At 40.1% G+C, this 288,358-nt stretch overlaps 1 protein-coding gene across 2 annotated transcripts; it reads right to left on the reverse strand.

Annotated features, from left to right (window-relative positions):
- Window positions 1–3,898: 3,898 nt before the first annotated feature.
- FKBP8 (FKBP prolyl isomerase 8) lies at window positions 3,899–236,119 on the reverse strand. Of its 2 annotated transcripts, XM_053702961.1 has the most exons (10): window positions 236,042–236,076; window positions 209,118–209,235; window positions 194,810–195,154; window positions 149,154–149,323; window positions 118,364–118,452; window positions 99,675–99,892; window positions 87,648–87,820; window positions 59,989–60,066; window positions 57,063–57,197; window positions 3,899–8,828 (listed from the first exon to the last, which is right to left on the reverse strand). In XM_053702961.1, the coding sequence occupies exons 3-10, from the start codon at window positions 195,120–195,122 to the stop codon at window positions 8,742–8,744; spliced, it is 1,263 nt and encodes a 420-aa protein (XP_053558936.1). In that variant the 5' UTR covers window positions 195,123–195,154; window positions 209,118–209,235; window positions 236,042–236,076; the 3' UTR covers window positions 3,899–8,741. The 2 variants fall into 2 exon arrangements, with proteins under 2 accessions (XP_053558936.1, XP_053558937.1); XM_053702962.1 differs by lacking the exon at window positions 209,118–209,235 and having other exon boundaries at window positions 236,042–236,119.
- Between the last annotated feature and the right edge of the window lie 52,239 nt (window positions 236,120–288,358).

Consider the following 288,358-nt stretch of genomic DNA (forward strand, 5'->3'; position numbering starts at 1 on the left):
AAGTTTCGAAAGGCACGAAAATTAGACTGTTTGGCCCTTGATTTGGACCTGTCCTGAGGAAGGGCATGACCTTTACCTCCAGTAATGTCAGCAATAATTTCCTTCAAACCAGGCCCGAATAGGGTCTGTCCCTTGAAGGGAATGTTAAGTAGTTTAGACGTTGAAGTCACGTCAGCTGACCAAGATTTAAGCCATAGCTGGCATAACCTCCCCCTCGTCAGAATCCTCTGGTGATAAATTTTTTAAAGACAAAAGCTGATCTTTATTGTTTAAAGTGAAATCAATACATTTAGTACACATTCTCATATGGGGTTCCACCATGGCTTTTAAACATAATGAACAAGGAGTTTCCTCTATGTTAGACATGTTTGTACAGACTAGCAATGAGACTAGCAAGCTTGGAAAACACTTTAAACCAAGTTAACAAGCAAATATAAAAAACGGTACTGTGCCTTTAAGAGAAACAAATTTTGTCAAAATTTGAAAAACAGTGAAAAAAGGCAGTAAATCAAATGAAATTTTTATAGTGTATGTAATAGGTTAGCAGAGCATTACACCGACTTGCAAATGGATGATTAACCCCTTAATGCAAAAAACGGATCAAAAAAACGAAATAAACGTTTTTTAAACAGTCACAACAACTGCCACAGCTCAGCTGTGGCCCTACCTTCCTCTATAAACGACTTTTGAAGCCTTTAGAGCCCTTCAGAGATGTCCTATAGCATGCAGGGGACTGCTGAGGGAAGCTGAATGTCTCTGTCTGTAATTTTAACTGTGCAAAAAAGCGCTAAAACAGGCCCCTCCCACTCATACTACAACAGTGGAAAGCCTCAGGAAACTGTTTCTAGGCAAAAATCAAGCCAGCCATGTGGAAAAAAACTAGGCCCCAATAAGTTTTATCACCAAAGCATATATAAAATCGCTGTTAAATCACTGTTTTTAGGCTTAACTTACTTTAATCCGGTACCAGCAGCATTTTCTAGTCCCTAGAAAAACTTAAACCTGCACATACCTCATAGCAGGATAACCTGCCCGCCATTCTCCCTCTGAAGTTACCTCACTCCTCAGACATATGCGAGAACAGCAGTGGATCTTAGTTACAAGCTGCTAAGATCATATAAAACGCAGGCAGATTCTTCTTCTAAATACTGCCTGAGATAAAATAGTACAACTCCGGTACTATTTGAAAATAACAAACTTTTGATTGAAGAAAAAACTAACTATATTTTACCACTCTCCTCTTACTACCTCCATCTTTGTTGAGAGTTGCAAGAGAATGACTGGATATGGCAGTTAGGGGAGGAGCTATATAGCAGCTCTGCTGTGGGTGTCCTCTTGCAACTTCCTGTTGGGAAGGAGAATATCCCACAAGTAATGGATGATCCGTGGACTGGATACACCTTACAAGAGAAAAAGAACAAACAAACTAGAAGTTTGTATAAAATCATTAGTAGCATCAACATAATATTTCAATGCCCTAAGATCCAGAGAATGCAAAGATCTTTCAGAAGCATTCTTAGGATTAGGACACAAAGAAGGAACAACAATCTCTCTACCAATGTTATTTGAAGAGACAACCTTAGCAAAAATGAAATGATTTCCGTAAAACAGCATTAGTCTGATGAAAAATCAAATAAGGAGGCTCCCAAGAAAGAGCAGACAATTCAGAAACTCTTCTAGCAGAAGATATAGCCAGAAGAAAGAACACTTTCCAAGAAAGTAGTTTACTGCCCAATTTATGCATAGGCTCAAAAGGAGGAGCCTGTAAAATCCTCATCACTAGGAAAAGCTACCGCTCGCAAAAATAGCACACAAAAGCAAGGGAATAGTGAAATATCTGTCCCAAGGCCATATACAAAAACATATAGTGTTAAACTTTTTAAATAAAAAAAATGCCTATAATATAGCTAAATGAGTGTTTACATGTTTAAAAAACAAAAAATATACTTACCAATACTTAGCAATCAAGTAGCAGACAGCCAAACCAGTACTGAAACATATCAGCAGAGATTATGGAATAGGAGTAGACTTGTAGATCCATAAAGAGAAGCAGAAGACACGTCCCTGCGACCAATTACAGAGGGTTTATGAAAGATTTCCCATGAGGGTAAACAAAGCAACATAAACCATTCCCCAAATACATTCCTCTGAAAAGCACTGTACTCATGCACATCTTCATTCTTCAACCACCTCCAGCAGAGACAAAGTAAAGACTGAGGTATGCGCGAGGGTTTTTATAGAGCTCTTGGGGTTTGGGAATCTTTGCCTCCTAGTGGTAGAGAAGAGTAATTCCCATGAGTAATGGATTGTGAACTCGCACCACCTGCATGAAAGAAAACCTCTCTAAGAATAAAGTGTTCAATTTGCAAGCCCTCAAGCTTAGATATTTTAAATCCTGATGCAAAAACAGACCTTGAGACGGAAGGTCATGGTGTAGGGGAAGAGGCCACGGAGGACAAATAAACATCTGATCTAGATCCAAAAACCAAGTTCTGCAAGGCCAGGCTGGAGCAATCGGAACTACTGAGGAGACGTCCTGCTTGATCCTGGCTATCACTAGCAATAGAACAAGATAAGTAAAAATGTAAGCTAGATGAAACAACCAAGGAGCTACTACAGAATCCACAAACCCTGCCTGAGGATCCATGAAACTCACAAAAAATCTGTATAGCTTGTTGTTTAATAGAGAAGCTATCAGATCTATTTATTGAAGTCCCTACAGATCCACAATGTGTCTGAAAACTTCCAGATGAAGAGACCATTCCTGTGGATGAAGGGATTGGTGACTAAGAAAATCTGCTTCCCAATTGTTCACCACTGGAATATGAGATTGAACAAAGATTAATTTCTGCCCAGATGAAGAGCACTAACCCGACACAGCGAAGAAAGAAAAAATGTAAAGGCAGGCACGCAAACGAAAAAAGCACCAAAAAAGATTCAGCGCACAGAAAAAACTAAGACGACACCCACACACATCAGCAGCGCACAACGGAAATAAAAAACAAGAGCACACATAAAAAACCTGACCCAAGCTAACCTGCCAGACCCGAAACTCGCAAATTATATACGAGAAGATTAAAATAAAATACAGAGCTCTCATTTTTAAAAAAAATAAATCCAAAAAGTGCAAATTCTGGAAGAACAAGAAAATAATAGTGTGCTAAAAAATACAACACACATTAAAAATACATGTAGGGTGTATAATTCTATAATAATTCCTAAAGCCCAATATAATATAAAAATGCCTGTCACATCAGTCTCCTGGCTATGTTCTACAACCCCAAGTGTACCTACTAACCTATTAGACACCCACACTACTGGAAATACTACTTGGAGGAAATGACTGCATCCAGTAGACAACCAATCCCGTACTGTACGCTTGACAGCAGCGGATCTATGTGTATTGAGTATACCGACGCTCCAACAGGAGGCGGCTAGGGACCGTTCCCCGTAACACTTGTGGCAGGCCTGTGACTAACTTCCATTGGGTGTTATTGTGTCACTACCCCATACTCCCAAAGCTTCCCTCTACCAAAAAGTAGCTCTCTGGCGGAAAAAGTGGGCCTCAAATCAGTTTGAGGACCCCTCTCTCTGAATAATATCTTGAGCACCTTCATTCTTCACCTTCCTCCTGCAGAGACAATGATAAGATTAGTTTCCAGTAAGGTGGTATTTTTTTTTTAGGGCTCTGAGTTTTGTGAATCTTTGCCTCCTCCTAGTAGTCAGGACAGGAATTTCCCAGGAGTAATTGCTTGTGGACTCTCACCACCTTTATGGGGAGGGGGGGGACTTTATCAACATTCTCCAATCAATATGTTATTCATTTTGTTCAATATGCAAAATATGTACACATTTTAAAAACACATTCACAATTTACATAAAAAAAACACGACAATAATTAAACAACTTAACTATATTTATTTTTTATCAACAAACAAAATGAAACACAAGGTTTTTATTCTTGATCAGTGTGTGTGTGTGTATATATATATATATATATATATATATATATATTACAATATTTAAAATGATCACTCTAACATTTAAAATGTTTCTATTCAATTGAAAAATAGATCTATCTCACTGCAGATACCACTATTGTTGTGAATTAAAGGCAAATTTTGTTGTAAAAATAAAATGCTCCGTCTTGTCTTATGTAAGAAACAAATTCTCCTCTCACACTACGTTTAAGTCAAGCTAAGGGTTTAAACAAAGTAATAGGTTTTTCAGTCATATTAAGATACAGCATGTGACTAGAGTTTACCTATGTAGGACATTCATGATTGGTTCATCAGGCATTTCCTTATCAAGAGTGGAAATGCACTGCGCAGTGGTCTTTGGCTATGGCTAACCAATTAGCAATCGGTTAAATATACAGCTAGAAGTACATTTGTATAAAATACAAAGTAGAACATTTTATCTTTGACTAGAATGTCCCTTTAAGATAACTCAATAATAGATGTAAACCTGGGTAGACAGATAATTCCATTTCTTAAAATAAATTCTTATTGTCAATATATAATAAACATTGAAGAATCCATTGAGACTTAATGTCTCACTGTAATGATTGGTGCTCCCACTTTAAGTGTTTTCAAGAAATTTGTCAAGTAAAAGCTCCAGAAAAAAAAAAAATCAAAGCTACATTGTAATAAAATGTGTTCTAGAAGGAGGGACACTTGATGTGTATAGAGCATAAATGATTCCTGTATATAACTATGGCATCTACCTAGTGCCAATGGATGCCCGAATAAATAATCAAAGAATGCACTCCCCTTTTAGCTGTATTACTGCTAACAGAAATCAGGCACCATAATAAGCTTTATATTAACAACATACATGATTTAGTGCTTAGGCCTTTGACTCAGACTTTATTAAATGAGATCTATTTTAAAAGAACGGTCCCAGTGATATTTAAAGGATCTCAGAAAAAAAAGATGGTCCCAATAAAGTTTATGGGAAATCAGTAAGAGTGGTCCCACGTCAATTTAAAAAGAATCATCTTAAAGGGACAGTAAAGTCAACAATAAGCTTCCATGATTCAGATAGAGCATGCCATTTTAAATGACTTTCTAATTTACTTCTATTATCAAATTTGCTTCATTCTGTTGATATTCTTTGTTGAAGATTACACCTATGTAGGCCCATCAGCAGTAATGCATTACTGGGATCTGATTGATGTTTGCACAATATGCCTCTTTGTCATTGGTTATTCAGCTAGCTCTCAGTAGTGTTTTGCTGCCCCAGGGTCTAACTAGGTTTACTCTTCAACAAAGGATACCAAGACAGCAAAGCAAATGTATTAATAGAAGAAATTGGAAAGTAGTTTAAAATTGCATACTCTATCTGAATTGTTAAAGTTTAATCCTAACTTTACTGTCCCTTTAAAGTATGGTAGATCATTTTAATTGATAATTAAGTGCATTCAAATAATTATTGACATACATCATGGTCTTAGTGTGGCATTGTATGGTAAAGGCTTCTTGATTTGAGTAAAAACAGTGTTTCTCAGCTCCAGTTCTCAGGACACTATAACAGTGGAACATCAAAATAAAACGTTCATTATTCAAATTGCCTTTGTTTTCTTGATATCCTTTGTTGAAAAGCATACCTAGGTAGGCACAGGAGCGTGCAAATGTCCTGAGCACTATATTGGAACAACGTTTTTAGCAAAAGTTATATCCTGTTGAACATGACATGCACTCTCCTGTGCCTACCTAGGTATACGCTTCAACAAAGAAAAACAACTACATTTGATAATAGAAGAAAATGTGAACGTTATTCAAAATTGCATGCTCTAACTGAATCACAGAAGTTTCATTTTACTTTCATGTCCCTTTAAGGACCTGTTTGCTTAAAAGTAAGCTCATAATGTTTCTACCAAGTTAACATTTTTTTAATGTATTTGAAGTTAAGCAGCTCCTGGTTGCTAAACTAAAAACGGCAGATGATTGCTAAACCTTACTTCTAATAGGTTCTGACTAATATGTAGGCCCAACAACAGGATGACATCCTAGTCCTGTATAAGTGCTGAGGGTTTTGTTTGCCCTTTTATACATTTCATGGGTTGGATAGGTTTAAGGCATTTGTCTCTCAAGAACAGAAACTCCCCTTTCCTCTTCACTCACTCAATTTCCTTTTTAAAAGGGACATGAAAACCTTTCATTATTCAGATAAAGTATTGCATTTTAAACAATGTTCCAGTTTACTTCTTTTATCACATTTGCAGAATTTTCTTGGCATCCTTTGTTGAGCCAATGTCAAGAGGCATACAGTATATGTGTAGCCATCAACAAGCATCTTATCTAGCTCCCAGTAATACATTGCAGCTCCTGAGCTAGGTATGATTTTCAACAAAGGAAACAAAGATAACGAAGCAATTTAGATAAAAGAAGTAAACGGCATAAGATGGAGTCAACATGTGCCAGTGGCATGTGGCTCCCACTCTGGTAATATATTTATTATTATTATAAAAAGTCTATACATTGGTTTACTTTTCTAAACAACATACTATACAAAACAATACTTCCTAATTAAAGGGACATAAAAGTCCCTGAAAAAATATCTAATCTCATAAAATAGAACATTTTATTGTTGCACTTGTGCTTGCAAATAATTGCATGTTTGATCTCTGGAAAAAGGTTAACACACTATAAAAGTCAGCTTCAGAACAACAATACACTACTGGGAGCTAGCTGAAAATCAGATGACGCATATATGTAGCACTAGCCACCAATCACCAGCTAGCTCCCAGTAGTGCACTGCTGCTCCTGAGCCTACATATGTATTCTTTTCAACAAAAGATACCAAAAGAACAAAAAAGATTAGATAATAAAAGTAAAAACAGGAAAGTTGTTTAAAATTGTATGCACTATCTGAATCATGAAAGTTTAATCTTGACTTTACTGTCCCTTTAATTTTTCCCTTACTTTCTATTCTCCCCTTATTTTTTTTCTTTACAGTTGTAAATAACACTTGATTTATGATGACAAAGCTTAGCTCTTTAACTGTTTACATCATAACATACAACCCCATTAATGTATGTATATTAATTAATGTAAGTATATTAGCTGAAAAATTAGTTTTTTATGAAAATATGTTGACTAAAACCTTTTTTATTGCAACTAATGCAGTTGTATCAGTTACCTACTTTGTACTAATCTTCAGTGGCCAATAGGCACCTCCTACTAAAGCTCATTGGCTGATAGGTATTTTCTCTTAATCCCCTATGTATAAATTGTGCTTTAATGCTGCTCTTCCATATGAATGGCAGAAGTTTTTTTGATTATACCAAGCGACATTCAAATAAATGCATTGTAAATACTATATGCAACAGCAAGAAGCATACATTTTAATGCCCCTTTAAGTGCAGGTGGATAATCTGCAAGATACTTGCGCTCAAGCCGCAATGTCTATAAATCTCAGGCCTGTTGGGGTGTGCTGATGACTGGAACTGAGCCACTAGAGAAGAAATGACTTAATAGTATGATAAATAAAGAGGTAGATTATATTTAACAGAAACAGGTAAATATGAATGTGGAACCAATAAAGGACAAAGCAGTACACCTCAAAACTCATCTAGTTTATGAAAATGCTTTTGCAATGCACAGCTATATTTAATAAATCTATGACACATAACTAGCTTAATTGTTGAGCAACATTATGCTGTTGAAGGCTGTCCCAATGGCCTTTAGCAGAAAGGAAGGTCCCAAGTCTATGGAATACTTTCAATAACTATATAGGGGTTTCTTAGGGATAGTACAAGTAAAATGTATTAATAAAGGTTACTATTAATTAGTAAAGTTACTGAATAATAAAAATAACTGAATAAAGAGGATTGCATCCATCAATATTTTGTTATCAAAGAAACTGTTTATATTTTCTCTGACAAACTGGGAGTAATTTTTTTGCACTGCAGAGTGTGAACAACTAAATCTGCAAAAGATATTAAGATTATGAGAAATAAAATACTTGGAAACATCTATCATTGTAAGTGCTTCAATTAACAAACCTTTAACAAATAACGTGATATAAAACACTTTCCTAGTGGGTGGAATGTAAAAAGAATCTTTAAACATACCTATCACAACCTTAAAGGGAGCTAGCCCTAAAGAGGATTTTCCAATTTTGTTCTTATGGTTTTATAATAGATACTACTTTAAGCTTTGATTAGGCAGCATATGGTATAATTGTCATGTATTGTACCAAATCCATATACATCAAAAGTGTAAGTGATGGAATGATTTTTGATAGAAAGTCTTTTTGTCGTTGTACTATAACAATGTATGAATTGCAGGTGTGACAGGACAGGAGATTTCTTGTCTGTCCTATATCTGGTGGAACCACAATTGCTGGTCAGAGGTCAGATCTTATTACTCCAGGGTGTACAGACATCTCTGGACATTATAGATTCACAATAACACATACCACTTGGCTTGTTATGACTTGATTCTGGACTTAGGTATCACTAAACCATCTTGTCATGGTTCAAGACTAGGAAGCAAGCCTAACTCCATTTTTATATCACAGTTTCTCAAAAACAGATACAAATTTTCACATAAAAAAAAAGGTGGAGATGATTATTAAATAAAAATCTATATATTACATATATTCTCTTTCAGATTGTACCTGCCCCATTAACAGTATTTATTTTGGGGGTAAGAAGAATTTGTGAGTTGGGTGCTTCATCTTCCCAGTCAAGTTGTGTATAATGGCTTTAGTCCAAATAATTGGATGCTAGGTATTTAATAACGGGCGGCTATTACAACTGACAGGGCGACACCTCCTATTGCCACTGCTGTTGCTCCGAAAAGCCACTTCCAAGGGATGCTCTGTAGGAGGAGAAAAAAAAAGTTTTACTTAAATGTAGTTAAATATATTTTAATAAGCAGTTCATCAACTTTCCTATAAACACCACAAATTATTATGCTTAAAGGGACTAAGTCAAAACTAAACTTATTCAGATAGATCATGCAATTTTAAAATAACTTTCCAAATTACTTCTGTTATCAAATTTGCTTTGTTCTCTTGGTTCAAGAGTAAAACTAGGTAGGCTCATAAGCTCAGGAGTGTGCACGTGCCTAGTAATCTATGGCAGCACTGTTTTGCAACATTGTATAACAAAGCTACAAATAATGCTGCAAAACACTTGCCATGGAGTACTAAAGACACGTGTACACTCCTGAGCTCTTATCAGCCTACCTAGTTTTACTCTTCTATAAAAGATACAAAGAGAACAAAGCAAATTTGCTAACAGTAAGTAAATTAGAAAATTGTTTAAAATGACATGCTCTATCTGAATCATGAAAGTTTAGTTTTGACTTTACAGTCCCTTTAAGAATATAGGCTTATTTAATTATATAGCTACATGTTTAACAGGACATGAAACCCAGTTTTATTTCTTATGATTAACATAGAGCATAAAATAATAATATAATTTTTTTCAAATTTACCAATTACCAAATTTGTTTAGTTCTCATAGTATTCTTTGTTGAAAAGACAGTAGGCATGTGAATTCGGATAAGAAAGTGGCCGCTCGTGGCATTCGGCTATTTTCGGAGCTGAATTTATTCTTGGCAAAGTTCAACACACTGAGATCTGGATTTGCACAGATCTTAGACAGATCTTAGTGTGCTGCACTTTTACAAGTAGAAATCCAGCTCCGAAGAGGGCTGGATGCCGCGAGTGGCTGCCTACTTGTGCATTCGAATCTTCAAGAATGATCCGAATGCACATGCCTAGTAGACAGCAGGGCAGTAAACGATGCAGCCATCCAGTGTTCTTGCAAATGTATAAGATTGTTGAACGTATTCATGTAAAATTCCTGCCTTATAGAACTCAAGACATTTGCATGCTCTGAGCCTAGTATATAAGGGACTTCCAAACGTTTCCTCCAATTACATTTGTGTGCTCTGATAGCATTCAAGATTTTTTTTCATAAGCCAAGGGTGCAAATTCCTTTTGTTTGTTCTTTTAATTATGTGCAAATTATTGTGGTGGTTAATAAGTATTTTTTTTTTAAATTCATGTAAGGAAGATACAAATTCTAAATGCCCCTAACAGCAAACAAGATGTATGTTACCAAGAATGTCAGAAAATGGTTCAATGGACATGAAAACCACGTTTTTAAAATTTACTTTGGTCTCATAATATTCTTTGTTTAAGAGAATACCTAGGTAGGAAGCAGGAACGCGTCTACAGAACTATATGATTGACAGCAGTTTTGCAAGAATGCTTTTGAACACTAGATGACAGCAGTTTGTAAAATGTATAACATTGTTAAAAGCATTTTTTTTAATAAGTGCTCCAGACGTGCACGCTCCTAAGCCAACTTACTTAGTGAATACGTTTTGTTTCTTCCCCCCCCCCCCCCTGTAAAATGTATGTACAACAATTGTTATTTTGAACTATAGACTGTAAACATAAAACCTTTTACCTCCTGTGATATTATGGGCTGAAAGGGTTTGGAGTCACCTCCCGCTAGTCATCTGGAATGGTTATTCATGTTGTGATTTATTTTGATTTGTGTTTATGAGATTTGTTGAATACCGTACATTTCCATGTTATGTAATTCACTTTAAAATCAATACAAATTATATTTAAAAAAAAAAAAAAGTTTTAAAATGATACATTCTATAAATTATTTGTTGTCACTTTAAATTGTTATAACATTACAACTTTAAAATAAATATTTATTATCACTTGATGTGGCTGAAATATATTTATAAAATCTAATGAAAAGCCAATAGTATCCTACAAGTAATGTAAGAGGTTTACAAGCATATAAAATAAATGGAGAAAAAAATAAGGGATGCCATCAGAATGGCATCAGAATGGGCAACAACATGCATAAATATATAAGCATCACATTTAGAAATATTCACTGAAAGGGACATTAAACTAAACATTTTAACACCCTGTAAAAACATAAATTATGCTTACCTGATAATTTCCTTTTCTTCAGACGGAGTCCACAGCTGCATTCATTAGTTTTGGGAATTCAGAACCTGGCCACCAGGGGGAGGCAAAGACACCCCAGCCAAAGGCTTAAATACCTCTCCCACTTCCCTCATCCCCCAGTCATTCTGCTGAGGAACAAGGAACAGTAGAAGAAGTGCCAGAAGAACAAAATAACCAACGCCCCCCAGAAAAATTACGGGCGGGGAGCTGTGGACTCTTTCCATCTGAAGAAAAGGAAATTATCAGGTAAGCATAATTTATGTTTTTCTTCATAAATGGAAAGAGTCCACAGCTGCATTCATTACTTTTGGGAAAACAATACCCAAGCTATAGAGGACACTGAATGCTAAAATGGGAGGGTACAAAAGGTGACCCATTCTGAGGGCACCAAGCCTAAAACCCATACTAAAAAAAAACCCCAGCTTCATCCGAAGCTGAGAAAAAAACTTTGAAAAAGGAAAGGGTCCAAGGACACTGACCCACAGATAGTCCATAAGCCTTGTTAGAGACCGCAGGAACTAGATTCGACTGAGCCAACAGCCTCCAAGAGACACCATCAACCACCAGTCGATCTCCAAGCAACAAACACCTATTAAAGAAGGGGATCAAAACAACCGTATGCTCCGAAAAGGAGAAAGACAGGGAAAAGACAGCCATAAAGGATACCAGAGAATAGGGTACAACAAAAACCTTTACATGGGCCCAAATGAGCCTCAAGAATGCAGGGCGAAAAAACCTCGAGGGCCAAGCCGAACAAGACCCAACCGGTCTCATAGAACAAGGGAGGCAACACTCAACCTTAGTTTGCTCAAAATCCACGGAGTCAAGACCTAGAGAATGAAAGAGAGAAGAGAATCTTCCCTAAACAAAATGCATCTGCACCCTAGAAGGTAAATGAAGACGAGAACCCCAGAAACCGTTAGTCTCATACGCAAATCAGATAGGGACAACCACTGACGGAAACACCTGAAGAGTCAGAATGCTGCACGCTGCTGTCATCGGAAGATGAATCTAGAATCTTGATATATACAAGCAAGGGGAAGCAAATGAAGCTAGGTTCAAACGCCTCCAGATCTTCCCACAAAATTCTAAACGTGAAAAAGAAGCAGAGCCCTCCAAGGAAGGCTCATCAAATCTTGATAACCCGAGGACGAAATTTGCAAAGCAACAGATCTAAATCCTGCTCCAAACACCGGACCAGCCTAAGCGACAGGCATGTCTGATAGACAGGGGAAGCAAAAAGGACTCCAACCCCAAGCCCCCCAGGGAATGGAAAATGGGGGATTACCCACCCCAAAAGAGCTCGGGTGCCAACCCGTTCGCTCCTTCAACATAATGCACTTCCAAGAAGATCCCCCTAGGACTTAGAATAGAGAAAAATGCATAGATCCTAGAAAGACCTGGCACAACTTTCCTTGACAGTCTCGACACGGAGAGACTATTCTCCAAACAGCTGGACGAACAATCCACAGAACAGCAGGCTACTGCCTCTCCTAATAAAAGGTACTTGTTCCGCGAACCAGTGCATTAACAAGTGTTTTGAGAGAAGCCCGAACAAACGACCTTCAGAAACTGTTTATGGGACTTTTCCCACTCATCACTGCCTTCAGAGCCTCTGAGAGCAACCGCTTTGCTGAGGCAGGCGCAGAAGATAGAGAGACCCTTCCATGCAGCCCAGCACAGAGAGGTAAATAACTATCTGACTCCTCCTGCACAAGGCAGGACCACAATCCTCCAGAGAGAGGGGACCCCACTGCTGAAGGAGTCAATCTACCCCCCCAAAGGGGGAGGGCACAGAAAGAAAACAGCACACATACCCACAAGGATGTGAGAAGGCCGTAGGCTAATCAGTCAAGGACCAAATGAAAAATCATCCAGGTCACCACTGTTGATAGAACAGAGAAAAACTCCCCGTAAAAAGGGATCACACACCAAATCAGCCCACGCTGAACACTGGGTCCTCCTAAACCAGTCTACAGGATCATAAGTCCATAAGGATCCAAAATAAGACCCCTAGAACTGGGACCCAGAGCCATCTCAAAACGACCAATGCCTCCAGGGAGTACAAGATACCCCGCAGGACCAGCCCAAAAGGAATCCGAGTCTTCCAAGCTCAGAACTGGAAAATACTCAAGAAAACAAGACTATAAGACTACTTTATCCCCTTATGTCTAATCTTGCATGCCTTCCGCATCGGAAGACTGAGGGTGGGTGGGATCCTCCAGCGCGCCAGTCTATAACGAAAGGCATAACTTACATCCGCCAGGGCAAACAATGACCCTGGCCCTGAAGGTTGACCCCCTGAAGCTTCAGGGAAAGTCACTCCACCAGAGGGCTGAACTGGACCAGGCCTGCTGAGCCCTGGTTAACGAAACACGGACAATATCTCAAACACATTACTGGGAGATGTAAATGCGCCAGCGACAAAGATATGGCTATGCGGAACCGTGTCGTAACCTCCGGAGGAAACAAGCCACCCTCCAGAGAGGGATAAGCCACGTTTGGGTTACCTGCATGCATAGTAAGAGTTGGTTGTAGGGGACGCGCTTTGCGGGAAACAGAATCCCCAGAGGCGCATGGCTCAGCGGACCCCTGGTTCCCCGATCCCGAGGAACGGAGCACTCTAAAACGGCATTCGGAACATAACTGATGGACATGTATCACCCGAGCCAATTCATATTCTTCGAAAGAAGTAGAATCAGAATCAGAGACATCTGTCTCAAAAAAAAAATCAGAATCCTCCATAACTGGGATATTGATAAAAAATAGACCAATAAGAAAAATGCAAACGGCACCTTACACCCCCCTAATGGCTGGGGCACTTACCACTTCCTATGAACCAGACACCAGCGAACCAGAATTTTTCTGTCGCCACACGGTCAGGAATGCGGAAATGGAGAGCCAGAATGTGACCATGCCCGGTCACAAGGTGTACTGTGCAGTCCATGAAAAAGCGTGCCCAACCAAAAAAGCTGCGTCACTTGCAATAGGCTGTTATGTTCCGAAATAGCCATGAGCCCAAGTATCACTACACATTAGCAGACAGAATCATATAACAAACATGATTAAAAAACAGAATTTATGCTTACCTGATAAATTACTTTCTCCAACGGTGTGTCCGGTCCACGGAGTCATCCTTACTTGTGGGATATTCTCTTCCCCAACAGGAAATGGCAGAGAGTCCCAGCAAAGCTGGTCACATGATCCCTCCTAGGCTCCGCCCACCCCAGTCATTCGACCGACGGACAGGAGGAAATATATATAGGAGAAATCATATGATACCGTGGTGACTGTAGTTAGAGAAAATAATTCATCAGACCTGATTAAAAAAAAACCAGGGCGGGCCGTGGACCGGACACACCGTTGGAGAAAGTAATTTATCAGGTAAGCATAAATTCTGTTTTCTCCAACATAGGTGTGTCCGGTCCACGGCGTCATCCTTACTTGTGGGAACCAATAACAAAGCTTTAGGACACGGATGAAGGGAGGGAGCAAATCAGGTCACCTAAACGGAAGGCACCACAGCTTGCAAAACCTTTCTCCCAAAAATAGCCTCCGAAGAAGCAAAAGTATCAAATTTGTAAAATTTGGCAAAAGTGTGCAGTGAAGACCAAGTCGCTGCCTTACATATCTGGTCAACAGAAGCCTCGTTCTTGAAGGCCCATGTGGAAGCCACAGCCCTAGTGGAGTGAGCTGTGATTCTTTCAGGAGGCTGCCGTCCGGCAGTCTCATAAGCCAATCGGATAATGCTTTTAAGCCAAAAGGAAAGAGAGGTAGAAGTCGCTTTTTGACCTCTCCTTTTACCAGAATAAACAACAAACAAGGAAGATGTTTGTCTGAAATCTTTAGTAGCCTCTAAATAGAATTTTAGAGCACGGACTACGTCCAAATTGTGTAACAAACGTTCCTTCTTTGAAACTGGATTCGGACACAAAGAAGGTACAACTATCTCCTGGTTAATATTTTTGTTGGAAACAACTTTCGGAAGAAAACCAGGCTTAGTACGCAAAACCACCTTATCTGCATGGAACACCAGATAGGGCGGAGAACACTGCAGAGCAGATAACTCTGAAACTCTTCTAGCAGAAGAAATTGCAACCAAAAACAAAACTTTCCAAGATAATAACTTAATATCTACGGAATGTAAGGGTTCAAACGGAACCCCTTGAAGAACTGAAAGAACTAGATTTAGACTCCAGGGAGGAGTCAAAGGTCTGTAAACAGGCTTGATTCTAACCAGAGCCTGAACAAATGCTTGAACATCTGGCACAGCTGCCAGCCTTTTGTGAAGTAAAACAGATAAAGCAGAGATCTGTCCCTTCAGAGAACTTGCAGATAATCCTTTCTCCAAACCTTCTTGTAGAAAGGATAGAATCTTAGGAATTTTTATCTTGTTCCATGGGAATCCTTTAGATTCACACCAACAGATATATTTTTTCCATATTTTATGGTAAATTTTTCTAGTTACAGGCTTTCTAGCCTGAATCAGAGTATCTATTACAGAATCTGAAAACCCACGCTTTGATAAAATCAAGCGTTCAATCTCCAAGCCGTCAGTTGGAGGGAAACCAGATTCGGATGTTCGAATGGACCTTGAACAAGAAGGTCCTGTCTCAAAGGTAGCTTCCATGGTGGAGCCGATGACATATTCACCAGGTCTGCATACCAAGTCCTGCGTGGCCACGCAGGAGCTATCAAGATCACCGAAGCCCTCTCCTGATTGATCCTGGCTACCAGCCTGGGAATGAGAGGAAACGGTGGGAATACATAAGCTAGGTTGAAGGTCCAAGGTGCTACTAGTGCATCTACTAGAGTCGCCTTGGGATCCCTGGATCTGGACCCGTAGCAAGGAACCTTGAAGTTCTGACGAGACGCCATCAGATCCATGTCTGGAATGCCCCATAATTGAGTTATTTGGGCAAAGATTTCCGGATGGAGTTCCCACTCCCCCGGATGAAATGTCTGACGACTCAGAAAATCCGCTTCCCAATTTTCCACTCCTGGGATGTGGATTGCAGACAAGTGGCAGGAGTGATCCTCCGCCCATTGAATTATTTTGGTCACTTCTTCCATCGCCAGGGAACTCCTTGTTCCCCCCTGATGATTGATATATGCAACAGTCGTCATGTTGTCTGATTGAAACCTTATGAATTTGGCCTTTGCTAGTTGAGGCCAAGCTTTGAGAGCATTGAATATCGCTCTCAGTTCCAGAATGTTTATTGGGAGAAGAGATTCTTCCCGAGACCATAGACCCTGAGCTTTCAGGGGTTCCCAGACCGCACCCCAGCCCACCAGGCTGGCGTCGGTCGTGACAATGACCCACTCTGGTCTGCGGAAGCTCATTCCCTGTGACAGATTGTCCAGGGTCAGCCACCAACGGAGTGAATCTCTGGTCTTTTGATCTACTTGAATCGTCGGAGACAAGTCTGTATAATCCCCATTCCACTGTCTGAGCATGCACAGTTGTAATGGTCTTAGATGAATTCGTGCAAAAGGAACTATGTCCATTGCTGCAACCATCAATCCTATTACTTCCATGCACTGCGCTATGGAAGGACGAAGAACAGAATGAAGTACTTGACAAGAACTTAGAATTTTTGATTTTCTGACCTCTGTCAGAAAAATCCTCATTTCTAAGGAATCTATTATTGTTCCCAAGAAGGGAACTCTTGTTGACGGGGACAGAGAACTTTTTTCTTTGTTCACCTTCCATCCGTGAGATCTGAGAAAGGCTAGGACGATGTCCGTATGAGCCTTTGCTTTTGACAGAGACGACGCTTGAATCAGGATGTCGTCCAAGTAAGGTACTACTGCAATGCCCCTTGGTCTTAGAACCGCTAGAAGGGACCCTAGTACCTTTGTGAAAATCCTTGGAGCAGTGGCTAATCCGAATGGAAGTGCCACAAACTGGTAATGCTTGTCCAGAAAAGCGAACCTTAGGAACTGATGATGTTCCTTGTGGATAGGAATATGTAGGTACGCATCCTTTAAATCCACGGTAGTCATAAATTGATTTTCCTGGATAGTAGGTAGGATCGTTCGAATAGTTTCCATTTTGAACGATGGAACCTTGAGAAATTTGTTTAGGATCTTGAGATCCAAAATTGGTCTGAATGTTCCCTCTTTTTTGGGAACTATGAACAGGTTGGAATAAAAACCCATCCCTTGTTCTCTTATTGGAACTGGATGAATCACTCCCATCTTTAACAGGTCTTCTACACAATGTAAGAATGCCTGTCTTTTTATTTGGTTTGAAGATAATTGAGACCTGTGGAACCTTCCCCTTGGGGGTAGTTCCTTGAATTCCAGGAGATAACCTTGAGAAACTATTTCTAGCGCCCAAGGATCCTGAACATCTCTTGCCCAAGCCTGAGCAAAGAGAGAAAGTCTGCCCCCCACCAGATCCGGTCCCGGATCGGGGGCCATCCCTTCATGCTGTTTTGGTAGCAGTGGTAGGCTTCTTGGCCTGCTTACCCTTGTTCCAGCCTTGCATTGGTCTCCAGGCTGGTTTGGGTTGTGAAGTATTACCCTCTTGCTTAGAGGATGTAGAATTAGAGGCTGGTCCGTTTCTGCGAAAGGGACGAAAAATAGGCTTATTTTTAGCCTTAAAAGACCTATCCTGTGGGAGGGCGTGGCCCTTTCCCCCAGTGATGTCTGAAATAATCTCTTTCAAATCAGGACCAAATAATGTTTTACCCTTGAAAGGGATGTTAAGCAATTTTGTCTTGGAAGACACATCCGCTGACCAAGACTTTAGCCAAAGCGCTCTGCGCGCCACGATAGCAAACCCTGAATTTTTCGCCGCTAATCTAGCTAATTGCAAAGCGGCAGTTAAAATAAAAGAATTAGCCAATTTAAGTGCTTGAACTCTGTCCATAACCTCCTCATACGAAGATTCTTTATTGAGCGACTTTTCTAGTTCCTCGAACCAGAAACACGCTGCCGTAGTGACAGGAACAATGCATGAAATTGGTTGTAGAAGGTAACCTTGCTGAACAAAAATCTTTTTAAGCAAACCCTCTAAATTTTTATCCATAGGATCTTTGAAAGCACAACTATCTTCGATAGGAATAGTAGTGCGTTTGTTTAGAGTAGAAACCGCCCCCTCGACCTTGGGGACTGTCTGCCATAAGTCCTTTCTGGGGTCGACTATAGGAAATAATTTCTTAAATATAGGGGGGGGGACATAAGGTATGCCGGGCCTTTCCCACTCTTTATTTACTATGTCCGCCACCCGCTTGGGTATAGGAAAAGCGTCGGGGGGGCACCGGAACCTCTAGGAACTTGTCCATCTTACATAATTTCTCTGGAATGACCAAATTGTCACAATCATCCAGAGTAGATCATACCTCCTTAAGCAGTGCGCGGAGATGTTCTAATTTAAATTTAAATGTCACAACATCAGGTTCAGCTTGTTGAGAAATTTTTCCTGAATCTGAAATTTCTCCCTCAGACAAAACCTCCCTCATGGCCCCTCAGATTAGTGTGAGGGTATGTCAGAACAGTTATCATCAGCGTCCTCTTGCTCTTCAGTGTTTAAAACAGAGCAATCGCGCTTTCTCTGATAAGTAGGCATTTTGGATAAAATGTTTGCTATAGAGTTATCCATTACAGCCGTTAATTGTTGCATGGTAATAAGAATTGGCGCACTAGATGTACTAGGGGCCTCTTGTGTGGGCAAAACTGGTGTAGACACAGAAGGGGATGATGTAGTATCATGTTTACTCCCCTCATTTGAGGAATCATCTTGGGCAATATCATTATCTGTGGCATTGCTGTCCCTACTTTGTTTGGACACTATGGCACAATTATCACATAAATTTAAATGGGGAGACACCTTGGCTTTCATACATATAGAACATAGCTTATCTGATGGTTCAGACATGTTAAACAGGCTTAAACTTGTCAACAAAGCACAAAAACCGTTTTAAAATAAAACCGTTACTGTCACTTTAAATTTCAAACTGAAAACACTTTATTACTGAATATGTGAAAAAGTATGAAGGAATTGTTCAAAATTCACCAAAATTTCACCACAGTGTCTTAAAGCCTTAAAAGTATTGCACACCAAATTTCAGAGCTTTAACCCTTAAATTAACGGAACCTATACAGTCCCAGCTATATGCTTTGCTGAGACCCAACCAAGCCCAGAGGGGAATACGATACCAAATGATGCCTTCTATAAGCTTTTTCAGTGATTCTTAGATCCTCACACATGCATCTGCATGCCTTGCTCTCCAAAAACAACTGCGCATTAGTGGCGCGAAAATGAGGCTCTGTCTATAACTAGAAAAGGCCCCCATCTGAAAAAGGTGTCCAACACAGTGCCAGCCGTTTTTCTAAACAATCCCCAAGATTATAATAACCATTAATAGTTAGAATCTGCAAAATATGCCTAGCAAAGCAATCGTTTTAGCCCAGAAAAATGTCTACCAGTTTTTTAAGCCCTTATGAAGCCCTTTATTCTTTTATTTAACTAAGAAAATGGCTTACCGGTCCCCATAAGGGGAAATGACAGCCTTCCAGCATTACATAGTCTTGTTAGAAATATGGCCAGTCATACCTTAAGCAGAAAAGTCTGCCAACTGTTTCCCCCAACTGAAGTTACTTCATCTCAACAGTCCTGTGTGGAAACAGCAATCGATTTTAGTAACTTCTGCTAAAATCATCTTCCTCTTACAAACAGAAATCTTCATCTTTTTTCTGTTTCAGAGTAAATAGTACATACCAGCACTATTTTAAAATAACAAACACTTGATTGAAGAATAAAAACTACATTTAAACACCAAAAAACTCTTAACCATCTCCGTGGAGATGTTGCCTGTGCAACGGCAAAGAGAATGACTGGGGTGGGCGGAGCCTAGGAGGGATCATGTGACCAGCTTTGCTGGGACTCTTTGCCATTTCCTGTTGGGGAAGAGAATATCCCACAAGTAAGGATGACGCCGTGGACCGGACACACCTATGTTGGAGAAAAAACCCTGTTCAATAACCCCCCTCAGGAGATATTAACCCTTGATTCCAAGATACAAAAGGAGCCTCACTGAGACCCTGTATTTCAAGCTCTGCTCGCGAGGTTGTAGCCTCTCTGATAAACTGTTTTAATTACAAGACATCCATGATGAAAAAAAAATGAAACGATCTTAACGGAATCTACGCCATGGAACAGAAACACGGCCCTTCAAGTGTGACAGATAGTAGCATCACTTCTGCCATGGACTTGAGAGAAGAAAGCAGGCAGCAAAACTTGTGGAGTTGTTAAAATGAGTCGGGATGGTTTCGCAGGAAGACTCTCTCTGCATCTCCGGACTCTAACTTTCATCCATGCTCTCACTGAGAGACTGACAGGACTACTTAAAACTCCAGTCCCATTCCGAAGAGTACTACCTTCCATAAGAGACTATCGAAAAAACTTCTGACACTTCTCTGCCAACCTCCTGGGACGAAAGGCAAAGAATGACTGGGGGATGGGGGAAGTGGGAGAGGTATTTAAGCCTTCGGCTGGGTGTATTTGCCTCCACCTGGTGGCCAGGTTCTGAATTCCCAAAAGTAATGAATGCAGCTGTGGACTCTTTCCATTTACGAAGAAAATGATTTACAGGGGAAAAAAAGGATTAGAACGCAGTCATAAATTATTTTGATTGCTTTTGCCTTAAATGTTTTCTTGATGTCTTTTGTTGAAGAGTAAATGAAGGTAGGCTGATAGGAGCTTAGGAGTGTGCACATGTGTTTAGCAGTCTATAACAGCAATGTTTGTAACTATGTATAACAATGCTATAAAGGTTGTTGAGAACACTGCTGCCAGATGGCTATGACGTATGCACTCTCCTGAGCTAACCTAGAGCTACTCTTTAAGAAAGGATACCAAGAGAACTAAGAAAAATTGCTAACAGAATTAAAATGAAAAGATGTTTAAAACTTCATGATCTATCAAATTCCTTTACCTGAGCCTACAACATTCTACACCGTGATAAATGAATTTCTTTCATAATGAGAGCCCACAACATCATCACATGTGGGATTACAATCCAGTCCACTAGGAGGAAGCAAAAACAACCCTGCATTCTAGAGCTTTTATTCCTTCCACTCTATCAGAATCCCTCAGTCATACATATGACCAACTAGATTAAAGGAAACTAGAAACCAGGGAAGTCAAGTTGGGCAAATGAAGTGCAAAACAAGTCAACTGTATACTAATAAGGGTGGGGCTTGTGGACTCTAACCATCAAAGAAATTAATTTAACCAGGTAAGCACACATTTAGTTTCCTTTCATAAGATGATGAGAGTCCACAAAGTCATCGCATATGGGGTCTTATACCCAAGCAATGAAATTCACACGATCACCATGTTTGGGGGGGGGGGGGGGGTCACAATACAGTTAAGGAAGGAATATTACTGATCCGACACTGCAGCCCCTCAGTACTTTTCTACCAAAAGCTGTCTCAGAAAACATCAAAATGGTAAAATTTAGTGAAAGTGTGAGAAGAGGACCAAGTAGCCGCCTTGCAAATTAGGTCTAAAGAAGCTTCATGAAGAAAAGCCAAAGAAGTATCTACTGCTCTAGTGTCCAAGTATGACTTGCAAATTAAAGTAAAGCTTTGAGCCAAGCAGCTAAGGTAACTGCTGTAGCTTTATGTCCCTGTGAGGTCCAGAAAAATTAATGAGCAAACAAGAAGAAAGTCTACATTTTTGAGCGGCCTCAACATAAAATTGTAGTGACCTCACAACCTCAAGGTAGTGAAGAAGACACTTCTTTGAAATCTTAGGAGCTTGGCATAAAGAAAGAACCCCTTTCCTTGGCTGATAGTATCTATAGATATTACATTGGGAAGGAAGGAGTAGTTGGTTCGAAGAACTGCCTTGTCCTAAAGAAAATTCAGGAAAGTAGCTTTGCAAGATAAAGCTGAAAGTTCAGAAACTTTGGTCAAGAGAAAAAGAACCTTCCAGGATAAAACTTGGAAGTCTAAACCATGCACTCAAAATAATTGTATATGACCCTTATCAATTTGTCCTATAATAGGTTTGCTCAGCCTTAAAAAAAATTTGACTTTAAATTTTTTTCAAATACATCTAATCAAGCCACAAATATACACCTTAAATATAAACAAATTTTCAAATGAGCAATATTTAGCTGCCATTGTTTTGGCTTGTGATCATGCCAATAACTGCCCGGTAACTAAATACAGCGATGTACTGTACATTTGTATATGAATCAAGAGAAAATATAATTTATGCTTACCTGAAACATTTTCTTTCATGGCGTTGAGTCCACGATCCATTCTTCTTTTGAATTATAATCCTGGCCACTAGGAGGCGGCAAAGATTCCAAAACTCCCAGAGCCCTTAAAACCCCTCCCATCTTACTGGAAACTAGTCTGATGTATAGCCAAGCTAGAAAAGAACAAGGTAGGAAAAGAAAATAGGAGCAATATAAAGGAGCAGGGAAAAGAGAGGTGCATATTCAAACTGCTACCAGAAAAAACCCCAATCACAATAGAAAAAAAATGGATGGGACTCATGGACTCTTACCACCATTATAGGATTTCATTTATCAGGTAAGAATAAATTATATTTTCTTTTATAAAGGTTGTGAGAGTCCCTGATCCATTACTCCTGGGAACAATCAGGATTACTGCCGATACCATTTGCTTGATCCTTGCTATTACCCTTAATAACAGAACAAGAGGCGGAAAAATGTAAGCCAGACAAAACAACCAAGTAAATGAAAGTCAGAGAAACAAACTCTTGAAGGAGGTGCGCACAGGACAATGGTGGTGGGGGTCTGTCCAAATCGTCCAATGGTAGGCTGCTCTTCTGTTACGTATGTCGACGGTAAAGAAATCTGTAGTGGGAAAAAGGAAGGCGCCAATAGGGTAATAACGCTAATACCCAGATAAAATGTGGGGAGGGTGAGGACCAATACTCACAAACAAAGCGGCACTGTGGTGTGCCTGAAAAAGCAGACCGGGACCTCAGCGTCGCCCGGAAGACAGACAACGGCAACAGCTAATCCTCGAGCCGGACCGTGTTCCGTATGGCCAATCAGGATCTCAGAGTAGTGACACACCTTCCTCTTTGTGTGCCGGGAATCTGTACACTTACAGAGGAAAAGTCAGGTCGCGGTAGGCAGTGTGTAAAGCTCCGGTTTGCTAACACTTGCACAGTCATCAAATGGAAAGAGGGAGAACAAACTCCAGCAGGGTAAAGATAAAACAATTTTATTAAAATGTCTTAAAATAAAGCAACGCGTTTCTCGGCTACACAGAGCCGTTTCACAGGAGAGGCCAAAACTAAAGGGCCCTGAAAATTGCAGAGTTCCAGAACATCAAAAAGGCAGCTTCACCTCCCGAAGAAACCAAATTCCCTGTGCTTTCTGAGACCCCCAGACTGCACCCAAACCAGAGAGACTAGCATCTGTTGAGATCACAGTCCAATTTGGCCAACAATAGACCAATGGTTGATCCACCAAGAAAAGGACTGCCTTGTATTGGCATCCAAAAGAATCTTTTAAAGCGACACTGAACCCACATTTTTTGATTCAGATAGAGCATGACATTTTAAGCAACTTTCTAATTCACTCCTATTATCAATTTTTCTTCGTTCTCTTGCTATCTTTATTTTAAAAGTAGAAATGTAAATCTTAGCAGCCAGCCCATTTTAGGTTCAGCACCATGGATAACACTTGCTTATTTGAGGCTTACATCTACCCACCAATAAGCAAGCATAACCCAGGATCTCAACCAAAAATGGGATGGCTCCTATGCATCACATTCCTGCTTTTTAAATATAGATAGCAAAGGAACAAAGAAAAATTGATAAAAGGAGTAAATTAGAAAGTTGCTTAAAATGTCATGCTCTATCTGAATAATGAAAGAACAAATTTGGGTTCAGTGTCCCTTTAAGCCAACTCGGTGAGATCCCTGCACCAATGACCAACCATACAAAATTCCACAGAAAGAGAAAGAACTGCCCAAAGATTACACAAGCTGAGAGTAATTTCAGCCTTCTCCGTCAAGGGAAGTCTAATGAAGACTGAATCAATTACCAAACCAGAAAAGTAATTCTGGACTAAGAGGATATCAAGATATTGTCAAGGTAACGAACCACTGAAACACCCTGAGCTCTTATTACCAACAAGACAGACCACAGAATCTAAAATTTCTGGGAGTGGTAGCTACACCAAACGGTTGAGCAAAAAAAATTAAAATGATTGTCCATGAATGCAAATCTTAAAAACGAACAATGATCCCTGTGAATAGTAATATGAACTTAAGCATCCTTCAGATCTATATAGGACACAAACTGTCCTCTTTGGACAAGAGGAATAATGGTCTCCATTTTGAAAGAAGAAACCCTGAGAAACTTATTTAAGGTTTCTACTGAAAAAAGGCTTCTTTCGTACATGAGACAAACTAAACCTTTACCAGGAAGGCCTTGATCTGAAAACTATTTTGTATCCTTGAGAAATAATGTTCAGAACCCATAGATTTTGAACAGAATGAACCAAAGACCTTATGAAAAATGTATAAGTAGGCCACTACCAGAAGATTTGGATCAGGGGTCGCACGCACCTTCCTGCAGACTTGGTAGTGGAAACAGGCTTTTTGGACTGTTTAAACCTGTTCCAATTTGGGTTTGGCTTCCAGGAAAAAACAGAAGAATCCTGCTTCTGGGAGACGAGGCTCTAGGATTACCCTTAGATTTCTTATCCCGAGGGAGAAAAGCTCCTTTCCCCCCAGTCACCATAGACTGGATTTAGAAACCATGTAAGCAGATCATGATATCAACCACAAGGCTCTTCTATGCTAGAGCCATATTCTTAGTATTGATCTTAATAATATCAACAAATGATGAGTAATCATGCCCAGGTGTGAAAAAAAAGAAAGATGTACGCGCCCAAATAAACCGACGCATGAAAAATTATATACTTTACTCACCACAAGGCCTACATAGGGTGAAAAGAAAGTACTTATAAGCCCATGCCTAAAATGCCTGACATTTAAACATTAATGCACACAGCCTAAAGAGTGCGCACTGATACACACATCACATTCATTGATGCACAAAACCTCAGATGTGTGCCCTAACACACATATCCCCATGTTCATACAGACATACACTAATGAATGCATCCTCACATAGATATAGAAATACACAGTTTGAAATACATACAGTGAAGTTTATCTAATACACACATGCACTGACACACAACCTGACAAGCATACATACCATGACATTAATATACTAATACAAACAACCTCACATACATAGACCAACACAGAGAACCTGACATGCAATATCTAATGTGTACATTGATGGACAAAAAAACCACATACACAGGTAACTCATGATAGAATAAGATACAACATAGTCTTAGGTTATCAATAGCAAATAAGGATTAATTTAGTAAACAACAAAGGAAGTGTCTGTCGTGTGCTTATTCTGACCCATACAGATTCTGCAGCATACAGAAAAGGGGACTTGCTGTGTTATGTGCTAAACAGGTTAATAAATAAGCAGACAAGCAGACTTAATTGGATATAATAGACAGAACCTCGAAATGATCGTTACATATTCCCTGAAATGTCCTAGGGCAAAGTAAAATAAGTTACTAACATCTTGCTAAGGTACATGACCTCCTGTGGTAAGCTAATAAAATATTTACTGCATCAAGATCATATCTAAGCAGATGATACTCATATATGTCATAACTTTCTGCCGCTGGCATTCAGGAAATAATAATTTCACAGTTTTAAAAAAGATGGACTGAGTTCATATTTAGAAGTGACAGAGAAAAATACCAGATGACTTGAAATAATTATTTAGTAGCTAATTTATACACAATTATATCCCATAGTTGAATGGGAGTCTACAAAATTGGTGCTGAATTCATAAATGTAATCTTTTCCCTATCGAAAAATTCTGGATAGATGAATATTTTTTTTTTTAACATTAAAGGGACAGTCTAGGCCAAAAAAACCTTTCATGATTCAGATACAGCATGTCATTTTAAACAATTTTCCAATTTACTTTTATCACCAATTTTGCTTTGTTCTCTTAGTATTCTTAGTTGAAAGCTTAACCTAGGAGGTTCATATGCTAATTTCTTAGACCTTGAAGGCCACCTCTTTTCAGAATGCATTTTAACAGTTTTTCACCACTAGAGGGTGTTAGTTCATGTATTTCATATAGATAACACTGTGCTCGTGCACGTGAAGTTATCTGGGAGCAGGCACTGATTGGCTAAACTGCAAGTCAGTCAAAAGAACGGATATAAAGGGTCAGTTTGCAGAGGCTTAGATACAAGATAATCACAGAGGTTAAAAGTATATTATTATAACTGTGTTGGTTATGCAAAACTGGGGAATGTGTAATAAAGGGATTATCTATCTTTTAAAACAATAACAATTCTGGTGTAGACTGTTCCTTTAATAAATGTGTTGGAAGTAGACTAGTTCAGAATTCTATTTGCAATTTACTGGGTTATTTTGCAGGTTCACACAGTGCTATTTTGATGGCCATTTACATTTAAAATAAGTAACTGTATATAAGCTCTAAGTCTATACAGGACAGCTCTCTTACTCGACCAGGTTGGACCACCAGATAAAGGCAGCATTTGACTGGGGTGACAAACAGGGAGTGCATACTCTGGCTAATAGTTTTTATTTTGTTTTTCCAAAGGACCATTCTAATTTAAAAAAAAAAAAAAATGCATGTTCTCATTCATAATAGCATACAATTATCTATAGCATGCAATGTTATCACTATCAACCCTGCAAATGTATGCAGCTGCCATCTTAAATAGACATGCAAACCAAAATGTTTCTTTCACGATTCAAAGCATGTGATGTTTAACAACTTTCCAATAGTCTTCTATTATATAATTTGCTTCATTCTCTTTTTATCCTTAGTTAATAAGTATACATTACCTAGGTAGGTTAAAGTGAATGTAAATTTTGATGCTAAAGTGCCCGGTTTTTAAAACTTCGATTAAAAACAGGGGCACTTTAATTCATCAAAATTTTCATTTCACTCCTGTTGTGAAAAATAAACTTCCCTTTTAATCTTCACTGCAGCTCCAGCTTCCTCCACCCGTTTCAAAGCCTCTTCCTGGGTCTAAATAAGGCATCCGGCTTCCTCCAATCACAGCAGTGAATCAGACACTGAATCCCCCGGGGGGGGGGGGGGGAGCTGTGATTGGAGGATGACCTATCAATCATTTCTGACATCAGAAATGGCTTGTGAGACTGGAGGAAGCTGGAGCTGCTGTGAAGTTTAAAGGGTAAGTTTTTTGTCACAACAGGAGTGAAATGTAAATTTTGATGAATTAAAGTGCCCCTGTTTTTAATCAAAGTTTTAAAAAACGGGCACTTTAGCATCAAAATTTACATTCACTTTAAGGAACTGCAATGCACTACTGGAAGATAGCTGCTGGTTGGTGGCTGCACATATGCCTCTTGTCATTGGCTCCCCCAATGTGTTCAGCTTGTGCCCAGTAGTGCTTTGCTGCTCCTTCAACAAAAGACACCAAGAGAATGAAGCAAATTTGATAATAGAAGTAAATTTGAAATTATTTGAAATCACATGCTCTGAATTATGAAACATTTTAGATTTCATGTCCCTTAAACTAACCTAAGTCATATAGATTTCTCTGTTTACCTCCTGCTTTAATTGCTAGCACTAGCGCCCCCTCTGCTGTGCCTCTCTTCTAATAGGCCTAAAAATGTATCCCATACATCCAATCCACTTACATTCAAGAAATGTGTAAATTACTTAAGAAAGATACAATTAGTCTCTATTGCCTCAGACTGATGTAAATTAATTTAATAATTGTTAATGCAATTAAATCTCTTCCTTTTCTATAGTGAAGTGACATACAGAGCCCCCCCCCCCCCCCCACACACTATATGTTTCAACTAATGTGTACACAAGGCAGAAAGATGAACTGTGCATGTGCAGTTCGTCTTCACTCGAGTTTGTGGGGCACGCAACGATTGGAGGAAGCCGGATTAGTCATCAATATGATAAAGGTGGTAGGAGAAGCGGGCGGAGAAACAGCGGTCTGTTAACTATAACTAAGAGGGAAATATTTAAAAAACGAAGCATCTTTCAAAATTGTAAAAAATGGAAGTTCCCATGTTTAGCATTTATATACTGCACAGTATTGTGTTATACTTTACAATCACTTTAAGATAATTCCACTGTGTATGCTAGTGCTCTCAAAAAACTCTAAATTGACTAATAGACACATCTTATATAGGAATATTCTAGTGCTCTGCATACTCTTCTAAGGCTCAGTATAATTAATATGAGCAAATGTAACAGGCAGACCCTGGGCTTATACAGGTACAAAACCTTTTATCCATACTGCTTGGGACTGGAAGAGGTTTGGATTTCAAATTATTTGTATCTGTAAAATGGGACAGTTTGGAACCAAGTCTAAACAACAATATCTTATATCATTTAGGCAATATTTACATGTCATTATATATCTTATACATGCAACGTTAAGGTAGTTATACATCATTATAAATACATTTGCATACATAGTACCCTCAGAAAGATAGTACAGTACTTTAATCAGAAAGGTAATAGTTTTTGTTTTAAATAAATATAAACTATTATTTGCATTTTACACACAAAAAAACTTAAATTATGCTTACCTGATTTTATTTTCTTCAGATGGAAAGAGTACGCATCTGCATTTATTACTTTTGGGAATTAAGAACCTGGCCACCAGGAGAAGGCAAAGACACCCCAGTCAAAGGCTTAAATACTCCTCCCACTCCCCTCATCCCCCAGTCATTCTGCCGAGGAACAAGGAACAGTAGAAGAAATATCAGGGTGAAAGGTGCCAGAAGAATAAAATAAGGACGCCCCACATAAAAAAAATTACGGGTGGGGAGCTGTGGACTCTTTCCATCAGAAGAAAAGAAAATAATCAATTAAGCATAATTTAAGTTTTTCTTCTTAAATGGAAAGAGTCCACAGCTGCATTCATTACTTTTTATACCCAAGCTATAGAGGACACTGAATGCCAAGACGGGAGGGTATATTAGGCGGCCCATTCTGAGAGCCCCAAGCCTGAAACCACTGCCCACAAAAAACCCAGCTTCGTCCGAAGCCGAGAAAACTTTAAAAGGAAAAAGCCCCGAGGACACTGAACCGCAGGTAGTCCAGAGCCTAGCTAGAGGCCGCAAAATCGGACTCAACTGAGCCAACAGGCCTCAAGGAGACACCGTCGCCCAACAGTCGGTCCCTCACCTCTCACCCCTCACTAAAGAAGGGAACACCAGCCGAAACTCCCAAAGGGATAGGATCAGGAGAACCGAAAGGTCACGAATCATAAAGGTAAAACCCCCAAAGCGAGCTCAGCTCACAAGGGCCCAAATGGGTCCCGACAGACAAGGGGAGACTACGCCTAGACCAGGAAAAAAACGGAGGTATAGGAACGGCATAGGAACAGAGAAAATTTTCTCTCAAACGTTGTGCAAAAGCACCAAAAGACAACAGAAGACGGAGTCCTCACATAGTCCAAACTTGGAACACTGAAGTATTCCTCTACAAAAAAACGTGTAACAGACCCAGACGAAAAACCCTGAGTCAAGAATCCTTAGGATGACACAGAGAATACTTGCTGAGAGCAAAAGCGGCCAGCAAAAAAGCAGATTGCAAAAGACAACTCCCAGACAGAGGGCACACTCTAGGCAATCCAAGCAGCCAGACCTATCCCACAGGTCTTTTTAAAAAAAAAAGGGGGGAATCATAACCTCCACAAGGTCCCCCAATATAGAGAAGTGACACCCAGAATCTGAGGTGGAGAAATCCTAGACCCTCTGCTTGTAAGCTTAGGGAGCTAGCTAGCTACTATGCCCACCTAGATCCTGGAGATGACAACGACTCTCAGAACCCACTTCCAGCCGGGCCAGCCCCAGCAACGGCAGGTCTGAAACAGGGGAACAAAAGAACCCCAAAACCAGCTAAAAAACCGAGCGGAGAATGGCCACAGCCAATCCAACAGAGCACGGGAGCAACCCGACTCCTTAGAACAGACAACAAGACCGTAGACCCAAATGATCTAGCAAAAAGGTCCAACTTAGTCCTGACACGGAGTCAGCAAGACTCCAAATGGCACGTAACAACCCAGAGAGAATATCCCTCTCAGCTAGGGAAACTCCCAGGTCCTATCTCCTGAACCAGGAGAAGCCTTATGAAAAGGACCACATCTCCATAAAAAGGAGACTAAGCTTTCACCCAAGAAGGGGAAAAGCCTAAAAGGCAGCACCTACCACAAGCCACAAAGTCACAGGTTAAAGGAGATATCAATCCCCAACTCAGAAGCTATGTTGAAAGGGATTCCCTCAAAAACTAGCCTGCTAACAAGCAACCAACGCCTAAGGTGCAACACAAGACCAATGAGCCACGACACTCAGAAGACCTGGCCAACCAAGACCAGGTCAAGTAATGCGAGTAAAAAGACATAGCCCAAGTTTCCAGGAACTGAAACTGAAACCCAAACCAACCCTGGAGCCTAGAGGTCCGGTAACAACCCACAACGGGATCCACAGGGGAAAATGCTGAATGAAACCCAGCAACCAGAATCCGCAGGGAGAACAGGTTCCGAACCCCCAATTGTTTAGACAAACAATACCCGCAAACTTAACACCCCGTCTGAATAACAACCTAGACCACAGGGAATACTAATGCAATATCCAGATCAACCCGGATAACGAGAAAAACTTGCAAGTCCCAACCTAAGAAAAAGACCACCCCTTGCCGAAGTCCCACTATCCAAAGGAGCCAAGGCAGAAAAAGTCGTACGACGACGCTAGAGCTTCTAGACTCACCAACAGTCTCCGAACAATAAGGCAAGGGGATACCTCAAGGTCAAAACCACTCGAGCAAAGGCTGGACTCCACATCACCTCCGTACAAGCGGATGATCACAGGGAGAAAGGGGCGCAAACCAACCCCAGTTCCGGGAGGAACCCCAAGCAAACCCAAGGAGACCACGCCCAGTGTCCCTTAACAGGGAACAAACATCTCCCAGGCCCTTGAAAGGAGACCTAACATGGAGATCACAAAGGAAGACCAAAAAGTCTCAGAAAAACAGCTAGACAGTACACAGTCGATGTGCAATAGCTGCAGCTGGTTATAATCTGCAACCTAACCGCTGAAAGGCAGCCAAACTATCTTTCAAACTACTAGCTGCTGAGGACCAATTCCAAAGGACAATCCCCGAGCCTCAAAAGAAAAAGGCCAAACTGCTCATGAGGCGGTAAGAAGGCGCTAAGCCCTCCAACTCTCCACCACGTGGCGGAGGAACTCTAGGGTCCGAGAATACCAGACACCAGAGAGAATAACGCAGCAGAAACTCCACTGACCCAGTCATCCAAATTGAAGGCTATAAGGACTGAGACAATCCTTCCCGCCTTGTAGACCCACAGGTCCTCTAGAATGCTTAGTTGAATGTAAAACAGATGATAACATGAGCACTCGGCACCTCGACCGGACCAGCCATTCAGAACGGCGCCACGTGTCTGAACAGCCACAAGACAGAACCGAACCAAACAGGACCAGCCTGCACCCGGGTTCTAACTGTCAAGCTGCATAAATCCTCCCTCAGAGGGGAAGAAGGGAAACCAGACAAACATAAGACTAATATGTCCCAAAAACACTTCTGCAGAAGTAACAGAGAGTATCGATCCCAGTTTAAGATTCCCGAAGGAAAATAATAAATTAAAAAAGACATCCTAATTGGATAAAAAGAATATAAGGCAACCCGTAGGTTAACACCAAATAAGAAAACAGGCCTACCGCAGGACCAGCCAAACAGAGCCCTAATCTTCCAAAAAACTCGGAAGGATCTCAGAAAAGAACTGTCAGGAGATTATGTCATCTCCACATGTCTAATAAAGGTGCACCATTCGAAGCAGACTGAAAATGCCCATATCCAAGAAGGATAGGATCATTTAATAACTGAAAAACATGTCTGAGTAAGACGTGAAGGCGCGTCACTCTGTAATGAAAGGCACAACACTCAGGGATAGTTACAGCCACAGGAACTGTACAGGCCCTCCCCAAGGCGGTAGACCCGGGACAATAGGGCACAAGCACAATAACGTCTGGACTCTGCAGACGAATAATCGCCAAGAATATGTGGAAGTGAAAACGTGCTGCAACCTCCGGGGAGAACAAGTCGCCCTGCGTGGAGGAATAATCATAATCTGGGTTACCCGCATGCGTAGAAGTATGGAGCGGTAGGGAACTCGCCTCTTGTAAGACAGGACCCCCAGAGGTGGATATCTCAGCTGACCCTTGATTCCCTGAGCCCGAGGAACCAGGCGCTCTAATACAGCACACCGAACATAACTGATTGACATGTGTCAACGAGGCCAATCCGGATTCGTCCCCGGACAAAGAATCTGAATCTAAAATTAGAACAGTCTCAGTATCAGAATCCTCCGTAACTCAGTCTGAAATTAGAATAGTCTCAGCATCAGAATCCTCCATAACTGGATAGAGAATATGCCAAAATGGACTATTTTAAGACAAAACAAAACGGCACCTGATACCCACAATGGCTGGGGCTCTCACTACCTCCTATGAACCAGACCCCTGTGAACTAGAATTACTCCGTCGCCACACGGTCAGGAATGCGGAAATGGAGAACAGAACGTAATCATGCCCGGCCAGAAGGTAAACCATATAGTCCAAAAAAGCGAGCCCAAGCATAAGGTCGCGTCAATTCCAAAGGCCTTTATGATCCAGCCATGAGCCCGTTTAACACTACACATAAGCAGATTGAATCACATAACAAACATGATTAAACCCTCCCCTGTTCAATAACCCCCCTCAGGAGATATTAACCCAAGATTCCAAGATACTACAAGAGACTCACTGAGACCCTTATGTTAAGTTAGTCCCGCCAGGTGGTAGCCTCTCGGGAAAACATTAGTAAAGAACATTCACGAAGAAAGAAAATGAAACAATCTTACAGGAATCTTCGCCGTGGAACAGGAACACGGCCCTTCAAGTGTGACTGATAGTAGCATCGTCTCCGCCATCAACTTGAGAGAAGAAAGCAGGCAGCGGAGCGAAATTTGACAACGCCGATTGCTTAAGGAGCTGTTAAAATGAGCCGGGATGGTTTCGCAGAAAGACTCTCCCTGCATCTCCGGACTCTAACTTTCATCCAAGCCCTCACTGAGAGACTCCTGTCCCATGTCAAAGAGTACTACCCTCCATAAGAGACAAATTAAATTCTGACACTTCTCTGCCAACCTCCTGGGACAAAAGGCAAATAATGACTGGGGGATGAGGGGAGTGGGAGGAGTATTTAAGCCTTTGGCTGGGGTGTCTTTGCCTCCTCCTGGTTAGCCAGGTTCTTAATTCCCAAAAGTAATGAATGCAGCTGTGGACTCTTTCCATTTAATAAGAAAAACAAATCAAAGACACAGGCAGAGAAGATTGTTACTAACAAATAATTTTTGATTTTTTTTTTTAAATGTTTGGATTTCAGAATAAGTTTGGATTTTGGAATTATGTACTTGTACCCATTGTCAGGGTTTCACCCTGATTTCATTTGTTATTTGCTGCTTTTTATCTTGGCTGCCATTTTTAATCACCTGTCTCTCTCTTTGCCTGCAGTAGAGTGTGTAACACTACTCAATATACCCAGACTCCCTCTTATGTCCAAACTGGAGAACATCATGAGTGAGAAACAGGTTGCAGTCCCAGAATTATGATGTCACCACTTATTAGTTAATGTGCCTCAGTTCAGTCTGCCTTTGCCCTTGCATTGTCTCTGACTTCTCTGTGAATTCCTGTGCTCCCTATTCTGTGTATAACCTGGCTTGTTTGACGTCTCTTCTGGTTCCTAATCCCTGACTTGTTTCTGACACACTGATGTTTGTGTTCCTGACCCCGGCTCGTCTGACTACTCACTTTGGTTTCTGACCTGGCTCGTCTGATTACCAGCACTGGCTTTGACTCCTGACTTGACATTTGGCTTTTGGACTTATTTTTTGTTATTTTTAATAAAGGTGTGATTAATTTAGCAATTCACCTCTCTGTCTGATTCCTGGTTCCCTGACACCCATTAATTATTAATATTGTATCTCAAGGTAATCTCAGAGACTAAATAAAAATCATATTTGTACGTATTTAATAATAATCTTACATTATGTTTAAAACAATACTTGACATTTTATAACAACTGAGAAATAACAAAATGTATGCTTACCTGATAAATGTCTTTCTTTCCGGACATGGAGAGTCCACAACATCATTCCAATTACTAGTGGGATATTCTCTCCTGGCAAGCAGGAGAAGGCAAAGAGTACCCAAGCAGAGCTGTTAAGTGTAATTTCCCTTACCCCTAACCCCCAGTCATTCGGCCAAAGGAAAATGGAAAAAGAAGATAACACAAAGGTGTAGAGGCGCCTTAGGTTTAACAAAAAAATACTGTTTTATTTAAGGGTGGGGTCATGGACTCTCCATGTCCGGAAAGAAAGAAATGTATCAGGTAAGCATACATTTTGTTATTTCTATCAGAGACCTGTAGAAAAAGAAAGAACAGAGTAACCAACTCTGGCTTTCTATAACAGGGTTAGCAAATATGTTAGAAAACAAAGCAAAGACAACCTCACTATTTTCTAACTGCTTAAAAGCCACCACTACTTTTACTCAAGAGATTGGTGTGGACACAGCTAAACCTCAATCCTTGCTTGCAGGGAAAAGCACCCATCAAAGGAATAAAAATCTTCAGACACCAACTTCACATCCTCTATTGACAGAGGCAAAGAGAATGACTGGGGGTTATGGGTAAGGGAAGTGACACTTAAAGGGACATTAAACACTTTGAGATGGTAATATAAAATGATAAATTGTATATATAAAACAACTCTGCAATATATTTTCATTATTTATTTTGTCCTCTTTGCCAGTAATTCCATTCTGAAATTGTGAGCTTTTCAGTTCCTGTTAGAAATGGAAGTGCAGAACACTGTTAAATCCAGCACAACCATTGGCTGCAGACTCTAGTGACCTATTTATAACTGACCCTAATTGGCCACAGCAGAGAGGGGAACACAAGTTACAACATGGCAGCTCCCATTGTTTTATAGACACTAAAACTTTACACTTATTTTGTCACTTTTTAAACAACTAATGAAACTTTAAAAAATACATCTACATGTTAGTCATGGACTAATCTTTTCTTTGAATGCATCATTCTATCTAGCATTTATTTAGTGTTTAATGTCCCTTTAACAGCTCTGTTGGGGTGCTCTTTGCCTCCTCCTGCTGGCCAGGAGAGAATAACTTAAATTATGCTTACCTGATAATTTTCTTTTCTTCAGATGGAAAGAGTCCACAGCTGCATTCATTACTTTTGGGAATTCAGAACCTGGCCACCAGGAGGAGTCAAAGACAACCCAGCCAAAGGCTTAAATACCTCCCCCACTTCCCTCATCCCCCAGTCATTCTGCCGAGGGAACAAGGAACAGTAGAAGAAATATCAGGATGAAAAGGTGCCAAAAGAACAAAAATAACAGATGCCCCAGATAAAAATACGTGCGGGGAGCTGTGGACTCTTTCCATCTGAAGAAAAGAAAATTATCAGGTAAGCATAATTTAAGTTTTTCTTCATAAATGGAAAGAGTCCACAGCTGCATTCATTACTTTTAGGAAAACAATACCCAAGCTATAGAGGACACTGAATGCAAAAACGGGAGGGTACAAGAGGAGTCCCATTTTTAGGGCACAAGGCCTGAAACTCTTACCCAACAAAATCCTGCTTAGTCCGAAGCCGAGAACTTTGAAAAAATAGAAAAAGCCCAAGGACACTGACCCGCAGTTTGTCCACAAGCCTTGCTAGAGACCGCAGGAACTAGACTTGACTGAGTCAACAGCCATCAGGAGACACCATCGCCCAGCAGTCGGTCTCCAAACAACACACCCCTTACTAAAGAAAGGGAACAAGCTACCGTATTCTTCCGCAAAGAAAAGACACAGAGAAAACATGAATGTTCTTGTAACGTGCGGCTAATTTCCCTTAAGGGACTCAAGGCACTGCTCATCTTATCAACCTCGAAAGGAGGAAGGCTGAGTAGACCTCGCCGGGATGAAACTTGCAACCCTCGGTTTGCTACAGAGCAGAGTAGCCACAGTGCATTAGTATGCTGAGCTAGCTGTCCATCTAGCATAAGGAACTCTAGACCAACAGAGACCCACCAGTCTCATAGAAAAAAGGGGAGGCAATGCCCAGACCCCAGAAATACAGAAACCATGGGAAAGGCCGGGAGTCTGAAAACAGAGAGGATCTTCCCCTAACACAGTGCAACCACACTCTAAAAAGCAACTGACAACGAAGGTCCCCAAGTCGCAAAAAGGTAGCTCAGAATACCGATATATTCAAAAACGAAACCTCATGCAGCAAGCTCAGGTAGGTCTGACGAACAACACCTGAAGCAAAAACAGTGCACACTGTAGTCATTTAAAAATTACTCTGAAACTTAAATATATGCAGGGCAAGCAGAAGCAGCTGAAAAGAGGATCCTTCAGATTGCTAAGTATCCACTAACCAGCGGATAACGTTGCAGTCTATTTAAGAGCTGCCAGTCCTTCCCACAAACCTTGAACATGGAGAAAGGAGAAACCTCAAGAGGCTTTCCATACCTCGAATGCTCCGAGGACGATTTTAGCAGAGCAACAGATCTCAGATCCTGCTCCAACACCGAACTAGCCCAAGCGACAGACATGTCTGATAGACAGGGCAGACAGAAAGACCCCAACCACAAGCCCACAGGGAATGGAAAGAAAAAGGGGGGACTCACCCCAACAGAGCTCGGGAGCCAACGCAATCCGCTCCTCCAAAATAAGGCACTCCCAAGGAGAACCCCCTGGGACCTGGAACAGGGAAAAGTGCAATAGATCTGTAGGAAGACCTGTCACACCTCTCTTAGACAGTCTCTACATAGAGAGATCAAATTACAACCGGTGGAACAGAGCCCACAGATGTTGCCCCTTACAGAAATAAGCCACCTGATCCAACCTCCTACACACAGGGCAGGACAAAGACCCTCCAGAAAGAGGAAAATTCCAGCTCATAAGGAAGACCAACTAACCCCTCAAAAGGGAAGGGCACAGATAAGAACAGCGTACATGTCCACAAGACATGAAGCCATAGTATGATCAAAACACTGACCGAATGAAAAAAACATCCAGACACCACTGTTGACCCAACAGAGAAAAAACTCCCCATGAAGAGGAGCACACTTTGTTCGAAGGACAAGTCAGGCCTTAAAGTTTATAGCCAGTACCGGAAGGTGGATGCCCAATGAGCTAGCTCCTATGTCGCAGCATAGGGTCCCAGAAAAAACTGGGTTGTCCCAAACCAGTCCTTAGGATCATAAGTCTCCAGACATCCAAGAAGGATCCAAGACAAGAACCCTGGACCCAGAATCATCCTAGAATGAACGACACCCCCAGGGAACACAAGATACCCCGTCTGAAGCAATCAGACTCACAGGGGATGAGAACCGGGAAACCCGGAGAATGGGTACAGGACTCACTCGTAATAAACCCAGCCCAAGGGAAGAGAATAACCTTACCCGGAGGTCAACACCTCCCCAACAAGGTGCTAAACCACAACAAAGTCACACAATTTCTGTAGAACCCAAATGCCCCAAGGGCAACGCTAAGGGAAATGAGAACGACAACAGAGTCACCTGAAAGAGAGTAGAAAGAAAGGCTAGTCTCCATAATCCTTTCAGATTAACGTTCCAGAGGACCACACCCAAGGGAGAAGAATGCAAAGCATCCCGGACCCAGGCAGAAAAACATCCCCTAAGAAAAAAGCTTGGAAAAAAAGAGACAATGCCTCCTATTGCCCATGATATGGAGACAACTAACTCCCGAAGGAAGACAGAACCTCACGGCCTTCCCTTCCTATTAAGCGGTCAAAGCTGCCAGGAAAACCGGACGAAGTCCAGAAAGTCTCGACCCAAAGGAAGAGAACCTCTAAAAGGAACAAGTCCTAAAAGGACACTTCCAAAGAGACCATGAAAGACAAAACCGTAAGAACGGCGGTATAAAGGACCTAAATCCTCCAACCCACAACAGGAAGGAACACTCTAGTTCCCGGAAAAATCGGAAACGACTGAGCATGTCGCCGCAGATCTTAAAGGAGTCCCGGCCCACTAGCTTGAATGGCGAATGAGGACTGAACCAATCCCTCATGCCCCTAAGCAACCACGGACCCTCAAGTCCTCACAGGATGCTAGTTGAAGCGTATAGAATAAAAAAAGTAAACAACACAAATCCTATTGTGATCACTAGGCGTCCTCACCGGACCAACCGGACATTAAAAGGCGCCACATGTCTGAACTAGGCCTCAAAGACAGAAGGATTTGTACCCAGTCAGGACCAGCCTGAAACCAAGGGCCCCAGCACTGTCAAGGCCATATAGAGTCTCCCCCGAGATGGAGGAATAAAGAACAGTCACACAGACTTGTAAACAGTGCAACCACAAAATCGCGAGTATCAATTCAAGAGAAGAAAGTTCCTGAAGGAAACATCACACCATAACATGAGCTTTAGACCAAATAAAAATCATCCTCACCCGATAAAAATAAAAGATAATGCAACCCATAGGTTATCGCCCAGGAAGAACGGACATACCCGCAGGACCAGCCCAACTGGGGTCCGAGACTTCCAAGCTCAGAACTGGAAAAGGATACACAAATAACAAAGACTATAAGAAGAATACTTCATCCCCTTATGTCTATGCATGCAAGCCAGTCGAAGATTAAGACTGAGAATCCCGAGACCCATTAAGAGTGGGATCCTCCAGCAACGCCAAAAACATGCCTTAGTAGCACACAAAGGCACACCAGTCTATAACGAAAGACGCAACATACCTCCACCGGGACAAAAGAAAACACTGACCCCGAAGGTTGACCCCCTGAGGCCTCAGGGGCAGTCGCTCCCCAGGAGGGCTGAACTGGACCAGGCGATCCCACTTCTGACGAGCCCCAGGTTAACGGAACACGGATGTCGTAAGCACACTCCCGGGTGGTGCAGATGCACCAGTGCCAAAGATATGGCCATGCGGAACCGTGTCGTAACCTTTGGTGGGAACAGGCCACACTCCCTAGAAGGATAAGTAGCGTTTGGGTTACTTGCATGCATAGTAAGAGTTGGTGGTAGGGAACTCGTCTTGTGAGAAATAGAATCCCAGAGGCGGATGGCTCAGTGGGCACCTGATTCCCCGATCCGGAGGAACAGAGCACTCTTAAACGGCATTCGGAACATAACTCATGGGCATGTATCACCCGGCCAATTCATATTCTTCTCAAGGAGTCTGAATCAGAATCCCCCATAACTGGGACACTGAATAACGGCACCTTACACAACCAATGGCTGGGGCACTCACCACCTCCAGAGAACCAGACACCAGCGGACCAGGATTTCTCCGTCGCCACACGGTCAGGAAAGCGGAAATGGAGTCACAAAGTAAACCGTTCAGTCCATGCAAAAGCGTGAGCAAAATGAAACGATCTTACAGGAATCTACACCATGGAGCAGGAACACGGCCCTTCAAGTGTGACAGATAGTAGCGTCGCTTCTACCATGGACGCTGATTGCTTGTGGAGCTGTTAATATGAGTCAGGATGGTTTCGCAGAAAGACTCTCCCTGCATCTCTGGACTTTAACTTTCACCCATGCTGTCACTGAAAGGCTGACAGGACTACTTAAAACTCCAGTCCCATGCCGAAGAGTACTACCCTCCATAAGAGACTATCGAAAACTTCTGACACTTCTCTGCCAACCTCCTGGGACGAAAGGCAAAGAATGACTGGGGGATGAGGAAGTGGGGGAGGTATTGAAGCCTTTTGGCTGGGGTGTCTTTGCCTCCTCCTGGTGGCGAGGTTCTGAATTCCCAAAAGTAATGAATGCAGCTGTGGACTCTTTCTATTTATGAAGAAAATCCCACTAGTAATTGGAATGATGTTGTGGACTCTCCATGTCTTAGGAAAGAAACATTATTTTATTACAATTAATTACTAAAAATTGTATCTTGAATTTTATTTAGCATGGGTCACCTTACACTTATTATATGTACTGAGGAGCCTTAAAGATGTTAAATTAACGGAATCTGCTATAACAACTTCTCTCTCTTCAAGGCAATTGCTAGGGCAATGCATTAAACAGTAGCGGACCTATTCAACAGACGGCCCTGGTGCAATTTTTTCTTAAGCCCTCAAAGGTAACAATTTAACTCAGTAGTAAGAAATAGTAATAATATATATACTTCTAGATAGATAGATCTGTAACCTACACTAATAAAACACTCCCCTGCATTAGGATTGTATACATTATGCACATGCCTATGTATAGACTGGCTGCTATGGACCCCCCAGTACATGGGCCCTGAACCAATGGTAGTTCTGCCCCTGGCATTAAAGGGAAAGGTAAGTCAACATTAAACTTGTATGATTCAGATAAAGCCTGTTATTTTAAGACACGTTTAAATTCACTTCTATTTTCAAATGTACTTTGTTCTCTTGGTATTCATTGTTAAAAAATAATATGTACATATCCTACACTAGTGGAAACTAGCTGGTGATTGGTGTTTGCACACATTTGTCTCTTGTGATTGGCTAACTAGATGTGATGAGCTAGCTCACAGCTGCTCCTTCAGCAGAGGATATCAAAGAAATTAAGCAGAATTGGTAACAGAAGTAAATTGGAAAGGTGTTTAAAATTGAATGCTCTATCGTAATGCTGAAATGAAAACAAATGGGTTTCATGTCCTTTTAACCTACAACTGTTGTGTCGGGAAGTTTTAAAGAAAATATTAAGAACTGCACAATGGAATTTGTTTGACTTTCATAATCTAACTAGGGCCATTTAGAAAGATCTAACAAAGCATACTGCCATTTAGAAAAAACTAAATCTCATTTATCTGAATCTAATGAATATTCTAAACTCCACCCTGGAGGATGTTGGGTAGAGAAACCTAGGTCTCAGGAAGAGAGTTTACTAATGATTAAGAAAAAAATCTTTCTAGAGAGGAAATTAACTTAAAGGAACACTAAAGTCCAAATTCAATTTTTAAGATTCAGATAGAGCATGCAATTTTACTCCTATTATCAATTTTTCTTCATTCTCTTGGTATCTTTATTTGAAAAAGTAGAAATGTAAGCTTAAGAGCCAGCCCATTTATAGTTCAGAACCTGGGTTGCACTTGCTTACTGGTGGCTACCAATCAGCAAGTGCTAGCCAGTGTTCTGAACCAAAAAGGGTCCGGCTCTTTAGCTTACATTTCTACTTTTTTTAAATAAAGATACCAAGAGAACAAAGAAAAATAGATAATAGGAGTAAATTATAAAGTTGCTTGAAATTGTATGCTCTATCTGAATCGAGAGGAAAAAAATGGTTTACTATCCCATTAATGGTGGAAAGAATGCCTTTACCCTAAAATATGAAATAATCTGAATTACCTCTGAATTCTACACCCGTATGATAACTTTTATGACAAAGAATGGCAATGACTCAATAAAGGGCGTAAACAAATCACCTAAAATAGCCCAGGATTAACTACTATATGCTGCTGGCCCTCTCAGATTTCTCTTAGGAAAAGAGTTTAAATCTACAGGTATTCTAACATTCTGATTCAGTCCAGACGATGACTATAAGGTCCCTATTTTTTAATTTGACAACAAATACAAAGCTAACTATACATTATACCCCTTTGCTACTCCCACAGAACTGAACAGATTTTCGGTTCATGTGCATGCCATTATTTGAACTCATGATTCATTATTGTAACTTAGCCTGATTCACGTTCTTTTAATGGACTACAGTAAATTACATGCAAGAATACTTAAAATATTTCTAAAGAGGAAATACACTTAATGGTGTAAAGAATACCTTCACCCTAAGCTATAAAATAAACTGACTTACCTCTGAATTCTACATCAGTATGATCACTTTTATGACTAAGGCTTGCAATGACTCAATACAAGGCATAGACAAATCACCTAAGATGGCCCAGGATTAACTACTAGATGCTGCTGGCCCTCTCAGATTTCTCTCTGCCAATGCCATATTAAATTCTCATGATGTAAGATTATTCATACAAAGATCTGTTTTATTTAGAATACAAATGTGGCAATATCTATTGAGTTGCCCTTATTAGCAACAACTGTAAATTAGTATGTCCTCAACTGAACTGGCCCCATGCTGAGGGAATTTTTTTTAGCAAAGCTTTCACAAAATAGTTCTTTAGAAAAGTCACAAGCATCTATTAAAGAGAGTTTAAAAACCAAGGAACAGAAGATATCAATAATGATTTCCCAGACAATCTGCTTTTCTTCACGTCCCTCAAATCATACTTTACCTGGTCTAAATAGTAATCACAAAATTTGATATGCTGCACCGGGATAGCTATCAGACAGAATTGCCTCTCCCCCCTTTCAAGTTTTCACCCACTCATAATTTTCTCACATACATATTTACCACTGGTAGATCAGGTCACCAAAGATATAAGCAAACTTTGTTTTGGCTTTATAAGAAGTATCTTTCTAGTAAACCAACAAGAGTATAGTTCTATTGTCAGGCCCCTGCTGGGAATTGCGATTTCCAGTCCACTCTTTGTGAGTTACCCTGATGCTGTGGCTGAGGTCTGACTTTTGTTTAGTGGATTCTTCCCTAGCCGGTCTTCCTCTGCAATCACCTGCAAGCACAGCTGTAGACTATTGCACTCGGCATCCTACAGCCCACAGACTTTGCTCTGACGTTGTTGTTAACTAGCCTGATGTTTCTTGGATTGTGACCTTCTACTACTTCCTGTATCTCAAGTCTATCGCCAATTCCTGTGCATCCGTGCCTTTAGGCACTCATTGCACATCCTGTGTATCCAGCCTCATAGCTCCTAGTTAGCCTGCCTTTTGATTCTCACCAGTATTTTCCAGTCTCCAGCCATTCTCTGCAGTCCCAGAGTATTCTATGCATCATTGCCACTGTGAGTCTGCTGAATCTACGTGAACTGTCTTTGTTTCTTGAGTATCTGCCTAATAATGTTTAATACTTAGTGTTACATTGTTTCAGTTCTGTTATTTCATGACCTAGCCTTAAAATGATGGTAAATCCTAGCGTTTGTGAAACGCTAGGATTTACCATCGTAACAAATAAAGGGGACTTTTATTCATGAAGTATAAAATACTTCATTCTGAAAGCCCCTTTATTTGTTAGCAGCGTTCGCTGCGCTAAGCTGCTAAAGGCAGTCCACGGCAGAACGCTATTTTGCTGAGAGGTGACGTTTCCACCTCTTAGCCAATAGCCGTGCGGGAAATACAGCTTGGCGCCAGGTTTTGTTACGCTAGTGTTTCGCAAACACTAGGATTTACCATCACGTTAATAAAGTTATTTTAGTTCCAATATACTGAAGTCTAAGAAGTCTTTACAGACATCAGGTGCAAAAGTTAAAAGGAAACTAAACACTAAATAAATTTCATGCACCTTCCTCTAATCATGGGTGCTGCCATTATGGAAGCTAGGTTACACTGCAGGTATCTAAGGTTGAGTTGCTGCACATGTGCAAACACATCAGCAATGGAATGTAATAAAAGATACATTTCTAGCAGGAGGAATAACCTCAATACTATGCTTATAAAATGTATTTAGTGTTTAATGTCCCTTGAAATCTAGACATTTGGGGCCTGTTACTAAACAATTGATCAAGGCTCCCTCCCCCCCTTTGACCTGTACAAATTCTGGCTGAAATGTGTGTGCCCTTGATTTGAGTATAGTCAAACTTATTGTTGCAATTATAGTAATGCACATACACAAGCTCAGACATACATCCACAGGAAAACTCACACACACACACTCATCCACAGAAAACACACACGCAGACATTCAGCTTTTGTTTAAACTGACCTGACAAGTAATGAGTTAGAATTATGAAACAATCATTTTGGCAAGGAAGATGCCAACGATATGCAGTGGCTGAAAGACAGGCCCCTAAACACTAATTTAAAGGTTAAGTGGTGAGTTGATGACTTACAGAAAGGTCAAACTGTCCTAAAAGGAGCACTGGACACCCCCACGCAAACACTCAGACACACACTCACACATACACCCACAGATACACACACACAAAGTGTAAGCATATCTTGATTGTACTCCTTCAGAAAGGTTGGAGTCTCGAAACGCATGTCGGAATCCGTTGCCAATTTAATCACCTACGCCTAGATTTAGAGTTCTGCGTTAGCCGTCAAAACCAGCGTTAAGGGCTCCTAACGCTGGTTTTTACCACCCGCTGGTATTTAGAGTCAGTCAGGAAAGGGTCTAACGCTCACTTTCCAGCCGCGACTTTTCCATACCGCAGATCCCCTTACGCCAATTGCGTATCCTATCTTTTCAATGGGATCTTCCTAACGCCGGTATTTAGAGTCTTGGCTGAAGTGAGCGTTAGAACTCTAACGACAAAACTCCAGCCGCAGAAAAAAGTCAGGAGTTAAGAGCTTTATGGGCTAATGCCGGTTCATAAAGCTCTTAACTACTGTGCTCTAAAGTACACTAAAACCCATAAACTACCTATGTACCCCTAAACCGAGGTCCCCCCACATCGCCGCCACTATAATATATTTTTTAACCCCTAATCTGCCGACCGCACACCGCCGCCACCTACATTATTCCTATGTACCCCTAATCTGCTGCCCCTAACATCGCCGACACCTACATAATATTTATTAACCCCTAATCTGCCCCCCCCAACGTCGCTGCTACCTTACCTACACTTATTAACCCCTAATCTGCCGACCGGACCTCGCCGCCACTATAATAAATGTATTAACCCCTAAATCGCCTCACTCCCGCCTCGCAAACCCTATAATACATTTTATTAACCCCTAATCTGCCCTCCCTAACATCGCCGCCACCTAACTTCAAGTATTAACCCCTAATCTGCCGACCGGACCTCACCGCTACTCTAATAAATGTATTAACCCCTAAAGCTAAGTCTAACCCTAACACCCCCCTAAGTTAAATATAATTTAAATCTAACGAAATAAATTAATTCTTATTAAATAAATTAATCCTATTTAAAGCTAAATACTTACCTGTAAAATAAACCCTAATATAGCTACAATATAACGAATAATTACATTGTAGCTATTTTAGGATTTATATTTATTTTACAGGCAACTTTGTATTTATTTTAACTAGGTACAATAGCTATTAAATAGTTATTAACTATTTAATAGCTACCTAGTTAAAATAATTACCAAATTACCTGTAAAATAAATCCTAACCTAAGTAACAATTAAACCTAACACTACACTATCAATAAATTAATTAAATAGACTACCTATAATTACCTACAATTAAATCAACTAAACTAAATTACAAAAACAAACACTAAATTAAAAAAAAAAAAAAAAAAAGATTACAAGAATTTTAAACTAATTACACCTACTCTAAGCCCCCTAAAAAAATAACAAAGCCCCCCAAAATAAAAAAATGCCCTACCCTATTCTAAAATAAAAAGTTAACAGCTCTATTACCTTACCAGCCATTAAAAGGGCCTTTTGCGGGGCATGCCCCAAAGAATTCAGCTCTTTTGCCTGAAAAAAAAACCAATACAATACCCCCCACACACATTACAACCCACCACCCACATACCCCTAATCTAACCCACCCAAACCCCCTTTAAAAAACCTAACACTAAGCCCCTGAAGATCTCCCTACCTTGTATTCACCCAGCCGGGTATCACCGATCCGTCCAGAAGAGGGTCCGAAGTCTTCATCCTATACTGCAAGAAGAGGTCCAGAAAAGGGTCCGAAGTCTTCATCCTATCCGGCAAGAAGAGGTCCTCCAGAGGGTCCAAAGTCTTCATCCAGGCGGCATCTTATATCTTCTTCGATACGGAGCAGGTCCATCTTGAAGCAGCCGATGCGGAGCCATCCTTCCTCACCGACGTCCTAAGTCCGAATGAAGGTTCCTTTAAATGACGTCATCCAAGATTGATTCAGCCAATCAGATTCAAGTTCAATCCGATTGGCTGATTGGATCAGCCAATCAGATTGAGCTTGCATTCTATTGGCTGATCGGAACAGCCAATAGAATGCGAGCTCAATCTGATTGGCTGATCCAATCAGCCAATCGGATTGAACTTGAATCTGATTGGCTGATTCAATCAGCCAATCGGCTTTTTCCTACCTTAATTCCGATTGGCTGATAGAATCCTATCAGCCAATCGGAATTTGAGGGACGCCATCTTGGATGACGTCATTTAAAGGAACCTTCATTTGGACTTAGGACGTCGGTGAGGAAGGATGGCTCCGCGTTGGCTGCTTCAAGATGGACCCGCTCCGCTCCGGATGGAAGAAGATAGAAGATGCCGCCTGGATGAAGACTTTGGACCATCTGGAGGACCTCTTCTTGCCGGATAGGATGAAGACTTCGGACCCTCTGGAGGACCTCTTCTTGCCGGATAGGATGAAGACTTCGGACCCTCTTCTGGACGGATCGGTGATACCCGGCTGGGCGAATACAAGGTAGGGAGATCTTCAGGGGCTTAGTGTTAGGTTTTTTAAGGGGGGTTTGGGTGGGTTAGATTAGGGGTATGTGGGTGGTGGGGGGTATTGTATTGTTTTTTTTCAGGCAAAAGAGCTGAATTCTTTGGGGCATGCCCTGCAAAAGGCCCTTTTAAGGGCTGGTAAGGCAATAGAGCTGTTAACTTTTAATTTTAGAATAGGGTAGGGCATTTTTTTATTTTGGTGGGCTTTGTTATTTTTTTAGGGGGCTTAGAGTAGGTGTAATTAGTTTAAAATTCTTGTAATCTTTTTTTTTTTTGTAATTTAGTGTTTGTTTTTGTAATTTAGTTTAGTTGATTTAATTGTAGGTAATTCTAGGTAGTTTATTTAATTAATTTATTGATAGTGTAGTGTTAGGTTTAATTGTAACTTAGGTTAGGATTTATTTTACAGGTAATTTTGTAATTATTTTAACTAGGTAGCTATTAAATAGTTAATAACTATTTAATAGCTATTGTACCTAGTTAAAATAAATACAAAGTTGCCTGTAAAATAAATATAAATCCTAAAATAGCTACAATATAATTATTCGTTATAGTGTAGCTATATTAGGGTTTATTTTACAGGTAAGTATTTAGCTTTAAATAGGAATACTTTAGTTAATAAGAGTTAATTTATTTAGTTAGATTAAAATTATATTTAATTTAGGGGGGTGTTAGGGTTAGACTTAGCTTTAGGGGTTAATACATTTATTATAGTAGCGGTGAGGTCCGGTCGGAAGATTAGGGGTTAATAAATGTAGGTAAGGTAGCAGCGACGTTGGGGGGGGGCAGATTAGGGGTTAATAAATATTATGTAGGTGTCAGCGACGTTGGGGGCAGCAGATTAGGGGTTCATAGGGATAATGTAGGTTGCGGCGGTGTCCGGAGCGGCAGATTAGGGGTTAATAATAATATGCAGGGGTCAGCAATAGCGGGGGCGGCAGATTAGAGGTTAATAAGTGTAAGGTTAGGGGTGTTTAGACTCGGGTACATGTTAGGGTGTTAGGTGCAGACTTAGAAAGTGTTTCCCCATAGGAAACAATGGGGCTGCGTTAGGAGCTGAACGCTGCTTTTTTGCAGGTGTTAGGTTTTTTTTCAGCTTAAACTGCCCCATTGTTTCCAATGGGGGAATCGTGCACGAGCACGTTTTTCAAGCTGGACGCTACCGTAAGCAACGCTGGTATTGAGAGTTGAGGTGGCGGTAAATTATGCTCTTCGTTCCCTTTTTGGAGCCTAACGCAGCCCTTCAGAGAACTCTAAATACCAGCGTTATTTAAAAGGTGTGGGGGGGGGAAAAACACGCGTAGCTAACGCACCCCTTTGGCCGCAAAACTCTAAATCTAGCCGCTAGTGACTGCAGTTGTAGTGCCTTACATGCCGCCGTGATCATATTTGAGTGAAGAAGATTTCTGCACACACCAATGTTAATGCAGAGGTTGTGATAACAAGTTCATCCTGGAAGAAGGGCAAGTGAAACCGAAAGTATATGCATAAGGTGGCTATAACTGCAATAGCCATGGGATGCACTGAATGAACTGTTACCTATGATTCCACTTCATTCTATGATGGTGTGTTAAGTAAATTTAACAGCCCAAAACACGGTGGATTTGATATATATGAAATTACCAATGTCATTTATTCCACCTTATTGAGTGTTAAGTACTTTAAGCAGATCAGAGCAAAGTGGATTTAATACATAAAGATAACGTGTCAAGAGAATTGTGGTAGCTGATTTTAATTGACTGTCATGGAAATGCTATTACTTGCATGAGAAGGGCACTGCTACATAATATTTTTGTAATAGCAGCTATGATTGTGAATAAGCTTATGAACATAAAAGCTTGAAGTAAAAGCTCAAAGCTGTAATTGTGAATACGTTTATGGTAATACAGGTAGTTATGGATGTACAAGTCTAAAGTGACAGTTACATCATTCATTTGCCCTCTCTGTGACAGAGGTGGTTTTTCATAACACATATTAGAAATATCATCATTATTCAATGGCTTTTGGCTGTCATTGCTGAGCACACTTTTCTTTAAAGGAATATGAAATCCAAAAAAAATTATTTTGTGATTCATACAGATCATCCAATTTTAATATTTTTTCCAATTTACTTCTATTATAAACTTTGTTCCCATGGTATTCTTTGTTGAAGAGATGCCTAGATAGGTGTCTGGAGCACTACATGGCAGGAAATAGTGCTGCCATTTAGTACTCTAGCAAATGGATAACACTTGCAAAACTGCTGCAATAAAGTGTTCTTGACACATGCACCCTCCTGAACTCTTTTCAACAAAACATACCAGGAGAACGAAGAAAATGTGATAATAGAAGTAAAGTAGAACATTATTAAAAATTGCATGCTCTGTCTGAATCACCCCAAGGCAGGGCCAAACTGACCATAGGGCATACCGGGCATTTGCCCGGTGGGAGCTGCAGGTTACCTTTGCCCCACCTACTATTATTACCGCACTGTGTACATACCAAGTGCTTTAAATGTGGCCCTATCTTAGTTGTTAGCTCAGCTGTCGGGCCGTCCGCAGGTTACACATGTGAAGTCCTGACTTGTGGGACTGGATTTCGGCTGGAGCATAGTGTGTGGTGCGGACCCGAATTAATGCTTATGCCGGTGAGCAGAGGGGCCCGAGCCCTGACGGGGTACTGGCAAATCCTAGGCATATTGGTTTGGGGTTTCAATGGGTCCCCCTCTGAGTGCCACTCCAGAAATTTAGTGCGGTGGTGCAGCTCGGCCCTTTTTAGGCTACACGGCTGGAACTTCAACTTCAAGGACCATGACCCATACCTCGGGAGCTTGGCATTATGACGAGATGCCATAAGATCCAGATCCAGTTGTCCCCATTTGAGAATTAAGATGGAAAACACATCTGGATGCAATTCCCATTCTCCCGGGTGAAAGGTCTGTCTGCTCAGAAAATCCGCTTCCCAATTGTCCACTCCTGGAATGTGGATCGCAGATAGACAACAGTTGTGGGTCTCTGCCCACAGAATAATCTTGGACACCTCTTTCATGGCCAAAGAACTCCGAGTTCCAGCCTGATGGTTGATGTAAGCCACTGAGGTTATGTTGTCCGACTGAAATCTGATAAACCGGGCAGAAGCTAACTGAGGCCAGGCCAGAAGAGCATTGAAGATTGCTCTTAGCTCTAGAGTGTTTATGGGGAGAACTGATTCTTCCCGAGTCCATGTCCCCTGAGACCTTAGAAGGCCCCAGACTGCTCCCCAACCTGCTAGACTGGCGTCGGTAGTCACTATCACCCAGGTAGGTCTGTGAAAACAGGTTCCCTGGGAGAGATGATCCTGAGACAACCACCAAGGAAGAGAATCTCTTGTCATCTGATCCAAATAAATTCACGGAGACAGATCCGCATAATCTCTGTTCCATTGTCTCAGCATGCATAACTGCAGAGGTCTGAGATGGAAACGAGCAAAAGGAATAATATCCATGGCGGCCACCATGAGACTGATAACCTCCATACATTGAGCTACTGATGGATGAGGAGAGGACTGAAGAGACAGACAAGATCCGAAAATCTTGGATTTTCTGACCTCCTTCATAGATATTTTCATCAAAAAGGAGTCTATTATGGTTCTCATAAAGACTACCCTTGTAGATGGAATTAAGGAACTCTTTTCCAGATTTACCTTCCAAACGTGAGAGCACAGGAAGGATACAAGCATCTCCGTGTGGGATTTCGCTAGATGAAAAGACTGGGCCTGAACCAGAATGTCGTCTAGATAAGGCGCCACTGCAATACCCTGTAACCGGAGCACAGTCAACAGAGATCCCAGAATTTTTTAAATAAACTCTGGGAGCTGTAGCTAGTCCGAAAGGAAGAGACACAAACTGAAAGTGTTTGTGGAGAAAAGAAAATCTCAGAAACTTGTGATGATCCCTGTGGATGGGAACATGAAGGTGCGCATCCTTTAAATCCACTGTTGTCATAAATTGACCCTCTTGAACTAAGGGAAGAATGGAACGAATAGTTTCCATTTTGAAGGATGGTACTGTTTAGACTCTTGAGATCCAAGACTGATCTGAAGGTTCCTTCTTTCTTTGGAACCACAAACAGATTGGAGTAAAATCCCAGACCCTGCTCCTGTACTGGAACAGGAACTATCACTCCCATTTCGGATAGATCCCGAACACAACGTAAGAACGACTCTCTTTTTATCTGGTCGGCAGATAATCTTGAGAGAAGAAATCTGCCCCTGGGGGGAAAAGTCTTGAATTCTAGTTTGTATCTCTGAGACACAATGTCTATCGCCCAAGGATCCTGATCATTCCGAACCCAGGCCTGAGTGAAAAGGGAAAGTCGGCCCCCCACAAGATCCGGTCTTGGATCGGGGGCAGACCCTTCATGCTGACTTTGAATCATTAGCAGGCTTCTTGGAATGTTTTCCCTTATTCCAATATTGGTTGGGTCTCCAGGAAGGTTTGGACTGATCCTGTTTTGTAGAGGGAGAGAAAGGTTTACCCTTGAATTTTTGAAAGGAACGAAAATTACTCTGACGTCCCTTCTGTTTAGATTTCTTTTCCTGAGGAAGGAAATTACCCTTTCCTCCTGTAATGTCAGAAATAATCTCAGCCAAAGATGGGCCAAACAAGGCCTTACCCTTGTAAGGAATAGACAAAAGCTTAGACTTAGAGGACACATCTGCAGACCAAGATTTCAGCCATAAAGCTCTTCGAGCCAGAATGGCAAAACTAGAAATTTTTTCTCCCAACTTGATAACTTGAAGGGAAGCATCAGAAATGAAATAATTTGCCAATTTAAGAGCCCTGATCCTGTCCTGGATCTCTTCAAGGGGAATGTCTGTTTGAAAACAATCAGACAACACATCTAACCAGTATGCCGCCGCGCTAGAAACGGTAGCAATACACAACGCAGGTTGCCATTGTAAACCCTGCTGAACATAAATTTTCTTAAGAAAACCCTCCAGTTTCTTATCCATAGGGTCCTTAAAAGAACAACTATCCTCTATGGGAATAGTAGCTCTTCCCGGCTTCTCCCATTCCTTAACAATAATTTCTGTAGCCCGATCTGGAACAGGAAAACATTCCAGCATGGAAGGTACATCATAATACTTGTTAAGTTTACTAGACTTTTTTTGGACTTGACAATGACAGTAGAGTCAGAGTCGTCCAGAGTAGCTAAAACCTTCTTGAGTAGTAAACGGAGGTGTTCCAGCTTAAACCTGAAGGATACAACTTCAGCATCAGAGGAAGGAATTACACTGTCAGAATCTGAGATTTCACCCTCAGATGCTCCCGAAAAATCTTCCTCATCAGACTTATGAGAGGAAACATTCGGAATAGCCACGACCGAGTCAGATACCTTACGCACTGATTCTTTAGACTTCCTCTTGCGCTTTCCCAGTAACATGGGAAAAGCAGACAACGCATCAGAAACTGCAGAAGACATGGGGAAGCTATGTCTTGCAAGGAGACCCTAGCCGGAACTTGAGAGGAAGCGCAGGGCACTGGATTAATGGGTACTAATTTGGGACACCTGACGTATATCTTGCACATTGTCAGAAGACTCCTGGACAGTATCCGTCTTAGACAATATAGGCTAAAAAAAATCTATCCTTAAGATTTAATGTTCTCTCAACACATGAGGAACAAAAAGGAATTGGTGGTACAATATTAACATTCAAACATAAAGGACATCTGTAATATGTAACAGAGACTTGGTCCATTTTATTAGAATAATTAAATAATTAAATTATGAGCAATTTTAATAAAGAAAAAAACCTTACTGTTTCTTTAAATTTTAAAATGAAACTGCTTTATTTTTGATGCAATGCAAAAACAAAACTGCTTAATTATACTGATTGAGTAATAAAAAAACGTTTTTAATAAAACATCAAACAGTTCTACACTTCAGCAAAAGCTTTGCTGAAGTGCCTACCTTGCAGGAAAAATGATTTCACCCTGGAACTGCTTCAGAAATGACAGGCTAACAGAAGACAGTCAAACTTGAGAAACTATAAAATGAAAATATCTCTCCTCCATTAACAAGAAGTGAGAGAAACAAATGTGCAGTAGATAATTTTTTACCTCACACAAGCCCCGCCCATCGTGGTTGTGTCAAATATAACATTTCAGCATTTCAGTTAATGCAAGAAAAAACGTTTTTAAAACCACCAAATTGAGCCTAAGTTCACCTCAAGTCCCCAGTGCCTGCATACTGCCATACATAATCCCCTTACAACTAGGACTAATGTATTAAAAATCCCTGTCAGGGAAAAAGTAAAGTGCCATGTTTTTTCCTAAACAGCTTAAGAAATAATATTAGCACTTACCTCAATAATCTGCCTTGCAGCTAGGCAGCTCACTAGGTTTGGAGAGGTCCTTTCCCTCACATTGACCTGTGGAAAATAATAATAAGGGCAGCAACTTTTATTTAAATATAAGGGAGGCGCAGTGAGAATTATGTCCCACAAGTTCCCTTTGCTTAAAAGCCACCAATGCTCTACTGAAGAGACTGAAATGGACTACAGCTACACCCTGGAGGAAAAACAGCACATACTAGTACTGCAAATAAAATAATAAACTCTTGATTGAAGAATCCTTTCAGACACCTAACTTTACCACATCCTTACACTAATGTAGGCAAAGAGAATGACTAGAGTTGGAGTGAAGGGAGGTGATATTTAACAGCTTTGCTGTGGTGCTCTTTGCCGCCTCCTGCTGGGCAGGAGGTGAATATCCCAATAGTAATTAGATGATCTGTGGACTCACTGTGTCATTAGAAAGAAATAAACAAACAGGGCAGAAGATTGGCGAAAAGCCTTTATCGCCTGTAGATAAAATTTTAAAGCATACACAATATCCAAGTTGTGCAACAAACGTTCCTTATTAGAAGAGGGATTAGGACATAGAGAAGGAACAACAATTTCCTGATAAATATTTCTATCCGAAACCACTTCGGAAGAAAATCTAACTTAGTGTGAAGAACCGCCTTATCAGCATGAAAGATAAGATAAGGTGAATCACACTGCAAAGTCGAGAGTTCTGAGACTCCGAGCAGAAGAGATAGCAATAAGAAACAAAACAAAACCTTCCAAGATAACAACTTAATATCTATGGAATGCAGTGGCTCAAACGGAGTCTGCTGCAAAACTTTAAGAACAAGGTTAAAGTGAAGGTAAACTTTGATGAATGAAAGCCCGGTTTTTAAAAATACTATTAGAAACAGGGGCACTTTCATGCATCAAAGTTTAGAAAGCAGCCGTTTGGTTTAAAAACTTACCTTTCTTCTTTTCACAGCCAGAGCTGCTTCCCCCACCCGGAGGATCCTCTCTTCACACGTCAGCAATGACTAATCCGGCTTCCTCCTATCACGGCATGGCCTCAGGCAATGACTCCCCCCTGGGGGGGGAAAGCTGTGATTGGAGGAAGCCGGATTAGTCATTGCTGACATTGGAAGAAAGGATCTCCGGGTGGGGGAAGTTGCTCTGGCTGTAAAAAGAAGAAATGTAAGTTTTTAAACAAAACGGCTGCTTTCTAAACTTTGATGAATGAAAGTGCCCCTGTTTTTAACAGTATTTTTAAAAACCGGGCTTCATTCATCAAAGTTTACCTTCACTTTAAGGCTCCAAGGAGGAGCAACAGACTTAAACACAGGCCTGATTCTGACCAGAGCCTGACAAAAAGATTGAACATCTGGCACATCCGTCAGATGCTTGTGCAACAAAATAGATCATGCAGAAAACTGACACTTCAGAGAACTGATTGACAATCCTTTCTCCAGACCTTCATGGAGAAAAGACAAAAATCTAGGAATCCAGACCCTACTCCAAGAGTAGCCCTTAGATTCAAACCAATAAAAGGTATTTACACCATACCTTATGGTAAATCTTTCTAGTAACAGGCTTGCAAGCCTGAATCATGGTCTCAATGACTGAAAAATCACGCTTAGATGACCGAAAAATCACGCTTAGACAGAACTAAGCGTTCAATCTCCAAGCAGTCAGCTTCAGAGAAGCGAGATTTGGATGAAGGAATGGACCCTGAGTTAGAAGGTCCTTCCTCAGAGGCAACCTCTAAGATGGGAGAGAAGATATCTTCAATTACTGATGCTCTCTCCTGTTTGATACGAGCAATGACACGTGGAAGGAGAGCAAACGGAGGAAACAGATATGCCAAACTGAAATCCCAAGGAACCGCCAGAGCATCTATCAGGGCGGCCTGCGGATCTCTTGACCTTGAACCGTACCTTGGAAGTTTGGCGTTCTGCCGAGACGCCATCAGATCCAACTCCGGCATCCCCCATTTAAGGGTTAACCTGGAGAACACTTCCGGATAGAGTGCCCACTGGACCGAATGGAGTGGCCACTCCCCAGGACGAAATATCTGTCTGTTCAGGAAGTCCGCTTCCCAGTTGTCCACACCTGGAATGTGGATGGCAGATAGACAAAAATTGTGAGCTTCCGCCCACTGCACAATTCGAGCCACTTTGCTGTGGTGCTCTTTGCCTCCTCCTGCTGGCCAGGAGTGATATCCCCACTAGTAATTGATTACGTCGTTGACTCTCGATATCTTAGGAAAGAAATTAGTCAAAATTCCCCAAAGCATTTCAAGGGGAAGTCAAACATCATCACTGGTGTCCCATAAATTATACCCCACATTTTTTCCGTTCACAATTCAGACAGAGCAGGCAATTTTAAACAACTTTCTAGTTTACTTCTATGATCACATTTTCTACGTTCTTCTGGTATATTTTGTTGACAATAGTTTAGGAGGGTGCATGTGTCTAGAACACTTTATTGCAGCAGTTGTTTATTTCATTATAATTAACTAATTTTCTTAACAAAATTTGATACTTTGAGATAGCGGCATAGATAACAGCAGCATGTATATCTTCCTAAAATGATCTGGGGGACCATAATGAATTTAACACATTATAATCAGCTGCAGCAATTTAACAATAGAAAAACATATTTACAATCAAAACACAATAGAATTATTAATTACTATATATATGAGATTCCCCAACTAATATCTAGCATATGCATCATGCCTATTGGAGCATGGGAAAAACTGTTTCAATTATTAGAGGAGAACACATAAATGTTCATGTTAGAAGAAACAGCTAAAGTCAATCATGGTATTGAGTCCCTTGAGAGACACTGTATACAAATAGGAAATCCATCTGGATTCTAATATTTGTAGGACTTTAGCTCTTTCTCCCCCATGTTTAAATGCAGGAATGTGGTCAATCAAGATAGTGTGTAGCGAGTAGACTTGATGGCCTTTCTCCAAGAAGTGCCTTGCAACTGGTTGTTCTGAGTTTCTGTTCTTCAAGGATCGCCTATTTGTCGATCTATGGTTTGCAAGCCTCACCCTGAATGAAGTGACCGTTTTCCCTACATACTGGGAACATGGGCAAATCAGCATAAATATCACATATTCAGAAGTACATGTCAACCTGTGACTTATTGTATATACCTTATTGGTATGGGGGTGATGGAGCCTCTTGCCCACTATTAAACTGTTGCAGTTGTTTCCGCATCGGTAACAACCGGGTTTACTTCTAGACAACCATGTCTGTTTTTAGTAACCATGGGTTGGATCTGACTTGACCAGCATGTCCCTGAGTTTCCTAGCCCTCCTGTTAACCAATCTATGGGGTGAACCATCACGAAAGGGTAATCTGCTGTCTGAGGCCACTGTGGATCAATGCTTGTTGATCACCGCCAACGACAATGCTGGTGTAAAGGTAGTAATGAAATTAATGTTTGTCTCCCCTGTCTGTTCCTTCCATTGTAGCAAATGATCCTGTGTGATACCTTGTGCCCTTACTCATATTTCAAGAGCCTTTAAAGGATATCCTCTCTGAATGAACTTATGTTGCATATTCTCAAATTGTGTGTCCTTGTGTATCTCCATGATCTCCATGGTGTTGTTACATACAACACGCAGGAACTGAGAGGTAGTGATACCCTTTTTTTGGATGCCTACCTGGATCACATGGTGGTGGGGAGGTTGTCAGCTGCAGTAATAGCTCAGGATGTCTCCTCTGCATGCCTCAAGGAGCCCCTTCCTCCTAAGTCCCCATACCCAGCTCTGGGAGCCGTTTCCTTCCCAGGCAACATGTGCAGCATGGGAAGAACCTCTGCATGTGAGCCTCTCCCTCCCCCTCCGATTTGCATGACCTTGCTGCACGGAATTCCCGTGCAGCATAAAAAGGGTCAATCTGTACTGAGGGGGCCCCTTGGAAGCCTCAAACCAGGATGCCAGAACCCCAGGAAGGCCAAGGTCCCTGACTGGAGTGCCCCCTTTAACTCCCTAATGGCGGCCATGATTGCCAGCACCACTAATGAACTTAAGGGAAATTATTGTTAAAAGAAGAAGCTCTAAAACCTAACAAAACTCTATCATATAGCAAGACCTGAGAAGCACGTAACACCCGAAATTTTAATAATTATATAGGCCAGATGAAATATGTAACCAAATGAAAGAGTAGCAATGCAAGAATAATACATTACCCAATTATTTTTCTTAGCAGCGGTCTTGAATGCAGAACTATCCACATTTCCGAGCATCTTTTTATACATGGCAGTCTCTACGTTTTTCTGATCTGTGTGCTTCTTCACCAGCTTGGATAGCTCAGCGTGGATGGTCTGCAAGAGGAACACCAAGATGTGTCTTTTTAGCAAACATATACTTTTATGGGGTTAAACTGGATATAGGATTAAAGGGACAGTAGATTGAAAATTAAACTTTCATGATTCAGATAAAGCATGCAATTTTATTTTGATATCCTTTGTTGGAGATCATACCTAGGTATGCCTTCAGCTAACTCCCAGCAGTATATTGCTGCTCATGAGCCTACCTTCAACAAAGGATACCAAAAAGAATGAAGCATATCTGAAAATATAAATATACTGGAAAATTGGTTAAAATGAAATGTTCTATCTGAATTATGAAAGTTAAATTTTTCTGTGAAATAAAGAAACATATATAAAACCTTGTTCTGGATGCCTATTTCTATTGATGAAGACCTATTCTGGATTATATATTGTTAAAAGTGTGTCATTTTATAAAGCATACTTTCATGTGGTTAGAACAAGCCTGTAAAGTAGTTTAGCAAGTAGAGGAAATAATTCTGCTGTAAATGTGTCAATATTGCCCCTACAATTATGAATGCATATATAATTGGTATTGTAATATTTAGAGAAAGTGGGGGGTTTTTCCCCTTAAATAAACTTTGTTTTTCTGATTTATTACATCATATCTTAACCCAAAAACAAAAATACAGTGCATCAAAATGAAAGCTGAATTGGGTTATCTGTGTACATGTAAACCTTTACAAAAAACGCCAAATGGATAGGTAGTAAAGTTTAAAAAAATTATTGTATAGCTTACAAAAGTAGAAATATTTCTTAAACCCCATCACTGAAGGATATAAAAGCACATTAAAGGGATACTAAACCTACATGTTTCTTTCGTGATTCAGATAAAGCATAACATTTTAAGCAACTTTCTAATTTACTCCTAATATCAATTTATCTTCGTTCTCTTGCTATCTTTATTTAAAAAGCAGGACTGCAAATCTAAGCAGCCAGCCCACCAATAAGCAACCCAGGTTCTCAAGCAAAAATGGGACAGCTCCTATGCATCACATTCCTGCTTTTTAAATAAAGATTGCAAGAGAACGAAGAAAAATTGATAATAGGAGAAAATTAGAAAGTTGCTTAAAATTGCATGCGCTATCTGAATCATGAAAGAAAAAAAATTGGGTTTAGTGTCCCTTTAATATAATGTCTTTCTACATAAACCATTTGGTAGTCATTTCAGCCGCTGAATCAAAAGTATAGGAAGCTCTAAGTTTACTCTTCCTTTGAGCCACTTGATAAGGAGAAACAATATGTTTAGCTTTAAACGTATGCTTTTGGTGCAACTTTTATGCTGGGTACATAGGGGTTATGATTTACGGAATATATTGAATGCTTCTATCTTATCACCTTTATCTCTCCTCTTCTATATTATTTATATCTTTCTGGAAATCTGATTTTCATAACTGTTGACAACACGTTAGGCCTAATTAGTGATCTATAAAGTGGCATCAAAAACCTCACCTTTTCGGCTGCTAATAGCTTAGCCAGGCATTCTTCTGGTCTTACTTCTGCACTGCTGCAAATAATCTGAACTAATCATTCACAAGTGCCGTATATCTTTTGTTAATGTCAGACAAGTACCACACCATCTATAATAAACCTTTGGGAGTTTGCAATTTGTGATGCTGTATTTGAAATATTAGAAAATGTGTCCAATCCTCCATTTTTATAATATAACTACTCATTTACAGGGACAGTCTACTCCAAAAATGTTATTGTTTAATAGATAGATAATCCCTTTATTACCCATTCCCCAGCTTTGCACAACCAACATTGTTATAATAATACACTTTTTACCTCTGTGATTAATTTGTATCTAAGCCTCTGCAGACTGCCCGCTTATCTCAGTTCTATTTACAGACTTGCATTTTAGACAATTTGTGCAGACTCATGAATAACTCCACAGGAGTGAGCACAGTCTTATTTATATGGCCCACATGAACAAACAGTGTATTGCTGTGAAAAGCAATAAAAATGCCCTGAGATAAAAGCAGACATTTAGATGTTTAAAGTTTATAAAGCATAATCATATAACAATGTTAGTTGTGCAAGGCTGGGGAATGGGTAGCAAAGGCATTGTCTATCTTTTTAAACAAATACATTTTTGGAGTAGACAGTCCCTTTGATATAGCTTTAGTATAGAATAATAACTATTACATTATGTACAAAAGGACACACCTACCTTTAAAGCCCACTACCCATATTACTGACAAATATGACCAGTTGTCTGGCTGAAAAAGAAGCCACAAGGCAAACTAGAAGCCAAAGAGAGGTTAGGAAGTAGAATAGGATATAGGGAAGGAAATTACTTCTTTAACACAGCACTGTTAATTCTTATTAAGAAAAGCAAATCCCTTGACTGTCTCACACTATCTCCCCCTGTCCTTACCCACACAAAACTGCTGCAATAACTCACCTCCCTTTCCACACTGCATTGATGTATAAAGTCCCCTCCCTCCTTTCAATAGCAGACAGCATGTTTATTTCAGTTTCCTAAATGCACAATTTTACCTCTCTCAGTTGTAGTCTGCAATTCACCTTCTCATTCTACCAACATGCACAAGTCTCTGTCCAAAAGGAACTTGCATGATTTAGTATGACCAGTAAAGATGGGAAATATCAATTACACCTCTTATTACTAGGTAAGCTATTAACATATAAACTTTGTGGATATAATAATGTCATGAAAATTATTTTCTTATCCAAAATATGTTTAATGACCATATGTGAACAGACTTAAAATAGTGTACCAGGATTCATTTCAGCTTTATGCTGACAGACCCCCAGCAGTTACCTTATTGGTGGGTTCCAGTTTTAGAGCTTTTCTTAAAATAGCTATAGCTTCACTGTACTCCCCTTGCTGGGCCAGCACCTGCATGGTATAAGAAACAGGGTTATAAATAAACACAGACTGAGAAAGGTACAGTGCTCTCAAATAACACGAAAAGGGATGTTTGGGGGCATTTTGGCCAATCTTAAGGCAACATTTTGTCTTCATAATGATCAATTTTATATATATATCTTTAGCAGATGGGCAGCCAGGAGTAGCAGGACAGCAGCCAAATTTGAGAATTGAAACAACCTCTTTAACGCTGGCAAACCTTGGAACAGATTGTTCAGCACGTTAAGGCAAAGTGTTATGCTGTAAACATTTTTTTTCTACATTTACAAAAAGCCAACATTTCCATGTTTGAGTAAAAACGAAACAGTTGGCATTGAAGTATCTTTTTTCTATTTAGTTTGCCTAGCAATCTTATGAACCCTAACATATCACGGTGAGGCCTAAATGCTTCCAGGGATCCAGGAGATGTGTACTTCATTTATGGCCATCATATAGGGACTGAGGTTTAAATGGGAGTAGATAAATAGGGTCTAGATGTCACAGATAACTGCTTTTAAAGTATATACAGGTAGCCCTCAGTTTACATAAATAAAAAGAGAGAAGCGCTCAACCTGGAAACGAACAATAGCATAATAGCTTGTTCTATGGCTAGTTACCACCCAAGAAGCAGCCTCTTTTTGCTCAACATGTGCCTTTCACAGAGAAAAACTTTCCTGAAGCATATCAGTCTGATCCTGACTTCACAGTACAGTCCAGCCCCGAAATACCAGGCAATTCTTCTCTGAACGAGAGAAACAGCAAAACCCCAGACGTACGTTTCGGCCTATTGTGGGCCTCGTCAGTGAGGTGCAGCCATATCCCTCTAGGCACACTGAGCAACGGGTCCACGTCTGGATTCCCGCATCACACTTAGGGAGACTTCCCAAAATGTCATAATTTGCATAAATAAAAAGAGAGAAGCGCTCAACCTGGAAACGAACAATAGCATAATAGCTTGTTCTATGGCTAGTTACCACCCAAGAAGCAGCCTCTTTTTGCTCAACATGTGCCTTTCACAGAGAAAAACTTTCCTGAAGCATATCAGTCTGATCCTGACTTCACAGTACAGTCCAGCCCCGAAATACCAGGCAATTCTTCTCTGAACGAGAGAAACAGCAAAACCCCAGACGTACGTTTCGGCCTATTGTGGGCCTCGTCAGTGAGGTGCAGCCATATCCCTCTAGGCACACTGAGCAACGGGTCCACGTCTGGATTCCCGCATCACACTTAGGGAGACTTCCCAAAATGTCATAATTTGCATAAATAAAAAGAGAGAAGCGCTCAACCTGGAAACGAACAAAAGCATAATAGCTTGTTCTATGGCTAGTTACCACCCAAGAAGCAGCCTCTTTTTGCTCAACATGTGCCTTTCACAGAGAAAAACTTTCCTGAAGCATATCAGTCTGATCCTGACTTCACAGTACAGTCCAGCCCCGAAATACCAGGCAATTCTTCTCTGAACGAGAGAAACAGCAAAACCCCAGACGTACGTTTCGGCCTATTGTGGGCCTCGTCAGTGAGGTGCAGCCATATCCCTCTAGGCACACTGAGCAACGGGTCCACGTCTGGATTCCCGCATCACACTTAGGGAGACTTCCCAAAATGTCATAATTTGCATAAATAAAAAGAGAGAAGCGCTCAACCTGGAAACGAACAATAGCATAATAGCTTGTTCTATGGCTAGTTACCACCCAAGAAGCAGCCTCTTTTTGCTCAACATGTGCCTTTCACAGAGAAAAACTTTCCTGAAGCATATCAGTCTGATCCTGACTTCACAGTACAGTCCAGCCCCGAAATACCAGGCAATTCTTCTCTGAACGAGAGAAACAGCAAAACCCCAGACGTACGTTTCGGCCTATTGTGGGCCTCGTCAGTGAGGTGCAGCCATATCCCTCTAGGCACACTGAGCAACGGGTCCACGTCTGGATTCCCGCATCACACTTAGGGAGACTTCCGAAAATGTCATAATTTGCATAAATAAAAAGAGAGAAGCGCTCAACCTGGAAACGAACAATAGCATAATAGCTTGTTCTATGGCTAGTTACCACCCAAGAAGCAGCCTCTTTTTGCTCAACATGTGCCTTTCACAGAGAAAAACTTTCCTGAAGCATATCAGTCTGATCCTGACTTCACAGTACAGTCCAGCCCCGAAATACCAGGCAATTCTTCTCTGAACGAGAGAAACAGCAAAACCCCAGACGTACGTTTCGGCCTATTGTGGGCCTCGTCAGTGAGGTGCAGCCATATCCCTCTAGGCACACTGAGCAACGGGTCCACGTCTGGATTCCCGCATCACACTTAGGGAGACTTCTGGGGTTTTGCTGTTTCTCTTGTTCAGAGAAGAATTGCCTGGTATTTCGGGGCTGGACTGTACTGTGAAGTCAGGATCAGACTGATATGCTACAGGAAAGTTTTTCTCTGTGAAAGGCACATATTGAGCAAAAAGAGGCTGCTTCTAGGGTGGTAACTAGCCATAGAACAAGCTATTATGCTATTGTTCGTTCCCAGGTTGAGCGCTTCTCTCTTTTTATTTATGCAAATTATGACACTTAGGGAAGTCTCCCTAAGTGTGATGCGGGAATCCAGACGTGGACCCGTTGCTCAGTGTGCCTAGAGGGATATGGCTGCACCTCACTGACGAGGCCCACAATAGGCCGAAACGTACGTCTGGGGTTTTGCTGTTTCTCTTGTTCAGAGAAGAATTGCCTGGTATTTCGGGGCTGGACTGTACTGTGAAGTCAGGATCAGACTGATATGCTACAGGAAAGTTTTTCTCTGTGAAAGGCACATATTGAGCAAAAAGAGGCTGCTTCTAGGGTGGTAACTAGCCATAGAACAAGCTATTATGCTATTGTTCGTTCCCAGGTTGAGCGCTTCTCTCTTTTTATTTAAGCCCTCAGTTTACGCCTGGGTTAGGTTCCAGAAGGAATGGTTGTAAATCGAAACCGTTGTAAATTGAAACCCAGTTTATAATGCAAGTCAATGGGAAGTGAGGGAGATAGGTTCCAGGCCCCTCTCAAAATTGTCATAAGTAACACCTAATACATTATTTTTAAAGCTTTGAAATGAAGACTTTAAATGCTAAACAGCATTATAAACCTAATAAAATAATCACACAACACAGAATATATAATTAAACTAAGTTAAATGAACAAAAACATTTGCTAAACAGCATCATAAACCTAATAAAATAATCACACAACACAGACTTCACTTGCATTTTTCTGCAAACAGTTCTTTCTATGCATTCCAATCTGGACTGATTTATAAACAGGAAGATCTTGTTCCCTTGAAATCTGCTCGATAGCTCAGGTCTGGTTAAACTGATTAATTTCAGCTTGCGTGGCTTTGCTGCAACACAAGCGGACAGCTCCACCTACTGGCTATTTTAATAAATGCACTGCTTCTCAATGCTTTTCAATAGCAGTCACATCACTGGAAAAAAAGGTTGTTATTCTGCAACAGTGTAAATTGAACCGTTGTAAAACGAGGGCCACCTGTACTTCACCCTCTCATTTGTAAGATGAGGCCAACATGTGCCAGTGGCATGCAACTCCCACTCAGGTAATATGTTTATTATTATTATATTAAACCATACTCAATAAAAATGCTATACATTGGTTTACTTCCCTAAACAGCATGCTATACAAAACAATACTTCCCCATTGAAGGGACATAAAAGTCCCACAATAAAATATCTAATAAGATTGAACATTTTACCACTGCACTTGTGGTTGCAAATAATTGCATGTTTAATCTTTGGAAAAGGGTTAACACACAATTAAAGTCAGCTTCAGAACAACAATGCACTAATAGGAGCTAGCTGAACACATCAGATGAGCCAATGACGATGCATGTTTGTAGCCACCAATCACCAGCTAGTTCCCAGTAGTGTATAGGTGCTCCTAAGCCTACCTAGATATATGTTTCAACAAAACACAAAGTAAATAAATTTGATAATAGAATAAAATAGGAAAGTCTCTAAAAATTGCATACTATATGAACAATGAAATTGTAATTTTCACTTTCACCTCCCTTTAAATATATCCTCATATAAAATCCTTTGAGGGTTAATGCCAGAACACTATATATGCTCAAGCAAGTATATCAACAGGCAAACCATAGCCAAAGAATGCAGGGTTATGAAGAATGTCCTTTTTTTGGACATGCAAATCTACTCACAGATACATAAATATCTGGGGTTATAAAAAAATAAATAAAAAAAATGTATGCTTACCTGATAAATTTCTTTCTTTCCGGGCATGGAGAGACCACAACGTCATTCCAATTACTAGTGGAATATACAACTCATGGCCAGCAGGAGGAGGCAAAGAACACCCCAGCAAAGCTGTTAAAGGGGCAGTCTAGTCAAAATTAAACTTTCATGATTCAGATAGGGCATGAAATTTTAAACAACAAAGCTGTTAAAGGGGCAGTCTAGTCAAAATTAAACTTTCATGATTCAGATAGGGCATGAAATTTTAAACAACTTTCCAATTTACTTCTATTATCTAATTTGCTCAATTCTTTAGATATCCTTTGTTGAAGAAATAGCAATGCACATGTGTGAGCCAATCACACAAGGCCTCTATGTGCAGCAACCAATCAGCAGCTACTGAGCATATCTAGATATGCTTTTCAGCAAGTGATATCAAGAGAATGAAGCAAATGAGATAATAGAAGTAAATTAGAAAGTTGTTTAAAATGACATGCTCTTTCTAAATCACGAAAGAAAAAATGTGGGTTTCATGTCCCTTTAAGTGTAACTGCCTTACCCATAACCCCCAGTCATTCAGTCAAAGGAAATGGAAAAGGAAGAAAACACAAGGGTGAAAAGGTGCCTGAAGTATACACAAAAACACTGCCGAATTATAATTAAAAGAGGGCGGGGTCGTGGACTCTTTGTGTCCGGAAAGAAATTTATCAGGTAAGTATACATTTTGTTTCTTTCCTATGACATAGAGAGTTCACGACTTCATTCCAATTACTAGTGGGAACCAATACCCAAGCTAGAGGACACGGCATGAACAGGGAGGGAGAAAAAAGGCAGGAGGACCTAAACCGAAGGCACCACCGCTTGAAGAACCTTTCTCCCAAAAGAAGCCTCGGCCGAGGGAAAAGTATCAAATTTGGAAAAAGCATGCAGAGAGGACCATGTTGCCGCCATGCAAATCTGTTCCACAGAAGCTTCATTTTTGAAAGCCCAAGACGAGGATACAGTCCTAGTGGAATGAGCCATAATTCTCTCAGGAGGCTGCTGTCCAGCAGTCTCATAAGTCAAAAGAATCAAACTTCTCAACCAGAGAGACAGAGTAGTAGAAGTGGCCTTCTGACCCTTACGCTTTCCAGAGAAAACAACAAACAGGGCAAAAGATAGCCGAAAATCTTTAGTAGCTTGTAAGTAACATTTTAGAGCCCGCACAACATCCAAGTTATGCAAAAGACGTTCCTTTTGAGGAGGAGGATTAAGACAAAGAGAAGGAACAACAATTTCCTGATTAACGTTTCGATCCGATACTACCTTAGGGAGAAACCCCAATTTAGTACGAAGGACCTCCTTATCAGCATGAAAAATAAGGTAGGGGAAATCACACTGCAGAGTTGAAAGCTCAGACACTCTGCGAGCGGAAGAAATGGCCACAAGAAACAAATCCTTCTAGGATAACAGTTTTATATCAACAACATGCATAGGCTCAAACGGAGCCTGCTGTAAAACTTTAAGAACTAAATTAAGGCTCCATGGGGGAGCAACAGGTTTAAACACAGGCCTGATTCTAACCAGAACCTGTACAAAGGCTTGAACATTTGGTAGATCTGCGAGACGTTTGTGCAAAAGGATAGATAATGCTGAAATCGGACCCTTTAGAGAACTGACCGATAAACCATTATCCAATCCATCCTGAAGAAAAGACAAAATCCAGGGAATACTCACCCAGCTCCAGGAGAACCCCTTAGATTCACACCAATAAAGATATTTATACCATATCTTATGGTAAATCTTGCATGTAGCCGGTTTTCGAGCCTGAATAATAGTTTCAATGACCGCTTCCAAAAAAACTAAGTTTAGACAGAACTAGGCATTCAAACCAAGATTCTAGGTTTGGATGAAGGAAAGGACCCTGAAGTAGAAGGTCTTTCCTCTGAGGTAACTTCCAAGGAGGTAGAGATAACATCCTCACCAGATCCGCGAACCAAATCCTGCGAGGCCATGCAGGAGCTATTAGAATCACTGATGCTCTCTCCTGTTTGATACGAGCAATGACTTGTCGAAGGAAAGCAAATGGAGGAAACCATAAAGACAGAGAAAACCTCCAAGGAACCACTAGAGCATCTATCAGAACGGCCTGAGGATCTCTTGACCTTGAACCGTACTTTGGAACTTTGGCGTTATGGCGAGACACCATCAGATCCATCTCTGGAACCCCCCACTTGAGGGTTAGCTGAGAGAACACTTCCGGATGGAGAGCCCACTCCCCGGGATGAAAGGTCTGTCTGCTCAGAAAATCTGCTTCCCAGTTGTCCACTCCTAGAATGTGGATGGCAGATAGGAGACAATCATGGGCTTCCGCCCACTGCAGAATTCGAGTCACCTCCTTCATGGCTAAGGAACTCCGAGTCCCTCCCTGGTGGCTGATGTAAGCCACTTAGGTGATGTCCGATAGAAATCTTATAAACCAGACCAACGACAGTTGAGGGCACGCTAATAGGGCATCGAAGATAGCTCTCAACTCCCAGATGTTTATGGTGAGAGGACTCCTCATGAAACCACAAGTGCCCCGAGAAAGATATTCCTGTGACACCCACCAGGAGAGAGAGTCTCATGTCAAAGGGTCCAGATTTATCCTTTGAGTTAAATCAGAATGATCTCCGTTCAATTGACGAAGCATACAAAGCTGCAGCCGTCGTGGATGGAACCGAGCAAAAGGAATGATGTCCATGAATGCCACCATCAGTCCAATCACCTCCATGCATTGGGCCACAGATGGACAAAAGGCAGACTAGAGAGAAAGGCAGAAAGCAAGAATCTTGTCTTTTTGACCTCTGTCAGAAAAATCTTCATGGACAGGGAATCTATTATAGTCCCTAGGAAACACACTTTGGTAGATAGAACAAGAGAACTTTTTTTCCAAATTCACCTTCTACCTATGAGAACTTAGAAAAGACAACAGCATCTCTGTATGAGATTAGGTTAGTTGAAAAGATGACGCCTGAACCAAGATGTCATCTAGATAAGGAGCTACAGCAATTCCCTGGGATCTGATCACAGCCAAAAGTGCCCCCAGAACCTTTGTGAATTTTCTGGGAGCCGTGGCCAGACCAAATGGAAGTGCAACAAATTGTAAGTGCTTGTCCGGAAAGACAAACCTGCGATACTGATGCTGTTTCCTGTGAATGGGAACGTGAAGGTATGCGTCCTTCAGGTCTATGGTCGTCATAAACTGACCTTCCTGTATCAAAGGAAGAATAGAACGAATAGTTTCCATCTTGAAAAACGGAACCCTTGAGGTCTAAAATTGGTCGGAAAGTTCCCTCCTTTTTGGGAACCACAAATAGATTTGAGTAGAATCCTAGACCCTGTTCTGCTAGAGGGACAGGAACAATATCTCCCAGAGAGTATAGGTCTTTTACACAGTTTAAGAAGGCTTCCTTCTTTATTTGGTTTGAGGATATTCTTGACAGGAGAAATCTGCACCTGGGAGGGCAAGACTTAATCCCTTTCTGTAACACTGAGATACTATGTCCACCGCCCAAGGGTCTGGGACATTGCGTATCGAGGCTTGATGAAAAAGAGAAAGCCTGCCCCCACTGGAATCGGGGGCAAAATCTTCATGTTGAGTCAGCAGAAGGCTTCTTGCTTTGTTTTCCCTTATTCCAGGGCTGGTTGGATTTCCAAGATGATCTGGGTTAATCTGGTTTAGATGAGGAAGAGGAGGACTTTTGTTCCTTAAAGTTATGAAACGAATGAAAATTAGAAGTATGACAACCTCTAGGTCTGTTCTTCTTGTCCTGAGGTTGGAAAAATCCCTTTCAGCCTGTAATCTCTAAAATGATCTCTGCCGGACCAGGTCCAAACAGAGTCTTTTCCTTGTAAGGCAAAGTCAAAAGCCTGGCCTTAGAAGAGACATCGGCCGACCAAGATTTTAACCACAAAGCCCTGCGAGCTAGGACCGTGAAGCTAGACATCTTAGCTCCCAGATGAATTATCTGCATATTGGCACCACAGATAAAAGTATTGGCCAATTTAAGAGCTTTGATCCTATCTTGGATCTCCTCTACTGTAGTTTCCTCTGAGATAAGATCAGATAATGCTTTGCACCAATAAGATGCAGCTCCTGCAACTGTAGCAGTACTCGCTGCTGGTTGCCACTGTAACCCTTGATGGACATACATCTTTTTTAAATAAGCCTCTAGCTTCTTGTCCATTGGGTCCTTAAAAAAACAACTATCCTCTATTGGAATAGTAGTTCTCTTAGCAAGAGTAGAAATAGCTCCTTCTACTTGAGGAACAGTGCGCCATGAGTCACGAATAGAGTCAGCCACAGGAAACATCTTCGTAAAAACAGGGGAAGGGGAAAAAGGACTTATTCAATAAAGAGTCCAGAAACTCTCAAAAAAAATTTAAATGCTTTATTCAATCCGTCAAATTAAAAAGCACTATCAACATGGATAGGTATAAACGCCTAGTAAACAATCTTACGCGTTTCGGCCGTAGCATTATTCATAGCTCAGTGTGAACATTCACAGCTGTGAGTTAAAAAGCAAAGTTAGCTGTGATTGGTTTAAATCAATTGGCGAGTTAACCCTTTTATGGACCTTTCAAACAAATAAGAAAAACACATACTAAATATATCAATACGTAAGCAGTGATTTCTGAGAGGTTAGTGTTAGTTAAACTACATAGATAGATACATTTATCTGATAATCAATTAGTTGATTTATGCAGAAAACCTGCTGCTAAATGCTTGTCTTATGTAGTGAGGATATACTAACTCATATGTTAATGAATATCTATACTATAATTGCGTTTCTAATGTCCGTCGCCGGTTGCGCACGCATCCTCAATTGAATGTTGGCAGCCAACAGAAAGTTGGCTCTGCGCCCAGCCTAAAGTATTCACCTGGATGCAGCTTTGTTGCATCCAGGTGGATTCCGAAAATGGCAGGGTGGTGCCACCCTGCCATTTTCAGAATCCACCGGGATGCAGCGAAGGCAAACGGAGCATACAAAAAAATAAATAAAATACACCAGCCTGCAAGAAGTATAACAAAAAAAAATGAACCTCCCACACGAAGTATTGACACCTACACCACAAACCCACACATCGCAAAATAAAGTTAATAACCCCTTAATACCTTAAACGTCAACCACCCACATCGCAATAAACCTAATTACCCTATTAACCCTTAAACCGCAAAACCCCCACATCTCAATAAACCTAATTAACACCTTAAACTGCCAAAACCCACAACGCAAATAACTAATTAAATTACTAAGCCCCCTAACCTAACACCCCCTAAATTAACTCAAATTACCTAAACTAAAAAATACTTAATTTACAAAAAATAAAATAGCTATGATTACAAAAAATAAAAAAGGCTAACATTACAGAAAATAAAAAACAAAATTACCAAAATTTAAAAAATTAAACCTAATCCCTATGAAAATAAAAAAGCACCCCCAAAATAAAAACACCCCCTAATCTAAGAATAGACTACCAATAGCCCTTAAAACGGCCATAAGTTTAACAGCTCTTTTAAGAATTAAACATACTAAGACACCCTAACAGTAAAACCCCCCACCCACCAAACCCCCAAAATAAAAACCTAACACTAAAAAACATAAATTATGCTTACCTGATAATTTAATTTCCATCTGTATGGGAAGAGTCCACATCTGAATACTGAACCTGGCCACCAGGAGGAGGCAAAGACACGATCACTTGATTCATGATGCGAATTGACCCAACCTTAGGAAGAAAACCAAACTTGGTTCGTAGAACAGCCTTATCGGCATAAAAGGCCAGATAAGGAGGGACACAGCCTCAGAGAATCTAGAAATTGATGAACAAAGAGACCTTGGTCTGCAGATCCCTGCGACAAGGTAACTTCCAAGGAGGAGATGATGACATCCCCACTAGACCCGCGAACCATATCCTTCGCGGCCAAGACAGAGCAGTCAGTATCACTGACGCCTTCTTGACTCAAGCCACTACACTAGAACGTAGTGGTAACGGTTGGAAAGGATAAATTGGATTGAACCTCCAAGGCACCACTAATGCATCTGTTAGCTCCGCCTGAGGATCCCTGTACCTCGACCCTATCTGGGTAGCTTAGTATTGAGATGTTATAAGATCCACCTCTTGCAAATGAAACAACCCCTGTAGGTTGAGAAACGCGTCATAAAATATTAAAAGTCATTTTTATTTGAAGTTGTCTGTGTTGTGGTTCATACATACCAACTGAACAACACACATAAGATTACTCCTTTGCAGCACCTGAAGTCCAGACAACAGGAGACAAACACCAAGTTGCAACTAGGACAAGTGCCTTTGGAGCCTGGCTCCTACAGTGTACTAGCCACTGTTAAGTGCTAGCCTGCTCTCTTGCCTTGGTTACAGTACAGTGCCACACCATCTGGTAAGCATAATACCTACTTTTATCTGTACCTGCATTCCAGACGATATCACGCTATTGTGGCGCCCTCTCTTTATTCTTCTTTGCAAATCTCTGCAAACACTCAGGATGGAAAGACCATTCTCCCGGATGAAAGGATTGTCTGCTGAGAAAATCCACTTCCCAGTTGTCCACACCCGGAAGTGGATCGCTGACAGCGAAACAAATGCGGGTCTCCCCCACACCAGAATCAGAGATTCTTCCCTCAAAACTAGGGATCATCTCTTTCCCCCCTGATGGTTGATGTAAGCCACCGAGGATATATTGTTTGATTGGAATCTGATTAACTGGGACGAACCCAGCAGAAGCCAAGCCTTCAGAGCATTGTATATTGCCCGAAGATCCAAAATGAGATCAGGAGGGAGCTTTACCTCCTGAGACCACAGGCCCTGTGTCTTCTTGGCACCCCAAACAGCTCCCCATCCTGACAGACTTGCAACCGCAATCACAATCACCCAGGATGGTCTTGAGACGGATGTCCCTCAGGACAAGTGATCCGGACAAAACCATCAAGAGAGCGATTCTCCCGATTGGTTGTCCAGAGAAATCTGTTGAGACAGATCCGAATGATCGCAGTTCCACTAATTCAGCATGTGCAGTTGTAACAGCCTGAGGTGAAACCTGGCAAAGGAAATGATGTAAAAAAATAGGGGGGGGGTTCCCTCAGGCGCCAACTCAACGGAGGCAAAGGGAAAGAACAAGGATACTAGAATCACTTAGAACAGCTGATACAATAAAATTACTTATTTAATATAGCCGTTAAAAATCAAATATATTAATCAAATACATTGAATACATCAAATGCATTAATCACGGATCCATGAAATCAATACATAAATTATACAGATAAGCAGATAAAAACAGATAAAAACAGTGGTGGCAATAATATAAGAACAATAAGAACAATAAATAACACAATAATAGATGGTGGTGAATGTTAAGAACAATGGTAGCACAACAGTAGATAATAAAACAATCAATCCGGATTGTACAATGTTATGGGTAAAGGTAGTTGGGACTTGAGCCCGTCCAATGACAAGTGTAGAACTTTTATAGATATAACCAATGTAGGTGGTGTCCAATAATGTGAAAAAATGTGAAGAGTGGTCAAAAATTCATATGGGATGGTATCCAAAGGAATAACCTGAAGTATATTCTAAGTTAACAGTGATCCAAAAGATAGTGATCCAAAAAATAATGGTCCAAACAGATATAGTATAAGACCATAAAATGATTAAAAATCAAAAATCAAAAATCAAAACCACACTTCTGTGAAATGTTAAAAATTTAAAATAAAAATGTGAAAACTTGTGAAAAATTATTATGAAAAAATAATATAGGAAAAAATATAAAAGAAATTATATATGTGAGAAAAATATATATAGTCACCCAGAGTCTTATTTGTATCAAATGTTGCTTGCAGTTAGTCCCAAAGTAGAGTAGATTCCCTGAGTGTGTGAGGTGATGGAGTGTTGGGCCCACAGGAGGGTAAAACAATGTGACAGACAACGATATCCACCTATAAATATAAAAATAAATAGTGCAGATAACCTTTTAAAAATAATTCACTAATGAAATGAGGCTTACCAATACTCAGTCTACGCGTTTCGGCCCTTCATAGGCCTTTATCAAGACTAGTGTATTGGTTTGCCTTGTAGCCTTAAATAGTGCCCGAGGAGGTCGGTCAACCGGAAGTGGCTCACATAGAACTTCCGGTTTTTCGGATATCAAACTTTTGATTAAGTTTTATTAAATAAATCTTTAACTGGTCGTATTTAGACAGTAGCCAATAGAACAGTATCCGCAATAGAACTATGTTCAATATTCAGTATATAATGTGAATCATGCTGGCATTTATTATTTCCCAAAACAAAGACGTGACGTCACTTCCGGTATTTCGTATCTTACTCGATATTCTCAGCTTGATATAACTATTAAACCAATATGTGGCAGTAGGAGCCAAGATCTAAAATCTAATTCAGGATTTATGCCAGGAAGGAATGCAGTCCGTAACACGCGTAGGGTATTATTAATTCTAGAATACTATTTCAACAAACTCCAATACTCCAGTAAAATCAGAAAAACAGACATAGCCTTACTAACAATCGATGCTGAAAAAGCATTCGATTCCATTATATGGGATCACATGTACACTTCACTCAGTAATTTTGGTTTCTCAGGGAATATGGTTAACTTTCTTAAACTAACCTATGATAAACCACGCTCACAATTGCTAGTTAATGGGGAGATTACACAACATTTTAGTTTACATAGAGGGACGCGGCAGGGATGCCCATTATCGCCTTTACTATTTAATATAGCATTGGAACCTCTAGCAGTCAGTTTAAGAAATGAAGTAAAAGGGATTAAGCTAGGGAACCAAAATCCGATTATCTCGCTATACGCGGATGACATTATTATATTCTTGCAAAATACAAAAATTAGCATCCCAAAGACACTGGACATAATCCATAGCTATAGTCAAGTCTCAGGATATAAGATCAACTCAAATAAGTCAGAAATATTATGGATAAATAAAACAACACAGATCTATACAAAGCAGGTATTTAAAGAAGTAGAACACATTAATTATCTTGGTATTAGTTTAGGAAGGGATCCCAAAGACTGGTACCATCTTAACTATGACAAACTATTTGACAAACTAACGACAGATCTGAAAAGGTGGAATATTCATTATCTCTCACTCTCGGCTAAGGTAATGTTATTAAAAACAATTTTTTCCCGCGGTTAATGTTCCTACTACAAAACCTACCCTTATTCATTAAAAAGAAAGATATAAATAGATATAACAGGTTATGTGCGAAGTTTGTCTGGGGAGACAAAAGACATGGTATGTCAATAGAGAAGCTCACTCAATTAAAAAAATTAGGGGGATTAGCACTACCAAACCTACAGTATTACAACTGGGTGACATTGGTAAAATTTGGCGTTGACTGGGTATCAGAATCTAATTATGTTACATTTTATGAAATAGAATCAGACTTAGTAAAGCCATTTAACTTAAAATTAATTCTACATTATCCATTTAATAAGCTACCAAGTAACATTAGCATGTTGTCCACTTTTGCAAATATAATACAAGCATGGCAGAGGTATTTGAAAGCAATGGGATATAGCTACCAGATCTCACAATATCTGCCTATTATAGGAACTCTTGACTTTAGTCCAGGCATAGAAAACAAAGTTTTCAGGAAATGGAGAGAATGTGGTTTGAAATATCTAGCACAGTTGAAGCAAGAGGGTCCAAAACTAATATATACGTTTCAGGAACTAGCATACACATACAAACTTACAGCGAAAGACTTTTACGCATATTTACAATTGAGAAATTACTTCTCTAATACACTAACCATATATGGGGATGACTGGAATAAGCCTGAAATAGATTCAGGGATCAAACTATATAAAATAGGCATCCGCTCACTTTCATATTGGTATAAAGCATTACTAACAAGAATGGGTTCAAAACACATAAATAATTTAAAGGAAAATCTAGCTAAATATTTTCCAATGATCCAAGTCAAAGACTTACAAAATAGTATAGATATGGCAGAAAAAGCTACGTCATTAATTAGTTGGAGGGAAACCCAAGTCAAAATAATTAATAACTATTACTTAACACCTTACAGAATGAGTAAATGGGCAAAGTGAAAACAAATTGGCAATTGTTTCAAATGTAATAAAGAGACAGCAGACCTGTTACACTGCCTGTGGTCATGCCCTAAAATTCACCAGTTTTGGTACAAAATAAATTTCTGGCTAAACAAATTCTTACAAGAGAATTTCGATATGACCCCACAACATATTTTTTTCCTGTTGAAAGATAGAAGAGAAATAGGAGAACTACGCCTAATAAATATGGCTATCCTTGCAGCACGCGTCTTAATATTTAAGAGATGGAAGTCCCTGGATGCCCCCAAAGTGGCTGAATTCTCTAATATAATAAAACAACAAATGTCTATTGAATTGCATGACTTAAAACCAAACTCAGATATCCAATTCAGGTCATTTTTTGCTAAATGGAAACCAGTTATTATGTCTTGGCCTCGTCCAACACAATTACTCTTTATTTCCCCTTTAACAAACGCATTACCTTTTATCACTCTAATAGTAGAAGAATTCATACCACATTATTGACTGTATACGTAGGCTCCAGCAAGTGATCTAAAACATTATTAGGGTTGGCGAGGGCGGAATAAATGTAACTAAAGCCAGGTCTGTTAATAGATCGCAAATAAAGAGACAATCCGGACATAAACGTAGATATGGGGAGGAGGAGGGGGAACATAGGACAACCAGAGGCACCAATTGAGAGGACACCTCCAGATGTTTCAAGTATTCTTATTTTCCGATATATAATGAGGTAATCTATTCAGGACCAAACACTAAGATACAAATGGTGAGGGCCCTCAGAGGGCAAGGCCCTAAGTTTAATTTGTTAAGGCTACAAATGAATAGACTTAAATAATTCTGCTGCACAATATATCAAACTTAAGTTAGTGTGAAGAAAATGGGGGGGTTTAATGAAAAGTGCACAATATTATGATTTGTTGGAAATTAGTGAGCGATGTATGGTAATCTTCAAGGTAACTTTGTAACTTTCGCTATGAAATTTGTTTTTGATTGTTATTGCTGGCAAATATTAAATGGTTTTTTTTGTCCTCTTTTTTGAAACTCAAATAAAAAGAATTGGAAAAAAAAAAAAAAAAAAAAATATTTTCCTGGTGACAGGCTTTCTAGCTTGAATCAGGGTATCAATGACCGACTCAGAGAAACCACGCTTTGATAGAATCAGGCATTCAATCTCCAAGCAGTCAGACGCAGAGAAATCAGATTTGGATGCTTGAATGGACCTTGGGTTAGAAGGTCCTGCCTCATTGGCAGAGTCCACGGTGGAACAGATGACATGTCCACTAGGTCTGCATACCAAGTCCTGCGTGGCCACGCAGATGCTATCAGAATCACAGAAGCTCTCTCCTGCTTGATTCTGGCAACCAGACGTGGGAGGAGAGGAAACAGTGGAAATACATAGGCCAGATTGAAGGACCAGGGCACTGCTAGAGCATCTATCAGTACCGCCTGGGGATCCCGGGACCTGGACCCGTAACAAGGAAGTTTGGCTTTCTGATGGGACGCCATCAGATCCAATTCTGGTGTGCCCCATAGCTGAGTAAGCTGGGCAAAAACCTCCGGATGGAGCTCCCACTCCCCCGGATGAAAAGTCTGACGACTTAGGAAATCCGCCTCCCAGTTCTCTACCCCTGGGATATGGATTGCTGAGAGATGGCAAGAGTGATCCTCCGCCCATCTGATTATTTTGGTTACCTCCATCATCGCTAGAGAACTCCGTGTTCCTCCTTGATGACTGATATAAGCTACAGTCGTGATGTTGTCCGACTGAAATCTGATGAATTTGGCCGCAGCTAGCTGAGCGCATTGAATATCACTCTCAGTTCTAGAATGTTTATCGGGAGGAGAGTTTCCTCCCGAGACCATAAGCCCTGTGCTTTCAGGGAGTTCCAGACTGCACCCCAGCCTAGCAGGCTGGCATCTGTCGTTACAATGAGCCACTCTGGCCTGCGGAAACACATTCCCTGAGACAGGTGGTCCTGAGACAACCACCAGAGAAGAGAATCTCTGGTCTCCCGGTCCAGATGCAGTTGAGGAGATAAATCTGCATAATCCCCATTCCACTGTTTGAGCATGCATAGTTGCAGTGGTCTGAGGTGTAGGCGGCAAAAGGAACTATGTCCATTGCCGCTACCATGAGTCCGATTACCTCCATACACTGAGCCACTGATGGCCGAGGAATGGAATGAAGAGCTCGGCAAGTGGTTAAGAGTTTTGATTTTCTGACCTCCGTCAGAAATATTTTCATTTCTACCGAGTCTATCAGAGTCCCTAGGAAGGAAACTCTTGTGAGACGGAAGAGAGAACTCTTTTTTATGTTCAACTTCCACCCGTGAGATCTCAGAAAAGCCAACACGATGTCCGTGTGAGACTTGGCTAGCTGGAAAGTCAACGCCTGAATTAAGATGTCGTCTAGATAAGGCGCCACTGCTATGCCCCGCGGTCTTAGAACCGCCAAAAGGGACCCTAGCACCTTTGTGAGAATTCTGGGAGCCGTGGCCAACCCGAAGGGAAGGGCCACAAACTGGTAATGCCTGTCCAGAAAGGCGAATCTGAGGAATTGATGATGATCTCTGTGAATAGGGATGTGTAGATTCCTTTAAGTCCACGGTAGTCATATATTGACCCTCCTGGATCAAAGGTAGAATAGTCTCCATCTTGAATAATGGTACTCTGAGGAATTTGTTTAGAATTTTGAGATCCAAGATTGGTCTGAAAGTTCCCTCTTTTTTGGGAACCACAAACAGGTTTGAGTAAAACCCTAGCCCTTGTTCCGCTTTTGGAACTGGGCGGATCACTCCCATGGTATGTGGGTCTTCTACACATAAGAACGCCTCTCTCTTTGTCGGGTTTGCAGACAATTGAGAAATGTGAAATCTCCCCCCTTGGGGGGGGGGGGGGGAGTCTTTGATATCCAGAAGATATCCCTGGGACACAATTTCTAAAGCCCAGGAATCGTGAACATCTCTTGCCCAAGCCTGAGCAAAGAGAGAGAGTCTGCCCCCAACTAGATCCGGTCTCGGATCGGGGGCTACCCCATCATGCTGTCTTAGAGGCAGCTGCAGGCTTCTTGGCCTGTTTACCCTTGTTCCAAGCCTGGTTAGGTCTCCAAACTGACTTGGAATGGGCAAAATTCCCCTCTTGCTTTGCAGCAGGGGAAGCTGAAGCGGGACCACCCTTGAAGTTCCGAAAGGAACGAAAATTATTTTGTTTGGTCCTCATGTTTGTTTTATCCTGAGGGAGGGCATGGCCTTTCCCTCCAGTGATGTCTGAAATAATCTCTTTCAGTTCAGGCCCGAATAGCGTCTTTCCTTTGAAAGGGATGTTCAAAAGTTTAGATTTTGATGACACATCAGCAGACCAGGACTTAAGTCATAACCCCCTGCGTGCTAAAATGGCAAAACCTGAATTCTTTGCCGCTAATTTAGCCAGTTGGAAAGCGGCATCTGTAATGAAAGAATTAGCCAACTTAAGGGCCTTAATTCTATCCACAATATCCTCTAATGGAGTCTCCATCTGAAGAGCCTCTTCTAGAGCCTCGAACCAGAAAGCAGCTGCAGTAGTTACAGGAACAATGCACGCAATAGGTTGGAGAAGAAAACCTTGATGAACAAAAATTTTCTTTAGGAGACCCTCTAATTTTTTATCCATAGGATCTTTGAAAGCACAACTGTCTTCGATAGGTATAGTTGTATGCTTAGCAAGGGTAGAAATAGCTCCCTCCACCTTAGGAACCGTCTGCCATGAGTCCCGCATGGTGTCAGATATAGGAAACATTTTCTTAAAGATAGGAGAGGGAGAGAACGGTATATCTGGTCTATCCCACTCCTTAGTAACAATATTCGCAATCCTCTTAGGGACTGGAAAAACATCAGTGTAAACAGGAACCTCTAAGTATTTGTCCATTTTACACAATTTCTCTGGGACTACTATAGGGTCACAATCATCTAGAGTCCCTAATACCTCCCTGAGCAACAAGCGGAGGTGTTCAAGCTTAAATTTAAAGGCCGTCATATCAGAATCTGTCTGAGAGAGCGTCTTTCCTGAATCAGAAATCTCTCCCTCAGATAACAAATCCCTTACCCCTACTTCAGAACATTGTGAGGGTATATCGGATACGGCTACTAAAGCGTCAGACGGCTCAGCATTTGTTCTTAACCCAGAGCTGTCACGCTTTCCTTGTAAACCAGGCAGTTTAGATAAAACCTCTGTGAGGGTTGTATTCATAGCTGTGGCCATGTCTTTTAAAGTAAATGAATTTGACGCACTAGAGGTACTTGGCGTCACTTGTGCGGGCGTTACTGGTTGTGACACTTGGGGAGAGCTAGATGGCAAACCCTCATTTCCTTCTGTCTGAGAATCATCTATTGCTATATTTTTAAGTGCTAAAATATGCTTTTTATAATTTATAGACATATCAGTGCAAGTGGGACACATTCTAAGAAGGGGTTCCACAATGTCTTCTAAACACATTGAACAAGGATTTTCCTTGATGTCAGACATGTTAAACAGGCTAGAAATGAAACAAGCAAGCTTGGAAAACACTTTAATCAAAGCAAATAATACTTAGAAAAAAACGGTACTGTGCCTTTAAGAGAAAAAAAGATGCACAAACTCTGCAAAACAGTGTAAAAAAGCAGTAAACTTTACGAAATTTTTACAGTAGTATCATAAAGCCTTAGTAAGTTTGCACAGCCAGACAAATAAACAATTAACCCCTTAATGTAAAAACCGGATTCACAAAACGTAAAAAAAAACGGTAAAAAAACGTTCAGCACCTTGCCACAGCTCTGCTGTGGCGCCTACCTGCCCTTTAGGATAGATTTGTGGGGAAGAAACTTCTTTTAGGCCCTCAAACACAGCAGGACCCTCTGGAGAAGCAGCTGGATGTCTCTGAGTAAAAGAAACTGCACAACTGAGGCGCGAAAATAGGCCCCTCCCACCTCACTCGATGTTAGTGGGGCCTAAAAGAAACACACCAAAGTGTTTCTAAACTAGCCATGTGGGTTAATAACCACTAAATAAGCCACAATGACCCCTTAAAGTCCCTCAAAAAACGTTATGTTTTCAATAAAAAAACATTTTTTCCTATCAGTGTCACCAGTAACAAATGAGCCCTTTATGCAAGCTGGGATTCCTACTAAGTGTCTGAATACAGCTTACCCTTCCCTCATGGGGATATTGCCAGCCTTTTCTAGAATTATCACAGTCTGTCTAGAAAAAAATTGACTGAACATACCTCAATGCAGCTTAGCATGCAAACTGTTCCCCCAACTGAAGTTTTCCTGTACTCTTCAGCCCTTGTGAGAACAGCAGTGGATCTTAGTTACAAAGTGCTAAGATCATCATCCTCCTTGCAGAAATCTTCATCCCTTTCTGCCAGAGAGTGAATAGTACAAACCGGTACCATTTAAAATAACAAACTTTTGCTTGAGAAAATAAAAACTAACATTTTTGTCACCACACTCACTTTACCCTTCCTAGTACTTAGAGTAGGCAAAGAGAATGACTGGGGGTGGAGCTAAGGGAGGAGCTATATAGACAGCTCTGCTGTGGGTGCTCTCTTTGCCACTTCCTGTAGGGAAGGAGAATATCCCACAAATATTGATGAATCCGTGGACTCGATACATCTTACAAGAGAAATCCGCTTCCCAGTTCTCTACTCCTGGGATATAGATTGCTTACAGATAACAAGAGTGGGCCTCCGCCCATCGGATTATCTTGGATACTTCTTTTATCGCTAAGGTACTCCTTGTTCCCCCCTGATGATTGATATAAGCCACAGTCGTGATGTTTTTCGACTGGAATCTGATGAATTTGGCCGAAGCCATCTGAGGCCATGCCTGAAGCGCATTGAATATTGCTCTCAGTTCCAGAATATTGATTGGAAGTAGAGACTCCACCTGAGTCCAAACACCCTGAGCCTTCAGGGAATTCCAAACTGCACCCCAGCCCAGAAGGCTGGTGTCCATTGTCACTATCACCCACAAGGGTCTGCGGAAACAAGTCCCCTGGGACAGATGATCCGGCGACAACCACCAAAGAAGAGAGTCTCTGGTTTCTTGATCTAGATTTATCTGAGGAGATAAATTCGCATATGAAGATATATATATATATATACCTATATATCTAATAAGGTCGTATATAAAGCCTTGACATTTATGTTATATTATTGTATTACTGCATAATCATATAGTCATATAATCAAAGAGTTAAATATTTTAACAGAAATATTTAAAACACTATATTCCTTTGTTTTTCTGTAATTTCTCAATATTAAAGCTTCAAGGTTTCCTGTCTACGTGTGATTGCAACACGTTTTTTGTTCCTAAATAAAACCACAAATATTGGGGGATGTTTTGGCATTATAAATCGCTGATTATTACAATTTATAAAGAAATTGTCGTATGACCATGTTTGCAAATTTGTCATATGCTCATGTTTGTAAAATTGTCGTATGCCCATATTTGTAAGAATGACTTCCCGTTTTTTATGAGCGCAGATTTGTATAACAGAAATGTGTACGCGCATAATAAATCAGAGTTGTCAGATACCTCTTTGTGTATGTGTGCATTATTTGACGATTCTCCAGGTGCCTGTCTCTTTGTAAGTTGGTAACCAGTCTTGCAAGTCAGGTGATAAATATATCTTCGGCCGAAGAAAGGAAAATAATTACCTACAGCATAATCCCCATTCCACTGTCCGAGCATGCCATTTCTGACCTCCATCAGAAATATTTTCATGGCTACCGAGTCTATCAGAGTTCCCAAGAAAGGAACCCTTGTCTGTCGAACTAGTGAACTTTTCTCTGTGTTCACCTTCCAACCGTGAGTTCTCAGGAAAGACAACACTGTGTCCGTGTGAGATTTTGTCAATTGATACGTTGACGCCTGGATCAGAATATCGCCCAGATAAGGCGCCACTGCTATGCCTCGCGGTCTGAGAACCGCCAGAAGAGACCCTAGAACCTTTATGAAGATTCTGGGTGCTGTGGCCAACCCGAAGGGAAGAGCCACGAACTGATAATGTTTGTCCAGGAAGGCAAACCTTAGAAACTGATGATGATCCTTGTGGATAGGAATATGAAGGTATGCATCCTTCAAGTCCACGGTAGTTATATATTGACCCTCCTGGATCATTGGTAAGATTGTTCGTATAGTCTCCATTTTGAACGATGGGACTCTGAGAAACTTGTTTAGATACTTGAGGTCTAAGATGGGTCTGAAAGTTCCCTCTTTTTTGGGAACCACAAATAGATTTGAGTAAAACCTCTGTCCCTGTTCCGATCTTGGAATGGGACAAATTACTCCCATGGTAAAAAGGTCTTTTACACAGCGTAAGAACGCCTCTCTTTTTTTCTGGTCTGCAGATAATCTTGAAAGATGAAATCTCCCTCTTGGTAGAAAATCCTTGAATTCCAATTGATAACCTTGGGTCACTATTTCCAGCGCCCAGGGGTCCTTAACATCTCTTGCCCAAGCCTGGGCAAAGAAAGACAGTCTGCCCCCTACTAGATCCGGTCCCGGATCAGGGGGCCGGCCCTTCGTGCTGAATTTGTAGCAGCAGCGGGCTTCTTGGTTTGTTTACCTTTATTCCAAGTCTGGTTGGGTCTCCAGACTGACTTAGATTGGGCAAAATTCCCTTCCTGCTTTGTGGAGGAAGAGGAAGGAGAGGGTCCTCCTTTATAATTCCGAAAGGAGCGAAAATTATTTTGTTTACCCCTCATCTTAACAGACTTATCCTGAGGTAGGGCATGGCCTTTGCCTCAAGTAATGTCAGAAATGATTTCCTTCAATTCCACATTCAAGAATGTAAGGATCTTTCCAAAGGATTCTTAGGATTAGGACACAAGGAAGGGACAACAATTTCTCTACTAATGATGTTAGAATTCACAACCTTAGGTAAAAATTTAAATGAAGTCCACAAAACCGCCTTATCCTGATGAAAAATCAGAAAAGGAGATTCACAAGAAAGAGTAGATAGCTCAGAAACTCTTCTAGCAGAAGATATAGCCAAAAGAAACAACACTTTCCAAGAAAGTAGTTTAATATCCAAAGAATACATAGGCTCAAAAGGAGGAGCCTGTAACGCCTTCAAAACCAAATTAAGACTCCAAGGAGGAGAAATTGATTTAATGACAGGCTTAATATGAACTAAAGTCTGTACAAAACAGTGAATATCAGGAAGATTAGCAATCTTTCTGTGAAATAAAACAGAAAGAGCAGAGATTTGTCCCTTCAATAAACTTGCAGACAAACCCCTATCCAAACCATCCGGAAGAAACTGTAAAATTCTAGGAATTCTAAAAGAATGCCAAGAGAATTTATGAGAACACCATGAAATGTAAGTCTTCCAAACGCAATAATAAATCTTCCTATTGACAGATTTACGAGCTTGTAACATAGTATTAATTAGAGAAACCTCTATGACTTAGTACTAAGCGTTCAATTTCCATACCTTCAAATTTAATAACTTGAGATCCTGATGGAAAAAAAGACCTTAAGACAGAAGGTCCGGCCTTAACGGACGTGGCCAAGGTTGGCAACTGGACATCCGAACAAGATCCGCATACCAAAACCTGTGTGGCCATGCTGGAGCGACCAGCAACACAAACGAATGTTCCATGATGATTTTGGATATCACTCTAGGAAGAAGAACTAGAAGCGGGAAAAAGTAAGCAGGATGATAACACCAAGCAAGTGTCAGCGCATCCACTGCTTCCGCCTGAACATCCCTGGACCTCGACAGGTATCAGGGAAGTTTCTTGTTTAGATGAGAGGCCATGAGATCTATCTCTGGAAGACCCCACATCTGAACAATCTGAGAAAACAAATCCGGATGAAGAGACCACTCCCCTGGATGTAAAGTCTGACGGCTGAGATAATCCGCCTCCCAATTATCTACACCTGGGATATGAACCCCAGAAATTAGACAGGAGCTGGATTCCGCCCAAACAAGTATCCGAGATACTTCTTTCATACCTTGGGGACTGTGAGTCCCACCCTGATGATTGACATATGTCACCATTGTGATATTGGCTGTCTGAAAACAAATGAACGGTTCCCTCTTCAACAGAGGCCAAAACTGAAGAGCTCTGAGAATTGCACGGAGTTCTAAAATATTGATTGGTAATCTCGCCTCTTGAGATTTCCAAACCCCTTGTGCTGTTTGAGATCCCCAGACAGCTCCCCAACCTGAAAGACTTGCATCTGTTGTGATCACAGTCCAGGTTGGCCGAACAAAAGAGGCCCCTTGAACTAAACGCTCAGAGAGTGTCGAACATTGGGATTTAAGGATATTAATTGTGATATCTTTGTATAATCCCGGCACCATTGATTCAGCATGCAAAGCTGGAGAGGTCTCATGTGAAAATGAGTAAAAGGAATCGCGTCCGATGCTGCAGTCATGAGGCCTAAAACTTCCATGCACATAGCCACTGAAGGGAATGACTGAGACTGAAGGTGCCGACATGCTGCAACCAATTTCAAATGTCTCTTGTCTGTTAGAGACAGAGTCATGGACACTGAATCTATCTGGAAACCTAAAAAGGTGACCCTTGTCTGAGGAATCAAAAAACTTTTTGGTAAATTGATCCTCCAACCATGTTTTCGAAGAACACTGAGCTAGTACCAAGATATCGTCCAAATAAGGAAACACTGCAACACCCTGTTCTCTGATTACAGAGAGTAGGACACCCAGAACCTTTGAAAAGATTCTTGGAGCTGTTGCTAGGCCAAATGAAAGAGCAACAAATTGGTAATGCTTGTCTAGAAAAGAGAATCTCAGGAACTGATAATGTTCTGGATGAATCGGAATATGAAGGTATGCATCCTGCAAGTCTATTGTGGACATATAATGTCCTTGCTGAACAAAAGGCAGAATAGTCCTTATAGTCACCATCTTGAAAGTTGGTACTCTTACATAATGATTCAAAATTTTCAGATCCAGAACTGGTCTGAAAGAATTTTCTTTCTTTGGGACAATAGATTTGAATAAAACCCTAGACCTTGTTCCTGAAAAGGAACCGGCATGATGACCCCTGAAACCTCCAGGTCTGAAACACACTTCAGGAAAGCCTGGGCTTTTACTGGATTCACTGGGATGCGTGAGAGAAAAAATCTTCTCACAGGAGGTCTTACTCTGAATCCTATTTGGTACCCCTGAGAGACAATGCTCTGAATCCATTGATTTTGGACAGAATTTACCCAAACATCCTTGAAAAACCTTAATCTGCCCCCTACCAGCTGAGCTGGAATGAGGGCCGCAACTTCATGCGGACTTAGGGGCTGACTTTGGTTTCTTAAAAGGCTTGGATTTATTCCAATTTGAGGAAGGCTTCCTTGGGGGAAGGATTAAGTTTCTGTTCCTTATTTTGACGAAAGGAACGAAAACGATCAGAAGCCTTAGATTTACCCTTAGGTTTTTTTATCCTGTAGCAAAAAAACTCCCTTCCCCCCAGTAACAGTTGAAATAATAGAATCCAACAAAGAACCAAATAAATGATTACCTTGGAAAGAAAGAGATAATAATCTCGACTTAGATGTCATATGAGCATTCCAAGATTTAAGCCACAAAGCTCTTCTAGCTAAAATAGCTAAAGACCTGGATCTAACATCAATTTTGATAATATCAAAAATAGCATCACAAATAAAATGATTAGCATGGTGTAGCAAACGAACAATGCTATATAAGTCAGAATCCAATTCTTGTTGCGCTAAATTCTCCAACCAAAAAGTTGAAGCAGATGCTACATCAGCCAAAGAAATTGCAGGCCTAAGAAGATGACCTGAATATAAATAGGCTTTCCTTAGATAAGATTCAAGATTCCTATCTAAAGGATCTTTAAAGGAAGTACTATCTTCCATAGGAATAGTGGTTTGTTTAGCAAGAGTAGAAATAGCCCCATCAACTTTGGGGATCTTTTCCCAAAACTCTATTGAAATTGCTGGTAAAGGATACATTTTTTTAAACCTTGCAGAAGGATTAAAAGGAGTACCCGCCTTATTCCATTCCTTAGAAATCATATCAGAAATAGCATCAGGAATAGGAAAAACCTCTGGAGTAACCACAGGAGGTTTAAAAACAGCATTTAAACATTTACTGGTTTTAATATCAAGAGGACTAGCTTCCCTAATATCCAAAGTAATTAACACTTCTTTTAACAAAGAACGCATATACTCCATTTTAAATAAATAAGTAGATTTGTCAGTGTCAATCTCTGAGGAAGGATCCTCTGAACCAGATAGATCCTCATCAGGTGGATAATTCATTATGTTGTCGGTCATTTGAAATTTCATTAACTTTATGAGAAGTTTTAAAAGACCTCTTACATTTATTAGAAGGTGGAAATGCAGACAAAGCCTTCTGAATAGAATCAGTAACAAATTCTTTAAAATTCATAGGTATATCATGTACATTAGAAGTTGAAGGAACTGCAACCGGCAATGTACTATTACTGATGGACACACTATCTGCATGTAAAAGTTTATCATGACAACTAATACAAATGACATTAGGAGATATAATCTCCACAATTTTACAATAAATGCACTTAGATTTGAATCAGGCAGCAAAGTTCCAACAGATACTTCTGAGGCAGGATCAGATTGAGACATCTTGCAAAATGTAAAAGAAAAAACAACATATAAAGCAAAATGATCAATTTCCTTATATGACAGTTTCAGGAATGGGGAAATCTGCAAATAGCATAGCCCTCTGACATAGAAAAAAGCAAGAGGCAAAAGCAATGGGGCAATAAATAATGGGGAAAAAAAGCGCCAAGTATGACGCACAACGTAACTGAAATTTGGCACCAACCATGTCCGGAAATGACACCCTCGCGTCACTAACGACGCAACCCTGTGTGAAACCTCTGCGTCAATTACGACGCTGGAAATGACGAACTTGCCTTTCGCACCAAAAATTTTCGCGACACGAATTATGCAATAAAGTGTAGCATTTGGCGCACCCGCGAGCCTAAGTCAGCCCTCAATTTGAAACAAAGTAGTCAATTGAAAAAAAGACTAAATCCCCAGGTAAGAAAAATATTTCCACAAAGGGGTAGCAAAGTGTTAAACGTAAAGCAAAGGACTGCCTCGCTGCCTTTTAACTGCTAAAAGCCACCACTACTCCTACTCAAGAGATTGACTTGGACACAGCTGGACTCCAATCCTTGATTGCAGGGAAAAGTATCCATAAAAGGATTAAATTCTTCAGACACTAACTTCGCACAACCATTGACAGAGGCAAAGAGAATGACTGGGGGTTATGGGTAAGGCAGTTACACTTAACAGCTTTGCTGGGGTGCTCTTTGCCTCCTCCTGCTGGCCAGGATTTGAATATCCCACTAGTAATTGGAATGACGTTGTGGACTCTCCATGTCATAGGAAAGAAATCTAATTATACTTATTGTAGAATATGAAGCTAAAGTAAAGCATACAAAACAGAATTAAAGATAAGTGCTCTTAGTGACACCTAGAGACACTTATAGGGAATGACATTGCAATAGATCATTTCACTGTTACTCTATAACAGTTGTTCTCAATTTTTTTCAGCCCATGGCAGACCTGACAATGCAAAGGTCTGTCCTTAATGCTGAACTTTTGTATAATTAACCATAAATCTTTAGTGTTCCTGTGAATAGCAAGGACTCAAACCCTAGGTTAGTTTCATTGTGTGCCCAGGCTGCACCCATTGTTTAGTTTACAACTTTACTTTCACCAGTGGTTAGTTGCTCATGGCGTCCGCACTAACAACTGTGTGTGCCTATATGATTGAAATAAAAAGCCATGGATCCTTCTGGAGCAAAGTGTGAAACCCCAGTTCTAAAAGCTATCATTTGTATCCCATCTCCTAAAGCTGACCCGCTAGAATGAAGAAAATTACGTCAGGATCATAGCAGCTTCTTAAAATACAGGCGGGAGAGTAAATACAAGTTAGGTAATGTAAACTTATTACATACTAGGCTGGTGAAAAGTTTTTATGCAAATAAAATTGTATAAATAGGCAAAAGTGAGAGAAACACTGCCCTACAGCATAGCCTCTGCATCTCAGATAACGTATCTGCATTTTTGTCAGTTTCATAGATTATACATTGTCCCCTTGATCTGATATCCTTACAACTCCATTCTCACATCAAATTCTCTTACCCTTATTCAGTTGCATTTTCTAAGTTGCATAGCCCTTGGCTTGTCTGCAAATTGCATTCATTCTGTGTACTTATAACAGCTATATGTTTCCATCACTTACCTTCCCCTTTCTAAACAAAGCCTTGATATTTTCTGGCTGGTTCTCCAATACCATGTTACAAGACTTCAAGGCAGCCTCATAGTGGTCCAGTTTCAGTTGAGAAGCTGCCAGGTTATTTAGGCATTTTATCTTCACATCCAGTAATTCAGTTTCCTCCTCTGCAGTAAAGTCAACTAGAGAATGTAAACCAGATATTACAAGCTAATAACTAATACCTCTACCTTACAAGAGGTGATCACTAGTCTTTTAAGGAGTCTAAAGACACATAAAAAAAAAGTACGGTACCTCCAGATTATGTTTTAGATATTCTAAAATTCTGTGCCTGTAAAAAGTGATCTACGTTCTAAAAATGTATTGTTTATTACAGCTGTGCAGACATAGTGGGCCAGCTTTATCATTCTCCAGACAGGTTTACAGGTAGGGAACTTGTCCACCTGGTATTTCAACCAGTGGACAGCATTTGCTGTTCGTATTTATCATAGCATAAGCAGACACACTTGCAACTCTGCGTCCTCACTTTTGCACAACCATTCGCACAAGAGCTTCTCAATCAACCGTATCGGATCAGTCCAGGGTGATTTTAATGCGCCACCTATGAATGTGACATGAGCAAACCTGCATCAGAATGGCCATTCACATTTTCATAAATAACCATGGGGTTTATAACAAGCTTATTATTCAATACAGAAGAAAGCATCCCCTTTCTGGCTTGTTTCTCTGAAATTTCTAAATTGTACCCACAAATGTATAACCACTGTAAAAAAAACTAAACAAATATACTGTATGTGTTATTTGCAGGCTGCAAGAAAACCAGTTAATTGATGGCTAGAGAACCGCAGAAACTGAAGGGCGCACCTGGTACTTTAGACTAAAGTATTGCGCAAACTGGTGATTACACATACCAGCCAGTTAAATACATGTACTTCAGATTTTATAATAAGGCTCTTTTGTAAGCTTACCTTAAAGGGCCACTAAACCCAAAATCTTTCTTTCATGATTCAGATAGAGAATAGAAATTTAAACAACATTACAATTTACTTCCATTATTTATTTTGCTTCATTTTTTAAATATCCTTAGTTGAAGAAAAAGCAATGCACATGGTGAGCCAATCACACGAGGCTTCTATGTGCAGCAACCAATCAGCAGCTAGTGAGCATATCTAGATATGCTTTTCATCAAAGAATATCAAAAGAATAAAACAAATTAGATAATATAAGTAAATTAGAAAGATGTTTAAAATTGCATTCTCTTTCTAAATCATAAAAGAAAAAATGTGGATGGCATGTCCCTTTAACATTAACGTCTAATTTGCATGAAGAAAAATAAACAGTGATGTCACGTACTTTATTCTCATATGTACAATGTAGTAGTTCTTGGTCATATTTGTTAGGTGCTAATAGTGGATTTTAATTAATGTATTAATAGAATAAATATAATACATAAATAAAATATATGCCAGAAGCACCTTTTTTTAGTGTTCTGAATCCCTGAATCTGCCAATCCCACCAAAGAAAGGAGTATATTTGTATGCATAGAATTTATTTAGAAGATGGTTAAAGGGACTGTAAGTCAAAATAAAAGAGACAGTCAAGTCAAAATTAAACTTTCATGAAACAGATAGGGAATATAATTTTAAACAACTTTCCAACTTACTTTTATTATCACATCTGCTTTGTTCTATTGGTATTCTTTGTTGAAAGCTAAACCTAGGTAGGCTCATATGATGATTTCTAAGCCCTTGAAGGCCACCTCTTATCTTAGTGCATTTTGACAGTTTTTCACTGCTAGACAGTGCTAGCTCATGTGTGTTATATAGATAACAGTGTGCTAACTCCCGTGGAGATATTTATGGGTTAGCACTGATTGGCTAAAATGCAAGTCTGTCAAAAGAACAGAAATAAGGGGCAGTCTGCAGAGGCTCAGATACAAAGTAATCACAGAGGTAAAAAGTATATTTATACAACTGTCTTGATTATGCAAAACTGGGGAATGGGTAATAAATGGTTATCTATCTTTTGAAACAATAAAAATTTTGGCGTAGACTGTTCCCTTTAAACTTTCATTACTCCAATAATGCATGCAATTTTAAACACCTTCTGAATTTACTTCTATTATCTAATTTGCTTTGTAGTCTTTTTTATCCTTTGTTGAAAATTATACCTAGGTAAGTTCAGTAGCAGAAATGTACTACTGGGAGCTAGCTGCTATTTTGTAGCTACACATATATGACAGCCAGTGTGATCCGCTACGTCACAGTAGTGCACTGATATTCCCTTAACAAAGGATAACAAAAGAATTAAGCAAAAAAAATAGTTTTAAAATGTTATGCTCTATTTGAATCATGAAAGAAAATGTTGGGTTTCCTGTCCCTTTATCTATCAGAACTAATGGAACACTTCCTTGGGGTGTCTTGTGCCATTTGTAACCTATATTCTATCATTTACCTGTCTCGGCTCCCTACATCATTAATCTCCAACAACACTGACCAGGACCCGACTCCCAGTAAAGGGTAACGTTCTCTGCTTCTTTTTTTGTACCCTGCTAAGCAATAGAATCCTTGACAACAGCCATGAATAACGCTTTACAAATAACTATATAACCAAATACAGGGGACAGTATACTATAAAATTGGTTTCCCTTTAATCATCAATGTATTTCCAATTACTAGTTATACCAGCCACAGAGTTGTATGGGAAAGAGCATCTTTAGATTTATATTTTTGTACATGAAATAACTTTTTATTCTAATTTAAAAACACAACCCAATCAAATGGGCTGGGATTGCAGGATAAACATAACTCAATCTTATCTTTCTATATCTACGCAAACTCCTCCTAGTCTTAACTTTCCCTTCATACATAAAGATTACAAGTGGCACACTAAATATTTATTTTCACTTGCATGCTAATTGCACTTAAGTTAAAATGTTAGCACTTCCAAGTATGCACATGTATTACAAGCAGAAAGTAAAAATTTAGCATGAGAGTGAAAGATTCAGGCGTGCTAACTTCAGGACGTCTGATATCCCAACCATGATAAACAGCTTCTTCCCCATAGACTTCTATGGGGTGGCTGAAATAAAAAAATGGGACATTATACACATTTTTTCTTTGCATAAATGTTTTGTAGCTGATCTATTTATATAGCCCAAAACGTTATTTTTTTTTTTTTAAATGTAGTTTTGCTTATTTTTAAATAACATTGCTCTGATTTTCAGACTCCTAACTAAGCCTCAAAGTATTAGGAGAATACCAACGTATACCTACTCCAGAGCTTGCTCCTGTTTGTGTAAAGGGACTTTTCATATGCAAAAGAAAGGGGGGGTCTAATTTCCCACTTACAGTGGGCTTTCCAGCTGCCTTTTTCAACAGAGCTAAACTGAGAGTTTCTAAGGAAGTTTTTAAACTGTTTTATACTGGATTTTTATATCAGTATCTGTGCATCTTATTCTTTATAGTAGTGTCTATTAGATGCAGTTATATGAAAATGTTCTTCACATAGAAGAAAATGCTCTTTTTATTTTTTTGAAATATATATTAGGTTTTTGCAAAATATATATCTATACCTTCTTATCTACATGAATATATGCAGATATATGTATATATAATAAAAAACATAAAATGATGCTTACCTGATAATTTCATTTCTATCTGTGGGAGGAGAGTCCACGGCTTCATTCATTACTTGTGGGAATTAAAAACCTGGCCACCAGGAGGAGGCAAAGACACCACAGCCAAAGGCTTAAATACCTCCCCCACTCTCCTCATCCCCCAGTCATTCTGCCGAGGGAACAAGGAACAGGAGAAGAAACATTAGGGTATAAATGGTGCCAGAAGATATATTAAATTTAGGTCCGCCCACCGGAGAGCCGTGGACTCTCCTCCCCTCGATGGAAATTAAATGATCAGGTAAGCATAATTTATATTTTCCATCTAAAGGGGAGGAGAGTCCACAGCTTCATTCATTACTTGTGGGAACATATACCCAAGCTTTTAGAGGACACTGAATAAAACCGGGAGAGTAAAAGGCGGACCCCTAATCTGTGGGGCACCACAGCCTGTAGAACCTCTCTCCCAAAAACAGCTTCCGCAGAAGCAAAAACGTAAAATTTGTAAAACTTTGTAAAAGTATGCAAGGAGGCCCAGGTAGCAGCCTTGCAAATCTGCTCCTTAGAGAACTCATTTTTGAAGGCCCAAGATGAAGCAACCGCTCTAGCGGGAAGCAACCGCTCTAGCGGAACGAGCCGTAATCCTCTGAGGAGGCTTCTGACCCGCTGTCTCAAAGGCCAAGTGGATCAACCTTCTCAGCCAGAAAGACAAAGAAGTAGCAGAAGCCCTCTGACCCCTGTGCTTCCCTGAATATACAACAAATAGAGATGCAGATTGTCTGAAATCCTTAGTAGCCTGAAGATAGAATTTCAAGGCACGAACCACATCCAAATTATGAGCAACCTCTCCTTAGGAGAATAGGGATTTGGACACAAAGGGGGAACAACTATTTCCTGATTGATGTTATGGTTAGACACCACCTTGGGGAGGAACCCCAAGCCCATACGAAGAACAGCCTTATCCGCATGGAACACCAGATAAGGAGGCTCATACTGCAAGGCCGCCAGTTCAGATACTCTGCGCGCCGATGCAATAGCCAACAGAAAAAGAACCTTCCAAGAGAGAAGTTTTATGTCAAGAGAATGCACAGGCTCAAACGGAACCATCTGCAAAACCTTAAGTACCAAGTTTAAGCTCCAAGGGGGAGCAGACTGCCTAAAGACAGACCTGATTCGAGACAGAGCCTGAACAAAAGATTGGATGTCAGGGAGCTCAGTGAGTCTCCTATGCAACAGAACAGGTAAGGCCGAAAACTGTCCCTTTAGGGAACTAGCGGCAAGACCCTTCTCCAAACCCACTTGGAGAAAGGACAAAATCCTGGATACCCTCACCTTATGCCAAGGGTAGCCATGACTCTCACACCAAGAAAAGTAAGTCCTCCACACCTTATGATAGATGCGTCGAGTGACCGGCTTTCTTGCCTGAACTAGAATGTCAATCACATTCTCAGAAAAACCCCTTCTTGCCAAGACTAAGCGTTCAATCTCCACACAGTCAGCCTCAGAGAATCTAGATTTTGATGTTGAAAAGGACCCTGCTCCAGCAGATCCCTGCGACAGGGTAACCTCCACGGCAGAGAGGATGACATCCCCACCAGATCCGCGAACCACGTCCTCCTCGGCCACGAGGGAGCAATCAGAATGAATGACACTCTCGCCCGTCTTATATGAGCCACAACACGAGGAAGAAGTGGTAACGGAGGAAATATGTATACTAGACCGAACCAATGCGTCTATTAGCTCCGCCTGGGGGTCCCTCGACCTCTATCCATATCGGAAAAGCTTGCAATTCAGCATGGACTCTATGAGATCGATCTCCGGCATCCCCCATCTGAGACAGATCTCCGCAAACACTTCAGGGTGAAGAGACAATTCCCCTGGATGAAAAGTCTATCTGCTGAGAAAATCCGCTTCTCAGTTGTCCACACCCGGAATGTGGATCGCAGAGATCGAACAGTTGTGCCATACTGGCCCCCCAGACAGCTCCCCACCCCACCAGACTTGCGTCCGTGGTCACAATCTCCCAGGACGGTCTCAGGAAGGATGTCCCCATGGATAGATGATCCTGACGGATCCACCAGGAAAGGGAAATCCAAGTCCGTGCATCCATGTATACCTGCTGCGACAGATCGGAATGATCGCCATTCCACTGTCTTAACATGCACAATTGAAGAGGTCTGAGATGAAACCTGGCGAATGGAATGATGTCCATGCTGGAAACCATGAGCCCAGTCATTTCCATGCACTGAGCTAGATGGTCTCATCGTAGACTGAAGGGCAAGTAGACGCAATTTTTGTGCGTCGCTTGTCCGTGAGAAAGATCTTCAATGACACAGAGTCTATGATCATGCCCAAGAACTCCACCCTGGTACTGGAAACCAGAAAACTCTTCTCGAGATTGACCTTCCAACTATGAGATTTAAGTAACTGCAACAGGACCCTGGTGTGGGCCTCTGCCAGATGGAATGACGGTGCCTGAACCATGATGTCATCGAGGTAAGGTGCCACCGTGATTCCCTGGGATCTGGCTACTGCTAGAAGGGCCCCTAGGACCTTCGTAATAACTCTCTGGGCCGTCGCCAGACCGGAGGGGAGAGCCACGAACTGGAAATGCTGATCAAGAAAAGCAAATCTGAGGAACCTGAAATGGTCCCTGTGAATCGGAACATGAAGTTATGCATCCTTCAAGTCTATAGAGGTCATCAACTGCCCCTCTTGAACTAGGAGCAGAATGGACATGATCTTTCCATTTTGAACGATGGAACAGACAGAAATGTGTTTAAACGTTTGAGGTCCAGAATCGGGCGGAACGTGCCCTCCTTCTTTGGGACCACGAACAAATTGGAGTAATACCCTAGACCCCTTTCTGCATGGGGTACTGGTACGATAACCCCTACAGTGGTGAGATCCCGCACACACCCCAGACAGCCTCTCTTTTTTCCGGCGTGAAAACAGGCTTGACAGAAGTAATCTGCCCCTGGGGGGGAGAGGACTTGAACCCTATCCTGTAACACTGGGCAACTACCTCCAGAACCCAGGGGTCCTGAACATCCTGCAACCAGGCGTCTAAGAATAGAGACAATCTGCCCCCCATTTGGTCCGCAGACCAGTCAGGGGCCGCCCCTTCATGCGAACTTAGTCTCAGCGGGCTTCTTGTTCTGCTTAGGCTTGGGCAGGCTTCATGACACCCTTTGGTTGGTCCGCCTTCGTTGTGGGCTGAAAAGGGACGAAAATTAGAACTCTTAGGTTTCGCCTTCTTATCCTGGGGAAGGATGGCACCCTTGCTTCCTGTAACCGTGGATATGATAGAGTCCAGACCTGGACCAAACAGGATCTTGCCCTTAAAAGACAAAGACAGCAACCTCATCTTAGAGGCCCTGTGTGCTAGAACCGAAAAACCTGATACCTTAGCATTCAGGCGTAAATTTGCATATTAGCGTCACGTATGAAGGAGTTAGCCACCTTTAGGGCCTTAATCTTCTCCTGCACCTCCTCGAAAGAGGTTTCGCCCTCAATCATATCAAATAAGGCATCGCACCAATATGACGCAGCTCCAGCAACTGCGCCTACCGCCGCTGCCGGTTGAAAAGCAAACCCTGTGTGCTGAAACATCTTTCGCAACATGTTTTCTAGCTTCTTATCCAAAGGCTCCTTGAACTAAGAACTATCCTCTAAAGGAATCTCCGTGCGCTTAGCGAACATGGAGATGGCCCCATTCACCTTGGGAATGGTCCCCCACAACTCTAGCTGGGCCTCCGGAACAGGGAAAAGCTTTTTAAATTGAGAAGAAGGGGAAAAGGAAAAACCTAATCGTTCTTAATAATGTTCGCCATCTTCACAGGAACCGGGAATGTCTGGGGAACCACCCTGTGATTGTAAACCTTATCAAACTTAGGAATGGAGGGCTCCTCTGATAGTTTGGGTTCTGGAACCTCCAAGGTAGCCAGCACTTGTTTTAACAAAAAACACAAGTTCTCCATTTTAAACCGAAAACCGGGTTCCTCCGCTGTTGGAGGTTTAGATGACACAGACTCCGACCCCGAAAGGGTCTCTTCCGAAGCGTCGGATTGGGCCTCATCGTACCCCCCCTCTGGGGCTTTCGACAGATACAACTCCTGGGACGGGCCGCTATGAAAAGCTCTACGCTTGCGCTTAGCAGAACATGGCAAAGCATAGATCACCTTAGCAACTGCCGTTTCCAGCTGGTCCACAAAGTCCGGTGGCCAAGCAATTTCCCCCGAAGGGGTAACAGTCGGACCCTGGGGAGCTGCATGTGGTATAGGGGACGCCAATGGGGAACGCACCTCACGGGACAGAGACCCCTCAGAGGTGGACAGCTCAGTAGTGCTAGACATTCTCTTATGTTTGGAAGTCGTAGCCTTTTCAAGGCATGTGGAACACAGTTGCGCAGGCTGGTCTACCAAAACCTCACAATAAACACAGGTATAAGACTTAGATAAAGAGGGAGTACCCTCTAACGCGTCAGAATCCTCCATAGCTTTTAGAAAAAAAACTAGAACAGTTCCCTTTATAACCACCAATGGCCAGGGCACTCACCAGCTCCCCTGAACCAGACTCAGAAACCGCTCGTCTCCTCCGTCGCAGATCAGACCGGAAGTGAAGAAGCCCCACACGGTCACAAGGATGTCTACGCAGGACCGCCCCGCCAAGGAGAAAAACTAGCCAAAAAATACTGTGCGAAAACTCCCGGAAGAGAACCTGTCAGTTCCACAAGCCAGAGCCGCGACCATGCACATAATGCAGCAATCACACAATAAACTTATCATGTACATAGCCCCCTCTGCTCAATAATCCCCTCCTAGGAATCTTACCCCTAGATTCTATAAAGATAAAGGTGCCACACTGTGGCCCTGCTTGTGTGTTATTTTATAAAAATGAAATGATCTTACCAGAATCTACGCCGTGGAACAGGAACACGGCACCTTCAAGTTTTACAAGTAATAGCAGTGCTCTTGACATGGACTTGAGAGAAGAAAGCAATCTGGGAAACTTGTCAACGCTGATTGCTAAAGGAGCTGTTAATATGAGTCGGGATGGTGTCGCAAAGGGAAGCTCCCCCTGCATCTCCGGACTCTAACGTTCACCCAGGCCCTCAAGTCAAGAAGCTTAAAGGGTTACTTAACCTCCTGTCCCATAGCGAAGGGTAGAACCCCTCATAAGAGATCTCCGATAATCCGGCACCTCTCTGCCACCTCCTGTGATGAAAGGCAAAGAATGACTGGGGGATGAGGGGAGTGGGGGAGGTATTTAAGCATTTGGCTGGGGTGTCTTTGCCTCCTCCTGGTGGCCAGGTTCTTATTTCCCACAAGTAATGAATGAAGCCGTGGACTCTCCTCCCCTTTAGATGGAAAGCCCCCTTTCCGGGGTTATTAACCATGGATTCTATACAGATAAAAGGAGACGCACTGTGACCCTGTCTTCTTGCGTTATCATAAGTGTATAAATGAAACTATGCTACCAGAATCTATGCCGTGGAACAGGAACACAGCCTTTCAAGTGTGACAAGGTAGTAGCATCGCTCCTGACATGGACTTGAAAGCAAGCAGCAAAACTCGTCAACGCTGATTGCTTAAGGAGCTGTTAATCTGAGTCGGGATGGTTTCGCAGAAAGACTCTGCCTGCATCTCCGGACTCACTCTTTCACCCATGCTCTCACTGAGAGGCTGACAGGACTACTTAACACTCCAGTCCCATTCTGAAGAGTACTACCCTCCATAAGAGACTACTCCGAATCTTCTGAAACTTCTCTACCAACCTCCTGTGACGAAAGGCAAAGAATGACTGGGGGATGAGGGGAGTGGGGGAGGTATTTAAGTCTTTGGCTGGGGTGTCTTTACCTCCTCCTGGTAGCCAGGTTCTTAATTTCCACAAGTAATGAATGAAGCCGTGGACTCTCCTCCCACAGAAAGAAATGAAATTATCAGGTAAGCATCATTTTATGTTTTTTATTATATATACATATATCTGTATATATTCATGTAGATAAGAAGGTATAGATATATATTTTGCAAAAACCTAATATATATAGAAATATATATTTCAAAAAAATAAAAAGAGCATTTTCTTCTATGTGAAGAACATTTTCATATAACTGCATCTAATAGACACTACTATAAAGAATAAGATGCACAGATACTGATATAAAAATCCAGTATAAAACAGTTTAAAAACTTCCTTAGAAACTCTCAGTTTAGCTCTGTTAAAAAGGCAGCTGGAAAGCCCACTGTAAGTGGGAAATAAGACACTCCCCCTCCTCCTTCTTTTGCATATGAAAAGTCCCTTTACACAAACAGGAGCAAGCTCTGGAGTAGGTATACATTGGTATTCTCCTAATACTTTGGGGCTTAATTAGGAGTCTGAAAATCAGAGCAATGTTATTTAAAAATAAGCAAAACTACATTTAAAAAAAAAAAATAACGTTTTGGGCTATATAAATAGATCAGCTACAAAACATTTATGCAAAGAAAAAATGTGTATAATGTCCCATTTTTTTATTTCAGCCACCCCATAGAAGTCTATGGGGAAGAAGCTGTTTATCATGGTTGGGATATCAGACGTCCTGAAGTTAGCACGCCTGAATCTTTCACTCTCATGCTAAATTTTTACTTTCTGCTTGTAATACATGCGCATACTTGGAAGTGCTAACATTTTAACTTAAGTGCAATTAGCATGCAAGTGAAAATAAATATTTAGTGTGCCACTTGTAATCTTTATGTATGAAGGGAAAGTTAAGACTAGGAGGAGTTTGCGTAGATATAGAAAGATAAGATTGAGTTATGTTTATCCTGCAATCCCAGCCCATTTGATTGGGTTGTGTTTTTAAATTAGAATAAAAAGTTATTTCATGTACAAAAATATAAATCTAAAGATGCTATTTCCAATACAACTCTGTGGCTGAAAAGAAAAAAGCGGATCCATCCGATACTTTCCAAAACACAGTGACTTTATTGTAGCAGTTTTCTTTCACAGATAACCGTTGTAATAACTTCAGAGACACACACTTAAAACCATGGGAGCTGATATGATATGAGGTCCGGTTTCAGTCTTACATGATGGTCTATGATTAAGGCGGTCAGGATCCGCCGAAACATGTAAGACTGAAACCGGACCTCATATCATATCAGCTCCCATGGTTTTAAGTGTGTGTCTCTGAAGTTATTACAACGGTTATCTATGAAAGAAAACTGCTACAATAAAGTCACTGTGTTTTGGAAAGTATCGGATGGATCCGCTTTTTTCTTTTCTACTTCAAGTTAATTGCAAACAGGAAGGAGTTTGCTTTTAGATCACACCCCTAATTGGAAGGCAGCGCTAGAGTGCAGCTGTGACTGGGCGAGCTGTGAAAGCAAGGACGCAACAGGAACCGCGTTTGTGGAGGTTGCAAGCGGACACTCTACACCAGGTAAGACCTCTTCCTTCTGCTGTGAAAGGAGTCAGATCCGGGAGGACAGACCGAGTGAGGCTACCGCATGAAGAGCCGGGTGAGTGAGAGTGTATTAATCCGCATGTAGCAATCTGTACCTGTAGTCTGCTCTAAGCTCGCTATAAAGGGAAATAACACACTGCACCAAATGTTCTAACGACTAAGGGACTAAAGACATTGCACAGGGCAAACTTGGTTTTGCCATCTTTCATTAACTCTGTGGCTGGTATAACTAGTAATTGGAAATACATTGATGATTAAAGGGAAACCAATTTTATAGTATACTGTCCCCTGTATTTGGTTATATAGTTATTTGTAAAGCGTTATTCATGGCTGTTGTCAAGGATTCTATTTCTTAGCAGGGTACAAAAAAAGAAGCAGAGAACTTTACCCTACATGTTTAAAGGTATTTGACTGGGAAAGGCTCAACAGTTTATACATATACTTGTCTATATATGTGTATACTGTACATGTGTGTGTATATATCAATATATATATATATATATATATATATATATATGTGTGTGTGTGTGTTTATACGTATGTATATGTGCACATACACATATAAACAAATAAATACACAAACATATATATATATATATATATATATATATATATATATATATATATATATATATATAAAACAATGGAGCCTTTTCCAGTCATATACCATATCCATTTTAAATGTTAAATGTTTTATTAATATATATTTTTATAAAAATGTGTATATATGAGTGTAATTGTTATTATTTTTTTGAGGGTTTTTTTTTTTTTTTTTTTTTTTTAAAACCCTTATAGTTTACTTTAACTCTCAAGTTGCCCTAAAATATTCTACTGCAGTTTCAGCTCTCGCTCAAGTGCAATCTATAACTTTCAAATATAGGTTGTGCTACAGTGATGTTAGCCACTCTAATCCTTCTCTGATTCAATGGGATTTACCATTGAATCATGCTATAGGACACAAAGTTAGACAAACCTTTGGAACTAGAATTAACAATTTTCAGAGCTATGTCATAGGAGTTTATAGCAAAGACATAATCCGCTTGCTGGTAATAGAAGTTTCCTCTTTCTCGTTTTCTATTGGCCAAATCCAGCTTCTCTTGTCCAGTCAAGAGTTCCAGGTCTGGACTATCTTTGGCATCAAGGAGTGACACTTCCAGGGTCAGGTTGGCATTAGGTGGAATATCTGGACTCCTGTGTTTAAAAAAATAAAATAAAAAAAAAAGATACTTTAAAAGGTTCGGAAGAAAGGCTTCGTTCCACAGTAAAAAATAAAATAAAATAAAAAATAAACTAATGTGTTGAAGGTAAGAAATACTGTTTGGCAGACATGGTGAAATGTCACCTGAAAACTTAAATTATGCTTACCTGATGATTTTCTTTTCTTCTGACAGGAAGAGTCCACAGCTGCATTCATTAATTTTGGGAACTCAGAACCTGGCCACCAGGAGGAGGCAAAGACACCCCAGTCAAAGGATTAAATACCTCCCCCCACTTCCCTCATCCTCCAGTCATTCTGCCGAGGAACAAGGAACAGTAGGAGAAATATCAGGGTGAAAAAGGTGCCAGAAGAATATAAACTCAAAAACGGCCACCCCATAGGTAAAATGCGGGCGGGAGCTTCCCGCCAGAAGAAAAGAAAATTATCAGGTAAGCATAATTTAAGTTTTTCTTCTTAAAAGTCCACAGCTGCATTCATTACTTTTGGGAAAACAATACCCAAGCTATAGAGAACACTGAATGCAAACAAAGGGCTGGTACAGAAGGCGGCCCCTGAAATTACCCAACACCCAAAAAAACACAACGAACACTTAGAAACACGGGGTTAAAAACCTGAATGACCAAGTAACTGCCCATCTGTTAAACAACCTAGAAGGCCGTGTTAGAGCCCACTCGGATCCCAAGATCCATTGAGCACAAAAAACCAAGAGGAGCCAAATCCCACTGGCTTTCCGATCACACGGAACTAACTCCTGACCTGAAGGAAGAGAATCTTCAGCTACCCCCGAGGGGGGAAAAAAACGAGGACCATAAGATATCTAAATTACCACCAACTAAGGTAAGAAAACCTCAAAACGACTAAAGCGAACCCAAGGATGCTAAAGACAACCGCCCAGGGAAAATAACTCCCTAGAAGGACAAAGGACAAGGACCAGAAATCAACTCCACACCTATAAAAAGGCGATCACGAGAAGAACCAAGGTGTATCATCAGATCCCTGACACAACACCATATGACTTATGGTGCTCCAAGGAAGCCGTAAGCTCCCCACTGTACCCTAGTCTCACGGACACAACCGCCAAACTAGTCAACATAGGTAGCTTATAAAACCAAAGAAATTCGGAGCCTGCAGACAAGGATTAGAAAAAACAACAACTATATCTTATCAGAGAAAAGGCTATCTATTGAAAACACACAGCCACCTCTGACCAAGACTCGCGAGCTCCAGCCTCAAGGCAGCAAAGCTGACCCTAAGTCAACGTGGGAGACCATCCCACAGAGAAGGTCGAAAAATATCGATAACGACTCTCGTCCAGGAAAAAATCCAGACCTTAGAAGAACATCCAACACCAGCAGCTATGAAACCAGTGGAGAGATGAAACACTGTGAACCCCCCACCGAAGGAAGAAACCAGGATTTATAGCTGCCACAGCTGGCTTCAGACTCCAAGCCTTCAACTACTAGGCAAGGTAGGTATCCCCTAGGCCAATCGCAGCAACTAGGAGTACACGGTCAAGACTCAACAGAGCAGCCAGATCCCCGACCCCCACTCCGAGGTAACGGACCCAGTCCAAAAGGATTGTCGACGTCCGAATACAAAGAATACAACATTCTCTGAACTACACCTCAGAGGAAAAAGGAGGGGCCAAAAAGGAACAAGCCCATGGAAGAACACCTCCCATTATTTAATCTTGCCTGCTACCACAAGCCAAGGCAGAAACTACGTGCTCGGGTTCCAGAACCCCTACACAGCTCCCTTCCAAAGAAGGACCACTCTCAACCAAGGGAGATAGGACATTGAACTACAGCGTCCCAGTACCAGAATCCAGTCCCAAGCCCCCTTGCACGCAAGGAAGGGCAGAACCCCTCATAAACGAGGAGAGAAGGACCTTTTGGGGCTTCATGGATACTGTATTCTAAAAACCTTCCCGAAGGAGGGCAAACACAAAGGAACTGCTTCCCCAGCCATAGGCATGGAGAAGAGATGAGAGAAACGGTAAAAAAACAATTGATAAAAGACCAATTCAAGCTTCCGACAGCTCAGTTGAAACAAACAACCACAAGCCCACATCAAGGAGCAATAGCTACCCCTGACAACAACTGTAAGATCCCGCCTGAGAGGCAGCAAAACTAACTCTTTGGCAGTTATCAAATCTCCCCTGAAGGGACATGAAGATGGTCCAAAACCGAAAGTTTTAAAACCAAACCGCCCAAGACCGATCCAGATACGGACTTCGAATCTCATACAAGAGACATGACCATAAGCCAGATCCCCAGAAACCGAGACCGGTCGATGCTCTAACCCCCTAAGGAACCATGAAGTCACCTCACACGGAGGAGTGCACCCTAGGAAGTGCATCCCACATTCCAATGACCCTGGACATTGGACGCTTGAAATAGATTCAGACCAAAGAGCCTAGAGAGAGATCTTAACAGGCCTAAGAAGAGGGCAACCAGCACCCGGAGGTGTGTCTGATTCCAGGACCCTCGGCATGCAAACTCAGAGAGCTAGATCTCCTAGAGAGTCAGAGGGGTAACACCCCCTTCTAAGACCACAGGTTTACAAAAGACAGGCTCCAAACAAGCCCTTAGGAGGAGAAGACGATAATGTCTTCAAAGACCCTTACAGGATCAGTCTCCTGGAAAATCCTGTACCACACAGGAAAAATGGTGGGAGCCTCACAACTCCTGGCAGACAAGTCGACCAGGGGAAAATGCTGGGGACAAAGCAAAAAGGGACTAAACATAACCCCTGTGCTCCCAATAGGAGAGCGTACAACATATTAAAAAAGGAAGTAATAAGGACTTTCAGACACAGATGACCCAACCATCCAAGAAGGGAAAAAGTAGCCCCAGTAGCCTACGAGAGGTACTTGCAACTAGGCCACAAAAAACAGACATCCAGAAGATACCAAGAGTGAAAATGAAAATCGCCTTCCATCTAGTACCCATGACGCCTAGAGGTCAGCCAAACCTCCAAACCCATAGGAATGGATAAACTTCGCTTCCAAGGCCAAAGGACCTCTCACGATGAGCCTCAGCAGGCTCCGAGTCCGGAACCCCCTTTAACAGTAGGAACGGGAGGCGGACCGATGCAGTCCCTCAGATTTCTGGAAATGGAGGCAACAAGAAAAAATTAACACTTATCAAAGTGAACAACCCAGCCCCCTACAGGGTAACCAGCACACCGGCACCATGTGGGTGACATGAACCATAAAGAACAGTTGCTAGCGCCCGACCAGGACCTGCCTAAGACGAGAACACATTTCAAAAACTGTCCAAGGTCCAAGAAAAATCAAAGCCCCCGAAGGGATCGATAACAAACTATAAACATAACTATGTCATTATATAGTACTGCGCAACTTCCGAGTAAGTGCCCACACGACCACAAAATCGCAAGTATCAAATCCAGAGAAAAAAAGTTGCCAAAACGGAAAAATATACAGACATGAGCTTTGTAAAACAAATTAAACACATCCTATCCGGATAAAATAAATGAAGGCAGCACCCATGGATAAACTCCCAAGGAGAACGGGCACACTAACAGGACCAGCCAATCAGGGGCCCCATTCTCCTAAGCTCAGAACTGGAACGGATACTTAAAGCAAAGAAAAACTGAGACAACAAGGAGATTGGCTTCATCCCCATACATCTAACCCAGTTTGCCATCCGGCACAGAAGATCGAGGATCCCTCGGCCCAGTAGGACTGGGATCCTCCAGCACCGCCAAAACATGCCTTAGTAGTACACGAAGACTTGCCAGTCTATAACGGAACGCAAAATGTTCCGCCGCCGGATTGATAGACGACCCCGGCCCGAGGGAGGGGCCCCTGAAGCCTCAGAGGCCATTGCTTCCCCAGAAGATCGAACAGACTCAGGCAATCTCATGCTCGACGGACCCTGGTTAACAGAACACGGACAGTATCTTAAATATACTTCTCTTGGGAGATATAAATGTGCTAGTGCCATAGATATGGCCATGCGGAACCATGCCGTAACCTCTGGAAGAAACAAGCCGCCTTCCAGAGAAGTAGTAACGGCCATAGGGACACCTGCTTGCATAGCAAAAGAAGGTTCTGGGGCGCGAGCCTCACTGGACATGGAATCCTTAGGGGCGGATGGCTCAACGCACTCTACGCTCCCTGAATTGGGGGAAGAGAGTACTCGAGCACGGCAATCGGAACAAAACTGATGGGCATGTATAACCCGGGCCATTTCATATTCCTCACAAGACGTATACTCCGAGTCGGAGATGTCAGTTTTTAAAAAAAATCAGAATCCTCCATAACTTGGATTGCAAATATGGGCAAAAACTGAATGGCTCGTTACACCCCCAATAGCTGGGGCATTCACCACCTCCTGTGAACCAGACAACTAACAAACAGACAATCTCCGTCGTTACTCAGTCAGAGTACAGAAATGGAATAACAACGTGATCACACCCGGTCAAGCGGTGCACCATGTAATTCAGCAAAAAAGGCGCACCAAATCCAAAAGTACCGCAGTCTGATGATAAGGCCATTATGTTCCGAAAAGCCATGAGCCCAAGCATCACTACACATTAGCAGACAGAATCATATAACAAACATGATTAAAGTCCCCCCCGTTCAATAACTTCCCACAGGAGATATTAACCCTTGATTCCATAAGATAAAGGAGTCCCACTGGTACCCTGACTTCTTTAGTTAACATTACATTCACATATCGAAATAAAATGAAACTATCTTACCGGAATCTACGCCACGTGGAACAGGGACACGGCCCTTCAAGTGTAACAGATAGTAGCATCGCTTCTGAAAGGCAGGCAGCAACACTCGTCAACGCTGATTGCCAAGGAGCTGTTAATATGAATCATGATGGTTTCGCAGAGACAACACTCCCTGCATCTCCGGACTCTAACTTTCATCCATGCTCTCACTGAGAGGCTGACAGGATTACTTAAAACTCCAGTCCCATTTCAAAGAGTACTACCCTCCATAAGAGACTAACTTCAATCTTCTGACACTTCTCTGCCAAACTCCTGTGACGAAAGGCAAAGAATGATTGGGGGGGATGAGGGAAGTGGGGGAGGTATTTATGCCTTTGGCTGGGTTGTCTTTGCCTCCTCCTGGTGGCCAGGTTCTGAATTCCCAAAAGTAATGAATGCAGCTGTGGACTCTTCCCGTTAAAGAAGAAAATAAATATTTTGCCACCATTAAAGGAATAGTCTAGTCAAAATTAAACTTTTATAATTCAGATAGAGCAGGCAATTTGAAGCAACTTTCTAATTTACTACTATTATCATTTTTTCTTCGTTCTCATGCTATCTTTATTTTAAACAAAGCAGGAATGTAAGCTTAGGAGCCAGCCCATTTTTGGTCCAGCACCTGGGTAGTGCTTGCTGATTGATGTCTAAATGTAGCCACCAATCAGCAAGCACTACCCAGGGTGCTGAACCAAAAATGGGCTGGCTCCTAAACTTACATTCCGGCTTTTCAAATAAAGATACCAAGAGAATGAAGAGCGATTGATAATAGGAGTAAATTAAAAAGTTGCTTAAAATTGCCTGCTCTATCTGAATCATGAAAGTTAAACTTTGAACACTGGTTATCACTTGAAGGGATAGCAAAGTCAAAAATGAAATGTGCTTAGGTGCATTTCAATTTGAAATAGAAGCTGTTTTGCAGTATATTTATATTAGTAGAAATGCTTCTAATTAAAGTTCTTACTGTTTTTCTGCAGCATACGCACATATCCTGGGCACCAGTATTCAAACATCTCACCTTCTCAGAGAGTCAGCAGTTATATGTATGACACAAATTACATGTTCAGAAGCTATACACACCACTGTCAGCTCTCTGAGAAGGTGTAGTGTCTGGTGCACAGGCTCTCACAGGATATGTGCGTATGCCTCTGAAAAACAGTGATAACTTTTATTAGAAGCAGTTTTGCCAATTGAAGAATATTGCAAAAAGGCTTCTATTTCAAATTGAAATGCACCCGTGCAACATTTCCATTTGACCTTTCTATTCCTTTAATGGGACATTGTACCCCCAAAAAATATTTGATAATACAAAAAACATAATTTATGTAAGAACTTACCTGATAAATTCATTTCTTTCATATTAGCAAGAGTCCATGAGCTAGTGACGTATGGGATATACATTCCTACCAGGAGGGGCAAAGTTTCCCAAACCTCAAAATGCCTATAAATACACCCCTCACCACACCCACAATTCAGTTTAACGAATAGCCAAGAAGTGGGGTGATAAAAAAGTGCGAAAGCATATAAAATAAGGAATTGGAATAATTGTGCTTTATACAAAATCATAACCACCACAAAAAAGGGCGGGCCTCATGGACTCTTGCTAATATGAAAGAAATGAATTTATCAGGTAAGTTCTTACATAAATTATGTTTTCTTTCATGTAATTAGCAAGAGTCCATGAGCTAGTGACGTATGGGATAATGACTACCCAAGATGTGGATCTTTCCACACAAGAGTCACTAGAGAGGGAGGGATAAAATAAAGACAGCCAATTCCTGCTGAAAATAATCCACACCCAAAATAAAGTTTAACGAAAAACATAAGCAGAAGATTCAAACTGAAACCGCTGCCTGAAGTACTTTTCTACCAAAAACTGCTTCAGAAGAAGAAAATACATCAAAATGGTAGAATTTAGTAAAAGTATGCAAAGAGGACCAAGTTGCTGCTTTGCAGATCTGGTCAACCGAAGCTTCATTCCTAAACGCCCAGGAAGTAGAAACTGACCTAGTAGAATGAGCTGTAATTCTCTGAGGCGGAGTTTTACCCGACTCAACATAGGCAAGATGAATTAAAGATTTCAACCAAGATGCCAAAGAAATGGCAGAAGCTTTCTGGCCTTTTCTAGAACCGGAAAAGATAACAAATAGACTAGAAGTCTTACGGAAAGATTTCGTAGCTTCAACATAATATTTCAAAGCTCTAACAACATCCAAAGAATGCAACGATTTCTCCTTAGAATTCTTAGGATTAGGACATAATGAAGGAACCACAATTTCTCTACTAATGTTGTTGGAATTCACAACTTTAGGTAAAAATTCAAAAGAAGTTCGCAACACCGCCTTATCCTGATGAAAAATCAGAAAAGGAGACTCACAAGAAAGAGCAGATAATTCAGAAACTCTTCTGGCAGAAGAGATGGCCAAAAGGAACAAAACTTTCCAAGAAAGTAATTTAATGTCCAATGAATGCATAGGTTCAAACGGAGGAGCTTGAAGAGCTCCCAGAACCAAATTCAAACTCCAAGGAGGAGAAATTGACTTAATGACAGGTTTTATACGAACCAAAGCTTGTACAAAACAATGAATATCAGGAAGAATAGCAATCTTTCTGTGAAAAAGAACAGAAAGAGCAGAGATTTGTCCTTTCAAAGAACTTGCGGACAAACCCTTATCTAAACCATCCTGAAGGAACTGTAAAATTCTCGGTATTCTAAAAGAATGCCAGGAAAAATGATGAGAAAGACACCAAGAAATATAAGTCTTCCAGACTCTATAATATATCTCTCGAGATACAGATTTACGAGCCTGTAACATAGTATTAATCACAGAGTCAGAGAAACCTCTTTGACCAAGAATCAAACGTTCAATCTCCATACCTTTAAATTTAAGGATTTCAGATCCTGATGGAAAAAAGGACCTTGTGACAGAAGGTCTGGTCTTAACGGAAGAGTCCACGGTTGGCAAGAGGCCATCCGGACAAGATCCGCATACCAAAACCTGTGAGGCCATGCCGGAGCTACCAGCAGAACAAACGAGCATTCCTTCAGAATCTTGGAGATTACTCTTGGAAGAAGAACTAGAGGCGGAAAGATATAGGCAGGATGATACTTCCAAGGAAGTGATAATGCATCCACTGCCTCCGCCTGAGGATCCCGGGATCTGGACAGATACCTGGGAAGTTTCTTGTTTAGATGGGACGCCATCAGATCTATTTCTGGAAGTTCCCACATTTGAACAATCTGAAGAAATACCTCTGGGTGAAGAGACCATTCGCCCGGATGCAACGTTTGGCGACTGAGATAATCCGCTTCCCAATTGTCTACACCTGGGATATGAACCGCAGAGATTAGACAGGAGCTGGATTCCGCCCAAACCAAAATTCGAGATACTTCTTTCATAGCCAGAGGACTGTGAGTCCCTCCTTGATGATTGATGTATGCCACAGTTGTGACATTGTCTGTCTGAAAACAAATTAACGATTCTCTCTTCAGAAGAGGCCAAAACTGAAGAGCTCTGAAAATTGCACGGAGTTCCAAAATATTGATCGGTAATCTCACCTCCTGAGATTCCCAAACTCCTTGTGCCGTCAGAGATCCCCACACAGCTCCCCAACCTGTGAGACTTGCATCTGTTGAAATTACAGTCCAGGTCGGAAGCACAAAAGAAGCCCCCTGAATTAAACGATGGTGATCTGTCCACCATGTTAGAGAGTGTCGAACAATCGGTTTTAAAGATATTAATTGAGATATCTTCGTGTAATCCTTGCACCATTGCTTCAGCATACAGAGCTGAAGAGGTCGCATGTGAAAACGAGCAAAGGGGATCGCGTCCGATGCAGCAGTCATAAGACCTAGAATTTCCATGCATAAGGCTACCGAAGGGAATGATTGTGACTGAAGGTTTCGACAAGCTGTAATCAACTTTAGACGTCTCTTGTCTGTTAAAGACAGAGTCATGGACACTGAATCCATCTGGAAACCCAGAAAGATTACCCTTGTCTGAGGAATCAAAGAACTTTTTGGTAAATTGATCCTCCAACCATGATCTTGAAGAAACAACACAAGTCGATTCGTATGAGATTCTGCTAAATGTAAAGACTGAGCAAGTACCAAGATATCGTCCAAATAAGGAAATACCACAATACCCTGTTCTCTGATTACAGACAGCAGGGCACCAAGAACCTTTGTAAAAATTCTTGGAGCTGTAGCTAGGCCAAACGGCAGAGCCACAAACTGGTAATGCTTGTCCAGAAACGAGAATCTCAGGAACTGATAATGATCTGGATGAATCGGAATATGCAGATATGCATCCTGTAAATCTATTGTGGACATATAATTCCCTTGCTGAACAAAAGGTAAGATAGTCCTTACAGTTACCATCTTGAACGTTGGTATCCTTACATAACGATTCAATATTTTTAGATCCAGAACTGGTCTGAAAGAATTCTCCTTCTTTGGTACAATGAAGAGATTTGAATAAAACCCCATCCCCTGTTCTGGAACTGGAACTGGCATAATTACTCCAGTCAACTCTAGATCTGAAACACATTTCAGAAATGCTTGAGCTTTTACTGGATTTACTGGGACACGGGAAAGAAAAAATCTCTTTGCAGGAGGTCTCAACTTGAAACCAATTCTGTACCCTTCTGAAACAATGCTCTGAATCCAAAGATTGTGAACAGAATTGATCCAAATTTCCTTGAAAAAACGTAACCTGCCCCCTACCAGCTGAGCTGGAATGAGGGCCGCACCTTCATGTGGACTTAGAAGCAGGCTTTGCCTTTCTAGCTGGCTTGGATTTATTCCAGACTGGAGATGGTCTCCAAACTGAAACTGCTCCTGAGGATGAAGGATCAGGCTTTTGTTCTTTGTTGAAACGAAAGGAACGAAAACGATTATTAGCCCTGTTTTTACCTTTAGATTTTTTATCCTGTGGTAAAAAAGTTCCTTTCCCACCAGTAACAGTTGAAATAATGGAATCCAACTGAGAACCAAATAATTTGTTACCCTGGAAAGAAATGGAAAGTAAAGTTGATTTAGAAGCCATATCAGCATTCCAAGTTTTAAGCCATAAAGCTCTTCTAGCTAAAATAGCTAGAGACATAAACCTGACATCAACTCTGATAATATCAAAAATGGCATCACAGATAAAATTATTAGCATGTTGAAGAAGAATAATAATATCATGAGAATCACGATGTGTTACTTGTTGCGCTAAAGTTTCCAACCAAAAAGTTGAAGCTGCAGCAACATCAGCCAAAGATATAGCAGGTCTAAGAAGATTACCTGAACACAGATAAGCTTTTCTTAGAAAGGACTCAATTTTCCTATCTAGAGGATCCTTAAACGAAGTACCATCTGACGTAGGAATAGTAGTACGTTTAGCAAGGGTAGAAATAGCCCCATCAACTTTAGGGATCTTGTCCCAAAATTCTAATCTGTCAGACGGCACAGGATATAATTGCTTAAAACGTTTAGAAGGAGTAAATGAATTACCCAAATTATCCCATTCTTTGGAAATTACTGCAGAAATAGCATTAGGAACAGGAAAAACTTCTGGAATAACCACAGGAGCTTTAAATACCTTATCTAAACGTTTAGAATTAGTATCAAGAGGACCAGAATCCTCTATTTCTAAAGCAATTAGTACTTCTTTAAGTAAAGAACGAATAAATTCCATTTTAAATAAATATGAAGATTTATCAGCATCAACCTCTGAGACAGAATCCTCTGAACCAGAGGAATCATCAGAATCAGAATGATGATGTTCAGTTAAAAATTCATCTGTAGGGAGAGAAGTTTTAAAAGATTTTTTACGTTTACTAGAAGGAGAAATAACAGACATAGCCTTCTTTATGGATTCAGAAACAAAATCTCTTATATTATCAGGAACATTCTGCACCTTAGATGTTGAAGGAACTGCAACAGGCAATGGTACTTTACTAAAGGAAATATTATCTGCTTTAACAAGTTTGTCATGACAATCAATACAAACAACAGCTGGAGGAATAGCTACCAAAAGTTTACAGCAGATACACTTAGCTTTGGTAGATTCAGCACTTGACAGCGATTTTCCTGTAGTATCTTCTGACTCAGATGCAACGTGAGACATCTTGCAATATGTAAGAGAAAAAACAACATATATATAAAGCAAAATTGATCAAATTCCTTAAATGACAGTTTCAGGAATGGGAAAAAATGCCAAAGAACAAGCTTCTAGCAACCAGAAGCAATAAAAAATGAGACTTAAATAATGTGGAGACAAAAGTGACGCCCATATTTTTTCGCGCCAAATAAGACGCCCACATTATTTGGCGCCTAAATCCGGAACGCCGACATTTTTGGCGCAAAATAACGTCAAAAAATGACGCAACTTCCGGCGACACGTATGACGCCGGAAACGGAAATAGAATTTTTGCGCCAAAAAAGTCCGCGCCAAGAATGACGCAATAAAATGAAGCATTTTCAGATAATAATAAGAAGAAGAAGAAGAAAAATGAAAAATTAAAATGCATTATCCCAAATATGAAACTGACTGTCTGAAAATAAGGAAAGTTGAACATTCTGAGTCAAGGCAAATAAATGTTTGAATACATATATTTAGAACTTTATAAACAAAGTGCCCAACCATAGCTAGGAGTGTCACAGAAAATAAGACTTACTTACCCCAGGACACTCATCTACATATAGCAGATAGCCAAACCAGTACTGAAACGAGAATCAGCAGAGGTAATGGTATATATAAGAGTATATCGTCGATCTGAAAAGGGAGGTAAGAGATGAATCTCTACGACCGATAACAGAGAACCTATGAAATAGACCCCTTAGAAGGAGATCACTGCATTCAAATAGGCAATACTCTCCTCACATCCCTCTGACATTCACTGCACGCTGAGAGGAAAACCGGGCTCCAACTTGCTGCGGAGAATCTAGCACAAACTTACTTCACCACCTCCATCGGAGGCAAAGTTTGTAAAACTGAATTGTGGGTGTGGTGAGGGGTGCATTTATAGGCATTTTGAGGTTTGGGAAACTTTGCCCCTCCTGGTAGGAATGTATATCCCATACGTCACTAGCTCATGGACTCTTGCTAATTACATGAAAGAAAGTAGCATTTAATCATGTTGGCCATTTCTATTCCCTGAATAAATATGAAGTAAAAGGTGTTTAAAAGTAAGCTATCATTCCAGATCAGTTGTGTGCTTGCTACTTATGCTCAAAAAGCATTATCAGGAAGTAGCTCTCAGCCAAAGAACATTAGTAGGAAGAACGGATACAGCTGTATTTATTTCATTTGAATTGATACTGCTTTACAAATATTTTTCATGCAAAACAACAAAAATTAAATCAAAATAATTATATTTACATGCTACATTTTTAAATAACTGACAGAAAGTCTGACCGTGTCCCTACTACACACAGTAGAATAGCATACTCAATAAATGCATGAACAGAATTTATGTTTACCTGATAAATTACTTTCTCCAACGGTGTGTCCGGTCCACGGCGTTATCCTTACTTGTGGGATATTCTCTTCCCCAACAGGAAATGGCAAAGAGCCCAGCAAAGCTGGTCACATGATCCCTCCTAGGCTCCGCCTTCCCCAGTCATTCGACCGACGTAAAGGAGGAATATTTGCATAGGAGAAATCATATGATACCGTGGTGACTGTAGTTAAAGAAAATAAATTATCAGACCTGATTAAAAAACCAGGGCGGGCCGTGGACCGGACACACCGTTGGAGAAAGTAATTTATCAGGTAAACATAAATTCTGTTTTCTCCAACATAGGTGTGTCCGGTCCACGGCGTCATCCTTACTTGTGGGAACCAATACCAAAGCTTTAGGACACGGATGAAGGGAGGGAGCAAATCAGGTCACCTAGATGGAAGGCACCACGGCTTGCAAAACCTTTCTCCCAAAAATAGCCTCAGAAGAAGCAAAAGTATCAAATTTGTAAAATTTAGTAAAAGTGTGCAGTGAAGACCAAGTCGCTGCCTTACATATCTGATCAACAGAAGCCTCGTTCTTGAAGGCCCATGTGGAAGCCACAGCCCTAGTGGAATGAGCTGTGATTCTTTCAGGAGGCTGCCGTCCGGCAGTCTCGTAAGCCAATCTGATGATGCTTTTAAGCCAAAAAGAGAGAGAGGTAGAAGTTGCTTTTTGACCTCTCCTTTTACCAGAATAAACAACAAACAAGGAAGATGTTTGTCTAAAATCCTTTGTAGCATCTAAATAGAATTTTAGAGCACGAACTACATCCAAATTGTGCAACAAACGTTCCTTCTTTGAAACTGGATTCGGACACAAAGAAGGCACGACTATCTCCTGGTTAATGTTTTTGTTAGAAACAACTTTCGGAAGAAACCCAGGTTTAGTACGCAAAACCACCTTATCTGCATGGAACACCAGATAAGGAGGAGAACACTGCAGAGCAGATAATTCTGAAACTCTTCTAGCAGAAGAAATTGCAACCAAAAACAAAACTTTCCAAGATAATAACTTAATATCAACGGAATGTAAGGGTTCAAACGGAACCCCCTGAAGAACTGAAAGAACTAAATTGAGACTCCAAGGAGGAGTCAAAGGTTTGTAAACAGGCTTGATTCTAACCAGAGCCTGAACAAAGGCTTGAACATCTGGCACAGCTGCCAGCTTTTTGTGAAGTAACACAGACAAGGCAGAAATCTGTCCCTTCAAAGAACTTGCAGATAATCCTTTCTCCAAACCTTCTTGAAGAAAGGATAGAATCTTAGGAATTTTTATCTTGTCCCAAGGGAATCCTTTAGATTCACACCAACAGATATATTTTTTCCATATTTTGTGGTAGATTTTTCTAGTTACAGGCTTTCTGGCCTGAACAAGAGTATCAATGACAGAATCTGAGAACCCTCGCTTTGATAAGATCAAGCGTTCAATCTCCAAGCAGTCAGTTGGAGTGAGACCAGATTCGGATGTTCGAACGGACCTTGAACAAGAAGGTCCCGTCTCAAAGGTAGCTTCCATGGTGGAGCCGATGACATATTCACCAGGTCTGCATACCAAGTCCTGCGTGGCCACGCAGGAGCTATCAAGATCACTGATGCCCTCTCCTGATTGATCCTGGCTACCAGCCTGGGGATAAGAGGAAACGGCGGGAATACATAAGCTAGTTTGAAGGTCCAAGGTGCTACTAGTGCATCTACTAGAGTCGCCTTGGGATCCCTGGATCTGGACCCGTAGCAAGGAACCTTGAAGTTCTGACGAGAGGCCATCAGATCCATGTCTGGAATGCCCCACAACTGAGTAATTTGGGCAAAGATTTCCGGATGGAGTTCCCGCTCCCCCGGATGAAATGTCTGACGACTCAGAAAATCCGCTTCCCAATTTTCCACTCCTGGGATGTGGATTGCAGACAAGTGGCAGGAGTGAGTCTCCGCCCATTGAATGATTTTGGTCACTTCTTCCATCGCCAGGGAACTCCTTGTTCCCCCCTGATGGTTGATGTACGCAACAGTCGTCATGTTGTCTGGTTGAAACCGTATGAATTTGGCCTTTGCTAGCTGAGGCCAAGCCTTGAGAGCATTGAATATCGCTCTCAGTTCCAGAATATTTATCGGGAGAAGAGATTCTTCCCGAGACCAAAGACCCTGAGCTTTCAGGGGTCCCCAGACCGCGCCCCAGCCCACCAGACTGGGGTCGGTCGTGACAATGACCCACTCTGGTCTGCGGAAGCTCATCCCCTGTGACAGGTTGTCCAGGGACAGCCACCAACGGAGTGAATCTCTGGTCCTCTGATCTACTTGTATCGTCGGAGACAAATCTGTATAATCCCCATTCCACTGACTGAGCATGCACAGTTGTAATGGTCTTAGATGAATTCGCGCAAAAGGAACTATGTCCATTGCCGCTACCATCAAACCTATTACTTCCATGCACTGCGCTATGGAAGGAAGAGGAACAGAATGAAGTATTTGACAAGAGTTTAGAAGTTTTGATTTTCTGGCCTCTGTCAGAAAAATCCTCATTTCTAAGGAGTCTATTATTGTTCCCAAGAAGGGAACCCTTGTTGACGGAGATAGAGAACTTTTTTCTACGTTCACTTTCCACCCGTGAGATCTGAGAAAGGCCAGGACAATGTCCGTGTGAGCCTTTGCTTGTGGAAGGGACGACGCTTGAATCAGAATGTCGTCCAAGTAAGGTACTACTGCAATGCCCCTTGGTCTTAGCACCGCTAGAAGGGACCCTAGTACCTTTGTGAAAATTCTTGGAGCAGTGGCTAATCCGAACGGAAGTGCCACAAACTGGTAATGCTTGTCCAGAAATGCGAACCTTAGGAACCGATGATGTTCCTTGTGGATAGGAATATGTAGATACGCATCCTTTAAATCCACCGTGGTCATGAATTGACCTTCCTGGATGGAAGGAAGAATTGTTCGAATGGTTTCCATTTTGAACGATGGAACCTTGAGAAACTTGTTTAGGATCTTGAGATCTAAGATTGGTCTGAATGTTCCCTCTTTTTTGGGAACTACGAACAGATTGGAGTAGAACCCCATCCCTTGTTCTCCTAATGGAACAGGATGAATCACTCCCATTTTTAACAGGTCTTCTACACAATGTAAGAATGCCTGTTTTTTTATGTGGTCTGAAGACAATTGAGACCTGTGGAACCTCCCCCTTGGGGGAAGCCCCTTGAATTCCAGAAGATAACCTTGGGAGACTATTTCTAGCGCCCAAGGATCCAGAACATCTCTTGCCCAAGCCTGAGCGAAGAGAGAGAGTCTGCCCCCCACCAGATCCGGTCCCGGATCGGGGGCCAACATCTCATGCTGTCTTGGTAGCAGTGGCAGGTTTCTTGGCCTGCTTACCTTTGTTCCAGCCTTGCATTGGCCTCCAGGCTGGCTTGGCTTGAGAAGTATTACCCTCTTGCTTAGAGGACGTAGCACTTGGGGCTGGTCCGTTTCTGCGAAAGGGACGAAAATTAGGTTTATTTTTGGCCTTGAAAGACCTATCCTGAGGAAGGGCGTGGCCCTTGCCCCCAGTGATATCAGAAATAATCTCTTTCAAGTCAGGGCCAAGCAGCGTTTTCCCCTTGAAAGGAATGTTAAGCAATTTGTTCTTGGAAGACGCATCCGCTGACCAAGATTTTAGCCAAAGCGCTCTGCGCGCCACAATAGCAAACCCAGAATTTTTCTCCGCTAATCTAGCCAATTGCAAAGTGGCGTCTAGGGTGAAAGAGTTAGCCAATTTGAGAGCATGAATTCTGTCCAAAATCTCCTCATAAGAAGAATCTTTATTGAGCGCCTTTTCTAGTTCATCGAACCAGAAACACGCTGCTGTAGTGACAGGAACAATGCATGAAATTTGTTGTAGAAGGTAACCTTGCTGAACAAACATCTTTTTAAGCAAACCCTCTAATTTTTTTTCCAATAGATCTTTGAAAGCACAACTATCTTCTATGGGTATAGTGGTGCGTTTGTTTAGAGTAGAAACCGCCCCCTCGACCTTGGGGACTGTCTGCCATAAGTCCTTTCTGGGGTCGACCATAGGAAACAATTTCTTAAATATAGGGGGAGGGACGAAAGGTATGCCGGGCCTTTCCCATTCTTTGTTTACAATGTCCGCCACCCGCTTGGGTATAGGAAAAGCTTTGGGGGGCCCCGGGACCTCTAGGAACTTGTCCATTTTACATAATTTCTCTGGAATGACCAAATTCTCACAATCATCCAGAGTAGATAACACCTCCTTAAGCAGGGCGCGGAGATGTTCCAATTTAAATTTGAATGTAATCACATCAGGTTCAGCTTGTTGAGAAATTTTCCCTGAATCTGAAATTTCTCCCTCAGACAAAACCTCCCTGGCCCCCTCAGACTGGTGTAGGGGCACTTCAGAACCAATATCATCAGCGTCCTCATGCTCTTCAGTATTTTCTAAAACAGAGCAGTCGCGCTTTCGCTGATAAGTGGGCATTTTGGCTAAAATGTTTTTGATAGAATTATCCATTACAGCCGTTAATTGTTGCATAGTAAGGAGTATTGGCGCACTAGATGTACTAGGGGCCTCCTGTGTGGGCAAGACTGGCGTAGACGAAGGAGGGGATGATGCAGTACCATGCTTACTCCCCTCACTTGAGGAATCATCTTGGGCATCATTTTCTCTAAATTTTGTGTCACATAAATCACATCTATTTAAATGAGAAGGAACCTTGGCTTCCCCACATACAGAACACAGTCTATCTGGTAGTTCAGACATGTTAAACAGGCATAAACTTGATAACAAAGTACAAAAAACGTTTTAAAATAAAACCGTTACTGTCACTTTAAATTTTAAACTGAACACACTTTATTACTGCAAATGTGAAAAGGTATGAAGGAATTGTCTTAAAGCCTTAAAAGTATTGCACACCAAATTTGAAAGCTTTAACTCTTAAAATAACGGAACCGGAGCCGTTTTTATATTTAACCCCTTTACAGTCCCTGGTATCTGCTTTGCTGAGACCCAACCAAGCCCAAAGGGGAATACGATACCAAATGACGCCTTCAGAAAGTCTTTTCTATGTATCAGAGCTCCTCACACATGCATCTGCATGTCATGCTTCCCAAAAACAAGTGCGCAATAGAGGCGCGAAAATGAGGCTCTGCCTATGATTAGGGAAAGCCCCTAGAGAATAAGGTGTCCAATACAGTGCCTGCCGGTTATTTTACATAATTCCCAAGAATAAAATAATTCCTCAAAGCTATGAAGTATTAAAATGTGTTTATATATCAATCGTTTTAGCCCAGAAAACGTCTACAGTCTTAAAAGCCCTTGTGAAGCCCTTTTTTTCTTATGTAATAAAAATGGCTTACCGGATCCCATAGGGAAAATGACAGCTTCCAGCATTACATCGTCTTGTTAGAAATGTGTCATACCTCAAGCAGCAAAAGTCTGCTCACTGTTTCCCCCAACTGAAGTTAATTCCTCTCAACAGTCCTGTGTGGAAACAGCCATCGATTTTAGTAACGGTTGCTAAAATCATTTTCCTCTTACAAACAGAAATCTTCATCACCTTTCTGTTTCAGAGTAAATAGTACATACCAGCACTATTTTAAAATAACAAACTCTTGATTGAATAATAAAAACTACAGTTAAACACCAAAAAACTCTAAGCCATCTCCGTGGAGATGTTGCCTGTACAACGGCAAAGAGAATGACTGGGGAAGGCGGAGCCTAGGAGGGATCATGTGACCAGCTTTGCTGGGCTCTTTGCCATTTCCTGTTGGGGAAGAGAATATCCCACAAGTAAGGATGACGCCGTGGACCGGACACACCTATGGAGAAAGTAGGTTTTTTTTCTGACAAATTTCGGTTCAGTTTTATTTTCCTTCATCATGTGACAGCCATCAGCCAATCACAAAATACATATACGTTTATTCTGTGAATCTTGCACATGCTCAGTAGAAGCTGGTGCCTCGGAAAGTGTGCATATAAAAAGATTGTGCACATTTAGGTAATGGATGTGAATTGGAAAGTTGTTTAAAATTGTGTGCTATATCTTCTTTAAGTTTAATTTGATTTTAGTGGTCCTTTAAACTGAATATTGAACAGCAAAATTGTTCTGCTGAGATGAGCAAGACAAAGAAAGATTAGAAGGTCCAATCAGTCATGTTCTTAAATAGTATGGTCAAAGTAACATGTAATAGCAAACTTATCATAGCCAGAGTATTTGAAACCCTCACCTTCCTTCCTTGCCATAGCAGTATTTGGCATCTGATGTAATGAGTGAGGTCTCTCCAATTTCCATGAGCTGAACACACAGGTCCAGAGCCTGCAAAAACAGAAAGCATAGAAAAAAATCTCAGTTAGGAAAAACAGGCAGCAGGAGAAAATATTCAAACTGGATAGATCAGTTTTTTTATTTGAACTCTGTACTGGTGAGTATATGGTCTCAGACTACTAGAGTGAGTAGAAATATCTTAAAGAAATCTGTGGGAGTTGCAAATCCTACATATATCTCACCCATCCTGCTTGAGGCAGTTCACACGCAGCCAAGCAAGAAACTGTGAGAGGGAAGTGTTTCAACCTCAGACAAAAACAAAGTTGTGTTCCAAGTAAGGTGGACCTTCATATGGTTGATATTTATCAAACTCTTGTAGAACCTCATCAGTACAAAAGTTGAAGACACACTTGGAAAACAAAACCCTATCTACACCTGAGAAGTCATGGTTTGAAAAATCTTTCTAATGAATACTGTTTGCACAAAAGCAATCACATTGGAAGAATTCAATGAAAGTATAAATATGACACATGGCATTCTAATACAACTGTTCTACTGAAACTTCATGGAGACTTGCCCAGGTAGCTACAAGTACTAAAAGCTCATACTTTATAATATACTGGCTATACCCTATTAACAGAATGGATGACAAAAGAAAACAGTACTTGCTCATTTCCTTAGTTGCTTAAGAATACACAAGAAATCTGACAGCATCTGTGAAGAGTGAGCCTTTTTTTGACTCCACGATTCAGACCGAATGAAGGAACATCAATCTCAGAATGTTCCAAGAAAAAAAAAAAAATCTTCAGCATAAAGTTAAGGAGTTCTGAAAACACCCTTATCCTGAAAATACGGTAAAACATAGATAAGTGTGGCCAGCTTATACAAATAGCTATGGACAATGCCATCAGCAGAATAATCTTAAAAGTTAAAAGACGTAAAAGACAGACTTTAAGGAATATGATGAAGAACCTAAAGAAATAAAATTAGATGGCGATTATTGAAGACAGGTCACTTTTTGTCCCAAAGGTCAACACAGTTTCACAAAATCAGGATTAAATACAAAATTGCAGCTTGAAAAGAATGGATATTGAAGAATGTTGGACGCTTAGGGAACTAATGCATAACCACATATCCCACACCATTTTGAATAAAGCCTTAAATCTGCCAAATAAATATGAAATTCTAATGGATTTTCCTGCTTACACAACATTCATCACAGGCAACCCAAAATTTGAATCACTGCTGGGAGCAAAACAACATCCTAATTTATCACTATTGGGATACCACTTGCATTGATGAATCTTCTGATTACTCAGTAAATCTGCCTCGAAGTTCAAAAGACCTGGGATATATGAATTTCAGAAATCTCCATGAAAAGGATTTCTTCCTATCTCAGGATACCTGCAACGGTAGAAGTCCCCAGTTCTTTAGTTCTTGGAGTACCGATGCATGGTTAAGCAACAACTAGGGGAGACCCTCCCTTGATTGGAAAAATAAATAAGGGCAGTGGTGGACCGTGGTATTCATCTTGGATATATATATATATATATATATATATATATATATATTGATTGTATTCATTGGCATAAATTGTAGTAACTAATAAATTAATCCTTGTTATATAATACTATATATATATATATATATTTATAAATAAATATATATAAATAAATATATATATATATACACAAATATATATATATATATATATATATATATACACACAAATATATATATATATATATATATATATATATATATATACATATATATATATATATATATATATATATACACAGTATATATATATATATATATATATATATATATATACACACACACACACACATATACATACACACACATACATATATCATACAGTATCTCACAAAAGTGAGTACACCCCTCACATTTTTGTACATATTTTATTATATCTTTTCATGTGACAACACTGAAGAAATGACATTTTGCTACAATGTAAAGTAGTGAGTGTGCAGCCTAGCCTGTATAACAGTGTAAATGTGCTGTCCCCTCAAAATAACTCAACACAAAGCCATTAATGTCTAAACCGTTGGCAACAAAAGTGAGTACACCCCTAAGTGGAAATGTCTAAATTAGGACCAATTAGCCATTTTCTCTCCCTGGTGTCATGTGACTCGTTAGTGTTACAAGGTCTCAGGTGTGAATGGGGAGCAGGTGTGTTAAATTTGGTGTTATCGCTCTCACACTCTCTCATACTGGTCACTGGAAGTTCAACATGGCACCTCATGGCAAAGAACTCTCTGAGGATCTGAAAAAAAGATTTGTTGTTCTACATAGATGGCTTAGGCTATAAGAAGATTGCCAAGACCCTGAAACTGAGTTGCACCACGGTGGGCAAAACCATACAGCTGTTTCATAGGACAGGTTCCACTCAGAACAGGCCTCGCCATGGTCGACCAAAGAGTGCACGTGCTCAATGTCATATCTAGAGGTTGTCTTCTGGAAATAGACGTATGAGTGCTGCCAGCATTTCTGCAGGGGTTAAAGGGGTGGGGGGTCAGCCTGTCAGTGTTCAGACCATACGCTGCACACTGCATCAAATTGGTCTGCATGGCTGTCTTCCCAGAAGGAAGCCTCTTCTAAAGATGATGCACGAGAAAGCCTGCAAACAGTTTGCTGAAGACAAGCAGACTAAGGACATGGATTACTGGAACCATGTCCTGTGGTCCGATGAGACCAAGATGAACTTATTTGGTTCAGATGGTGTCAAGTGTTTGTGGCGGCAACCAGGTGAGGAGTACAAAGACAAGTGTGTCTTGCCTACAGTCAAGCATGGTGGTGGGAGTGTCATGGTCTGGGCCTGCATGAGTACTGCCGGCACTGGGGAGCTATAGTTCATTGAGGGAACCATGAATGCCAACATGTACTGTGACATACTGAAGCAGAGCATGATCCCCTCCCTTCGGAAACTGGGCCACAGGGCAGTATTCCAACATGATAACGACCCCAAACACACCTCCACGACGACCACTGCCTTGCTAATGAAGCTGAGGGTAAAGGTGATGGACTGGCCAAGCATGTCTCCAGACCTAAACCCTATTGAGCATCTGTGGGGCATCCTCAAACAGAAGGTGGGGGAGCGCAAGGTCTCCAACATCCACCAGCTCCATGATGTCGTCATGGAGGAGTGGAAGAGGACTCTAGTGGAAACCTGTGAAGCTCTGGTGAACTCCATGCCCAAGAGGGTTAAGGCAGTGCCAGAAAATAATGGTGGCCACACAAAATATTGACACTTTGGGCCCAATTTGGACATTTCCACTTAGGGGTGTACTCACTATTGTTGCCAACAGTTTAGACATTAATGGCTGTGTGTTGAGTTATTTTGAGGGGACAGCAAAATTAAACTGTTATACCGGCTGTACACTCACTACTTTACATTGTAGCAAAGTGTAATTTCTTCAGTGTTGTCACATGAAAATATATAATAAAATATTTATATATATACACACACACATACATACATATATATATATATATATATATATATATATATACATACACACACACACATATACACACATACAGTACATACATACATACATACATACACATAAACAAAGGGATATAATATAAAACATTCTGTTCGTGATAATAAAAAAGCACTAACCAGTCGGTTATACTTAATAGAAATCAACTTAATTTGTGCAGGTTCCATTACTTCCTGTCACAACCCCACAAGGTGGACTCTACAGGAAGGCAAATTAGCATATTTTACTTTGAAGTGTTGCTAGGAGACACTTATCTGCTAGCTGCAATAAGTGTATTGCCCATGTTCAGTATAGAACTTTTGCTGCAAAAATCATGCTGCAAGTTCTGTAACAGTAGCTCTCTTATCTAGCCGTGGGAAGTAGCCATTTTGATAATTTCTAAGTGCTAATTTAGCAAGAAAACAAGTATGTTGTTTGCTGTTTTTTAACATAATCTGTTTCTTTTTAGGTTTACTTTGATTTAACATTTCTTTCTACTAAAGGAGCACTGTTTTTTATTTATTTATTTATATATATATATATATATATTTATATATATATATATATATATATATATATATATATATATATATATATATATATATATATATATATATATATATATATATATATATATATATATATATATATATAAGACTATTTTGAGGACACAGGGGATAGAATGTGTGTAAGTCTCTAATTTATCCACTAGAGGATGCTAATGTTCTTCACAAATATTTTTCTAAGCTTGGAACACAGTGGTAATGCTTGGTATTCATACAACAGAAATAAATTATAGCTGTCACCTATGATTATTTAAATCAGTTTAAAATGTAAATGACAATGATGGGAGAGATGCCAGACAGGTTAATATATTGCATACAAAAGCAAGGCTCTCAAATACTTCTGCATATGTTTTGTATGTCATGTTTGCTTTCTATATTACTCATTGTGTCTCCATTATTTAGCACTGCTTTACACACTGGTGCTTTATAGAGACTTATACTAACAGCATGTAACTTTATAACTATACAAATGTAAAAACAATTTTAAAGATAACATTCCATCATTTTTTTTTATTTAGAGGGAAAGTCTAATCAAAATAAAACTTTCATGATTCAGATTAGTGATGCACCGAAATGGAAATTCTGGACTGAAACCGAATTCGAAAATCCAGGAGGCACTTGGTCAAAAACCGAAAATGTCATTTTTTTCCAAATTTTAAAATATATAATTTTTTTTTTTTTTTTTTTGCATAATTAGACTATTTTATGAATGAATCAGAATTGAAAACCTGCAAGCCAATAAAATAAAATAACCACACTTTTATTGAAAGTAACACTAAAATTGGACAAAAATATCTTAAAACAATAATATGCTACACAATAATTTTACCAAGAAAACAAAACAGGCAAAAAACGATAGTGTCCTTTTCGGCCAAAATGTTTCTGCGACCAAATTTCGTTGCATCCCTACTTAAAACAATATTAAATATCAATATACTGTATTATTCTGTATTTAGTTCTGTGTAACAGAATCAGATTTAACAGAATTTTTTTTACCAATTATCCAAATAAAGTATAGTCCTAGAAAACTATTATTATATGAGAAACAGTAAGTCAAGATATGAACTCAAACAGCAGCTCTAGGGTAGCATCAAATTTGAAATATGTTACACAATAATTTTACTGAAAATAACAGGCAAAAAAAAACGAAAAACGAAATAGCAAAAAATGCCATTTTCGGCCAAAACGTTTCTGCGGCCGAAATTTTGGTGCATCCCTAATTCAGATAGAGCATGCCATTTTAAGCAACTTTCTAATTTACTCCTATTATCAGTTTTTCTTCTTTTCTTGGTATCGTTATTTAAAAAGCAAAAATGTACCGCTTAGGAGCCGGCCCATTTTAGGTTCAGCACCCTGGATAGCACTTGCTTATTGATGGCTACATTTAGACACCAATAAGCAAGCATAACCCAGCTTCTGAACCAAAAATGGGCCGGCTCCTATGCTTTCCATTTCTGTTTTTTAAATAAAGATATCAAGAGAACGAAGAAAAATTGATAATAGGAGTAAATTAGAAAGTTGCTTAAAATTGCCTGCTCTATCTGAATCATGAAAGAAAAAATTGGGTTTAGTGTCCCTTTAATTATAGTAAATGCATTTAAAAATACTTAAATCATTGATAAAAATATTAATTTGGTATTTGCAGAACCATTACTAAATGTTACCAGATCCAGTTTATAATTCAAACAAATGCACCAAGATCTATAACTATGAATATTTTATTCACATCACATGTGTGATCCTGAGATGCGTTTCCAATGTTCATCCATAAAAGTATCCGATTTTTAAAAACAGTCATTCTAAATTGGAGCAGAGCTTCACAATGTTACTTTTCCAAAAACAGAAACAAAAAATAATAATATGAAAATAGGTGAAAAAGGAAGAGGTAAATAAAAACAGTTTTTTTTCTGTCTTCTTCAAGTGGATGCCTAACCATGACCTCCTAAGATCATAATTCCACTTCACATGCTGAAATACGTAAAGAGGATAAAAGATCGAAATGCAAATGCTCTTGTGAGTTAGAGCATTTCATTACTGCAGTGTTGCTTCCATTTAAAGGGACATGAAATAAAAAATTTTTTTTAATGATTCAGATAGAGCGTGCAATTTTAAACAACTTTGTAATTTACTTCCATTATCAAATTATTATTCGTTCTTTTGGTATCTTTTCAGGGACTTAAAGTGAAGGTAAACTTTGATGAATGAAAGCCCGGTTTTTAAAAATACTATTAAAAACAGGGGCACTTTCATTCATCAAAGTTTAGAAAGTAGCTGTTTTGTTTATAAACTTACCTCTCTTCTTTGCACAGCCGGAGCAGCTTCCCCCACCCGGAGATTCTCTATTCACACGTCAGCAATGACTAATCCGGCTTCATCCAATCACGGCTTTTCCCCCCAGGGGAATCATTGCCTGAGACCATGCTGTGATTGGAGGAAGCTGGATTAGTCATTGCCGACGTGTGAAGAGAGAATCTCTGTGCGGGGGAAGCTGCTCCGGCTGTGAAAAGAAGAGAGGTAAGTTTTTAATCAAAACGGCTGCTTTCTAAACTTTGATAAATAAAAGAGCCCCTACTTTTTATTAGTATTTTTAAAAACCAGGCTTTCATTCATCAAAGTTTACCTTCACTTTAAGCTCAGGAGCGTGCATGTTTCTGGAGAACTATATGGCAGCAGTTTTGCAAGAATATTATCCATTTGCACTAGATGGCAGCATTTTTTCCTGCCTTGTGGTGCTCCAGATATCTACCTAGTTATCTCTTTAACTAAGAATACCATGGAAACAAAGCAAATTTGATAATAGAAGTTAACTGGGGGGGTGGGGGGGGGAATAATGTAAAATTGTATGCTCTGTCTGAAAAAAATGAACATTTTTGGATTTAATATCTCTTTAAATATGGGGTCAATTCCAAACTTTACAATCTTGGCTTCCAACAATAACAAGGTTTTTGTTTCAAGTGATCACAATCCAAAATATATTAAAGCCCACAGGTGCAAACGACTAGAAAATTCCCTGAAAGTGTGTTTTCAATAGTGAAATAATTGTTACCGGATCCTAAAACTGATATATATATATAATTATATAATGGCCATTTCAGACGCCTGTAAATTACATTACAGTTGTTTAGAATAAACCCCTTTGTACACTAAATAAGGGAGATCATCATTTACATGTATGAGGTGAACCGATTGTAATTCAAATCCATCTTGTTAACTGGTAAACAATATGAAGAACATTTGTATATAGGCATGATGGGCATACTTGGCAAGTTTGCATGATGATTATATTGACTTAATATTTTAAAAGTATTACATTTTATTCATATCCAGTTATTGATTGAGAAAGCACCTCTTCTGGTTTGGCAAAATACACATCTAAAATCGAGAAGATGACTTCGGATTTCTATTAGAACGAAGTGGAGGCAACATCTCATCTTTTAAAATGGGATTGTAACAGTTTTCACACTATAAACCGCTACAGTAGAGAGGTTTCCTCCATTGCAACAATTTACCCACAAAAATGTAGCCAAATCTGGAAAACAGCACTGCCATGAACAGGCTTCGTCTTTCTATTGCTGTAAGTAGATTGTGACACAAGGTTCCGGATATTGTAAATCATGTTTTTTAAAAACTTGATTGCTGCACCTTCTAATTAAAAAAAAAAAAAAAAAAACAAACTGTCATCTTGGTCACCAACAAACAAGACGAAAAGCAAACTCTGAAATCCCAGTTACCAAGATGCGATTCCTTTTGAAATCCCATATATCAAGACAACTGTACTGAAACTAACAGGACAATGCAAGTGTAAATTAGAAACAAACATTTACAAAACGTTATTATAACACTCAATTGCTAGATTTTGAGGTCATGATCTCCATTTTCTCACCTGCAATCACTTTAGGTGTATAAAAAAAATATATATCTATATTGGAGTCAGTGGGGGAAGAATATATAGCTGGTGTCAGTGGGATGGTATGAGTTACGGCGGTGTCCAGGCCCAGTCCCACCTGTTCCTTGTCCTACCACTGAACTGCTGGCACATGTGCACAGCGCACACACTTATGTGTGGAGAGGCAGGCCTGTGAGAGTATGCAGCAGGGGGCATGTCAGGTCGGGGCCCACCTGCAGGGCCATTATGGCCTGGTACATGGGCCTCTGCCCGGTTGTTGAGAAACCAGGATCTAGACCATGTATACAAATCCACATTTACAATCTCGTCTCTGTCCGATAGATTGGAATCGACCCCTTAGTGAAACACATAGTTAGAGCAGCTATTCACTACTGGGACATAGTTGAACATATCAGGTTAGCCAATGGCAAGAGCTATGTGTATAACCACAAATCACCGGGTAGCTCCAAGTAGTGCATTGCCGTTGTCGAGCCAAAGAATGAAATAAATTAGTAAGTAAATTGAAAAATTTTCTTTAAAATGACTTGACACATGAAAGTTTAAAAAAGCATGAAAGTCAAAATTTAAACTACAAACTTTTATATGATTGTAATTGATCTTAAGAAAAAAAAAAAATATATGTTTACCTGATAAATTAATTTATTTTATGGTAGTGAAAGTCTACAAGCCATTACTCCTGGGATTTAACTAGGAGGAGGTAAAGATTCCCAGAACTCCAAGAGCACTTAATCCCTCCAACCTCCCTAGTATGCCAGTCTGACGTATAGACAAGCAAGGAGAAGTAGAAAGGTAGGAAAGAAAAAAAAACAGAAAATAGGGTGCAATTTAAAACTGCCACCAGAAGAAAATTACAAAAATGTAGTGAAAATAGGCGGGTCTTGTGGACTCTCAACACATGAAAGAAATTAATTTATCAGGTAAACATAAATTGTGTTTTCTTTCATAAGGTGGTGAAAATCCACAAGCCATTACTCCTGGGAACTTATATCAAAACTGTGGAGTACATGAGTAATTTGGGCAGGACAAAATAAACATTCCAGACACTATTGCCTGGAGGATTTTCCTACCAAAAGTCGCTTGAGAATAAGTAAAAACATCAAACTGATAGAATTTAGTAAAGATATGCAAGGATGACCATGTTGCTGCCTTGCAAATTTGTTAAATAGAAAACTCATTTTTGAAAGCCCAGGAAGTGGAAACTGATCTAGTAGAATGGGCTGTAATGAATTTTGAGGGAGACTTTCCCACCTCCAAGTAAATCAAGAGTTTTAGCCAAGAAGCTAAAGTAACACTGAGAATGGATTAAAAGGAAGACCAGGCTTAGACCACTCTTTGGAAATGATCTCTGTAATCACCTTTTGGAACAGGAAAAAACTCTGGAGCCTTAAAGGGACAGTCTAGTCAAAATTAAACTTTCATGATTCAGATAGGGCATGCAATTTTAAACAACTTTCCAATTTACTTCTATTATCTAATTTGCTAAATTCTTTAGATATCCTTTGTTGAAGAAATAGCAATGCACATGTGTGAGCCAATCACACGAGGCCTCTATGTGCAGCAACCAATAAGCAGCTACTGAGCATATCTAGATATGCTTTTCAGCAAGTGATATCAAGAGAATGAAGCAAATTAGATAATAGAAGTAAATTAGAAAGTTGTTTAAAATGACATGCTCTTTCTAAATCACGAAAGAAAAAATGTGGGTTTCATGTCCCTTTAACAGAAGGTTTGAAAATCAAATACAATTGATTAATGGATTTTTCCTCAGAAGGCATTAATGGAACAGGAAACCCCAAAATGTTCTTTCATGATTTGGATAGAACATATTATTTTAAACAACTTTCCAATTTACTTCTATTATCAAATTTGCTTCATTCTCTTGTTATCCTTTGCTGAAGGAACATCATTGCACTACTGGCAGCTAAATTAACATATCTAGCTAGCAAATCACAAGAAACAAATGTGTGCAGGTACCAATCAGCAGCTAGCTCCCAGAAGTGTAGGATATATGCATATTCTTTTTCAACAAGGGATACCAAGAGAACAAAACACATTTGAAAATAGATGTGAATTTAAAAATGTCTTAAAAGTACATGCTCTATCTGAATAATAAAAGTTTAATTTTAACTTTACTATGCCTTTAAAAGGGACAGTCTACTCCAGACTTGTTACTGTTTAAAAAGATAGATAGATTGATTACCCATTCCCGTTTTGCATAACCAACACAGTTATATTAATACACATTTTACCTCTGTGATTACCTTGTATCTAAACCTCTGCAGACTGTCCCCTTATTTCAGTTCTTTTGACAGACTTGCATTATAGCCAATCAGTGCTGACTCCTAGGTAACTCCACAAGTGTAAAAGCACAATGTTATCTATATGGCACACACACAAACTAACGCCCTCTAGCTATGAAAAACTGTCAAAATACTCTGAGATTACAGGCAGCCTTCAAGGGCTTAGAAATTAGCATATGAACCTACTTGGGTTTAGCTTTAAACTAAGAATACCAAGAGAACAAAGCAAATTTGATGATAAAAGTAAATTGGAAAGTTGTTAAAATGACATGCCTTATCTGATTAATGAAAGTTTAAATTTGACTAGACTGTCCCTTTAGGTCCTGCACCTCTAAAGTACATAAAACCTCCTTTACTAGAGAGCAAGCTTGAACATAAAAGCCGAGGATTCTATAACCTGATCAGCGACTCCTGATCATCTGAAACTACTTCACCTACAGCAGACAGATCTGAGTCTGAAGTATCTAGCTGATCTGACTCTTAGAGATTCAGAACGGCTAGAAAAATCAACTGTAGGTTGCTTTCAGAGACTCTTTTCCGCTTGCTTGGAGGAAGCATGGCCAACTCTGAAGCAGTTGAGCAAACAAAATCTTTAAACCCTGCAGCAAAAGCTAAAGAACTCCCTTGTACAGAGGAAGGACAGATTCCATTAGAGGCAACAGCAGCATTTGATAGAATGCATAAAGTGATCCCAAGTTCCCAACAAGAATTGCAAAGCTGAGCTGGTGGAACAATAGGGGCCATTTTGCAAAAATGCACTTAATAGAATAAATACCATAGAGAGAAGTAAGCAAATATATACTGTAGGAGACAAAGTAAGTATAATTAGGGAAACTGATAAGGATTAGCTAATAAAGACCCATTCAGTGAGTATACACACTAAAGGCCAGATTACAAGTGAGCACTAATTAAAGCACCCACTCGAGCGTTAGATGTGCTAGAAGTAAGCTTTTTGCGCTCAAATTACTAGAAGATGAAATTAAACAGTTTTTGTTTGAGTACTAACCCGATGAGCGCAAAATATCACTTGCATGCTCACGTTTTACGCCATAGAAGACAATGGAGAAAACAAAAGTGGAAAAAAATCCCACTCTCACGAAAACCCATTTGGGCTAACCAGACATGAAAATATGAATATTTATCATTCCAATGTTCTTTAGATAGCAGATTATATTCTATTTATTCATAAATATTTCCACATATAGTTGATGCTTTTTGGTATAATATTTATTTAAACCTGTATATAAATATATATTATATTATATATATATATACACACACACACACACACACACACATATATATATATACACATTATATATATATATATATATATATATATATATATATATATATATACATATATACACACACACAAATATACATATACACACACATACATGATTATATATAGGTATAGATATATACAGATAACAAAATGTATGCTTACCTGATAAATGTATTTCTTTCCGGGCATGTAGAGTCACTTCCCTTACCAATAATCCCCAGTCATTCGGCCGAAAGAAAATGGAAAAAGAAGATAACACAAGGGTACAGAGGTGCCTGATGTTTGTACAATTTTTTTTTCCGTATTACATAAAAATAAGTGTTGGTCGTGGAATCTCCATGCCCAGAAAGAGAGAAATTTATCAGGTAAGCATAAAGTTTGTTTTCTTTCCTATGGCATGGAGAGTCAACCATTTCATTCCAATTACTAGTGGGAAACAATACCCAAGCTAGAAGACACAGAATGAAAGGGAGGTAGAACAAGACAGGCAGACCTAAACAGAAGACAACACCGCTTGAAGAACTTTTCTCCCAAAGGAAGCCTCAGCAGAGGCAAAAGTATCAAATTTGTAGAATTTGGAAAAAGTATACAATGAGGACCGAGGGACGCCTTGCAGATCTGCTCCACAGATGCTTCATTTTTGAAAGCCCAGGAAGAAGAGACCGCCCTAGTGGAATGAACCGTAATTCTTCCAGGAGGCTGTTGTCCAGCTGTCTCATATGCTAATCATATAACACTTTTCAACCAGAGAGAAAGAGCAGTAGAAGTGGCCTTCTGACCCTTACGCTTACCAGCGATAAACGAACAGGGCAGTAGACTGTCTAAAATCTTTGGTTGCTGGTAGAAAAAAAATTTGAGCACGCACAACATCCAGGTTGTGGAACATACGTTCCTTCTGAGGAGGAGGGTTCGGACAGAAGGAAGGAACAACAATTTCCTGATTGATGTTGCGATCCGATACCACTTTAGGAAGAAAACCCAATTTGGTACGAAGGACCACCTTATCCGCATGAAAAATAAGTTAAGGGGAATCACACTGCAGAGCTGAAAGCTCGGAAACTCTACGAGCAGATGAAATAGCAAGTAGAAACAAAACAATATCAATCGAATGCATAGGCTCAAACGGAGCCTGCTGCAAAACTTTAAGAACAAGGTTAAGGCTCCAGGGATGAGCAACAGGTTTAAACACAGGCCTGATTCTGACAAAGGCCTGAACAAAAGATTGGACATCTCGCAGATCTGCCAGACGTTTGAGTAAAAGAATAGACAGTGCAGAAATCTGACCCTTCAGAGTACTAGACTGACAAACCTTTCTCCAAGCCATCCTGAAGAAAAGACAAAAATCGTGGGAACCCTCACCCGCCTTCAAGAGAAAAACCTTTCGTCTCGCACCAATAAAAGGTATTTACGCCATACCTTAAGGAAAATCTTCAGAGAAACAGGTCCACAAGCATGAAGAACCACGCCTAGCCAAGACTACACGTTCAATCTCCAAGCAATCAGCTTCAGAGAAAGATTGAGGTGGAGAAAGGGACCCTGAATAAAAAGGTCCTTTCCCAAAGGAAACCTCCAAGGAGGAAGAGACGACATCTTTACCAGAATTGCAAACCAGATCCTGCGAGGCCTGGTAGGAGCTATTAGAATCACTGACGCCCTCTCCTGCTTGATTCAAGTAAAGACTCGAGAAAGAAGACGAACCGGAGGGAACAGGAACACAAGACCGATGTTCCAAGGAACCGCCAGAGCGTCAATAAGACTTGCTTGTGGATCTCTAGATGTTTATCCGTACCTTGGAAGCTTGGCACCTAGACGAGACACCAACAGATCCAACTCCACAACCCTCCACCTGAGGGTATCATAGAGAATAGTTCCGGATGGAGAACCCACTGCCCGGGATGAAAAATCTGCCTGTTCAGAAAAAAACGCTGCCCAGTAATCCACCCCTGTGATGTAGATGGCAGAGTGGAGACAATCGCGAGACTTCGCCCACTGGAGAAAACAGGTCACCTCCTTCATAACTAATGAACTCCGTGATCCTCCCTGGTGGAAATGTATGCCACCAAGGAGAAAAAACTATTGGAAACTGATAAACCGGACCAAGGCTAGATGAGGCCAGGCTGTTAAGAGTGTTGAAAATTGCTCTAAACTCTAGGGTATATATGGGAAGAGAGGACTCCTCCGGAGTAAAAAAAACTCTGAGCCATAAAGGAGCCCCAAACTGCTCTCCAGCCTGACAGGCTGGCGTTCGTGGCCACAATCACCCAGGAAGGTCTCAGGAAGCATGTAACCTGAGACAGATGGTCCTGCAAAATCCACTACGAAAGAGAGTCTCTCGATAGGGAATCCAGATCTATCCTCTGTGAAAGATCGAAGAAGACTTTGTTTCAATGACGGAGCATGCAAAGCTGTAAGGGTCTCACATGGAACTCAGCAAAAGGATTGATATCCATGGACGCAACTATGAGACCAATCAATCCCATACAGTGAGTCACTGATAGACAGACAGAGGTCTGAAAGGAACAATTATAGACCATTCTTATGGCTTCTTGCCTTTTCTTAAGAAGCACACCTTGGTGTCTGGTACTAGAGAACTCTTTTCCAGAGTCACTTTCCAACATCTCAGTATGAGATTTAGTAAGATAAAAAAAGATGGCACTCAAGCTAATATGTCCAGGAAAGGCGCCACCGCTATTCCCTGAGATCTGACCTCCAAAAGCACCCCTAGAAACTTTGTAAAGATTCAAGGTGCTGTAGCAAGGCCAAAGGGAAGGGAAATAAACTGGAAATGTCTATCCAGAAAAAGGTAAAATTCCATGAGAATGGGAACATGAAGATACTTGTCTTTTATGTCCAATGAGGTTATGAACTGACCCTCCTGAAACAAGGGTAAAATAGATTCCATTTTGAAGGATGAAACCCTGAGAAATTTGTACCACGAACAGATTTGAATAAAATCCTTGACCCTGTTTCTCTACGGGAAACTGGAACAATCCCTTCCAGGGAAGACAGGCCCTTTACGCAGATTAAGAAGACCACTCTCTTTGTCTGGACTGCAGGGAAACCTAGACAGGATAAACCTGCCCCTTGGGAAGCAAGACTTGAATCCTATTCTGTAACCTTGGGATACTATTTTCCCGGTCCCAGGATCTGGGACATCACGGATCCAAGACTGATGAAAAAAAGAAAAAAAATATAGCGCCCCCCCCTTGATCCAAGACTGAATCGGGGACGGCCCCGTCATAGTGACTTAGAATCAGCAGGTTTTCTTGGCCTGTTTCTCCTTATTCAAGGATGACTGGATCTCCATGAGATTCCGGATTGTACTTGTGTGGAAGAGGAAAAGGAAGACTTTTGTCCCAAAAAGTTACGAAAAAAGCTAAACTCTTAGGTCAATACTTCTTAACCCGAGGAAGGAAATATCCATTACCCTCAGTAATCTTGAAAAAAATTTAGCCAGACCAGGACCAAATAAAGTCTTGCCCTTCTAAAAGAAAAATAGAAGTTTAACCACTTGAATGCTGGCATCACAAATAAAAGTATTAGAACCTTGATCCTATCTTGGATCTCTTCTAAAGTTGTCTCTTCTGAAACTATAGCAGACAAGGCATCGATCCAATAAGATGCTGCACCTGCAACCGCAGCAATACTTGCGATTGGTTCACATTTTAACCCCTGGGAATGTACTCTCTTAAGTAAGCCTCTTCTGGGATCCCAGAAAAGAATAACTATCCTGAACAGGGATAGCAGATCTAAAGTAGAATAGCTCTCTTAACTTAGGAAACAGAGGCTGTAGAGGGCACGAAATACAGACACCTATGTAATAAACTAACAATGAACCGACATACAAATTTTGATAAATCCATAAACTCCTCAGAAAAGGAGAAAAGGGAGCTGCATCTACTGATTTTGTAGGGAACTGCCACCAGAGGGCAACAAATACTAAGGAAAACACGCTCTCAAAACAAAGAGAGCGTGAAAGAAAAGTGCCAATTAAAAATGGGGTATTGTAAAAATTATTACAAACTACCATGTATTAAATAAACAGTATTTGTAGAGACAACTCATCAAGATTGAATCCCTGCAAAAGAACATAGCGGTACTATAGAAACCGCCCACAATGGCGGATCTGAGAAGTCAGTAAAAACATATAAATAAATATATAACCACCTAAAAACGATTTCTCTGTATAATAAGAGAAAATAAAAGGTATTTACATGTCCGGACTTAGCATATTACAGTGCTGTGCTATGCTAGAGATTGAATCATTTGATTTACATAGGAGGATTATAAAAAGGACAAAGAGAAATATATACATTAAACTGTCACCAGATAGCAGCAGATACCTTAAAAAAACGCACAAATATCTAGAGAATACGTCTAGAAAAAGGAAGTGCAGAAAGGCAGGTTAAATGATATGAACACTAAGGAGACACTATACCACAGTGCCAAACCTAAGCACAGGTATCATAAAAAACATAGAATACCCGAGCCCAAGAATATCTTATTCTCTGCCAGGCGTTAGACAGAACATGAGATAACTGCACATATCCTTACACACGAGGATTAGAGTAACACAAACAGCTCTAAAACCGACAATCTAGCTGGTGAAAGCAGAGCTGAACACATCGCCGCAAAAAGAACAAAGCAGCAAGGTATCTGCCCACAATGGCGGAGAATTTACGTTCTCTGCAATTTCTGGACTTTTCAAGTAAAAACATTCACTTTGTGACAAAAGACAAGTCCAACCTTAATACCGCTGCCAGATTCCGCCATCAGATCTGGAAGCTGTGTCACAAAGGAAATGCAATAAGTAAAAAACAGCCTAGCACCATTCTAGAAAATTTCAGTTATGGTCGTAATAATATCATGAAAACAGGCGTGAAAAACATACTGCGACCTCACCAGTCTTATCCCTCACAAAATAACTGACAGAGGGATATGTCAGAAATATAAGCCCAAAAACACTTTGAGCACTATAAGGGACCGTAAAAACGACCTGAGTAGGGAAGATAAGTGAGAAATAAAGTAATACCTTAATACCTAATCCACACATACCATAAAAACAGGGTTAGCAATAGAAATACCTTGCTATGGAAGCGGCAAGATTTCCCTTTGTAGCTGCTCAGCTGCAATATAACTGAAGAACAGGTATATCAATTAATAAATGAGAACCCCTTCAAGAGGTAACAGGTCCCACCAGGTCCCTGATTTTCCAGTCCTGTCTTCTTGAAATCTTCCTGTAAATTATATATGAAAAGGACTTACCCTCCAGGGTCTTCGGCTGTGGAGCAGTCACAGCAGCTTCAGGTTTGAAAGCCTCCTCCGATCGCTGACAGGGATGGAAGACACAAGAAAAAACAGAGTAACCAATCCTGGTTTTCTATAAAGGGGTAGCACTGATGTTAGAAGTTAAGCAAAGACCACCTCGCCGTCTTCTAACTGCTAAAAGCCACCATTACTCTTACTAAAGAGATTGACATGGACACAGCATAGCCCCAATAAATATCTTCAGTCACCATCTTCCCAAATCCTCCCTTGAAAGAGGCAAAGAGAATGACTGGGGATTATGGGTAAGGGAAGTGACACTTAACAGCTCTGATGGGGTGCTTTTTGCCTCCTCCTGCTGGCCAGGAGTTGACTATAGAAACAGATAAAAATCCTACTTACAAGAAAACAGGATATTTAAAACCCACAGCGCTGCAACAAGTACAGCTAGAATTGGATGATTGGATATAATATATGACCTCTGTCAGAAAGTGATAAAAATTACACTGAAATTGCAGTCAATTAAAACATTTGGCCCAAAAGAAAAAATGAATAAATATACTAAAGAATAAAAAGATGATAATTTATTACAAATGGTAGAAACAAAAACACATCTATAAAATACGCTGATCAGCCATTGATACCTAAAAACAATGTGTAATATCTAACAGCTTAAAACAAGACTTTCAAAATTCATTCACAAAAAGATTCATTCGCATAAAACAATAGATCAGGTTGAAGGAGTCCGGTGTTAGAGTATTAGGATATCCACATCAACAGCCAATTTCTTTAGATGCCAGAGGAAGACAGTATTGGTTCTCTGCGATGGTGGCGAATTCCTTCTGCGAGCTGTAGCGGAACCGGGTATGCCTCTTTGGTTCAAAGTGCCGGTATCGAGTGAACCATAATAATTTCGATTACGCTGATTTAAAGCATTCTGGCTGATAATTTAGTTACGCTGATACATTGTAACTGCACATATCAAATACAAATCCATACACGCATAAAAACATTTCAGTTATTTAGTTGCGCTGATCAAAAATATATATGTTATAACATTATAGCCAATATAAGTAGCAATTGTAATAAAATATATATAAAATAAACAAAATACATTTAAAATATATTAGAGAAAGCACTATTGTTAGTTACACCACTTTAGCCTATCCATAACATATTCAACCTTAGATCTTGTTAGCAAAAACAGAATTTATGTTTACCTGATAAATTACTTTCTCCAACGGTGTGTCCGGTCCACGGCGTCATCCTTACTTGTGGGATATTCTCTTCCCCAACAGGAAATGGCAAAGAGCCCAGCAAAGCTGGTCACATGATCCCTCCTAGGCTCCGCCTTCCCCAGTCATTCGACCGACGTAAAGGAGGAATATTTGCATAGGAGAAATCATATGATACCGTGGTGACTGTAGTTAGAGAAATTAAATCATCAGACCTGATTAAAAAACCAGGGCGGGCCGTGGACCGGACACACCGTTGGAGAAAGTAATTTATCAGGTAAACATAAATTCTGTTTTCTCCAACATCGGTGTGTCCGGTCCACGGCGTCATCCTTACTTGTGGGAACCAATACCAAAGCTTTAGGACACGGATGATGGGAGGGAGCAAATCAGGTCACCTAGATGGAAGGCACCACGGTTTGCAAAACCTTTCTCCCAAAAATAGCCTCAGAAGAAGCAAAAGTATCACATTTGTAAAATTTGGTAAAAGTGTGCAGTGAAGACCAAGTCGCTGCCTTACATATCTGATCAACAGAAGCCTCGTTCTTGAAGGCCCATGTGGAAGCCACAGCCCTAGTGGAATGAGCTGTGATTCTTTCAGGAGGCTGCCGTCCGGCAGTCTCATAAGCCAATCTGATGATGCTTTTAAGCCAAAAAGAGAGAGAGGTAGAAGTTGCTTTTTGACCTCTCCTTTTACCAGAATAAACAACAAACAAGGAAGATGTTTGTCTGAAATCCTTTGTAGCCTCTAAATAGAATTTTAGAGCACGAACTACATCCAAATTGTGCAACAAACGTTCCTTCTTTGAAACTGGATTCGGACACAAAGAAGGCACAACTATCTCCTGGTTAATATTTTTGTTAGAAACAACTTTCGGAAGAAAATCAGGTTTAGTACGCAAAACCACCTTATCTGCATGGAACACCAGATAAGGAGGAGAACACTGCAGAGCAGATAACTCTGAAACTCTTCTAGCAGAAGAAATTGCAACCAAAAACAAAACTTTCCAAGATAATAACTTAATATCTACGGAATGTAAGGGTTCAAACGGAACCCCTTGAAGAACTGAAAGAACTAAATTGAGACTCCAAGGAGGAGTCAAAGGTTTGTAAACAGGCTTGATTCTAACCAGAGCCTGAACAAAAGCCTGAACATCTGGCACAGCCGCCAGCTTCTTGTGAAGTAAAAGAGATAAAGCAGAAATCTGTCCCTTCAAAGAACTTGCAGATAATCCTTTCTCCAAACCCTCTTGTAGAAAGGATAGAATCTTAGGAATTTTTACCCTGTTCCATGGGAATCCTTTCGATTCGCACCAACAGATATATTTCTTCCATACTTTATGGTAAATTTTTCTAGTTACAGGCTTTCTAGCCTGAATAAGAGTATCAATGACAGAATCTGAGAACCCACGCTTTGATAAAATCAAGCGTTCAATCTCCAAGCAGTCAGTTGGAGTGATGCCAGATTCGGATGTTCGAACGGACCTTGAACAAGAAGGTCCCGTCTCAAAGGTAGCTTCCATGGTGGAGCCGATGACATATTCACCAGGTCTGCATACCAAGTTCTGCGTGGCCACGCAGGAGCTATCAAGATCACCGAAGCCCTCTCTTGATTGATCCTGGCTACCAGCCTGGGAATGAGAGGAAACGGTGGGAACACATAAGCTAGGTTGAAGGTCCAGGGCGCTACTAGTGCATCTACTAGAGTCGCCTTGGGATCCCTGGATCTGGACCCGTAGCAAGGAACCTTGAAGTTCTGACGAGACGCCATCAGATCCATGTCTGGAATGCCCCATAATTGAGTTATTTGGGCAAAGATTTCCGGATGGAGTTCCCACTCCCCCGGATGAAATGTCTGACGACTCAGAAAATCCGCTTCCCAATTTTCCACTCCTGGGATGTGGATTGCAGACAAGTGGCAGGAGTGAAGCTCCGCCCATTGAATTACTTTGGTCACTTCTTCCATCGCCAGGGAACTCCTTGTTCCCCCCTGATGGTTGATATATGCAACAGTCGTCATGTTGTCTGATTGAAACCTTATGAATTTGGCCTTTGCTAGTTGAGGCCAAGCCTTGAGAGCATTGAATATCGCTCTCAGTTCCAGAATGTTTATCGGGAGAAGAGATTCTTCCCGAGACCATAGACCCTGAGCCTTCAGGTGTTTCCAGACCGCGCCCCAGCCCACCAGGCTGGCGTCGGTCGTTACAATGACCCACTCTGGTCTTCTGAAGCTCATCCCTTGGGACAGGTTGTCCAGGGTCAGCCACCAACGGAGTGAATCTCTGGTCCTCTGATCTACTTGGATCGTCGGGGACAAATCTGTATAATCCCCATTCCACTGTCTGAGCATGCACAGTTGTAATGGTCTTAGATGAATTCGCGCAAAAGGAACTATGTCCATTGCCGCAACCATCAAACCTATTACTTCCATGCACTGCGCTATGGAAGGAAGAAGAACAGAATGAAGTACTTGACAAGAGCTTAGAAGTTTTGATTTTCTGGCTTCTGTCAGAAAAATCTTCATTTCCAAGGAGTCTATTATTGTTCCCAAGAAGGGAACTCTTGTTGACGGGAATAGAGAACTTTTTTCTACGTTCACTTTCCACCCGTGAGATCTGAGAAAGGCTAGGACAATGTCCGTATGAGCCTTTGCTTGTGGTAGAGACGACGCTTGAATCAGTATGTCGTCCAAGTAGGGTACTACTGCAATGCCCCTTGGCCTTAGCACCGCTAGAAGGGACCCTAGTACCTTTGTGAAAATTCTTGGAGCAGTGGCTAGTCCGAATGGAAGTGCCACAAACTGGTAATGCTTGTCCAGAAAGGCGAATCTTAGGAACCGATGATGTTCCTTGTGGATAGGAATATGTAGATACGCATCCTTTAAATCCACCGTGGTCATGAATTGACCTTCCTGGATGGTAGGAAGAATTGTCCGAATGGTTTCCATCTTGAACGATGGGACCTTGAGAAATTTGTTTAGGATCTTGAGATCCAAAATTGGCCTGAATGTTCCCTCTTTTTTGGGAACTATGAACAGATTGGAGTAAAACCCCATCCCTTGTTCTCCTAATGGAACAGGATGAATCACTCCCATTTTTAACAGGTCTTCTACACAATGTAAGAATGCCTGTCTTTTTATTTGGTCTGAAGACAATTGAGACCTGTGGAACCTTCCCCTTGGGGGTAGTTCCTTGAATTCCAGGAGATAACCTTGAGAAACTATTTCTAGCGCCCAAGGATCCTGAACATCTCTTGCCCAAGCCTGAGCGAAGAGAGAGAGTCTGCCCCCCACCAGATCCGGTCCCGGATCGGGGGCCAGCATCTCATGCTGTCTTGGTAGCGGTAGCGGGCTTCTTGGCCTGCTTACCTTTGTTCCAGCCTTGCATCGGTCTCCAGGCTGGCTTGGTTTGAGAAGAATTACCCTCTTGCTTAGAGGATGTAGAATTTGAGGCTGGTCCGTTTCTGCGAAAGGGACGAAAATTTGTTTTATTTTTAGCCTTAAAAGACCTATCCTGAGGAAGGGCGTGGCCCTTTCCCCCAGTGATGTCTGAAATAATCTCTTTCAAGTCAGGGCCAAACACCGTTTTCCCCTTGAAAGGGATGTTAAGCAATCTGTTCTTGGAGGACACATCCGCTGACCAAGACTTCAGCCAAAGCGCTCTGCGCGCCACAATAGCAAAACCTGAATTTTTCGCCGCTAATCTAGCTAATTGCAAAGTGGCGTCTAAGGTAAAAGAGTTAGCCAACTTAAGTGCTTGAACTCTGTCCATAACCTCCTCATAAGAGGATGCTTGATTGAGCGACTTTTCTAGTTCCTCGAACCAGAAACACGCTGCTGTTGTGACAGGAACAATGCATAAAATTGGTTGTAGAAGGTAACCTTGCTGAACAAACATCTTTTTAAGCAAACCCTCTAATTTTTTATCCATAGGATCTTTGAAAGCACAACTATCTTCTATAGGGATAGTGGTGCGTTTGTTTAGAGTAGAAACTGCCCCCTCGACCTTGGGGACTGTCTGCCATAAGTCCTTCCTGGGGTCGACCATAGGAAATAATTTCTTAAATATAGGGGGAGGGACAAAAGGTATGCCGGGCCTTTCCCATTCTTTATTTACAATGTCCGCCACCCGCTTGGGTATAGGAAAAGCTTCGGGGGGCACCGGGACCTCTAGGAACCTGTCCATCTTACATAATTTCTCTGGAATGACCAAATTGTCACAATCATCCAGAGTAGATAACACCTCCTTAAGCAGAGCGCGGAGATGTTCCAATTTAAATTTAAATGTAATAACGTCAGGTTCAGCTTGTTGAGAAATTTTTCCTGAATCTGAAATTTCTCCCTCAGACAAAACCTCCCTAGCCCCTTCAGACTGGTGTAAGGGCATGTCAGAACCATTATCATCAGCGTCCTCATGCTCTTCAGTATCTAAAACAGAGCAGTCGCGCTTTCGCTGATAAGTGGGCATTTTGGCTAAAATGTTTTTAATAGAATTATCCATTACAGCCGTTAATTGTTGCATAGTAAGGAGGATTGGCGCACTAGATGCACTAGGGACCTCCTGAGTGGGCAAGACTGGTGTAGACATAGAAGGAGATGATGCAGTACCATGCTTACTCCCCTCACTTAAGGAATCATTTTGGGCAACATTATTATCAGTGGCATCATTGTCCCTACTTTGTTTGTCACATTCATCACATATATTTAAATGAAGAGGAACCTTGGCTTCCGAACATACAGAACATCGTCTATCTGATAGTTCAGACATGTTAATAGGCATAAACTTGATAAAGCACAAAAAACGTTTTAAAATAAAACCGTTACTGTCTCTTTAAATTTTAAACTGAACACACTTTTTTACTGAATATACGCAAAAGTATGAAGGAAATGTTCAAAATTCACCAAAATTTCACCACAGTGTCATAAAGCCTTAAAAGTATTGCACACCAAATTTGAAAGCTTTAACTCTTAAAATAACGGAACCGGAGCCGTTTTTACATTTAACCCCTATACAGTCCCTGGTATCTGCTTTGCTGAGACCCAACCAAGCCCAGAGGGGAATACGATACCAAATGACGCCTTCAATAAGCTTTTTCAGTGGATCTGAGATCCTCACACATGCATCTGCATGCCTTGCTTCTCAAAAACAACTGCGCATTAGTGGCGCGAAAATGAGGCTCTGCCTATGACTAGAAAAGGCCCCCAGTGAAAAAGGTGTCCAATACAGTGCCTGCCGTTTTTTTAATAAAATTCCCAAGATTAAAATAACTCTCCAAAGTTATAAACCATTAAATATGCTTATAAAGTAATCGTTTTGGCCCAGAAAAATGTCTACCAGTCTTTAAAGCCCTTGTGAAGCCCTTTTATTCTTATATTGAAAATTAAGAAAATGGCTTACCGGATCCCATAGGGAAAATGACAGCTTCCAGCATTACCAAGTCTTGTTAGAAATGTGTCATACCTCAAGCAGCCAAAGTCTGCTCACTGTTTCCCCCAACTGAAGTTAATTCCTCTCAACAGTCCTGTGTGGAAACAGCCATCGATTTTAGTAACGGTTGCTAAAATCATTTTCCTCTTACAAACAGAAATCTTCATCTCTTTTCTGTTTCAGAGTAAATAGTACATACCAGCACTCTTTTAAAATAACAAACTCTTGATAGAAGAATAAAAACTACATTTAAACACCAAAAAACTCTGAGCCATCTCCGTGGAGATGTTGCCTGTGCAACGGCAAAGAGAATGACTGGGGAAGGCGGAGCCTAGGAGGGATCATGTGACCAGCTTTGCTGGGCTCTTTGCCATTTCCTGTTGGGGAAGAGAATATCCCACAAGTAAGGATGACGCCGTGGACCGGACACACCTATGTTGGAGAAATATCCTATAAGTAAAATAATTTATTTTCTTTGAGACCAAAAAGTTCCATTCTTTTTGCAAGGATAATGACATGTCATATAACATCCAATCATACTCAATTTAATACTCAATCCAGAAAAATAGCACATCAATAATTAGGTCAATTAACTAACAAAATAACCATACAGTAGTTCTGCATGAAAGACCACGAATATCCTAAACTCATCAGGGATAAAAAGTGAAAGTGCTTTTATTCTCTAAGGAAGCAACCTATATCAAAATCAACATTCAAACCATTAGGTTGTAAAGATTTTAACTCGAAAATCCATTTTGTTTCTTTTTTTATTAGTTCAGACTGTGTATTGCCACCTCTCCAATTATTTTTAACCTTTTCTATACCCATAAAGGAGAAGTGTGCTAAATTGCTATTATTACAGGCAGAAAAATGTTTTGGCACAGGTAGATCTTTATTCCTATCCAAATAATGCTTTTCAATTGACCATATATGTTCGCGTATGCGATCACGTAAGGGTCTTTCGGATTCTCCTATGTACTGTTTGCCACAACGGCACTGTATCAGATAGATAACAAATCTATCTGAACATCTTATAGTATCCCTGATTTTAAAAGACTTTCCTGTGATATTGGATTTAAACTATTTTTGTTTCTTGGAGTGTTTACATGACTTGCACGTTAAACAGGGAAAAAAACCATTTAGTTTCTTACCTGTTAGATCATTCTGTAATGGGCTTCAATTTTTACCTTTATGTCTATTTTCAGTAGGTGCTAGAATTGTTTTTAAATTACGTGCCCTCTTGTAAATAATTTGAGGCTTTGCTGGTAGTATGGATCCTAATTGTTCATCATTTCTTAAAATGCCCCAATGTTTGTTTAATATTTTTTCTACTAGAGACTTATTATTACTATAACCAGTAATAAATGGAATAAAAGTGTTATCATTTTTTCTTAGTAGTTTTTTATTGTGGATCTAGTATTGTTTTGAACTAGGTCATCCCTACTTACTTCTCTTATTTCTCCACGTACTTTTTCAATCTTACTTGCATCATAGCCTCTATCAATACATTTTTGTTTGAGTTTATCAGATTGAATATCAAAATCAGTCAAATTTTAACAATTTTTCTTAACACGCAAAAACTGTCCCTTAGGGATATTATCAATCCACCTTGGATAGTGGCAGCTGGTATGGTGAATATAGCTATTTGCATCCACACTTTTAAAATGCATTTTGGACAAGATTTTATTGTTCTCAGGAAACAATTCTAGGTCTAAAAAATTAATACTTTGCCTACTTTTTTCACATGTGAACTTAAGATTTACTTGATTATTATTCATGGCAACAACAAAATCCTCTAACAAATTCTCTTCCCCTCTCCAAATAATGAGGATATCGTCTATTTGCTCCAAATGGGGTATTTGCAAGAAAAGATTGTTCCCAATGCCCCAAATGGGGTATTTGCAAGAAAAGATTGTTCCCAATGCCCCATAAATAAATTCGCATAACTTGGAGCAAACCTGGTGCCCATAGCCGTTCCTCTCTCTTGATTATAGAACTGGTTGTCATAACTAAAAAAATTATGCGATAAGATAAAATGAATTGATTCCAACAGGAATCCTTTCTGTTCACTTTTTAAGGTGTTTTCTGTATCTAAAAAATGTTTTGTAGCTAATAGACCATCTTTATGATTGATACAGGTGTACAAGGAGGTGACATCACACGTGAAAAGAAGAAAATCTTCTTGCCAGGGGATGTCTTCTATTAATTTAAGTACATCTGTAGAATCCTTCAAATAAGAGGATAAGGATCTTACGTATTTTTGAAGGAAAACATCTAAATATTCTGATAGGTTCGCTGTAAGTGATCCCACTCCCGATATGATCGGCCTACCGGGAGAATTAGTCAGAGATTTATGGATCTTTGGTAAACAATATAGTAAAGGAATTTTTGGAAATTTAGGTAATAAATAACTTCTTTCCTTAGTGTTAAGTATTCCTTTATCAAAGGCTCCATTTAGTAACCTTACTAGTTCATCTGTATATTTCTTTGTGGGATCACTTAATAATTTTTTATACGTTTCACTATCCTTAAGAATATTATCACATATTGTGTGGTAATCTACAGAGTCCAAAATGACTATACCCCCACCCTTGTCTGCGGGCTTTATAATAAGATCCTCAGTTTCCAGTTCTTTAATAATCCTTAGTTGTTTTTTGCTTAAATTACTATAAGTTTTATTAATTTTTTCGTCAGTCAAATTTTCAATATCCCTTAAAACTAATTTTTCGAATGTCTCTAATATCGGACCTTTCTCTTCTTTTGGATAGAAAGTCGATTTATCCCTTAATTGGGTGTGCGTATATTCATTATCTTTAGTTAGAGTATTGTTTGCCAATTTTTCTATCCCAGACTTTAGAAACCACTTTTTGACTGTGAGTTTCCTAATGAATTTATGTGCGTCAATATATGTACCAAACTTATTCAATTTACAACTGGGTGCAAAAGATAAACCTTTACTTAATATATCCTCATGATCTTTGCTCAATGGTTTTTTACTTAAATTGAAAATACCTAAATTTGTACCTGGCTTATTTAAAACCTTGATTTTTTTTTTGGATCTCCTAATCCCTCCTCTCTTTCCTCTCTGTCTGATGCTCTTCTTTTTCTTAAGTCCCTTTGTGGTAATGGACTTGAGAGAATGCTTTGGCCTTGTCCTAAAAAAGACGAGGAGGTAGTTGGATTAATCTGTTCATCATTTTTAACATTTTGTAATGGTGCGAATCTATTGGATGACCTCCAATCATTGCTTGAATTTTGATAGGAATTGTGCCTATTACCTAACTGTGGACTATGTTCAGTTCTATTTGGATATCTTCAATACTGGTTATTATTATATACTCTTTCATTCTGATAGTTATGAGACCCATTGTTTCTATAGTCAACCTGATTAGAATGGTGTGCTTTGTCTCGAGAGGTGAAGTGCCTAGACTCAAAACTTTGTCTTTGTTCTCTAGTTGAACCATACATATTACCATTAGATATATTTCTATTTGAATTTCTATGATTGGGCACAAACCTAGGACCTTGCTCACCTAGTGATTGATTGGTATGTATTCTCAGAGTATTTTGCTTGGGGACAAACCTGTGATTGCTGTTAATCATAGTTAACCCTAAAATTAGAGTTTCTACGTTCGTATCCAGTATAATAGTTCTTATGGTTATTTACTCTCTCTATTGTAATAGAGTTTCTAGCATTTTCTACCTTCTTTGTATGTCTCCATTTATGGGAAATATAATTGTCCCAATTAGGTTGATTAATATGGGACAAATAATCTTCACAGTCCCTCTCAAATTTTCTTATTTTTACTTTAAAAATTTCTTCCTTAGTACTAGTAAGCAATTTTTAAATCTATTTTTCTTTATTAATGTACTCAACATTGCTTTCAAACTCTTTTAATTGGATCTCTAGTTCTTTTATCTCAATTTCTAGTTTTTTTAAAATTTCATTTTTTAAAATATTTTTTTAAAATATATATAGGAATATCTGTTTAGAAATACTTAGAACATATTCTATGTGCAGAACATTGGAATATGAAATATTTACAGTAAATACATAGTTAAAACCTTTATTAAATATGAATATTGCACAAATATGCTTTTACATGTTTTCATTTACTTCACTTCAAAGGGCTCCAATGCACTTATATATGTGTCTATATATGTATACATATATATAGACACATATATAAGTGCTTATATTGTATATATGTCTGTAAATACATATATATATATATATATATATATATATATATATATATATATATATATATATATATATATATATACATACATATACATATACACACACACACACATATATATATTATACATACTAATCTTTAGACATGTATATGTATGTATCTCTATGTTAAAGCCCTTTGCCTGCATTTTTTTCTAACACTTATAACTTCTAACACACGTGTGACCCTTTTGTTCTCTAAATATTTTTCAAGAAATATAAACTCTGTCCTATGTTTCATTTCTAATATTAGTTTATCTTCTAGGTCCTTCATTAATTTGCATAACAAATCAACATTCTCTGGAGTAACAATAATATCTGTAGAAAAGATATTATAAATCCCTTTATATCTTTCATCCCTATATTTGAAAACATTGTTTTCAGACATGATCCTTGCAGCTGGGTAAAGACAGGAGTTGAATATCCCACTAGTAATTGGAATGAAATATATATATACACACACACACACTACCTTGCTAGTATCGGGTCGGACCCCCTTTTGCCTTCAGACCTTCCTTAATTCTTTGTGGCATAAATTCAACAAGGTGTTGGAAACATTCCTCAGACATTTTGGTCCGTATTGACATGATAGCATCACCCAGTTGCTGCAGATTTGTCGGCTGCATATCCATGATGTGAATCTCCTGTTACACTACATCCCAAAGGTGCTCTATTGGATTGAGATCTGGTGACTGAGGCCATCGGAGTAAAGTGAACTTATTGTCGTGTTCAAGAAACCAGTTTGAGATGTTTTGAGCTTTGTGACATGGTGCATTATCCTGCTGGAACTAGCCATCAGAAGATGGGTACACTATAGTCATAAAGGGATGCACAAGGTCAGCAAGAATACTCAGGTAGGCCGTGGTGTTTAAACAATGCTCAATTGGTACTAAGGGGCCCCAAGTGTGCCAAGAAAATATTGCCCACACCATTACACCACCATCACCAGCCTGAACCGTTGATACAAGGCAGGATGGATCAATGCTTTCATGTTGTTTACGCCAAATTCTGACCCTACCATCTGAATGTCGCAGCTGAAATCGAGACTCATCAGACTAGGCAACGTTTTTCCAATCTTCTATTGCCCAATTTTTGGGGCCTGTGCAAATTGTAGCCTCAGTTTCCTGTTCTTAGCTGACAGGAGTGGCACCCGGTGTGGTCTTCTTCTGCTGTAGCCCATCTGCTTTAAAGTTTGACGTGTTGTGTGCGTTCAGAGATGGTATTCTGCATACCTTGGTTGTAACGAGTGGTTATTTGAGTTTCTGTTGCCTTTCTATCATCTCAAACCAGTCTGCCCATTCTCATCTGACCTCAACAAGGCATTTTTGTCCACACAACTTCTGCTCACTGGATATTTTCTCTTTTTTCGGACCATTCTCTGTAAACCCTAGAGATGGTTGTGAGTGAAAATCCCAGTAGATCAGCAGTTTTTGAAATACTCAGACCAGCCCATCTGCCACCAACAACCATGCCATGTTCAAAGTCACTTAAATGCTCGGTTTGAACTTTAGCAAGTCGTCTTCACCATGTCTAGATGCCTAAATGCATTGAGTTGCTGCCAAGTGATTGGCTAATTAGCAATTTGTGTACCTAATAAAGTGGCCGGTGAGTGAGATATATATAGGAATATCTGTTTAGAAATACTTAGAACTTATTCTATGTGCAGAACATTGGAATATGAAATATTTACAGTAAATACATAGTTAAAACCTTTATTAAATATGAATATTGCACAAATATGCTTTTACATGTTTTCATTTACTTCACTTCAAAGGGCTCCAATGCACTTATATATGTGTCTATATATGTATACATATATATAGACACATATATAAGTGCATATATTGTATATATGTCTGTAAATACATATATATATATATATATATATATATATATATATATATATATATACACATATACACACACACACACACACATATATATTATACATACTAATCTTTAGACATGTATATGTATGTATCTCTATGTTAAAGCCCTTTGCCTGCATTTTTTTCTAACACTTATAACTTCTAACACATAACTTTTGTGCACAATATTTTTTTTTATAATTTTGTTAGACAGTGTTATTAGGAGTGTAACTATACTTTGTAATGTGTTTTTGATGTGTTTTGTGCAACTTTTTAATTTCAGAAAACAGTTAACCATAGCTCTAAAGTTGGGGTAATCATTCTAGCATAAATCACGATTGCGCTCAAGCGATTGCGATTACTTTTAACTCGTAATACCTGCGGTAAGCCCAGCAAACGCAAAACCCTGCGATAAACCCCTTATCGCTCTTGCACAAACGTTTGCGCCCCATTTGTAATCTGGCCCTAAACAAACGAATAATAAATCTATTTTAAATATATTTTTAAACTGGCTCTTGAAATTGCAATAATCTTAACCCCTTCTCACCGATAAGGGAAAATAAAGAACAGCAGTCGTAGACCAACACAAAAAGCAATAACCGAAAAGAAAAAGCAGGCTGTTAGCATGGCGTGAAAAGATTAACTACTGTGTTGCCAGATAACAGTACTGGATATAAAAAAAAATGCATAAAAGCCAGAAGTGCATTTACCCAAAACGGGAGTGCGGTTTGGTAGCGAGGGTCAGGAATTTAGCTTTGTAGGGGAAACTGGCACAAAATTAAATAAATAAGCATATTAACTGTAAAAAAAAAAAAGGCATAACACATAGCGCAGTTGAAAAAAAACTGAAAGTGAGCGCGCTAAGAAAGGACTGCGCACATAGTTTTATAATAAAAAAACATACTTACAGATTATTATTATTATTTTTTTTAAAAACAGTGTGTTTCCTGCCATTGGCTGACTTGAAGTGTTAATCTACCTCCAGGTAGTGCAGTGCTGATTCCTCAACAGAGGATACCAAGAGAATTAATCAAATTTGAAAACAGCAGTAAATTGAAAAGTTGTTTAAAATTGTATTCTCTATTGTAATCATGTAAAAAAAATAGGCTTCATGTAAGCAGAACTTCCTTTTAAAGCCGTCTCACCTGGATGACATCACCATCTCCTAATGTGAAGATGAAAGAATTTTCGTCTTCCGCAACTTCTCCACTTTCAAGTAAGGTCTTTACATGCACAGTGACATCCTGTCCCTTCCTTGGTCTGCTCTCCGCTCCCTTCCCAGGGATCAAAACCCTTTTCTTTAGGATTCCATTGCCTGTAAAGTGAGATTAAGAAAGGGTTAAAAAATATCATCAGGTACACGTGATTAATTCCATTGTGCTGCACTGAAGTGACAAATAACAGACAACATAAAGTAGCAAGTTATATATATTGAAAAATCTTACACAAATAACTGTGTTTCAATTCTATTCAGCTTCTGTATTCACCGACCTTGAGGGACTGTGACAATTGAACATTTTGAACATAAGCCCTTTCAGCCTCCAAACACCCATCCCATATATTAGCAGCCTGCTCAGCAGCCAACCTCAACACAACACATTTCCACATTGGAAGTCTAGAACTCAAAGTGCAAAAACATAAATTATGTTTACCTGATAATTTTCTTTTCTTTAGATGGAAAGAGTCCACAGCTGCATTCATTACTTTTGGGAATTCAGAACCTGGCCACTAGTAGGAGGCAAAGACATCCCAGCCAAAGGCTAAAATACACCTCCCACTCCCCTCATCTCCAAGTCATTCTGCCGAGGAACAAGGAACAGTAGAAGAAATATCAGGGTGAAAAGGTGCCAGAAGAATAAAAATACAGACGCCCTACATAAAAAATACGGGTGAGAAGCTGTGGACTCTTTCCATCTGAAGAAAAATTATCAGATAAGCATAATTTATGTTTTTCTTCATAAATGGATAGAGTCCACAGCTGCATTCATTACTTTTGGGAAAACAATACCCAAGCTATAGAGGACACTGAATGTCAAGACGGGAGGGTACAAGAGGCGGCCCATTCTGAGGGCACCAGGCCTAAAACCACTACCCAACAAAACCCTGCTTCGTCCGAAGCCGAGAACCATGAAGGAAAAAGCCCAAAGGACACTGACTCGCAGATAGTCAGGAAGCCTAGCTAGAGACCGCAAAATCAGACTCAACTGAGCCAACAGTCCTTCAGGAGACACCGTCACCCAGCGGTCGGCCCCCAACCACACACCCCTTACTAGCGAAGGGAACACCAGCCCTAAACTCCCAAAGGGATAGGGCAAGAAAGGACACCACACAATTCCATAAAGGAAGACCCCCAGAACAAGCCCAGCTCATAAAGACCCAAATGGGTCCACAACAAATAAGGGGAGGCAACACCCAGACCAACAATAACACAAGGTCTAGGACCGGGCATCCGAACAGCGATCCTTACTCTCAACGTTGAGTGTAAACACCATAACGACAACTAAAGACTTATCCTGAAGTCATCAGCCCTTAGAATACTGAAGTATTCAACACATACGTGTAGCAGACCCAGACAAGAAAACACACGGGTCAAGAACATGCAGCCGTCATCAGGACGACCCAAGAGAGAATACTTACTAAGAAGTAAAATGCGGCTAAACAAGATATCGGATTGTAAAAACTGCAAGCTAGAGGGCACCCTCTAGGCAATCCCAGCCGCCAGACCAACACATAGGTCCCAAAAGGGGAGAAGCATAGAACCTCAACTAGGCCCATTACACCCCCAAGGAATAACAATCTCAGGACCTACTCCCAGCCGGGCCAGCCCAAGCGTCAGAAGGTCCGAAAACAGGGGAACAGAAGAACCCTGACACCCTCTCACAAAAGAGCGAAAAAAATGGCTCAGCCATTCCACAGAGCCCGGGAACCCCCCGAAACTCCATAAAGACAGTTGACAGGGCCGAAGATCCAGAAGAGTCTAGCAAAGGCCCATCTCGATGCGGAGCCAGCAAGATTCCAGATAGAACAGAACAACACAGAGAGCATGTCTCTCTCCAAATAGGTTAAACCCTCTTCCATCTCCTGAATCTAGGAAAAGTCCTAAAACAAGGCCTCCATAGGAGAACAAGCCCCCCTAAGAAAAGCGGGCCATTAGAGGCAGAGCACCTGCCCATGAGACAAAAGGCTTAATCAGTGAGCACTCTCCAACGCAGATGAACCTGGAAGGAATCCTCTGAAAACTTAGCGCACAGACAGGGTGCATTAGCTGCAGTGGTTACCCTATAATCCTTCGCCTACTTCAGAAAGCCATCCATGGAAAACCGATCATTGAGCGTAGGCAAAGCCAAAGAGTAGCGGTCCTCAGGAAATCTGGCCAATCGTGACCAGATCTACTAGCCAGACTAAAGTTTATAGCCGAAATTCCCGGGACAGGAGAACCCCGAACCCGCCCTAGATCCTGAAAAGACAGGTAACAACCCCCAACAGGATCCACAAGGGAAAACGCTGAGCAAAAGCCTCAGCACCCGGAAGAATCAGGGCGATGATGGGTTCGATCCCCCAATTGTTTAAACCAAACAATATCCAAGAAATTTAAACACCCCGTCTGATATAGAAAACAGACCCACAGGGAGATATTAATGTTATATCCAGGAGAACCCGAAGAACGAGAACACCTCGCAAGTCCCGGCCAAAGGAAGAGACCACCCCATGCCGAAGTCCAACGTTCCAAAAAAACTCTCTCGAAAGGAAATTCAGGTCCCCAAAAGGAGGACCACATGGAGGAACGGACAAAATCCAAAGGATCTCAAAGAAGAGAGCAACCATCTCCCAAAGGGAAACCAAGGAACCCATAAGGAGACCTAACCCACATGGAGAAGTCCAAGGTCTCACTGACAAGAGAACCACGGAAATAACGTGTCCTACGGGACAATTCCTAGAGCCTCCGAAAGGCCAAACCGCATTAAACCAGCGGTAAGGAGGCACTAAATACTCTAGGTTCCAAGTAAATCGGAAGCAAAAGGAGTGACGCAGCGGAACGCCGCTGACCTAGTCAACCAGCTTGAAGGCTCAATAAGAACTGAAACAATCCTTCCAGCCTGGCGGACCCACGAGTCCTCGTTAGAATGCTTAGCTGAAACTTGTAAAATAAAAACAAGAAACACAATAATAAAGTGAGCACTCTGCACCTCAACCGGACCACCCAGCCAGAACAGGCGCCACGTGTCTGAACAAGCCACGAGAACCCAAGCAGGACCAGCCTGCAGACAGGGCCATAACTGTTAAGCTGCCTGAATCCTCCCTCAAAGGGGAAGAGAATAACAGACAAAATATAGGACTAGCATGTCCCTTAACAAACTTCCGCAGAAGTAAACAGCAAGAATCGATCCTAGAAAAAGTTCCCAAAGGAAACATATAATCAAAAATAAAAGTCATCCTAACCGGATTAAAGAAAATATAAGGCAACCCGTAGGTAAACGCCCAGGAAGAAACAGGCATACCCGCAGGACCAGCCAAACGGAACCCTGATCTTCCAACAAAAACTGGAAAAAAACTCAATAACCGACAATCAGGAGATTACGTCATCCCCTCATGTCTAATGAGGTGAGCTATTCAAAGTAGAATACTGTGGATTCCCGTATCCATTAAGGATAGGATCCTCTAGCAACTCAAAAATGTGTCTGAGTAAAACACGAAGGCGCGCTATTCTGTAACAAAAGGCACAACACTCAGGGACAGCTACACCCGCAGGGAACTGTATAGGCCCACCCAAGGCGGGGAGACCCGGGACACGAGCACAAACGCAAATAAACGTCTGGACTTTGCAGATGCATAATCGCCAAAAATATGTGAAAACGAAAACAAGCTGCAACCTCCGGGGGAACAAGCCGCCCTGCAAGGAGAGATAAACCTAATCTGGGTTACCCGCATTTGTAGTAGTAGGGAGCGGTAGGGAACTCAGCAGGCTCAGCAGGCCCTTGATTTCCAGAGCCTGAGGAACAAGGTGATACGGAATATCGAACATAACTGATTGACCTGTGTCAACGGGGCCAATTCGCATTCTTCACAAGTCGAAGAATCTAAATCTGAAATTTGAATAGTCTCAGCATCAGAATCCTCCATAACTAGATAGAGAATATAATAATATGGACTAAAGAAAATTCTAAACACCCACAATGACTGGGGCACTCACCACCTCCTAGGAACTAGACACTAGCAGACCAGAATTTTGTCAGTCGCCACACGGTCTGGAATGCGGAAATGGAAGACCAGAACATAAACACGTCCAGTCACAAGATGAACCATATAGTCCCAAAAAAGCGCGCCCAACCATAAGGTTGCGAAACTTCCAAAGGCCCTTATGTTCTAAGCCGAAAGCCCAGTTAACACTACACATAAGCAGATTGAAACACATAACAAACATGATTAAAAAAAACCCTGTTCAATAATCCCCCTCGGGAGATATTAACCCTCAATTCCAAGATACCAAAGGAGCCTCACTACGGCCCTATATTATATACTTAATAAGTCCCGCAAGATAGTACCTTACGGAAGCAAATAAGTTACAGTACATTCTAATGAAGTAAAATAAAACTATCTTACCGGAATCTACTCCGTGAAACAGGAACACGGCCCTTCAAGTGTGACGAATAGTAGCAGCGCCTCCGCCATGGACTTGAGAGAAGAAAGCAGGCAGTGAAGCGAAGTTCGACAACGCCGATTGCTTGTGGAGCTGTTAATATGAGTCGGGATGGTTTCGTAGAAAGACTCTCCCTGCATCTCCAAACTCTAACTTTCATCCAGGCCCTCACTGAGAGACTGATAGGATTACTTAAAACTCCCGTCCCATGTCGAAGAGTACTACCCTCCATAAGAGACAAAACAAACTTCTGACACTTCTCTGCCAACCTCCTGGGACGAAAGGCAAAGAATGACTGGGGGATGAGGGGAGTGGGAGTAGTATTTAAGCCTTTGGCTGGCGTGTCTTTGCCTCCTCCTGGTGGCCCGGTTCTTAATTCCCAAAAGTAATGAATGCAGCTTGTTCTTCAACCAAAAATCATTACTCAGAAAGGGCCTCCTGACTATCTTTTTAATTTCTCCCACAAAGTCTGGGTTCCAATCTACTCTAATTCCCAAAGTTTAAACCCAACTAATGTGAAAACTTACCAAATTATTTAAAGTTGCAGTAAAGATAAATATTACATTTAAATTATTGTGCAGTATTGTCACACAACACATGCTTGAGGCTTTTCTTATATGCAGCTGATGGCTTCATTACCTTTTTTTTAAAGGTAAGCTCTGGCTGAATCACAAAACACATTTTTGGGGTTTCATAGCCCTTTAACTTTATTTTTTACCATATGGCATTTGAATGGGAAGTATATAAAGAAATGAACTATCCGTTTAATAGGACAGTTTTGTGTCTCTTTACCTATGCTGCAGATTAACTACTCTGGACTTCAAAGTATCAACATGTAAGGCTGAACACAAATTGTTCATTTTGATTTTGACTAAGAAAGGGCATATTTGTGCATTACTAAAAAAAATAAAAAAAACTATACAAAGAGCATAGGAATAAGGTGCGTCTGATGTAATTAAAGGCTGAGATAAAGTGTCAAGAAGTGAATTGATCAACAATTGATAGAAAATAAAATACAAAATATAATGTACGTTGTGAATAATATATCTAATAATGAGTGTTGAGGCTGAGAAAAAAAGTGTCAAGTGTATAGGAATAAATTAATCAACAATTCGTAAAGAATAATGTACGTTGGAAATAGTGTATCAAATAATGCGGGATGATCAAATGGTGTTAATCCCCAATAAGACAATAAAGTTAGTATGAATAAAATGATATTGGTACAAATGTGTAAAAGATCTGATTTTTTTGATTTTTTATTTGAAATTTGATCTGATGAAACGACCAGGAGCTTGCTGCCGAGAAATGCGTTATTAGCGCAAATAAATCCTCTTTTTTAATTCCATTTGAATGTTTTAATACTTTCCATTTGCTTGAATAACCCTCTTTTTTGAGCATTTGAAGACTTTAGCACTCCGAGCTGCCTTGCTTCACTATCTGCTTTTCAGCGCTTACGGAGAGACTTTTACCGTTTGGCACTCTGCCAGAGGGATTTTATCTTTGGTATCCAGCCGCAATTGTAGCTGTGGGCTACGGAGAAAATTGGAGTTCCGCTGTGGGGATCTGACAGCTGTTCACTGTTGACTACGACCTGACGAGAAAAAAATCTGGATTCCGTTTGTGGGTTCCTGACAGCCGGATCTGCCATTTACCCTATCGCACTTACTTTCAGCGTACTGACTGCTGTTCAAACGTCAGCCTGCCTGTCTGCACTTTTTTCATTAAAAGTGCCACCTTCCTTGTGAGTACCATTCCACCGGACATTATCACACTGTGTTTCAACCTGTCTAGAGTTATTCACACCATGAGGCGCTCTCTTTCTGCTTTTACCTTTTGCTTTTACCTTTGTGCATTACTAGTCTGTCCTGATAAGGAAAACTCACAACTTTCTGTTGCTAAAACGTTCTGTAGCCCAAAATAAGAACGGTGATAATTCAGTGTCATTCTAGATATGGGGATAATAGAACTTTACAAATGCCGATTTCAATGCCATAATGAAACTAAAATGTGTACCGTGGTGCCTGGTCAGTTACATAAACAGAATCAACCCCCTAAATGCCTCCCATATTATGCCCCTCCAGCTGCCCTGTTTCTGCAGTGTGAAAGTATCCACTGGCATCACTGCTTGGCAGATCTAACTGACCGCCTTCACTTTATATGATGGCAAGAACATTGAGTTTACCCTTAACGCAAATTCAATTTCCACTCAACTCAAGCAGCTATAGCAGAACTCACTCATTATTAACCAGGGTGGTTTTGATTTAAATCATGGTTTTCATTTTGAGGTTAACTATCTCTAGTTTAATTGGATAATCATTCATATTTACTCAACTTTTCACCTGTACTTAATTGGAAGGACAAAATAATGATTACCTTAATAATAACAATTGAAATAGTTTAATTTAACTAAAACAAAAAGATTATTTTAATTTTTGCCCCTCTCTCCTCACACTTAAGTCCTTGTGCAGATCTATTCCACAAGGCAACAAAAAATTGTTAGGAGCACCAACTTTGAAAATATAAAAAAATATATTCATTTATTTCGTACAATTGGTTAAAAAGTCCAAAAACATGGCACATAGTGGATGATAAAAAGGCGAAGGGGTCAACAAACACAGCTTAGCTGTGTACCATGTTTTTTTTACTTTTTAACCGATTGTACGAAATAAAGAAAAAAAATATATATATTTTCAAAGTTGGTGCTCCTGTTTCTTTTTTGTTGCCTTATCGTATATGGACCCTTAAGTGCAGAACAACTTTTTTAAATACTTCCCATATCCCGGGTATATGCCCTGGTCTTCCAGATTGGACAGGGCAGTGACAGTTGAACCGCTGTTGGAACCACGCCTACAGCTGAGCCGTTGTCGGAACAATGCTTATGTGACCTCTTACAGAGGGTACCGGAGCTAAGGAAGCACACAGATGTGCACGCTGACTTTGGAGAGCCTGACATGGGACGGTCATCGAGTTACCGGGCAGAGTAAGTGTTTAACCGAGTAACACAGTGTCTATCTGCACCTTATGACCGGACGTGCCACAGGAAAGTGGGGTAAGCTGGCTTTATATTTACCTCTTTAGAGGGAGCAAAGGCCCAATACAGTACATGTGCCAGAAAACAGAGGTATTGAATGGTTTAACCCCTGTAAAACTGGGTGTATATGAATCCTTTGGACATCAGATCTATTCCACTCCAAACAATCTTCTATTCACTGAGTTTCTTAAAACTTAGTAAGGGGTTGATTCTGTGTACATAGATTTGCAGGAGAATAATGGCATTAAAGGGACAGTAAAGTCAAAATTAAATTTTCATGATTCTGAAAGAACATGCACTTTTTAAAAAATTTCCATCTGACTTCTCTTATCTAATTTGCTTTGATCTCTTGGTATCCATTGTTGAAAAGCCTGCATAGGTAGGCTCAGAAGCAATGCACTACTGTGAGCTAGCTGCTTTTCATTATGTCACCCAATGTATTCAGTTAGGCCCCAGTAGAGCATTGCTCTCCTTCAACAAAGGATGCCAAGAGAATAAAGCAAATTTGATAATATAAGTAAATCTGAAAATAGTATGCTCTATCTGAAACCCAAAAGTTATCTTTCATGATTATGTCCCTTTAAGGTCTATTTATTCACACTGAATGTTAATTTTATAACATTTTTGCTGTGAATAAGGGGCATGTTATTTCTGCAAACACAAATTCACAAAACCAATAATGTGTAATAATATCTTCAAGATAGAAAAATAGTCCAAAATATTCTGATAAAAACTCTGGGAGAGCATGACATTGTGAAGGTATTAATGGAATTAATTTACTAAAAAAAGCAACAAACATTACAGCCATAAAAATACATCTTATTATATCATTTAAAACTAATCTATATTTCAGGGTGAATAACCTTTGGATTATAATGTATTTTAAATAGAAACTATCTTTAGATTGCTAAGAGGTGAGAACGTCACCTCTTAGCAAAATATTTTTTTGCCGTGGGCTGCTGTATCAGCTAAGAACTGCGATCAATTGAAACGTATAAAGGCACTTTCTGCATGAAGTATCTTATACTTATGAATGAAAGTGTCCTTTATTTGTTTCAACAGTCAACCCTAGTGTTTCAAAAACGCTATGGTTGACTTTCACTTTAAATATAAAAAGGAAATGTATTCTTACCTGATAAATTTGTTTCTTTTACGATACGATGAGTCCACGGATTTCATCCTTACTTGTAGGATATCGCCTCCTGGTCAGCAGGGAGGCAAAGAGCACCACAGCAGAGCTGTATATATAGCTCCTCCCTTCCCTCCCACTCCAGTCATTCGACCGAAGTTAGGAAGAGAAAGGAAAAGCCAAGGTGCAGAGGTGACTGAAGTTTAACAAATTAAAGACCTGTCTTAGAAAAACAGGGTGGGCCGTGGACTCATCGTATCGTAAAAGAAACAAATTTATCAGGCAAGAATAAATTTCCTTTTCTTTTACAAGATACAATGAGTCCACGGATTTCATCCTTACTTGTGGGATACAATACCAAAACTATAGTACACGGATGAAACGGGAGGGACAAGACAGGGAACCTAAACGGAAAGGCAACACTGCTTGAAGAACTTTCCTCCCAAAAACAGCCTCAGACGAGGTAAAAGTATCGAATATGTAAAATTTGGAAAAAATGTGAAGAGACGACCAAGCTGCAGCCTTGCAAATCTGTTCAACAGAAGCAGCATTTTTGAATGCCCATGAGGAAGCCACAGCTCTATGAGCCGTAATTCGTGCAGGAGGCTGCTGTCCAAAAGTCTCATATGCAAACTGGATGATACTCTTCAGCCAAAATGAAAAAGGTAGCAGTAGCTTTCTGACCCCCACGCTTCCCAGAAAACACAATAAACAGGGAAGACGATTGACGAAAATCCTTAGTGGCCTGTAAGTAAAACTTTAAAGCATGGACTACGTCCAAATTATGTAACAGCCGCTCCTTCTTAGAAGAAGGATTAAAGCACAAGGAAGGAACAACAATTTCCTGATTAATATTTTTATTAGAAACAACCTTAGGAAGAAAACCAGGTTTGGTACGTAACACCACCTTATCAGAATGGAAAATAAGATAAGGAGAATCACATTGTAATGCCGAAAGCTCAAACTCTGCGAGCAGAAGAAATAGCAACCAAAAATAAAACTTTCCAAGATAATAACTTAATATCTATGGAATGCATAGGTTCAAACGGAACCCCATGAAGAACATTAAGAACTAAATTCAAACTCCAAGGAGGAGCAATTGGTCTAAACATAGGCCTGATTCTAGTCAGAGCCTGACAAAAAGATTGAACATCTGGAACATCTGCCAGACGCTTGTGTGGCAAAATAGACAAAGCAGAAATCTGTCCCTTTAAGGAACTTGCTGTCAAACCTTTCTCCAATCCTTCTTGGAGAAAAGACAAAATCCTGGGAATCCTAACCCTACTCCATGAGTAGCCCTTGGATTCTCACCAGTAAAGATATTTACGCCATATCTTATGGTAAATCTTTCTAGTAACAGGCTTACATGCCTGAATCAAGGTATCAATGACCGAATCAGAGAACCCTCGCTTAGATAAAATCAAGCGTTCAATCTCCAAGTAGTTAGCTGCAGAGAAACTAGATTCGGATGATGGAAGGGTCCCTGAATGAGAAGGTCTTTCCTCAATGGAAGCTTCCACGGTGGCTGAGATGACATGTCCACCAGATCGGCATACCAAGTCCTGCGAAGCCATGCAGGAGCGATGAGGATCACCGAAGCCCTCTCCTGTTTGACTCAAGCAATCACCCGGGGAAGGAGAGCAAAGGGAGGGAACACATAAGCTAAGCTGAACGACCAAGGCACTGCCAAGGGATCTATCAGTTCGGCCTGGGGATCCCTGGACCTGGAACCGTATCTCGGAAGCTTGGCATTCTGACGAGATGCCACAAGATCCAACTCCGGCCTGCCCCATCTGAGAATCAGATTGGCAAATACCTCAGGATGGAGTTCCCATTCCCCCGGATGAAAAGTCTGTCTGCTCAGAAAATCCGCTTCCCAGTTTTCCACTCCTGGGATGTGGATTGCCGACAGATAACAAGAGTGAGCCTCTGCCCACTGAATTATCTTGGCTACTGTTGTCATCGCTAAGGAACTCCTTGTTCCTCCCTGATGATTGATTTAAGCTACAGTCGTAATGTTGTCCGACTGGAATCTGATGAACTTGGCCGAAGCCAACTGATGCCAAGCCTGAAGTGCATTGAATATTGCTCTCTGTTTAAAACACAGCTGAGGAGGCATCCGGCGTTCCGTTGGAGATAACAAATGGCGTGAGCTCAATGGCAGGTAACGAAGCTCCGCCCATCATGGGCGTAGACAAACCGGAACCGCCGAGAAAGCCATAAACAAGCAAATGGCGCGCACACAATGGCGCGTATCGAAGTTCCGCCCATCGTGGGCGTATCGACCTTAAGCATCCATGCGGCTAACAATGTATTAAACAAAAACTAAAGTTAGTTCACACAGTAGAAACTAAAACAAACGTAACATCCAGTGAAAAAAACAAAGCAACATAAAACTCCCTATTGGCTTTACTTTAAACATAAGCCGTAGCGAGCAGGAGTACCTCTTAGGAAAAACATAATTTATGTAAGAACTTACCTGATAAATTCATTTCTTTCATATTAGCAAGAGTCCATGAGCTAGTGACGTATGGGATATACATTCCTACCAGGAGGGGCAAAGTTTCCCAAACCTCAAAATGCCTATAAATACACCCCTCACCACACCCACAAATCAGTTTAACTCATAGCCAAGAAGTGGGGTGATAAGACAAAGTGCGAAAGCATAAAAAAATAAGGAATTGGAATAATTATGCTTTATACAAAAAAATCATAACCACCACAAAAAAGGGTGGGCCTCATGGACTCTTGCTAATATGATAGAAATGAATTTATCAGGTAAGTTCTTACATAAATTATGTTTTCTTTCATGTAATTAGCAAGAGTCCATGAGCTAGTGACGTATGGGATAATGACTACCCAAGATGCGGATCTTCCACACAAGAGTCACTAGGGAGGGATAAAATAGGGAGGGATAAAATAAAGACAGACAATTCCGCTGAAAATAATCCACACCCAAAATAAAGTTTAAATCTTATGAGAAAAACTGAAATTATAAGCAGAAGAATCAAACTGAAACAGCTGCCTGAAGTACTTTTCTACCAAAAACTGCTTCAGAAGAAGAAAACACATCAAAATGGTAGAATTTAGTAAAAGTATGCAAAGAAGACCAAGTTGCTGCTTTGCAAATCTGATCAACTGAAGCTTCATTCCTAAACGCCCAGGAAGTAGAAACTGACCTAGTAGAATGAGCTGTAATCCTTTGAGGCAGAGTTTTACCCGACTCGATATAAGCATGATGAATTAAAGATTTCAACCAAGATGCCAAAGAAATGGCAGAGGCCTTCTGACCTTTCCTAGAACCGGAAAAGATAACAAATAGACTAGAAGTCTTTCGGAAATTCTTAGTAGCTTCAACATAATATTTCAAAGCTCTAACTACATCCAAAGAATGCAATGATCTCTCCTTAGAATTCTTAGGATTAGGACACAATGAAGGAACCACAATTTCTCTACTAATGTTGTTAGAATTCACAACCTTAGGTAAAAATTTAAAAGAAGTTCGCAACACCGCCTTATCCTGATGAAAAATCAGAAAAGGAGACTCACAAGAAAGAGCAGATAATTCAGAAACTCTTCTAGCAGAAGAGATGGCCAAAAGAAACAAAACTTTCCAAGAAAGTAATTTAATGTCCAGAGAATGCATAGGTTCAAACGGAGGAGCTTGAAGAGCCCCCAGAACCAAATTCAAACTCCAAGGAGGAGAAATTGACTTAATAACAGGTTTTATACGAACCAAAGCTTGTACAAAACAACGAATATCAGGAAGATTACCAATCTTTCTGTGAAAAAGAACAGAAAGAGCACAGATTTGTCCTTTCAAGGAACTTGCAGACAAACCTTTATTCAAACCATCCTGAAGAAACTGTAAAATTCTCGGAATTCTAAAAGAATGCCAGGAAAAATGATGAGAAAGACACCAAGAAATGTAAGTCTTCCAGACTCGATAATATATCTTCCTAGATACAGATTTACGAGCCTGTAACATAGTATTAATCACAGAGTCAGAGAAACCTCTTTGACTAAGAATCAAGCGTTCAATCTCCATACCTTCAAATTTAAGGATTTGAGATCCTGATGGAAAAAAGGACCTTGTGACAGAAGGTCTGGTTTTAACGGAAGAGTCAACGGTTGGTAAGAGGCCATCCGGACAAGATCCGCATACCAAAACCTGTGAGGCCATGCTGGAGCCACCAGCAGAACAAACGAGCATTCCTTCAGAATCTTGGAGATTACTCTTGGAAGAAGAACTAGAGGCGGAAAGATATAGGCAGGATGATACTTCCAAGGAAGTGACAATGCATCCACTGCTTCCGCCTGAGGATCCCTGGATCTGGACAGATACCTGGGAAGTTTCTTGTTTAGATGAGAAGCCATCAGATCTATTTCTGGAAGCCCCCACATTTGAACAATCTGAAGAAATACCTCTGGGTGAAGAGACCATTCGCCCGGATGTAACGTTTGGCGACTGAGATAATCCGCTTCCCAATTGTCTATACCTGAGATATGAACCGCAGAAATTAGACAGGAGCTGGATTCCGCCCATACCAGTATTCGACATACTTCTTTCATAGCCAGAGGGCTGTGAGTCCCTCCTTGATGATTGATATATGCCACAGTTGTGACATTGTCTGTCTGAAAACAAATGAACGATTCTCTCTTTAGAAGAGGCCATGACTGAAGAGCTCTGAAAATTGCACGGAGTTCCAAAATATTGATTGGCAATCTCACCTCCTGAGATTCCCAAACCCCTTGTGCTGTCAGAGACCCCCAAACAGCTCCCCAACCTGTCAGACTTGCATCTGTTGAAATCACAGTCCAGGTCGGAAGAACAAAAGAAGCCCCCTGAACTAAACGATGGTGATCTGTCCACCACGTCAGAGAGTGTCATACAATCGGTTTTAAAGATATCAATTGAGATATCTTTGTGTAATCCCTGCACCACTGGTTCAGCATACAGAGCTGAAGAGGTCGCATGTGAAAACGAGCAAAGGGGATCGCGTCCGATGCAGCAGTCATAAGACCTAGAATTTCCATGCATAAGACTACCGAAGGGAATGATTGAGACTGAAGGTTTCGACAAGCTGAAATCAATTTTAGACGTCTCTTGTCCGTTAGTGACAGAGTCATGGACACTGAATCTATCTGGAAACCTAAAAAGGTTACCCTTGTCTGAGGAATCAATGAACTTTTCGGTAAATTGATCCTCCAACCATGATCTTGAAGAAACAATACAAGTCGATTCGTATGAGATTCTGCTAAATGTGAAGACTGAGCAAGTACCAAGATATCGTCCAAATAAGGAAATACCACAATACCCTGTTCTCTGATTACAGACAGAAGGGCACCGAGAACCTTTGTAAAAATCCTTGGAGCTGTTGCTAGGCCAAACGGCAGAGCCACAAACTGGTAATGCTTGTCTAGGAAAGAGAATCTCAGAAACTGAAAGTGATCTGGATGAATCGGAATATGCAGATATGCATCCTGTAAATCTATTGTGGACATATAATGCCCTTGCTGAACAAAAGGCAGGATAGTCCTTATAGTTACCATTTTGAAAGTTGGTATCCTTACATAACGATTCAATATTTTTAAATCCAGAACTGGTCTGAAGGAATTCTCCTTCTTTGGTACAATGAAGAGATTTGAATAAAACCCCAGTCCCTGTTCCAGAACTGGAACTGGCATAATTACTCCAGCCAACTCTAGATCTGAAACACATTTCAGAAATGCTTGAGCCTTCGCTGGATTTACTGGGACACGGGAAAGAAAAAATCTTTTTGCAGGAGGCCTTATCTTGAAGCCAATTCTGTACCCTTCTGAAACAATGTTCTGAATCCAAAGATTGTGAATTGAATTGATCCAAATTTCTTTGAAAAATCCTAATCTGCCCCCCTACCAGCTGGGCTGGAATGAGGGCCGCACCTTCATGTGGACTTTGGAGCTGGCTTTGGTTTTCTAAAAGGCTTGGATTTATTCCAGACTGATACCGCTCCTGTGGGTGAAGGATCAGGCTTTTGTTCCTTATTGTGACGAAAGGAACGAAAACGATTATTAGACCTAAATTTACCTTTAGATTTTTTATCCTGTGGTAAAAAAGTTAATTTCCCTCCAGTAACAGTTGAGATAATAGAATCCAACTGTGAACCAAATAATTTATTACCCTGGAAAGAAAGTGAAAGCAAAGTTGACTTAGAAGACATATCAGCATTCCAAGTTTTAAGCCATAAAGCTCTTCTAGCTAAAATGGCTAGAGACATATACCTGACATCAACCCTAATGATATCAAAGATGGCATCACAAATAAAGTTATTAGCATGTTGAAGAAGATTAACAATGCTATGAGAATTATGATCTGTTACTTGTTGCGCTAAAGCTTCCAACCAAAAAGTTGAAGCTGCAGCAACATCCGCTAAAGATATAGCAGGTCTAAGAAGATTACCTGAACATAAGTAAGCTTTTCTTAGAAAGGATTCAATTTTCCTATCTAAAGGATCCTTAAAGGAAGTACTATCTGCCGTAGGAATAGTAGTACGTTTAGCAAGAGTAGAGATAGCCCCATCAACCTTAGGGATTTTGTCCCAAAACTCTAATCTGTCAGATGGCACAGGATATAATTGCTTAAAACGTTTAGAAGGAGTAAATGAATTACCCAAATTATTGCATTCCCTGGAGATTACTTCAGAAATAGCATCAGGGACAGAAAAAACTTCTGGAATAACTACAGGAGATTTAAAAACCTTATTTAAACGTTTAGATTTAGTATCAAGAGGACCAGAATCCTCTATTTCTAATGCAATTAAGACGTCTTTAAGTAAAGAACGAATAAATTCCATTTTGAATAAATATGAAGATTTATCAGCATCAACCTCTGAAACAGAATGCTCTGAACCAGAGGAATCATTATCAGAATCAGAATGATGATGTTCATTTAAAAATTCATCTGAAAAATGAGAAGTTTTAAAAGACCTTTTACGTTTACTAGAAGGAGGAATAACAGACATAGCCTTCTTAATGGATTTAGAAACAAAATCTCTTATGTTAACAGGAACACTCTGAGTATTAGATGTTGATGGAACAACAACAGGTAATGTAACATTACTAAAGTAAATATTATCTGCATTAACAAGTTTGTCATGACATTCATTACAAACAACAGCTGGAGGAACAGATACCACAAGTTTACAGCAAATACACTTAACTTTGGTAGATTCAGCACTAGGCAGCGGTTTTCCAGAAGTATCTTCTGACTCAGGGTCAATCTGGGACATCTTGCAATATGTAATAGAAAAAACAACATATAAAGCAAAATTTATCAAATTCCTTAAATGACAGTTTCAGGAATGGGAAAAAATGCCAGTGAACAAGCTTCTAGCAACCAGAAGCAATAAAAAAAGAGACTTAAATAATGTGGAGACAATAGTGACGCCCAAATTTTTTAGCGCCAAAAAAGACGCCCACATTATTTGGCGCCTAAATGGTTTTGGCGCCAAAAATGACGCCACATCCGGAACGCCGACACTTTTGGCGCAAAAAAAGTAAAAAATGACGCAACTTCCGGCGACACGTATGACGCCGGAAACCAAGAAAAAAATTTGCGCCAAAAGTCCGCGCCAAGAATGACGCAGTAAAATGAAGCATTTTCAGCCCCCGCGAGCCTAACAGCCCACAGGGAAAAAGTCAAATTTTAAGGTAAGAAAAAAATTGATTTATTCATATGCATTATCCCAAATATGAAACTGACTGTCTGAAATAAGGAACGTTGAACATCCTGAATCAAGGCAAATAAATGTTTGAACACATATATTTAGAACTTTATATAAAAGTGCCCAACCATAGCTTAGAGTGTCACAGAAAATAAGACTTACTTACCCCCGGACACTCATCTACATGTAGTAGAAAGCCAAACCAGTACTGAAACGAGAATCAGTAGAGGTAATGGTATATATAAGAGTATATCGTCGATCTGAAAAGGGAGGTAAGAGATGAATCTCTACGACCGATAACAGAGAACCTATGAAATAGACCCCGTAGAAGGAGATCATTGAATTCAAATAGGCAATACTCTCTTCACATCCCTCTGACATTCACTGCACGCTGAGAGGAAAACCGGGCTCCAACCTGCTGCGGAGCGCATATCAACGTAGAATCTAGCACAAACTTACTTCACCACCTCCATAGGAGGCAAAGTTTGTAAAACTGATTTGTGGGTGTGGTGAGGGGTGTATTTATAGGCATTTTGAGGTTTGGGAAACTTTGCCCCTCCTGGTAGGAATGTATATCCCATACGTCACTAGCTCATGGACTCTTGCTAATTACATGAAAGAAAGGGACATTTCATTCAGTTACATTTTTAACCCCTTATCCCTGTCGGCTTTGCGAAAACAGGATAACTTCTACTCCCAGATCTTAATTTTATGTCATACAAAATAATTATTGGGAGCATGAAACAAATAAAATTCTACCATACATAGAAACACCCTGCCTACCGGCTTCCTTTCAGGAATAGAAACCGTAAGACGCAGGGATACGCAACATGTCAAATATAACACTAAAGAGTGAGATAGGAGAACCCTCCCTGTCGGCTTTTTAACCCCTTATCCCTGTCGGCTTTGCGAAAACAGGATAACTTCTACTCCCAGATCTTAATTTTATGTCATACAAAATAATTATTGGGAGCATGAAACAAATAAAATTCTACCATACATAGAAACACCCTGCCTACCGGCTTCCTTTCAGGAATAGAAACCGTAAGACGCAGGGATACGCAACATGTCAAATATAACACTAAAGAGTGAGATAGGAGAACCCTCCCTGTCGGCTGTGAAACTAAGTATTAGTCTCTGGGGTTTATACAGAGTGAAGACATGTTGCTTCTGAATACAGAGCTGCCCTTGAAAAACTAACCCCCATTTTAGGGATATATTCTCAAATATAAAATGCCAGCTCCTTTCTGTGTACATGCCAGGATTGAACCCAATGACTCATGGTTCCCAGCTTGTTGCTTTTTCTCTGAGCCACCAGAGGGGTTTATACCAGAAAATAAAGCTTAGCACTTACCTTTAGAAGGCTGCCCGGTAGCAAGGCATCTCACCCGGCTTGTGAAGTTCTCTTCTCCCCTTCACATTGGCCTGTGGAAACAAAAAGTACTGAGCATTTTCTCCCTCAGACTTTTACAAACAGGGCAGCATACAATCTATGGGAGGCGCAGCGAGAATAAAGTCCCACAAGTTCCCATTGCTTTAAAGCCACCAAATGCTTCTCTTATTACTGAAGAGACTGGTCTTGTCTAGGCTACACCCCAGAACAAAGTAGCACACTGTGGCACTACTTTAAAAATAATAAACTCTTGATTGAAGAATCGATAACTAACACCTCACTCTGCCTATTCCTATCACTAACACAGGCAAAGAGAATGACTGGAGTGAGAGGGAAGGGAGGAGCTATATATACAGTTCTGCTGTGGTGCTCTTTGCCTCCTCCTGCTGACCAGGAGGCGATATCCCACAAGGATGAAATCCGTGGACTCATCGTATCTTGTAAAAGAAAAACTGATTAAAAAAATATATATTTTTAAAAAAAATCTGATTTTTATCCACCCTGTTACTAACTTAAAAAGATAGTAAACACTTTGAGATTGTAATATAAAATATTTAATTATGCATAGTAAAAAAAACATGGCAATCATTTTATTATTTATTTTCCCAGCCTTTCCTGTAATTTAAGTCTCAAAATTGAAACTTTACCAGTGCTAAAAACTTTAAAAGCCTAACCCCACCACATATCTCTCCCTAACTTATAGCTTATTTAAAAAAAATTCTGAAGCAAAACAATTTATATTTTGTTAATACGACAGTGGCAATCCCAGCAATAGAATCAAGTCTGGTCTAGCTCCTCCAAATAAGGAAAGTGGTGGGTGGAGTTTGATCACTGAAAAACTGTTGCAGCAAACAATGTTTTATATACATTTTAGATATGTGTATTCGTGCACATCGGTTTGTAACAAATTAGTTTCAAGGCCTCCACAAGCCGCATTTGGCTCTTTTCGGAGCCGCAATTATTCTTGTGTTGCACTTACACAAGAAAACTGCGGCTTCGAAAAGAGCTGAATGCGGCTGCCTTCTTTCTGATTCATTACGGAACAATGTGCACGAATGAGAGAGAGGAGAGAGAGATTTTTTACATTATTTATACTTATAGCTGAAAGATAAAAAAAAATACTTTCAAACTAAAGCTTTACACTGATTGTGAATTCAGGTCATGTAGAAAAATATAAAATTATGCTTACCTGATAATTTCATTTCCATCGTGGGGAGGAGAGTCCACGGCTTCATTCATTACTTGTGGGAATTAAGAATCTGGCCACCAGGAGGAGGCAAAGACACCCCAGCCAAAGGCTTAAATACCCCCCCCCCACACTTCCCTCATCCCCCAGTCATTCTGCAAAGGGAACAAGGAACAGTAGGAGAAATATCAGAGTATAAATGGTGCCAGAAGAAACAAAACTAAATTTAGGTCCGCCCACCGGAGCAATGGGCGGGAACTGTGGACTCTCCTCCCCACGACGGAAAGGAAATTATCAGGTAAGCATAATTTATATTTTCCATCTAAAGGGGAGGAGAGTCCATGGCTTTATTCATTACTTGTGGGAACAAATACCCAAGCTCTAGAGGACACTGAATGAAAAAAATGGTAGTGCAACAGAAGGTGGATCCTAATCTGAGGGGACCACAGCCTGTAAAACCTTTCTCCCAAAAACTGCTTCCGCTGAAGCAAAAACGTAAAATCTGTAAAATTTTGTAAAGGTATGTAAGGAGGACCAGGTAGCTGCCTTACAAATCTGCTCCATAGACCCCTCATTCTTGAAGGCCCAAGAAGAAGCGACAGCTCTAGTTGAATGAGCCGTCATCCTCTGAGAAGGCGTATGTCCCCCGCTGTCTCATAGACCAAGCGAATCATGCTCCTCAACCAAAAGGACAAAGAAGTTGAAGAGGCTCTCTGCCCCTTGCGCTTCCCTGAATACACCACAAAAAGAGGTGTAGACTGTCTGAAGTTTTATCTTCAGGCTACAAAGGATTTCAAAGCTCGAACCACATCTAAATTATGAAGTAACCTCTCCTTAAGAGAAGAAGGGTTAGGACACAAAGAAGGAACAACTATTTCCTGATTGATGTTATGCAACCCTTGTAAGAAATCCCAAACGCCTTATCAGCGTGAAAAAACAGATAAGGAGGCTCATATTGCAAGGCCGCCAACTCAGATACTCTGCGTGCCGATGCAACAGCCAACAAAAACAGAACCTTACAGTCAAGAGAGTGCATAGGTTCAAACGGAACCCTCTGCAACAGCTTCAGAACCAAGTTCAAGCTCCAGGGAGGAACGAACTGTCTAAAAACAGGCCTGATTATAGACAGAGCCTGAACAAAAGACTGAATATCGGGAAGCTCAGCGATCCTCTTGTGCAACAAAACAGATAAAGCCGAAATCTGTCCCTTCAAAATCTGGCGGCAAGCCCCTTCTCCAGTCCATCCTGGAGCAAGGACAGAATCCTGGATTGTGCCAAGGATATCCATACTTCTCACAGCAGGACAAGTAAGTCCTCCACACCTTATGATAGATGCGACAAATGACCGGCTTCCTGGCCCGAACGAGAGTATTAATCACTCTCTCAGAGAATCCTCTCTTGGCTAAGACTAAGCGTTCAATCTCCACGCAGTCAGCCTCAAAAAATCTAGATTTTGATGTTGAAAGAGACCCTGTACCAACAGATCCCTGCAACAGGGTAACCTCCATGGAGGAGACAATGACATCCCCACTAGATCCGCAAACCACGTCCTTTGCGGCCACGGTGGAGCAATCAGAATAGCTGAAGCTTGTTCCTGCTTGATGTGGGCCACTACTCGAGGTAGAAGTGGCAACGGTGAAAAAACAAACTAGGTTGAACCCCCAAGGAACCGCTAAGGTGTCTGTCAGCTCTGCCTGGGGATCCCTGGACCGCGACCCATATCTGGGTAGCTTGCAATTGAGTCTGGACGCCATCAGATCTATCTCCGGCATCCCCCATCTGAGAGAAATCTCCAGAAGCACCTCGTGATGGAGAGACCATTACCCCGGATGGAAGGATTGCCTGCTTAGAAAATCCACTTCCCAGTTGTCCACACCCGGAATGTGGATTACCAAGAGCGAGCAGCTGTGGGACTCTGCCCATTCCATTATCCGAGAAACCTCCCTCATTGCTAGGGAGCTTCTTGCCCCCCCCCCCCGATGGTTGATGTAGGCCACCAAGGTTATGTCTGTCTGGAACCTGATGAAGCTAAACGACCCCAGGAGAGGCTACACCTTCAGAGCATTGTAGATCACTCGAAGTTCCAGAATATTGATCAGGAGTAAGGACTCCTCTCGAGACCACTTTCCCTGTGCCATCCTGGCACCCCAAACAGCACCCCATCTTGCCAGACTCATGTCTGTGGTCACAATCTCCCAGGACGGTCTCAGGAAGGATGTCCCATGGGACAGTTGTTGCAGACTAATCCACTAAGAGAGGGAATCCCTCATCCGAACATCCAGGGAAATCCGTTGGGATAGATCTGAATGATCCACTGTCTAAACATGCACAACTGAAAAGGTATGAGATGGAACCAGGCAAAAGGAATGACATCCATGCTGGACACCATGAGCCCGATCACCTCCATACTCTGAGCCACCAAGGGACTGGAGGAGGACTGAAGGGCAAGACAGGTGGACGCAATCTTCCTGCATCACTGATCTGTGAGAAATATCTTCATGAAGTAACGAAAGAAGGCCCCTGGAGTGATCCTCTGCAAGACTGAACGACGGCGTCTGGACTAGTATGTCGTCCAGATAGGGCGCCACAGCAATGCTTGTGGATCTGGCCACTGCAAGTAGCACCCCCAGAACTGTTGTAAAGACTCTCTGGGTCGTCGCCAGACCAAAGGGAAAGGCCATAAACTGGTAATGTTTGTCCAGAAACGCAAACTTCAGAAACCTGAAGTGATCCCTGTGGATCGGCACATGAAGATAGGCATCCTTCAAGTCTATAGTCGTCATGAACTGACCCTCTTGAACTAGGGGCAGAAGCGATCTGATCGTTTCCATTTTGAACGATGGAACAGCCAGAAAAATTTGTTTTAACATTTTAGGTCTAGAATCGTGCAGAACATGCCCTCCTTATTTGGGACCACGAAAAGGTTTGAATACTACCCTAGACCACTTTCTGCTGGGGGTACTGGTACAATAACTCTGAGAGAAGAGAGATCCCTCACACATTCTAGAAAGGCTTCTCTATTTTCTGGTCTGGAAGACAGATTTGACAGGAGGAATCTGCCCCGGACAGATGAGATCTGAACCCTATCCTGTAACCCTGGGCGACAACCTCCAGATCCCAAGGGTCCTGAACATCCTGAGTAGCAAACAAAGGAAATTCCCAAACGAAGGCACCTTATGTAAAAATGTTTAATGCTTTATTTTGAAACATCTTAAAAACAGCAATCTTCAGTAAATGCGTGACGATAGAGCTGCTGCTTGTTTTGGGGCCACCTATATCGCCTCCTTAGGAGTTGTGGGACTTTCAGTATATTCAATATATATGGACGTTTTTTTGTTGAATACAAACACCAAGGATTCCATCAAGTATTTGTTAATTATCATTTATTATTGTTGACCAGTTGTATTATTGCTATATCATATCTCACATAAAACACCATAATCAGAAGCTCCACCACAAGAATAGCATAGAATAGGCGCACCTCTTGTTTCCAAACACACTTTGTTAGTGCTGTTTCTTTGTTTCAATCTTCAGTAAAACAAGCTAACATAATTAGACACCATCGTCTAATGCGTTTCAGCTATTACAGCCGTACTCATAGACCTAATCTGTGTCTGACTAAACAGTTTTTTATATACTTAACAATTAAAAGCACCTGAACATGATCAGCGTTTTAACCCAATAGTTGCACACTTTTTCCTTTTCGGTTATCATTGTAAACCATTGCTATTAAACATTATATATATATATATATATATATATATATATATATATATATATATATATATATATATATATATACACACACAGGGAGTGCAGAATTATTAGGCAAATAAGTATTTTTACCACATCATCCTCTTTATGCATGTTGTCTTACTCCAAGCTGTATAGGCTCGAAAGCCTACTACCAATTAAGCATATTAGGTGATGTGCATCTCTGTAATGAGAAGGGGTGTGGTCTAATGACATCAACACCCTATATCAGGCGTGCATAATTATTAGGCAACTTCCTTTCCTTTGGCAAAATGGGTCAAAAGAAGGACTTGACAGGCTCAGAAAAGTCAAAAATAGTGAGATATCTTGCAGAGGGATGCAGCACTCTTAAAATTGCAAAGCTTCTGAAGCGAGATCATCGAACAATCAAGCGTTTCATTCAAAATAGTCAACAGGGTCGCAAGAAGCGTGTGGAAAAACCAAGGCGCAAAATAACTGCCCATGGACTGAGAAAAGTCAAGCGTGCAGCTGCCAAGATGCCACTTGCCACCAGTTTGGCCATATTTCAGAGCTGCAACATCACTGGAGTGCCCAAAAGCACAAGGTGTGCAATACTCAGAGACATGGCCAAGGTAAGAAAGGCTGAAAGACGACCACCACTGAACAAGACACACAAGCTGAAACGTCAAGACTGGGCCAAGAAATATCTCAAGACTGATTTTTCTAAGGTTTTATGGACTGATAAAATGAGAGTGAGTCTTGATGGGCCAGATGGATGGGCCCGTGGCTGGATTGGTAAAGGGCAGAGAGCTCCAGTCCGACTCAGACGCCAGCAAGGTGGAGGTGGAGTACTGGTTTGGGCTGGTATCATCAAAGATGAGCTTGTGGGGCCTTTTCGGGTTGAGGATGGAGTCAAGCTCAACTCCCAGTCCTACTGCCAGTTTCTGGAAGACACCTTCTACAAGCAGTGGTACAGGAAGAAGTCTGCATCCTTCAAGGAGGGAAAACAGTACACCTCTCTGAACAGTGTCTGGGAGGCTGTGGTTGCTGCTGAACGCAATGTTGATGGTGAACAGATCAAAACACTGACAGAATCCATGGATGGCAGGCTTTTGAGTGTCCTTGCAAAGAAAGGTGGCTATATTGGTCACTGATTTGGTTTTGTTTTGTTTTTGAATGTCAGAAATGTACATTTGTGAATGTTGAGATGTTATATTGGTTTCACTGGTAAAAATAAATAATTGAAATGGGTATATATTTGTTTTTTGTTAAGTTGCCTAATAATTATGCACAGTAATAGTCACCTGCACACACAGATATCCCCCTAAAATAGCTATAACTAAAAACAAACTAAAAACTACTTCCAAAACTATTCAGCTTTGATATTAATGAGTTTTTTGGGTTCATTGAGAACATGGTTATTGTTCAATAATAAAATTAATCCTCAAAAATACAACTTGCCTAATAATTCTGCACTCCCTGTATATATATAAAATTATAGCTTCAGAAGTTGCTGTTTCAGTGATAATGGGATTATAGTTAGTACTATCTCTAATCAACTCAGTATTCTAGCATATTGGCATATTCTCTATACATATATTTATATATTATCTTTGATATCACAAAGAGTATTATTCAGATATTTAGATATTTTAATCTAGAACCTAATCTCTCCCATTCATTCTTAATAAGGTACCACCCTGTCCTCATACACTTTATCAAGCTTAGGAATCGAAGGTTCCTCCGGTAGTTTCTGTTCCGGAACCTCGAGGGTAGCAAGCACCTGCTTCAGCAAAATTTTTCTATCCTAAACCTAAAGTCAGGCTCCTCCACAGTCAGAGCTTTAGGTGACATGGACTCCGACCCAGAAGGAACGTCCTCCGAAGAGCCGGAGTCGTCCTCGTCAGCGGATAATCTTTCAGAGATATCCATTGGAGTATAAGACCCCTGGGCCAGAACGCCATATTTTACCTTACGCTTGCACTTAGCAGAACGTGGTAAGGCACTTATCACCTTAGAGACCGCCGTTTGCAGTTGATCCACAAAATCTGATGGCCAATGGATCTCTCCCGTAGGAGAAATAGACATGCCCTGGGGCACTGCATGTGTACTCGGAGACGTATGTAGGGAACGCACTTCACGGGACGGAGAGCCCTCAGAGGTGGATGGCTCAGTAGTACTAGACATCCTTTTCTTTCGAAATGTTGTGACTTTATCAAGGCATGTGGAACATCGTTGAGCAGGCGGATCTACCAGAACCTCCTCACAATAAACGCAGGTACTAGACTTAGTTAAAGAGGTCTCATTGCCAGAGCCACATCTCACACATATTGCAGCAATGACACAATAAACAATATTATGTACAACCCTCCCCCCCCCCCCCCGTTCAATAATCCCCCTACCAGGGATATTAACCCTTGATTCTATAAAGATAAAAGGTATCACATTGTGACCCTGTCTTCTGCGTTATCATTATGTGTATAAAAAAATGAAACAATCTTACCAGAATCTATGCTGTGGAACAGGAACACGGCCTCTCAAGTGTGACAGTGTAGTAGCATCGCTCCTGACATGGACTTGAGTGTAGAAAGCAGGCAGCAAAACTCGTCAACGCTGATTGCTTATGGAGCTGTTAATCTGAGTCTGGATGGTTTCGCAGAAAGACTCTCCCTGCATCTCCGGACTCTAACTTTCACCCATGCTCTCACTGAGAGGCTGACAGGACTACTTGAAACTCCAGTCCCATTTCGAAGAGTACTACCCTCCATAAGAGACTACTCCAATTCTTCCGACACTTCTCTGCCAACCTCCTGCGACGAAAGACAAAGAATGACTGGGGGATGAGGGAAGTGGGGGAGGTATTCAAGCCTTTGGATGGGGTGTCTTTGCCTCCTCTTGGTGGCCAGGTTCTTAATACCCACAAGTAATGAATGAAGCTGTGGACTCTCCTCGACTTTAGATGGAAATCTCTAATGAGAACATGAATGAGACAGGACAATATAAATAAACCTCAATATGTATGGCGTTATTTTACCATCATCTATTTGTACATAATATTACAGAATGTGTCAGGGAGGTTGATAAAGGACAATTCTAGAGGGGCCAGAGATTTACTTTAAAGGCCAACGGTCTACAAAAAGATGTGTTTTTCTTTCTCTTACATGCTGTTATAACTGCTGTTTGTGAAGGCACTTTTAAGCCATTTGAGATTCCCAACACAGGTTTCACTTTTCTGGCTTTGCACTGGATAATCATTCATAAACTATTCTGCTGGCTTTAAATCAACGGCAGACTTCCATACAGAATGAGCAGGTAGCTTTATATACAGGCAGAAAAAGACTAAGTTCAATAACAGCTTCTTCTCCTAGATGAATGGGGTGGAAGGATGTCTGAGGTACTAATCATCAATTATACTAGTGAAGCAGACCTATTTCATCATATGCAGTATTCTGGCACTAACCCTTATAGATGCTCTGAAAGATTATATTGATATGGGTGATGCAAAACATAAATAGCTGCACAAACAGATAAGCAAGGCTCTCTAAAAAGCTTTATTAACCATTTCAATTCATCACAATGCATTTAATATTTAAAATATTATAAGTAACATGTAAATATAAAAAGAGGCTGCTACTGCCTTCACTTGGTTGGGGGGAAAAAATAGATCTAGGTGACAGACAGCTGTTCAGCTTTCAGGGACTCAGTCAGTTAGCCCCAGACATGCCTAGGTGCAAAGTCCATAGGGAAAATTTAAATTAAAAAAAATTGAAAAATTAACTATGCATAGAAAGTCTGACACTCTTGCAAGCACATATCTAGAGTAAAAGCAAAATGTGAGTTTTGAAGAGGGAGGCCAGAAAACACAGGTATTAGAATGGCATGGCTAGATTAAAAAGTTACAGCGCATCTTTATTAGAAGTGATCAATTAAAGTGCCTGTAAAATACCGCTTAGATTACTGACCTGATTTTAAAACATGTCAAATTCACTGTCACTTAAAAAAAAAAAAACTAGTACATGTAAAAAACCCTTTATCTAAGCTGCTTGTAACCGGAAAAGGTTTGGATTTTGAAATAGTTTGGATTTTAGAATAATTGCATCCTTAAAATGGGAAAGTTTGGAGAGGGGATGTAAACAAGTGCAAACAATAATATCTTATGTAATTAGGCAATATTGAAACGTCATAATACAGCTTATACATGTAAGCTAAAGGTAGTTTTTTCAATAATTTTTAATACATTTTTATACATAGTACCCTCAGAAAGTATAGAGCAGTATTGTAATCAGAAAGGTAATATTTGCAGTTTTAAGTAAATATAAATAAAAATATACTATTTGTTTGCATTTGATATTACAAAAAATAACAAAGACACAAGTACAAAAGATTGTGACTTGCAGTAAGTGAAAAATATTAAATTCATTGATCATTTTGTTTAAAAAAAAAAATACTAATTAAAAAGTTTGGATTTCAAAATAAGTTTGGATTTTGGAATTTGTACCTTTAAAGGAAAAATATTTAACAATATGGCCATTGTGCATATATTTCACATATTTTGTAAGAATAGTGAATAATTGTGTGGAAACATTTCTGGTGCATTTTATCCTATAATTTTAAGGCTTGTAAACATTTTGAATAGCAAAAAGCTTTATATATATATTAAACACTGTCATGCATACCAGAAATAGACATTTTATTTTAAAGTAGAAGAAAAATATAACAGACTAGGCCAAAATTTTAAGAGACAATCGTACAACTCCATCTTACATATACTTAATGGCCAGAAGAAATATTTTGTGAGTTTAGGCAGCCAAGATCCAATATGCAGCAAATATATGTAGTGGGATTTTGGCATCCTGCAGTTTAATGAATGAGGCTGTCATTCATACTGAACATTTCAACACTAGGACACGGTAACGTATACAATCCCACGTATCCTGGCACACGCAGGTAGAGCTGCTAATGAGGTCCCAGCACAGGGATCCCCAAACCTCCGTCTTGTTATTCCACCTGTGTCTAATAAGGAGATTTAAAGCCATTCGGGCTGCTTATTCCACCTGTCTCTAAACATGCATCATTTCCCCATATCCTGCTGTCTCACTCCAGTAAATGCCTTCTGTCCACACTGGCTCGCTAGAGTATCCCGGCATCTCGTTAATCACCTCCTCCCATCACACTCACTGCCGTAATGGCTTCCTCTGGGCCTCCTATATTTCACATGGGTGACAGCTAATATATTCCCAACATCAGTGCCGTGCGCTGAAATCCATGGCAGGCTGGCTATTAATGACTTTCTGAATGGAAATAATCATAGGCTGCTGCTCCCCCCCACCGGTGTCCCCTGCTCCACTCACCTGCAGTCTGGGACAGGCGCGTCCTTTAAATTGTACGCCATTTACCCAGACTTATTATGAAAATTCTCAGAGAATAATTAGCTGACAAAACCCGAGCTGGTTAAAGAAAAAAAAATGCATACAGAAAAATCCTACACACAATGGAATTCTTTTCTTTTTTATGTATATAACTTACTATAAATTGAAGAAAATCTGTAATCTAACAAGTGTTTATGTTGGGTAATAATTTTCACTAAATATAATTGGTTGTGTATGTTACTTGTCATTTTGAGATGCTAAAGTAAAATAGACAGAATGGTGACCTCTGACCGTCTACAACAGAGATGGCCACTGGCAGCCCTCTGCACTAGGGTTTTCACCCAACAGGAGAAAGCAGAACTAAAAATGTATGTGTTGGATAATTCTTGTAGGTGGGCAAACAAGGTGGCTACAACTCTAATGAGCTCTCTGTAATGGAAACGGCAGATAGAGGGTAGCCTGGAGCCTTACTTATATCTGCCCCAGTGCTACTTGGTATATTTAGGATATACTTTATTATGTTTGGTTTTCATAGCCATATATTTATATGTGGCCCTTAAACGAACATGAAACCCCAAAAAAGTAATAATTTAGATAGAGAATACAATTTACTTGTATTATCAAATTATATTCGTTCTTTTTGTATCCTTTGTTGAAAAAGCAGGAAGGTAAGCTTAGGAGCATGTATGTAGCTGCAGCACTATATGGTAGCAGTATTGCAAGAATGTTATGCATTTCCTAGAGCACTAGGTGGCAGCACTATTTCCTGTTATGTAGTGCTACAGACGTGCATGCTACCTATCTAGATAACTCTGCAACAAAGGACAAAGCAAATATTATAATAGAAGTAAATTGGAAACTTTTTTTTTGTTTGTTTTAATTGTATGTTCTACCTGAATTACAAAATAAATATTCTGGGTTTTGTGTCCCTTTAATGCATCTAAAATATTTATCTGGTAATAGTCAACTCTAGTACTAAATACGCATACATATAATACATTTTTATGACACCACTTCCTCTATCCAAAGTTAGTGATACTACTTTATCACTTTCTATATCCTTAAAAAGGGACAGTAAATACCTTGAGATTTTTATATAAAATGTTAAGTTATGCGTAATGAAAAAAACATTGCAATATACTTTCATTATTCATTTTGCCCCTTTTCATGTTTTAGCTCTGAAAACTGAGGATGTTCTACTTCTCTGAACTTAAAATGCACCCTGTTGACTTATCAAGGCTACCCCTGTTGCATATCTTTCCCTAATTAGATTTAGCTAACTGCTGCAAAACAGAGTACTTTATACTAACATTATGGCCGAGGTTAGCCTTGTTGTCTGCAGACTAAAGCCCAGATTGGCTCCTACAAATAAGGCAAATGGGTGAAGTTTGGCTATTTATAAACAATTGCAGTAAAAAAGTTGTTAATTTGATTAAAACGCATTTAGACTTGTCTGGTATGTTATTTTATAGAAACACAACAGACATGTCTTGTAATTAATTACACTGTGTTTACACAGCATTTTATTATCACATGAGGGTTAAACACCTTGTTAAAAAAGATATGGAAGTCAAAAATAAAGGGACATTATACGCTCATTTTTTCTTTGCATAAATGTTTTGTAGATGATCTATTTATATAGCCCATAAAGTTTGTTTTTTTAAAGTATAGTTTTACTTATTTTTAAATAACATTGCTCTGATTTTCAGACTCCTAACCAAGCCCCAAAGTTTTATGAGAATACCGTCAGCTACCTACTCCAGCTTGCTCCTGTTTGTGTAAAGGGTCTTTTCATATGCAAAAGAAGGGGGAGGGGGGAGTGTCTAATTTCCCACTTGCAGTGGGCTTTCCTACCTGCCATCTTTTCAACAGAGCTAAACTGAGAGCTACTAAGTACGTTTTTGAACAGTTTTATACTGGATTTTTATATCAGTATCTGTGCATCTTATTCTTTATAGTAGTGTCTATTACATGATTTTATATGAAAATGAGTGTATACTGTCCATTTAAAGTTACATTTTTCTGAGAGGGTGTACAATTAAGGGATATAAAAGGGATATAAAACAGTCTGTTTCATTGTTGTAATAAAAAAGTACTAAGCAGTTGCAATATGTATTATCATTAAAATGATTTTTTTTTTAAACTTAATTTGTGAAGGGACCATTATTATCCTTTCACAACCCAACAAGGAGGCTGTGGCATCTACAGGAAGGCAAAAGAGCAGATTTTCCTTTGAAGTGTTAGGCGGCATCTGCTGTAGTCAATTTATTGTCTATACTCAGCAGATAACTTTTGCTGCATAGATCATGTGACAGTAGAACTTAAAAGGGACAGTCAACACCAGAATTATTGTTGTTTAAAAAAGGAAATTTATGCTTACCTGATAAATTTATTTCTTTTACGATATGACGAGTCCACGGATTTCATCCCTACTTATGGGATATCGCCTCCTGGTCAGCAGGAGGAGGCAAAGAGCTCCACAGCAGAGCTGCATAAATAGCTCCTCCCTTCCCCCCCAACTAAGTCATTAGACCGAAGTTAGGAAGAGAAAGGAAAAGACAAGGAGCAGAGGTGACTGAAGTTTAACAAAAATAAAAACCTGTCTTAAAAACGACAGGGAGGGCCGTGGACTCGTCATATCGTAAAAGAAATAAATTTATCAGGTAAGCATAAATTTCCTTTTCTTTTACAAGATATGACGAGTCCACGGATTTCATCCTTACTTGTGGGATACAATACCAAAGCTATAGGACAAGGATGAAAGAGAGGGACAAGACAGGAACCTAAACGGAAGGCACCACTGCTTGAAGAACCTTTCTCCCAAAAACAGCCTCAGACAAGGCAAAAGTATCAAATTTGGAAAATTTGGAAAAAGTGTGAAGAGACGACCAAGTTGCAGCCTTGCAAATCTGCTCAACAGACGCCCCAATGCCCCACGGCCTGAGAACCGCCAGCAGAGATCCTAGAACCTTCGTGAAGATCCTGGGTGCCGTGGCCAGCCCGAAGGGAAGGGCCACAAACTGAAAATGTTTGTCCAAGAAGGCAAACCTCAGGAACTGGTGATGATCTCTGTGGATAGGAATATAAAGATATGCATCCTTTAAGTCCACGGTAGTCATATATTGAACCTCCTGGATCAATGGAAGGATTGTCCGAAAGATGGAACTCTGAGAAACTTGTTTAGACTCTTGAGATCTAAAATGGGTCGGAACGTTCCCTCTTTTTTGGAAACCACAAAAAGGTTTGAGTAGAATGAGCCGTAATTCGTTCTGGAAGCTGCTGTCCTGCAGTCTCATATGCAACACGGATGATACTCCTCAGCCAAAAAGAAAGAGAGGTAGCCGTAGCTTTCTGACCCCTACGTTTCCCAGAAAAAACAACAAATAATGAAGATGTTTGACGAAAATCCTTAGTTGCCTGTAAGTAGAATTTCAAGGCACGGACTACATCCAGATTATGTAACTGACGATCCTTCTTAGAAGAAGGGTTAGGACACAAGGAAGGAACAACAATTTCCCGATTAATATTTTTGTTAGAAACAACCTTAGGAAGAAAACCAGGTTTGGTACGCAACACCACCTTATCAGCATGGTAAATAAGATAAGGAGAATCACACTGTAACGCTGAAAGCTCGGAAACTCTGCGAGCAGATGAAATAGCAACCAGAAACAAAACTTTCCAAGATAATAACTTAATATCTATGGAATGCATAGGTTCAAACGGAACCCCTTGAAGAACATTAAGAACTAAATTCAAACTCCAAGGAGGAGCAATAGGTCTAAACCATCTAGCTCCCAGTAAATTGAGAAAAGGAGAGAATAATGACTTGAGGACCAATGAGAATAAAAACACTCTCAGTAATTGGTTATCCCTTCCAGCAGGCACCTATAAATGCAATAAGAGCAGATTTAACATGTGCTCCTTTGTTAAAAGAGGAAATAAGTTCAGTAATTCTGATGGTACAGAACAATTTGAAATCAGACACAGATGCAATTGTGAATCAACATATACTGTATATCTGCTAAGATGCAGATGTGACCTGATTTATATTGGATGTACCAAAAGGAAGACTAGAACAAGGTTTAATGAACATTTATATAAAATTAAAAATGGTTTCAAAAAACATAGTGTACCAAATCATTTCTCACTGGTTCATGGTAGTGACCCAAGAGGTTTAGAAGTACAAATAATAGATTGGATACCACCTAGTAATTAGAACAGATTGAGGGCTTTAAGACAACGAGAAACTGAATGGATTTACAAATTAAAAAGTTTGAATCCATCAGGACTCAATATTGATCTAGATGTACAGGCTTTTTTATGATTGAATGCATTTAGTAATTATGTGTCTTAAAACTTCTGCAAGTATCATTCTGCATTTTTATTCATGTATCTGAATTTATTAATTAATAAAAAAAAATTAATTCTAAGTTTTTAAAATTGTATATATGTTGACTGGGTACTGTAATAATATTATCATTGGAAATATCCATGTACTGACATATATCCCTTTATATCGTTTCAGGAACCACATCTATGTATAGTTAATATACATTATTATATTTTTTATATATGTATTTATATGTATGGATTGATTTATAGTCATTAGTGTTATATGAATTTTTAGTTTTTTAGCTATTAGATGAACTCTGTTGTAATAAGGGTTTGAGGTATATGTATTATGATGTACTATTTTTAATATGAGCTTTGTTATGCATTGATTTTATAATAATGATGATTGTAACAATTAAATTGTTTGTTGTAAATATATTTATGTTTCTCTTAAATGTGAATCTTTTGAAATTGTATTGTTATTGTTCATAAATTGTGTATATAAGTATTGTTAAGTACAATCAATTGTTGCCTTGTTGTAATGTTCAAGTTTTAACTTTATGATGTGTAACGAGACAATCTCTGTTAGCATATACTGTATTTTCAATACCGCTGGTTTTGAGGGTGTGTACGTATAATGTATCCTGATTGGGTGTTGTCAATAACCAATCAGGTGGAAGTACCGGCTTTAAATGAAGTCACTACCCACAGCATATCATCTTGCTCTTGAAAAAGCCCGGGCGTACACCGGGGGAAACAAGTCGAGCTACTTACATCTCCTAGAAGGGACCGGATGAAGTTTCCCACAGTGACTCTAGCCGTGTGCAGCTCTCAGATGGAATAGTGAGACGTACAAGCTGGTTGTGGGCTTCCTGGTTTTCCGGATCGCATATGTTCACATAATAGATTGTGAAAGGCTTTCTTTTTACCTACCGTTTGTAAGTAGGATTTGTATTGTGTCATATGTATTTGCTAATAAAACTGCTACCTTGAATCTGGTCCTTCTGCGCTGATTCTAGTCAGAGCCTGACAAAAAGATTGAACATCCGGAATATCTGCCAGACGTTTGTGTAGCAAAATAGATAAAGCAGAAATCTGTCCTTTTAAGGAACTTGCTGATAACCCTTTCTCCAATCCTTCTTGGAGAAAAGATAAAATCCTAGGAATCCTAATCCTACTCCATGAGTAACCCTTGGATTCGCACCAATAAAGATATTTACGCCATATCTTATGGTAAATCTTTCTAGTAACAGGCTTACGTGCCTGGATCAAGGTATCAATGAACGAATCAGAGAACCCTCGCTTAGATAAAATCAAGCGTTCAATCTCCAAGCAGTCAGCTGCAGAGAAATTAGATTCGGATGATGGAAGGGTCCCTGAACGAGAAGGTCCTGCCTCAATGGAAGCTTCCACGGCGGCAGAGAGGACATGTCCACCAGGTCGGCATACCAAGTCCTGCGAGGCCACGCAGGAGCGATGAGAATCACCGAAGCCCTCTCCTGTTTGACTCGAGCAATCACCTGAGGAAGGAGAGCAAACGGCGGAAACACATAAGCTAGGTTGAACGACCAAGGCACTGCCAAGGCATCTATCAGTTCGGCCTAAGGATCCCTTGACCTGGATCCGTATCTCGGGAGCTTGGCATTCTGATGAGATGCCATAAGATCCAGCTCCGGTCTGCCCCATCTGAGGACCAGGTTGGCAAAGACTTCCCGGATGGAGTTCCCATTCCCACGGATGAAACGTCTGTCTGCTCAAAAAATCCGCTTCCCAGTTGTCTACTCCTGGGATGTAGATTGCTGACAGATAACAAGAGTGAGCCTCCGCCCACCGAATTATCTTGGATACTTCTGTCATCGCCAAGGAACTCCTTGTTCCTCCCTGATGATTGATGTAAGCCACAGTCGTGATGTTGTCCGACTGCACTGGATGAATTTGGCCGAAGCCAACTGAGGCCAAGCCTGAAGAGCATTGAATATTGCCCTCAACTCCAGAATATTGATTGGAAGTTGAGACTCAGACCGAGTCCACACACCCTGAGCCTTCAGGGAATTCCAGACTGCACCCCATCCTAGTAGACTGGCGTTCGTTGTCACTATCACCCATGAGGGTCTGCAGAAGCACGTCCCTTGGGACAGATGATCCTGCGACAACCACCAAAGAAGAGAGTCTCTTGTCTCCTGATCTAGATCTATCTGAGGAGACACATTTGCATAATCTCCATTCCACTGACTGAGCATGCTCAGTTGTAGAGGTCTGAGATGAAAACGAGCAAACGAAATGATGTCCATTGCTGCCACCATCAATCCAATTACCTCCATGCACTGAGCCACTGATGGCCGAGGATTGGACTGAAGGGATCGGCATGTATTCAGAATCTTCAACTTGGATACAGAATCTATTAGAGTTCCTAGGAAAGGAACCCTTGTCTGTGGAATTAGTGAATTCTTTTCTAGATTCGCCTTCCACCCGTGAGTCCTTAGAAAGGAGAGAACAATGTCGGTATGAGACTTTGTCAGCTGATAAGACGACGCCTGGATCAGAATATCGTCCAGATAAGGCGCCACTGCAATGCCCCACGGCCTGAGAACCGCCAGCAGAGATCCTAGAACCTTCGTGAAGATTCTGGGTGCCGTGGCCAGCCCGAAGGGAAGGGCCACAAACTGAAAATGTTTGTCCAGGAAGGCAAACCTCAGGAACTGGTGATGATCTCTGTGGATAGGAATATAAAGATATGCATCCTTTAAGTCCACGGTAGTCATATATATTGAACCTCCTGGATCAATGGAAGGATTGTCCGAAAGATGGAACTCTGAGAAACTTGTTTAGACTCTTGAGATCTAAAATGGGTCGGAACGTTCCCTCTTTTTTGGAAACCACAAAAAGGTTTGAGTAAAACCCCTGCCCTTGTTCCTGTTTTGGAACGGGACAAATAACTCCCATAGTGGAGAGGTCTTTTACACAACGTAAGAACGCCTCTCTTTTTATCTGGTCTACAGACAATCGTGAAAGAAGAAACCTTCCCCTTGGGAAGGAATTTTTGAACTCCAACTGATACCCTTGAGACACAATTTCTAGTGTCCAGGGATCCTGAACGTCTCTTATCCAAGCCTGGACAAAGAGAGAAAGTCTGCCCCCGACTAGATCCGGTCCCGGAACGAGGGCCGCCCCTTCATGCTGTCTTGGGAGCAGCAGCTGGCTTCTTGGGTTGTTTACCCTTGTAAAACTGGGTCTCCAGGTGGCTTTGGTTTGAGAATAGTTCCCTTCCTGTTTAGCGGCAGAGGAAGGGGAAACTCCTTTGAAATTACGAAAGGAACGAAAATTACTCTGTCGTCCCCTTTGCTTAGATGTTTTGTCTTGAGGGAGGAGATGACCCTTACCTCCTGTAATATCAGAAATGATTTCCTTCAAATCAGGCCCGATTAGGGTCTTTCCCTTGAAAGGAATAGCCAGAAGCTTTGATTTAGAGGACACATCCGCAGACCAAGATTTTAACCATAAGGCTCTGTGCGCTAAAATGGAAAATTCTGAATTCTTAGCCGCCAATTTGGCGATCTGAAAGGCGGCAGCCGTAATAAAAGAATTAGCCAGCTTAAGGGCCTTAATTCTATCCATTATTTCCTCTAAAGAAGTCTCAGTCTTTAGAGACTCTTCTAGGGCATCAAACCAAAAGGCAGCCGCAGTTGTGACTGTTACAATGCAGGCAGTCGGTTGTAATAGAAACCCTTGATAAACATATAGCTTTTTTAGAAGACCCTCCAACTTTTTATTTATAGGGTCTTTGAAAGCACAGCTGTCCTCAATAGGGAAAGTCGTACGTTTAGCCAGGGTAGAGATAGCTCCCACCACCTTAGAGATCGTTTGCCAAGAGTCCCGAACGGTGTCAACTATAGGGTACATCTTCTTAAAAATAGTGGAAGGGGAGAACGGGATACCCGGTCTTTCCTATTCTCTTGTAATAATTTCCGAAATTCTCTTATGAACCGGAAACACATCGGAATAAGAAGGGATTTCTAAGTATTTGTCCATCTTACTCAATTTCTCTGGAGGGACCACAATAGAGTCACAGTCGTCCAGAGTCACCAAAACCTCTCGTAGCAAAAGTCGAAGGTGTAACAAGTTTAAATCTGAAGGACATAACGTCCGAATCTGTCTGGGGTAATGCACTTCCTGAGTAAGACAGTTCCCCCTCAGACAGGGCCTCCCTACCCCCCAATTCAGAGCCCTGGGAAGGTATATCGGAGATAGCCATTAAAGCATCAGAAGTTGCAGGTACCACGTGGGCCTCTGTCCTGCTGCGTTTGCCTTGTAACACTGGCAACTTAGATAAAACTTCTGTAAGAGTGGATGACATAACTGCAGCCATATCCTGCAGAGTAAAAGAAGCAGACGCCGGTGAAGAACATGGCGTCACCTGTGCAGCCGTTAAAGGCTGTGACGCTTGGGGAGAAATATGGGCATACCCTGAATTTCATCAGTCTGAGGACATTCATTAGATATATCTTTATTAAAGAAAATTTGATCTTCACACTGCATGAGGGACAAAGCGTGACAGGGGGTTCCACAATGGCATCTAAACACATAGAACATGTACTCTGTTCAAGGTCATCCATGATAACAGATGCAAATGCAAGCTTGGTCAAATACTGAAATTATGATTTAAAAATTCAGTAGACTGAGTTTTAAAAATAAAAATACTTTTTGTACTGTGTCTTTAAGAAGAAAACTTCTGTAAAAGATCGATATATAATGTGTTTATATTGCTTGTAAATTTATTTGAAAGTATTTTCCAAGCTTGCTAGTCTCATTGCTAGTCTGTTTAAACATGTCTGACACAGATGAATCTGTTTGTTCACTATGTTTGAAGACCACTGTGGAGCCCCATAGAAACTTGTGTACTCAATGCATTGATGTCACTTTAAATAAAAGTCAATCTTTACATGTAAAGAAATTATCACCAGACAACGAGGGGGAAGTTATGCAGACTAACTCTCCTCACGTGTCAGTACCTTCGCCTCCCGCTCAGGAGGTGCGTGATATTGTGGCGCCAAGTACATCAGAGAGGCCCATACAAATCACTTTGCAAGACATGGCTACTGTTATGACCGAAGTATTATCTAAATTGCCAGAATTAAGAGGCAAGTGCGATTGCTTGGGGTTAAGGACAGAGCGCGCTGATGATAGGAGAGCCATGTCTGATACTGCGTCACAATTTGCAGAACATGAGGACGGAGAGCTTCACTCTGTGGGTGACGGATCTGATCCAGAGAGACTGGATTCAGAGATTTCTAATTTTAAATTTAAGCTTGAAAACCTCCGCGTACTGCTAGGGGAGGTATTAGCAGCTCTGAATGATTGTAACACGGTTGCAATTCCAGAGAAATTATGTAGGCTGGATAGATACTATGCGGTACCGGTGTGTACTGACGTTTTTCCTATACCTAAGAGGCTTACAGAGATTATAAGCAAGGAGTGGAATAGGCCCGGTGTGCCCTTTTCCCCCCCCTCCTATATTTAGGAAAATGTTTCCAATAGATGCCACCACACGGGACTTATGGCAGACGGTCCCTAAGGTGGAGGGAGCAGTTTCTACTTTGGCTAAGCGTACCACTATCCCGGTGGAGGATAGTTGTGCTTTTTCAGATCCAATGGATAAAAAATTAGAAGGTTACCTTAAGAAAATTTTTGTTCAACAAGGTTTTATCTTACAGCCCCTTGCATGCATTGCGCCTATCACTGCTGCTGCGGCATTCTGGTTTGAGTCTCTGGAAGAGGCCATTCGCACAGCTCCATTGGATGAGATTATGAACAAGCTTAAAGCACTTAAGCTAGCTAACGCATTTGTTTCTGATGCTGTTGTACATTTAACCAAATTAACGGCCAAGAACTCTGGTTTCGCCATCCAAGCGCGCAGAGCGCTATGGCTTAAATCATGGTCAGCTGACGTGACTTCTAAATCTAAATTGTTTAATATTCCTTTCAAAGGGCAGACCTTATTCGGGCCCGGCTTGAAAGAAATTATTGCTGACATTACTGGAGGTAAGGGTCATACTCTTCCTCAGGACAAGGCCAAATCAAAGGCCAAACAGTCTAATTTTCGTGCCTTTCGTAACTTCAAGGCAGGAGCAGCATCAACTTCCTCCGCTCCAAAACAGGAAGGAACTGTTGCTCGTTACAGACAGGGCTGGAAACCTAACCAGTCCTGGAACAAGGGCAAGCAGGCCAGAAAACCTGCTTCTGCCCCTAAGACAGCATGAAGAGAGGGCCCCCTATCCGGAATCGGATCTAGTGGGGGGCAGACTATCTCTCTTCGCCCAGGCTTGGGCAAGAGATGTCCAGGATCCCTAGGTGTTGGAGATCATATCTCAGGGATACCTTCTGGACTTCAAAGCTTCTCCTCCACGAGGGAGATTTCATCTTTCAAGGTTATCAGCAAACCAAATAAAGAAAGAGGCGTTTCTACGCTGTGTACAAGACCTCTTATTAATGGGGGTGATCCACCCAGTTCCGCGGACGGAACAAGGGCAAGGATTTTACTCAAATCTGTTTGTGGTCCCCAAGAAAGAGGGAACCTTCAGACCAATCTTGGACCTAAAGATCTTAAACAAATTCCTAAGAGTTCCATCATTCAAAATGGAAACTATTCGAACCATCCTACCCATGATCCAAGAGGGTCAATACAAAAGAAAGTGACCACAGTGGACTTAAAGGATGCCTACCTTCACATACCGATTCACAAAGATCATTATCGGTACCTAAGATTTGCCTTCCTAGAGAGGCATTACCAGTTTGTAGCTCTTCCCTTCGGGTTAGCTACGGCCCCGAGAATCTTTACAAAGGTTCTGGGCTCTCTTCTGGCGGTACTAAGACCGCGAGGCATAGCGGTGGCTCCGTACCTAGACGACATTCTGATACAAGCGTCAAGTTTTCAAATTGCCAAGTCTCACACAGAGATAGTTCTGGCGTTTCTGAGGTCGCATGGGTGGAAGGTGAACGTGGAAAAGAGTTCTCTATTACCACTCACAAGGGTTCCCTTCCTAGGGACTCTTATAGATTCTATAGAGATGAAAATTTACCTGACGGAGTCCAGGTTATTAAAGCTTCAAAATACTTGCCGTGCCCTTCATTCCATTCCACACCCGTCAGTAGCTCAGTGCATGGAAGTAATCGGCTTAATGGTTGCGGCAATGGACATAGTACCATTTGCGCGCCTACATCTCAGACCACTGCAATTGTGCATGCTCAGTCAGTGGAATGGGGATTATTCAGATTTGTCCCCTCTACTAAATCTGGATCAAGAGACCAGAGATTCTCTTCTATGGTGGCTTTCTCGGCCCCATCTGTCCAAAGGGATGACCTTTCGCAGGCCAGATTGGACGATTGTAACAACAGACGCCAGCCTTCTAGGTTGGGGCGCAGTCTGGAATTCCCTGAAGGCTCAGGGATCATGGACTCAGGAGGAGAAACTCCTCCCAATAAATATTCTGGAGTTAAGAGCAATATTCAATGCTCTTCTAGCTTGGCCTCAGCAACTCTGAGGTTCATCAGATTTCAGTCGGACAACATCACGACTGTGGCTTACATCAACCATCAAGGGGGAACCAGGAGTTCCCTAGCGATGTTGGAAGTCTCAAAGATAATTCGCTGGGCAGAGTCTCACTCTTGCCACCTGTCAGCGATCTACATCCCAGGCGTGGAGAACTGGGAGGCGGATTTTCTAAGTCGCCAGACTTTTCATCCGGGGGAGTGGGAACTTCATTCGGAGGTCTTCGCTCAACTGATTCGTGGTTGGGGCAAACCAGATCTGGATCTCATGGCATCTCGCCAGAAGGCCAAGCTTCCTTGTTACGGATCCAGATCTGAGGCAGGACCTTCTAATTCAGGGTCCTTTCAAACATCCAAATCTAATTTCTCTGAGACTGACTGCATGGAGATTGAACGCTTGATTCTATCAAAGCGTGGCTTCTCGGAGTCGGTTATTGATACCTTAATACAGGCTCGGAAACCTGTTACCAGAAAAATTTACCATAAGATATGGCGTAAATATTTATATTGGTGCGAATCCAAGAGTTACTCATGGAGTAAGGTTAGGATTCCTAGGATATTGTCTTTTCTACAAGAGGGTTTAGAAAAGGGCTTATCTGCTAGTTCGTTAAAGGGGCAGATTTCGGCTCTGTCTATTCTTCTTCACAAACGTCTGGCAGAAGTTCCAGATGTTCAGGCTTTTTGTCAGGCTTTGGCTAGGATTAAGCCTGTGTTTAAGACTGTTGCTCCGCCGTGGAGCTTAAACTTAGTTCTTAACGTTTTGCAAGTTGTTCCATTTGAACCCCTTCATTCCATTGATATCAAGCTGTTATCTTGGAAAGTTCTGTTTTTGATGGCTATTTCTTCGGCTCGAAGAGTCTCTGAGTTATCTGCCTTACATTGTGATTCTCCTTATCTAATTTTTCATTCAGACAAGGTAGTTCTGCGTACTAAACCTGGGTTCTTACCTAAGGTAGTTTCTAACAGGAATATCAATCAAGAGATTGTTGTTCCATCTTTGTGTCCTAACCCTTCTTCAAAGAAGGAACGACTTTTGCATAATCTGGACGTGGTCCGTGCCCTGAAGTTCTATTTGCAGGCAACTAAAGATTTTCGTCAAACTTCTTCACTGTTTGTCGTTTACTCTGGACAGAGGAGAGGTCAAAAGGCTTCGGCTACCTCTCTCTCTTTTTGGCTTCGTAGCATAATACGTTTAGCCTATGAGACTGCTGGACAGCAGCCTCCTGAAAGAATTACAGCTCATTCCACTAGAACTGTGGCTTCCACCTGGGCCTTTAAGAATGAGGCCTCTGTTGAACAGATTTGCAAGGCTGCAACTTGGTCTTCACTTCACACTTTTTCGAAATTTTACAAATTTGATACTTTTGCTTCTTCGGAGGCTATTTTTGGGAGAAAGGTTCTTCAGGCAGTGGTTCCTTCCGTTTAAAGTTCCTGCCTTGTCCCTCCCATCATCCGTGTACTTTTGCTTTGGTATTGGTTTCCCATAAGTAATGGATGACCCGTGGACTGACTACACTTAACAAGAGAAAACATAACTTATGCTTACCTGATAAATGTATTTCTCTTGTAGTGTAGTCAGTCCACGGCCCGCCCTGTCTTTAAGGCAGGTTTAAATTTTGATTAAACTCCAGTCACCACTGCACCCTATGGTTTCTCCTTTCTCGTCTTGTTTCGGTCGAATGACTGAATATGACGTGTGAGGGGAGGAGCTATATAGCAGCTCTGCTTGGGTGATCCTCTTGCAACTTCCTGTTGGGAAGGAGATATAATCCCATAAGTAATGGATGACCCGTGGACTGACTACACTACAAGAGAAATAAATTTACCAGGTAAGCATAAATTATGTTTTATCTATGTGATTACCTTGTATCTAAGCCTCTGCAAACTGCCCCCTTATTTTAGTTGTTTTGACAGACTTGCATTTTAGCCAATCAGTGTTCACTCCAGGGTAACTTGACGTGCATGAGCTCAAAGTTATCTATATGAAACACATGAACTAATGCCCTCTAGTGGTCAAAATGCATTCAGATTAGAGGCAGTCTTCAAGGTCCAAGAAATTAGCATATGAACCTCCTAGGTTTAGCTTTCAACTAAGAATACCAAGAGAACAAAGCAAAATTGGTAATAAAAACAAATTTGAAAGTTGTTTAAAATTAAATTTCCTATTTAAATCATTAAAGTTTTTTTTGGACTTGGCTGTCCCTTTAAGCTTTGTATTGCTTGCTCTCTTACCTAGTAGCAGGCAGTGGATACACTGAAAAAGTGCTCATTTAGCAAGAAAACAAGTACACTGTTTGCTGGGGGGTTTTAAGTCTGTTTCTTTTTTTATGTTTACTTTAACATATTTGTTTTTACTAAAGAGCATTGTGTCATATACCTCTAAAAAAAGACTTCTATTACCAAACACACTTTGTTCTTTTGATATCCTTTGTTAAAAGAACATACTAAGCACTACATAGTAGGTGTGTTTGCAAAAATGTTATAAATACAGTCCACAAGACACATGCACACTTCTTAACTTATCTAATATGCTCTCACATGCCATTTTAAGAAATGTTACGAAGAGAAAGTGGTACATTTGATTATATATGTAAATAGGAAAGGTTTATTTTGATATTTAACTCTCAATTTGAATTTAGAAAGCTTAAAGGGTCATTAAAGACTTTGAGATGGTAATTTAAAATGATTAATCAAATATATATATAAAAAAAGTTTGCAATATACTTTCATTATGTATTTTGTCCCCTTTTCCTGTAACTCCATTCTGAAATTGTGAGCTTTTCAGTTTCTGTTAGAAATGAAAGTTTAGAACACGATTATATTCCACACAGCCATTGCCTTCACACTCTGGTGACCTATTTATAACTGTCCATAATTGGCCACAGCATAGAAGGTAACCTAAGTTTCAACATGGCAGCTCCCATTATTTTTTAGACACTAAAACTTTACACTTATTTCATCAATAGCTAATGAAACTTTAAAAAAATGCATCTACATGTTATTCTCAGACTAATCTTTTCTTTGAATGTCATTCTAGCATTTGTTTAGTGTTAAATGTCCCTTTAATTTTGACTCCCAAGTCCCTTTTAAGTATCAGTCAGAAGCTGCAAAGCATTGCATCTCTAAAGAAAAGTCAATCAGGACTAACATTTGCATGCAGCCTCCAAATACAAATTGAGCCATTACTTGCTTAAATACTGATTTTTGGCTCCATGTATAATACTCAGTTAAATGGAGATAGTACTAAAAAATGTTCCGTTGTATATATAAAAGAGGAGCACTGAAAACGTTTTCATGCAAAATGATACAAAAAAGCAAAACTATGTTTAAATTTACAGGGACAAGAAACCCAAAACATGTATTTTATGATTCAGATACATAGCCTTTTAAAACAACTTTCCAATTTACTTCTATTATCAATTTTGCTTCATTCTTTTGGTATCCTTTATTAAATGAGAAGCAACAAACTACAGGAAGCTAACTGAACACATTGCTTAGCAAATTACATGAGGCATATAATTTATGATTGGCCCACAGTGGGTTTAAATATCACCCAATCACGGTGAGACTAGTCTTGTAAAAAGGCCTTTACTAAGGGCTGAAACACGTTGGCACAATGTATTTTGCTCAAGTCCTATCCAAATTTTATCATTGATTATCTTTTGCAATCTGGTAAGCCTCCTTTTAATCTTGGGGTGCTTTACTATCACATACAGTTTTGTACTATGTAAACTTTTTCTTTTAGGTAACTTCCTACACAATGGAAGGATCAGCTATTCATAAGGAAGAATTATCACACAAACAAGGAATCACACATTACTTATTTTTTTTTAAATCAGATATTTTGGAATCATTTTTTTCTGCGACTAATATTTAATATATTTTTGTATCTCCTCTATCACATTTGGCATACAGACACCTCTTTTGGACTTTTTACATTTGGACACTATCTAGAGATTTATATATTTTTATGCGCATAATGTTTATGGTACCGGTCGATATTTGATGTGAGATTTTTTTTCTTTTCTTATTTGTTATTTTAATAAAATTGTATCTATTCCTTTAACCATTTTATATTGGTGTAAACACTCCAGCCATATTTTGAGGTTCTCTCTTATATTGTTTTCCATTACATGAGGATTTTTGGGAGCTTGTGTTTGAACTGGTGGCGCGGTAGCATTTATTTATCTGTATATAAGTGCAGCCACCAATCAGCAGCTAAATCCCAGCTTCTAAGCCTACCTAGAACAAAGCAAATTAGATGATAGAAGTCAATTTAAAAGTTTTTTTAAAAATAGTAAGCTATATCTGAATCATAAAAGAAAAGAAAAGTTTTGGTTTTCATATCCCTTTAAAGTGAATCTAACAGGAAGGACATATATATATATATATATCTTCATCAAATACACTAAATGTTATACAAGCATTGAACTTTTACACAACTATTTTTTTTGCCTCTATTATGATATATATATATATATATACACACACACACACACATACATACATACATATACACACACACACAGTTTCTTCTGAATGTCAGGGTTGGCTCTGGATGTCACAGCAGTTTGCAGGTTGATGTGGGAATAAGGCTAGAAGCACCGATAGTACAGGTTAGCAGCTTCCTGGTGACAGCGTTACTGTTACTGTGCTTGTGCTGCAAAGAGGAAGCTCAGACTATGGGATGAGGATGATGCTGCTGCAGCAAGAATGGAAGGTAGCAATGGCTGATATGGGAAGGAGATTGGAGCCACCGCTAGTACAGCTCTGCAGTCTCCTGGTGACAGAGAACAGGATGAGGGCTAGGCTGCACTTACTCTTGCCTTACAGCTGCCTCTTTCCTTCTTTGCAGCTAAGTGAGCTTGATGCACACTGATCGATATGTGACTGCTTAGGGCCAATTGCCCCATTGACCCCCCTGGATCAGCCACTGTTTAGAGCCTCATTAAACAAATACACTTAGTGAAACTTGTCTGTATATTTCATAGCGCTTCTGGCAAGGCGATTCAATATGCAGCTGGGTCCCACTACACTGGTCACATCTCTACCCCCAGTCCTGCTCAGACAGCTCTGTTTGCTCCGATCTGCATGGGTAATCAGCAGTATGCCTCCTTAAGTCTAATTAGCACTGCTCACTCCAGAGGCACTCAGTAAGACATTAAAAAAAAATAAAAAAAAGTTGCACAGTAAAAAAAAACTTCCGCTCCTGCTTCCGCGCCTCCCCTTAAGTGCCCTGGCATCCCCCTGGGGAGGCGCGCCCCACAGTTTGGGAACCGCCGAGATAGAGAATACAATTTTAAAATATATTTACTTGTATTATTCAATCAATGCACTAATGGGAGCCAGCTGAACACATTGGGTGAGCCAATAACACGTGGCATATATGTGCAGCCACCAATCAGCAGCTCCTGAGCTTAACTAGGTATAATTTTCAACAAAGGATACCAAAACAAAACAAATTAGATAATAAAAGTAAAATTGGAAAGTTGTTTAAAATCACATGCTCTAACTGAATCAAGAAAGAAAAAATTTGGGGTGCAAGTCCCTTTAAAGGAGCAAATTATCACTGGCTGACGAGGACAACTCCCACAACTTATTTTGGTAGTCAGGGACAACTCAAGCAAGAAAAAACAAATGAACATTTTTTTTCAAATAAATAAAAATTGAAAAAAAAAACACCACCTCTTAGACACAACAACTGTAATTACTTTTTAAACCCCTTAGATTAGATTGATATAATTAGATTAACACTTACCTAGAACATCTAGCCATTCCTCAGTTGCTTCCTCTGAGGGCTTTGTTTCAAATGGCTCTTCATGGACTTCATCATTTGCTGGACTTGCATCTTTCTTCTCTATATCCTCCAGAAGTGGAAGATCACTCAAATCATCACCTTCCTCCCCGGCACTGTCTATTATCTCAAACTCTTCTGTGCTGTCCTGGAGAGAAGATCTCTCTTGCAGTAGAACCTCATTCTCTTCAGTCTGAGGGACATCAGACATATGTTCCTTCTCTCCATAATCTGGTGAGCCTTCTGTGTTAGAGTGAGGCTCATCTGCAGAGGCCATACTCTGATAGGGGGAGTAGAAAAACAGGTGACCTACAAAACAATGATCACACCATTAAAAAGGTTTACAAAAGTAAAAAGCAATTAAGTATCTCATGCTTTAAAGCAAGGATAGGGAACCATGTCCCTCCAGATGTTTCAGAACTACATTTCCCATGATGCTCAACTGGACTGCAGAGTGCCTAAGCATCATGGGTAATGTAGTTCTGAAACATCAGGAGTGCGTTAAAGGGACACTGTGGTCATCTTTTTTTCATTTTTTAACTTTATATACTCAAATGGATGTTTTTATATCTTATCTGCAAGGTGTGACCTTTTACCCATTTTTCAGTCTGACTACACAGAAGATAGATGAATAAGTACAAAAACAAAGTTATAAATAAAAAATATATTTATCAAAAAGTAAATATAATATAATTATTTAAAATATATTGCTATGTCTGGAATATTGTATTTCTACACAAAAACGTGCTAGTCTGAAGAAAAAAAAAAATTGTTTGCATACTATTTAGGGGAAATGAAACCCAATTTTTTTCTTTCATGATTTAGATAGAGCATATAATTTTTATCGACGTTTCCAATTTACTTATATTAACAAATTATTTTTTTGTTTTCTTGGCATCCTTTGTTGAAGGAGTACCAATACATTACTGCGAGCTAGCTGAACACATCAAGTAAGTCAAATGACAAGAGCCGTATATGTGAATCCACCAATCAGCAGTTAGCTTTCAGTAACGCTTTGCTTCTCCTGAGCCTAGCTAGGTATGCTTTTCAACAAAGCATAGCAAGAATACGAATCAAATTAGAAAGTTGTTAAAAATTAGATGAAAACCCACAATTTTTCTTTAATGATTCAGGAACAGCATGTAATGTGTATCTGTATCATTATTGTAATTACATGAATATGATCCCTTTATGTGATGATATGATCACTCACATTGAGCATACAATTTTAAACCACTTTCTAATTTAATTCTATTACCAAATTTGCTTCATTTTCTTGGTATCTTTAGTTAAAGGTACAGCAAAGCACTACTGAGAGTATGTTGAAGACATCAGGTGAGCCAAAGACTAGGAGGTAAATACATGCAGCCAATGCTCCACCTGAGTCTACCTAACTATGCTTTTCAACAAATATTAAAAGAATGAAGCAAAGTAGATAATAAAAGTAAATTGGAAAGTTGTTTACATCGCATTCTCTATCTGAATCATGAAATGAAATTAACTTTAGTGTCCCTTTAAATTTAGGACAAATGCACATAAAAACTGAAACTGAAAGTCATCCACTCTCATGTAAACTCTCCCACAAAAGGCTGCTTGGTTTTCTGTGCTCTTAAACAAAAACTAGAGGGCACATCCATGTCCCTGACAAATAATCCATCCAGATTTGTGATGTTATGAGAGACATTTACAGCTACAGCACGTACATTGTTTTGGTATTCTGTAATCTCTATTATTCTACTGTATATGTTCTTTGGCCCTCTCTCTCTCTAAATCTATCAAATCTAATTCCCTCTCTTAAAGGGCCATTATAGACAAAAATGACATGCTCTTATCCATTCCAGCATGTAATTGTAAGAGTATCCTCCCTAGATTACTTTATGTTTAGCCCCCAAAAAAGGGTTAAACACACAGTAATAATGTCCCGCTGGTCCCCGAGTGGAATATGCCATTGATCCAATCAGCAGTGCTAGTTCCAAATCTGAGTTCTGCGACTAGCGCTGCTGATAGCGTTTTCCATGCTGTATTTCTACTGGGGTGAATAGCGGATTAGAGCATGTAATATTTGTTAATATAATGGCCCTTTAAACTTGTGTATTTCATTCTGTGTCTGACTTTCTCTCTTTGTACAAGGGGGGTCTGTGTCTTTCTGCGTGTCTACAGTCGCTTTGTGCCTCTAAAACTGACTGAATGTTTCACTCTCTCTATCAGTATGACTGTGTCTTAAACTATTCACTGCATTATAAAAGTACATTTTGTAAAATAATTTAAAACTATAATTTCATTACAAAAATATGCATTGTTTTGTAGTCACATGAAACACCCCTTGAAAACCCTCATGAATGTTGTTTAGCTTATTTTCTTTCCTGTGGCCAATTAGAGAGATATATAAATGGGTAGCAAGGCTTTCTCATGCAAATTTTGGATATGGATAAAGATATATAAACCCACAAAATACAGGCACAATTCAGCCCAAACCTATATCTGTATGGAAGCATAACATCTCATAAAAAAAAAAAATCATAGCTTTAAAAGAACATTCAATCCTGTCACAGTGTTACTCTGGTTACTCATTTAAAACGGTCGCTAACTGGGCTTAGCAGAGGACTTAAAAACCTGACATTTAAATGTCCGTTTTTTTCTGCAAATTTTACCGGGCAGCTGGTTGCAAAACCGGACTCTCCGGTCACCTGGCAACCCTTATAATGGCAGCACCCATGATTAGAGGGAGGTGAATAAAATGTGTTTAGTTTCCTTTTAAATCACCAACTCTACTGGCTCTTTATGCCTTAAATCATTTTTAATGCATTTCTGTAGTATGTTGGGCCTGTACAGCCCAGTAGACTAGCATCTGAGAGCACACACTCAGTGCTGATCTCTGAGCTTACACTACTAGTGGATTGTACCCAGCACATAACTAACAATCAGCTACTGTGTACCACTGGGCTTGCACACGTTAGATTGATATTTAAAATTTAAAAAATGGTAAAGAAACCTTTTTTAACACACCAGGAAATGTACATCTCCAACATTTTTCTGTCTTTCCTGTCCCTTTAATTCACATTTGCATAGTCATTGCCTAAGGCTGCTTTTATGCTGCAGATTTAGTAGTTATGAAAGAGACCATATATGTCTCTCATCACTTTGCACTGCCCCACAATATACGTAGTCACAATATCCCCAATTTAAAGGGCTAATGTAACTTCAAATCAGAGAAGGATTTTGCAATAAATAATGTGGTTTTATTTTGTCAAATGAACATATTATTAAGGTGTCTTTTCAATTATTTCCATGTTCCCCAGAACAAAAGAATCCTTGCTACCCGATCACAAACTAATACACATAGAAAAGCATGAACTATTTTCTGCACATGTGCAGTTAAAGGATTACAAAACGGTCTGAAAACTCCCCTAAACAAAATACCGATATAGATTAATAGCCATGAGAACAGCAAAACACACTTACTTTTTCTGCCAAACGCAGCTTGGTTCTAGTATACAATAAATAAACTTTATTTCTCTATAACATAACTAAAGCCAACCCCTAAAAAACTAACGCCTAGATTTAGAGTTTTGTCGGTAAAAAGCTGCGTAGCTAACGCTGCTTTTTTTCCCAACGCACCCTTAAGACAACGCTGGTATTTAGAGTTGTCTGAGGGGCTGTGTTGGGCTCAAAAAAGGGTGCGTTGAGCCTAACTTAGCTCCACTTCAACCCTCAATACCAGCATTGCTTACGGTAGCGGTAAGCTGGGAAAACGTGCTTGTGCACGATATCCCCATAGGAAACAATGGGGCAGTTTGGGCTGAAAAAAAACCTTACACCTGCAAAAAAGCAGCGTTCAGCTCCTAACGCAGCCCCATTGTTTCCTATGGGGAAACACTCTCTAAGTCTGCACCTAACACCCTAAAATGCACCCAGAGTCTAAACACCCCTAACCTTACACTTATTAACCCCTAATCTGCCGCCCCCGCTATCGCTGACCCCTGCATATTATTATTAACCCCTAATATTCCGCTCCGGACACTGCCGCAACCTACATTATCCCTATGAACCCCTAATCTGCTGCCCCTAACACCGCCGACCCCTATATTATATTAATTAACCCCTAATCTGCCCCCCCCCCAACGTCGCCGCTACCTTACCTATACTTATTAACCCCTAATCTGCCGACCGGACCTCGCCGCCACTATAATAAATGTATTAACCCCTAAACCGCCACACTCCCGCCTCGCAAACACTATAATAAATTTTATTAACCCCTAATCTGCCCTCCCTAACATCGCCGCCACCTACCTACAATTATTAACCCCTAATCTCCCGCCCACACCGTCGCCGCTACTATAATAAAGTTATTAACCCCTAAACCTAACTCTAACCCTAACACCCCCCTAACATAAATATAATTTATATTAAACGAAATAATATTCCTAAAATTAACTAAATTACTTGTGTATTAAAAATAAAATTTATTATAGTGTTTGCGAGGCGGGAGTGCGGCGGTTTAGGGGTTAATACATTTATTATAGTGGCGGCGAGGTCCGGTCAGCAGATTAGGGGTTAATAAGTGTAGGTAAGGTAGCGGCGACGTTGGGGGGGGGGGCAGATTAGGGGTTAACAAATATTATGTAGGTGTCGGCGATGTTAGGGGCAGCAGATTAGGGGTTCATAGGGATAATGTAGGTGGCGGCGATGTGCGGTCGGCAGATTAGGGGTTAAAAAAATTTATTACAGTGGCGGCGATGTGGGGGGGCCTCGGTTTAGGGGTACATAGGTAGTTTATGGGTGTTAGTGTACTTTAGAGCACTGTAGTTAAGAGCTTTATATACCAGCGTTAGCCCATAAAGCTCTTAACTACAGCCTTTTTATAGGCGTTAGGAGTCTTGTCGGTAGAGGGTGTACCGCTCACTTCAGCCAAGACTCTAAATACCAGCGTTAGGCAGATCCCATTAAAAAGATAGGATACGCAATTGACGTAAGGGGGATCTGCGGTATGGAAAAGTCGCGGTTTGAAAGTGAGCGGTACACCTTTACCTGGCCGACTCTAAATACCAGCGGGCGGCCAAAAGCAGCGTTAGGAGCCCTTAACGCTGATTTTGACAGCTAACGTAGAAATTCCTTTCTTTCCTGGCAGGGAGAATCGACAACTTCATGCCTTACTGTTGGGAAATACAACACCTGGCCACCAGGAGGAGGCAAAGACACCCCAGCCAAAGGCTTAAATGGACACTAAACCCAAATATTTTCTTTCATGATTCAAGTAGAGAATACAATTTTAAACAACATTACAATTTACTTCTATTATCGAATTTGCTTCATTCTTTAGATATCCTTGATTGAAGAAATAGCAATGCACATGGGGGAGCCAATCACACAAGGCATCTATGTGCAGCAACCAATCAGCAGCTACTGAGCCTATCTAGATATGCTTTTCAGCCAAGTATGTCAAGAGAATTAAGCAAATGAGATAATAGAAGTAAATTAGAAAGTTGTTTAAAATGGCATACTCTTTTTAAATCACAAAAGAAAAGATTTGGGTTTCATGTCCCTTTAAATATCCCTCCCACTTCCCCTATCCTCCCAGTCGTTCAGCCAATGGAACAAGGAAAAGTAGGAGAAACATCAGAGTATAATGGTGCCAGAAGAAAAAACAGAATTTATATTTACCTGATAAATTCCTTTCTCCTACGGTGTGTCCGGTCCACGGCTTCATCCTTACTTGTGGGATATTCTCTTCCCCTACAGGAAGTGGCAAAGAGAACACACAGCAGAGCTGTCCATATAGCTCCTGTCATGTTCTGTCTCAGGATATCATGTGAGAGCCTCATTGTCTGGAACAGTTGCTTTAAAGGAAGATTAGTAGAAGCCATACTGATTGAAAATGAAAACAAATTTATTTAAACAACAAAATACTTTGTTTAAGCAAATACTTGCAGAATATTTAAATATGCTACTCAGGTATGTTAAGACCACATACAGCAGGAGTGAAAATAAAGAAAACTAGTAAGCAGAGATGCAGATTCAAAAAGGAAAGTCTTTCTCTTGGTAATAACTGAAATGTAAGATTTGCACAAGGCAGAAAACAACTTGCAAACTGGTAACAGGTTTAAAGGTAAAGTCTCTCTCCTTGTAATTGCTGAGTGCAGGAATTGCACAATGCAGGAAACAACTTGCAAACTGGTAACAGGTTTAAAGGTAAAGTCTCTCTCCTTGAAATTGCTGAGTGCAGGAATTGCACAATGCAGGAAACAACTTTCAAACTGGTAACAGGTTTAAAGGTAAAGTCTCTCTCCTTGAAATTGCTGAGTGCAGGAATTACACAATGCAGGAAACAACTTGCAAACTGGTAACAGGTTTAAAGGTAAAGTCTCTCTCCTTGTAATTGCTGAGTGCAGGAAATGCACAAGGCAGGAAACAAACTTGAAGATTGGTAACAGGTTTAAAGGTAAAGGCTTTCTCCTGGTAATACCTTGTAAACAGGTGCAAAGGAAAACTTTCTCCTGGCAATGGCCAAGTGCAGGAATTGCATAAAGCAGGAAACAAACTTGTAGATTGGTAACAGGTTTAAAGGTAAAGGCTTTCTCCTGGTAATACCTTGTAAACAGGTGCAAAGGAAATCTTTCTCCAAAGAAATACAGGAAACAGGTTCTGACTTGACAAAACAGATCCAATGTGAAGACACTAATGCAGACTAAAAGCCATCCTTAAATAGGGAGGTTTTGCACAGGGTTGGTTCTGATTCATTCCAGAATTGAGAACACCTGTGTGTTGCACAGGTGTAATAACAAGTAAGGCAAATAGTTATTTATCAGATCTTTTAAGATCCATGCTATTGCTAGAACTGGCTGTGGCTCAACATGTAAGCAAACAGAAATAGCAATCACAGAGCCACAGGTTCAAATCCCCATACAGCCCTTCTTAGCAGAATGCCTCCCAGACCTTTTCTTTTTCTTTTTAGTCTGGAGGCTTGGTTCATGACAGCTCCCCTTAGGCTCCGCCCCCCCAGTCATTCGACCGACGGTTAGGAGAAAAAGGAGAACCATAGGGTGCAGTGGTGACTGTAGTTTGGAAAAATAAATTTAAACCTGACTAAATGCCAGGGTGGGCCGTGGACCGGACACACCGTAGGAGAAAGGAATTTATCAGGTAAATATAAATTCTGTTTTCTCCTACATTGGTGTGTCCGGTCCACGGCTTCATCCTTACTTGTGGGAACCAATACCAAAGCTTTAGGACACGGATGAAGGGAGGGAACAAGTCAGGTAACCTAAACGGAAGGCACCACTGCTTGTAAAACCTTTCTCCCAAAAATAGCCTCCGAAGAAGCAAAAGTATCAAATTTGTAAAATTTAGTGAATGTATGCAGAGAAGACCAAGTCGCTGCCTTACAAATCTTTTCAACAGAAGCCTCATTCTTGAAAGCCCATGTGGAAGCCACAGCTTTGGTGGAATGAGCTGTAATCCGTTCAGGAGGCTGCTGTCCAGCAGTCTCATAAGCCAATCTGATGATGCTCTTTAGCCAGAAGGAAAGAGAGGTAGCAGTCGCTTTTTGACCTCTCCTCTTACCAGAATAGACAACAAACAAGGATGATGTTTGTCTGAAATCTTTAGTTACTTGTAAATAGAACTTTAAAGCACAAACCACATCCAGATTGTGTAACAGTGGTTCCTTCTTAGAAACTGGATTAGGACACAGAGAAGGAACAATAATTTCCTGGTTAATATTCTTATTAGAAACAACTTTTGGAAGGAAGCCAGGTTTAGTACGCAAAACAACCTTATCTGCATGGAACACCAGGGTGAATTACACTGCAAAGCAGACAATTCAGACACTCTTCTAGCAGAAGAAATAGCAACTAAAAACAAAACTTTCCAAGATAGTAACTTAATATCTATGGAATGTAAAGGTTCAAACGGAACCCCCTGAAGAACTGAAAGAACTAAATTTAGGCTCCATGGAGGGGCCACCGGTCTGTAGACAGGCTTGATTCTGACTAAAGCCTGTACAAACGCCTGAACATCTGGCACGGCTGCCAAACGCTTGTGTAACAAAACAGACAGGGCAGATATCTGTCCTTTTTTTTTTTATTATTATTTTTTTTTTTATTATTTATTTATAACCAACAACGTGTACAAAATGAGTTCAACCTCTTTGTGCCTCGCAGGGCCAAAAAAAAGAAAAAACAGAATTTATGTTTACCTGATAAATTACTTTCTCCAACGGTGTGTCCGGTCCACGGCGTCATCCTTACTTGTGGGATATTCTCTTCCCCAACAGGAAATGGCAAAGAGCCCAGCAAAGCTGGTCACATGATCCCTCCTAGGCTCCGCCTTCCCCAGTTATTCGACCGACGTAAAGGAGGAATATTTGCATAGGAGAAATCATATGATACCGTGGTGACTGTAGTTAAAGAAAATAAATTATCAGACCTGATTAAAAAACCAGGGCGGGCCGTGGACCGGACACACCGTTGGAGAAAGTAATTTATCAGGTAAACATAAATTCTGTTTTCTCCAACATAGGTGTGTCCGGTCCACGGCGTCATCCTTACTTGTGGGAACCAATACCAAAGCTTTAGGACACGGATGAAGGGAGGGAGCAAATCAGGTCACCTAGATGGAAGGCACCACGGCTTGCAAAACCTTTCTCCCAAAAATAGCCTCAGAAGAAGCAAAAGTATCAAATTTGTAAAATTTAGTAAAAGTGTGCAGTGAAGACCAAGTCGCTGCCTTACATATCTGATCAACAGAAGCCTCGTTCTTGAAGGCCCATGTGGAAGCCACAGCCCTAGTGGAATGAGCTGTGATTCTTTCAGGAGGCTGCCGTCCGGCAGTCTCGTAAGCCAATCTGATGATGCTTTTAAGCCAAAAAGAGAGAGAGGTAGAAGTTGCTTTTTGACCTCTCCTTTTACCGGAATAAACAACAAACAAGGAAGATGTTTGTCTAAAATCCTTTGTAGCATCTAAATAGAATTTTAGAGCACGAACTACGTCCAAATTGTGCAACAAACGTTCCTTCTTTGAAACTGGATTCGGACACAAAGAAGGCACGACTATCTCCTGGTTAATGTTTTTGTTAGAAACAACTTTCGGAAGAAAACCAGGTTTAGTACGCAAAACCACCTTATCTGCATGGAACACCAGATAAGGAGGAGAACACTGCAGAGCAGATAATTCTGAAACTCTTCTAGCAGAAGAAATTGCAACCAAAAACAAAACTTTCCAAGATAATAACTTAATATCAACGGAATGTAAGGGTTCAAACGGAACCCCCTGAAGAACTGAAAGAACTAAATTGAGACTCCAAGGAGGAGTCAAAGGTTTGTAAACAGGCTTGATTCTAACCAGAGCCTGAACAAAGGCTTGAACATCTGGCACAGCTGCCAGCTTTTTGTGAAGTAACACAGACAAGGCAGAAATCTGTCCCTTCAAGGAACTTGCAGATAATCCTTTCTCCAAACCTTCTTGAAGAAAGGATAGAATCTTAGGAATTTTTATCTTGTCCCAAGGGAATCCTTTAGATTCACACCAACAGATATATTTTTTCCATATTTTGTGGTAGATTTTTCTAGTTACAGGCTTTCTGGCCTGAACAAGAGTATCAATGACAGAATCTGAGAACCCTCGCTTTGATAAGATCAAGCGTTCAATCTCCAAGCAGTCAGTTGGAGTGAGACCAGATTCGGATGTTCGAACGGACCTTGAACAAGAAGGTCCCGTCTCAAAGGTAGCTTCCATGGTGGAGCCGATGACATATTCACCAGGTCTGCATACCAAGTCCTGCGTGGCCACGCAGGAGCTATCAAGATCACCGATGCCCTCTCCTGATTGATCCTGGCTACCAGCCTGGGGATGAGAGGAAACGGCGGGAATACATAAGCTAGTTTGAAGGTCCAAGGTGCTACTAGTGCATCTACTAGAGTCGCCTTGGGATCCCTGGATCTGGACCCGTAGCAAGGAACCTTGAAGTTCTGACGAGAGGCCATCAGATCCATGTCTGGAATGCCCCACAACTGAGTAATTTGGGCAAAGATTTCCGGATGGAGTTCCCACTCCCCCGGATGAAATGTCTGACGACTCAGAAAATCCGCTTCCCAATTTTCCACTCCTGGGATGTGGAGTGCAGACAAGTGGCAGGAGTGAGTCTCCGCCCATTGAATGATTTTGGTCACTTCTTCCATCGCCAGGGAACTCCTTGTTCCCCCCTGATGGTTGATGTACGCAACAGTCGTCATGTTGTCTGATTGAAACCGTATGAATTTGGCCTTTGCTAGCTGAGGCCAAGCCTTGAGAGCATTGAATATCGCTCTCAGTTCCAGAATATTTATCGGGAGAAGAGATTCTTCCCGAGACCAAAGACCCTGAGCTTTCAGGGGTCCCCAGACCGCGCCCCAGCCCACCAGACTGGCGTCGGTCGTGACAATGACCCACTCTGGTCTGCGGAAGCTCATCCCCTGTGACAGGTTGTCCAGGGACAGCCACCAATGGAGTGAATCTCTGGTCCTCTGATCTACTTGTATCGTCGGAGACAAGTCTGTATAATCCCCATTCCACTGACTGAGCATGCACAGTTGTAATGGTCTTAGATGAATTCGCGCAAAAGGAACTATGTCCATTGCCGCTACCATCAAACCTATTACTTCCATGCACTGCGCTATGGAAGGAAGAGGAACAGAATGAAGTATTTGACAAGAGTTTAGAAGTTTTGATTTTCTGGCCTCTGTCAGAAAAATCCTCATTTCTAAGGATTCTATTATTGTTCCCAAGAAGGGAACCCTTGTTGACGGAGATAGAGAACTTTTTTCTACGTTCACTTTCCACCCGTGAGATCTGAGAAAGGCCAGGACAATGTCCGTGTGAGCCTTTGCTTGTGGAAGGGACGACGCTTGAATCAGAATGTCGTCCAAGTAAGGTACTACTGCAATGCCCCTTGGTCTTAGCACCGCTAGAAGGGACCCTAGCACCTTTGTGAAAATTCTTGGAGCAGTGGCTAATCCGAACGGAAGTGCCACAAACTGGTAATGCTTGTCCAGAAATGCGAACCTTAGGAACCGATGATGTTCCTTGTGGATAGGAATATGTAGATACGCATCCTTTAAATCCACCGTGGTCATGAATTGACCTTCCTGGATGGAAGGAAGAATTGTTCGAATGGTTTCCATTTTGAACGATGGAACCTTGAGAAACTTGTTTAGGATCTTGAGATCTAAGATTGGTCTGAATGTTCCCTCTTTTTTGGGAACTACGAACAGATTGGAGTAGAACCCCATCCCTTGTTCTCCTAATGGAACAGGATGAATCACTCCCATTTTTAACAGGTCTTCTACACAATGTAAGAATGCCTGTTTTTTTTTTTATGTGGTCTGAAGACAATTGAGACCTGTGGAACCTCCCCCTCGGGGGAAGCCCCTTGAATTCCAGAAGATAACCTTGGGAGACTATTTCTAGCGCCCAAGGATCCAGAACATCTCTTGCCCAAGCCTGAGCGAAGAGAGAGAGTCTGCCCCCCACCAGATCCGGTCCCGGATCGGGGGCCAACATCTCATGCTGTCTTGGTAGCAGTGGCAGGTTTCTTGGCCTGCTTACCTTTGTTCCAGCCTTGCATTGGCCTCCAGACTGGCTTGGCTTGAGAAGTATTACCCTCTTGCTTAGAGGACGTAGCACTTGGGGCTGGTCCGTTTCTGCGAAAGGGACGAAAATTAGGTTTATTTTTGGCCTTGAAAGACCTATCCTGAGGAAGGGCGTGGCCCTTGCCCCCAGTGATATCAGAAATAATCTCTTTCAAGTCAGGGCCAAACAGCGTTTTCCCCTTGAAAGGAATGTTAAGCAATTTGTTCTTGGAAGACGCATCCGCTGACCAAGATTTTAGCCAAAGCGCTCGGCGCGCCACAATAGCAAACCCAGAATTTTTCGCCGCTAATCTAGCCAATTGCAAAGTGGCGTCTAGGGTGAAAGAGTTAGCCAATTTGAGAGCATGAATTCTGTCCAAAATCTCCTCATAAGAAGAATCTTTATTGAGCGCCTTTTCTAGTTCATCGAACCAGAAACACGCTGCTGTAGTGACAGGAACAATGCATGAAATTGGTTGTAGAAGGTAACCTTGCTGAACAAACATCTTTTTAAGCAAACCCTCTAATTTTTTATCCATAGGATCTTTGAAAGCACAAATATCTTCTATGGGTATAGTGGTGCGTTTGTTTAGAGTAGAAACCGCCCCCTCGACCTTGGGGACTGTCTGCCATAAGTCCTTTCTGGGGTCGACCATAGGAAACAATTTCTTAAATATAGGGGGAGGGACGAAAGGTATGCCGGGCCTTTCCCATTCTTTGTTTACAATGTCCGCCACCCGCTTGGGTATAGGAAAAGCTTCGGGGGGCCCCGGGACCTCTAGGAACTTGTCCATTTTACATAATTTCTCTGGATTGACCAAATTCTTACAATCATCCAGAGTAGATAACACCTCCTTAAGCAGGGCGCGGAGATGTTCCAATTTAAATTTGAATGTAATTACATCAGGTTCAGCTTGTTGAGAAATTTTCCCTGAATCTGAAATTTCTCCCTCAGACAAAACCTCCCTGGCCCCCTCAGATTGGTGTAGGGGCACTTCAGAACCAATATCATCAGCGTCCTCATGCTCTTCAGTATTTTCTAAAACAGAGCAGTCGCGCTTTCGCTGATAAGTGGGCATTTTGGCTAAAATGTTTTTGATAGAATTATCCATTACAGCCGTTAATTGTTGCATAGTAAGGAGTATTGGCGCACTAGATGTACTAGGGGCCTCCTGTGTGGGCAAGACTGGTGTAGACGAAGGAGGGGATGATGCAGTACCATGCTTACTCCCCTCACTTGAGGAATCATCTTGGGCATCATTTTCTCTAAATTTTGTGTCACATAAATCACATCTATTTAAATAAGAAGGAACCTTGGCTTCCCCACATACAGAACACAGTCTATCTGGTAGTTCAGACATGTTAAACAGGCATAAACTTGATAACAAAGTACAAAAAACGTTTTAAAATAAAACCGTTACTGTCACTTTAAATTTTAAACTGAACACACTTTATTACTGCAAATGAGAAAAAGTATGAAGGAATTGTTCAAAATTCACCAAAATTTCACCACAGTGTCTTAAAGCCTTAAAAGTATTGCACACCAAATTTGAAAGCTTTAACTCTTAAAATAACGGAACCGGAGCCGTTTTTATATTTAACCCCTTTACAGTCCCTGGTATCTGCTTTGCTGAGACCCAACCAAGCCCAAAGGGGAATACGATACCAAATGACGCCTTCAGAAAGTCTTTTCTATGTATCAGAGCTCCTCACACATGCATCTGCATGTCATGCTTCCCAAAAACAAGTGCGCAATAGAGGCGCGAAAATGAGGCTCTGCCTATGATTAGGGAAAGCCCCTAGAGAATAAGGTGTCCAATACAGTGCCTGCCGGTTATTTTACATAATTCCCAAGAATAAAATAATTCCTCAAAGCTATGAAGTATTAAAATATGCTTATATATCAATCGTTTTAGCCCAGAAAATGTCTACAGTCTTAAAAGCCCTTGTGAAGCCCTTTTTTTCTTATGTAATAAAAATGGCTTACCGGATCCCATAGGGAAAATGACAGCTTCCAGCATTACATCGTCTTGTTAGAAATGTGTCATACCTCAAGCAGCAAAAGTCTGCTCACTGTTTCCCCCAACTGAAGTTAATTCCTCTCAACAGTCCTGTGTGGAAACAGCCATCGATTTTAGTAACGGTTGCTAAAATCATTTTCCTCTTACAAACAGAAATCTTCATCACCTTTCTGTTTCAGAGTAAATAGTACATACCAGCACTATTTTAAAATAACAAACTCTTGATTGAATAATAAAAACTACAGTTAAACACCAAAAAACTCTAAGCCATCTCCGTGGAGATGTTGCCTGTACAACGGCAAAGAGAATGACTGGGGAAGGCGGAGCCTAGGAGGGATCATGTGACCAGCTTTGCTGGGCTCTTTGCCATTTCCTGTTGGGGAAGAGAATATCCCACAAGTAAGGATGACGCCGTGGACCGGACACACCTATGTTGGAGAAACATAATATATTGGAAAGCAAAACAGTTTTAAATCAAGGATTTCACAGTCCAGTTTGCTGGTCCCCTTATATGGAGTATTTGTACACCTAGTTGGGGTTTTAAGAGAAGTAAATCACTGTAGAAAAACAGAGCAGAGAGAGAAGGGCGCCTCCTAGTGTAGCCAATATTTTTTATAAAAGAAATAATGCAAGTGCAAACATACTCACAGTATGGAAAGGCAGAGGTAGTGCCTAGGTGAACGATCTGGGAACTTCACAGTGTCCCAGCAGACTGCGCACTGAACTGAGGGCTGCTCCTCCCAAACGCAGAAGATGTATCTGTAGTCTGTAAATTTTGAGAGAAAACAAGAGGGCGACCCCTAGTGCAGATCAATTGTGGACGAGTGGTGAATATCTGCTTATGCTTACAAATGGATACTCACAGAGGGTATTGCACCCTGTAGTTTTAAACATAATAAAATAAAATAAAAAATAAAAACAAAAGGAAACAACAACAAAAAAACAAAAAAAAGGGAAAGGAAAGGGGGGAGGGGAGGGAGAGGGGTGATTACCTCTGATTACCAAATACCTAGTAAGATTAATTCTGTATCTCTAAACGGGTAGATTATATATTCAATTTCACTCTCAGGGAGAGATTTTATAAATATAGACCACTTTAAGAAGAATCTCTTTACATATTCTTCATTTTGCAAGTCAGTATCCACTTGCTCAATAATACACTGTTTCTTTAAACAATTTTTAATTTCTTTTACACTCGGAATTGTTCTTGTTTTCCATTTCTTTAAAATTAAATATCTACCAGCCAGAATAGTCAGGTTAATAATTTTAAGCTCCTTAAAGGATAGACCCTCATCCTGACTAAGTAAAACTACATTTGTGGGAGAGAGAGACAGAGAGGGAAGGCCTAGGCTGGTGTTTAACCAGTACTGTGTCTTAAGCCAGAAATTTCGAATTTTCGGGCATTCCCATAACATGTGCAATAAACTAGCTGAAGGGAAAAGGCATTTTGGGCACTTGTTAAAACTGGCCTGGCACTGTGCGCCTTTTTTCGGTGTGAAATGTGACATATGCAGAATCTTAATATGTGATTCCCTCCAAGTTGTAGATAAAGTTACCTGATGAACCTTTTGTATTGAGAGAGTAAGTGTACTAAGAGTGAGAGATTCTTGTCTTAGCATTTCAGCCCATTTATGCCTAATTTTTTCCAGTGTCTCTGAACCTTTAAGTGAGATTATTATTTTATAGATATAGGAAATTGAGGTGAGCCCGTTCTTTGCTAAAAGAATCCAATTATCAATACTCCCAAGTGACCATTCCCAGCCAAATTCACTTGTTAGCTTGGTAGCGTAATGTCTTGCTTGCAGGTAAGCAAAAAAGTTTTTATTGGGGATGCCAAATTCTTCCCTTAGGGAGTCAAATGACCTAACACATCTCGTTTCAAAATCTAATAACTGGTGAACTTGTCTTAGACCTTGGATCTGCCATTGTGCAAATAGAGTCGATTGCATCCCTGCTGGAAATTGTGGATTATTTAAGAGTGTGTTATACCTTGATACCTTAGATTCAATAGATAGTTGTTTACACAACTTCTTCCACATTTGAATTGGATTGCAAATCGAACTTATTTTTTTTAATTCAGGAGGAAAAAGATTGTTATTGCAGTGTATGATAGCCCTCAGCTCAATTGGGTAAAGAATGTCGGCATCAAGTTCAGAGTTCGTAATATAATCATTATTAGTTATCCAGTCTACTATAATACGAGCTAGGAATACTAGATTATAGTTCCTTAAGTCAGGGAGAGATAATCCTCCCAGTTTTGAAGGTAATGTCAATTTAGTTAATGAGATTCTAGGCTTTTTGTTCTGCCAAATAAACTCACGCAAAGCTATATTAAATGAAAAAATATCTTTCCTTTTAAGAATCAATGGAGTATTCTGGAGAACATAAAGTATTTTCGGGAGAAGAGTCATTTTGTATAAAGCAATGCGACCTGACAAAGAGAGAGGAAGATTCTGCCAGTTTTTAAAAGCTTCTTTGACGATCTTGAGTACTGGAAGTATATTTAAAGAGTACCAGTCATTAGGGTTATAGGATATCCATATACCTAAATATTTAACCGAGTCTTGTACTATAGTGAAAGGAATTTGTATTGCTGAAACTTTTGTCTTTTTGATCCAGAGTAACTCTGATTTAGCTGTATTTACCTTATAACCAGAGAATGATCCGAACTGATCTATTATCGTAAGGAGCTTGGGTATATTGTTAGCCGTATTTGATAAGTATATTAAAACATCGTCAGCATAGAGTGCCATATGCATCTCTTTTTTTCTTACCTTAATTCCTTCCATTTGTTGACGTACTGCTAAAGCCAAAGGTTCAATTGCCAGATCAAATAATAGGGGGGAGAGAGGGCACCCCTGTCTGGTTCCCCGTTCTAATGTTATATCTTGCGTCAGATCTCCATTTACTATAATTTTCGTGGAGGCGTTTTTGTATAGATTATTAAAGAAACGAAGAAAGTTACCGCCTAACCCGAATTTTTTCAAAGTATAAGACAAATGATCGTAATGCATAGAATCAAATGCTTTTTCAGCATCAATAAAAATGATCGCCTTATCAGGGGTCTCCTCTCTCCTCCCGGTTTGCATCTCCTCCGTTATCTTAAAGTATTCAATTGTAAGGAGTAGTTCCCTAATTTTAGCTGAAGAATTCCGTTTTGATATAAAGCCTGATTGATCTTTATGAATAATGGAAGGGAGGAAAGATTGCATCCTAGTTGCCAGAATAGCTGCTAAAAATTTGTAATCAGTATTCAGAAGTGCTATAGGTCTATAGGATTCTTTCCTTACCGGGTCCTTCCCTGGCTTCAAAATAAGAGTTGTGTTAGAAGCGACAAAATCTATTGACGGCGTACCCCCTCCAAGGTAGAGATCGTTAAATAAAGAAGATAAATGCTTTGTTATTTCAGAAGACAGTATCTTATAAAATTCGTTCGGGAGGGAGTCAGGTCCTGGGGCGTTATTATAAGCTAGTTTATGAATTGCTGTAAGAATTTCTTGTTCAGTGATAGTAGAATTTAAGCGATCTGTTATTTCGCATGATAACACCGGGTACGAAATTTTTTTCCAGAATTCCTCACGCTGTGTAAGATTTGATATTTTACCATTATAAAGAGTTCTGTAATGTTCCTCGAATACTCGAAGAAGTTCTTCAGGTGTTTTAAATTGCCTACCTTCTGATGTTATACTTTCTATTAAGGGAGATGCTTTCTCTCGTTTGACCAGGTTTGCCAGGAGTTTGCCTGTTTTATTCCCGTAATGGTATAACTTGGCCTGTAATCTAAGGTCTTTCTGTGTTGTTTTGTATAAATAAAAAGAATCTCTGTGTGCTAACGCAGAGATGTATCTGGACCATGTTTCTGGGATTTGCTGATAGATATGCCTGTTGTATGCGTTTGTTACTGCTCTAAGAAGCTCTCCTTCCCTTTTCTTATACTTTTTAGTCCTGGCTATAGTATATGCGAGTATTTCCCCTCTTAAAACAGCTTTAGCTGTTTCCCAGAAAAGTGCTGGTCGTGAGATGTATTCCTGATTAAATTGAACATAGTCACGAAATTTTGCTATCAACCAGTTTTTGAATTTATTGTCAGTGCTTAAATATCGTGGGAATTTAAACCCTCTTTTCCCTCCCTGTGGGTAGTTAGACTGAAATGCTAAAGAAATAGGGGCATGATCAGATGTAGTGATTGGGAGGATTTCGGCTATAACTTTAGATTTACATAATCTCTCGTCAATTAAAAAAAGATCTATTCTGGAGAGTGTCTTATGTGCGCGAGAGTGACATGTGTACTCCCTCTCATCCGTATTTTGTGTCCTCCATATGTCACAGATCTTCGTTTTTAGTTAATTTAATGAATAATTTTGATTCTAAATTATCTCTCTTTGTTTTTCGAGAAGTGGAGTTCTGTCTTAATCTATCAACTGGATATTTAGGTGCCATGTTGAAGTCCCCCCCCAAGATCAGGTATCCCTCCGTAAGAAGCAAGAGTTTGTTTTGTAAATTTTCCCAGAACGGGAGACAAAAAACATTAGGAGCGTAGACATTACAAAGTGTGTACATTATTTTCATTATTTTAATTTTGACAATCAGATACCTTCCCTCTCTGTCTGTCTCAGTGTGTATAACTTCATAATCAAGCTTCTTCCCTAAAAGCATTGCTACCCCACTTTTCCTCTTGGTTGTGGATGAGAATAATACTTCTTTAACCCATGTAGTTTTAAGTTTAAGCACTTCTTCAGATTTTAGGTGGGTTTCTTGCAGGAAGGCAATATCTGTATTATTTTTTTTAAGGTGGGATAGCACTATTTTTCTCTTTATAGGGGATGTTAAACCACCTATATTCCAAGATACCAATTTAAAAGTATTCTTTATATCCATCTAGGCAACATTAAAGAGGGGAAGAAAAAGCAAAGGAGAGGAGGAAGGGAAGGGGAGAGGAAAAAAAAAAAAACACAAAACCATAACACAAGTAAATAAAAACCTTAGTATCCCTTGTACCCCATAAAGCCAAGTACATAGAGGAAGTATAACCCCACTCCCTCTGCGACCCCTGAGGTCAAATGAATCCATCTTTATTAAAAAAAAGAACAAGAAACGAGAAAAAAAAAAAAAAGAGAGAGAAGAAAGGAGTAGGAGACAAACTCCAATTTACTTTCCCTCTACTCTATTCTGGTGCTGGGTATGTATCAACATAACATTTTTCAGCTTCCTGTGCTGATTCAAAGGTATGAGTATGACCTTCTAACGCTATTTTCAGTTTTGCAGGGTATAGTAGTGTAGCCCAAGCCCCTTGTTTTATAAATTTTGTACAATATGGGGCGAGTTCTTTTCTTTTTGCAGCTGTTTCTGCTGAATAATCTTGGAACATGAGGATTTTTACCCCATCTATAAATATGGGCTGATGTTTACGGTACGCTTGTAGCATAGTGACCTTATGCTGAAAATTTAAAATTCTTGCTATAAACTAGGTCTTGTATTCGCTCTGCTTGGATTAAAGGTCCCTATTCTGTGCGCCCTTTCAACAGTGATCTGGGAATGAGATTCAGGAATTTGGAGTAACCGGGGTAGAATATTTGACATAAAATTTGCTAGGTCTTCATATTTTTTTCCCTCTGGGACCCCAATAACCCTTAGGTTGTTTCTCCTCGACCTATCCTCCAGATCTTCAATTTTACTTTGCATTTTTAATAGTAAACTACTTGTAGAATCAAGTGTAGATTTATAAGATATAGTCTGGTCCTCAAGATCTGATATTCTTTGTTCAACTTCAGAAATTCTATGTGCAAATTGTTTAACTTCATTGGACAAGGACGCTATATCCTGTTTTATTTCATCTCTCAATGATTCAAATTTAGGGTTTAGGGCTGATGAAATACTGTTAACCAGTGTTTGAATATCAATAGTTTCCATCGTGGATGAAGGGTTTATCATTGGTAGTTGTGATTCTGTCAAAGTTTCAGGAAGAGGTTTATTCTTTTTCTCCCTTTGTCTACCCGTCATAGTTAAAGGAGGTGTTTTGGGGTGACCATGCAAATATTTGTCCATGTGCAATTTTTTATTTATTAAGATGTGTTGCGTGATTTTTGTGGGGGAGTGAGGAGAAGAAAAAAAAAAAAAAGGAGGGGGTGAGGGAGATAGGAGTGGGTTTGTGAAGTGTTTTCGTGAGGAAAAAGGGAGGATTCAGTGTTTGTGAAAAAAGTTAGATGGGTTGTAACCTACCCAATTGTTCACTTTATATTGTGAAAAAAATTGGACAGAAAACAACAAGAAGATTCATGTGTTATAAGTGAGGGATTTTGTGATTTTAGTGTGTATATTCTCCTTAAATCCTATGGGGGGAAATAGCGGTTTAGGATTATTAATCCAACTTTCCCTACCCCTCTTATCCCCTTTCTTTAACTTCCCTTAGGTTTTCCAATTGATTTGCCCCTTCTGACCTTTTTATTCCTATGGGAAAAGTTATTTCTTATACTTGACTTTCTTAACCTTTATAGTTTCCCTACCTAAAACTCCTCTGCTTACTCTCTCCTAGACAGGGGATAGCCTATAAATTAAACTAATTCCTTGTAGCAGTAAAAAAAATTTTTTTTTTTTATTGAGTCCCAATTTAGAAGGGCAAAAAACTGTATTTATATGTGAAGTTCTGTGTGAATTTTTTTTATAACTTACTCAATGAGAGACTATTTCCCCCCCCCCCCCCTTCTTCAGCTCTCAATTCCCCTCTTGATTAGACAGTTATAAGTTTATAGTGTTGTTCTTTTAATGGTAGCCAAGGGAGAAGAGCCCACCTAAGGTGGAAGGGAGAGGAGCCATAAGACAGAGAGGAATTGGCAAAAAAAAAGAGAAACTCCAACAATGGTGCCTGTTAGTCAATGCATTACTACTTTGACACACAGAGAAAAAAACAGCAGCAGTTAGCTATTCTAGACTTCATGCAGTGTTTTTATACCTCTTAGCAGCTTAACAATAAATCTAAATTGTATCATACAAACATTTGTGATTTATACAGATAGACCAGCAGATTACAATGTTGCATTTAGTATCCTTTCAATCCTGAATAGCAGGAAGGGGAGAAAGAACCTTGTGTTGTAGGCCACTTAATGTTCTCTTCTTTGTACAATTAAAGTTGCTGATAAATGTACAAATATTCACATAAGTATTTTTAAAGTACTTCTTCCCAACATTATTTTCCTGATTTTTCTAAAGAAAATGTTCTAGCCTTTTTGGGAAAGGTTATTTTCTCCCGTATTGTATTTTAGCAGAGTACTCGTTTATACTGCTCCCCCCTGAATGTTAACGTATCTTTCTGCTGATAAGTTGTAAAATTGCCGGACTCACCCCTCTTCACCTTCTGTCTCCCTCAGGCCAGTTGCAGGGAGCGTCGACTCTTCTTGCAGGTATGGTAGGCAGCCCACTCAGGGAGAGACTGCCTCTCGCTGCGGTTGTTCCAGCTAGGCGGTTTAATGTAGTCCCTAATAACCTCTACTCCTCTCACGCAGCAACGGTGGGAGAGGAGAAAGAGGGTTAGCCGATGCTTTTCTTCTGTGTTGGTGTAGTCCGCTGTTTGTGCCCCCCGCTCTTGTAGATTCAGCCTCCCAGCCCCTCTCTCGCAGCACCGGTGGGAGAGGGGGGAGCTTAGAGAGGTGCCTGCGTTCTCACCAAGAGAGCCTCGCGAGAGGTACCGGCACCGGAGACCAACAAACGTTAGCTCTGTACAGCAGGGGGAATCTTGATTTGTTCAGCTGGCATCAGCCATATCCATAGACCCACCGCAGATCCTACCAGAAGCCTGCCTCTCCCTGCTGGAAGTAAACGGCTTTTCGCTCCTTCGCACCGGCAATCCGCCTCCTGCCTCCTGTCAGTCCCCGTCACCCGGAGGGGGTATGATTGACTTGTCACCACTAAGAGCGAGGGTCTCAGGTCGTTCGCAGGTGTAGTCCTCAATAGCACGGAGGGGTGAGCCTCCGCAATCCCCCGGGTAAGAGCCTCAAAGGGAGCCACAATTAGTAAACATACAAACCATTCGTAAAGTCCAGTTTCTTAAACACTCAGTCAACCTATTGGGGGGAGCTGGAAGGTCCTGCTTCTTTAGGGAGAAATACATTTTTATCCTGATGAGCAGGTTTCTCCCTTCACCGGCAATCTGACAAGTGGCTGTTTACGGAGAGAAGTTTGATTTTCGGATAAGCCTTTTTCTTTTTTATTTACTAATGTTCAAAGTATATGTATAATTATATCATGATTTTCAGAGGGGCTTTTTTTGCTTCCTCTTATCCTTAAACTTGGCTTAACATGCTTTAACAGCGAGATGTATAAACGCTGTAATGGTTCCAGAAGCGTTGACTCAGGCAATCCATAGAGCTATCCCAGTATCTGGGATATGGCGCGAAGGTAACCGCCAGCAGCTGTAGGACAGGAGCTGGAGCTCAGCAGCACTTGCTATGCTCCTCCTCCAACGGAACCTCCCGATAGAGCAGCAATTTTAAGCAACTCAGGGCATGCCAGATATCTGTCCTTTTAAAGAACTAGCTGATAGACCTTTCTCCAATCCTTCTTGGAGAAAGGATAGTATCCTTGGAATCTTAATCTTACTCCATGAGTAATCCTTGGATTCACACCAGCAAAGATATTTCCGCCATATCTTATGGTAAATCTTCCTGGTGACAGGCTTTCTAGCCTGGATCAGAGTATCTATGACTGATTCCGAAAAACCACGCTTCGCTAGAATCAAGCGTTCAATCTCCAAGCAGTCAGTTGCAGAGAAACTAGGTTTGGATGTTCGAATGGACCTTGAGTTAGAAGGTCCTGCCTCAAAGGTAGCTTCCATGGTGGAACCGATGACATATTCACCAGGTCTGCATACCAAGTCCTGCGTGGCCACACAGGAGCTATCAGAATTACTGAAGCCTTCTCCTGTTTGATCCTGGCTACTAGCCGGGGGAGAAGAGGAAACGGTGGAAAGACATAAGCTAGATTGAACGACCAAGGCGCCACTAAGGCATCTACTAATGTCGCTTTGGGATCCCTGGACCTGGACCCGTAACGTGGAACTTTGGAGTTCTGACGTGACGCCATCAGATCCAAAATCTGGAATGCCCCATAGTTGAGTTAACTGGGCAAAAACCTCCGGGTGAAGTTCCCACTCCCCCGGATGGAAAGTCTGATGACTCAGATAATCCGCTTCCCAGTTGTCCACACCTGGGATGTGAATTGCTGATAGATGGCAGGAGTGATCCTCCGCCCATTTTATGATCTTTGATACCTCCCTCATCGCCAGGGAACTCCTTGTTCCCCCTTGATGATTGATGTACGCTACAGTCGTCATGTTGTCCGACTGAAATCTGATGAATTTGGCCTCCGCTAGTTGAGGCCACACCTGGAGCGCATTGAATATCGCTCTCAATTCCAAAATGTTTATCGGGAGAAGAAATTCTTCCCGAGACCATAGACCCTGAGCTTTCAGGGGCTCCCAGACCGCACCCCAGCCTAAGAGGCTGGTGTCGGTCGTGACAATGATCCACTTTGGTCTGCGGAAACTCGTTCCCTGAGACAGGTGATCCTGAGCCAACCACCAGAGGAGTGAGTCTCTGGTTTTCTGGTCCATTTGTATTTGGGGAGACAAATATGCATAATCCCCATTCCATTGTTTGAGCATGCACAGTTGCAATGGTCTTAAATGAATTCGAGCAAAATGAACCACGTCCATTGCCGCAACCATTAGGCCTATTACCTCCATGCACTGAGCTATGGAGGGTTCTGGAATGGAGTGAAGAACTCGGCAGGTCTTCAAAAGTTTTAACTTCCTGACCTCCGTCAGAAAAATTTTCATTTCTACTGAGTCTATTATTGTTCCCAAGAAGGGAACCCTTGTGAACGGGGACAGAGAACTCTTTTCTATGTTCACCTTCCACCCGTGAGACCTTAGAAAGGCTAGAACAATGTCCGTATGAGCCTTTGCCTTGTGAAAGGACGACCCTAGTATTAAAATGTCGTCTAGATAAGGTGCTACTGCAATGCCCCTTGGCCTTAGTACCGCTAGAAGGGAACCTAGCACCTTTGTGAAAATTCTGGGAGCAGTGGCCAATCCGAAGGGAAGAGCCACAAACTGGTAATGCTTGTCCAGAAAGGCGAACCTTAGAAACTGATGATGATCTTTGTGGATAGGAATATGCAGGTACGCATCCTTTAAGTCCACGGTAGTCATATATTGACCCTCCTGGATCATTGGCAAGATTGTCCGAATGGTTTCCATTTTGAATGATGGAACTCTGAGGAACTTGTTTAGGATTTTTAAATCCAGAATTGGCCTGAAAGTTCCTTCCATTTTGGGAACTACAAACAGGTTTGAGTAAAACCCCCTCCCTTGTTCTGGAATCGGAACTGGGTGTATCACTCCCATTTTTAAGAGGTCTTCTACGCAATGTAAGAATGCCTGTCTCTTTATCTGGTCTAAAGATAAGCGAGACATGTGGAACCTTCCCTTTGGGGGAGAGTCTTTGAATTCTAGAAGGTACCCCTGAGAGACAATTTCTAGTGCCCAGGGGTCCGGAACATCTCTTGCCCAAGCCTGAGCAAAGAGAGAAAGTCTGCCCCCAACTAGATCCGGTCCCGGATCGGGGGCTAATCTTTCATGCTGTCTTGGTAGCAGCAGCAGGCTTCTTGGCCTGTTTACCTTTGTTCCAGCCTTGCAATGGTTTCCATGCTGGTTTCGGCTGGGATGCGTTACCCTCCTGCTTAGTGGCTGAAGAGGTAGCAGCTGGTCCGTTCCTGAAATTGCGAAAGGAACAAAAATTAGACTTGTTTTTAGCCTTGAAAGGCCTATCTTGTGGGAGGGCATGGCCCTTTCCCCCAGTGATATCCGAAATAATTTCTTTCAACTCTGGCGCGAATAGGGTCTTACCCTTGAAAGGAATGTTAAGCAATTTTGTTTTGGACGACACATCCGCCGACCAAGATTTTAGCCAAAGCGCTCTGCGCGCCATGATTGCAAAACTTGAATTTTTCGCCGCCAATTTAGCTAACTGAAAAGCGGCATCTTTAATGAAGGCATTAGCCAACTTCAGAGCGTGAATTCTGTCCATGACTTCATCATAAGGAGTCTCCTTCTGGAGCGAGTTTTCTAATTCCTCAAACCAAAAGGACGCTGCCGTGGTTACAGGAATAATGCAAGAAATTGGTTGAAGAAGAAAACCTTGTTGAACAAAAATTTTCTTAAGCAAGCCTTCCAATTTTTTATCCATAGTATCTTTGAAAGCGCAACTATCTTCTATTGGTATAGTCGTGCGTTTAGCTAGGGTTGAAACTGCTCCCTCTACCTTAGGGACCGTCTGCCACGCGTCCTTTCTGGGGTCAACAATGGGGAACATTTTCTTAAATATAGGGGGGGGGAACAAAGGGTACACCTGGTCTCTCCCATTCCTTAGTCACTATATCCGCCACCCTCTTGGGTATCGGAAACGCATCAGTGTGTACTGGGACCTCTAAGAATTTGTCTATTTTACACAATTTTTCTGGAACCACCAAAGGTTCACAATCATCAAGTGTAGCTAGGACCTCCTTAAGTAGGGCGCGGAGGTGTTCTAGCTTAAATTTAAATGCTATGGTATCAGGCTCTGCCTGCTGAGAAACTTTTCCTGTGTCAGAAATTTCTCCCTCAGACAGGCCCTCCCTCACCGCCAAATCAGATTGATGTGAGGGCACTACAGATAAATTATCCTCTGCGTCTGCTTGCTCATTCTCTGTATTTAAAACTGAGCAATCACGCTTCCTAGTAAAGGCTGGCAGTTTGGATAAAAATGCTGAAAGAGAGTTATCCATTACTGTCGCTAACTGTTGCATGGTAATCATCATTGGTGCGCTAGATGTACTGGGCAACGCTGGCGCGGGCATAGCTGGTATTGACACAGAAGGAGAGGATAGCGAGCTATCTCCACTACCTTCAGCTAAAGAATCATCTTGGGCTATATCTTTAAGTGTGATTGAATGGTCCTTAAGCTGCTTGGACGCTATGGCACACTTCACACATAGATTTAATGGGGGAACCACCTTGGACTTTTAACATACAGTACATAGGCTATCTGAAGGATCAGACATGTTTGACAAACATTAACAGAAACTTCAATGCAATAAAAGTTATTTTTTACAAAAACGTTACTGTCTCTTTAAATAATAAAAGTGCACACTTTATTACTGAAACATCAAAAAACCATTAAATACACATCCGATTTTAATGAAATTTTCACCACAGTGTCTTAATGCTTTGAAAAGATTGCACACAAATTTTCAGACCAATTAACCCCTCAGTGCCCAAACCGGAGCTAATAACAGTAATTAACCGGTTAACACAGTACAGTCCCCTGCCACAGCTTCTACTGTAGCCTTTACCTTCCTTAGGGATAAATTTGATAGCAAATAAACCTGTCTGGAGTCCTTTTCTGAGCCTCTGGACTCCCCACATGAAGCTGCATGAACTGCCTAGTCAAAAAATGCTGCGCAATTGAGGCGCGAAAATGAGGCTTCCTTCCTCTTCATTGCAGAGTGGAGGGGCCTTTCTGACTAGAATAGGTGTCTAACCAAGTGCCAGGCGTAAATTAAACCCCAAAAGTGTTTTAATCTTGAAAAAAACACCTTCTTTATAGCCAAAAATGTGCTAAAAAGCAATCGATTAAGCCCACAATTAGTGTCAACCAGCATAGAGCCCTTAATATAAGCCATCTATTTATACTGCGTGTAAGAAAAATGGCTTACCTATCCCAGAGGGATTTTTTGACAGTCTTCTAGCATTACATGGTCTTGTTAGAAAAATGACTGATCATACCTGAAGCAACATAAGCCTGCAAACTGTTCCCCCCAACTGATGTTCTCTGATTTCAACAGTCCTGCGTGGGAACAGCAATGGATTTTAGTTACTGGTGCTAAAATCATATTCCTCTTAGCAGAAATCTTCATCACTTTCTGCTGCAGAGTAAATAGTACAAGCCGGCACTATTTTAAAATAACAAACTCTTGATAGAAGAAATAAAAACTACAACTAAACACCACATACTCTTCACCACCTCCGTGGAGGTGCTACTAGTTAGAGCGGCAAAGAGAATGACTGGGGGCGGAGCCTAAGGGGAGCTATATGGACAGCTCTGCTGTGTGTTCTCTTTGCCACTTCCTGTAGGGGAAGAGAATATCCCACAAGTAAGGATGAAGCCGTGGACCGGACACACCAATGTAGGAGAAAATAAAAGGGGAGCCGCCCAAATCAAAATATCATACGGACGGGGTTGTGGACTCTCCCTGCCAGGAAAGAAAGGAATTTATCTAGTAAGCATAAATTTTGTTTTCTTTCCATAAGGCAGGGAGAGTCCACAACTTCATTCCTTACTGTTGGAAAAACAATACCCAAGCTCCAGAGGACACTGAAGGAATAACGAGAGGGAACAAGAAAGAGGCAGAACCTAATCTGAGGGCACCACAGCCTGCAAAACCTTTCTCCCAAAAGCTGCTTTCGCCGAAGCAAACACATAAAAATTTAAAAATTTAGAAAAATTATTTAAAGGGACATTATACACTCATTTTTTCTTTGCATAAATATCTTGTAGATGATCTATTTATATAACCCATAAAGTTTTTTTTTTTAAATTAATGTATAGTTTTGCTTATTTTTAAATAACATTGCTCTGATTTTCAGACTCCTAACCAAGCCCCAAAGTTTTATGTGAATACTGTCAGCTACCTTCCCCAGCTTGCTCCTGTTTGTGTAAAGGGTCTTTTCATATGCAAAAGAAGGGGGAGGGGGGAGTGTCTTATTTGCCACTTGCAGTGGGCTTTCCAGCTACCTTTTCAACAGAGCCAAACTGACAGCTTCTAAGTAAGTTTTTAAACCATTTTATACTGGATTTTTATATCAGTATCTGTGCATCTTATTCTTTATAGTAGTGTCTATAACATGCAGTTATATGAAAATGAGTGTATACTGTCCCTTTAAGGAGGACCAGGTGGCCGCCTTACAAATCTGATTCATAGAGGCCTCGTTCTTAAAAGCCCAGAAAGAAGCCACTGCTCTAGTAGAATGAGCCATAATTCTCTCAGGAGGCTGTTCTCCGGATATCTCATAAGCTAGGCGGATGACACTCCTCAAACAAAAAGACAGGGAAGACGTAATAAAGCGGTCTTACCCTCCAGGATCCACGCTGTGGAACAGATACAGTCTCTCAAGTGTGCAGTCTTGCATCACCACTGAGGTTTCTTCTACCTTAATAAAGGATACGTTTTTAACCTTTACTTGTTGGTGCTCCTCTGACTAGCTCTTTCATAATCTAGCAATATTTAATTTTATAATATATTTTCCATGAGTGAAATGCGAAGTGTTTCATTATGACAGTTTTGTGGCCTGATGTTTAGGCTGGCAGTCTATATGTGATAGTTGTAAGCCTCATACAGATTGCATTATGAATCTTAAAGGGATGGTAAACTCACTTGTTAAACTTTTTCTGATAAGTAATGTTTCATGTAAAAAAATATATTTGCGCTTTCTATTTCTCTCTACCTTACCTTCAAGAGTTCTGTTCTGGTAGTCGAATACCGCTGTCTGTCAATATTCTAATTCAACCTATTAACGCAATAGTTTTTTTTCTTTTCTGGAAGTTTTCTATTATCTAATGCACATACGTATAGTTGCGCAATCTTTGTTAAAAGCAGATCATAGTTTCAGTGTTCGTGCGCGTTCACGATTACGGATGCTCATGCGTACTTGCTATGAGAAATTTTATTTACCTTTACGATTTTATAGAAGTAAAAAACTGACAATCAATTGCGTGAAAATTGAAAGAGTTTGTTCACCTTACGCATCTACAAAGTAAACATTGGATCCCAAGATTCAATATTTACTTGTAGTATTGTACATTCCGGATTTGAGCATGTGCATTGGTATTAGGGCTGCACGATTAATTGCATGATGCGATTAATCACGATTTTAAAATGCCACAATTTTAAATTGCGGGAGTATGCAATTTTTTTATAAAAAAAAAATCCTCCCATGTGGTTGACTGTACTGCATTGAGGATTTTTTTTGTAATATAAAAAAAATCGCATACTGCCGTGATGTAAAATTGCGATTAATCGCATCATACGATTAATCGTGCAGCCATAGTTCATACCCTAAGTTTCAGACTGCAGACATCCCTAGGGGGAAATATAAGTAAGTGACTTTCCCTCCTCTTCACTCTCCTACATGGGCTCTGCTTTAGACATAGATTGATCGGCTGTTACTGAGATCACAAACAGAACACGTTTTTATATAAAAAAAATGCATACGCCCGCAATTTAAAATCACGGCGATTAAAAATTGCGATTAATCGCATCATGCAATTAATCGTGCAGCCCTAATTGGTATGCTAATTATCGGGAGCACACAATAACGGTGACATATGAAGTGGGAGGTATAGCTATGTACGTCACTTTTTGGAAGGGGAAAATAACTAAGTGGGTGGAGTAGAAAATAAGATAATCAGGTCGGTACTAGGGCTGAGTTAATCGACTAGTACAGCATTAGTCAATTACTGATATATTAAAGTTTGCTATATTTTGATAGTCAAAAACAGCCCGTAGCCTTAGCCTAAGCCGACTACCGATTGTGGATTGTCTCACTCGGTGGCAGTTATGATGACGTGTTATTTTTAGGTTTTAAAAATAAATTTAAAAAAAAAAGAACAATTTTACAATTACATTAAAAATATTTTGCATTTAGTACCTATTTTCTGGCAAGAGGAGGTAATTTCAACTAGTCGTCTAGTCGAAAGCAAAAGCCCTCAACTAGTCGATTGTAAAAATATTAGTCATGCACACCCCTAGTCAGTACTTTATAATAATATTATAAGCTAATACTTTCATTAGAAAATGTTTTTTATTTTGGCGGTTCAACTTAATACTATGCTATTATAGTAAACCCATATAGGAAATAAGCAATTGTTTACCATCACTTTAAGCTATATATTGCAGTTGCAGTATAATTTTAATGCTTTTACATTATAATACTCAATTATTTAGCATGTTATATTTTTTAAAATATAACACAATATACAGAGATGATAATATGTGCTTATTATGTCCTAATTGAAAGCCTGTTGTTCACGAAGCATTAGTACATAGTGTAATTTATTATTCTTTTGCTTTCCTCTGCTTGGTCAGCCTTAAACATTGTTTCTACTTATGCATGTTGATCTTGGGGGGTATATATATATATATATATATATATCTAGGTTTGTCCGTCACCGTCATCAGTTGCACACACAGCCAAAAGAATGTTGGCTGCGCGAGACAGCTTCAGGAAGCTCCAACACTCTCAGCTGTTATGTTACAGCCGAGAGCTGGAGCTCCTGAAGTTTCAGGCATCTGCTGCATACAGAGCCAGAGCGCGATCGGTGTTCCGTCTCCATATGAGGGCAGATGCCCGATTGTTACAGACGGTGACACTGTGTGTCACCGTCTGTAACTATCTTCTGTTATTGCCGGCGGGAGATGTGTCCGGGAGGCGGGTGGGCGGCTCAGCAGCGGAGGGCGGAGGGAGTGGGAGCGCCCTACGCTACAGACATTAAATAAACAGGGAGAGATGGGGCAGCTACACTACAGAAAAGGGGTTTGGGGGTGCGGAGGGACGACTAAATAGTGATTGCGGGAGGTGGGGGGAGGTGGTACGACCACTACACTACAGATCAAAATTATAACAAAAAAGAATTAAAAAAGGGAGTTATGATGGCGAAAATAGTTAGCATGGGGGTTAGAGAGCTGTTTGAGGGGGGGGTCAGGTACAGAGGGATAGGAACAGAGGGACAGAGGAAGAGGGGGGACAGATGAATAGAGGGATATGGATAGATGGATAGAGGGATAGGAATATTTATTTCATTAAACATTTTGGCCCGTGTACGACTAGTATTTATATAAAGCCAAATCAATTGTACTTCAATTTCAAACTTTTTTTTTATGTTGCCATTTTCAAACTTTTCAGTGATTATTCACAAATTCCATGTATCTCACGGCTCGTTAATACTAAGGAAGATTTTGCTTGCGCTTCTATAGTTACCTGCTACAGCGCTCCTCTGAGTATCTCTGAGATCAATTAAGCAGGTCTCCTCTTCAATGCGCAGAAGCTGGTTCTCCAGCCGCCATCTTCCTACCTGGGTAGCCCCCCCCCCCCCCCGTGATAGGACTTGAATTATAAGTCCCATGCAATTGGAAATTCTAATAATTTAAAAGGCAAATCCACAAACAAAACATAAATGCTAAAAGTAAGTTATTGATGAAAATATTATCTTCTGACATTCTTTGCAAACTTTTTTTTATGTTTCTTATCCCTTTAAGGAAAGAGATTGAGGTAGCCAATGCCTTAAAGGGTTATGCAGACCATTTTTAAAAAGTTTCCACTTTACTTCTATTATCAAATTTGCTTTGTTCCTGTGATATTCTGTGTTGAAGAGATACCTAGGTAGGCATCTAGAGCACTAAATGGTAGGAAATAGTGCTGCCCTCTAGTGCTATTGCAAATGGATAACATTCTTGTGAAACTGCTGCCATGTAGTGCTCCAGAAACGGGCCGGCTCCTAAGCATAAGTCCCTGCTTTTCAACAAGGAGATACCAAGAGAACAAAGAAAAATTGTTAATAGAAGAAAATTAAAATGTTCCATCTGCAAAAAAAAGGAAGTCACATGATCGCAGTGACAGCGCAGATTAGTTGCAGGAGGGCTGCCTGCGTTGCTATGCGCGTATCCCAGTCAGATTCACTGCCAATTTTACAAGGAGGGAAGCAAGACACTGCAAAAACGAAGACGTTCCATGCTGTCCTGAACGGGGTTTAGGGGTTAAAAGAGTAAAAGACTGTAGACAAGATCAGGGAGAATAGGAAGGAAAATAGAAAATTAGATAACAGTATTAACCCAAGCCTCACTGGGAGAAAGTGGAACAAGCTTACTTTTCAGATGTATTTTACAGCAAAAAGCAGCAAAATAAATAATAATTTATATGGCCAGAATGCTATATTTTCAATAATTAAACATTTTAAGCATTGTTAAAAAAAGATTTTGCTTGATTTCTCTTCAAGATTTTAGTGTTGTGTACCCATACTCCTGTACCAAGTGCATACTCATTATTTTTTTATTTTGTTGTGTGAAAACAATTCTGCTGTCATGAGGTTCCATTTAAAATGTTCTAATTTTTCTGGCCATTGCTTTCCATTCAATGGACATGAAAGTCATAAAGTTTCAGATATATCATGCAAAACAGACTTTTTAATTTTATTTTGTTCCTTTGATAACCTTTGTTGAAAGGTAGGCTCAGGAGAAGCCATGCACTATTGTAAACTAGTTGGTGAAAGGTGGCTATGTATATATCCTTCTTGTCATTGGCTCATCTGATATATTAAAGGACTATTAAACTCAACATTTTTAAAAAAAAAAAAAAAAACCTTATATTGTAATGTATTGTAATATATGCATCTCTTCTATACACCCAGAACCCTGCATAGGACAATTTCTAAACTTCTATAATGGATCTTGTAATACTGACGAGACGTCTTAAAATAATCTTGTCAGACCAGACAGCATTAGATCCTCAGACCATACGTCATGTTAAAAAAAAATACAGATAAAACAGACTAAAACAACAAATTGATTCAGAAGGATGACAGACTTCACAATAATAAAAAAACATAAAGAGCAATAACATATTGTTATATTATCTGTTGTTTCTTGGTTAAAGTTCCCCTTAATATGATATTTACATTACAGTGGTTTGAACTCTACCCTGAACTCAAACTGCGTTAAAGTGAAACCTCTCTGGATCAAGCAAGAGGGCAATACTACCAGCCAGGAAAGACTAGCAATGAAATAAATAGCACTATTTTTATTTATTTTTTTACTAATATTTTCAGCACGTCAAAAATATGCAAGCACACAAACATGCAGTGAGATAGCAAACATTTTAGGATTAAAAATCAGATTTATGAAACTGCCGGACAATTAGGAGAATTAAATAAATAAGTTACAATAAAAGGACCCAGGTCTCATGGAATTTAACACACCATGGTATAAATTGTTTTTTTTTTTTTACAGTAGCATACTGGAGATAACCAAAAGCACCACAGTCTCCAGAGCTTTTTCGCTGCCCTTGGACTATGCTTCTTTGTATTTTTCCCGTATCAGCCCATGATCAGTCATACTAGCAATTAATCCAAAACTGATACCTTAGTAATACACAGGAGCATGGTTTAGAGAGGCTCATGGAAAGTGTCAGAGGCAGTAGTGTCTTTGGTACTTTCCCAGAAGACTAATGTGGGTGTTCTCTAAAGAGATGGTAAAGTCAAAATTGATATTTCATTATTCAGACAGGGCATGTAATTTTAAAGGGACAGTCAAGTCCAAAATAAACCTTCATGATTTAAATAGGGCATGTAATTTAAACAACTTTCCAATTTACTTTTATCAACAATTTTGCTTTGTTCTCTTGGTATTCTTAGTTGAAAGCTAAACCTAGGTAGGCTCATATGCTAATTTCCTAGACCTTGAAGGCCGCTTTTAATCTGAATGCATTTTGAATGTTTTTTACCACTAGGGGGCGTTAGTTCATGTGTGTTATATAGATAACATTGAGCACACGCACGTGAAGTTACCTAGGAGTCAGCACTGATTGGCTAAAATGCAAGTTTGTCAAAGGAACTGAAATAAGGGGGCAGTCTGCAGAGGCATATATACAAGGTAATTACAGATGTAAAATGTGTATTATTATAACTGTGTTGGTTATGCAAAATTGGGGAATGAGTAATAAAGGGGTTATCTATCTTTTTAAACGACAAAAAATGCTCAGGGGCAGCAATGCACTACCGGGACCTAGCTGAACATGTCTGGTGAGCCAATGACAACAGCCATATATGGGCAATCACCAATCAGCAGCAAAGCTTCCAGCAGTGCATGTATGCTTCTGAGCCTACCTAAATACATTTCATGCACCTCTAATTACGGATGCTATCATTTTAGAACCTAGGTTTCACTGCAGGTATCTGAAGGAGAGTTGCTGTACATGTGTAAACAGATCAGCAGTGAAACAAATAGATTTCAACATATGACTAGAGGAAGGCAGAGACTAACCTCAACACTATGCTTGTAACATGTAATTAGTGTTTATTGCACTTTAAAGTAATGGTAAATCCAATCGTATAACAAAACGCTAGGATTTACCATCACTAAAAATAAAGTGGACTTTAAGTGATCAAACAAGTAAAACAGGGTGCTAAACTCAACCTTTCTGTGCTGTTGCACATCGCTTAACTCAGCGGCTCCAGCCACCCATTGTTCTTCTTCAATGAGGCGACGTTTGTACCTCTGAACCAATAGCTGTGCGTGTCAACTGACAGGTTTCTGTATGCACCCACCACTATTGGTTCAGAGATGCAAACGTCACCTCATTGAAGGAGAGCAATGTGCCAAGGGCGGCCGGAGCCGCTGAGTTTAGTGCTGTGCAATGGCACAGAAAGGGTAAGTTTGGCACCCTTTTTTACCTATCTCATCACTTAAACTCCACTTGATTTTTAGTGATGGTAAATCCTAGGGTTTGTTAAACGCTTGGAGTTACCATCACTTTAACAGAAGGATACTAAGAGAATTAAGCAATTTTTAATAGAAGGAAATTGGAAAGTTGTTTAACATTGCATGCCCTATCTAACCTACAAAAAGGTAATTCCGACTTTCCGGCCTGTTTAAAGTGAAGGTCAATTTAATAATAGTGCCCCACGGCATTGTATAGACGTTTAAAAATTAACAAGGGTTTAATTCATGAAATGTTATATATATATATATATATATATATATATATCATTTTTACCTATTTACCGCTGCGATGATAAGCGCAGCTCTCCCGTTCGCCATTTTGTCAAATTGATTGACAGATGACGATTCGTAAAAGAACCAATCCTTGTTTCCCTCTGGGCCGTAACGTTTATGCAAAGGGGTTTAACGCCCCGGGAATTGTTATTTTACAAATCGTCATTGTCAATCATTTTGACAATATGGCGGACGGGAGAGCTGCGCTTATCGTCGCAGCGTTAAATAGGTAAAAATTCTACAAAATATATACATATGAAACGTTTCATGAATTAAACCCTTGTTAATTTGTAAACGTCTATGCAATGCTGTGGGGTACTATTAGTAACCTGACCTTCACTTTAAGGTATACATGCTATTTAAAACATAGTTTTAGAACAGACCATGACAAATCCATGGAACATGGTTGCTATAGCACCAAAAAAATCAGATCTGGCCCCTAAGAAATGTTGGCCAGCATAAAACAATTCAGCATCTTTGAATATGCTTTTAAAAAGGGACATGAAACCCGCAATTTATTTTCAAAAATCAGACAGATCATACAATTTAAAGAAAAAAATTCCAATTTACTTCTATTATAAAATGTACTTTGTTCACTTGGTATCCTTTGTTGAAACCCAGGTAGGTAGGTTTAGAAGCCTGCATTTGTCTGGGGCAGAAGTTTTGCAAGAATGCATATGTTATACATATGCAAGAGTGCTAGATGGCCGAGGTGTTTTTAACCATGTAGACACGTGCACACAACCTACCTAGGTATGCTCTCCAACAACGAAAAGTATGAGAACAAAGCAAATTTGGTAAAATAAGTATATTGGAAACTTTTTTTAAACTGCATACACTGTCTGAAACACAAAATAAATATTTGGGGTTTCATGTCACTTTAATCTCCTATCAGGGGCCAAACACATAAATTATTTTTTAACCCAAATGCCCCTTAAATATATTTTGTTAATTTAACTACATTAAGACATCAATCAGCAAGCGGTACCCAGGTCTGCACCAAAAATGGGCTGGCTCATACGCTTACATTCCTGCTTTTTAAATAAAGATACCAAGAGAACGAAGAAAAAATGATAATAGAAGTAAATTAGAAAGTTGCTTAAAATTGCATGCTCAATCTGAATCATGAAAGAAAACAAAATGAGGTTTCATATCCCTTTAATAATTGCTGGTCTTTAATTTTATAAAAAAAAAAGTTTGCCTATGTAATCCCTTTTATAAAATGGATATGAAAATGAAAGAATAAAAAACAAAAGCAGCCTTTCCAAAGAGAACAACATGGTATGGCTTTACTTAAAGGGACATAAAATTGCAAACAAAAAAAATGCTCTGTTGTTTGCATATAACTATGCATTTAACCACTACAATGCACTACTGGGAGCTAGCTGAGGACATCTGGTGAGCCATTAACAAGAGGAATAGGTGTAGCTCCCAACAGTGCACTGCTGCTACTGACCCAACAAAGGATACCAAGAGAAAAACGTATATTTTAGGATAGAAGTGAAAATTTGCTTAGATTGCATGCTCTGAATCATGAACGTTTAATTTTAATTTTCAAGTCTCTTTAAAGGGACACTAAACCCAAAAATTTTCTTTCATGATTCAGATAGAGAATACAATTTTGAACAACATTCCAACTTACTTCTATGATCTAATTTGCTTAATTCTTTAGATATCCTTTGTTGAACAAATAGCAATGCACATGGGTGAGCTAATTACAGGATAAATCTATGTGCAGCCACCAATCAGAAGCTACTGAGCCTATCCAGATATGCTTTAAGCAAACAATATCAAGAGAATGAAGCAAATGATACAATAGAAGTAAATTCTAAACTTGTTTAACCCCTTAAGGACAAGGCCATTTTTCAATTTCTTTCCCTTAAGGACCAGGGTTATTTTTACATTTCTGCAGTGTTTGCGTTTAGCTGTAATTTTCCTCTTACTCATTTACTGCAACCACACATATTATATACCGTTTTTCTCGCCATTAAATGGACTTTCTAAAGATACCATTATTTTCATCATATCTTATAATTTACTATAAACAAAATTATAAAATATGAGGAAAAAATGGAAAAAAACACACTTTTTCTATCTTTGGCCCCCAAAATCTGTTACACATCTACAACCACCAAAAAACACCCATGCTAAATAGTTTATAAATTTTGTCCTGAGTTTAGAAATACCCAATGTTTATATGTTCTTTGCTTTTTTTGTAAACTATAGGGCCATAAATACAAGTAGCACTTTGCTATTTCCAAACCACTTTTTTTCAAAATTAGCGCTAGTTACATTAGAACACTAATATCTTTCAGGAATCTCTGAATATCCATTGACATGTATATATTTTTTTTTAGTAGACATCCCAAAGTATTGATCTAGGCCCATTTTGGTATATTTCATGCCACTATTTTACCGCCAAATGCGATCAAATAAATAAAATCGTTCCCTTTTTCACAATTTTTTTCACAAACTTTAGGTTTCTCACTGAAATTATTTACAAACAACTTGTGCAATTATGGCACAAATGGTTGTAAATGCTTCTCTGGGATCCCCTTTGTTCAGAAATAGCAGACATATATGGCTTTGGCGTTGCTTTTTGGTAATTAGAAGGCCGCTAAATTCTGCTGCGCATCACACGTGTATTATGCCCAGCAATGCAGGGGTTAATTAGGTAGCTTGCAGGGTTAATTTTAGCTTTAGTGTAGAGACCAGCCTCCCACCTGACACATCACACCCCCTGATCCCTCCCAAACAGCTCTCTTCCCTCCCCCACCCCACAATTGTCCCCGCCATCTTAAGTACTGGCGGAAAGTCTGCCAGTACTAAAATAAAAAGGTATCTCCTTTTTTTTATAGCATATTTACATATGCTGCTGTGTAGGGTCCCCCCTTAGCCCCCAACCTCCCTGACCCCCCCCCCAACAGCTCTCTAACCCTCCCCCTCTACCTTATTTGGTGCCATATTGGGTACTGGCAGCTGCCCCTGGCGACCACGCCCCCTCTTAATCATAAAAGCCATTGATGGCCGCCCACCCGCCTCCCACCCACCAACGATATTCGGCCATCGAAGTCCGGTTTCCAAATTAGAGCTAGTTACATTGGGACACTGATATCTGTCAGGAATCCCTGAATATCCCTTGACATTTCTATATATTTTTTTAAAAGACATCCCAAAGTATTGATCTAGGCCCGTTTTGGTATATTTCATGCCACCATTTCACAGCCAAATGCGATCAAATAAAAAAAAAAGTTCACTTTTTCACATATGTTTTCACAAACTTTAGGTTTCTCACTGAAATTATCTACAAACAGCTTGTGCAATTATGGCACAAATAGTTGTAAATGCTTCTCTGGGATCCCCTTTGTTCAGAAATAGCAGACATATATGGCTTTAGCGTTTCTTTTTGGTAATTAGAAGGCCGCTAAATGCCGCTGCGCATGACACGTATATTATGTCTAGCAGTGAAGGGGTTAATTAGGTAGCTTGTAGGGAGCTTGCAGGGTTAATTTTAGCTTTAGTGTAGAGATCAGCCTCCCACCTGACACATCCCACCCCCTGATCCCTCCCAAACAGCTCTTTTCCCTCCCCCACCCCACAATTGTCCCGCCATCTTAAGTACTAGCAGAAAGTCTGCCAGTACTAAAATAAAAGGTTTTTTTGGGGGGGGGGGGGGTTGGGATTTTTAAAAAAAATAATAATTCTTCCACTGTGTAGAACCCCCCCTTAGCCCCCAACCTCCCTGATCCCCCCCAAACAGCTCTTTAACCCCCCTCTGCCTTATTGTGCGCCATATTGGGTACTGGTATTTTTATTTTATTTTTTATTTTAGCAAAGTATTGCTTTATTTCTGTAGTGTAGCTGCCGCCCTTTAACATCCAACCCCCCACCCACTCCCAGAGCCCTTCATTTTAAAATCCCACCCTCAGATCTACAGTATATTGATGCTGTTTGTAGTGATCTCACGTGCAAGCACGCCCCCGTGCACGATCCCTCCCCGCTCCTCCACCGATGACCGCCCACCCACCAACGATAACGGCCATCGATAGCCGATGAAGAGAGGGCCACAGAGTGGCTCTCTCTGCATCGGATGGCTAAAAACAGTTGTTGCAGGATGCCTCATTATCGAGGCATCACTGCAATAAGATGAAAGCGTCTGGAAGCGATCAGGATCGCTTCTGCCGCTTTCAAAGACCAACGACGTACAGGGTACGTCCTTGGTCGTTAACTGCATTTTTTTGCAGGACGTACCCCATACGTCGGTCGTTAAAGGGACACTATACCCAAACATTTTCTTTCATGATTAAGGTAGTGAATATAATTTTAAACAACATTCCAATTTACTTCTATTACCTAATTTGCTTTATTCTTTAGATATACTTTAATGAAGAAATAGCAATGCACACAGTGAACCAATCACAGGAGGCATCTATGTGCAGCTACCAATCAGCAGCTACTAAGCATATCTAGATATGCTTTTCAGCAAAGAATATAAAGAGAATGAAGCAAAATAGATAATAGAAGTAAATTAGAAAGTTGTTTATAATTGTATGTTCTTTCTAAATCATGAAAGAAAAAATTTGGGTTTCATGTCCCTTTAAAAAAGTTGTTTAAAATTACATGCCCCATCTGAATCATGAAAGTTTAATTTTGACTAGACTGTCCCTTTAAGTGGATATTCCTTTGCTAAATAAATGTTCTTTTTCAGGATTGTCTCCTTCAAACAATGCAGTAGTGAAATGTTCCCCGTATAAGCTAAAGAGCAATGAATTTCTGTAATATATTTCATTAAAAATAATACATACTTCACTCTGTTTGTTTAATAAAAAAAACATTTTAATATTTAATTTCTCTTTTATATAGATATTTCTGCACCAACAAAGTCACTTATCAAAGCATGAAAATGATCATGATTCAATAGTTGTTTTAAAAGTTTTAATTCAAAAAAGATATTAACCTAAAATATCAGACACCGAGAAGCAAATATTAAAGTTTGGACTAAATTGTGGGGGTTGGGAATAGACTGCAAGAAGAAAAAAAATATTAAATGCAGTAATTGGCTGGAAAAATATACCTAAGACTAATAAGGGCCATTTCATTTTTAAGTCCCTAACTTGTTCTCATGGATATTAAGTTACAATTGCTAAGTTTGAGATTTAGAGTTTTGTAGAATTTTTCAACTAATTATCCCACTTTGTGAAATGTGAAGTGTTTTATGAAGGGGGATTGTGTTTGAGAAATGCAATATATTTTATCAATTTATAAAACAGAATTTTCTTACATACTTTTACATTTCATTTAAATGTATTCTTAGCTTTTTGTTCTCTTGGGGATTCCTGTCTGATTCAAATCTAATTTCACTTTATAAATGTTTCATGGAGTTACTTAAACCAAAGACCATTGGCCCTTTAAAGAAAGAAAGGGGAAAAAAAATATTATATATATATATATATATATATATATATATATATATATATATATATATATATATACTATATATATATATATATATATATATACACACACACACACACAGTATATATGTTTTGTGGACCCAGGACATACTTGGAAACGAGAGAAATCTCAATGTATCCTTCCTGGTAAAATATTTTATGAATAATATATACAATTATTATTTTAATGATCTTTCACCTCTATATGTACACACGCCTAGTGGGTGTCTCTAATCTTTATTTAGTACCTTGAGCAGGTAGGTAGGTGTTAACAACGGTCATACATATAGTACATAGAAAGGCGTCCTTAATCATTATACAGTACTCACAAAATAAAAAATAGCATATATGTGTATTTTCCAAAAAATGTGTGAATATGGCAGATAAGTATCATTGAACTATTTACAGTACACTCAGCCAGCACACAGTTATAATTTAAATACCTCCCAGCTGGTAGGAACTCTTAAAGGGACATTGAACCCAATTTGTTTCTTTCATGATTCAGATAGAGCATGCAATTTTAAGCAACTTTCTAATTTACTCCTATTATCAATGTTTCTTCATTCTCTTGCTATCTTTATTTAAAAAGCAGAAATGTGATGCATAGGAGCCAGACCATTTTTTATTGAGAACCTGGGTTATGCTTGCTTATTGGTGGGTAGATGTAAGCCTCCAATAATCAAGCGCTTTCCATGGTGCTGAACCTAAAATGGGCTGGCTGCTAAGATTTACAAACCTGCTTTTAAAATAAAGATAGCAAGAGAACGAAGAAAAATCGATAAGAGTAGTAAATTAGAACGTTGATTAAAATTCCATGCTCTATCTGAATCATATCAGAAAAAAATTGGCTTCAGTGTCCCTTTAATCTACAACTAATAAAATGAGTATGTCTCCTCAGCTTCTACAGAGAGCACTCATCATGACGGTTACATGATTTATATAGTGTACACTAAGAAGGAATGTCTAACTGTTCAATATACAGCTCAATCAGCAGGCAGGTGTTCCGCATCTGTATACAATAATCTATTCATAGCGCACTCTACACATGACTGTACAAGATTGTATAAAGAACACACGGCAGGTAAGTAAATCTGACATGCGTATAAGCGCAGACAACACAGTAGCTACTGTACATTATAATTATCTACTTATACAACACACTGCAGACTGGGGCCAAATACAGGTGAAGTAAACTACAAGCAGGTGCCCCTGACACAATCAGTCAACAGGTAGTTACCCCAATTGCCCTAGTGGACATATTACCTGGCGCTGAACTATCACCCCTGGATGTCACTTGAGCCCAGCACTGATCCCACCTGGGCTCGCAGCACTTCCTGCAACACAATGTAAACCGTTCTCTGATTGGCCAGCACTCCTAGTGTCTTGATTGGTTGTTACTATCACATCCCGGGCACATGGCTGATTAGTTGACTTCGCTAGTTATTATCTGAGGACAAGTAGTGTTTTGCACGTATTGATTTTCATTGGCGACGGGGGAGTACAGCTCCTGCATTAATGTTTACAGTGTCTTACCGTCTTCTTATTTTTTTCATTACCTAATTACAGTTTAGTCTAATACTTTTAAAAAGTACTGCCATTGTATAAAAAACGTTAATATTAAAAAGACAAACCTTGCACAGTATAATAATATCTATTGAAAGGGAATTTCTACCGGAATCTTGTTTTGCTGAATGTGTCTTTCTTTACATTTTGAAAGCTCTAAAAGTTTTGATAGGTGATGCTTTCCTCTGCCTATCTGATATGCACACCCATGAATTAAAGGGACAGTAAAGTCAAAATGAAACTCCTGTTTCAAATAGAGCAAGCCATTTTAAACAACTTTCCAAAATACTTATATCTAGATGTCTTCACTCTCTTAGTATCATTTGTTGAAAAGCATACATAGGTAGGCTCAGAAGCAGCAGTGCACTAATGGTAGCTAGCTGCTGATTGATGGCTGCAGATAAATGCCTTTTGTCATTGGTTCTTCCATTATGTTCAGCTAGCTCCCCATAGTGCTTTGGTGCTACTTTAACAAAATATATGAAAAGAATAAAGCAAATGTGACCATATATGTTCATTTAAAAGTTTAAAATGGTATGTTCTGTCTTAAAGGGACAGTACACTGTAAAATTGTTTTTATATTAATGTATTTTCAATGACTTGTTATATTAGCTGCAGAGTATAAAATGTATGAGAAATTGCATTTTTCGGTTTATTTGTGTATATGAAGTAGCTGGTTTTGTGCTTTTAAACTACAGCCTATTACAATGGGTTGAGCTTCAGGTAATATCAGATCTGATTATGTTATCACTTTTATGTACACAGACTTGCTTCCTTATCTTTTATTTGTCTAGAAAACCAAAGCTCAGTACTTAGAGAGAATAATGAAAAAATATAATTTTATTACTTATCTATCATGCACCCCACTGAGAGTGTAATCTCTTCTGCTGGCTGTGTTTACTTAGGCTATTCAATAGAAAATACTCCAGTATAGAAACTTTCAGTATAGGTTGGGATACCACAGGCTAAATCAGCTATTTCAAATGCCAAATTAGGGGAAAAGGAGCTACTTGTAAACAATTTAAAACACTCCAGGAGGTAAAATTAATCATTGGGAACAATTTAAAGGGGATAAAATTTTTGGGTGAACTGTCCCTTTAATCATTAGGAAAAAGTTGGGATTTATGTCCTTTTATAGCTGGTCTGGATTAGTTGGGGACATGTCTGCAGCTAATCCAGAGGTGATACAGCCATTGGAGTACATATTTGTCGAGCAGTATGAATTTGGTACTTGGTAATTTGGTAGTACTTTTTCAAAGATGAAGGTCTTCTTTGAAAAAGCGATATGCAAAACATTTCAGATGGAGGTAATGTACCGGTGTTCTATCAGATTTTGCTCCTTTGTCAGAATCTGTGACCACACATCTAGGCATTGTTACCTAATTAACTAAATAAAATAAAACACTGACACAGAGTATGGGTGAAAAGGCCGCAGCCCGCATTTATTAAAATAAATGAAGAAAAAACTTTATTAAAATACAGAAACTTCATTTAAAGGTGCTTGCCCTAAACAAACAAAGACGTGCCTTCCACTGGCTCTCAGCCAGGCACGCCCCCATATAAATCTCTCCCCATATCTGAGGAGGTACCCACAATAATATTCCACTTTTTAGGCTAGCACCCCGCAACAGCTGCGACAACCACTTACCAAAACCAAAAGGGGGAGGGACGCTTCTTTTCACAGGTCCTCTTCGATCGACGCTGAAAGGAAATGTGAGCAACTGCTCACGTAGACACGCCCCTCTACGCCTTGAGTGAGGTCACTGGCCCCTCCTCTCACAGGCGCTCGACGGGGCCTCATTGACCACACATCTAGGCATTGTTACCTAATTAACTAAATAAAATAAAACACTGACACAGAGTATGGGTGAAAAAGGCCGCAACCCGCATTTATTAAAATAAATGAAGAAAAAACTTTATTAAAATACAGAAACTTCATTTAAAGGTGCTTGCCCTAAACAAACAAAGACGTGCCTTCCACTGGCTCTCAGCCAGGCACGCCCCCATATAAATCTCTCCCCATATCTGAGGAGGTACCCACAATAATATTCCACTTTTTAGGCTAGCACCCCGCCACTGCACGAATTACAATCGTGCACCAACCCACAGGGCTAAGGCCTTTTTCACACCTTCGCTTAGATTAAAATTAAATAAATGAAGACCAATCTCATTAAGGTGAACACCATCATTCAAAAAGAAACATCTCCCCGTTTCACCTTCGAATTCAACATGACGAATTGCACAACCACCCAATTTTGCCACAAAGCTAGAAATCGTCCTGTTAACTTTCTTTCTAGAGCAGTCCAGTTTTCGAAAATCCCATGCAGATCTCCAACTAAGCCTGCATTCTATATCTGACCAAACAATCGTGATTCGAGGAAATAACTCCCTTAATCTAATGATGTCCCACTTAATCAAATCTATTAACCTTTTCTGTGACATGAAACCAAGGTCATTGCCCCCCGCATGAATGACTAGAATATCGGGAGGGTTAAAAAGTCTAGCCCAGCTAATAATATGTCCTATCAATTGGTCCCACCTCAAACCCATAATACCAAACCATTTAATGAATACATTCTCAAATGAACAACAAAGTTGAGACCCCGCATCTTTACATGAAGCTGCTTTTCTCGCCCAGTAAATATAGGAGTGACCAACGATCCAACAATGCGGAGGACCTGCTGAAACAAAAACTAACACACTAAGTCTGGCCTAACATATAACCTGAAACAACCAGACTTCCACCTTCCAATCCTCTTAACCACACCTTCATTCAAACCTAATATGCTCGCTTCTGTAGCTGCCCCAATCCTAAAGGAGTGACATCCGAATTCCTTACTATCCACTCCAATAAGCACTAAAGCTTTCTTCAACACCGCTTCAAATTGAAAACGGGATAAACATGTTCCATCCTCGTGTATTAACAAAGTTCTACCTTTTAACCAACTCCTAAACTGCAAAAATTCTTGAACTGCCGTAACTGGGCAGCACACCCCTCCAATCCGTTTCAATCTAACCCAACAACCCCTACCTTCTTGATCAGTTTTTGATCTTCTCAACTATAACAAAACCTCCTGAGAATTCAACACAACCTCATTTAAATCAAAACCACCATGACATAGGCTAATACAAAAGCTACCTTAAATAATGACACTTCAAAATTAGAAAAACAAACTTTATGTAAAACTAAAACCAATCTTTCCAAAATTGAAAAAACCAATGGACGCCTCCTATCAAAAACAACCCTATTCTTTAACAAACTTTTAACTGCCATGCGGATACAAAATATCTTTGATAAGTCTTCCCAACCTAAAATTTTAAACAAGAAAGATAAAGCCGACATGTTCTGCTTTATCATAGATTTAGAGAAATTTTTCACCCTCCACACCTCAATCCAATCCAAAAGTAAATACACATCATCCACCTGATTATCCTTCTCCACCAATTTATTAAGCCATTGAACCCAAACAGCCACATAAGCCTTCCAAGTCCTAGGAGCTAAGGCTCCCCTTACCATATTCAGGTACCACATTTCTTCCGGGCATGTAGCACCCACCATGTCTGCATCTGGAACTGCCTCTCGAAACCTCTGCCACTGAAAACAAGAAAGAGCATCAGCCCCTATATTCTCCTTTCCCGGCACATGAACAGCTCTAAAGTACACATTATGTTTCAAACATTCAAAAACAAACATTCTGATCAGACCAATAACCGGTTTAGAACTAGAAGACAAACGGTTGATGGCAGAAACCACGCCCATGTTATCAGAATGAAAAACCACCTTTCTGTTTTCAAACTTGACGCCCCAGATCTTCAAAGCAACCACTAAAGGGAATATCTCCAGAAAAACTAGGTTTTTAGTCAGGCCAGCAGACGCCCAAACACTGGGCCAAGGGCCAGAACACCATTTGTTACCAAACAAGGCACCAAAACCATGTGCACCAGAAGCATCTGTAAACAAATGCAATTCACTGTTCAACACTTCCGCATACTGAATTAATGAATTCCCATTGAAGTCCTTTAAAAAGGCCTTCCAAACCCGAAGATCCTCCTTAACTTGAGCAGACAAACGGATCCTAAAATGAGGGATCTTAACCCCAACCGTTGACAAATACAACCTCCTACAAAAAATTCTGCCAACAGGGATAATTCTACAAGCAAAATTCAGCTTGCCAACCAAAGATTGAATTTCCCTCAAAGAAAGATTCTTCCTCTTCAGAGCTGAATCCACAGAAGATAATAAATCTTTCACCTTGTCCTCAGGAAGCCTGCATTCCATCCTAACAGAATCAATGCAAATACCCAAAAAACTAATCACAGAAGAGGGGCCTTCCGATTTGTCTGAAGCAATAGGGATACCAAAATCCTCAGCCATAGTCAAAAAGGAATCCATAAGCACCTGACACGAATTCTGGCCAGACGGCCCCACAAAAAGAAAGTCATCCAAATAATGGATCACTGATGACAACCCAGAAGTCTGTTTCACCACCCATTCCAAGAAGCAACTAAATTTTTCAAACAAGGAACAAGAAATGGAACAACCCATAGGTAAACACAAATCTACAAAATAGGAACCATCCACAAAACAGCCCAATAAATGATGGCACGCAGGATGCACCGGCAACAACCTAAAAGCAGATTCAATATCCACCTTAGCCAACAAAGCGTAAGAACCAGCTTCCATAACCAAAGACAAAGCTTTATCAAAGGACGCGTATCTTACCATAGACAACTCAGGATCAATTCCATCATTTACCGAAAAACTTTTCGGAAAGGACAAATGGTGAATAAGCCTAAATTCATTCGGAACCTTCTTTGGAACAACACCCAAGGGGGACACCCTTAAATTATCAAAAGGAGGAACACAAAATGGGCCAGCCATTCTGCCCAAAGAAACCTCTTTCCGAATTTTACGCAAAACCACCTCAGGAAAATCCCTTGCAGATTTAAGATTACCAGAGAAAACAGACTCAATATCCTTAACAAAAGGAATAAAGAAGCCATCATTGAAACGATTAAACAAAATATCAGCATCAGAAGCCATACCCCTTCTCCTACCGTACAATCTTAACCAAGGCTCCATCTTTTTTAATTTCACTGGAGTCTTGGCTTTGAATGACACTATCAACTTTTGTTGAAGCTTTAGCCCTCTTGAAACACTTGCTGCTGGAATGAATTCCTCCACAAAAGGAACATTCATGCTTGTATTTACAAGTCGTTCCAAATTTACACATCCCTTCATTACACTGAAAGCAGAGGCCTTTTCTAAAGGCCACTGCTGATGCAGCTGACGAGGAGGAACTTGGAACTCCTCCCGAACCTCGAAAGGGCTGCCCAGACCTAAGTGGAGTCATGAGCTCTAACCAGATACCCATATCCCTATCGTCCCAAAGCATCTCCGGCCGAACTGCCAAACGCTGACGGAACTGCTCATCGTACTTCCACCAAGCTAAACCCCCATACGTACGACAAGCACTTGCTATTTCGTCTAGGTAACAGAAAAGAGAAGAACACAATTCAGGGTTCCTTTCCCCAATAACACTGGCTAAAATACAAAAAGCCCTAGACCAATTGGACAAAGTTTTAGGAATCTTCCTAAATTTTCTTTTCCTATCATCATCTTCCTTCTTACCCGACTCACTTTTAGTATCCTCCTTGCTATCAAAACTTTGCTCTACAGGAAGAAGCGAGAATATTTCAACAAACTCTTGTCTCCATATCCTCTCTTTAACATCCTTAGCAAGATGAATACCCAAAGGATCAACAGAACACAAGCACAGACGCCTCAATGCTTGATCAGAAACAGTAGCCTGACTAACTATCAAAGAATCCCCAGATGGTACAGAAACCGTCTGATCTAATAAACTTCCACCGGAAGTCGCATTCTGCACAACCCAGGCACCAATCGGGCCCGAGGGGGCAATAACATTTGCCCTCGCACTGTTTAAGACACTAACATTAGACTGAGAACTGTTCTCCATTTGAGAAACTAAGTCCTTCAAACCTCTCAATAAAACCTCACACCTGTCGTCAGCCACACTCACACTCAAACCTGGAAACACACTACTACTCGCACCTACATCAAATGAAGATTTGGATAACTCCTTAGATGTACCTGACTCCTTCCTTGCATCCGGGCGAATAGATTCATTTCCGTGTCTTGGAACCACTCTATCTTTGTGACTCCTTCTCTCCGGAGATCTAGATCTCCTATGTCTCACTCTCTCCCTTGACTGACTGTCTATTGTACCCCAGACAGATGTTCCTGACTCCTGTTTTTTTCTGACACTAATTGGCGACCGGGATCTTACCCGACGCCGTGCTATTGGAATCCTGGACCTTCTTTCCTGACTCTTCCATTCTCCTGACTTGACCTGTGACCGAGAGGATGCGTAAGCCCTGTTATCTACAATTCTATTACTAACAGATTCAGTATTATCCCTGTGGCTCCTGACCAAAATATGCCTATCCCTAATATCTCTACACTCAGCTAAAGGAGAATTCCTACCCTTTGGACTACTAGAAAACCCCCCAACTTCACCTGGGGCTAAAGCTTTAATCAATTGATTTAAGATATCAATACCCCCTACCTGCTCCGCAGAAACCGGTCCTGAACAAGATGGGCGTTGATCCTCATCCTCCTCACCAAAGTCGCTGTACTGTTCCTCTATCCACAGCGAATCACCTTCTTCATGGCCGCTCCGACGAGCGACGTCAGCCTGTCCAGAATTGCCGCACCTATCCTGTAAAACAGCTGGGGAAAAAGACATATTACCCTGCCTACAGGCATCCCCCCTAAAATCATTAAAACTTTGGTTAATTCCACTATCCTTAACCCTGCTAAATTGATTACCTCCCCTATTAACTACATAATCCCCCAAACTACCACTCTCCTGAAACCCTGCATCTAAACTAGCATCCTGTAACACGGTGTAAACAGGTCCCTCTAAATTATCCAGATGCTTTGTCTTTCTAACAGCTTTTTTACCCTGCCCTTTGGTGTTGTGCTCCTGAAAAATTAATTCTCTCCTTGCTGAACTAAAATCCTGCCTTTCAATCGACCTAGCCATAGGCCTAACGCCCGTTGAGCTCCTTTTTCCTTCCGACAATAATAAACTCCCACTGGCACCTTCCTTGAGGGCCGTATGCTCCTTCAAATATGCCCCACAAGGCCCAGAGGCCGTAAAACCTTCCTGTAATGATACACCTCTTAGGCCTACCATAGCCGTTGCCTTGTCCCTAATTGGCGCCAAATTTGAATATACCTCTTCTTCCGAATCCTCACCTATTGCTCCCATGGCCGCCTCATTCTACTCATTGCTGCCTCCGAGTTGCCCCACTTCACCTGCAAAATAAATTGTATTACCTTCACCAGGCTCCTCCAACGGCAACCGTGACACTTCCGGAACGCTGCCGACTCCTGTCCTGCTCCGACGCTTCTCACCGACTCCCGCCTTCCTTGCGACGGTGCCGACCTGCACCGCCCGTTGACCAGAAACACCTCCCGCTGATGAAGTCTTCACCGACCTTCTTCCTCTGCTGCCGGAATCCCGGCGTTTTGCTCCTAACGGACTGAGCCTCTCAGGCGGGCGGGACCTGCGGACAGGCCTAGAAGATCCTCCGCCCGCCGTAACTGCACCTCCGGAACCGACATCCTCATCCGAAACGAGTCTTCGCTGGATCCATTCGATGCCCTTCGACTTCAGCAGCTCCTGGACCGTCCCGAGGATTGATTGAAGATCAGCCATGGTGAGTAGAAATTTCTTCACAGGAACACTTCTTTTCACAGGTCCTCTTCGATCGACGCTGAAAGGAAAAGTGAGCAACGGCTCACGCAGACATGCCCCTCTACGCCTTGAGTGAGGTCACTGGCCCCTCCTCTCACAGGCGCTCGACGGGGCCTCATCTACCTCTGACTGTGCATGCTCTGTATTACGTAATTGCACACCATATGTTAAAAAGGAATCTGTGGAATGTGATTATGTAATTAGCAGCATGCACACTCAGAGGTAGCAGATTCTGACAAGGAAGTTGTCCTGTCGAATTTTGCTGGGGCCACTAAATGTGCAAATGCGCTGTTCAATCACTTATAATGTGTCCTGCACACATTATATAAATATAATTTTTATATGAACATACTGTATTTTGATAAAAGAGTAACAAAGCTGAATTTATTAAGTCCTGTGTAACAAACAAATTAACTCTGCCCTCAATACCCCACGTGAACACTTGCTACAATACAGGGAGAAGAAAAACATATTATGTATCCCATTAGTAGTCAAATATAACCCTGCTGTAGAAGGAATACGAAAAATCATAAAAGACTTACAGTCACTACTCTTAGAGGATCCCACACTCAAAAATTTTTTTCCAAAACCCCCTATCCTGGCACTCAGACAACCACCCAACCTAAAACAGAAACTGGTCCACAGTCTCTGCAAACCATGTCAACACATTTGTGAAAACAGCACAGCAAATCACAAGAGTAAAGGCTGTGATACACTGCAAGCGGAGCGGTGCGCAGCGAGTAGATGCAGCTGTGCGCGCTCAGTGTGTCCTGCCATTTCATCTCTGAGCACTCTGCTGCGTCAGGTCGCGTAGCTGAGCGCTCAGAGATGAAATATCTGAACTTCAGAAGCGTTGCAACGTGGAGCGAAGCAGCTGCTTTGCCTCGCGTCACTCCGCTTGCAGTGTGTCACAGCCTTGAGTCCTATAACATTAAAGGGGCATATTCATATATATCTGCAAATGTGGTATACATGATACATTGCACTGCATGTGAAGTGGGATGTTATATTGGAGAAACAAGCCAAAAACTGCACCTTCGGATGAACTTACACAGGCACTCAATCAAAAATCACTGTGAAACTGTCACGCCGCTCTAGCTGTTGCTAGGGACGCAGCGCCTGCTGTTCTGCTTGTTGCCTAGGGTAGAGTCGGCTCCTGTGTGCATGCGGCGGTGACGTCATCGCTGCATGCTCCTTTCTTTCTGAAGCCGGTCAGGATCTCCTGTGGTGCGAATCCTGCGCCTATGTAAGTTGCTCACTTTCTACCTATCACTGCCCAAGTATAGGTGTTACTTAATGTGCTCCTGGGTGTGATTGTTATTACTGTATACTGGATTGTTATAACCTTATTGAACTCTGACTGTCTGACTAGTCTGCTTACTTAACCCCTAAAGTACTGGATTACCATTCTGTTATTGAGCTCTGCCTTTTTGACTACTCTGCTTGCTTAACCCCTAAAGTACTGGATTGCCATAATGTTATTGAACTCTGCCTGTCTGACTACTCTGCTTGCTTAACCCCTAAAATACTGGATTGCCATAATATTATTGAACTCTGCCTGTCTGACTACTCTGCTTGCTTAACCCCCAAAGTACTGGATTTCCATACTGTTATTGAACCTGCCTGTCTGACTACTCTGCTTGCTTAACCCTAAAATACTGGATTGCCATACAGTTGCTGAACTCTGCCTGTCTGACCACTCTGCCTGTTTAACCCATGAACCATTAGATTGCTTTACTATTACCAAACTCTGCCTGTCTGACCATTCTATTGGTTTATTCCTGAACTGTAACTGTTGTAGGTGGAAGAAGATGGCTCCGTGTAGGCTCGTTTGAAGATGGCTCCGCTCCACTCCACTCCGGATGGATGAAGATTGAAGACGCCGCCTGGATGATGACTTCAATCGGATAGAAGACTTCTTCAGCGCCCCTTGGATGATGACTTCAGTCGGATGGAAGACTTCTTCAGCGCCCCTTGGATGATGACTTCTGCCGCTCCGGATCTCCTCTTCGGTTCCATCGGTGGTCGGCTGGCTGAAGACGGCTAAAGGTAGGATGATCTTCAGGGGGGTAGTGTTAGGTTTATTTAAGGGGGGTTTGGGTTAGTGTAGGGGTATGTGGGTGGTGGGTTTTAATGTTGGGGGGTTGTATTTTTATTTTACAGGCAAAAGAGCTGTTTTCTTTGGGGCATGCCCCGCAAAAGACCCTTTTAAGGGCTGGTACGGTAATTGAGCTGTTAACTTTTTAATGTAGAATAGGGTAGGGCATTTTTTTTTATTTTGGGGGGATTTGTTATTTTATTAGGGGGCTTAGATTAGGTGTAAGTAGCTTAAAATTGTTGTAATATTTTTGAAATGTTTGTAACTTATTTTTTTTATTTTTTGTAACTTAGCTTTTTTTATTTTTTGTACTTTAGTTAGTTTATTTATTTGTATTTAATTGTAGTTATTTGTAGCTAATTTATTTAATTAATTTAATAATAGTGTAGTGTTAGGTTTAATTGTAACTTAGGTTAGGATTTATTTTACAGGTAATTTTGTATTTCTTTTAGCTAGGTAGTTATTAAATAGTTAATAACTATTTAATAACTATTCTAACTAGCTAAAATAAATACAAAGTTACCTGTAAAATAAAAATAAATCCTAAAATAGCTACAATATAATTATTATTTATATTGTAGCTATATTAGGGTTTATTTTAAAGGTAAGTATTTAGTTTTAAATAGGATTAATTTAGTTAATAAGAGTTATAATATTTAGATGTATTTAATTAATATTTAAGTTAGGGGGGTGTTAGGGTTAGACTTAGATTTAGGGGTTAATAATTTTATTATAGTGGCGGCGGTGTAGGGGGGGCAGGATAGGGGTTAATACATTTATTATAGGTTGCGGCGGTATAGGGGGGGCAGGATAGGGGTTAATAAATTTATTATAGGTGGCGGCGTTGTAGGGGGGCAGGATAGGGGTTAATAAATTTATTATAGGTGGCGGCGGTATAGGGGGGGCAGGATAGGGGTTAATAAATGTATTATAGGTGGCGGCGGTATAGGGGGGGCAGGATAGGGGTTAATAAATTTATTATAGGTGGTGGCGGGGTCCGGGAGCGGCGGTTTAGGGGTTAAACAATTTATTTAGTTGCGGCGGGGTCCGGGATCGGCAGGATAGGGGTTAATAAATTTATTATAGGTGGCGGCGGTATAGGGGGGGCAGGATAGGGGTTACTAGGTATTATGTAGGTGGCGGTGGGCTCCGGGAGCGGCGGTTTAGGGGTTAATACATGTATTATAGTTGCGGCGGTGTCCGGGAGTGGCGGTTTAGGGGTTAATAAATTTATTTAGTTGCGGTGGGCTCCGGGGGCGGCGGTATAGGGGGTAGAACAGTGTAGTTAGTGTGACAGCTTATCAATAAAGCTGTAAAAAAGCTGAAGAGCAGCGAGATCGGATGAGTGATAACTATCACAGTCCGCTGCTCATCGCCCCGTACTTGGTGTGCGGCTTTTTGACAGCTTTTTTGATAACTTTGGCGAGATTTTTCAGGTCCGCATCGGCGATGGTAGGCGAGCTTAGGCGGGCGTATTGGGCCGGCGAAGGCAGGTAAGTAGACACGTTGATAACTAGAGGCCTATGTCAACACTTTTGTCATTATTATTATTCCCCTTTTTTTCTTTCTTTCCTTTCTCCTTTTCTGACTATCTTATATTCCCCTGTATACCTAGTTTTACATCTTTATACATATTGATTCCATGTTGATATATAACTTTATGTCAGTATATGCTTTGTGTATAACCATATATTTCCCCTGTCTGTTATCCTTCACTGGACACTGTATGAATCTGGCTCCTTAATCCCCCTCATGATTTTTACGACACCCCCTCCTCCCCCTGCATTCAGACCTCTGTAATACTTTCTGTCTTTCTAGCCTGTGTTTTAAGATGTAATCTGTAAATTCCATCAAATTGGTCAGTATTGCTTCAGACTTGATAAAGGAGGACATTCTTCCGAAAGCTTGTCAACTTATAAATGTATAGTTAGTCCAATAAAACAGTATCATTGCTCAATGCAATACTCTTGTTATTTTGATTTATTAAGAACATAGAAAGGAATGCTGGTTACGTCTTGTTATTTAGATTGTACAGCATTATATTAACCATCTTTTGCCTTAATTCAAATGTATTAGTCGTTTTACCTTATACTTTCCAGATACACTTTTCCCGTGAACTATAGATTATATAATGTGTGCAAGACACGCTTTCATCATCCTGCACACATTATAAGTGACTGAACAGCGCATGCGCACATTTAGTGGCCGCAGCAAAATCTGACATGACAACTTCCTTGTCAGAATCTGCTACCTCTGAGTGCGCATGCTTCTAATTACATAATCGCATTCCACACATTTCTTTTTTAACATATGTGGAGTGCGATTACATCATACAGAGCATGCACACTCAGAGGTAGCAGATTCTGACAAAGTCTGTCAGAACACTGGCTCTTTGCCTCTTTATTATTGCTGGAATATTTTATTGGATTTAAATAGTAGGTTTTACAGAGTTACTTCACTTTCTACTTTACTTTTATCATTACTGCTATCAATACACATATAAGAAAGGGGTGTTATTATAGCATCCTATGGTTCCTTTGGGACCAGTAAATACAGTAGATTTGCATAATCAGCAAATTCTTGATAAAAATAGAATGCAATAGCTCCTAGTCTGAACTTCAAATGAGTAGTATATATTTTTTTCTGACAAAGTTCAAAGTTATGGCTATTTTCACTCCACCTGTATCATGTGACAGCCATCAGCCAATCACAAATGCATAAACGTATATTCTGTGAATTCTTGCACGTGCTCAGTAGGAGCTGGTGACTAAAAAAGTGTAACTATAAAAAGACTGTGCACATTTTGTTATGACGATCGTTTCAGCCTTCAGTAAGCCTTGTCAGTGAGGTACAGCCATATTCCTTTATCCACGCCTGGACTTTTTTTTATAATAATAAAATAAAAAAATAAAATATTTTTTTTAATTTGGTCTTTTTAATAATTGCCTTTAATAATAGTTTTAAGATCGTAATTTTTTCTAATGTTTTTTATCAGTTTTTCCGATTTCCTTTTTTTAATGGTTTTCTTTTATATAGGTTTCCTATGTTTAAATGGAAGTCTATATTCCCTCTATTAGGGATATTTGGTATAGTGTTACAATGATAAACATTACTTTAGGTAACACCTACATCATGTTTGACAAACTAATAAATGGCACGCATCCTGAAGCTACAAATGTGGATCAGGCCCCACTAAAACAGCAAAGACCCAATTTAGAGAAGTAAAATTTGAGACCTGTACCCATCAATGTAGTTAAGAAACACCTTAATAATCTAAAAATGAAAAAACAGTCTGGACCTGATCAAATCCCAGCAATGCTGTTGAAGCTCAGTGCGCCGGCAATTGCTAAGCCTGTCACAACCCTAATTAACGAATCCTTGGTGTCTGGATATATAACCAAACTCTGGAAAACTGCAAGAGTAGTGCCTATTCATAAAAGTGGGGAGTTAACCTTGGTTTCTAACTATTGCCCTATATCATTGCTCCCAGTATTGTAAAAAATCTTAGAAAAATGCGTCCATATGCAATTATGCGAGTATTACCAACTTTCTAACTATCTGACCCCTGATCAATCAGGTTTTCGACCGAATCACTCCACAACAACTGCCCTCCTAAAAGTTTGCAATGACATCCAAACTGGCATGGAACAAGGAGACCTAACTGGAGCTATTTTCCTTGATTTTGCTAAGGATTTTGACACAGTGGACCACGACATACTACTGCTCAAACTAAAAAAAAACTTTTTTTTTTTTTAATCTTAATTTTTATTATTTTTTTCAAAGACATCAGGGTACAACAAAACCAACCATAAACCATAATCTGGTGTACATACGGTATATAACTCGCTACAAATTAAATATTCTGCGCTAATACCATCTGCTGGATATGCTGGGTGAATCTAATCTAAAGCAACTAGATTAGTTTGCACAGAATACATTTTTGTTAAATATTTCAGAGTGTTAGGTGCTTGGAAAATTCCCGGCACCTTTATTTTCCAGCCATCCAAGACCACCACAAAAAAAAAAAAAAAAAAAAAACCCAAAAAAGAAAACGAAGAAATATTAATTTTTCTCTTCCCTCCCTCCCCCACTCCCTCCCCCTCCCCTCCACGCCAGGCCCACGTTACCAAATACCCAAGAGAACTATTTCCGAGTCTTGAAATGGGCTTATCATAATCTCTATTTCGTTTGGCGAGAAACTTTTAATAAATTTTGACCATTTATTAAAGAATGCGACAATCTCGCCCTCTACATTTAAATCTGTGGCCAGTTGTTCTATCCTATATTGCTTTTTGAGATAGTTTTTGACTTCATTAACTGTGGGGATAAATCTTGATTTCCATTTTTTGAAGATCAGATTTCTGGCTGCAAGAAGTACAAGATTTGATATCTTGGCATCTCTAAAATCCTCCTTGTTGTTAATCAAAAAGATAATATTTAACGGGGAGAGTTTTAGAGGTTTAATTTTTACCACTTTCACTAGCCAAAACTCTAGTTTATAATAGAATTGTTCTATTTTTGGGCAAGACCATATCATATGCAGTAAATCAGCCGCTAATAGGCTACATTTTGGGCATTTCTTAAAATCAGCATTATTCCACCTAAATGCTTTGTCTGGTGTATAGTAGATCTGATATATGAGTTTAGTATGGGACTCTCTCCATGTTTCAGATATCGTAGAATTATGTAATAGCGAAAAGGATTTCGCAATATGCGTATCCTTATCTATGCTCATAGATAGATAGTCCGACCATTTTTGAGCTAATTTTTCAACATTACTATTACCCTTCTGTAAATTCAGGAGGGCATACCATGGGGATATGGAGACACGGCCAGCCCTAATCAGGGCCGGCCATGACTCCAACCTTCCCCACGACCACTTCCACTCAAACTGAGCGAGCAGCTGACATGTGTAGTGCCTAGCTTGAAGATATGCAAAGAAATCTTGATTGTTGAGATGAAATTCTTCTTTCAGTTCTTGAAAAGATTTAATAATTCCTGACTCTGTATGATGAAGCTGTGCAACCTGACTAAGTCCTTGCTCTTGCCATTTTTTCAAGTGCAGAGCCTGGGACCCCTCCTGAAATTCTATGTTGCCTATAAAGATTTGATACCTGGGAATACTGGTATTTATTCCCAGAAGTGTGCCTATTTTCTTCCAAGCCTGAATTATTACATGAATAGTTTTGAAATTTCTCACTGATTTAGGTATTAAGTGAGGTGGTGTATGTAAGAGAGATACTGTCTTTAAAGGGAATATTAGGCTATTTTCTAACCCGTTATCCGTAAAATAATCCGCTTCTGCCACCCAATCTGCCGCAGTACGACCCAGAAAAACCAGGTTATAAAGATAGAGATTTGGGAGAGCTAATCCCGCAAATTGCTTTGCCAGATATAATCTTTGCAGAGCAACTCTAGGTTTCCTTGACTGCCATATGAATTTCCTTAGTGCGACATTGAATTTCTTGCTATCTTGCGTTTTTATAAAGATCGGAAGGTTCTGAAGAGTATATAATATTTTTGGCAAAATTATCATTTTGTATAGGGCAACACGCCCCGAAAGAGATACAGGTAAATTCTGCCAATCTCTCATGAGTGAAATTGCGCGTGTAAAAATTGGGGTAAGATTTAGAGAATACCATTCCCGAGGATCTGCAGAGATATTAATCCCCAAATATCGGAATGATTTCAGAACCGTCTTAAATGGATGATTTAAAAATTATGTGCCTGTCTTCCTTAACCACAGCAGTTCAGTTTTTTGTTTGTTCATTTTATACCCTGCGAATTGGCCAAATTGTTCAATTATATTGAGAATTATTGGGATATTCCTGGGAGTGTTAGAGACATAGACAAGCAGATCATCCGCATAGAGAGACACTTTCAGCTCCTGTTTATTAATCTTAATGCCTTCAATGTAGTTTCTAATCGTTATAGCCAATGGTTCAATTGCCAAATCGAATAACAAAGGAGAGAGCGGGAAGCCCTGTCTTGTAACCTGTTCTAAGCATATAGACTGTGACTCCTGCCCATGTATAACTAATTTAGATGTTGCCTGCCTACAGAGATTGTTTACCAGGTTTAGAAATTTATCTTGAAATCCAAATTGTTTTAGTGAGGTTAGAATATGATCATGGCTGACCCGATCAAACGCATTCTCGGCGTCGATCGCTATAATCGCCGCGTCGGATATACTTTCTGCTAACTTCGTTTCACTGTTCTTAAAGTAGTCAATAGATAGGAGGAGTTGCCTAATTTTGGATGAGGAGCTTCTTTTTACGAGAAACCCCACCTGATCTTTATGAATTACTTCCCCCAAGCCTCTTTGCATTCTCTTTGCCATGATTGAAGCGAATATTTTGTAATCTGTGTTCAATAGTGCGATAGGTCTGTAGGACTCTCTGCACTGTGGATCTTTATCAGCTTTGGGTATTAATATAGTATGAGATGCTAAGAAGCTGGGGGGTATTAAATTATTCTGTTGGAAAAGATAATTAAAAAGAATCGTCAACTGCGGAGTGATTACTTTACTTAAACTTTTATAGAATTCATTTGGCAACGAATCAGGACCCGGGGCTTTATCTTTTTTCAGGCTTTGAATTACTTGACTTACTTCCAGCTCTGTTATTGGAGCATTTAGCCCTAAATTAAATTCGGAGGACACTTTCATTGGAGAAATGTCTTTCCAAAAAGCTCTCTTTTATGTCCACGTTTACTGGATTCGCCGCATAAATTGCTTTGTAATATAAAAAAAAAGATTCAGAAATTTCTTCCGCTGAGGTAAGTAATGTATTATTAATTCGTATGGTTTCCACTGTTTTAGAAGATCTTGAATTTTTTACCAGTTTAGCCAATAGTTTGCCTGATTTGTTGCCAAATTTGTAAAAATTAGATTGATATCTAAGATCTGCTTGAGTTGCGTTAAGAAGTAAGAGGGTATCTCTTTCTTCTTTGGCTTTGATATAATTTCTCCAGTTCTCATTGGACGATATATTTATATACCTGTTATAAGCATTGATTACTGTATTAATAACTTGTCTTTCCCTCAAACGGGTTTTTCTCTTAATATTTGCCATATAAGCAATTATGTCCCCCCTCAGTACTGCTTTCGCTGTTTCCCACAGTATCAAAGGACTCGCCACTGAGTCTTTGTTGTTTCGAATATATTCCTCCCATCTTTCTTCTAACCACTCTCTAAATTTTGCATTCTTGTCCAGATACTTAGGATAATAAAACACCTGTCTTTTAATGCCAAGCTTTGAGGCTGAAATGTTTAATGTAATAGGAGCATGATCGGATAATAGAATTTCGGGTATATGTGCACTGGCCCCCATGTGGTAGAGGCTGTCGTTGATTAACATCAGATCAATTCTTGATAAAGATTTGGTTGTTTTAGAACAGCATGTATATTTTCTAGAGTCAGGGTTTTGAACCCTCCAGATATCTCTAACTGTTAGATTTCGCGTAATAGATTTGAATATTTTATTTTCCAATTTGTCTTTTTTGTTTATCTTTTGTTTTACACCATATCTCAATCTATCTATTGGGGCTTGTGGGGTCATATTGAAGTCCCCTGCTATGACTAAGTGACCTTCCGCTATTTGCAGGATTTTAGCCTGGAGAGAGCCCCAGAACCCATACTCAATTATATTTGGTGCATACAAGTTGCATATAGTGAAAATTAAGTTGACAATTTTTAATTTTAAAATTATAAACCTGCTGTCTGGGTCTATCAGAGTGTCTAGTTTTTCGTAGGTTAGCTTCTTACCAATCAGGATTGCAACCCCCTTACTCCTATTAGCTGAAGGGGCAAAAATACATTCCGCCACCCAGGAGGATTTCAATTTTAACGATTCCTCTGCGTTCAAGTGTGTTTCCTGGAGTAGCGCTATCAAGGACTTGGTTTTCTGTAAGTGTGTCAAGATTGTTTTTCGTTTGATGGGAGATGTAATCCCTCCAATATTCCATGACGTGATTTTAATATCTTTATTCCTAAGATTATTCATGTATCTTTACAAGGGGGAGTAGATATATACAGGTAATCCTTATACTCTCTAGAGCCCGAGCAGGAGGGGAGGGAGGGGGCGAGAAAGCAATAGATTTAACAATTAGCCCCATGTTCCACTATCTTTTTCTCAGCGTCAGCTGCTGAATAAAAAAAAAAAAACGTTTGACCATCGTGTGTGAGTCTAAGTTTGGCTGGATATATAACCGTAGCTTGCCAGCCCATCTTCAGCATCCTACCACAGACCAGAGAGAGCTCCTTCCTCTTTGTGGAGGTTTCTATAGCGAAATCTTGAAATAACAAAATTTTATTCCCATTGTAAAAAATGGGTTGGTGTTTTCGGTAAGCTTGAAGAAGTAATACTTTATCCTGATAGTTCAGGAATTTTGCGATAATTGGTCTGGATCTGGTGAGATTGGTTGAAGAATCAGGAGCCCTCCCCAGCCTGTGCACTCTTTCAATAGCGATGCTTGCTTGCGCTGGGGGGATTTTTAACAGTTGTGGTAAGGTGTGTGTCATCACCTGCATGAGCTCATCCTGCCTAACTGATTCTGGAATACCAATAATTCTGAGGTTATTCCTCCTTGATCTATTTTCTAAATCTTCTACCTTAGCTTTTAATTTCAGGATCTCAGATTGGTGATCTTCAAGCTTAGAAAAATAACCATTTGACATATCCTCTAGATCTGAGATTCTCTGTTCTGCCTCTTGGATTCTTTTTGAAAATTGTCTGACCTCTACGGTCAGTAGGGAGATATCTTGTCTGATTTCATTTTTCAGTAAGTCAAATTTCGGGGTGATAGCTTCTAATATATTTGCAACAAGATTTGTTTAGTTTAGAGTCGTTAGATTTTGGGGGTTTGATGGTGTAGGATCTATAGGTGTATCTGCCGGCGTCCCCGGCAAGATTTTATTCTTACGGTCCTTGTTCCTGGCGGCCATACCCGGAGTGTTTTTCCCCCGTGAGTGAAGGTGAAGTGATATATTTATCCATACACAACCAAGGAAGTGTACTAAAAATTACGTGCAAAAACCCCCAATTGAGATTAAGTGGTTAGGGAGTGTGCCCTGCTATGAGGGAGGTGTTTTAGTGAGGGGAAGAGAAAAAAAAAAAAAAAAAAAGGGAGAGAAGTGCTTAGAAAGTGGGGTGCCAAGGCACGTGCCTATCAGAAGGGGTGCCAGAAAAGGTGATAAATAAAAGAGGGGAGCCAAAAACCAACTAGCCTCTACAAAAATACAGTGCAAGTGAAATAGGGTGGAATAGTGACCAAGAATACCCTTAATTTTTAAGACCGGGAAAACCAGTGAACGAATTACAGTCTGGTGCCACAAGACAAGGACCAGAATTGCCACCACTAATAACCTAAATCTAAGCTAAATGATTTTCTATGTTACTCTTAATGTTAAGCTAACAGAAGCAATTGAATTCAAGGAAACTAATCATTAGTAATCAGCAAGAAAAAATTACTGTAAGAAGCAGTATAGATAGGGTTAATTTTAGATGCCTTGAACTTATTCTGGGTCACTTCAGTACTTTTACTAAGCACTTAACCTCTGCCTTAGAATAGGATGATTCAGTTTTGTACCAAATAATGCTGGATTAATAAATGCTTGATGCTATTTCGTCTCACACAGCTCTGTTAGGAACAAATGACCCACCGATAAAAAATGCTTAATACACTCAGGAAGTAGCCTTAGAAAATTAAAGCTGACTTAATTTTAACTTGCCTCTTGAAACAATGAATTATTTCTGTACCTGTGCAGGATCATGTGCTTTTGGTTCTATATCTACCTTTCCACAGTTGTACCATTCAGAGAAAAGAAAAAAAAAAAAGAAAAAAAAGGAGAGAAAGAGGAAAGAAAAGGAGTTCAGGGAAAAAAAAAAGACCAGCAATTTCTTTCCTCTTTTTCCCTACATAATTCAGGCAGGAACAAGCAATTTAAGCCTTACAAATGCCCAACAATATTGTTATCAACTTATGAAAAAAATGTTACTTCTTGATACCAGCAAATATTAAACGGTAGTGAAAACAAGACCAATTCCCATGAAACTCACAGGAAGCAATTTCTACCCAAACAACTGAGCTGGGGCTTAAATCTCAGCTCTTGTATCGGCTACAGCTGCTGTGTGCAGCAGAACAATAACCGGTTTCAAAGCCAGTTTCCATTCAAGTTGCCAGCTAGCTCCTAAGCCCCCAATCCCGCTGGCAATAGTTAGTCTCTTTAGTGTCCAGAGAGCAGGAAGGAGAAAGAAGGAAGGGGAAAACAAAAGTCAGAATAATTGTTCATGAGTTAAATAAAATCCACCATTTAACAAAAATTTGTTGAAAAACTGCAAAAACAAAGTTAAATCAGTTGTGCCTCAGCAGGATAAGGCAGATTCAAAAAGTTCAGCAATTCAAGCTTTGATTTCTTTTTTTAATTGTCTCTCTCCCCACTTCTTCCCCTTTCAGGGCTTAATCAACCAGGGCTTAAGCCAAAGTTCCTGTGCCCAGTAGTGAGTTCCAGCCCTTAGATTAGCTATTGGCTTATCCCCAGCTTCCCTTCTCGGCAGCAAGCGTGTGAAAACACAGGGGCCACCAACCCACACTCACCCGTCTTCACTGCGCGGCTCTGTGTCTGTAGCTGGACCAGTGGCTAGGATTAATCAGCTCAGATTCTAAGGGTAATACCGGTCTTTTTTCCCCCTGGTCATCGGCTTATCCTGCAGCAGCTACCTTGCAACATCGGTGGGGTAGATCCGTCGCTGCTTGTGGGGGTAAGATCCCTTTGAAGGTGCCTCTCGCGGGAGCCAGGGTTAACCAGGACTTGCGTTGTTCAATCCCCACTCGCAGCACCGGTGGGTGGGGAGAACAGCTGACCTTGCAGAGCCTCGTTTCAGGTGCCGGCACCGCTCCAGCTGGGTGCTTTCAGTTTACCCAAGCCTCGTTGACCTTTCCAGTTCGGTAGTTAGATTGGGTGAGTTGCGGGTGGTCGCCACTGTGGTGGGGCTGTGAATATATACAATGTCTCTGGGCTGCTTACCCCACTTCGATGGCAGCATTGAGAGTGGGAAGCCCGCCTTCTGGTTTTCCTGTATCCTCCACCAGGAATGGAGCTTACCTAATAGACTGCCAAACAAAGTAAGCTCTTGGTGGGTCAGATCTTATTTAGCGCAGTTGGAAACTTGCGCTACCAGGGTAGCACAGATGGAATACTTTTTTTTTTTTTCTTGTGCTGTAGCAAGGCTTTCCCAGGTCTAGGGGAGAGCCAGGCGCGCAAAAGAAAAGCCACCTAGGATCAAGCTACAGGGTGTGGTAGCCTGGAGCACACTCTCTTACTCCAAACTCCTCCTCTTCCCCCCAGTCTAAAAAAACACTTTTATTGCTGATCGTCCGTTAACTTGGTTTAGATCATATGTATCAGATCGATCACAATATGTGAAGAAAAAAGACAGAAGCGCCACATGGCCCAATATTGTTTGATCCGGGATGGATAGATCTTAAAGTAATGAGTAAACTCACGTTTAGTAGAGCACCTCAGTTAGTGCTAGATATACGGTCTGGGATCTATTTGGTCACCCAGAAGACCAACTTCCTGCACAGGAGCTGATGTCTGTATAGGCAAAAGGGAAACACAGGTGCCAATATGGCCTAGTATTGCTGGTGCAAAGGTGTCAATACAAGCAAAGAGAAGAATAATACTCACAAAGTGTGAAGCACCTCTTGTGGTGCTATAGAGGCATGAAGGGGTCAATTCAGTCACCCAACAGACTTGTGGCCAGACATCCAAATGGATCCAAAGGTACAAAAGGATCCCACAACTGGTCCAGAAAAGCGAATATTCCTCCGGAGAAGGATAAAAGATATATATCCCAAAGAAAGATGCAGCAAGTGTTCAGAATATTAAAAAGTGACTTTAATAAAATTGTAAAAATAACAGGCAACGCGTTTCTCAGCCAATGGCTGTTTCATCAGGCTTCATAAAATGTTTACTGTCAGTAAACATTTTATGAAGCCTGATGAAACAGCCATTGGCTGAGAAACGCGTTGCCTGTTATTTTTACAATTTTATTAAAGTCACTTTTTAATATTCTGAACACTTGCTGCATCTTTCTTTGGGATATATATCTTTTATCCTTCTCCGGAGGAATATTCGCTTTTCTGGACCAGTTGTGGGATCCTTTTGTACCTTTGGATCCATTTGGATGTCTGGCCACAAGTCTGTTGGGTGACTGAATTGACCCCTTCATGCCTCTATAGCACCACAAGAGGTGCTTCACACTTTGTGAGTATTATTCTTCTCTTTGCTTGTATTGACACCTTTGCACCAGCAATACTAGGCCATATTGGCACCTGTGTTTAACTTTTGCCTATACAGACATCAGCTCCTGTGCAGGAAGTTGGTCTTCTGGGTGACCAAATAGATCCCAGACCGTATATCTAGCACTAACTGAGGTGCTCTACTAAACGTGAGTTTACTCATTACTTTAAGATCTATCCATCCCGGATCAAACAATATTGGGCCATGTGGCGCTTCTGTCTTTTTTCTTCATAGATTGCCGCTCCTGGATCCTGGCCTGGATCATCACAGATAGCTGCCTCCCATCCCAATAGAGACTTTCACTTTATTATCACTGTGTTTGTTTTGATTGTTTATTAATTGTATCACTCCGTATCACATTGTTACTGATTAACACTGTATAACATTGCACATTGTATGATTTATCACTTTCAAACCACATTGATACTGGTATATACAGCATATCACTTTGATTTATCACTTTAGTATTTTTTAGATTTGCTAATATTAATTTATAATATTTAGATATATAAGTATAGAATCATTTGGTCACATCTCCTCTCTTACACTTAGGGCGCCCCCTCTTTATCTTTTTCGATCACAATATGTCTCTGTTTCTAACAGTGACTCCCTCCCTCTCCCAGTCACGTGTGGTGTTCCCCAAGGTTCCATTCTCGGCCCCCTACTATTCACATTATTTATAAATGATTTGCCTAATGTCTGCAAATCCTCAACTGTACACATGTACGCAGACGACACGGTAATCTATGCAAACAAATCTGATCTGCCGCAGCTTGAAGCAGTGCTCCAAGACCAGTTCACAGAGGTAAAAAAGTGGATCTCGAAAAACAAACTCTTCCTAAACACTGACAAAACTGTCACAATGATCTTTGGAACTGGGCCTAAATTACACAAATTACAAAATTCCCATCTACGCATCGAAACAAAATCCAATTGCACGCTGACCGCAGTCTACTCTTTCAAATACTTGGGTATGTTCTTAGACCCTAATCTATCTTTTGGCCTCCACATAGAAAAACTTGCATCTAAACTTCATCCAAAACTAGGTGCCCTGTACAGAAACAAATCTTGCCTCAGCCCTACAGTAAAGGAAACGATTGTACAGCAAATGCTGATGCCTATTATGGATTACGGGGACGTAGTATACACACCTGCACCGCAAACTCACCTTAATAAACTTAATACATTGTATAACTCGTTCTGCCGCTTTGTGCTACAATGTAACTACAAGACCCACCATTGTGATATGCTAAAAGAACTAAACTGGCTGACCCTGGAATCCAGACGCACCCTCCATCTTTCCTGCCTTGTGTTTAAGAGCCTTTCTGGGAAGCTCCCACCCTACCTGAGCAGAATGCTCTCCCCGGCTATTCCCACCTCCTATAACCTCCGATCCAGTACCAGCACATTATTTAGCTTGCCTAAATACAAAATGAAAGCAGCTCAATCCTCCTTTTCCTACCGAGCGCCACAGTTATGGAATGACCTCCCGCACACTTTCAAACCTTCCTCAAGCTTAATATCCTTTAAGAGATCCCTCTCTACATATCTCAAAACAGAATGCACCTGTCATGGTTGATTATATATTTCTTACCTGTTCTATGTAAAATTTTTGCAGCTATTGTGTATTATTATTGTTTTTGAATTTTATTGTACCCTATTGTATCAATGTAATGTTTTGTGGACCCAGGAGTACAGGACATACTTGAAATGAGAGAAATCTCAATGTATCCTTCCTGGTAAAATATTTTATAAATAAATAAATAAAAATAAATAAATGTTAAGCTTAAAAGTTTGACTTTTTACTCTATTATCTAGTTTTCATATTATAACACCCCTAATACAAATTACTGTTATTGTATGGGCATTTCTTGCCCTCATTAAACATGGAATTCCTCACACTTCCGTAACCGGAAGTAGTATTATTGCGCCAAACCGGAAGTACGTAAAGCGGAAATGGCACGATCACGCCAGAAACGGAAGTCTGTAAACCAGAACCGGAAATGATTATAGCGTCACACACGAGGTACACACTTGCATCTAACAGTTTTGGCGGCAATCCTCCCTCTATTCATCAAATTTTGATTGGTAGGTTATACATAAATATTGCCTTGTTCCCACAAACCTCCTTATGTCTTGAGAAAGGCCCCTTTTGGGCTGAAAAGCGTCGACTATCACATAAGGAGGCTTGTATTATTCCCTGATGAGTTAATTCCCTATTATACTCACTTTGTTAGATGTTTTTTGCATTTGTTTTTATTTTTATTTTTACAGGCTGAGCATATCCAGCACCATTAAGGACACCCTTTTAGGATATTATCTCAGTATATTCTAAAGGACACCATTCAGGATCCTTTCACCTATATGTTTTAAGAACAGACTGTCACTGTAATTATTAGAGACACCCATTAGAGACACTTTTTGTACATGTGTACACTAATTTTATTCTTTTTTTCCCCCCCAATCATTTTTTATTTAAACATTTTTTGCCCCAGGAGGGGCGTCTATTCACTTGGGTACCCACCTGATTGTATTATTGTACATTGTATATATAGCAATATCTGTTATTCATTTGTAACTCACTATATTAGGCACCCAATTTGCACCTTTAGGTGGCACACACTTAGCACAGGTCCTAATTTATCTATTTATGCTTTGCCAGATTGAGTAAACTGTATAATACATTTTCTGTTTTTTATATTTGCTACAATTATTTATTTGTTAGATAGGTCACCATCTATTTGTTAGATAGGTCACCATCTTTTGTATCTTTTATCTTTTAGTGGCCCACTGCAACATTATCTGTTGCAGGTTTCTTTTATAGCCCTGATAGATTACTTTAGCCTTTGGCGCTCCTATTCTGTCATTTTTTTCCCACATAGATAGCTGGGTCCTTTGTTAGGAGGTCCCTTTTATAGTGAGCTTGTTTTCTTTTCCAGGCACAGTCAATTACCCCTGTCATTTTTGTTTCTTTTTTTTATAATAGACAACCCAAGGTATTAATTTAGGCATATTTTGGTATATCTGATTCCACTGTTTCGCTGCCAAATATAAACATATAAAACAAAAAAAAAATCTGTAAATTTTCACAAACTTTTGAGTTTCTCACTGAAATTATTGACTCACAGAAATGGTTGTATAAGCGTATCTGAGATTTGTTCATAAACAGCAGATATGCATGGCTTTGTTATTGATTTTTGGCAATTAGAAGGCTGCTAATTGGAGCTGCGCACCACACTTCTAAAATTCCCGGCAGCGAAGGAGTTAATCAGTGTAGGGATTACCCTCCTACATGGCACTTCCAACCCCCTGATCCCTCCTAAAGCACTCTTTTATCCCCCCCCCCCCCCATGGTCACCACCATCTTAGGTACTAGCAGACAGTCTGCCATAATGTTGTTTAGGTCTTTTTTATTTTAAATATATTTATTTATTTATTTGTGTAGTTTAATCCCTCCCACCTTCCTTATTCCCCCCCAAACAGCAACCTCCCACCACCACTGTTCCCTGCCATATTTGTTACTGACAGACAGTCTGGAAGAGGATTTTTTAAAATAATTTTATTTTATATTTATTAGTTATACATATTGTTTAGATATGTGCATTAAGCAGTAAGTGGTCATTTTAAATATTGGTTTTGCACAGATCTTAGTGTGTTCCACTTGCACAAGAGGATATTCAGCTCCGAAAAGAGACAAATACTGAAAATAACCTACTTCCATATTTGTCAGTGAACAAACATGCACCCATCTAATATTTTTCTCTGTAGTGTAGGGGTACCCCTCGCCCTATCTTCCTCCATGCGATTACTTTTTGTAGTGTAGGGTCCCACCTCCCCCGCCAACCAATATTTTTCCTTAGTGTAGGGACCCATCCCTTCCCTATCCCCTTACAAACCTTTTTTCCCCATAGTATAAGGACCATCCACTCCCTACTCCCTAAAAAATTTTTTTTAAGGGTAGAGAAAGGGATGGGACCCTACACTACAGAAAATATAATGTGGGGGGAGGTGGATAACTGTTGCATGTGAGTGATAAGAGGTTCATCACGGCTCTTTGCATGTGTTGGACGTAGCGCAACCCAACACATGCAAAAAGCTTACTTCTAACTGAGTTAATTCACAAGTGGGAGCAATAAATAGATCTCCACTCGTAATCTAGCCCTAAATCGGTTAGAACATATATACAGTAGCACTTTATACCTGAAGTTCCAAGGCATAATTTAAATCTGTTAGGGGGAGATGGGTAGGGTGAGGGGGATCCCTACACTACAGAAAAAAATTAAAGAAATAAAAAAAATATCCTACACGGGACACTGGCAGCTTGTCTGAAGTAGGCGGTGACAAGTGGGATTGTTACAGAGCTGTTTGGGAGGGATCAAGGAGGTCTTCTCTCACAATTCCAGGCTCTAGTTAATCTGTGAGCGAAAGCGACAGGGTGCCATGACACAGATGCAACTGGTGTAGTAACTCTTACTTACCTTCTCCCTCTCGAGTGGATGAGCTACACTGGCAAAACACAGGTATAGCAGAGCTCCACTGAGCTTAAAGGGACAGTCAAGTCCAAAAAAAACTTTCATTTTTCAAATAGGGCATGTAATTTTAAACAACTTTCCAATTTACTTTTAGTAACAATTTTGCTTTGTTCTCTTGGTATTCTAGTTGAAAGCAAACCTAGGAAGGTGCATATGATAATTTCTAAGCCCTTGAAGACTGCCTCTATTTTATTTACTTTTCACAGCAGGGGAGAGCTAGCTCTTGTAGGCCATATAGATTGCATTGTGATCACGCCCATGGCTAGTAGCAGACACTGCACTAATTGGCTAAAATGCAAGTCAATAGATAATAACTAAAAGTCATGTGATTAGGGGTGGTCAGAAGATGCTTAGATACAAGTTAATCACAGCAGTAAAAAGTGTATTAATATAACTGTGTTGGTTTTGCAAAACTGGGGAATGGGTAATAAAGGGATTATCTATCATTTTAAACAACAAAAATTCTGGTGTTGACTGTCCCTTTAAACACCAAATCTGGCATCACTAAATTTACTGAGAACAACAGGGCGCATTGGCCTTTGCTGGAACAGCGTGACTTCTGTAAACAGTTTGGGAATGAAAAACAATACATTGGATGCACCTCCAGAGAGTGCAGAACTAGGATTAGGGAGCATCTCAAAAATATTGAACATGGTATTGAATGTTCTGACCTTGCCAGACATTTCATACATATCCACAATAAAGTGGTAAGCAGTCTAAAATGGCAAATTATTGACCATATTAAACCCGCCATACGTGGTGGAGATAGAGTAACTAAACTCTCATATAAAGAGGCCTTCTGGATTTTCAAAATGAAAACTAGGATTCCAGACGGCTTCAATATAGTGGGCGATGTCATTAATGTATGGAGGAACTAATAAATAAGAATTATAATTAGGATTAAAGGGAGTATTTGAAGTAGTATGAAATTATTTCCTTGTTAAATAGGAATTTCATTATGCACTAATATTTAATACAAAGGACTATTTCTTATACTAGTTAGCTCATATTTTATCCCTATGAATATACAGGATAAACTTAGATAATAAATATTTGAACCTTTAGGTACATTATTATAACCAAATATGTATATAATTAAAATTGTCATAGTGGTAATTAATAATATGAGGTAACTAACACCCCTTACCCCTCTATGGATTTACAAAATTACATGGTTATCATTATGGTGTTATTTAATCCGCTCATATATAGGCTTTAAAATAATCATAGGCTGTTCCCATTTTCTTTATAAGATATCTTTTATTTGATGGTTAAGGTTGAATATGCTATCAGAGATATATATATATGTTTAGCCTGAGTGGACAATAAATTGTTGATACTTGTACTTTGTAATTTCCCCCAATGACTAGCCACTTATAGTCTGTCTTTATTCCCACATAGTGTTGACATAGGTCTGTCCCTTTAACAATTAGCACCTGGAGCCCTTACACCTGATGACAAGGGTGTGTTTAAATAGACAATGTTAGTGTGGAGCAAATTATGTCCATGAATAAGGCGAATATCTGCTGAAACGCGTAGGACGATTCCTGTATCTGTTCCAGGTGTTGGGACATTTTTTCTGTGTGTTTTACCTTTTTTTATAAGTTTTTTTGCACGGTTTTCCTTTAATAAATTTTGATTGATTATACGCCTGGGAGGTTTGCTGGATTTCTTTTGTGCTATTGCTTGCTGTCTAACAACCAGCTCAAACCTCGGCGTCTTCCAGGACAGAGGCTTGGAATACCCGGTTTCGATACCGGCTGATGACGTCATCGCAAGCCGCCGGAGTGTGTTGTTTGGCATTTCATTGAAGGCATTTTACAGAGGCGGTGTGCTCACAGAGTTGGGGACTTACCAATTCAACAACGGCAGTCGAAGGTGCATAGTACCGGCCCGGGGACCCACAGAGTGGTGAACGATCCGGAGGCTGATTAGGCTGCTTAAACATCCGTTTGAATCAACTGGTGCTGGTGAGTTTTCACAATACCGCTCTGTATATTCTAAGGATTAATGCTGTTGGGTATATGCACTATACAAGTCTGGAGCTGTCTAAAGGGGGATTTCTTGTGATTTATCTACTTGCTGTGACTGGCTAATTTTCCCTCTGACATTTCGACTAGTGCATACCCTTACATTTTCATACACACTGTGTCCTAAGCTCTTTGTGCATGATTCACAAATATTTTCTGTAATAAAGGGCTAAATAAGTATGGATAATATGGAAAACCGTGAACTTTACTCTCTTAGACCTATGTCACATATTGAAATGGACAGACTTACAATTGAAGACACCTTTATCAATCAAAAAGAGACTTTATCAATGAGTGACATCTTTTTGTATATGGAACGTACACTTATCAAGGAATATAAAACATGGTGGGACAAACGTGCCCTGGAGAAATACCTTATAATGGGCCTAATTCCCAGGGGGCTGCGCCTAAATAAATATCCCACATTTCAAACAAATGACTCTTCCTTTATTGCTAAATGGAATGACATCCTAACGGACTGTTCAAGGAGACTAATGGAGTTAATCATATCCTATAAAGAGACTGTCTTACATAAAACAAGGGAGGAACTGTCTGAATTACAAGTACAGCTTAATGATTATGTGTTGCACCCCAAATATGGGGATATGGACGCTCTGCTGAAAGAATCTATAGATAAGTTTAAAGTGGAGTTGGATAATTTTAAGCTTAAAAAATTCATTAGAGATAGTGATGACCATACCAATGACAGGGTCTACACCTGGCATACACGTAGCAATCCTGGTACTAGTAATAGATCCAGATCTAGATCTAGGTCCAGGAATAGGGCTAGGACAACTTCACCAGTTGAAAAGCATGTAACATTTGTTGAGCAAAGTTCTGAGGGAAATACTTTACATCAGGCAGACTTAGAACAGCCTACAATTATGCAACCAGAACATAATGAACAAATAGTAAAACCCAAAAACACCGGTATCACTAGAGTTGACCCCATAGTTACAAGGTACAATAGTAACAGCAGTAATAGAAATGCATTTAAAAACACCAATGTAGTTACATCAGTTGACCAGAGGAGGCAGGATTTCCTAAAGGACAATGAAACTCCTAACCCTATATTAAAACAACAAACAAATTTAGTCCTTAATTCTGAACAGCAGGTTTTTCAGGTAGATCCAAATACCAGGGAAAGAGGAGGAAACATAGGAAGAGGAGCAAGAGGCAGAGGGGCAAGGAGGCAAAAGAGAGGAGGAAGAAACAAATATGCACTATGAACGTAATTAACATCTCAAATTACACTCTTACTAAAGAGGAAAAAGAGGTATTGAGTTTTGGTTTAGGTTATGTGCCGACTAATAAATTTAATTTGTTCAACACTATTGTGGACGTGAATAAAATGGTTCGGGATCTCACACTAAGAAAATTCTTTTGGAAAAAAGATGAAATAGATGTCAATGGAGATGTAGATTTTATACACTCTAGTGACACTCTACCCAAAATATATGACATAGTTGATTTTACAGAGGCATGTGATCTACTAAAGGCACATGATCTAGCCAAAGAATCAATAGTTGATGAAATTCCCCTTAAGTTTGCTCATGGTGGATATACACCAAAATCAATTTTTTATCCAACAAGGGAAAGAGGGCCATTCTTAGAGGCTTTTCACCATAGAATTGAAGAGGACCTCATTGCACTTTTCAATAACACTAAGCATCCTTATCCAAACTTAAATAATGAACAATCTAAGGCCCTCAATGACTTAAAATCTAGAGAGGACATTGTAATAAAGAGGGCGGACAAGGGTGGCTGCGTGGTAGTACAAGACAAGCAGCTATATCTTGAGGAAGCTTTTAGGCAACTCAATGATATAGAAGTCTATGAAACTCTTAGACACAATCCAACGGAAAAATACAGGCAGCAACTTAAATCACTGCTAGATGATGGCTTGGAGATGGGTGTTTTAGACCAAGGCACTGTAGATTACCTTTTTGTTCAAAATCCTGTTACCCCCATATTCCATCACCTCCCCAAGGTTCATAAATCCTTGGAGGGGGTGAAAGGAAGGCCTATTGTGGCGGGTATAGGATCTCTTTTTGAAAATATTTCTACATGGATTGAATCTTTATTACAACCAGTAGTCTATGGTCTTCCTTCATACCTCAAAGATACGAAACACCTCTTGGGTTGTCTGAAAGAGGTATCCTGGACAGATACTGCGGAATGGCTGACTATAGATGTAGTCAGTCTATATTCTGCTATCCCTCATAAGAAAGGTTTAGAAGCCATCTCATATATGTTGGATAGATTCAGCAACTATGATGAGTGTCTTAAGACTTTTCTAATCCAAACGTTGGATTTTTTACTAACTCATAACTTTTTCCAATTCGAGGGGACTTTTTATCTCCAGAGACGTGGCACTGCCATGGGGGCAAAGTTTGCCCCGGCATACGCCAACCTATATATGGGTTGGTGGGAGGCCTGCCACGTCTTTGGAGATACAAACCCCTTCAGGGGTTACATCACCATGTATAAAAGATATATCGATGACCTCCTGTTCATTTGGACAGGGGGTCCATCTAGACTAAAGGAGTTTGTTAAATTCCTCAATTGCAATGATGCCAATTTGCAATTCACCTATGAGAGTAACAAAGAATCTATACCCTATCTAGACCTCTTATTAATAGGAGAAACTGATACTCAGCAAATAAAGACAACCTTATATCGTAAACCAATTGCAGCAAATGCCATATTACATGGCCGAAGCAATCATCCAAAACATATGGGTTTTGGAATAGCGAAAGGGCAATTCATAAGGTTGAAACGTAATTGCACAGATAATGAAGTTTTTAATGCAGAGAGTTTGAAAATGAGAAAGAATCTCCTAGAGAGAGGCTATCACATAAAAACAATAGATAGAGCTCTCCTAGAAGTAACTAGGTTGGATAGAGAGACTCTCCTTCTAGATAAAAAAGCCCCAGTAAACAAACAACGTTTCGATAGCTCAAGACCTACATTTGTTACCACATATAGTGCGCAATTTAATGATATATGTGGAATTGTGGAAAAGCATCTACCTATTCTGACTGCTGAGGACAGCCTCAAAGACCTTGTACAGAAGGGATGCAATTTTGTCTCGCGTAGAGGCTACACGATAGGCAATGCGGTTTCTCCTAGCCTTCTTAGAAATACACAAGCTAGAAGCAATAGTTGGCTGAATGTAAAAGGCCACTATAAGTGTCATTACAGCAATTGCATTGCCTGTGGTTTCACAAAGGTTTCTAAGAGCTTCCAATCATACACCACACATAGGGTCTATGAGTTGGATGCGTATACAAACTGTCGCTCTATCTTCGTTATCTATCTCATAGATTGCGTAGAATGTAAAAAACAATACATTGGATGCACCTCCAGAGAGTGCAGAACTAGGATTAGGGAGCATCTCAAAAATATTGAACATGGTATTGAATGTTCTGACCTTGCCAGACATTTCATACATATCCACAATAAAGTGGTAAGCAGTCTAAAATGGCAAATTATTGACCATATTAAACCCGCCATACGTGGTGGAGATAGAGTAACTAAACTCTCATATAAAGAGGCCTTCTGGATTTTCAAAATGAAAACTAGGATTCCAGACGGCTTCAATATAGTGGGCGATGTCATTAATGTATGGAGGAACTAATAAATAAGAATTATAATTAGGATTAAAGGGAGTATTTGAAGTAGTATGAAATTATTTCCTTGTTAAATAGGAATTTCATTATGCACTAATATTTAATACAAAGGACTATTTCTTATACTAGTTAGCTCATATTTTATCCCTATGAATATACAGGATAAACTTAGATAATAAATATTTGAACCTTTAGGTACATTATTATAACCAAATATGTATATAATTAAAATTGTCATAGTGGTAATTAATAATATGAGGTAACTAACACCCCTTACCCCTCTATGGATTTACAAAATTACATGGTTATCATTATGGTGTTATTTAATCCGCTCATATATAGGCTTTAAAATAATCATAGGCTGTTCCCATTTTCTTTATAAGATATCTTTTATTTGATGGTTAAGGTTGAATATGCTATCAGAGATATATATATATGTTTAGCCTGAGTGGACAATAAATTGTTGATACTTGTACTTTGTAATTTCCCCCAATGACTAGCCACTTATAGTCTGTCTTTATTCCCACATAGTGTTGACATAGGTCTGTCCCTTTAACAATTAGCACCTGGAGCCCTTACACCTGATGACAAGGGTGTGTTTAAATAGACAATGTTAGTGTGGAGCAAATTATGTCCATGAATAAGGCGAATATCTGCTGAAACGCGTAGGACGATTCCTGTATCTGTTCCAGGTGTTGGGACATTTTTTCTGTGTGTTTTACCTTTTTTTATAAGTTTTTTTGCACGGTTTTCCTTTAATAAATTTTGATTGATTATACGCCTGGGAGGTTTGCTGGATTTCTTTTGTGCTATTGGGAATGATGCTGTCTGCTTGGACTCCATTGAGCACCTGTACACCGATGGCTGACAGCAGAGGAAATTCCCTCCCTCCCTTACTTGTTGTGGTACTGTCACAGATTCTGGAGTTGGGGTGCTTGTCCTCTTAGTCAGGTAGTTTGATCATTGTCAGTGTTTTGATGGATAAGTTTTCCCATGGGGTGGGTGAGCTTTGAAATTTCTCCCCGGGCATGAGGTTAAAGGGAGTGGTGGTGAATTAAGGTGGGGACGGACTTAGCAATTTAGTATGGAAGTGAAATAAACTAAGGGATGCCCCTTCAAATATGGACAGAAGCTTGCCATATCCCTACAATCATATAATAAATCTCCAGTTGGTTAGAACATAAATAATGAAATCTCCCTAAGGTTAAAGGGACACTAAACCTTTGAAAAAACTGTATTTGAAACTATAATAAACTATTAATAAATAATATTCGCAATATGCTTTAATTAACTATTATTCACGGTTTACTATATATTCATGATCAAAAATTAATATAATTCCAAACCCACACTTACTTCTTTTGATCCCCGTTACCAATAGTGCCTGATAACCTGCGTTATCAATATGGCCGTAATCCGCCGTACTGCGCATGCGCTTTATTTTTGCGCGTCATCGAAAACGTCACCATCCATTTAATCTACAGACCTCCGTAATCGAGCATTCTCAACAGATGTTTCAGCGTTCTCGAGCAGGTAAGATGTGAGTGCTTAGCAGCGATAATACCCCTAGTAAGAACGAGCATATATTGAATAACTCACGCATCAAAATATCTGAATAGCATCGATTTTGAAATTGAAATAACTAATAAATAGCGAGGCAACTAGCAAATAATCACCCTTGAAGTAACGAGCATTATTAATTAATATTTGAACATTTTGACAACATTTGATGAAAGAAACTCATATTCAAATTTAATATATTATACAATGTTGTTTTAAATTTCATGCAATATCGGATATAAATGTTAAAAAGAATGACACTTATTCACTGTTCTCACAATGCGGTTTCCTGTAAATAAAAGAGTATATCTTTGGCAAACATCTTTATTCACTATATTATATTTGATAGAGATCTACTTTTAATTACAATAATTATGCTTATTGTTATTTAAAAATAAATTATGGAGATCACGTCTAATTGGAAAGTTGAGGGTATCATACAGAGTTCTATTGAATGTGTAATCTTTAGAATATAATTCATAAATGCACAGTTGTAATAGCAATGGTATCTATTTTTTAATTAGAATGTATTCGCATATAATTATTTTAGACTTTGTATAATCATATACATAGTTGTCACATTGAGATGTTGGAATTAAAACATAAATCGATTTAACTATATTCATTATTTAATTATTAATTTTTAATTAAAAAGAAATAATAATAAATAGCGTTCAATATAAAAGCAAATAAATACAGATTTTACCTGTACAATGATGTCTCCTGCAACACACGAACTCAATGCAGCAAGCTTGTAACGGAATAAATACAAAAATTACAAACAATAGCTTGCTTATCAAGTTAGTGGGTTGAGAAGAGACATGCAGAAAACACCCATAAATTAGAGACAGAGATAAGAATTTATAAGTCATTTAACTTTCTTTGTTCGTAAAACAGACTTAGCCGCAATTGAATCAAATACCGATGTCATGGATATAGTTTTTGTAATGCGCATGCGTTATGCCAGTCGATCACGTAATGGCGTTTGGAATCAGATGTTCAATATGCGCATGCGATAAGTTGCTAAATGATTTGCGCATGCGCGCGATGACGATCGATTTGTATAATTATATGCACGATAGAGCACTGCGATTGGACAAAGTCTATTCTAATTTCGTCACTGAAAAAGGGGGTTTGGCAGCGGTGACGCGATTGCAAGGATTTTATATATCGTTTTCTAAGGCAAGAAATACTCGTTTGAGATTGCAATAAGGTAATTTTTACTTGATAAGTTGTTGACAATAGATTTTAGGGTGTTAATTGTAGTAAAAAAAACAAAGTTTTGGAATCCTTTAAGGTGTGCTGAAGTTGAAACTTTCAGTCAGAATGTGTACGAGAGGTCTGTTTCAACTTGAATATATAGTAATAAAATATGTAAATTCAATTGGTATACAATTACAGTGCAACATTTTATTAATTTGGTTAAAAATCTCCTTGCAGAATAGTTGTATAGTGGGGCAATCGCACCAAATATGAAACAAAGAGCCCTTTTTTCACATCCTCTCCAGAATCGGTCTTTGACTCGGGAAAATATATTTTAGTCTCATGGGAATTATTTATGCCAAGATGTGATAGTCAGGAAGTAGAGTTTTATTGGACTGCATCAATAACTTGGACGAGACCAGGAGATTTAAATTCTCCACCTAAGAGGTGGAGAAGAGGTTAGGAAGCATCGGTCTGATGACCGCTGCTTGATAAATACTGACTACAGGTTCTCTTGTGAGAGAAGGGCTAACCATTTGATAAATCGAACCCATAGAGTAACCAGAGTGATCTAAGGTGATCTAAGAAGTCTGGTCAGTATACCATACACAATTAACCTTGAGAGATGTTTATCTCACTATGCAGGATTCTGTATATGAAGGAGAGACTCCTATATTACAAAATAATGTCTAAACAAATCCCAAAGATTCTGTGTGATTTCTCTCCGTCTGGAGCTTTATGTACTTCAATGTTTTTAATACACTGCAGTACAAAGTTAAAGGGACATGAAACCCAATTTTTTTCTTTCATAATTCAGATATAACATAAAATAAAAAAAAAAATCCAATTTACTTATACTTTCAAATTTGTTTCCAACATACACAGAAGACGTTTCAGCATGTCAGAGCCTATATTTATTCTTTATTATTTATATATAAAAATACCACCCTTGTCGGTATAATACCAACTGGGTGGCAACACTACCGCTACTGAGGAAATTGATACCTTCTCTTAGATCCTGAGGAAATTTATACCTACTGAGGAGATTTTTTATCTTTTCTTAGATCCTGAATCTCAAACCTCTAATGGTTATGTTTGCAATCCCTCAAAAAAACAAGTTTTGCACAATTTGTTAATAATATGCATTCAAAATTAGTGTTAGAACAGTATGTTACTTCTGTAAACTCAGAACAAGAGGTACATAGATTTTTTGATTTTTTTTTAAATGGGGCAATTTTATATATAGGTTGCCGGTTAATCTACAGCAACAATATACTGCCCCTTTTCAAAATACATTATATATACAAAATGCCAACCTAAGAGGAGAATTCTTATTGCCATGAGCTATGCAGAACATGGGGTAGTAGGGGGTTAGGATTGAGGTAGGGTGAGGGAATCACCTTTTTTTATTGGGTTTTTGATAACCCTAACAATATTTTTTTATATAAAAGGTGAATAAAATGCCAATACTGTAATTAGTTTTTCTTTTTTTCTTATTAAAGGACCAGTTAATACAGTAGAATTGCATAATCAACAAATGCATGATGCAATAGCACTTAGTCTGAACTTCAAATGAGTAGTAGGTTTTTTTTAAATAAATTGCAAAGTTATGTCTATTTCCACTCCCCCTGTATCATGTGACAGCCATCAGCCAATCATAAATACATATACGTATATGCTGTGAATTCTTGCACATGCTCAGTAGGAGCTGGTGACTGAAAAAGTGTAAATATAAAAAGAATGTGCACATTTTGTTAATGGAAATAAATTGGAAAGTTGTTTAAAATTGCATGCTCTATCTGAATCAGGAAGTTTAATTTTGACTTCAGTGTCCCTTTAATGATACATGTAATGTTTACTGTGACGGATCCCAGCTACCCCGAATGGGTAGCTCCGCCAAAGGATCTTTCCAACACCTGGAACCTGCCGCCATGTAGTGGAGAAGAGTGATTATAGCAGGAGCCCACCCAAATAACTAGACATACTAGCATCCAGGTGAAACAAGAACTGATTTTTATTGGAAAAATACACAGTTTATATACACAATCTCATCAAGATAAGAGCCTTATCGGTCCTCTGAATCTCCCGCCATTCCTGCCACTCCAGACAGGCTGGCCCCATCCCCAGAGTCCATTGTCCCATAGTGACTAGCAGTATAAGGATGGTGGTTTCCGGGGTGATTCCGGCACTAGCTGGGGATATCTAAATAACAGAATCATAGTCCAAATTATTGTACGGATTTGTTTGATTCCTTTTGGGATTAGCTGGGGACATCTAAATAACAGTGGCAAAATATGGATTTTGCCTCTGTTATTTAGATGTCCACAGCTAGTGCCAAAATTATGGATGCACCGCTTCAGTAATATTTGCCGACTGCGGCAATGAACGCATGCATGCTCTGTAGTGTAATTTGCAAGTTTATTGCAGGCAGATTCTGTAATATTTTCCTACTGCGGCAGTGAGCGCATGCGTGAACAACTATGTTTGCAAGTTTTTGTAGGCGTGGGCATAGGTATGGAAACGTAACGCAGTAGGAGAATATTACAGAACACCGGCTCAAGGATCAGCACTCTGTGGGACCTCTAGGATGTATTCAATCTAAAATAGCTTTATTCCAAGTATAGTAAAAACAATTAAAAGCATAAAAGTACAATGTGACTGCAGCTGACAATCCATTAGAGGAAAGACCAATAGCTATTTACATAAGCCAAGGAGCATTCCTTTAGCTCTGTGTCCTTACAGTTTGTCCTTACCTGCACTCCCATCCCATTGACATATAGTGCATCAAATTTATTTATTTATTTATAAAATAATTTACCAGGAAGGATACATTGAGATTTCTCTCGTTTTCAAGTATGTCCTGGGATCACAAAATATTGCATTGATACAATAGGGTACAATAAAATACAAAAACAATAATAATACACAATATATGCAAACATTTAACATAGAGCAGGTACGAAATATTTAATCAACCATGACAGGAGCATTCTGTTTTGAGATATGTAGAGAGGGATCTCTTAAAGGACTTTAGGCTTGGGGAAGTTTTTAAAGTGTGAGGGAGGTCATTCCATAATTGTGGTGCTCTGTAGGAAAAGGAGGATCGAGCTGCTTTCTTTTTGTATTGAGGCAAGCTAAATAATGTGCTGTTATTGGATCGGAGGTTATAAGAGGTGGGAATAGCAGGGGAGAGCATTTTGCTCAGGTAGGGTGGGAGCTTCCCAGAAAGGCTCTTAAAGACAAGGCAGGAAAGATGGAGGGTGCGTCTGGATTCCAGCGACAGCCAGTTTAGTTCTTTTAGCATGTCACAATAGTGGGTCCTGTAGTTACATTGTAGCACAAAGCAAGCGGCAGAACAAGTTATATAACGTATTTAGTTTATTAAGGTGAGTTTGCAGAGCAGGTGCATATACTACGTCCCCATAATCCAAGATAGGCATCAGCATTTGCTGTACAATCTTTTCCTTTACTGTAGGGCTGAGGCAAGATTTTTTTCTGTACAGGGCACCTAGTTTTGGATTAAGTTTAGAGGCAAGTTTTTCTATGTGGAGTCCAAAAGATAGATTGGGGTCTAACAACATACAAGTATTTAAAAGAGTGGACTGCGGTCAGCGTGCAATTGGATTTTGTTTTCATGCGAAGATGGGAATTTTGTAATTTTTGTATTTTAGGTTCCGTTCTAAAGATCATTGTGACAGTTTTGTCAGTGTTTAGGAAGAGTTTGTTTTTCGAGATCCACTTTTCTACCTCTGTGAACTGGTCTTGGAGCACTGCTTCAAGCTGCGGCAGATCAGGTTTGTTTGCATAGATTACCATGTCGTCTGCGTACATGTGTATAGTTGAGGATTTGCAGACATTAGGCAAATCATTTATAAATACTGTGAATAGTAGGGGGCCGAGAATGGAACCTTGGGGAACACCACACGTGACTGGGAGAGGGAGGGAGTCACTGTTAGAGACAGAAACATATTGTGATCAATCCGATACATATAATTTAAACCAGGTTAACGGGCGATCAGCAATACCAGAGTTTTTTAGTTTGAGAAGTAGTATGTCATGGTCCACTGTGTCAAAAGCCTTTGCAAAATCAAGGAAAATAGCTCCAGTTAGGTCTCCTTGTTCCATGCCAGTTTGGATGTCATTGCAAACTTTTAGGAGGGCAGTTGTAGTGGAGTGATTCGGTCTAAAACCTGATTGATCAGGGGTCAGATAGTTAGAAAGTTGATAATACTCGCATAATTGCATATGGACGCATTTTTCTAAGATTTTTGACAATACAGGGAGCAATGATATAGGACGATAGTTAGAAACCAAGGTTAACTCCCCACTTTTATGAATAGGCACTACTCTTGCAGTTTTCCAGAGTTTGGGTATGTATCCAGACACCAAGGATTCGTTAATTAGGGTTGCGACAGGCTTAGCAATTGCCGGCGCACTGAGCTTCAACAGCATTGCTGGGATTTGATCAGGTCCTGACTGTTTTTTTCATTTTTAGATTATTGAGGTGTTTCTTAATGACATTGAAGGGTACAGGTCTAAAATTGAACTTTTCTATATTGGGTCTTTGCTGTTTTAGTGGGGCCTGATCCACATTTGTAGCTTCAGGATGCGTGCCATTTATTAGTTTGTCAATCAGGGTGGTGGAGCATCCGACAAAATAATTGTTAACCCCTTAATGACCGCAGCACTTTTCCATTTTCTGTCCGTTTGGGACCAAGGCTATTTTTACATTTCTGCGGTGTTTGTGTTTAGCTGTAATTTTCCTCTTACTCATTTACTGCACCCACACATATTATATACCGTTTTTCTCGCCATTAAATGGACTTTCTAAAGATACCATTATTTTCATCATATCTTATAATTTACTATAAAATTTTTTATAACATATGAGGAAAAAATTGAAAAAAACACACTTTTTCTAACTTTGACCCTCAAAATCTCCTACACTTCAACAACTACCAAAAAACTCCCATGCTAAATAGTTTCTAAATGTTGTCCTGAGTTTAGAAATACTCAATGTTTACATGTTCTTTGCTTTTTTTGCAAGTTATAGGGCAATAAGTACAAGTAGCACTTTGCTATTTCCAAAAATTTTTTAAAAAAATTAGCGATAGTTACATTGGAACACTGATATCTGTCAGGAATCCCTGATTAACCCTTCACATATATATATTTTTTAAAAGAACACAACCTAAGGTATTAAACATGGGGTATTTTGACTCTTTCCATGCAACTATTTTACCACCAATCTATGCCAAAGTTTGAAAAAAAAAAAAAAAAAAGTGGTGATTTTTTGACAAAATAGCAATTCAAGAATACATTTACTGAGAACGTTAAGGGTTACTGCCAAATAACACCCCAATATGTCTTCAGCAGCATCTCCTGAGTACAGTGATACCACCCATGTATAGGTCTGTTGGGTTCTCTGGGGGCTAAAAGGCCTTATTTTTAGGGGGCGCATTCCAGTTTTTTAATTTGGAATTTTCACATCTGTCGTCATGCACCCATGTCCTATTTGGGACATTTCTGAAGCCGGACAATGCAAATTACCCCCATCAAACCATATATTTTTAAAAAGTAGACACCCTAGGGTATTTCAAATGCTGGTATTTTAACACTTTGCATGCACTAATTCAACCACCAGTCTTTGTCAAACTTTTGGGTAGTCATTTTGGTGTGTTATTTTTCACACGCATTGTACTTTAGGCATGGATTCTCAGTTCCTGTTATATGTTACTGACCAAAAACACCTCAATATGTGTTCAACAACAACTTCCGAGTACAGTGATACCCCCCATGTATAGGTGTGTCGGGTTCTCTGGGGGCTAAAAGGCCTTCATTTTAGGGGGCGCATTCCAGTTTTTCAACTTGGCATTTTCATGGGGGGTATCACTGTACTCGGAAGTTGTTGTTGAACACATATTGAGGTGTTTTTGGTCAGTAACATATAACAGGAACTGAGAATCCATGCCTAAAGTACAATGCGTGTGAAAAATAACACACCAAAATGACTACCCAAAAGTTTGACAAAGACTGGTGGTTGAATTAGTGCATGCAAAGTGTTAAAATACCAGCATTTGAAATACCCTAGGGTGTCTACTTTTCAAAAATATATGGTTTGATGGGGGTAATTTACATTGCCCGGCTTCAGAAATGTCCCAAATAGGACATGGGTGCATGATGACAGATGTGAAAATTCCAAGTTGAAAAACTGGAATGCGCCCCCTAAAATTAAGGCCTTTTAGCCCCCAGAGAACCCGACACACCTATACATGGGGGGTATCACTGTACTCAGGAGATGTTGTTGAATACATATTGAGGTTTTTTTTGGCAGTAACACATAACAGGGACTGAGAATATATGCCTAAAGTACAATGTGTGTGAAAAATAATGCAAAAAAATGACTACCTAAAAGTTTGACAAAGACTAGTGGTTGAATTAGTGCATGGAAAGTGTTAAAATACCAGCATTTGAAATACCCTAGGGTGTCTACTTTTCAAAAATATATGGTTTTATGGGGGTAATTTACATTGGCCGGCTTCAGAAATGTCCCAAATAGGACATGGGTGCATGATGACAGATGTGAAAATGCCAAGTTGAAAAACTGGAATGTGCCCCCTAAAATTAAGGCCTTTTAGCCCCCAGAGAACCCGACACACCTATACATGGGGGGTATCACTGTACTCGGAAGTTGTTGTTGAACACATATTGAGGTGTTTTTGGTCAGTAACATATAACAGGAACTGAGAATCCATGCCTAAAGTACAATGCGTGTGAAAAATAACACACCAAAATGACTACCCAAAAGTTTGACAAAGACTGGTGGTTGAATTAGTGCATGCAAAGTGTTAAAATACCAGCATTTGAAATACCCTAGGGTGTCTACTTTTTAAAAATATATGGTTTGATGGGGGTAATTTGCATTGTCCGGCTTCAGAAATGTCCCAAATAGGACATGGGTGTGTGAAAAATAATGCAAAAAAATGACTACCTAAAAGTTTGACAAAGACTAGTGGTTGAATTAGTGCATGGAAAGTGTTAAAATACCAGCATTTGAAAGGTGTTTTTGGTCAGTAACATATAACAGGAACTGAGAATCCATGCCTAAAGTACAATGCGTGTGAAAAATAACACACCAAAATGACTACCCAAAAGTTTGACAAAGACTGGTGGTTGAATTAGTGCATGCAAAGTGTTAAAATACCAGCATTTGAAATACCCTAGGGCAGTGTTTTTCAACCAGTGTGCCGTGGCACACTAGTGTGCCGTGAGAGATCCTCAGGTGTGCCACGGCAGACTGACAACAATGTGACATATTTTTTAAACTTTGCTTGTTTTTTACTCCCAGTGCAGGGGTAGTTTGTAGGAGGCATGGCATAACAGCACAATACATACAGTATGTGTGTGTTTGTGTGTATGTGTATATATATATGCTGTATTAGGCTACAATGTGTGATTTTTTTAAAATTTTTGGATGGTGGTGTGCCACAGGATTTTTTAATGTAAAAAAGTGTGCCACGGCAAAAAAAAGGTTAAAAATCACTGCCCTAGGGTGTCTACTTTTCAAAAATATATGGTTTGATGGGGGTAATTTACATTGCCCGGCTTCAGAAATGTCCCAAATAGGACATGGGTGCATGATGACAGATGTGAAAATTCCAAGTTGAAAAACTGGAATGCGCCCCCTAAAATTAAGGCCTTTTAGCCCCCAGAGAACCCGACACACCTATACATGGGGGGTATCACTGTACTCAGGAGATGTTGTTGAATACATATTGAGGGTTTTTTTGGCAGTAACACATAACAGGGACTGAGAATATATGCCTAAAGTACAATGTGTGTGAAAAATAATGCAAAAAAATGACTACCTAAAAGTTTGACAAAGACTAGTGGTTGAATTAGTGCATGGAAGCCGGCCAATGTAAATTACCCCCATCAAACCATATATTTTTGAAAAGTAGACACCCTAGGGTATTTCAAATGCTGGTATTTTAACACTTTCCATGCACTAATTCAACCACTAGTCTTTGTCAAACTTTTAGGTAGTCATTTTTTTGCATTATTTTTCACACACATTGTACTTTAGGCATATATTCTCAGTCCCTGTTATGTGTTACTGCCAAAAAAAACAACATCTCCTGAGTACAGTGATACCACCCATGTATAGGTGTGTTGGGTTCTCTGGGGGCTAAAAGGCCTTATTTTTAGGGGGCGCATTCCAGTTTTTCAACTTGGAATTTTCATATCTGTCATCATGCACCCATGTCCTATTTGGGACATTTCTGAAGCCGGGCAATGTAAATTACCCCCATCAAACCATATATTTTTGAAAAGTAGACACCCTAGGGTATTTCAAATGCTGGTATTTTAACACTTTCCATGCACTATTTCAACCACTAGTCTTTGTCAAACTTTTGGGTAGTCATTTTTTTTGTGTTATTTTTCACACACGTTGTACTTTAGGCATATATTCTCAGTCCCTGTTATGTGTTACTGCCAAAAAAACCTCAATATGTATTCAACAACATCTCCTGAGTACAGTGATACCACCCATGTATAGGTGTGTTGGGTTCTCTGGGGGCTAAAAGGCCTTATTTTTAGGGGGCGCATTCCAGTTTTTCAACTTGGAATTTTCACATCCCATGCACCCATGTCCTATGTAGGACATTTCTGAAGCCGGCCAATGTAATTTACCCCCATCAAACCATATATTTTTGAAAAGTAGACACCCTAGGGTATTTCAAATGCTGGTATTTTAACACTTTCCATGCACTAATTCTTTGTCAAACTATTAGGCAGTCATTTTTTGTGTGTTATTTTTCACACACATTGTACTTTAGACATGCATTCTCAGCTCCTGTTATGTGTTACTGCCAAAGAAGACCCCAATATGTGTTCACCAACATCTCCTGAGTACAGTGATACCACCTATGCATAAGTTTCTTGGCTTGTTCGGGGGGTGTAATGCCAAATGTCCAACATGCGTTTGTGATTTTTTTTTCACATTTAACATATTTTCTTTGCCTATTGTCTTTTTGGGGGTATTTTAACATACCCCAATTTATTTGTTTCCATGAATGTGCATATTTTTGAAATGTTGACACCCCAAGGTATTGTATATAGTGTGCTTTGATGCATTTGAAGTAACTGTTTTAGCTAAAAAAAATTGGAGAAAGTGTATGGTGGCATTTTTTCAATTTTCATTTTTACACACACATTGCTTTTTGACTATGATTTAGGAGAGACTGTTGTAAGTTAGTGCAAAAAAATACTTCAGGTTGTTTTCTGCTAGGCACCCTGAGTACACCTATGCCCCCCATGCATAGGTTTGCCAGGATTTTGGGAAGGTTATGTTACAATTTTATGACTTGTGATTTTAGTTATTAAGTGAGAGTATTTCTTCTGATAGGCCTATCTTTAGTTTGGGGCCTATTGTAAACCCCACTTTTATTTATTGCCATGAATGTGCATATTTTTGAAATGTTGACACCCCAAGGTATTGTATATGGTGTGCTTTGATGCATTTGAAGTAACTGTTTTAGCTAAAAAAATTGGAGAAAGTGTATGGTGGCATTTTTTCAATTTTCATTTTTACACACACATTGCTTTTTGACTATGATTTAGGAGAGACTGTTGTAAGTTAGTGCAAAAAAATACTTCAGGTTGTTTTCTGCTAGGCACCCTGAGTACACCTATGCCCCCCATGCATAGGTTTGCCAGGATTTTGGGAAGGTTATGTTACAATTTTATGACTTGTGATTTTAGTTATTAAGTGAGAGTATTTCTTCTGATAGGCCTATCTTTAGTTTGGGGCCTATTGTAAACCCCACTTTTATTTATTGCCATGAATGTGCATATTTTTGAAATGTTGACACCCCAAGGTATTGTATATGGTGTGCTTTGATGGCTTTTTAGCCAAAAAAATTGGAGAAAGTGTATGGTGGCAATTTTTCAATTTTCATTTTTACACACACGTTGCTTTTTGACTATGATTTAGGAGAGACTGTTGTAAGTTAGTGCAAAAAAAATACTACAGGTTGTTTTCTGCAAGGCACCTTGAGAACACCTATGTCCCCCATGCATAGGTTTGACAGGGGTTTTTGTAAAAAAAAAAAAAAGAACAGCCCCATTTTAGAAAAAAAAATATATTAGTGAAATGTAAAAATCTGGCACATTAAAAGTAAAAAAATAACAACAAAAAATTTAACAGTAAACATAACAAAAAAAAATAACAGCAAATGTATTTATTTTTTAAAAATTGACCATTGTATGGTACCGCTTGAAGCAGTCCCCAATGCAGAGTCCAGGCTGTCCAGGTCAATCAGGACAGTGATATACAGTGTCCCTTCTCTGCCCCCTCTTGGTACAGACTCTGCATTTTTTTTGTGGTCTCTGCTTTGCGGCAGTAGGGGGGATTTTAAAAATAAAATGAGTAGCCCCAACTCTGCTCTCTCCCATCACCGCCCGGGGAGCAGGTGCATCATGGTACAAAATCCCCGAAATGATCTGGAGCTGAAATTGTAAAAAAGTCTGTTTCATTCCGGGGTTTGCTTTTTTGAACAACAAAAAAGCGTTGTGGGTTGCAATCTGCATTAGGTAAATTGCAACCTTTTTGTACCAGGCCCTTGTCTTCCGCATAATTAGGTAGGGCTGCAGCAGCTGATCTGCCAGATCAACCCCACCCATATGTCGGTTATAAGACTTGATGCACACTGGCTTCCTTATGATCTCAGCTCTGCCACGTACAGAGACCGCCACCGTCCTCTCTGTGTGGATGGTGGTAAGAAGGTATACATCCTTCTTGTCTCTGTACTTAAGTGCCAACAGCTCCTCTTGGCGCAGAGCTGAGGTCTCCCCCCTTCGTAGCCGGGTGCGTACAAGTTGTCCTGGGAAACCTTTGCGGTTCTTTTTAATAGTACCGCAAGCTACTGTATCAAAGCAATACAGTAGCTTGAACAAAAGGACACTTGTATAAAAATTGTCTAAGTACAAGTGATACCCTTTGTTCATTAGGTGTAATATCAGGTCCCAGACAATCTTGCCAGTGGTTCCCATATGTTCTGGGCAACCTGGAGGGTCAAGGTGGCTATCCTTTCCCTCATACACCCGGAAGGCCTGAGTATACCCAGTCTCGCTCTCACAGAGCTTATACACCTTTACCCCATACCTGGAGCGCTTGGAAGGAATATACTGCTTGAATCCCAGCCTTCCCTTATACTTCATCAGGGATTCATCAACGCATATATTCCTTCCAGGTGTATAAGCCTCTGCAAACCTGGCAGAAAAGTGGGTAATCAGGGGGCGGATTTTATACAGCCTGTCAAATTGGGGATGCTCCCTAGGGGGGGCACAGGCTGTTGTCGCTGAAGTGCATGAAATGAAGAATCATTTCATATCTCTGCCTCGACATACTCTGGGAGAAAATGGGGGTAGAGCAGATGGGGCTACTGCTCCAGTAGGAGCGAACGGAGGGTTTCTTTATGATGCCCATCAGCATAGTCAATGCCCAGAATTTTTTAAATTCTGGTACATTGATGGGGGCCCATTGCTGCTTTGCCAAATATGTTTCAGGCTTTGCAGCACGGTACTGATGGGCATATAAATTAGTTTGGGCGACAATGTTCCCCAATACATCATCACCCAGAAACACCTCCAGAAACTGTTGGGGGCTAAAACCTGCCACATCTATATTTATGCCAGCATTTGCTGTGAAGGGTGGGATATCTGTCCTCTGGAGATGAGGCGTTACCCACTCTTCAGCGGAAATGGCAGCAACACGCCTCCTTCTAGCAGGGGGGCTGGCAGGGGGGCTAGCAGGGGGGCTGGCAGGGGGGCTAGCAGCCACAGATACATCACTATCAGTTGAGACTGCATCTAATGATGTATCTGAGCATATGGCAGGGTCAAAATTGGGGTCTGAGTCAGACATAGAGGCATCTGACTCTGACGCAAGGATGGCATATGCCTCCTCAGCACTATATGTTTTCTTTGACATTATTGTATCTGTCACAGAAAACCAAAATTAATTAATTAACTAAATGACCTTTGGTTTTTTTTAAAAAAAGTACAGCTATGCTAATGCCAGTGATTTATAGCGATCACTGGCAAGCTAGGGGTTAAATACTCTTTAAATTAAATTAAATTAGCTAAATGGCTCTGAAAGGAGCCTTTGGGTTTTTAAAAAATTACAACAACAAAAATTAACCCCTAAAAAAATGCACAGACAGCAAAAAAGTACAGCTATGCTAATGCCAGTGATTTATAGCGATCACTGGCAAGCTAGGGGTTAAATACTCTTTAAATTAAATTAAATTAACTAAATGGCCTTTGGGTTTTTTTAAAAAAAAGTACAGCTATGCTAATGCCAGTGATTTATAGCGATCACTGGCAAGCTAGAGGTTAAATACTCTTTAAATTAAATTAAATTAGCTAAATGGCTCTGAAAGGAGCCTTTGGGTTTTTAAAAAATTACAACAACAAAAATTAACCCCTAAAAAAATGCACAGACAGCAAAAAAGTACAGCTATGCTAATGCCAGTGATTTATAGCGATCACTGGCAAGCTAGGGGTTAAATACTATTTAAATTAAATTAAATTAGCTAAATGGCTCTGAAAGGAGCGTTTGGGTTTTTAAAAAATTACAACAACAAAAATTAACCCCTAAAAAATGCACAGACAGCAAAAAAGTACAGCTATGCTAATGCCAGTGATGTATAGCGATCACTGGCAAGCTAGGGGTTAAATAGTCTTTAAATTAAATTAAATTAGCTAAATGGCTCTGAAAGGAGCCTTTGGGTTTTTAAAAAAAAAATACAACAACAAAAATTAACCCCTAAAAAAATGCACAGACAGCAAAAAAAAGTGCAGCTGTGCTACTGCCAGTGATTTATAGTGATCACTGGCAAGCTAGGGGTTAATGGCTCTGAAAAGAGCCTTTGGATTTTAAATTTTTTAACAAATAAAAGAAATAAATCTCTCTCTGCTAAAATACAGGTCTCTCTCTCTCTCCAACAAAATAGCAAGTGAGGAGAGGGAGGGAGATCCACACTGATCAGAGTCAATATTTACAAATATTGACCTGATCAGACAAATGGGAGATTTTATTATTATTTTTTTTTTTTCTAAGAAGGCTCAGATTGGGTGACCCTAGCTTGCCCCTATGGTGAGACAGGCTAGGGACACCCCCAGAAGCCCCATGATGCACTGGGCATCGCCATTTTGGAAGCCTCATGGGGGAGGGGGGGGGGGGCTATATGTGGGGGCTTTTTTATTTTATATTTTAATTTTTTTTTGCCCATTTTTTATTTTATTAATACACTAACTAAGTGCCTCGACCCACCGAGGCACTTAGCACACTAGCAGAGCATCGGAAGCGTGTCCGATCGCTTCCGATGCTCTGCTGCACTGCCGGGCTCCACGTGGAGCAAAACCGGAAGTGATCACTCAAGGGGGAGTGATCAATCCGGTCCCGGCACTCCGTAACAGCACTGTAGGGATGCCTAGACATCGAGGCATCCCTGCAGTACTGTAATAGTGCCTGGAAGCAATCTTGATCGCTTCCAGCACTCACTTTAGCCGAGGACGTGCAGGGTACGTCGTCAGGCGTTAACTGCCTTTTTTTTTCAGACGTACCCTGCACGTCCTCGGTCACTAAGGGGTTAAAGGCATTTGCTACTTCTAAGGGGAGTTGCAGGTTTTGGTTATCCACATTGACAGCGGAGTGTTGGGAGTGGATTGGTGGATTTTGTAAGTTATTTATAAGTTTCCAAAACTTTCTAGGGTTAGATATATTATTGGAAAGAGAAAAAAACAATATAATAGTGGAGGCGCTCAGCTTAACAATATATATTGTACATTGAATATAAGTCTTTTGTTGGTGAATTATGTCACAGAAGTAATATCAATTGAAGAATTACTGCTTACCAGCTGTTACCTCAATCTTATGAGGTACGATAAGAGCTCTGGTTTAAAGATGATCCGCTGTAAGGAAACTCCTATATCCTGGTGTTATCCTTGAAGATCTGTGGATCAGGGAGTGCCCTTCCGTTCTGGGAATGAAGATCCTGGACTCTCTTTAGATGGAAGAATGTAGACTGTAATCTGTCTTTTTATATCTTTCTTGGATGGTGGTAGGAATACTTGATTCTTGTTGGTAATATTCCTTAGAGAGAAGAGCCTTTAGGTGGTGAGAAATCCCCTGTTCCCTCAGTATGCAGTCAGAGCGTTGTTCATAAAAGGGAAGAAACAAAAGCACATAGCATAATATTGTTTTTACACAAAATGATTATTTATTAAGTGTTAATATGCTCTTACATTAAAATCCCTCAATAAATATATAGCAGTGGTGGGGCTAAAGGATCTACCCACAAATAATACAGATGTAATGATGGCGATAGTAATCTTACGCTATATAATTTCTGCTGTCAGCGATATAGGGCTGTGTGTCGGACCTCTGTAACAATTTTAGAGGTGTATAAAAAGAGTGCCCTATATGATCACTGCAGAAATAGAGTATGCAATGTTATACTAGAGCCAATGGGATAGGTGCTATATAATATACTTATATAGCGCCTATCCCATTGGCTCTAGTATAACATTGCATACTCTGTTTCTGCAGTGATCATATAGGGCACTCTTTTTATACACCTCTAAAATTGTTACAGAGGTCCGACACACAGCCCTATATCGCTGACAGCAGAAATTATATAGCGTAAGATTACTATCACCATCATTACATCTGTATTATTTGTGGGTAGATCCTTTAGCCCCACCACTGCTATATATTTTATTCATAACATTGGCTGTGATAACACACAGTATATCTATCAAAGTTTGGACTGGTTTATAACTATCAAGCACCAGGATCCTGTGATTACCACCATCTCTACCACACCCAAGGATACAGCTCTTTGTGTGGTGTATTTATGTTTATAACTTACCTCATACTGATTGAGGGATTTTAATGTAAGCGCATATTAACACTTAATAAATAATCATTTTGTGTAAAAATAATATTATGCTATGTGCTTTTGTTTCTTCCCTTTTATGAACAACGCCCTGACTGCATACTGAAGGAACAGGGGATTTCTCACCACCTAAAGGCTCTTCTCTCTAAGGAATATTACCAACAAGAATCAAGTATTCCTACCACCATCCAAGAAAGATATAAAAAGACAGATTACAGTCTACATTCTTCCATCTAAAGAGAGTGCAGGATCTTCATTCCCAGAACGGAAGGGCCATCCCTGATCCACAGATCTTCAAGGATAACACCAGGATATAGGAGTTTCCTTACAGCGGATCCTCTTTAAACCAGAGCTCTTATCTTACCTCATAAGATTGAGGTAACAGCTGGTAAGCAGTAATTCTTCAATTGATACTACTTCTGTGACATAATTCACCAACAAAAGACTTATATTCAATGTACAATATATATTGTTAAGCTGAGCGCCTCCACTATTATATTGTTTTTTCTCTTTCCATACATTTTTCACAGAGTCAGGGGTACTCTGTTTCAATATAGAGGCAGCACGCTGGATACACACTGGGCTGTTCTAACCCACTAATACCCAGAGACACATATCCTAGATTTTAGCGCAGGTGACCTCTTTCTCGTTCCCTTAGATATATTATTGTGCAGATTTTCACAGTAATATTGCGCCTTAGCCAATTTTGTTTGTTTAGTACATATATTTCGCCATTGTCTATGTACACAGTGATCATTCATAGTGCCAGTATGCTTGAACTTTGACCACAATGAATCCCGAAATTTGTACATTTGAATGAGGTCAGCTGTGATCCAATTCAAGTGTGCTCCTTTTACTCTCACCTTACGCAGCGGTGCATGTAAATTCCAAACTTGTAGGAGTTCAGACTGAAAGAATTCAACTGCAGAGTCTAGATCTAGGATTAGGTTTAATCTCTGCCAGGGGAGGTTCTTGATGTCATTTAGAAATGATTGCAGATTAAATTTTTTGAAGGACCTGGTGATTTTAACCTTGGGAGAGGATTTAGTAGCCTTTATTTTGCGCACACAGTACACTAAGCAGTGGTCACTGAAATTGTTAGGGAGAACACCTGCCTCCTGGATTCGGTCGGGAGAAGTGGAGAGAATCCAGTCGAGCAGGGTATGATTATGGCTTTTGATGTTTATGCGAGTTGGGGAGGAGATTGATTGCTTTAGCTGCAAAGATTTAAACAGTGAGTGACAACTGTTATTTTTTGGATTCAGCCAATCGATGTTAAAATCTCCAAAAACCAAAATTTCACTTTTTGGGTTTTGAGTTATGGATTCACTAAGGAGCTGTGCTATGTCCGAAATGGAATGCACAGGGGAGCTAGGTGGGTGTTATATTCCTGCAACAATGATTGATTTACTGCACGGGATCTCAATTTTGCCAGAAAGGAAATCAAAGGTGGCAGGAGAGCTAGATTTTTGTATGGGGGTGAACTTTGTGGAGTTGTCAACATAAATTACAATGCCGCCTCCTCTCGTTGCTCTGTCAATTCTATGTACATTTCACTACCCTGGTAGATTTTATTTAAGGAAACTTTCATCTTCATCTACTTGCTTTTAAAGGACAAGTAAATACAGTAGATTTGCACAATCAACAATGCAATAACACATAGGGGGAGATTTATCAAGCAGCCGATGCTTGTGCAATGTTAAATGCTGTCGGCATTTAGCGATGTCCACCCACAATTTGATAATTCGTCCCCTCAGTCTGAACTTCAAATGAGTAGTAGATTTTTTTCTGACAAATTTCAAAGTTATGTCTATTTCTACTCCTCCTGTATCATGTGACAGCCATCAGCCAATCACAAATGCATATACGTATATTCTGTGAATTCTTGCACATGCTCAGTAGGAG

This window comes from Bombina bombina, chromosome 2, assembly GCF_027579735.1.
Source record: "Bombina bombina isolate aBomBom1 chromosome 2, aBomBom1.pri, whole genome shotgun sequence".
NCBI lineage: Eukaryota > Metazoa > Chordata > Amphibia > Anura > Bombinatoridae > Bombina > Bombina bombina.

Coding starts and splice junctions, on each gene's coding strand:
- FKBP8 (XM_053702962.1), bottom strand. CDS start 195,122: ATGGCCTCTGCAGATGAGCCTCACTCTAACACAGAAGGCTCACCAGAT. Junction 60,067..87,647: donor CTTTGTTTAGAAAGGGGAAG/GTAAGTGATGGA, acceptor TATACCATGCAG/GTGCTGGCCCAGCAAGGGGA. Junction 8,829..57,062: donor CTGCTAAGAAAAATAATTGG/GTAATGTATTAT, acceptor CTCCTCCTACAG/AGCATCCCTTGGAAGTGGCT.